Source organism: Manis javanica, chromosome 7 (genome assembly GCF_040802235.1).
Source record: "Manis javanica isolate MJ-LG chromosome 7, MJ_LKY, whole genome shotgun sequence".
Taxonomy (NCBI): domain Eukaryota; kingdom Metazoa; phylum Chordata; class Mammalia; order Pholidota; family Manidae; genus Manis; species Manis javanica.
In genome coordinates, this window is record NC_133162.1 from 3,917,711 (window position 1) to 4,206,068 (window position 288,358).

The 288,358-nt window shown below is 48.3% G+C and overlaps 1 long non-coding RNA gene across 1 annotated transcript; it reads right to left on the reverse strand.

Annotated features, from left to right (window-relative positions):
* Positions 1 to 54,688: 54,688 nt before the first annotated feature.
* On the reverse strand, positions 54,689 to 180,203 carry LOC140850327 (uncharacterized). Its single transcript, XR_012132954.1, has 3 exons — positions 179,963 to 180,203; positions 77,226 to 78,373; positions 54,689 to 55,178 (listed from the first exon to the last, which is right to left on the reverse strand). It is a non-coding gene; the product is annotated as an uncharacterized lncRNA (long non-coding RNA).
* Between the last annotated feature and the right edge of the window lie 108,155 nt (positions 180,204 to 288,358).

The window sequence follows — 288,358 nt, forward strand, 5'->3', positions numbered from 1 at the left end:
CATTCATTAAACCAGAGACACAGGCTAATGGAGAGACAGAAACAGCCCCAGGCACCCTGTGCGGTCAGCAGTCAAGGCTGAGCCAGGCAAGACCGTCCTTCCAGAAGCTCAGCCACATCTCCTCAGGCTGGAAGATGCTGTGGCCGAAGTGATGGCCCCTGAAATCACAGCATCCCTTTGGCATAACTCAGGTAAACAGCCCAACCTGCAGCCATGTGTGCAGAAAGCATAAAATCAGAAAAAGAAATACAGAGTAGGATTTTACCCCCTAAAGTTAGGCCCTAGATCATTTTCAAATCATCAGCTATTGGTTGCCAAAAACATAAACATTTAAGACTCCCTGAATTACTTGGTGTCTTTAATCACTATTTATACCCACTACCATTTATACAATACATTTATTGGTTTTTATGTTTTTAGTATTGTAAGCAATTTTAATATATTTCAATTTTTTCCTAATAATTCTTATGTCCCAAGGTGGAAAGCCAACAGCACAGTTTAAGAAATACGAATAGTTAGATTTTGAGGAAAAATACTTCAAGCAGCTCTCTTGAAATTTGCCTAAATCAAACAAAGATTCTGAACAGCAGTAATGAGAATGGAAATTACACTCTTCTTTTCTTGATTAACAATGTAAGAAACTATTTTCTGTAACTTCTATCCTAGTCTTAGTTTTTGGAGATTAAAGGTGTAAGAAAAAGCTGATTCAGCCAGAACATACATGTCTTATCAAGACATACGTTTTTTCACACCGCTTCATGCAGATACAGAGAAACGTGTTATAGAAACATGATCCGTATTGTTGGGGCGAGAACCTCCTTGAGAAAAAGGCCTCACGTGGTGAAGAGTCTCCCTGCTTCAGTGAAGCCAGGTTCCCGTGGGCTCGCCTCTGCCGACGTGGGAATGGGCATTCTGCTGGGGTCCTTTGTTCCTGGTGGCTCCCCCAGTCATTTCCTGGTCAGTTCTTTTCAGCTCCCACAGTGGTCTGTTGGCCAATAGATGCTCTATTATAAGAAACGGGAGCTTTCAGGCTGGGGCTACTTTTTCATGCTGCAGACTCAGGAATTCGGTTTTGCCCCCTCGCTTCCCAACCCTTCAGGGGCAGCAGACGGGTTTTATTTTCTGGACAGTGTGGTGAAGGAACCTTTGCAGAGTAAAATACAAATGAATTACTAGAAATCAAAAGTAAAAATATAAAATACATAAAACCAGTCTTAATGATTAAAATCAACAGGCATATATAGGACTCAAAGAGTCATGAAGATTTGTAAACACTCCCTAAGTTTCTGCACCTTGTTCTTGTGAACCAGAGACCTACATTTCATGAGTTGCCCCCTGTTCTCCTACGCTGTCCTGGAGGGCCCACCAGGCTCCTTGGCCCACCATGGGAGTCAATGGCTTTTCTGTGTTTCAGGACCTCACTGAAGATAGCCCTCATCCAGGCTTTGTTCTGGAAGTCCAAGGCCATAGGCAGAAATACTCAGAGATAATCCTAGAGAGAAACGATGATCTGTGTTCTTCTTTCGGATGGATGAATAAGAAAGGCTGCACCCTTGATTGGCTTTCCTAGAACCACAAACTGGAGAACAGGGCTTGGAATTTTTATAGACATTGAGACCAGGACTTTGCCTGACAGATAATAGAACCAGAAGAGACAGGGGAAAGGGTGGGCTGTTTAGGAGGGGAGAGAGGTACAGACCCCCCACAGAGGGCACTGCAGCCACCCATTGGGACAAAGAGCCCAGTCCCAGGAAAGGCCTCAAGTCCAAGTGGTCCAGAATCTCAGGAAGACAAGCAGTGGTGAGGACACAAGGTCCCAGCATAAACGAGGGCCTCCTCCCATTTCTGAGATTGTTCTAATACAATCCATGGCCAAAGGGGTTAACAAAATAGTGACTACATTATCCAGCAATATGAATGGATGAGATTTAAGAAGGACTTGATATTTAGATTAAGAAAAAAAATAATATGCCAAAACTAAAGTTTTAGGACATTTCATACTGACACATTCATTTCGGGTCATCAAAGAAAAGCCGTTTCCATTTGTTACAGGCTGTCAAAAGTTTTAGAGAGTCATCTAGATTCTTTTCACACACTAGTGTTTAAAGGATATCTGCTGAGTGACTGAACCGATCGCATGCATTTAATGTTCAGATGTTCAAAGGAATACAAAAATGGGAGGAAATCTGCCCATGGAAGAAAATAGGAAAGGGTGCCATTCAAACATTAGAGACTTTGAGGGTTTTTCGTGAGTTGTGGTTAGGCACCTGGGGCAGGGGCAGAGGGCGGCACTCCCTAGCTTGCTGCTCCCACCGTGCTCTGGACTAGCTGGGCTCCAGGATTCCGGAGGCTTGAGATATGGGTGGGCTTCAGACCTTCCCAATCTACGCAGTCCCTGGAGGTGAGTGCAGGATGGTGACAGGGTCAGAAGCTCTGGAGGTTCTAACTTACAGCGTAGGGCACCACCGTCACGCTCCTAATGGGGCAGCTGAGCCAGTTCACTGGGCAGCATCCCTCTTTTCTAACACCAGGCTACCCAAGAAATGTGAGAGAAGAGGTCTTTTGCGATGGTGATATGGAGTGAAGGTCTCTAATTGCTCAGAGACTTGTTCTTCATCCTGGCAAAGCTGACCTACAACGAATCTAAGAAGTTCTCATTACTGTTTATCTGGTCTGGAAATCTTCAGGACCCAATGCTCCCAGAATGCTCCACAGCTAACAAGAGGTGAGCAATCTACAGCGTACATGAAAAGACGAGGAATTTCAAAAGAAACAGACCAACCTGAAAAATCATAAACAAATGTTTGTCTAGGGAACTGAGATACTTGGGATGTTTGTCTAGGAAGCTGAGATACTCAGGAGGCGGCAGGAACATTTAGACAATGTATTACTTTGCTGTTGCTGGGTAACAAATCACCACAAATTTAGTGTTTAAAACAGGGCACGTTTATTATCTCACAGTTGGTGTGTGTCGGGAGTCTGAGCACAACTTAAGAGGGTCCTCTGCTCAGGGTCTCAGGACGTGGTGCTAGCCAGGATGCCATCTTGTGTAGAGGCCCGACCGGTACAGAACCTGCCTCCAAGCTCATGCAATTTGTTGACAAAAATCATTTCCTTATGCTGGATTGAGGGCTTCGGGTTCCTTTTAGGAGCTGCTCAACACTGTCCTCAGGTCCTAGAGGCTGCCCAAGCTCCCGGCTTTGTAGCCCCCTCCATCAGCTATTCATAATGTGGCTTCCGGCTTCTTCAGGACCAGCAATGAGTATCTCTCTAGTGCGTGCTAACAGGAGAACTGTGCACACACGCACTCACACACACGTCTCAGCAGTGGCAGCCCTTCACCTTTACCGTATGATATAACCTAAGCAGAGTAGGGACTTCCCATCACCTTTGGCATATTCTATAGCTAAAAGCAAGCCAAAGTTCCTGCCATACTGGGTGGGGGGTGGGATACACAGAAGGCGAACGCAGGGCCGCACTAGGTCTGCCTAAACCCAGTGTCTAGTTCCCTTTCTCAGCACTAAAGAGAGCATGCATCTCTGAAAAAGGAGTGGAGGAAAGGCAGCCGTGTGCGTGCGTGTGTGTGCGTGTGTGTGTGTGTGTGTGTATGTGGCAGAGAGAGGGACACAGAGAGGGGAGCTGTTTCTTAATAAAAAAAGTAGCAAAAAATGTTGGAAAATGCAGAAAACAGCTTATGATTTATTCATTGTTTTTATTTTCACAGATTTCAAAAATAAATAACAGAGAGAGGAATGCTGTGAGAGGAAAAGTTGGACACATGAAAGAAGTTTCAGGAAATTCAGCACATGTATATTAAGAATCCCATGAGAAGCATGCCCAGGACAACTGTCCATAAAAGGATTTCTTTTTTTGGCTGAAGAAACTTTTCTTCTCCTTAAATGTGAATTTTTGCAGATAAAGAATTCTCCAGCATGGAAATAATAACTATAATAATACATGATCTGCACAGACATACTATTGTGACAGTTTTAAATATTCCTGTCATCTAGAAAGGGGGACAAAGAAAATGGCTTACACTGCCACAACTCCTGGTAATAAGTCAGTCTTGTCCTCAAATATACTAAATGCTAGAATGCTACAGAATGTCATCTACAAAGCTTTGAGGAAAATATATTGGCACCCACACCACTTCTTATATGATTTATAAATTGAACCCCCTGTACCTATTCTAAAGGAAAGTCACTCAAAGACAAATTTCAGCAAGCTGGAAAATAAATCAAAATAATTGTTTCTGGAAAAGGGAATTTTTAATGTGAAAAAAAGGAAGATGGAAAGAAAACTACAAAAATTCAAGAGTTTATCTTTTAACATGTTAAGGAAACTAACTGCAAAGGTAAAAAAAATTCTTAGAGGTGAAAAAACAATATAAGGTAATGCAATCAATAATAATTACCTGCACGAAAAGGTCCAATTATTTCAGCAAAAACTTAAGAGTTTCATAGAATAAAACAGGAGGAAATGAAAGCCTGGTAGGTTTTCTCATCCTATGAGTTGGAAAGTAGTGTCCATAGGTGCTGTTAACAGTGAAGGAAATGAGGTAACTGGGACCCAGTAAGCAGTCTATACAATCTGTGCTAGCTCTGTCACTGAATGAAAGACCCAGAATACTAAGTCAGTTCTTTCTCCAAATTAATATACAGATTTAAGGTAATTACAAATAAAATTCCCAACAGGAATATTATCTAAATGATAAATAATCTTAAAATTCACTTGAAAAAATAATCAGATGGCAGTTAAGAAAGGAAAGAAGGGAACATGCTTGAGCAGACATCAGGACACCTTGCAAAACAATGTTTTACTGGGACGGAGGTGGACAGATACACAAAACAGAAAGGAACATCTTGAAACAGACCCAAGAATATGATAGTGACATTTCAAATGAAGATGAAATGAATGGTGTTGGAGGAAATGATTATTCATTTAGGAAAATAATAAATCAGATTCAGACTTCAAATAAATTCCGAAGGGATTTAAGCTTACCATAAAATTATGAAGTAGAAGAAAATACATTATAAAAAAAATCCGTCCCACACAGGAATGGGGAAAACTATCCAAGGATGACACTAAAAGCAAAACTATAATGGGAAATATCAGTATTTTTTTTAATGAAGTATAGTTGACACAATATTAAATGAGATTCAGGTGTACAACATAGTGAATCAATATTTAAATAAATAATGGTATATTTAACTGTATAAAGATGTTGTACTGCTGGTGGTTAAAAAGTAACAGGAAAAAATTAAAATGCTAGGGATAAGTTGAGAACATTTGGATACTAAAATATACAAACAGAACTTTTATAAATTGACACACAAAAGCAAAAGCCTCAGTGGAAGAATGGACAAAGGAATAGGGCACCCCCCCCAAGATGGATCATGAAAAACCTGTAATATTCCAAAATGCAAATTTCAGCCTACTGAAACACCCACCACTGTCGTCTATTAGCGTAACTGATACTAAGATGGTTGAAAGCCTGGAGGAGTGGATGGGTGGACAGTCAGACAGATACTTCCTGGTGCGGAGAAGCATTCTCACGCCCTGCCATTGGCAGGACAAACTGATACAACCTTTCTGGAAAATATTTTGGCAAGAAACATAAAAAGCGATTTCACTGTGGCAATTTACCCCACACAGATAAAGATGGACACACACACATAGATTTAGCTTACGTGATGTCCCTCAAAGGGGTATTCAAAGACTAAAAATGCACTGGCTAAGAAAATGCCTAGGGGATCAACCTCTTGCTTAAATAATAACAGTGAGAGAGGGTCACATGAGACAAAGGTCAGTAGGCAGTTTATGTAGTATCTTTTCCCTTTGTAAAATCAAGACGTGTATTTGCATGGAAAGTACAATGTGCATTAATCTTGTTTCAGTGAGCACCAAGTATTCGCTCCTTAAAATGGTTATAGGTGTCCAAGGCTCCACACTGTGTTCAAGAAAACAGGTAGGGAAGGAAAAACAAGCGTCATTCAGTGTCCCTACATAACTGGGAAGTGGGGCTCAAGAGTTCTTGTCTTCAGTGAGTGTCATTCTGAACACGTGGGCGAATTTGCAGCGAGCGGAAAGGTCCTGGGTATACTCAGGAAAGCCAGAGCGACCTACCCCTCTAATTCGTGGGAGTGCCACCTTGACGTTAACCTACCCCTGCTCTGATTTTTCAGCATATGGCTAAACTATTACAGAGACACTGTGCCCAAGAAAAAGCACAGTTTGTGAATGTTGCACGGATGGGTCATGCTTGGCTGGTAACACCAACTGGCAGAATGAGTGCAATTTTTAAAATATGAAATACAAATTTTTATCAAAGGAGAAGTAAAACATTATAGCTTTAGGTTCATTAAACCCGGCTCACATTCTGGGATTCCAAAAATAAAGCACTGGCTATTTAAAATTGCAGTTTGACAAAATGGCTCTGGATCAAGCCCCGGAGACCAGGGCAGGAGCTCAGGCAGGGCTGAGCTCCAGTGCACTCCAGGAAAACTCCTTCCCCCCTTCCTGGCAGCCGCCGACGGGCAGGTTCATCCTTGGAGCTGGCCTGGCCCTCCCTGGGACTCCCTGGGACTCCAGCCCACTCCCCTCGGGACAGTGCCCTGCCCCGCCTGCCTAGGACTGAGTAATCGGGATGTCCTTGAGCACTGAGTGTGTGGCCTTCCAGGTGGGCGTGCAGCTCACTGAGCCCACACCGTCCACCGCTCAGGGATGGCACTTGGGCAGCCCTGCATGGGCGCAGGTCAGCGTGGCTCTGGAGGCGGTGGTGATGACTGCAGGGTGTGGTCCTTGCTGCCTGAGGTCCACAGGCAGATGCTCGTCCCTTCTGCGCCTTACCCCCCTCCCCAGTGAGTGGCCATAGGGCGTCTGTACCTCAGGGTGCTGCTCTGAGATTGTGGCTGAGCATCCTGCAGGGCCCAGGATAAGGGACCCTGGGTGGGACCCACGAACAGGACAAGCTGGCAGAAGGCAGGAGCCTGTCATTGAGGGCCAGCTCCCTGCCACCTTCCTTGCACAGAATCTCTTCTGAAGAGGCAAGCGTCCCCGTGGCCCTCACCTGTCCCCAGGTCCTGCCTGTGCTGTCTGGCGCCTGCTTCTCCCCCACCCACCCCCACCCACTGCTCTGATGCACACTTCCAGGCCTCCCCGGGCTGAAACACCTGCCCTGTGCCCCCAGTGAACTTAGCCTACCATACTGGTCCCCCGCCTTTGCTTCACCCCCAGATCTCCACATGCACCCCACCTCTGGATGCCCTGAAAGTCACTCTGGACCCTCCACTCCCAGAAGCCTCCGGCCAGTGCTTTCTCAATTTATCCCTTCTCTTGCATTAGTAAGGGCAAATGAAGACCATTTTATGATTCATTTTTTCCAGAAAGATATATTTTGCCTCCAGTACAGAGTTTAGCAATAGATATTGATCAAATTCATGGACTAAATGAACATAATATTTATCCTACTCACAACAACATATTCATTATTTTTTATTGATCAACAGAATTCAGGTTTCTATGAGATAGAAAATTACATCACCAATAAACTTGGAATAACAGCATTTAACATTAGCCTTGTGAATAAATAGAAGCAGGTTGCCAAATAATGAAAATTGTTTGTATTATTCAGCTGTCCTCTGGGTGGGCCCTGGGAACAGAGAACTACATCAGCCTTCCTCTCCACCTGCCAGCCGTCCAAATCCTTCCTGGCTCCTCACTCTTTGTTTGAAATCGGGCAACATCTTACTTTTGTGCCAAGTTTCTTTCCTTTTGCTTTTGGGAGGAGGGCTATAATTAAATAAAATTAACTGTGATGACACAAGGCAAGATTTGCAATATAGTGTTCTAGCAGCAGTGAAAGACTTCTCCACTGAGAACAAGTTCCTGTTCACCTAGAACTCATCTTACAATTCAAACACACTCTGGCTGTGAAATCTCGCCGACAAAGTCCTGATGAGGGATATCATCTTAAATGCAGGCAGTGAAAACTGGAGAGAGATTGTTCCTAACAGGGCTGCATTAATTAATTGCTATGAAATGTGCAAAATAAAAAGAACATTGGGCACAAAGCGATATAATATTTACCATGCTGAAAATTAGAAATAAATATTCAACATGCCCTTTTTGAGTCCTACAAGCAGGCAGTTTTGAAATAATAAGGCAGGACAAAGTCTTTTACACAGAAAAGCTAATGATTTCTGCATTTTGCTGCTGGTGAGGAATTGAAGGATGGCTGATTTGAATCTTCCTTCAATCTCCCATCAATAAAACACAGACAAGGCAGAGGCGAAAGCTGATCTGGGGGAGTCATGCTTTTATAATTGCTTTTTACCCTCAGGCGTTTGAAATCCAGAGGGTCGGGCGTCCTTGTGAGAAAGCCAGTGCAGCCACGAGGCCCAGTCAAAACCCTGAGAAACAAATTAATTTGTTTGTGGGGCTCAGGTCTAATTTGTGGAAAGACAACACTGCGTGGCACTTTATGGTATAACCTAATTAAAGATGGATCCTGTAAAATATTTATGCAAACTTTACTAAACCCAAAGATTTTAATCTCATTTGAGAGGTCAGCTGACTTGTGGGACTGAAAACAATTCCTAAAACAAGCTCTGGACCAGGAATCCAGAAGGCAAACTATTTAACAACAACAACAACAAAAAAGGGTATCACTAAATTTCAACTGGTTTCTACCTCTTAATCAGTTTAATTAGGGAGACCTAATCTCACACCACATTTTCTGACTGTTTGGTTACTGGGTACGTTTAGTTTCCTGTATTTAAATGTACTGGAACGTCCTTTCTTTCCCCCCTACTTCAGTCCATGATGGGAAATGCAAGTAAAAATTTGCATTTCTTAGGATTTTGCAGTCTGCCAGTAGATGCCCACCTGGGCCTGGCTCGGAGGAAGCCACACTGTGGAGGCCTTGAATAAGTAAGTGTGCAGCAGGGCCAGCTGGAAGGAAGCCAGGGGCCAGAAGAAAAGGGGTGAACCACACCTAGGGCACCCCTTCACTAGGGGCGCGCTCTGCTCTCTGCAGCCTCCTACCCGTCTTAATGCAGATGAGCGTCCCCTGGGGACGCCGGGGGAGGCCTTTTAGGTAAAGCCTTTCCAGGGCTGCTTTAATTCTCGTTATTTTACCCATAAAAGGAATAAAAAAGATCAAAATCTAAATAAACATAGTGATCACAATGTGCTTTCAATCACCTGTTACTGGCTGACTCCACTGTTGAGAGAGTCTGTCCCTAATCTGGGCAGGACTTAACCCTCAGATACTGTTTTTGAGGACCCCACCCACTCCCTTCCTGGACCGCCTGGGGCCAGCTGGGCCGGCAACCCCAGCAGATTCCTGTCTTCCCCAGGGCCGGTCCACCGACCCCAGCAGAAGCCCGGAGTTTGGCTGGCCTACGGGCCTGGCCCTGACTTTGCTGTGCCTCCTGTCCACCGAGTCACGGGAAGCCTGACTTGCTCTCAGACCAGAGTGGGTGCGGCTGCAAGCCCAGGGGGAGCTTCCCCTACCGGGAAAGGCGCACAAAGGCTTCGGGCAGTTTCAGAAAATCAGGGGCTTCATGGGCCCCAACCTCAGAGCCCAAAGCAGAACTTTGTATTTTTTTATTTGGTAAAAATATATATAACACAATTTGTCATATTCACCATTTTAAGTATACAACTCATGACATTAATGACATTCATGATGTGCAACCTACCCTCCCCACCCCACTGTCTCTCCCAGACTTTCCATTGCTCCAAACAGAAAGGGCCACCAGCATGGAATGGTGCAGATCCACCCGCCCTCAAGCCCCTGGCAGCCTCCCACAGCCTTGCTGTCTCTCCGATCTCTGGGCACACCCTCCTGACGCCTCGAGTTTCTCCCTCCAGAATGTGCTCATCAAGGAAAGGGGGGACAGGCAGTTGGTGGGGAGTTGAGAGGGGGTGAGGGGAGGGATTCCCAGTATCCAGGAGCTCTTGAAGCCCTGGAGGAAGGGGCTGCCCGGGGCTGCCATGGGGCAAAAAGATGGGCAAGGCTTTCCAGCCTCAAAAGCCAAGCAGGGAAGGAGCTGCCTAAGGGTCTAAGGGTGAGGGAAGAGGTGATGCTCAGATACGTCCATCGTGCTTGGACCAGAGAGGGAGAAATGCCCAGTAATGCCCCACACCAGCCCCCTGCCTAAGCCATCAAGCTGCAGGCACCTCACAGGTGAGAAAGCGAAGTCTGGACAAGGTTCAGCGGCTGCCCAGAGCATGGCTGTCCCATGCCGGACTTCCAGCTCCTGGCTGAGCAGAGGACTTTCCGGATATCCAGCAACGGTTCTCCAGGCTGAGTCTCTCAGTCGGTGTCAAGGAGATTGAGTTTAACTCTGCTTAAAAGACTACAGGCTCTGAAAGCAAATGAGGAGAGTTTCCAAATAAAGATGGAATAAATGAATTAATTTCCATTAAGTACACATTTAGAATCTAGGCAGGCAAGTGCCAGAGGCCACCTGGGTCCATGTCCAGTCCACCCGCATGACCTCTCTCGGCTTTAGAAGCACCTGACCCCTTCTTGCCTGGGAGGTGCCACCCATGTAATTAGGTGACACTTTCCACGTGAAGCAGACTTTTCTGCTGGGCTCTGTATCACGGGGCTGGATGTGTGAGAAAAAAGCTCTAATATGTCTTGCTGCAGAACTACGTCTGACCCATTCTAAGGGTCCCCGGTGCTCCATAAAATGCTCACCTCCGAAGGAAGAACTTAATGAAAGTCAGCCGTAAATCTCCATATTTAACATTTTCATTTGTTTACTCTGCACCTGACTTCAAACTGTTGGTTGACCTTGTTTGACTTGTGCTGAGATCGGCTTGGCTGGCTCAGGGACGCCCAGGAGGCGCCCACCTTGGAAGACCCCCTGTCCCCCCCACCCCGATTTGGGGGGTCTGAACGGACTCTGGGGGCAAACCTCTAGCCAGGAGCTGAGGTTCTCTTTCCCCAGGGACACACGGAGTGAGCGCCAAGAGCCAAAGCCGGGTCGCTGCTTAATTTTTCTAACAGAACCCAGAGCAAGACTCTTAGGAAAAGCCAGTGAGAGTGAGTATTCTAAGCTTGTCCATATATGTTCCGAAGAGGGCAGTAGAAATACCCCTTGAGTCTCAATTCTCCTGGATGGCTTTTCCGAAGACAAGCCTTTGTGCGTGAGAACACAGCGGGCTTGTGTGACGAGACGGAGGGACCCTGGTGGCAATGCTGGTAGCAATTTGCTTTGTTCAGGAAGTTGCCCTGTCAGGAAGGAGCTCCGGTGGCCCTGTCAGCCCGGCCATTTCGGCCGGGTCCCGAGCCCACTCCCTGCCAGGGGAGGACATCTCTGCCCTCCTTCAGCCCTGAATCCCTGGCATGACAACAAAAACCTGGACTTTGTGGTCTGGGGTCTAAAAGAAGCTATTTTAATGGCCATCTCAGGCTTGCCTTGCATCCAGACCCAAAGGATTATGTTTTGAATCTCACTCTGAAGGGGACAAGCACGAGGGCTCACAGCCCCGAGGCGCCACTGAGGGGGCGAGGCTGGAAGGAGGCGTCACGGGTCCTGGAGGAGCTCACGCGGCCTCCCCCATCTCCGGGAAAGGCGAGCCCGTCACTGGGTGAATTGTCATTTTTCATAATTACAGCGTGCCTTTCCTTGAAGAGGACCGTCTGCCATCTACACTGATACTCACTGTGGGAGTGAACGCTATAATTTTCGGGGTCTCCCTGACCTTCAGCTTTCTTATTCGAGAAATGCTGATGGATCCACAGACTCCTGTTCTGCAAAATGCATCAGCAGGTGACCACCCAGAGAAAGGGCCTGGTGGCCGATGAATTGGGAATTTGCAGGACTAAAGAAAGGCGGCTGTCTCTAGCCCTGGATTCCGCACGACTTCCCCCGTACACGTGTGCCCTTTTGTCTCTGAGACAGGGCTGGGCAGAGTACTCGCCAGGTGGACTTGCTCACACCACACACTGAACTGGACGGGCCCCAAGTGAGAAGGCTTTTCTTCTGTGCATCTGAAATCAGGGCGTCCACTTGGAAGAATGTCAGAGGGCACTTCTCTGAGCAGTCAAGTGTCACAATTTTTATTGCCAGAAAGTGTTAGACAGCTGTCTCTGTAGTGAGAGTGAGCCTGCCAGTGCATTTCCACTCGGTTTCTATCAGCACTGAGCCTCCTGATTCTCACACATCTCAGCTATTAAAGATGTGCTCTGGGGCAGAAGTTAAAACATGATATGGATGCTCAAAAATGTGATATCAGCAGCTGATAAAGCCTTCCGTGTTCATCGTGTGGTGGGTTAAGAAGAGATTCTGTTGCAAAGAAATGTGCATTCATGATCCTGGAATAAATTACTCCAAAGCTGTGCTTATACTCAACTTAGTGACTCACCCCCATACTGACTATGTGAGCAGAGAAGAAACATAATCAGAATTCAGAGAAGAGGCCAAAAGGAGGAGCGAGGAGTAAATGGAAAAATACATAAACAAGGGACGTGGGAAGTGGGGTGCCCCAGGAAAGGACCTCTGCGCTGTCTTGAAGAAAAGCTTTTTAAGTAAAAGTAGTGCTATTTATACTATCATTTTCAAATAAGGAGTCCAGTGTAGGAATCAAAGATTTTTTTATGGCTGTGTCTACTTGGGAGAGTATTTTCAACAGCACTGTGTCTAAGGTTCTATTTTAAACATTTAAGGGTGCCATTGAAATAATGCCCTGCTGTTCATTAAAAAATAAATCACAGCCAGCTGCGGACTGGCACCCGTATCAGGTCTGGCAAATCTTTACATGAAACCTCAGAAAACAAAACAAAACCAACTTACTCCTGCCCTGATCAGTCTGTGGAATATGTGACCTTCACTTAAAGCCATCTTGTACCAACAAGATCATTTAAGTCGCTAGGAAAGGAAGTAATCAATGCTGGTATTGAAATTAGAATTAAATGCAGACTATATTCACTAATACACCAAAAAATAATCAACACTAAACAGAGATTCCTAGAGAAGAGATGCATATTTTCTGACCGAGTCAGACACAGTGAGAGTTTGGAAAAATAGGACCTTTCACAAAGTGATTATTATACCAGAGCCATAGCATTTTGCTAACACGAATTCATAAGGTGACCCTGGAGATCAACAATAAAACAACATTTTATAATGGACTTAAATAGCCAGAAAGTTCAGGCGACCGTGTTGTCCAGCCAAATAGCTTTGCCTTCCCTCTGTGGTTTCAGGGCTCTGTCCCTGGATGGCTTCCGGTTGGAGCCCCTGAAAGATGAAATGCCATCTGAGTCTCTTCAAGGAGCACTGTATTCTTGGTCGAGGAGATACGGTGGCCTTTCACAACTGTCCCAGTTTCTATGCTGGCTCTCCCAGGCCCCCTCCCAGTCTGTAAAATGGAGGTAAATTAAACCAATTACGAACTATGCAGGAGTTGGAACTCCTTGCCAAATCGGAGTGCCAGCTTCCCGAAGCCTTTGCCGGCCTGCCCTGCCACGGAGGGCTGCGGCTGACTGTCTCCTCTCCTTGTCCCTTGCCACTGCACAAAGTGTCTGGAAATGGCTCTGCAGATGGCCTCATAGGTTTTACAGGAAATATTACTTAAACACTAAAAAGGATCACGTTTCTCCTGTTAGGAATTACAAATCTGGATTTCATTTTCTCTCTCTCTTTTTCCCCCTCCAAGTCCTGGGAAAAAAAATGTAACCGTTATATATGACATGCAGGAAGCATTTGGGAATTTTTTTAATACACCCCTAACACCCGCTCATTCTCTCACACTTCCTCTGTATTTACATGCATAAAAAACTGTATCTACATATAGTATATAAATACACACAGACCCGTAATCATGTTATTTCATTTATAAGTAGACATAATTACACATGGAAGAAACTCATGAAAATTTAGAGGTCTGTCTCTTCTCTTTTTTCCTTCCTTTTTTCATCTTCTGAGGCGTAAGAAAAAAATTCATCACTCAACTCCCTTAGATAACTAAAACATGTACTGCTTCCCTCTCACTGGCTTCCCTTTATGAGTTTTATGTAGATTCATGAAGACCAGGGGAATTCCTATTGTTGAGAAAATGATTAGCATCAATAAACAATTAAAACAGTGGCGAGGAACGTGAGTTTGGCAGAAGGTGCGCACTCCTTGCGATCTGTAGATGTCAGATCGGACCCTGAGCTGGGAAAGTCAGTCCCGTGGTCTTCATTAAATGCCCACATCCTGATTCTAGAAAACATTTCCCCGGAAGTGAGGTGGATGGATGGAGCTCTGGCTGGACTCGGACTTGTCCACGGAACAAACACGGGGAGCTGGGTGTTCTCCCCGTGAGCAGGGGCGTGTGGGGGCCCCCTCTGTGGCGCCTGCAGCAGGGCTCAGAGGCCAGCCCCGCTGAGGTCGGGGAGTGCCATCACCTGCACTCTGCTGCCACAGTTTGCATTTTAATATTTCTCACGGGAACCCAGACAGGGAGAAAGTGACCAGACCAGACAGCGACACCAGCCCTCCGTCACAGGGCCTGGAGGCTCCCCTAATGCTGCTCCCCTCTGAACAGCAGCAGTTTTCTCTGCCCAGCTGTGAATATGGTGCTGGAGGAAGCCATGGTCAATGTCGGGTTTTTATTAGACTTGCAGCCATTCCCAGAAACTTCCAGTATGCCAGGGCCCACGCTGGGCCTGAGTCTGTGCGGCGTGTGCCCTGCCTGGCCGCAGGCTTTCCCTCTAAGCTGAAACACAGCAAACTGGGCCCCAGGGAGCTACCCAGCAGCGTCGGGGCTTCCGGAGCTCCAGTCCCTCTCCTGGCAGACCCAGAGGCCCCCTCTCCAGCCACAGCAAGCTCAGCCAGGCCTCCATCCCTGCTGCCCAGCTCAACTGCCTCTCACCTCTCAGCACAGGCGCCCTGCCCGCCATCTGGAACCACCTTCCTGTTCTCTGGCTCATTAAGCCCCCATCTCATTCCATACTTCCTTGGAAAATGTCTCTTTTTTCCTCTCTCTTGCACCCTGGCTTAAAATACCTGTTTGCCTTAGCAAGTCTACAGTCTTGTGAGGGCCCAGAGGTACTGGAGGGCCCAGAACACAGGAGATGGCCTTCTTGGGAGGTCAGAGGCCTGGGCACCCCTGCGCTCTGCCCTCCCCACCTCTGCCCCATTCTGCTCAGGGTTGCCCCAGCCCCCTCTGATCTCATGGGCTTCCTCCTGCAGGGAGGGACAGGGAGGAGTAAGGAAGGACCCCACAGAGCTCTGGCAGGTGACAGCACTGGCCTGGCTGCAGCACGGAAGGTGAGCTGCAGCCCCAGGGACAGAGCTTCGGCTGGCGGGGAGCCCCTCCCCCCAACTCCTGCCCTGTTAGACAGATGGCAATCCCAGGGACATTCTCAGAGAGAGCTCCCTGACGGCGGAGACCACTCCTGCCCCAGCCTGCACACAGTCTGGATGCTGTGACAACAATCGGAAGGGGGAGGAGAGAAGCTTGACCTAGAGGGACAGGAGTGGGGTGGGACAGGCCGAGGCAGAGGCCTGGGAGCCGAGGCACGGCTCCTGTGCTGTTGGGCCCCTCCCAGCAGGCCAGACCCTCCGACTGGCCCACCCTGGGTAGGGGCCATCTCTCTGGAGACCCATTTCATGCCAGCACATGTAAGCCAACCACCCTGAGTCGAGAAGCACAGACCCTATAATCAGGAAGATGTGGTGTGGCCTGGGACCCTTGCCCAGGCCCAGGAAGGGGGCAGAACAGCGTGGTCACCCCACTTGCAAATGAGGACACATCCAGAGTCACACTGACGGCCACATGCACCCACTGTTGGTGTTGACACCCTGACCCCACCCCAAGGCCACCACCCAGACACCTCCCCTTTGGGAGGGAGCTCACTCGTGGGCAGCAGAGTGGACTCGACCTGCCTGGAGGAGGGTCCCAGGCTCTCCCCGGTTCCGACATGGTGCTGACAGGCCTCTGTCACCACAGCAGAAAGAAGGGTGGATGTGCCCACAGCTCGGCCTTGTCAACAGCCTCCTGGCCCACAGGAGAGGAGCACGTTCAGGAAGCCAGATCCCAAGGTGTGGAGCGGGTAGAAGGGCCAAGGGAGTGGTCACTGTTAGGAATGAAGTATTTGGGGCATTTGAAAAGAAAGCTAGAAGTATTGCAATGATTTCAAACACTCAAGCACTCCGTATTTTCAACATGCCTTTGTTCACACAGGAAAATGATGGATTTGGGGAAACAAGCCACATCTGCACCTAAACATGACCCACACTAATGAAAAAAGCCGGAAGACCCACTGTGCATGTGCTAATTGCCATTGTACATATTTGAGTATATGCCTGCATTTATCCGGCACATGCTAGGCTCTAAATAAATATTTCTTGAATGAATGAATGAGAGTGAATGACACCTGCCTGTAACACTGCCACCTCCTCACCACTTCACGTTGATTCCCTTGCCTGACAAAAACAAATAGTCGTTTGCTCCTTTTCTTTTTCCTGTTCTTTTGGAATCTGCTCTGGAACTTAACATGCTTTCTTCATGAGCTCATGATATTTTCGCGAATGGAGGCAGGGCCAGGCTGGATTCTCTCCTGAGTGACGCTCTGCTGGCTTGAGGGTATGCGGGAGCCTGAGTAGGTCCTGCCTTGGAACTGGCTACAGACCCCGCTTCACGGGATCCCCCTGCTTGAGCACGAAACACCCCTCTTCACATGCTCCTCTTGGGGGCCAAGGCTGCCGCTGAGAGCCAGCAGGTGGTAAGCGCAGGGCAGATCCCATCCTTCACTTCAGATGCTGTGATTTTTGCCTGGGCTGAAACCTCACCATTGCTTCTGGGACTTAACTGTAAATGGGGGGCAGCCGAAGAAGCAGGAATGAAACTTACAACCAGATCAGCAGTCGGGAGTGGGGGCATGCTTTAGGACAGAGGTCTGTCCAAATCGTCAGTGAAGAGATCCCAGAGCCAGCCCCTGGCATGAACTGTCCATCCCTTCAGGGCCATCACCACACAGACTCAGGGCCACCACACAGCAGCAAACAGGACAGGTCCATTCTTAAAGCAGTTTCCCCCAAGTGCTGAAAGTGTTCCTGTAGGCTCCTAAAAATGGGTGCTTCCCAAGGTCAAGCTAAAGAAGGACCCAGAGCAGCCCCAATCCACCTGGAAGCAAATCCCATCCCACTCTCTCCCAAGAAAGGAACGGCCGAGGCACCTGAGCGCTTCACAGTAGTGCCCTCATGCTAGTCTCTGATTAGACAAAAAACACACATTTTACACAGACTTGGTCCTAGGTGGACATAGACCAGGGATGAGGTGGAGACAGAGATCAGATGCTGGCAAAATCGGAATGAGAACCATCTAGAAGAAATGCTGCCTGTTGCTGTGTGCCCAGGCAAGGACAAGCCCAGTGCCCACCTCCGAGTCATTCTTTGTCGCAGTGCAAGCGGGTCCAACATCCAGCTCCGAGGCCCTTGTTTGTGCACACGATACTGATAAAGTTTTTAAACATGATTCGCCCCCTCTGTGGGTGCTCCTCATTGCTCCAGGCACTTTCAGTAGCAGCTGTCAGAGAGGACCTGTCTCTCTGACAACCCCCAGGCGCCCCCCACCCCTTCTAGGTCCACAGCACAAAGCTCAGCAAACGCAGAGAGGAGCCTGGCCTGGGCCTCCCCAGCCGCCCGGTTCTGAAACGGACGGACTGGGGCATGTCTGCTCTTAGGAAGCAGACTTTGTGGGGCTCGGCGTGTCCTCTCCATGGCACAGGCTTGGATTGGAGGCTGCAGCTCTGCTCTGCTCTTGGCCTCCAGAAAGTATGAAGCTATAAGCTGTGAGGAAGAAATTCCTCCATGAAGACAGAGAAAGGCAATCAGAGCGCGGCTTGTTACCTGGGTCTTTTGCATGGGGTTTGTCTAGATTTCTGACAGCACACAAACTCCCACCAGCTGCTCAAGGACATTCCAAGTGGGTGCCTGAGTGGGCATGTCCAGGGGAACCAGCCACTGAATCCCAAGGGCCAGATGTGGGCAGGAAAGCCTGAGTGGGCCAAGGCCCGGGGGCACAAGGTTAGAATGTAGATGGATTTTGTCTGAAACGCTCACATTACGTGGAAGAGGGCTTACAAATGGATTGACAGTCCTTCCCCTCCATCCCTTTCGTGTGTCCCTCCCCAAAATCAAACAGTTGGCAGCAGTTTGATTAACATTGGTTTTTCTTTGCATGTGTTTGGATGGGGAAATTCCACCATATAAGATAATTTATTGAAAAGAATGCAAACACTATTATTCACTGAACAATGTTTGTCTTTGGGAAGAAAAAACATCTATTTCTATTTCATCATTTTTATATCCTTCCCAAGCCGCCTGAGTTCTTTTAAATACAAAAAAAATGCTAATCTAACTCATTAATAATAATAGGATGCAATTGCAGAATATTCTCTAATAATGATCATTAGCTCCTCTGTGGTTTTTGTCACTCTGATATTAATGTGGAATTGGGATTAGCAGGGTTTTCAATTTTTAAATAAGCCAAACAAATTTATAAAAAAGAAACAAAACTTTTTTTTTTAAATCTAAGTGAGCATATTCAACACAGCAGGGGCTGCGAGAGACGGGCAGGGAGAGGAGGTGGGCAGCGCAGCCAGCCAGCCTGCTTTGTGGGGCTTGTCTTTGTGCCTGCAACACGCTGCTGGCACTGGCCCGTCAAGCTCGGCTGGCTGCCTCATGCCGTGCTCACCTGGGGGACAGCAAGGTGGCACAACCCTGGACATCTCACAAAAGGGACACTGTCCCCTGCTCCTCCCTGACAGCCTGCCTCCTCTGTGCCCCGAAATATTTTTGTTCGTCCACAGAGCCCCATCCTCCCAGCTTCCTGTGAAAGAATGCAGCCTGCACAGCCCCTCCTGCGCTCAGCTATCTGCTTGGCACAGGCCACGCTCAGCTGGGACTTCGCTAAGGATCTCGCTTTCCTGGGCAAACACAGCTTCACCTGCCCTCCAAATCCCTCTCGCCTCCTCCTTCACCAGCCCTCCCAGCTGAGCTATGTTAATCAGGTGGGGGACACAAGGTAACATTGAAGTAATTCAGCCAATTAGGCCCTGAATTGTTTGCATCCAACAGCATTTTGTATTTCTGCAAATGTGTGAAATGCAAAATGTGCCCTCCAGCAAAAAACGACAGCAGCCGTGTACTGGCGGCATGTCAACAGATCCTGGGAGCGGGGCGGCCCTGACGGCTAATAGCGACGCATGCATATGCTTGGGAAGGCTGGCCTTCTTTATGTGTGTGCCTCTCTGCGAGGGGAGGCAGAGCTGGGGGTCTTGGTGGCAGATGGGCAAGGGTAACAGGGATTGGCTAATCCCAGATCTGCATTCTCTTCTCCACGTAGCAACTGGGGAAAGATGGGGCCAGCTGTCAAATGGAAGACTTTCACGGTCCCTTGCACACAACAGCTGCACACGCCCTGCCTGCTTGGTTCTAAATTATTAAACATCTTTTTAGTTTGTTCCAGCTGCAGGCATCAGTGTGTTTATGCAGCCTTTGTGCATTTTACATATGATTCCTTCTCCCCTCCTCTCATCAAAATGCTGTTTGTAAAAGTCATTATCCCATCTGTGCCCCAGTTTGGCCAAACAGCCTAAGACAAATCCGATGGCATTCTCCTTCCAGGACAATTTGGGAGTTGAAGATGATTGCAGTGACTTGTGACTTCAGGGCTTTGCTGCACTCTCTCTACCACCTGTAAGAGGTGGTGTCATCTCAGCCGCTGAAGGCTACAGAGGCACAGGGGGTCTCCGCAAGTAAGATTTCATTGTTGCGCACTTACGGCTTTAGAGAAAACAGCACGCACAGAGAAAGCAAAGTGTGGCGTCTGCATCACAGAGGGTGTCACGGCGGAAGGGCGGGTTTGTGGAGGTGGGTGAGGGGGTCTTCCTTCAAACATGGCTCCCTGGCAGCCCCTGCCCCCGAGCTTTCATCAGCAATGGTACTGTTGCTATTACCAGCAGCATGAATATTCACAAACAGGTCCGAAACACTGCTGCGAGGGGCTGTTTCGGCAAAAACTCCTCGTAGTGGATGCCAGCCCCCTGGACAGGCCCGAACCATCTGAGAAGCAGTAATGTCATAAACACACCCCTGGTAGGGTGAGCCTGACCTGATATGTTAATTATATTCCCAAACCCAGAAATGGTTTGTTGGAACTCATTGCTTCCTGCAGGTATTGTGGCAGCAGCCAGATTCCTGCTCAAAATGAAAGCCACCAGCAACAGTGGCTTTGTTCCTAGCCAACACCGAGTCCTTCACGCAGGTCTCACACTGCTCCCAGCACGGCCAGCGGGCTGGGGCCTCAGCTGCTCTGTCCTGCTCCCCAAGCGCTGGGAGCCAGAACCACGGAATGGGGCCTTCCCCGCCGCTCGCCCACCTGCAGGCTGGCTCTCTGGCACCGCCAGGTTGCCGCTGGTTTGTTTCCAGCGTAACGACGTGGGCCTAGGATGGGCTGCATGCTGGCACCTGAATGTTCTATTTCCCAGACAGTCTCTGCCAGCGGTCACCCAGGTCCCCTCCTCCCCTGGGCACAAGCAGGAAAGCACAAGCTCAGCTCTTCTCTAGGCCCATAGGTGGCTGCCCCAGAGCCCCCAGACTGCTACCAGACACAACTCCAAACTGGGGAGTGGAGGGAGACATGCCAGACGCTGGAACCCTCCCAAAGCAGGCCCTGCAGAGCCAGTTCCCCTGAAATGCCATCTCTCCCTGCCTCCAGAAAATACCCCGTTGCCAACGCGGCTCCAAAGGCACAGATCTTACTGTCCCTGGACAAAATTGCCCTTTCTCTGGAGGATAGGAACTGCTCGATCACAGCCACTTTTTCAAATTTAAGTGTTGTTTTTCTTATCTTCAAAGGCAAGTCAGCCCCTTCAGCCCTTTAGTGGGACAGGCCTGGACTTGCAGGACAGAGGCACTGTTATCCGTGGCTGCAAAGTATCACTTGGTGGGAACAGTCTGCTCAGAAATGTCTTAATGAAGTCCTAAGCGTTTATCGACCTTCACTTACTGTAGCTGCAGCTGGTAGAAGTCTCCAAGGCAGTGAGGAAACCAAAATTTCCAGGGAATGTAAATTCCAGCTTCGGCTAATTTTGAGGACAATGATTTCTCTCCTTTATGAGGTGCATAATGAGGCAGGCCTCGCCTCAGCAGAGCCAGGCTCCAGGGGGCAGGGCGCAGAGCGGGTGGGGGGGGCAGGCAGAGGCGCCCCATCTCCAGGGCTGGGGAGCTCAGGAGGAGCCAGCTTCACACTAGACAAATGACTCTTTTGTTTTAGTTCATGTTTAATTAGCCTCTTTTTTAATGACCTAAGTTAATAAGTGTCAAAAGGTGCAAAACACAGCTTGGCTTTATTTTTTAAGTAGGAATTTGTCTTTAAGCTCTTCAGCCCTGGGTGAGTTTCAGCTGCAGAGGCTGTGGCTCCCATTGGCTTTGCCATCTCAGGCTGGCGGTCCCTGGGTACTCTGCCTGCCCGCAAAGTGGGCAGCAAGGAGCCGCCTGGATGGGCCGGGAACCCCAGGGCTTCCAGCAGCCGCCCAGCAGGCAGGTGGGATTGGGAGCAAGCTCTCTCTGCACCGCACCCCCAGTGAGTGAAGTGGGGGTGCTGTCCTTGAAGCTGTCTGTGTTAGAAAGCAGGCAAGGGATGGGGGGGTGGTGGCAGGTGGCTTTGCTCCAGTAGCCCAGGGAAGACGGGACAGGTCCAGCCTGCAACCTTGGCATCCATGTTTATTCTTCTTCCTTCTTCCATTACCAGTGGTCCTTAGCTTACTTCACCTCCCTCGTTTCCTTTGTTTCTCCCCCAAACCTCATGGTGCAGGAGGGACCCAGATGTGCAGAGGGGTGAAGGGGGTGCAGAGAGGCAACTTCAGTCTCTAAGACTTCTCCTAGTGCGTGCCTGCCAGGGCCCAAGGACGCATATGCCTCTTTTGTTGTGTGCGTGTGTGCTCGTGTTCCCAGCTCTGGTTTCTGGTGGGGCTCTAAAGACATGCTCTACTTTGCATGCATATGAGCCCCACTCCATTAGGCTGCTGTAGCAAAAAGCTACCACCAAGGGGGTAAGAAACCTCTCTGGTGAGTGACAAAGCCAGAATTCACTTTGCATTCTCTCGGGCTCAGAAGCCACAGGTGTGGGAGAGACAACTGCTGTTGCTGGCTGCCTCGGTCGCTTCGCTGGGGAGAGCCGTGATATCAATTTTATGGCATTTTATAGCATGAATAAATATTCCCCAAAGGCCAGACTCCAACCACAGTGCTCACAGTTGCTTATGATCAAGCAGAGAGTAGCCAGGAGTGGCCAGAGGCAAGGAGCTGGTACCGAGATTGTAGACCACGAAGCCACTTGAGGGAAATGTAACATCCATCACTGAAGCCCATGTCCAGTGCCCCCTTCTTGCCGATACAATAAAATCACATGAATGCTAAATGTTGGACACGAGTCTACGCTGACACAGGAATTCCATCCCTCCAAGACATTCGAGTGAAAACCTCAAGGTCACAGAGGCAGACATGTTCGGGGGCCTTGGACTGAGCAGGCAAGCTTCTTGCAGAGGTCATTTTGGGTAACAAGGGAGCAACGTTCTGACTCCCAAGACTTTCTGGCAAACTCCCAGATCACTAGGAAGTGCTCAAGCCCATTCCAGTTTTCACTGAAAAAGCTAAGATGAGCAAAAGTTTGGAATGGCCTGCAGGATTCCATTATGATGGGTTTTGGGTAGATATATTGGAATGCATTTCTAAAGATAGGTACATAAATGAGAACAGGTTTGTAGCTTAGGGTCATTTGTGCAGGTAATTTCCATAAAAATTAATATTCCTGACTTTACTGGAACTAAATAATTAAGGAAGAAAGTATATTACAATAATAAAATTATCAACAGAGTTTTGACAAGCAGTCACGTGCTTGTAAATGAAATTTATTTAGGTGCCACTCAAAACATTATAATTAAGAGGTACAGAGTGCATTACCAGATGGCTCCTGTTTAGTATCTATTTCCTTCAGAGAACAAGGGGATTAGAATGAGTACTAACTAGCACCCAAAATACCCAGCCTGCCCCAAGCTAAGGAAACTGCACCCCTGCATGGCCTTTCTGTGCTAACACGTCTGTGCTGTGAAAACTGGTTGCTAAACACACGGATAAGAAACACTTTAGCAAACACTAGCTAAAAATGATTTTTAAAAATGGAGAGCTAATGATCACAAAAATATTAGTGTTTTAGAACTAGGACTTAAGAAATAAGTTGATAAAAACTCATTCTTACAGAGTGTTCACTGAATTCTTTGACTGTGCCACTGTCACTGAGCAGTTCAGTTAGTGAATCAGATAGCTTGTAGCTAGTCAAGACACTGCATCTCCTAGCTCCTTTCCTCTAAGTGACAATGACTAGCTCATTTTCCTGAGATTACTATTGTAAGAGTGGTTACCCACAGTGGCATAATATGTGACAGCCAGAGGGATCTGCACTTTTCGTGCACGTATAACTTCTCTGAGCCTCAGAGATGTTGAGCCTGTAGCCCAAGGTGGTGTATTGGTTTATTCAAGCTGCCATGACAAAGTGCCACAGACTGGATGGTTTGAATGACAGAAATGTATTCCTCCACCTTTCTGGAGGCCAGAAGTCCCAGGTCAAGGTATGGGCAGTTGGTTTCTTCCGAGGCCTCTGTCATTGGCTCATAAATGGGCCCCTTCTCCCTGTGTGCGTCTGTGTCCCAATCTCCTCTTCACACAGGGACACCAGTCACACGGGATTAGAGGATTAGAGCCCACCCTTACAACCTCATTTTACCTTAATTGCTTCTTTAAAGGTTCTATCTCCAAATCCAGTCACATACTGAGGAGCTACTGGGGCTAGGGCTTTGACACATGAATGTGGGCGTACACAATCCAGTCCAAAACAAGGGACGGCTTAGACTCTCTGGGCCACCCCGTATTTTGCTTCATCCCCTATGTCCTATGATTTGCTGGATGCCCAGAAGGCCCCCAACTCAAAAGATCTCTGTCAAAAATCAGTCGCTCTTATCTTGGCAGACAAGTCTTTATAGACACACGTGTCTCCCAGGACAGAGCTCTAGAGCCACTCACGCTTCAATGAACTCTTTCCCTACTGTGGTGGGGTGGGGAGAAGTGGCGAAGGGTGTGGGGGCTGTGGTCCGAGCAGGACTTTAGTGCTCCTGGTGGGGGCCCTGGCTTTGCCATCCAGGCAGCTGGGGTGTGGCTTACTGACCCCTGGAGCAGCAGGAAGAAGGGCTGGGAGGTGGGAGAGCAGCATCCTAGATCGGGTAAGGAAGAGGGGGTGGCAACCACTGCCAGCCTGGGGCCTGACCCAGAAGAATGTCCAAGTGGGGCAGCGGTCTGGCAGGGTGAAGAAAGTGGCTGCCATACAGAGGACTGAGCAAATAAGAAAATATGTTAAACTTAATGGGAGCCAGGTTTTCACTTTATACAAAGGGAAAACAATTATAAAAAGGAACCCTGAGGCTGGATTAGAATTGGGGGTACCACATTTCATATACAAAAGGATATTAAGTCATGTTCTTTCTTGCAAGGCTGGTAGGAATATATATATCAGGGCACTGGTATATACATACCTATGTATAGGTATGGGCATAAATATAAATTTTTTTCAAAAGCCTTTGCAGTATATATATATATGTAGACCTATAATATTTCTTTCCCTTCAACCATGCAGTTCCATTTCTGGGAATCTGTCATATGAAATCATCTGAAACTCAGAAAAAAATTTATGTACAAATGTATCCATTCTAGATTTATTTATAAAAGCAAGTTTAGAATCAGCCTGTCCAACCATAGTGGAATGGCTTCATAAATTTAGAATCTGGTGTCAACACACAGTCTTCATGAATAGATACACAAATAAACACAGGGGTGGATGTGTATACCTATACAAACACACACACACACGCCTGCTAGCTCTCTCCATTGAGAAGGCTGGAAGCAGCACCACCTCAGTAACAGTAAGCACACCCACTGCCAGATCTTGGTTTCTAAGTACCATTCCCTACTAAGCAGAACTTGGGCTTCTTGGGAAAATGGATGGTTTGAGGGCTGGGTCAGGAAAGAACAAGGTTAACCTGGAATATCTTTTAGTGCCAGAAAAAAAAGAAGAGTTTACAGAAGGAGGAGGACATGTCTAAAGGTCAGAGGAGCAATTTCAAGAGCCCCTGGTAGCCAAATCGCAGACAAACTGGAGCAGCAAAATAAATAAATAATAATAGCAATAGATTATAATCCATGGAATGAAATAGAGATCAATGAACCCACACTTACATAAACAAACAAATAGGGAAAAAAAAGAAAATAGTTCCTGAATCTCAACTGATAAATGTAGAAATAATAATGGAGACAGAAAATCATCATTTGGAAAACATAGTAGTAATTCAGGTAGGCAAGAAATATGAATGGAGGCTAAGCAAGAGAAAACAGGATAAGGAATAATGCTTTACATAGTCTCAAAACATCTCCCTGACGATATTGTCCAAAGGGAGAGGGAATAACTTTACAGAGGACAGACCCAGGAGATGCCGCTTCACCAACTGACCAAGATGAACTCCACTAGAAGTGACACAGATTGGCATTACACACCACAGAGACAAGAACACAGATCTGCTTCCGCAGTATTCTGGCAAAAATAAAAAAGCATGGGTCTCAGCACAAAAAAGATTGAATGAGCAGATCTACAAAATAACTGGTCCGTAATCTAAACTGTCAAGTTCATGAAAGTCAAAGATCAAGGAACTGCTCAAGATTGAAGGCACCTACACAGGTGCCCACCGCAGCATGGCTTGGCCCAGATCATTGGCGCTAAGGGACTCCGTCCAAGGAGAAGTGTGGATGGGGGAAGACATGAGAAAGATCTTGGTGCTATTCTTCTAACCTGTCTGTGTTTGAAAATGTTTTATAAAAAAATAAAAACAAAAATCACAAAATGAAGTATTTTGGCAGTTAAATGATTAAAATAAACCATTAGCTAACCTCTCAAAAAGGTGTGGTAGTGAGAAAAGAAACATTTTAACCTCCAGTAAGCGTTTCAGTTACAAAAGGATATTAAGTCATGTTTTTTTCTTTCAAGACTGATAGAAAAATATATACCAGGGCACTGTCACATATATATATATATATTTTTTTTTTCAAAAGCATTTTGGCGGTATGTATCTGTAGACCTAGAATGTAGACCTAGAATGTTTTCTCCTTTGACCTTATAATTCTATTTCTGGGAATCTGTCCAATGGAAATAATCCCAAATTCAGAAAAAAGTTCATGTCCAAGTTTTTCCAATGCAGAGTTTTCAGTTCAGAATCAGCCTAACTGTCCAATCACAGGGGAATGGATTCATAAATTGGGATATCTATATCTATTGAATTTATAAAGAGTTAATGATGTGGGAAAATTCTAATATTTGCTTAAAAAGAACAGGAATGCAACTTTCAATAAAAATGACTGAATTTATATTATATATACAGTTTTGTATTTTTTTAAAGCTAACCTTTAAAGACTAGAGAAAAATAGCAAGGGGAAATAACAAGGTGAGTGAACATATTAGTGATTTTTTTCCCCTCTTCTTTCTATTTTCTATACTTTCCAAAAAAAACTAATAATATGTGCATTTTACCTTATAATAGAGCAAGATGAGTTTTTTTTTTTTTTTGAGAAGAATTGAACTATTAAACTTTTTAAATGCTGGGAGCTATCAAACAGAAAATGTCAAACTGAGGCGGTTTCTGAGAGGAAGGAAAGTGAGTCCATCTGGCTCGGCATGAGTGAGGGGTCCCATCCACTGGGTCAGGGCTGCGCATGTTTGTGAAGGTGGGCAGGAAATAAGAGGCAGTTTGGAAAGACGGTGCCTTTTTGAGGAACCGCGGTGGGCAGAGGGTGGGGGACAGAGTCCACCCGGAGAACTAGGGAGGCTGGGCTGAGAGAGAGAAGGCCAGAAAGCCGTGACCCTACCTCCCAGGCTCCAGGACTCTCTTCCCAACAGTCTTTTCCAAAGGCTTCAAAGGCTGATGCTTGCCTGGCACACGACATGGAATTGAAGCAGTGGGAAGGGGCGCCTGGGAGAGAGCTGTGGGAAACGGTCTGGCCGGACAGGAGGACCAGGACCGCAGTGCATAGGAGGAACTCTGCCCTGAGAAGCCTGGAGTCACATCCAGCCTGAGAGACAATGAGGGCATTTGGCATTTTCCTACAGCATTTGGTCTTTAAAAGAATCTTACAGGAAGTCGAGGCTTCTTATAGCAGACTCAACAAAATTATGGGATGGGGAAGTAGGCTTTACTGAAGGCAATAAGGGACAGACATCACTCCTAATCAAATACCTTACATTTTTTCTCATTTTTAAAACTGGATACAGAAATTATGGTCATTTGGCATATTACAGTGAGTAAAATATCAGTATTGTCTATAAAATTTCCTAGCAGAAACAAATAACAGAAAATGAAGAACTGGAAAGGACGAATAATTCCAGGTGTTTGTGACGAAGTGATTTTAATAGTACATGTTCAGCAACGCTTACAGTGCAAGCGTGTTACAGATACCCTCTGTCCGTGCAACTGCAGCAGTGATTATAGCCAAAGACATAACTATCCCAGCACAAATGGTGCTATTTCTACTAGAAATTCTATTCCTAAATGTCTGACTGCCCACTACATTGTTGGTTCCTAAAGAAATAGCATGAATGGGGGGTGGGGGCACAGGGGTGACAGCTACAGAGTGGAGACCACGGGGGGCAGTCTATGCTGGTGGGGCTGCTTGATTGGCAGAAACCCCAAGCGCAGGATATGACCAAGCCACATGTCAAGGCAGTTTTTGAAAGGCTTCCAATCGCCTCTCAGGTGAATTTGTTAATAAACTCTCCACCCATCCAGCTTTAAGTGCAAGAAAGTTACTACCTTCCATCCATTTACAAAATGATGCTTCGTGTTTTCTGTTACCTTATTCTAAAGCGTCCCGGAATTCACAGATTCACGTTGCATTCCACTCTCCGACCCTGCTCATTACAGAGCATGAAGCTTTGCCATCTTTTCTGAGTGTGCAGGGAAATCCTTGTTGTGTAGACCTCCGGTTTTCCGGGAGGCCCATTCATCTGGTGCAGGAGCACCTTCCACGTAGGGCAGGACCTCACACTGCCCGGGGATGCAGTGCAGCTGCCATCCGAGGCCTGCCACAGCCAGCCTGTGCCCACCCCCGCCTGCCCTCCCCTGTTTGCCAGCCTTTCCACTGGGCATGCCTACAGCTTGGAACATTTCTGGATACACTTCTTGTCACTATTTAAGTCCCAGCAAATTCCAATTTGTTGTCCTCATTCCATCAAATTATATCCAGTACAAGCGTGTCAGCTGAACGTTATAACTTTCTTCCCTCCACATTCAACATGATTTATTCACAGCTTCATTTGAGACCAATTATTCACATACTCATTTTTCTCCACTAAGAATCCTGCCTGCCCAGGGACCTCCTGTGGCAAGTCTGCAGATGGTGTCCAGGACCAGGCTTCTGGGTGACCACGGGCTGGTGCATGATGCCTTTTCAGACCGAGCTGTCTGGTTCACCCTCATTAGGTGTTGGGGGTCCGGGGGAGCATTCCAAGGGTGTGGGTATGAAGCCGTAGCAGCCAGAGAAGTAGAGATGGTGAGGGTGGGACACACAGGGTGCTCTGAGTATCTGAGAGGCCGAGGCCTTCCCCTGAAACCCGCCAGGTCTAAGGCATCACCAAGGCCCCCTCCACATGCCAAGAAACTTGCCCCAGTGATGCTGTACATCGTCCATCCTCAGTCACATTGGCCCCGCCTACGCCCCAGGGGGCACCCCAGCTTGCAGTAATGCAACAGCCTGGCTGACGCAGCCTCCTCTCGCTCTTGGTAAACAAGCGAAGAAAGATTTTTCCAGAAGCCACTGTGTGAACTCCTTCCTGGAACTCAGTTATTAGCTGCAGGCTGCTGTTCCTTTGCCCGCCTTTCACTTTAAAGCCAGCTGCCGCCGCCAACACAATGACGAGAGAGGTCAGAGAGCGCCAGTTGTGCATGAAAGATGTGAAAATTTACTGCAAATGAGACAAGAACAGTAAATTCATTTTTATTCAAATTACTGTCATCATACATTACCACGTCCCCTGTAAACATTGTGCTTCAGACAGGGTGACAGCATATTATTATTTGTGAGATTATACTATTATTAAGCTATTACCATGTCACCCCCTGCTTGAAACAATGACTCAGATCGGTTCTGCATAATAGGACAAGTGAGGGAGACAGGCGGAGGTGACAGAAAGGTTAGTTTTAAGAAGACAGGCCGGGTAGAGAGTGACAGCTGGCACTTACGGGCCCATGTAATGAGGGGCCTATGCAGTTTTATTTAGGGACCTTTGTAATCGTATCATTACATCAAAGACTTTGTTTTGTCTCCTTCAAAACGCATTGCTCAAACATCATTAATTAGTCCAGTTGCTGACTTCAAATTCAAGAGGAAGGGGGCGGGACTGGAGGAGGGCCACCCTAGGTTGAGCGTCCCCTGCCTGATGAGGTGGCCTTCTCCTGGGGTGTTTGACTGACTGCGAGCCTCCGCACCTGCTGGTGGAGTGGACAGCTGCTCCAGGCTCTGTGCTCTCACCATCCTCTGCACAACGTACAAGATGGGGCCTCTGGCCACATGCCTGTGGGCTCTGGAAGTCCTGCAGCAGTGTCCTAGAGCAGGTGGCTCATCCCCACGGGCCTGCTCAGGATTCAAACAGTATAGGCTCCAGGTTTCAGAGGCCAGGGGCTTAGCATCACCATCCATGGCTATTCTGCAAGCTCTGCAGCAAGTCCATGTCCATGGAAGGAGCCTGACCCACTCACCAGCAGTGGCTTTTGCTCCAGGACTTGCTAGAGGTTCCCAGACATCTCCACTCCTAGGACAGGAGAGCCCCGGCACCCTGTAGGATGTCACAGCCATCCCCCCTGGCCGGGGACAGCCCCACGCCTGTGGTTTCCTCAGCTGTCCATGGGTCTTGGGCCCACCCCATCAGCCCCACCCTGAAAGATGGCTGGTGATCAAGTGGAAAAACATTCATGTAAATTAAGGTTGCTTCACTCTCTCTTTTTCAGGGTTTTGCAGGCTTCTGTGGACAAAAATGACATTTTGTGAAATCAAGTAAAGAGCAAATGTTGGACAGGTTTTGTTCTAAATTAGTTGGGAAGGAATCTCGTGAAGTAGAACACATTTAGGGACACATTAATGTGTTACTAATGATCACATTTTAGGCTTAATGAAAAAATGAAATAAAGGAGCAGCTTGGGAGGTTGTCAGCCTCAAAGGCTGGTCTCTGTGTGGGATGCGCTGAACCCCCCGAGCCGGCCTGCGCTTCCCAGGCGTGGCTGTCAGAAGCGCCTTTTTAGACACAGTGTCCTACCTACTCTTTAAGAATATGACTCTCACATCTCGACAGCTCTGGGTGGCACATGCTATTCTGATGAACTGTCCTCAAGCAAGAAGCTAAGAAATTGGCAAACGGAAACCATCAACAGGTGCTGAGCTCAAGCTCCTCCTACTTGTGGAACTTTCGGTTCTTCCCCAACAGCTCTCAGGCTCCAGGATAGCAAAGGCATTCCCCGCCCCTCCCTCCAGGGTCCTGGGTCTCTCCCCCTCATCTTCCTCATCTTTCTTTCATCCAGGAACACTTTCTCCTTTCCCTTGGCTGAGGGCCACCCCAGCTTCAGGGACCCACTGTCCCCAGGGGCTTCCTCCAGTGGTTGCCCCAGTACTTGGCACTTCCAGGCAGTCGGGTGGTGGTGGGGGGTGTTCTCCCAGCAGCGCCGCACACATGCACGCTGGCCCCCTGTTTCTCTGGACACAACTACAACAGCTTCCCTCTTCTGTTGAAACGAGCAATTTAAGTCTTGGTCATTAATCTCTCGCCATCTCTGCCAGGCACAAATATGCGACAGACCAGACTGTCTCCTCTGCGATGTGCTGTCAATGGTCTCCGGCATCTGTGGAGTTCTAGACAAGGGACTGAATATGCCATTTTTCTTCCATGTCTGTTTTGTGTCAGAATGGAAACCATAATTTTGAAAGGAGAAAGTTGAAAGAGTTTGCTAGGTTTAATTAAGGGAAGGTCTGCCAAGATGTTGTACATACATCTTTTCAATGTGTCTCAGGATCCTTCCTGCAGGCCTATTTTCTGCCCTCACATAGGTAGACATCTCTACCTTTCAGGAGATATGGCCAAGGCCCTGAGAGATGAAATGCGGCAAATAGACGTGTTCAGTGACGTGCCCACATTGGCGTGGCTAGTAACTGCACAGCGTGGATTGGACGTGGGTCTGACTGCCAGCTTTATGCCCTCTGCCACCTTGCAAACAATGACCTGAGCCCACACGGTTCAGGTTCTAAGCACAGACCAGAGCCAGCATGTTTTGAGTGGGGGGAGGAGATAAATCAATTTTATTGTCCATCACTAGGCCACAAAAAATATCTACTAATAATAGAGTTGTTGAGAAGGAACAAGTAAATAGTGAACAAGAGAAAAACAGAGATAATTGAAACTTGGATTCTATTCCATGGTATGAGGATGACTGTTTCAAAGCACGGGTGTCTGGCCTGCTCTGCTTGCCCCTGGCAAAACGGTGAGACCCTCAATAAAAGGGGTCGCTGGTGTCCAGGGCCATGCTAGGTCCCCCAACGCATCAGCCAAGTTTGGTCCACCCATCTGCCCACAGGAAAACCCCTCAGTGGCTGGTCAAGGTGGACGGACATCACAGAGTGCAATGCTACCGTCTCTTCCTGGCAGCACTGCCTGAGTCCTTACTAGTTACCACGTTCTCATTGCCTGTGCAACGTGGCCAGCAGCCCACCCATTCTGTGCCACTTCCACCTGGGATGCCTGGTCAGAAAAGTGGGGCTCTCCAGGCACAGCCCACACACAGCAGCGTGAGGAAGCCCACTGCAGCCCCAGAACACCCTGTGCCCAACCGCTGAGAAGGACACTTTCAAGGGAAATTAGGTATTGTGAGCAAAATCAGAAATGCTGCTGTGAACTCAGGCAATGTATTTGGTGTGGTAGTTACAGAAATAAGTTTGGAAGTCAGGATGCTGGGGCTGACACCAAGGTCAGTTACATGTGACCGGGGCAGGGTATTGACCTTCCTCTGTCCCAGTTCCCATGTCTGGAAATGGGGGGATACCATCAGCCCCTGCTGGACTGAGGGCTGGGCGACCACACGGGGAGCCACCTATATCCAGAGCTTCTCAGTAACGTGGCAATCCAGCCAGGGCAGGTTTCTGGTGCAGCGGCTTCCCAGGGACGGTGCCTGTGTGTTGCAGTCCCCATCGGGCACCCACTGCCTGGTGGAGATGGGTGTCCAGTGCAGTTGAGTAAGTGGAGACAGTACGTGTTCTCCAGACTGCAGGCACCCTGCCAGGCACAGCAGGTCTAAAGATGGAGCTAAGCCCGCCCACCAGGCTCTCTGAGCCCAGCACAGGGACAGCAAACCTGCAGCACATGGAAGGCCCCAAGGGCATCCTCAGCCCCACGGACCCCCAGGGAATCACACCAGCAAAGTGGACGGCAGCATCCATCTGGATCCCCAGCACCAAACATGCTCATCTGAGCTGCTACAGGCAGGAAGGCGACTTCCCACCTTTGTCAGGTGGCATATCGTCCCTTTTTCTGCAGGAAAAAGAGCAGGATGGGGAGCTTCCCAGACCACGGTAGATGCTTGGTTCCAATTTACTGAATGAATGTGGCCCAAAGATGCAAAGCCTTGGCCGAGAAGCAGACTGTGATGGACCAGACCTGAGGGCCTCAGTGCCCTGCCCTTGGGGTAACTGGGAGCTTCCCAACTGGCTCCTATACTGGGAGGACTGGAAGAAACTGAGCTCATTCCACCAGAGTTCTGCCCGGGCCCTCCGAGACGAACTGCATGGGGACATGTGGGAATCGGCCAGGCAGCAGTGGCCAATGGGTGCAGGACAGTGAGTCAGGAACTGGGTTTGCTGGGAACCCTTCCACCACCATCACTGGGCTGAGTGGGGTGCTGTGGGAAACTGAAGGACTCCGCTGGGCCCCAGAGCACAAGGCCGCACACTTGCCTGGCAAGCACGGTCATAAATTATGGCCAGCATCCGTGGGCACCACTAGAGCCCAGTGATGGGCACGAGCTGCCACAGCCCCTCACAGTAGATGGGAGCCTCCCAGCTATAAGAGGGATGGAGCTTGTGCACCTTTAATTAGAAATGGGGTGTCAGGGAGAACTGTGAACCACCCCTCCAACTGTTTGAGATTGGCACCCGCCCCAACACACACACCAGGTGAGGCAATAAATGCCATGAGAGCAGGTATCATGCTTGCATTTGAGGCTGGAATCCCGGTACCTGCCAAGCCCCTGGCACGTAGTAGGTGCTCAACACAAATTTGTTGACTAAACACATAACCATGTATCTTTCTTTCCCACTAGCATGTGACCCTTTTAAAGTCAGGGACCGTATTCCAATTCTTTACCTCAAGGCTAACACTGGCTCAGCTCACAATAATTGATTTAAGAAATGACTATGAAATGAATGAATGAAGGCAGCTGTGAAGATTAGGAAGAAATGTGCGGGTGTTGAGTGCCGCCTAAAAGGCACATTGGTCTCTGGGCTGACCCCTCAATCCGCCCATGTGGCTCCCCGCCTCACAGGCTTGAGGGTTTCTAGGGGCACTGCAGAGGGTTTCTAGGGGCACTGCAGAGCCAGGATTGGGATGGCCTTAGCGCTCCCCATAACCTCCATCCTCTCCTCCCTCCCCATGGCCACTCGAAATACAGACCATGTCCACGAATGCCGGGTGCTTGCCTTCCAGACACACCTTTAATCAAGGGGGTCCCCTCACTCTGCTTCAGCTCAGATTGCCACCTCCAAGATCCCTTTCTGGAAGCCTGGAGCTGCCCTATCCAGGCCTGTGTTACCAAACATCGTATGCAGGAGTCTTCGCCAGAGGACAGGACCATGTTCTTGCCATCTTTTACCCTCAAGGCTGCAGAGCACCAGCCTCAAAGATGACCTCTAACCTCAACATGGACCGTCTCAGGTCCCCTCACCATCCAGCACAGGGCTAGGGCATGCTGCTGTGTCTGCCTCAAAATAAAACCACCACAGAGGCATTCACTGCAGATCTCTTTGGGAAATGTCTGTATAACAGCCCTTGAGTTCAGCTGAAGAGTCAGCACTTACATACAGCCTATCAGTTTGGTCTGTGAAGGCGCACAAATTACTCCATTAAGAGTGTTTTAAATGCACAAACATACAAATTATGTGATCGCTCCTTTAGGCAGATTATATTCTTAGAACAACCTGAAAATTATCAGCTCTATCAATTCTTCCTTCAAACATGAAATGTGGCTTTTTCCCTCATCATATATATGACAACCAGGGAGGGGCTCAACACAGACTTAATTGAGATTCTGTAGGCAAAGAATTTGGCCTGGTGCCTTAAATGGTAGAGAAGTTATTGTATCTCTGTAAGTATCTCTAGGAGCAACAAAACTCATTCCTTTCCTAGTGGTACTTGTAAGCCTGACCTGACTGAGCTATAAAAGTAAAGTGGTTTAAGATCAATGGGACATGGATCTCGGGGTACAAAGAAAATCCCCTTGGTAAGCAGGATTTATGCTGAACAAGCCCAGCCCAAGAGTATACAAGTCTCTATAAAGTGTACAAGTCTCTATACAGCAGGTGATGATAGAGGTAGAAGTAATAATATACAGAATTAGGAGACAGCAAACTACAGCCTGCAGGCTAAATCTGGCCCTCTCCCTGTTTTTGTGAACAAAGTTTTATTGGCACACACTAATGCCCACTCATTTATTCATTTACCTATTATTGATGGCTGCTTGGGGGCCACAAGGGTAGAGTGAATAGTTGCAACAAAAACCGTATGGCAGAAAACATTCACTATCTGGTACAGAAACAGTTGCAGACCTTGGCACTAAATGAATAACCTCAGCATTCATAGAGGACTTCCTGCATGTGGGATTTGTGCTGAATTCTATGCTCAATTGCCCTTCTATGATCGCTGACATAGGAGTGACTACTTCCACATCTTTCACGTGAGGGAACACCTTTTGCAGGAGGACATGACCGGCCCAGTTCCAGTAGAGACTGGGCAGCAGAACTTGGACTGGACCCAAGCCAAGTGCACCTAACACCCTGTGTAAACCCTGGCTTGTTCTTAGCATTCACAGCTGAGCTGGACCAAGAGGAGACAGACAGGGAATGAATGGTGTCTTCACTGAAAATCGACCAAGCATCTGATCTGAGGGCTGATCATCCTCCTGTTGACCACGGAGAAGATGCCCAGCAGTGCAGATGCACAGGGCCTGGAAAAGATGTCCGTTCTCAAAACTGAAGCCAGAACTTGAGGGCTGTCACTTTGCCAGCAAGGACTGTGAGGCTGGCAAACGGTGTGGGCTCCAGTCACCCCGTGAGGTGCAGCGCACCCCACCTGCCCTACACTGCCCTGACGGCTGGCCCCTGGGGGCAGGGAGGGGAAGGGCCCTCCCTCCGAGAGTTGTGCCCATTTCCTGGCTGATTCTCTGATCTACTTCCTGACTGGTATTAACCTATATGGGTGCCGGGGGACAGAGGCCTCCTCTGAGTGCAGACTTCCAGTGGGGAGCCTGCCTGTCCAGCTCCAGAGAAGTCTGTCCATCCAGCAGCCTGCTCTTGTGAGGCCCGTCCTGGTGAAGCCTGTGAATTTATTTTAATTTTTGTATGTCACTGAAAGGAAAAAATTCATATTGCAGGCATTGCCCTCCTTGAGCTGAGGGTATCTGTCGGGACCCAAGTGCATGGGCACAGACCCTCAGGATAAAACACAGGTGAACAGGTGAGCTCTGGACACAAAACAAGTATATGCCATGTGATGCGCAGAAGAGGAAGAGGGGGGCTGGGGACACAGGGAGTGAAACCCCTTTCTTGGTGAGTGGACATACCTCGGCTCCTAGAATGAGGGCCTTGTGCTTTAGAAAATGTGGCCGCACTGGTCAGCTTCAGACCCTTGTGGTGGGTGGCCAGGGCAGTGGGGTGCTGAAAATCCAAGGTGCCCGCTGTCCCCCAGGAGTGATGGGGACGAGGTGGCAGCAGCACGAGCCATGGCACAGACCCCTGACCTGCACAGGTCAGCAAGGTCAGCCCACGGCCTCCCTGTCTGAGGTCCATCAAGTTCCTCACCAGTCAGACTGGCTGCATCAGGGCAGCAGGGCCGCTCCAGGGAGCGTGGCTGCCACCACATCGTCATCACTGCCTCTTCCCCCGCAAGCCGTCCCACAGCGACTCACTTCCCTCAGATTCGCCAGAGAGAATCTCAGGAGACCTAAGTTCCCACAAACTTACAAACAATGAGGCAGCTGCCCTCCCACGATGGCCTGAGGGGGTTTCAGGGCGAGCAGGGCCTGTCCAGGTCCCAGGGCAGGGGCTGTGTGTCTGCAGCTTTGCTTCCCGCCACCCTTATGCCCAGCAGGCTGCGAGGGTCCCTGGAACTTGTGAAAGCTGCCTCACAGCAAATTCACCAAAGTCCCTCCAGCCCTTTATGAATGTGGGATCTCAAGTGTTCACCACTGATTAGGCAACATGATTTCTATTATCCTACTGGGCTTCACACTAGTTGTGGAGGCACTTGCCTTGATTTGAAACTCACAGACATCAGGAGAATTTGCTGATTGCTAATGAGGAAGCTAAGGTTTTGTTCATACCCTCTGGGACCCTCTTGCTGTGGGCTGGGATCGGGGCAAGGAGCCCGACATCACACACCGTATTAGGCAGGCAGTGACTTTGTTATGGGCTCAGTATGACTTTTCACGTCTGCAGTATGCCAAGAACTTAGCCCGAAACACCTTTTTCCAGAATATGAAATGTAATATCTCTGTGCTCATTGCATTATTTAAAAAGGGGCAATGTGGTTCATAACTTCACATTTATTGCATACTTTTAAGCCACTTGACCCATATAAATATTGCTATAGAGTTGCCCTCAGTTATTAAATTCTTATTGCTTATAAAAGGGGCAGCAGGAAGTATATAACCTGCAGTAGAAGGTGTGGGAAGGGCGGCGGAGGGCCGCAGAGAGCCGAGGAGGCCAGGCTGGGGTGTGGCAGGGGTGTGCAGATGGCAAATCCCTTTCAGTTCTGCTCTCTGCTTCCAAGACTGGGGTTTTATTTTATTTTTTCCTTCTACATTGTTGGCAGAAGACTGTTTCACTTTAGCTTAAAGAGCTATGTATTGACATGGCAGGCGACATTTCGCCTTTCTACTAATTAAAATGGAACCCCACTCTTAAAAGAAAGCGGTTGAAAGAATTTTTTAGTTCAGCGGCACAGCTGAAACCAGATAAAAACAGGGAGTCAACATTTATCAGGGTTCAAAGTCGAGTCTCCTCACTGCGAAAGGGAGCAAACCGTGTCTTCATCGTCAGCCTTGTGTTCTAACTAACGCCACCTGCCTTGTTCGCCTCGTTCTGCTCGTCCCCCTCGGAGGCTGGCCGGCTCCCACCACAACACGCACACGCCCCGGTCCCGAGGCAGCCCTGGCTTCTGCCTGCCAGCAGAGGCGCCCTCCCGGCGTGCACCTTTTGGAAATGACACGATGACCACAAGCACTTCGAGACACCTCAAAGCAGTTTGACAGAGGAGGTTTCCAAAAAGCAAGTTCCCTTGAACGTCCATGCCTGGTCGGTTCAGGCAAGCCCCCCGTCTGGAAGACAAGGTGCCCAGAGAGCACATTTGATCATCTCCAGTACAGAGTGGAGGCGGGGATGCATGGGGTCTGAGGCTGTTACGGAAACACCATGTTTTTGCATATAATCAGACTTGCTCCTGCAAGGATGGAGGCGGCGTGGGGGATGTACCCCTAAGCCTTGCATATTTGGGACAATGTGGGTGACACATTAACATAGGCAGTTTTACTCCCTGTTGCTTAGGGCAGAGCCTCTAAACCTAGAGGTTACTGCTGTCAATGCAGGGCTCTTCCCCTCCTGTCACTTCTTTCAGAGATGAAGGGAAAGGTTTCCCTTAGCCTACAGCAGTTAGCATGCAAACGCTCCACCCCCACACTGTGAAGCCACGGAAAGCATGAAGCCAGCCTGTGACCTTCCTGTGCAGTGACAGGACAGGGATCCCTGGAGCAGTGGACGCCTCCTCTGATATTTGGAAAAGTGTCATGTTTTCTTTACAGGGAAAACTGTCAGGTTGTTGTTAGCATAAAATACAACACTTCCTGGATTGTGATTTGCTTTGTTGCTACAAAATGTCACCTGAACACATGACATGTTTTTGTTTTGCTCACAGCAACTCTGTACTTAAGATATTCAAATGGAGAGGAGAGAAAGGCCAGCTGTCTGCTCTCTGGTCAGTCCTTACAGCAATTACAGGCCCTGCACTCCCTGCAGAAGGCACAATGTTTGCAGACCTACCAGCTCACCCGATGGCGTGACTCCCTGATTTTAGGCTGGATGAAAAACACTCTGCACATACATGTTTACCCTATTGATGTGCTCTTTAGGAAACATCTAGAACAAAGACATGCAATTGCTGACCACAGCTAGTGGTGCTATTTTAAAATAAATGGAGAAGAGAATGTGAATAATTTTAAAAGATTGTCACCAGTCAACACACAGGGTTGGCTGAGCCAGGCTGTGGTTCCTGAGAGGGGACAGATTATTTAGATTAGCTAGTTACCTGTGCACCTACGTCACCCACAACATGTCAATCTAATCTGGCCACTGTACTGAGGTCAACCTTAGTCTCCCATCCTGAATAATATTTATTTGTAAATTTCTCTTCTTTTTTCCATTTGTGGGTATTGCTCCCAGCAGCACACAGCAGGATTTGTACTTAATAAATAATTATGAGTGATTTAGGTGGCTCGAGAAAAAGTTGAGGAAACACAGCATCCATGCTATTTTTTTTCTTTTTGCTCCTTTGAAGACCTAAAATGGGAAAAATCTTTCCCTCTTTAAGTCTTATGTCTTGACAGAGAAGTGCAGACAATTAAATAATGTCTTTTATTCCTGTTGTGAATTTAGCACATAAAAGAAAAGCAAAAAATGTGCAATCTACAGAAGGGATCTTGCAAATTCAAGTGAGTATCTAAAAGTGATGTTGTCAATACACAGAATTCCCTTTGAGGAGTTTCTCTCCAACCCTATGAGGCTCTCCACTGTTCGGTTAAAGGAGCAAGTAAAAGCCTATCCTCGGGATGACGAATGCAAGAAAATCAAGCCCCAGTGACTCTGGTTTCCCAGTACTTTTGCACCAGGGGTTGGAGTCAAGTGAAAAATAGAAATAAAACAATAGCACAACACAGGGAGGATTTATCCCTTAACAGTATTATCTGGGAGTGTTTCAGGCCACAGTGAAAAATACAATCTCACCGTGAGTTGACAACGCCAGTCCTTTTGCTCTTAGGGTGCAGATTTAAGGACAGCAGCACAAACAGAACCACAACACACTGAGAACAAAGGTGTTGTGTTCATCTTTTAACGGCTTGTAAGACTTGAAAAACATGTTGTGCAAACCAGGAAGATTGCTTAATTGCCACCAAGCGCACCCCTGTCTGCTGGGAGTGCAGCGGGAAAGCTCTGTGGCTCTGAGGTTAGGGCAGAATTCAAGACATTCTCTCCCTTTTCTCCAACTCTGTGCCCAATTCCCTTTGCGGATGAAATATACAGAATCTGTTATCATGCCTTTCCCAGGAATAGGAAATTAATGTCTTGCACTTATGTACATACAAACTGTAGGTCTGGACACCTGCCCTCCAATATCCTGCCTCCGGATATGGATAACTAGCCACTTCTGCCAGATTTCCATTGACTCTCCATCAGAAGGCACGGGGAAATGCGGCCTTAGTTTGTTTGTCTGTTGGGACTTGCATCGAGTGTACTGTTGTTTACGTATGGTTTTTTTTTGTTTCTTTTTTATCATTGCTGCCCAAATAAAACCACTTACCCTGCAACCAAAGTCAATTTGTCCAACCAGGGAAGACAAAGCTCTTGAGATGGTATGGAGGTTAGTCCTGTGCCCCCAAGAGGGCCCGCAGCACCACAGCAGATTTCAGCCATTAGGACAGTGCGGATGGCAACCTCTGGCTTCCTCATTAGGACGCACTGGGGGTGATTCCTCCGGGCGGCGGCCGGTAGCCGTCCTGGTACTCTGCGGGGCGTTCTCGTTGTGACTGCCTGGAAGGTTGGGAGGGCAACGCAGTCAGCTTCCGACACCTGAGCAAGGCACTTGTCACGGGACACAGATATTGTCAAGAATGGATTCCATATTTAATTTATTCTCTAACATCAGAGATGATTTTAATGGGAAAGCTAAAAAAAAAAAAAAAAGAACTGTATGAATGAATTCTTCTCAAAATGGAAAGGATTTCATGGAAAAAAAAAATCCTCTCCCTTCCATGTCTCCTGGAATCCAAATGTGCACAGCCATTGGCAGTGTTCTATCAAAAGATTCCTATTTTGTCCTGGTGAACGTATCATTGGTCAGTGGTACTGCTGCGTGGATATACCTGCCTAAGCATCCTGCCCAGAAGATGCTCTTCATGAGGATAAAAATATACATTAACCAAATGAGGTGTTTTCACCTATAAATTGAGCAGTCCCTGCCCATTGCATTATAGCAGTCTGAATGTTTATCCAGAGCCGTGTTTCATAGCTATGTTTATATTATGCTTAGCTGGCTGTTCTGTTCATGTAATTCACTCATACTTAAAAAAAAAGAATTACAGGAAAAAATTAACATGTTTTTTTTTTCCTTGAACATTTTAAGGCCAGCACCTACGTTCTAATGGTAGAACTTTATTTTCTTCCTCGGAGTAATATACAGGACTGAAATTCCAAAGGTCTCTGTTGCATTTCAGCTGTCACCTCCAGTCAAAACCATAGAGTTCAGCTATAAAGAATATAATAAATTTTAACCTGACCTAACTGGGGATTTTTAAGCAGCCAATTTTTTTTTTTAATTGTGTATCTGTGAGCTCCCTATGCCCACATAGAAATGTTTCATTTCTTGCCTGGTTCTGTCCCGAGTTCAAACTTGTGTACATATGTGACATTATCTCTGCTTCAATGAAGGTGCTTTCAAAGATTTCAAGGGGGCAGATGCCACCTCGGAAGAAGATGCAATTCTAAGCGAACTTTGAAAGGGCGCATTTTAACCTAGCCTCCATCTCCTGAATCTTCCGTGGTGTCCTGTCCTGGGCACCTACGCGGGGCCTGGGGGCATCTCCCTCCCGGTGGAAGGCTGTGGAATGCGCCCGGCACGCCGCCACCCTGGCCCGCGGCCCAGCCGGCTCGCTACTGAGCGCTCCCCGGGCTGGTGTTTTCTACGCCGAAGTAAACTTCCGCGCTCCAGGTCAAATGTGATGAGTGTTTTTGTTTAGCATCCTTTGTAGATTGAGTCTTTGTTAGGCGAGCACGTCTTGTTTCCCCAACACCCAAGGAAATCCCCGGCCTCAGAGTGCCCCCAAAAGGCAGTCAGGGAAATGCGCAGGGCGCGCTGACCTTTAGCGAGACAGCTAAGGTTATGCACATAACATTTGCTTGTTTACTTTGCAAAATAAGCACCGAGTTGAAAACTCCGAGCTTCGCTGGCGCCTCCGCGCACTTAAAAAACAACAGGCACCGGGCGGCCGGCCTCCCAGCTCCCAGCGCCCGCGCGCCGAGCCTGCGTCGGCTTTGCTCAGTATCCATCGTGATGCAACTTTAATAACGTTCTCCAAGACTGCTCAGAAAATCACAGCTGTGGCTGCAGGCAAAGGGGCAAAAAGGAAGGAAAAAAAAAACGCTAAAACGAGGTGCTTCTCCCCAGCCTCACCTGGGGGCCGGGTGGCGCCGGGGTGCGTGGGGGCAGGGGCCTCCGATCGATGGCCGTGGCGCGCTGATGGCCAGTGGCTGATTTGATGGATATGACTGCAAAAAAGAAGTCCAGATTGGTTCACAGTGGACCTCAAACCATGTCAGCTAAAACCAAAGAGACAAAAAAGTGACAGCTGTGGAGGGCGCACTGCAGGCAGTCAACGGCGCCTGTGATTTATTGTTCCATCTGCCTCGCCGCTGTGAGGACAAGTTCCCCCTGATTTGGTTAAAATGAAAAGGACCTCAGAGAGCGCAACGTGGGTTCTGAAAAAGTGCAGAAACTTTTTTTTAAAATTTCCTGATTTATGTCCCTTGCCCCCCTCCAGAAAGTCTGCGCGCTCGGGAGCGCGGCAGGAGGGAGGGTCCGCGCGCCCCGTTTCGGGGTCCCTGGCCGGCGCCCCCATGCCGCGTGGGGCGGGCTCGCCGGGGCCCAGGCAGCCGGGCCCCAAGATGCGTCGGGGCGCCCCCCTGCCCCCGCTCCCCGGCCTTCCCTGGAAGTTGTACTAATAAAAGTTTTATGCCGGTCAGCACATTTTCGGCCAATTTCCCATGAAGGGAGGGGGCCTGCCTGTGTCGGTGGCGCATGGAAAGTCCTGCTCGCTCCTGCCTCGCGCGAGCCCCTGGAGCCCTGACCCTGCGGCCAGCACTTCCTGGCTGGAGGTTTCAGGCCTCACAGGTCCAACCTGGTGTCAAAAGCTGGCCTGTCTTCTGTCTCAGGATGTTGGTTTTACCTCTCAAGTATTTCCTGAATTTGTGAAAATTCTTTTTCTAGCCGCTTGTCCATAGTGGCTTAATGCTCAAAAAAATACTTACTTTTTTTCTTTTGAGAAAGAGAGAGAGAGAGAGAGAGAAGCTGCAATGTGGGGAGAGGATGGTGCTGGGGGAAGGGACAGAAAGTGGTAGAGGGAGAGAGCCGGGCTTGGCAGCTACTGTGGGGCAGCGGCTGTCCCCAGGGGGCCAGTTCTACTTTCAGAACATGTTCCTGTCAGGCAGGGGTCAACATCTTTTACCTCTTTTTTCCATTATTCAAAATAAGTATTGATGTTATGTTTTAGCTATTTAAAAGCCAGCTGCCTTGCTCATTTCAGATACTTTTCCTGCTATGATTATATGTGGTAATAGCTGGTCTGTGTATCGTCTTTCACAAAATCTAGCCTTTCAGAACCTCAGTCTTCAAATGATATCAATCAAAATTTATGCAATTCAAAATCCATATGTATAGAGTCCCAGTTCACCTCATTTCATGATAATAGTAAACCACATGTTGTGTACATGTCTAAAACACTTTTCTCGGTCTTGACTGTGTTAACCCTGGGGGCACCCTGTTCTGTACAGCTTATCCGACTGAGCAGCATAACACATTGATTAATACTTGGCAACAACGGAAATTTTGAATAATAAAGCGGTGAATGAGGTAAATGTAAACTAATAATACAAGGAGAGTGCCAATAATATTTGGAGATGTGTGTTAACATAAACAACTCAGGAAAACCTAGGAGGTGGTGGAAGCCAGTTAATCTGGACGTACAGATCTGTCTCTTCTTAACCACGTTAAAAATTCATCTTTGCTCAAAATAGATGTAGTGATGACGTGTGGAAAAATAAGCCCTTGGCTCTGGCCAGGTCCTGTCTTGAGTTGGGAGGAGGAGACCTCTTGCCCTCACCCCCACCCGGCCAGCTTCAAAGGCCGTTGCTTCTGCCCCTGTGCGTGGGGCGGAGAGTGGAGGAAGGAGCACCATAAAATGAGTCCATGATTGTAATTTAATCCTAGGTGGGAGAAATGAAAGTGGGATATTGGAGAGTTCGTTTGCATTAACTTTAACTTTGAGACCTGGTTAACATGAAAAGTATGTGAGGTTTTTTTTCCCCCAAGAAATAGCTGATAAGGAGGTGGTTCAAAAAGACATTAATTCACTGTACTTGAGCGTTACATTCTGATAGGCGAGTTGGACTCAGGCGCAAGACTGTTTATAACTACGCAGATGTACGTTCCCTGTAAATGACTCAATCCTTCACAGGATCTATTTTTATCAAAAGCAAAATTGGTAACTATTCCTAGTTGCACAATAGCTGTCCCTCGGACAGGATGCATTATTTACTTCAGGTTTAATATACATTACAAATAAGATTTGCTTTCATGGGAAAAAGCATTAAAACATTTGGCAAGGGGAGGGCTGAACATTTTCCTTAATTTGTTTTGGCAACTCTGACAAATAGAAGTCATTACACACACGTCTTCCCAGAAACATATAAAGGAACAAATATTTTAAGAAAATCTAGATCTAATTAAAAATACCATAAGGTCTTTGGAACCAAGAAGGTGTGAGCTGGTTAGCGTGTCTCTCAAGATGCAGCGTTCAGGGCTTACAGAGTGGAGTGGGTTTTGCAAGGGACAGAAAAAAATCACAGGTGGAGATTGAAAGCATTTCTTTTGGAAATGCTTAAAAACACAAATCACGTCAGTTTTCAGCATCACACTTAGCTGGTTTCATGTTTTTCCCCTGAAAACAAGCCTTTTGGAAGCACCTACGTGTATATTCACATCCCTGTCATGTAATCTCAAACCTTTATATGAAAATTAATACTGAACAATTAGGCACACTTTGGTTTTGATGAACTGCTATGGGTTCCTAAGACCACAAGGTGCAAAAGCAGTGAACTCTGCAAACATGTCTTCCTAGCCTGCCCTCCAAACCAGTCAAGTTGAAGCAGGAAAGCTGTTGACAAATTAATACTTTAAGAAAATAAACTATGGTCATGTTCCACACAGAGCAACTTTATCCTGATTAATTTGTGTTGGAGCCTCTCCAGCCTCCATTTACAAAGCCCCGCAGTTTGTACAAATGTAATTTCCTAATATTTACATGAGGAAAGCCTCAGCAGTTAAGCTTTGCCTCCAGTGTGAGTTTTGTGGTTTGTAAAAAGACAATAAAAATACAGAGAGGTAATTGTAAGCACATTTGAAAAGAAAGGAAAAAAGAAAGGATTTTTTTTCTACCCTCCCCTTGAATAGCCCTATAAAAATGGGCTGTGTGTGCAGACGCTCAGAGAGGGAAGCCAGCGTTCAGCCAGCAGAGCTGTAAGTAATGTAACACCTAATACTTAATAATGTATCCCTGCAACTGAATCCAGCTAACGAGCCTGCGGAACACCCAGCGTTGTTCTTAACATGGATCTTTTGCATCCTGACATAATCCATCTTTGTCCATCTACATGGTCTTGTCATTGCATGCCTTTATTTATATCGAATGTTAGGTACTGGTATGACTGTCTGATTTAATGAATAGGAAAAAAGAGAAATGCAGTTGTAATGTGTTGCTTTGTTCTGAGAATATTAAAAAAATAACCTTTAGTTTTAATGAGATTTTCCCCATCAGTTTACACAATTTTCCAGATGCAAAATGAGCTTTTGGCTGTAAAATATTTTATCACATTGTCTTACACAATAAAGATTAGATGTTTTCTCTCTCTCAACTGCACTGCAATTATTTTTTAGTGTTTGCAAATCATAATATCATTTAAAAACCATATTTTATACCTCATCTAAAATACTTTTATAGCAGTATGATGAAAAAAAACATCTATTTAACTACTCTTTTTAAGTGGCTGTTATGTGCTTTAGTATAATTTCCTAGGAAAAGGCATAGCTAAAAAGCTTAGCTTCCCTTGAAAACATATCTCTCAAGCAACATCTTTGCAAAAATCCCCAGAATTTAATTCCCCTGACTGGAAAGCCCAGAGTGCCTGAATGTAAAAATAGTAGCCCTGTCATTTCACATTCATTAAGTGTGAAACTCAGAAATTAATAATGTAAAAATATGCTTTTTAATTAGTCTTACATTCTGCCCAATGTACTTAAATGGGATCAGCGGCTCCCTAATGATTTTTTTCTTAATAAAGTATTAGCCTGTGATGCACCGAGGTTGACAGGTATGATAAACTGGAAAGTACTTTTGGAGGCGTATGAATGATACCAAAATAGTACTCACCCATTTAAATGTGATTAACATTAGGGAGCAATATTACAAGAAGAGAAGCCTAGAAGATTTTTATTTCAGGGTTTTTTTTTCATTTCTTATTTTATGAGTAGTTTGATGATTGTTGTAGTGATTTTATAATTTAATTACCTTTGCTGAAAGCTAAACTTTCACTAAAAGCAGGTCAACAGGATCATAAAGCAGTCTTCAAAAATATTAAAAAGAAAATAAATCCTATTGGGCTTTTCAAGTATATGTGCAAGATATATATATGTGTGTGTGTGTGTGTGTGTGTGTGTGTGTGTGTGTCTGTGTGTGTGTGTGTGTGTGTGTGTGGTATGTATACACTTACGTGTGTGTATATGTATATATTTATATGTTGTACACATATATATGTGCATATACATATATACCAGATACAGAGAGATACAGAGATATAGATACATAGATGTAGTCACATGGTGTCTCCACATGTGTCTACTAGGCAAGTATTCTGCTTGCATTGACAAGAACCATTGGGAAGAAACTGGTTACTTGTCCTCTAAAGAGAACTGATGGCAGGAATTCTTAAACACCTCAGTTTGGGAAAAGGTTAAAGAAGACCCCAAAAAGTATATTTGATCAACACATAAATATTAAAAGTCACTGCTAAATAAAAGAGACTCAAGGCAATTGTCACCTGATTATCCTCTGATGCAGAGCCTCCAAAAGACAGCTGAAACTTGGAATGGGTCTGCTGTTCTAAGTCACCAATTATAAATGGAAAATAGATTCCTTAACACATCAGCACGCTGTCAGCATTGTTTACTCAAGCACTTCCTCTTACATCTCTGATTTTCTGAGTCTCAAATGATGGTCCCTTTCAACTCAGTAAACAAGAAGAGTGACATGACACATAAAATATAGCAAAACCCAGAAAGTCTTAAGTTCACTCCTTATGAAAGAGGCTGGCCACAGAGCAGCTTCCATACCTATTCTGGGAGAACTCCTGGAGGCCTGTGGGAGCCTGGGAGCTGTGTGACATGTCTGATGGACGTCCATGGGGACCATAGACTGGACCCTTCAGCAGCAGGCCAGCCAGAGAGGCCATAGAACTAACACTCATGATCCAAAGTCTGTCTGCTTTGGAGCTGAGAGCTCAGGACTTTCTTAATTAGTTTCCAAAATAGAAGATGAAGTAGAGCCATGGCTTATTAATTCCCCGACACGCCGACTGCCTCTGTTGAGCCCGAGTGATGGTACCTATGTTTCACTTATTGAAGAAGCAAACTGGAGTATAAAGAATGCAATCAAACCCCACACACAAGAGTAAATTCAAAATGAATCAAAGACCTGAATGAAAGTCATGAAACCATAAAACTCTTAGAAAAAAACATAGGCAAAAATCTCTTGGACATAAACATGAGCACTTCTTCATGAACATATCTCCCCAGGCAAGGAAAACAAAAGCAAAAATGAACAAGTGGGACTATATCAAGCTGAAAAACTTCTGTACAGCAAAGGACACCATCAGTAGAACAAAAAGGTATCCAATAGTATGGGAGAATATATTTGTAAATGACAGATCTGATAAAGGCTTGACGTCCAAAATATATAAAGAGCTCACGCACCTCAACAAACAAAAAGCAAATAATCCAATTAAAAAATGGGAAGAGGAGATGAGCAGACAGTTCTCCGAAGAAGAAGTTCAGATGGCCAACAGGCACATGAAAAGATGCTCCACATCGCTTGTCATCAGAGAAATGCAAATTAAAACCACAATGAGATATCACCTCACCCCAGTAAGGATCGCCACCATCCAAAAGACAAACAGCAACAAATGTTGGCGAGGATGTGGAGAAAGGGGAACCCTCCTACACTGCTGGTGGGAATGTAAATTAGTTCAACCATTGTGAAAGCAGTATGGAGGTTCCTCAAAATGCTCAAAATAGACATACCATTTGACCCAGGAATTCCACTTCTAGGAATTTACCCTAAGAATGCAGCACTCCAGTTTGAAAAAGACAGATGCACCCCTATGTTTATCACAGCACTATTCATAATAGCCAAGAATTGGAAGCAACCTAAATGTCCATCGATAGATGAATGGATAAAGAAGATGTGGTACATATACACAATGGAATATTATTCAGCCATAAGAAGAAAACAAATCCTACCATTTGCAACAACATGGATGGAGCTAGAGGGTATTATGCTCAGTGAAATAAGCCAAGCAGAGAAAGACAAATACCAAATGATTTCACTCATCTGTGGAGTATAAGAACAAAGAAAAACTAAAGTAACGAAACAGCAGCAGAAGCACAGAACCCAAGAATGGACTAAGTTACTAAAGGGAGAGGGACTGGGGAGGATGGGTGGGAAGGGAGGGATAAGGGCGGGGAAGAAGAAACGGGATATTACAATTAGCATGTATAATGTGGTGGGGGGCACGGGGAGGCTGTGCAACACAGAGAAGACAAGTAGTGATTCTACAGCATCTTACTATGCTGATGGACAGTGACTGTAATAGGGTTTGTGGGGGGGACTTGGTGAAGGGGGGACCCTAGTAAACATAATGTTCTTCATGCAATTGTAGATTAATGATAACAAAATAAAATAAATAAATAAATAATAAAATAAAATAAAATAATGCAATCAGTCAATTAGCCACTTGTACGGAATTTATAAGACCGGTCACCATTTGCTAGCAAGGCAGCTAAAGCCTAGCTTACCCTGAATGGGCATGGGATCCTCCTCATTGATATATTTCTTGCCACACACTGACATTCGCACCAGTTTTCAACACTTAATTGGAATCCCTTAAAGATAAGATATAGCAGCTGTGTTAGGGAGATGTTTGAATCTGTGATGATCAAATGCGCTTTACTTTATATACCTCGATTATCAATCATTTCTCTATAGTATTTTTTGAAGGAAAAAGGGGGTAGATTGTATACAGTGCACTACTTTCCATGCTTCCTTAAAATTCAGGGGAGCAAAATTCCAACCAGAAGGCCCGTGAGGGCAGGGTAGGTGTTTTCTAGCTCATGGTGGGATTCCCAGCCCCTGGCATGGTGTCCAGCCCATGCTGTGTATAGGATGAATGAGGTGAGCGAAGGAATCAGATACTGTTTTCTCTGTGTACAGTGCCGCCTTACACCCAGTCAAAACCTTGATAGGTGGTTTTTTTTTTTGGGTGCTTTGCTGACAGCAGATAGAAGTGCATTATTCAGCTTTTCAGACTATCGCCCGAACGACCTACAGAGCCACTGACAAAACAGAACCGCAGAGTCGGAAGGTAAGTGGGTCCTGGATCTGATACACAGCAGAGAGATTACAGTCAGCAGTATTACACTGTGTATTTCAAAGTTGCTAATTGACTACACTTTAAATGTTCTCACCACAAAAAAATGGTAATCATGTGGCCTGATAGAGGGGTTAGCTAACACTATGGTGGTAGTGATCATACTGCAATACATTAATGTATCACATTAACACATTGTACACCTTGAGCTCACGCAATGCTATATGTCAGTTACATCTCCATTAAAACAAGAAAGGAAGAGAAAAACTCAGAAAGCCAAGGGTTTGAGGCATCAAGGGATTGGGATCCGTCTCTCAGCCCTGAACCATTTAAATGTCATCGGTTCCTAAGCCAACCAGTGGAAAGGGAATCTTTACTTCTAATACTGTTCTGAAGGTTTCATCATCAAGCCGTTTGGTGATAAATTTACCTAAAAACATGAATTATAGTTATGCCATAGAATTCTCTTACTGTAAAACAGATTTTTTTTTTCTCTTATTATGTTAGAGACTTTTGTCCTTGCTGGCAATTCATTCCACTTTCTTGGGGGAACCACCAAAATGCTCACCAACTTTGGATGGGAGATAATTTTAATTACATTCATTGTTTTGTGAAGAACTCTGTCAAAATGAATTTATGCACTCATTTATATGTTCTTGACCTACGTAGACTAAATCATTAAAAGTGATTTTAATAAACTGAGACTTGTATAAAATCTTACTGAAGTTCAACTTGGTTGGAGATTATTAGGAGTATCATAGTATTAAAATAGACACTTTAATTGTATTCTATACAAAAATAAAGCCAATTAAAACTAAGTGAAAACAATCTGTTAATAACACGGAGAAATAGTTAAGAGGAGATCTTCAAGACATGATAATGGCCAGCTAAACTGATTCCATTTATTAAACATATTTTATGATATCATTTGCAGATGAGAAAACTGAGGTTCAGAGCGTTTTCCAAGGCCATGTATGCCTCATCTGATGTATGCTCAAGAGAGGCAGAGACAGGAAATCAGAGGCCAGGGGGCGGACTCAGCTGCGAAGCAGGTTCTCCAAGGGTGCTGACACTGGTCCAGGTGCTGGGGGCTTCACAGGAAGAGCTGAGAACACGTCTTTGGTCCCAGCTATCTGGATCCTGAGATGCAGACGCCTTTGAGAGTTATGATTTGGAAAATATTTGTATTCATCCCAAACCCAAGAAATAGTGACTATTACTAAAAAATGGCATACACAAAAATAACAAAATATGAAATGACTAATTTAGCTCCTTATTCTTTTGTCACCCTACTTGCCTCTTTCTTTTTCCCTCTTTCTTTCTTTCTCTTTCTTCTCTTCCCTCTTGCTTTTAATTCTCAAATTCAGCTGTGAGGTTCATTTATTTTTCTTTGATCCGATGGCATTCTTCCTGGAAAATACAACTGGGGCCATTTCCTTCAGTTTTATCCTATGGGAAGAGGACCAGGGGCTCTCACGCTGTCTGGGCAATCCTGGGGGCCAGATAACTATTTTCTGGAAGCTTGAGTGACAAGTCTATGGTCATTCAGGATCACTGCAGAGAAGACGGTTCACGTGTCACAGAGGGCTGCTGAGCCACCCATCTCCCTGCCGACAGGCCCCGCGGGTCATGGGCCCCCTCTCGCCGACCCACAGAAGAGTAGCTCCAGGCAGACAGAACGGCTCAGCAGCAGCCCGGCTTGGCCTCCGAGGCCACTCCAGTTATCCCAGTGTTGTGGCCCCAAAGTTCAACCTCTTCTTTTTGTAGATCCACCAAGGATTCCAGTTTGTGTAAGTGTGAAATGAAATCAGAGGCATTAAAGGAGATTTAAATCAGTGAACACAAATGGATGAATCCAGAGTGCACACCCCTACAACCAAAAGACCTGCTTCTAAGGGACACATGGGTCCGAACCCTGTAAGAAGGGACCAGGGACATCATACTGGGGATGGGCCTCCTTCCCAGAAGGACCAGCAGCAGCTCCCAGAACAGGCTTCCTTAATGGCCAGTCCATGCACTGCCATTTGTGCTGGAGCTGGAGAGACTGCTTGTTTACCAGCTGGATGAAAGGACGTGCTTCGGGGTCAGGAACACAGGCCCGAAAGAGACCTTGGGGACCCAGTGGGCATGAGCAAAGTACAAACCACCGCAAACGGTCGAGAGACACGAATTCTAAGGATACGCTTACCCTGAAAGTTTCATCTAATCTCAGAAAATCACAGAGACACAGAATAAAGATGCATCTGGCTGCTGTGGAGCTGATCTTGGCTCTAGCCAAAGGGTGTGCCCAGTGGGCCCCCTGCCAACACCTACACCTACAGTCTCCCCTTCTGTCCCATCCTAGACAAGCTATGGGGGGAGCTCCCTTTGACCCCATATTTGGAAATTTCCTGTGGAATGTCAGTGGAATGCAAGGTGATATATAGTTGAGAAAAGAAATCAAATTCATTATTAGATTTCACAACATCCAAAGAGGGCAGTAATGAATAGAAAGAATACAGTTAGTTCATTTAGGGCATATCATATCTACGTTAATAAACATTGTGTGCGTGTGTGTGTGAAAACCACATTGCCATTCTTTAGCCTCTGGTTGACACAGATGGGATGGAAGAATTCCTCCTGAGCTGTGTTTTGGGACCACGCATTCCTGCTCCCAGAGCCTCCTCTATCTTATCCAAAGTACATCCCCACCTCAAGCATAAAGAGTATGGCTTAAAGCCTCTCTCTAAGGCAGGGCATGCAGGGCAGGAGAGTTCCAGCTAAGGTCATCTCTGAACTGACATCGGTCCTTGCAATAATGGCATCCATTGGAAAGGAAAACAGCAAAGTAAACACTTGGGCTTGTACACATCCTGTAGGACAGATGAGCTGTCTTCCAGCTCAGAAACTACTATTGTGCTGCCGTCTGACGTTAAAATGCAAAACCACCGCTCTGCAGGACAAGCGTAGAATTTCCAACTTTCTGATGTGCTGGCAAAGCTGTCTGCCTGGTGCACTGCAAACCCGAGGCCAGGACAGCATGGGCTGTAGTGGGAACATGTGGGAACACCGAGAGGAAGGAAGCCGTCCAAGGGAGCCAATCTGAAGGGAGGTCCATTTAAATACGGCCAGAGGAAGATACAGCTGGCAACTCAAGCCAAATAATCCTGACTCCGTTGTTGGTCAAACTGACCACTGCATTCTTTGATCAGAGGCATGATGGGCCTGGCAATTCGTCACACTCTTGAGAGGACTCCTGTACAACAATAGCAGGTGGTGAGGACAGGCGCCACAGGATTGAGCTGGAGGCTGTCCGGGACCCACCTTTGGGAGCCGCCCACCGTGGGAGAGCGCCCAAATACTGGACTGAGAGCCCGATTTTCTCTCATGTCAGCCACTGAGACAAGCTTTCCAAAGCCTCCCTTTGCACAGAGGAGGCAAGCACTGTTTTCTATGCAAATGACCTCTCTGATTAACCTAGAGTAAGGACATCTTTGGGGACCCAAGAATTCATCCTGATGTCATGACCACTGAGTGTAAGAATCATCTGTCACAGGATCCGTAGCCTGACACCCTCAAGAGCTCAAGTTCTTGAGTGGGACCAGATACTCGGCAGGCTCCGGTGCCTTCTAAATTCATCCTTCTTGAAAACAGTTTTACCATCATATTTGCCAAGAATTCAGTCATCAAAGGACACAACCAGTAATTTCTCTAGGTATGAATCTTTGTGGAATAAATCCAAAATGCTACTCCAAGTAAGGAAAAAAAAAAATCTCAGACTTTACATAATCCTTAACACTTCCACTAATGAACAGCAGATGGGGCTGCAAAGACCACAGGATTAAACGACATGGAGGGGAAGAACCCTTTAACCTAAAACTGGTTCACTCGGAACCATCTCAAAATATAAATAGGGCTCTTCTTTGTGGCTTGAAATGTCAGTGAGTCTGTTTCATGCTGGAGCTTGAGCAGAATATCCCAGATATCCTCATGAATTAAAATTAATTTACTTTTTTAACACAGTGGGTCTTTAAATGACTCCTTCTTGCGTTCCTCTAAGCATGTTACAATACACTTAGCTAAAAGACAAAAAAATAATCTAGAATTAACTCACAGCAACCCCACCCTGTCTCAGAACAGGGACAGAACACATGTAACTCCACTCCTATATTCACAAACACCACACACACCCATGCATTCATGCATCAAATTCTTCAAATAATCTTTTTTTTTATTAGGTTGAATAGCCTGCACCAACAAAAGCTGAAAAATTCCTGTATCAAGCTGGAGGCCAGGCACTGATTTATGTGGAAACGGAACACAAATGCCCCGGATAGAGTAAAACTGGTCAAGTGAGTGTCTTGTTGAAAAAGGGCACAAACCAAAATGGGAAGTCAGTTTCTCCCTCTTGACTCAGCAAGTCAAGAAAACACGCACTTAGGCCACGGGAGAGCCAGTCCTGAGCAGCAGCTGCAGCTGGGTGGTGCCCACCGAGGCTCCCCTTGTTCCAAGATGTTTTCTTAGCCACCCGTGGAGTCCATCTGGGGAGAGAGATGAGCAAGGAGCAGATGGACAGATGCCACCTCTGGACAAATCCAGTCCGTGAGTGTGTTAATGAATTAGAAGCTGCCAGATATGGCTTTGCATTGGGTCCACTCTGAACCCAGAGAAAGAAGGAGATCACTCCTGCCTCTGGCAAGGAGGATTCGTTCTGTCAAATGAAAGCTGCAATTTTATGCTTGTGATATAGATTGGAGCAATTAACAAGTATAAGTCGTTTCAAAATAAGCTTAAATCTGCATTTTATGTGTGCAAGTTTCCAGCTGTAATGGGATTATGATGTCAGCAGAGGGAGAGAAGTCCGCAGCTGCGGCAGGCTATGGAGGTAGCAGGCAGCTGTTAAAATAGAGAACTAATGGTGATTAATTCTTGTTATGTGTTTGAAGATTTCACAAAGAGTTCAAGCCCCAATGCTTCCCACAGGGGACAAGGTTCAGGAGGAGAATTTCTGTGAAAAGAGACTCAGAGGAGAGCATTCCATGCTTACTACACGGCCTGGACTGTCTCCTTCACCCACCCCATCAGCTTATTCTTGAGGTTTTAATTCGATCAGTGTTTTCACCAGCCCAGACCCTGGGGTGTCTGCTGGGCCACTCTTAGATAAGCTGGTACACAGTGATTGCCTGCTCCGTTGCCTACTGGGGCTGAGACCCGCTGGTCATCACCAGCCCTTCCTGGGAAGTGTTGGATGCCATCAGTTCTGGGAAGATGAGCTATGCCATACCCCAAGTGGGGCCCACTGGGCCCATTACCTGGCAGGGAGCAGCTATGTGTGGGGAAACCAAGATCTCGAACAGTCCCTTGGAAAACTCTTTTGAAAAATCCATCTTAAATTTCACATCCAAGCATGAGTGTATCTGGGATCAGGTACCAGGGTGGGAAGACATGCACACATTTCTGAGGTTTCATATAACTTGGACTTCTATAAAAGGTGGTCTGTTGCCCTGTAGCCTTGAATACAAAATTGTATATTATATTCTCAAGGAGGGAAATAAAAAATGTATATATATGATGCCGCAAAATTAACATTATATAAAAAGCAACTAAAATAATGCTTAATGCAACAATAATTTTACAATAAAAATCAAGATAAAATAAAAATATCTTGCCAACTTTTATGAAAAGTATCTGACCAAGCACAGAAGATACAAAGTGAAGTCCAGAAATAAGGAGCAGGGGGGAACACTGGGTGCTTTTCCTAGGGCAGCAATTAAGTAGCTAGAGGACACTGGAAAAGCTGGCTTCTTTATCTGTAAAATCTCTTCATCAACTCTTTCATGGAGGATACTTCCCGCTGTAACATTCTTTCAGTTTAAAAGGAGAAGACCGATGGGGTAGTTGTCAAACTGGATTCTGGACGCAGACACCACCAAAGACCAAGCCAGACAGCGACCCAGCAGCTACGGCAGGACTCGATATTCTTGCTGAAGCTTCTCAGGACTGTTTTCTGCACTTGGTGGAAGTCAGTATTTTTTGAAGGTGTACATTGACCTAGTAAATGGGGAGGAGAAAGAAACACAACGCAGGCAGTGACTCAAACTGCGGGAGACAATAAGCAGAGACGGCACGGCATTTATTCGAATGAACTTGAAATCGTAGCTTGAAACGTTGAATGTCGGGACTCATGAGGTATTGCACATTGTATCTGTTCTCTAATAGGATACATCTACTTTCCTGCATGTGCATTTCTATATAACAATGCATTCCTCCACACAGGTCAGAACTCAGATGGGCTGAAATATAAATGAGCAGAATAGTAACTTGCGCTGTTGGCCTTCTGGCTTTGACATAAGTCCTAGGGCTTCAGGATTGAAACAAAAAGGCCTTGTCTCCTTGCTTCCTATCTCGGGGACGATCACATTGCTCAGTCCTTCTCCTCCTTTTCTTCATTTAAAAAAAATAGAAGGAGAAGCATTACAGAGCTGGAACCAGAAAAAAAAAGTTCGAAGCCTCCTAACAAGACTTACACTCTGCAGGGGCAGGGCTGGGCAGGAGGCATGGAGGGTTTCCTTCGGGCAGTCAAACCCTCATCCATCAGCGCTCCACAGAATCACACGGTGTCGGGGCTCGGGGCCGGCCTGCCCAGGTCTCCTGCAGAAATGTTTGGAGCTCAACTGATGTTCCTCAGGGCAGCCCCTTGGTAATGTGATTATGAAAAGTGGCTGGCAGTTGTTTAAAAGGAAACGAGCAATGAGGAGAGGGTCATTTTTGCATCTTCTCCTCCATCCTTCTCCCATGAAACCTAAGGGTGACCTAATGGGATCTGAGCAGCACCCACCCCCAAGCAGTGAGTCTGGGGTGTGCCTTTACTTGAAGGTCACAACTTGGCCAAAGATAATCAGAGGGAAAGACAACAACCCCAGATACACTGAAACTGAACCTCCCGCTTAACCTGTCCCAGACCTGGTCTTTGGGGGTGGTGGTGACTTTTGGTGACCAGATGTGGAAGACATCTTCCCAAGTCCTCTTAAAGACAACTTCCCACGGGGGCCCTGGAGTCCTCTGTCTGAGAGCTCACACAGCCCACACACACGTGCACATGGGGCTTCCCTGGTGCACTGCAAGCTGGAGCATATGAGGTTTACCATTCAGCCCAGTGTCAGGGCCCAGCAGAGAGACGGTCACAGCTGCTGTGCTCCGCAAACTCTAACAGCCAAAGGTAGGGGGTCCTGGAGGGGTGCCAGGAACTGCCTGAGAGGTCAGAAGAAGGGGGAGGCTGTGGGACTGGAGGGGTGCGGAAGGAGGCTGTAATGGGATGGCAGGATGCCCGGGATTCATGGGGCATAAAGAACGGGAGGCAGCCGAGGCTGGAGGAACACAGAGAAACTGGGATGCACCACAGAGAGCGGCCCAGAAATGCAGGTCAGGTGGAATGGATTCAGCATCCACATACACTTTCCAATCTGGTTTTAAAGTGTCAACCAAAATCTAGCAACACACTTTAAATAATAAATAGCAAAATGCTGATTGGATCCTGAAGAAAATGTATCCTTGCAAAAGGCAAATATTTCCATATTTCCACACTTAGGCCATGAAGATCTATAAATTAAAGCATGACTATGTTGACCGAAATGAAGATATTTCACAAAATTGCTTGTAATATGGTTAACAAAAACTGTTCAGATTTCTGATCTACATAGAATATATGTATTTTTTTCCTAAAACCAATTATTTCTAAAACTAATTTTTTCTAAAAATTCTGATTTTTTTACTGTTTTATTCTAATTTCTATTCCCCTGTTTCAATAAAAATAAACTTCAGTCCTAACAGACGTGCAGCAGTATGTACTGCTGGCTTATTCAGAACATGCCTGGATTCTTCTGCTTGGTAGACCAGAGAGACTAAAATCCAAAGGCCAATGAGCAAAGAACAGTCATGGGAAGGACCTCAGGGGACATCCAGAGACCAGAGGACCTAAGAAGAACCAGGACAGGGCCCAGGCAGTGACGTGCAGGAGTTAGAGCCCAGTGGGAGGGAACAGTGAACAGAGCACAGAGTCAGAGAGGCAGGAGACAGCTGAAGGCATGAGAACGGCAGGCGTGCAGCCTTGGACCTGATGCCTTTTGCCAAAGCTAAGCGGTGGGCTCCAGTGGATCCCCAGTCCTACATCAGGAAGCTAGCAAGGGACCTGTCCAAAGGCCACCACCCTGTCCTTTTTATTCTTGTTTCCATTCACACTTGTCTCCTTCTAACAAACCATATGCTTCCCTCATTTATCACATTTACTCTATTTTTTTCCATCCTACTCCCCTAGAAGCATGCTGAGGACAGGAACCATTTTGTTCCTTGATGGGTCACTAGAGTGTTTAGAACAGTGCCTAGTAAGAGGGGACGCTCGACAAACAGAACAATCAAATGCCATAAATGTAAGTAGAACACATGGTCCTCCGAAACTTCTAAAATATTGCACTGCTTTCATTTCACAGGGACAAGAGAACATGAACTTGAGAGAGATCAGAAATGGTTCTATTCCTTCAGAAACATCAAGAGATGACTCAAGATAACTTAGGAAATGTTAAGCGGTCAAGTGCACTGCATACCACCAGCAAGTACGTTTTGGGACCAAGGGAATTAGCAAACAAATTCCACACACCACTGGCAGTTATTTTTAGTGAGGTAGTAGGAAATGAGAGCCTAGAGGAGAAATGGCAAGAACGGGTGTGAGAGTGACTTTTAACTCGAAAAGAAGATTGATCCTGATTCTTACCATCTGGGAGCTAACCTGAATCCCTAGGAAAACAAGTCTCCCTCAAGCTATGGGAAAATTAAAGAGACACAGCCATCCATACTCAATAATAGTCCCACGATGCTCAAGAAGGCTTCACTCTTTCCCCAGTTTCTTGGCTGGTTGTAGGCACTGGTCTCGTAAAGGAATACATAAAGTATATTTACATTGTTTATGAACATGCCTTGATTACAGTTAAACAATTGATGGAGGTTAGTCCCATTTGGTTTGTATGAAAAACGGTTGTGCAGAGCCTGAAAACATATCTGGGTGATGACAAATTGGACTTACTGATTTGGGGAGATAGCCTGTAGGGATGGGAACAGATGAAAAATACATGGGCAGTTGCGATATTGAAGTAGGTAAATGATTTAAAGCGGCTTTGGAAGTAGTTTGTTAAGAGTGAGCTGCCACGAGAATTTCCCGTCCCTGCTGTCAGGGGTTCCGCCCCGTGGTGCACAGTCTGAGCGAGCAGGTGCTTTCCCTCCCCGCGTCCTGCTGCACCTCGAGATCTTTTCCCGTCCCTGCTCCTAACTGCCTTTTCTTGTCCTAGACCTTGTGATCGTGAGCTGCCGCGCTGCTAGTGATCTCTCTGGCTCTGCTGCCCGTGCCCGAGCGGGCGGGACCGGGAGAGCTCCTGCGGACCACTGCTCTATTCAGCCCCAGGAAAGCGTGGCGCTTCGGAGATGGGGGGCTCTCAGCATTCAGGCGGCGGCCCAACCCCCTCAACGTACCAGTGAGAATAAAGTCCCAGAGACAGAGCGCGGGCACGCCGCACGCCCTGACTCGTGACTGATGGGGACAAAGCCTGGCCCTGGCTTCCCCGGCCTCCAGCCACTGCCCTCTGCACTCTGCATGTCTTGTTCCTTCCGAGAGAACAAGGCCATTCTGACCCGATCCAGCCCTCTCACTGGTATCAGAAGAACAAGTCCTCGTCTATCATTTATTTTTAGCCCACCTTGGAAAGCTTCCAGTTGCCAAAGGCATAGAGGTGACCTGCTATTTTGTTCCTACTGTTACAGAACATTTTGAGGAAAGAAAAGGCAGAAGAAAAGCATTCCATGAGCCCATAGGTAATCTCTATGAACAGCACATCTTTCCACACATTTCAATTATCTACTGGTTGAGAGATGATGCATAGATAGATACACAGAGATGATTGATAGATGGATACGCATAGATGATGATGATGATAGACAGATAGATGATAGAGATAGATGATATATAGGTAGATAGATGAGAGAGAGATGATAGAGATAGATGATAGGTAGATAGAGATAGATAGATAGATAGATAGATAGATAGATAGATAGATAGATAGATAGATAGATAGATGATAGAGATAGATGATAGGTAGATAGAGATAGATAGGTAGATAGATAGATAGATAGATAGATAGATAGATAGATAGATAATAGATATAGATAGATGATAGAAATAGATGATAGAGATAGATAGATAGATGATAGATAGATAAGTAGAAAGATAGATGGAGACAGAAAGATGGACCTAGAGATTGTCTGAAGATGCATGGGCCAGAGCAACAGGCTGCCTCAGGCTGGCACTGGGACTCTCAGCCCAGGTGCACAGGTGACCTGGTATGGGGAGGTGGGTTTCCAGACAGACAGATTATAAAGCATCTCTGAGAGCTTGAATCAGGGAAGAAATACAGACAGACAAATGGACCCAGAGAGCTCTATCTGTGAGATGGATTTAGGATGAAAAACAAAAAACTCTGTTCTGCAGTTAAAATAATCATTTGACAATTATTTAAAATGAAAATGTCACATCTATTTTGCAGAAATAAAAAGGAACCTGAGTTGGAGAACTGGCTAGAGTTTTCTCTCTTTGGACAATTAGGAATTCTTTTGAGTCCCTCTTTCCAATTCATGGTGAGGAAGAGGGAAGCAGTGACGATCTTCTGCACCCCAGGTGTGCCCTCAGATGGCGGGATGTCAGATCAGACCAAGTGGGGAGGAGGGAGAAGAGAAGCCACTTGGAAATTGGCCTCACCCTCACCGCATTCACTCTTTCACTGTCTTTCTCATTCATTCATTCACTCAGTTATTCATGCATCTTCCTTCTCTCAAACTCTCTCTTGGAAGCCCCCCAGCTGCCCCTCCCCCTGTACACATGCCGTAATAGACTCAGTGCCCAGCACCCAGAGAAGCTCAGGCAGGATGTAGAGCAAACCCAAGTCCTGTGTGAAGTCCACAGTCTGCAAGGCCAGGCGACAAGTAACCAGGAGGTGGCCCTGCAGGGCTTTAGGGGCAGGTAGAGAAGGATGTGGGGTGTGTGGGTCAGAGCCCCTCCCCAAACTCAGAGGCAGGAAGGCCTCCAGGCTGCAGACCATGAGGGCAGAACTGAAGCTGGGGTAGGGGAGAGGGGTTTGGAGGAAGCCCCACACAGGTGCAACCACAGGAAACGATTTTGCAGACAAGAACAGACCACAAAGGTTGGTGAAGAGAGCTGTGGGGGTCAAATCCTGGGCAGGAGTAATGGTAGTGGCAGCGCAACAGGGTGTCAGCCTGGGGACCTCGGACGGAAGCCTTAGACACTGGGAAGCCCTGGTGACCGTATCTGTGAGGTCCGTAGTGGGGCGGGACAAACCTCAAAGGCGGAGCCCACACAGGAAGCCAGGTTCTTGTACCAGAGCCAGAACCTTTGAAAGAAAGAGCCACCCCCCCTTGGACAGTGTAACAGCCAAGGCGACCTGAGCGGACCATCTCATGAGACACCTCAAAGGCAGAAAGGAGGCCCGAGCACCCCACGGTGGGCTACACTCTCACGGACCTTGGCCATTCTGGGCTCCCCACTCAGGGAAAACTTCCCTTCTTTGAGCCTCTGTTTCCTCATCTTCAAACTGCCAGAAAGAGGAGTTCTGAAGGGCCTTCCTCAGCCCACATGTGCTGGGATGGAGGATAGTTCTCTGTTGGAAGCATGCAACCCACACACACAAGTGAAGTAGAGGCCGCAGCAGCTGTGAACAGCTTTAACAGAGCGTGTGCCACGCGAGCAGCGGGCCCATTGTGGGGAGGGGCCGGGCCCTTGGGACGCAGGCTGTGGGGACACCCGCCCTGCAGGATCTGATGGGGCCACTGCCACTCACAGCAGCGAGCCCAGGCATGGAGGGGGCTGCTGCAGAGATGCCTCTGATGACACGGAGAGTTTGCAGGCTGAAGATTAGTTTACAGAGAAGATGGCTCCAGAGAAGGCTGGTGTCCACAGCAGGTCGCCCAGATGATGGGCCGCTGGCCGACTCTGAGACAGCTCAGGTAATTTAAGCTCTGGCTTGTCAGTGGCAGGGACACTGGGCATGCACACCTGGGTGGACTTATAATCACCACTATATAAAGGCTGGTGTGTGTATTTGCTGTGATTTGGTTTAAAGTTCCTTTGAGTAAATGGAAGAGAGAGGCCCCTGGCCTTCTGTAGCCGCTCTATTTGGCCGGGTGAAGGCCCAGGGGGATAGGTGGTGGCCAGGGGTGATTTGGGGGCCGTGGGTGAGGAGGGATGGGGGCTGGCTGAGTGCGCTCTGGAGGTCCACCCTCTAGCTGGCTGATAAACAAAACCCAAACAAAAGGGGAAGGAGTACAGAGGAGAGACTTTGTGTTCAAGCCAGAGAAACTTTGAACAAGAACACCACTCATGTGATTTAGAGTCCAGGGACTCAGGTGTGAGAGCTCGGGGTGCTGTTCCCTTCTATGGTCATTTTCACGTGTCCCAAAGGACATGATTTGTGCCATTCGAGGGAACCTCAGTCTCTGTGGCCAGGTGCGCACCCTGCACATTCCGGCCCACAGCTGGAGGAAAGCCACCCCTGGCTCTCATTGTAGAATGTTTTACTTGGTCAAATGACCATTACAAAAATAATGAACTTCCATTCAACTCACAGAAAGCCTCTGTGAAAGCAACTGTGTGGAGAAATTCCTAGAAAATAAAGCTTGCAGCGCGGTGATGTGGGTTCTGCTTCTCCTCCCATTGCATGTTGAGGTCAGGGTCTGTGATGTGCGCAGGTTCTCAGCACCGGACAGAGGCCTGCTCGGGAAGCACACGGAGGGGCTCCTCACACCCCGTGTGCTCACCTTATTTGGGCCCAGTCTGCACCTTGGATTCTGGGCCGTGCAGACACGCAGACACGAGGACACCAGCATGGGCGCCGCATCTCCCAGCACAGGCGGCGGGCTCCTGGGGGCCGAGAAAGACACCAGAGACGGCCCAGCGGGCTCGGAAGGAGTCAAGGCCGCCGACCTCTCACCGGAGGCGGCCCTCAGCTTCCCGTCTTGCACTCTGGTTTGCGTCATTTTCAAATATCAAAAGCAGCCATGAGCTGCCATGGAGCGGAGGGAGAGGGCGTTCTGCCTCGCCGACACTCCCCAGATGGCTCCGGCTGCTCCAGTTCTCTCTCTCGTGACTTTTTTAACTGAAATGAAATCATCTTCTGGGGCAGCCTTGCCTGGGTTGTGTTATTGTTCATACTCTCCTTGAGAGAGAAGTGTGAGGTAGCTAAAAGCATTCCTTTGGAGATGCTATCTAATCAGCCAGGGATTTCCAGAGACCCTGGAGCCGAAGAGGGCTCGTGTGTGTGTGTGTGTGTGTGTGTGTGTGTGTGTGTGTGTGTGTGTGTGTGTGTTTGTGCACATGCACGCGCACAAGTGAATGCACACTCCTGAGTGGGCTTTCGTCCCTGGCCCCTCCTTGGCATGGGCTTGTCAGGTAAGCAGTGAAATTTTCTCAGTTTGGTAATGTGGCTTTCACGGGCATCATTCCTGAATGCATGACCGTGTTGCATTTTTAATGATGATGATGTTAAATGGACTTGATGGGTGACACTCTTCTGATCCACAGGGCATTTTTTATAACATTTATTAAAAAGGCCGAAGTTTATTTTATAATCAGTAATATACAGGAACACAATGGCCCCAACACATTCGTTTTGTCCACAAACCGCGTATTATTTTAGCTTGATAAGTGATGGGAAAAACAAAATTGAAGTCCTCTACAGCCCTTGATCATCTTACTTAATAACAGCAGATGCTCTGAGCAGTGGTATTTTGAAAAGAGCTCTGTCTGCTGCTGGTTATGAAATGGCAGGACATTTGGCATCCTGTCCCATCACACCATTTGAAAACCGTAGAGTCACATAAATGGCCAATGAGAGGTAGGAAAATTTAGCTCCTGTCTGCACAGTACGAGTCATTTCATTCCAGTGATGCAAAACAGCAGAGTTGCCTTTCAAAAGAAAAGTCTCTAAAACTTGCCAGATGACATTGTCTTTAAGGGAACACCCCCACCCCAGCACCACCACACATTGGTGAAAAACAGACTTAATAAAGCAGTTTTAATAAAGAAATGCTATTTTCCCACCTCGTGTTGTGTCGTGTCTTGAACATTATTAAAAGGGAATAGATATACGTCCAAGGGCTGAGTGAGGCTGGGCCAGGCCCTGAGGAAATGCCTTCTCCCCAACACAGGCAGACCTCAGACCTTGATGGGAGAGCAGGACGTGGGGCAGGAGCAGCAGGGGATGCTCAAGACACAGCTGTGTTTGCACCCAAAGCTCCCAGGTGATTCTACTGTCCCTGAGACTCAAGGAGTTCTTCTCCCACCCAGACCCCTAGGAAGGGGTCAGTGTGGCCCAATGACGGATCCCAGATGCCAGTTCAAGATCTAGGATCTGTCTGCAAGATCAATGCTTTCAGTGAAGGTGCTCAAGCATCCCCCCAATGCACCATTCCTCCTTGCCTATGGGCGTCTGATGTACAAGCCAACAGGAAGGTCCAAACCCCGCAACCCCAGCATTCCCCTTGCTGTCTGCTTCCAAATGAAAGCCCAGCTCCTGCGGGTGGCCTCCCAGCCAGCTGGGCCTGTCTGGCTCAACTGTGGGTAGAGAACATTATTGCCCACATCAAGATAAATTCTGTCCATCTCTCAAGGAAAAATGGAGAGGAGGTATGATTATTTAGGCTGTCCACGCTCAAAATTGCCTGAACTCCAGCTGCTTCCATGTTGGAGACAACAGATCAGAACAAGACTCCCAGGCCCTCTGAACTGCCCCTGTGCACTTCAGCCCAGCCCGCAGGCCCCCTCCCCTTCCCCCTTCCCTTCTGTTTGCATCTGCAAGGGGGGCTGTGCTGTGCCGGTCAGCAGCGGAGCCTCAAGGCTGCGGGACCTCATGGGGTGTTCGAGATGCTTTGTGCAGAACAGAGAGAAGCCAGTATCAAAATCTTGAAGGAAAGAATTTTAGCTTTGGAAAAAGGAAGAGAATGGTCCTGCTAAGTATCACATAAAAAGGCTACTTGGAGACTGAAGTGGCTTTAGACTGATTGCAACTGTTGAAGGGCGTCGGACGTGGTCCTATGTGCAGGGAGCGGCAGTCATGGTTTCCAGTGAGAACCAAAGACACCGTGGCCTTCACGACCAGTGCAGGAGAAGCCAGGTCCCGCAAGGCCTGGCCTGCTGGTCCAGAGCTCATGCTGACGTGTGTGAGGCTCTCAACAGTGTCACAGTTTTAGCCCCTGAATGATGGGAAAATGCAAATACCGTCAGGCCCCTCCCTGCTGTCTTGTTCTCAGAGCCCGTGTCAACAGAGAAAACACTCATTTGAGCCAGGTTCACTCACTGTGCAACCACCTTCCTTGAATGGGGTCCAGGGCCCCCCTCCCTCGGGTGAGTCCCAGTCAGGAAAGCAGTGCCCATCCCCGGATGCACTGGCACCTCCCTCCTGCAGTGGGCCCACGGGTGCAGGGCAGACCCAGAGCCTGGCAGGGACAAGGGGCCCCTGCACAGCCAGGTGAGGGTGGAAGAACACATCCGCCTCTTCCTATGCTGCATACTTATCTCTGCCATCAAACATAGTGTCGCAGTTGACATTTGACAGTGAATCTGAGGAAAGAGAGTGTGCAGCCAAAACTTGGGGCGATCGCCACATGTTTCTTTCGAGTGTCATTGAACATAAACCTTCCTGGCTAAGAGCTGATTGGATGGGTTTTATTTCAGCCCAGAGTGATTTTTTAAATGACTAATTTATAAAATCTTTGGAAATAAGAGTTTCTAATGGAAGCGCTTACACAACCATAACTCTGGCGTTGCAAATGGCACCATTGTCGTTAAGGGCGTGTTGCTGTTTGTTTTATGCTAATCCGCCTTCAATGTGACAGACTGTCACCTGCACGGGGGGTACCGTTCAGCACTGTATTAGCCCATATGGCACAAGCTAAATTGTATCGAAGCTATGGGCTAATTATGGATGAGTTAATAAAGCCAGGCAGAGGGAGCCTGGCCATCCCCCACCAACCCAGGCCTCAGAGGATCCCCCCTACTCCCCAAACTGAATTATCCCTGTTTGAGCTTTTCAATTCTTCACAGTTTGGTCTCTGAGAACAAATACATAACTCCATTTTAAATATACTCTTGTCCTTCCCATATTCCCACGATTTTGGTGATAGACTTGAAAACAACTTTGGAGGTACTTGGCACCTTCCCAAAAGCCTGATCTTAGGGACAGTTTAGATTTCGGCATAAAAGGAGTGACTGCAACTGGGGAGCAGACTCGGAACTTACTTAAATTACCTGGGTTTTGATAAAGAAAAATCGAGTGTGTTTTACACATTAAGGCTGTAGGTAAATTCTCTAAGCATAGATGCTTTGGGGCCATTAATTATAGTTTAGAAGTGGCAAGCATGCACTCATTGTGGTCATACGTCCATCAGGTTTTAATCAGAAGACACAAACATTTCATTTAGATGGAATTAATTATCTAGTTTGAAAACATTTCCTTTAAAGCCTATTTCGGTTTTCTGGCATGCGCCTCCTGAGTTCTTCACCCAAGAACTGGCAGGCTGTCGCTTCCTATGGGGGGAGAGCCACATGTCATCTGCCACTCCCCCCAAGCTCCACCTCTGCCATCGGCAAGGGGTGCAGATTTCTCTGTAGCCGGGAGGGTGAGCCCTGCAGGCCTGTCCTCGGAGACCCACTCCGACGCCGCTCTGTTAATCAGCCGGCACTGGGAACATGGGGCACATTTGGCTTCTCCCTCCCAAATCAAGCCCAGCCTGCATGGGATATGCCAGCCTGGGGAGTCGGATTTCTTGGGTGACACCCTTAGCTTCTCCCTGTGTAGTCTTTAGATGTCTCAATTAACTGGGATAGTGACTCGCAAAACATGACAATCTGCCACTTGACTAATATTTGCAAATAACTGCACTTTGCATCCCCTGGAAAGTTCAGACTATGAGACGCTCAGCCAGCGAGTCTCCCACTACAAGTCCACACCTGAAATGAATGTTTCGAGCACCAGCAATTCCCTGTCTCTGATATTTTTAATAAAATAAAACATTCATTTTCATCCTCTTTCTGTACTCTCAGTTAGGTCATTGGCATCTTAACCAAAAAAAAAAAAAAAAAAAAAACCATAAAGGCCTGGAATAAAAGAAGAAGAAAAAGGCAAGCAGGTGGTCGGGTTTGCACACGAGGGAGGCAGTGGGTGTGGGTCTCCCTCTCGCTGAGCCGGGGGCCTCAAGCAGACTAGCTCTCCCCCATGTACCCACCGGTCCCCATCTCTAAAAAAGGGGACGGGGCAGGGCCTACTTCATAAGTTTTAGGAAGCGCAGGCAGGTGGTACCTGATATGAAGCTACTAGTATAGTTTCTGGGACACAGTAAGTCACATAGATGAGAAAACTACAGGGACACACAGAATCACAGTCACTGGGCGGGTGACCAGGGGACAGCAAAACAACACAAAACTCCACAGAAATGGAGACAAAGACCTGCACTGGAACAGACACATGAGCGCTCCTGAAGCTGCTCAGCGCTCAGCCGGCCACCGCCAGGCTCGAGCAGGAGGGGGGAGAGCTGTCCTGTTCCACTCCGGGCCTGGACGGGAGCTTTGCTGTCCACAGGGGAGGCCTGCTGACGTGCTCTTGCCTGTATGAGCCAAGGTCTGATACGGGCGTATAAATAACAAAGGATTTACTAGAGGCATTCGTCCTTAGGCAGTCGTGGGCCTAGATACTCAGTTGAAGGGCAGCTGACATTTCTGCGTCTGGTGCTGGAGCTGGAAGCCCGCAGGGCCGGCAGTCGGGAGGGTGGATGGCCTGCCTGGGGAAGGCCAGGCGGCAGGGCTGTGCAGCCAACCTGGAGTCCATGGGAGCCTGGGGTTCACTCCAGCTTTGCCCCTGGGAGTGACCTGCAGGAGAAGCAGGCGGACGCACACAGTCCCACCTGCCCCAGGCCCAGGCGGGGAAGCAGAGCACAGGGTCTTGCAGGAGGTAGAGGAGGCCTGGGCCACCCTGAAAAGTGTCCCCTGGCTCCCCCATCACTGGCAGCTCCAACCACCCAGAGCCTCTCCGTGGCCACGCTGCCCAGAACTCTGCGGGGGAGGGAATCCTGGATTGACTCCTACATACCCATCGCACACCAGCCGGGACGAGGGGGCCGGACCACGGCTGCATTTCACTTGACCACCGAAACTCTCCAGTTACATAAAAGCAAATATGTGAGAGTCAGTCAAATGTGCCCGTGGTCAGAGCTGCCTCTGAGTCAAACACGTCCGTCGTCCATGGCCCATGGCATCGGCCTTCCGAAATGCCACCTGCCTGGGGCAGCGGGGCTTCCGAGGGAGGGCGCAGGCCTTGCCAGCCAGAAGTGCATCAAGAAGGGAAGTCTCCCCAAAGGGAAGAGAGAAATTCCAAGTCTTTGCTTTCTGGAGAAAGCACCTGTAACCGCCCCCCACGGCGGCACTGGAGGCCCTGGAGGTGGAGGAAGTGGTAGTTTTGCAGGTTGTTTAGAGAAGATCGAAGGATGTGTTCTTGGACTGGCCCCCAAAATAAAAGGAAACCAAGGGATTCCTCCTTCCCTCTCCCAGATATCCAGAGAAGCCAAGTAAAACTCAGTTTTTGCTTCATAAAATAGCCACACGCCCACCTGCCCAGGGAGGCAGTGGACACACTGCTGCTTGGCCTGAACCTTCTGTCGTGCTCCGCCGGTGCTGACCCATGAGAGGACCGGTATTTTCAATACAGAGGCCACCTGCCTGGAAATCTCAGCTCTGCCCGAGACTTGTGAAAAATAGACACACAGAGGATGGAAGAGGCCGGGCCAGGCAGCAGCGCTCTGAGGGCACCCGCCAGCGGCAGCGGGCACGTGACAAAGGACAGGCCACACAGCAGGAGGAGGAGACCAGTTTTGCAGCCCAGCAAGGCAAGCAGAGACCCAGGTTCCTGTGAGCCCTGCAACCTGAAAACACGCCAGCCACTCCCGTAACCAATGCTTGGCTGCCTCTAGCTTGCCACGCAGCCCACCATCGTCACAGAAAACCTCAGCAAAGGTGGGGCTGGGACCTCGGGCAACATGGCCCCATGGAGGGGCAGAAGGCCAATCTCCACCCTGCTGGCCACACCATCATCAGGACACTGATCAGAGGTCAGCTTGGTATGGATGCAGCTAACTTTGTAAAAAACATAACAGCTGCCATTTACATTGTCCTTCCTGAGTGGGCACTCACCCAGCCTTTCCCACATACTATGCATTTTACTCCTCGGACGTAGGAACTATGATAATCCCTGGCTTACGCATGAGGACACAGAGACGAGAGGGTCAGGTGACTTGTCCAGGGTACACAGCCAGTACACGGCAACCCAGACTCCGACCCGGGTAGCCTGACTTCAGAGCACCTGCGTCTAGCCACGATCACCAGCCCAGGAGCTCTGCAACCGGGCAAGAGGCAACTGGGCACTCTGCTTTCCAAGACCCCATTTTCTCATGGGCAGAATAGGCGTGATGCTCTCCATGGCACTGGGAGTGTGTGAAGGTCACTCCACAAAGGTGGCAGAGCCCACCGAGCTCCACGGCCATCGTTTCGAAGTGACACAGACCCACCGGACCTGCCCAGCTGAGGGTCTGGGACCCCCTGGGGCATAAGAGGATTTTGTCATATGCCTCCTTCTCCCCAGCCACATTTAGCCTCTGAGAGTCTATACTGTGGTCCTACGATTGGCTCTACTCAGAACACCTTCTTGGAGTAGGAGAACCGCTGGCCGAAGCTGGCACACCTCCTTCAGGTGAGAGATTCTCGGGCATTTATCCCACTGGGCTGTCAGCCAGGCAGCCAAGGTTCTATAACTTCCTTCAGAGACCCTCGTTCATGTAGAGAAGTGTCCCCACTGGCTACTTCCGCCTAGTTGTCCTGCTACTCCCCTTCTCTTCAAAGACATCTGAAGACTGGACCATTTAACAGCACACTGGGTTTGCGATACAAATTATTGATTGTCTGTTTTTAGACCATTTTCTCACACAGCTTCCCGTTGTGAGTTGAGAATGGCACCCCACTAGTAAAGTGCACCCTTTTCTCAAGTTCAACCACCAAACACTTCTGTGTTACAAGACTTATAGGATGTTCTTATCTTTATTTTATTTCTTCCTCGAGATGCTGTTGCCAGTCGGGGACAGGAGTATATGAATAGCTTTGTTTCTTTATGCTTTTCTACAATGCGCCAAGGTGTACAAGCTACACTGAGACTTTAGTGCTCCTATCATACAGGGTGGACTTTATCTATTATGAAATAGGGGTCTGGAATGGGAGAAACCATGCTTGCTTCTACGTATTGTGAAAGTGGTTCCGGTGGCCTGATGGCTAGCAATTGACAGAGGATGAATGTGTGGCTGGGTTTGAAAATTCTCACAAACATCTTTTAATGTCCTGAGTTGAGACAGAGAATTTCCCAGAGGGCTCATCAGTGACAACAGATTGATTTATATTTGCAATTGTAAAGGTAAAAAGGAGGGCAAACGTTAACTCTGGGCCTGGCACCATGGCAGCTGAGGATGGAGTGTGTACGTGGTGGTGGCGGGGGAGGGGGACACAGGCAGTGATGTGGCTGAGGGATGGAAGCTGCAGTAATATTTTGCCAAGCATTTGGAAGTTTACAAATATCCAGATGTTTTGAATCATGAAGTTAGCTTAATGCCCCAAAGCCAGACTGAAGTTGGCCATTGTGTCCAGAAGTTGGGAGTCCTGCAGCCCCTGCCAGAGCTCGCAGTGCTGAGACGAATGTATCTGCGTGGGATTCCTAGGTAAGCTGGCTAATTTAATTTTACCATGAATTGCTATCATACCAAAAACATTACAGCTGGTGTTTTACAAAGAAAAATAATATTTTAAAATATATTGGCTTCCCTAAGATGGCATGTCGATCAAATCCCTTCAAATGTTTCACAACCTACTAATTAGATTAAGCCATTTTAATGACTCAGGCATATAAAATGCCTTACCTTACGTCTCCCTCCCCTACTAATGCATACATAGACAGAGAATTAGGTGGGATGATTTTAAGGCCAGACCCATATAAGCTGGGAGATTCAAATTAAGGTTTAATTAACCTGCTTAGTACAAGAATCTCTGAACAGCGGGGGATGTTACACACTGTTACGTGTGATCTGTAATAACCAGGCACAACAGGCTTCCCCACAACCATTATGTGTACCAGGATATCTGCCGTGGCCTGTGCACTGGATCGAACGCCTGGAGCTTGTCAATTCCAGAAGAAAAATATTTGGAGATATACTCACAGATCATCCTTAGGCTATATGTACATACGGAGAATAGTCTAGGAAAAGAAAGGTGCATTCTGTCAAGCTACCTGTGATGTTGTAAACAGCCAGATGGATCCATCAGACGATTGACTGGTAAACACGTGCGTTATTGATTGCCTGCTCAGACCATGTCTTACAGAACAGCCCGTGGTGACGAGAGTGGCATCGAACCTGTAGTACCTTTATTCCAGCTTACCCAGTCGGGCACTCACGGGGTAAGCCAGATCACTTGCTTTTATCTCTGGGCTAGAAAAAAATATCTGATTGGGTTCAGTCTCTGATGTCCATGTGGATGAGTGTATTTCCACCTTTCTGGAGGGGAAGGACATGTTGGGGGGATTTATACCACAAACTACTTGACTGTTCCTTTCTTATCTTGGCCTAATTCCATGTAAATATGAATGCCAAGAGTTGGGGGCCAGTTGATAGTAAAGATAATTTCCTCTTTTGCTTCCAGCATCTAGCTTTCCTCAGCTAAACGGTCCATTTTTAGATGCCGTATTTTACAAGGAAATCATGGGAAGACAGACATATCCGCTAAACCACGGCTCTGTGCGTGAGTGGATTGACTAGGATAAGTGAATTCTTCATACAGTTAGAGAGTGAGAAGTGGAAACAGGAAAGACTGGCCCATTAGCTGGATTAAAGTCTCCTTCCCAGGATCATGGGAGAGCTTGTGGGGAGGATCTCCGCTCTGCGGTGGCTCCCGTCCCCATCGGTGTCCTACCACAGTGCCCTCCTCTATCTCACCGTTCCCCAAATCTAACATGCTAGATTCTCCCTGCAAAGGATGCCAGGTCCTCCAATGCAAAAAAAATCCTGTAGAAGAGGGAGTGACTGTGGACAGTGATCAAGACCACGTTTAGACACGCCACAGTTTCCTGGATCTCCACAGGCCACACAATTTCGCAGGGCCTCTGGCATTCCAGCCTCTTGGTGGGGAGGCACCTCTGTTTGCCTTAGGTCAGCCGAATAAGCATTGGCTCTCCTGTTCAGCCCTCAGGAAGCAGCGAGACACATAGATGGCTGGCTTCTTGGGATGAATCATCCCAGGGTTATTTTGTGAGTAGTGACGTAATAAATATATCAATACTCATATCTGTTCATGGAGCAGAAAATTTCCAAACAAATGAAATTATATAGTGTGTAATTGCTTTTATATGAACTATAGTTTTGAGAAGCCAAGTAAACCTAGTTGATGAGATAAAGTCTTTATAGAAGAATTCCAGCCGATGAAATGGGATAGACATGGATGGAATGACTAATCATCAGTTTGTAAACCCCGAGGAAAGAGCTGCTTCAGGACATGATCATCCGTTCATGAAACCTGTGGGTGAGAGGTAGACAGGCAGCTATGTAATGGGGGTAACAGTGCTGCCCTAGGATCCCTGGATCAAATTTAGCATCATTAAAAGTTGGCAAGCAGACAATATGGGCCTCATAACGGTACGGGCAATGTTTGAGGATCTTTGTCCAAACCATTGAACCTCGGTGTAATTAGATCTTGAGAATTACTTCCAGTTGACAGGAAATAAGGGACAGCCTAAGGTGGTAAATGACACAATGAGGAAATGACAAAATCATCCTAAAGAACAGCTGAGCTTACTTCTTCAACAAATCAAAATCATGAAATAAAGCAAAAGGAATGACAGTTTACATATGGAGAGACCTAAAAAGACTGAACAACCACATGTCAAGTGTAGACCTTGTTCGAATCTGGATTTGTAACAAGCCCCCTTTCACCAGGCCTGACACCACCACCGAGAGTGCCTGGTGAGGAGCAGGCTATTCGATGATCCCCATCATAAATGTCCCCGTTGTGTGACCATGGCATTGTGCTTCTGTGAGAAAAGGTGTGTATTTTTTAGAGTTTCACAACGAGATATGCAAAAGCAAAAAGAAGATAAAAGCTGGAATTTGCTTTTAAATACTTCGGAGAAAACCTCAAATAAGGCAAAATCCTGATAACTACTGAATCTTGCTGATGGGTATGGGGGAGTTCATCATAGAGTTTTCTCCATTTGTGAGTATATTTGAAATTTCTCTTAATAAAAATACCATGCTGTTGCTATGGATGGATGGATGGATGGTGGGGACAGGGCTGCATCATACCCCACACTTCATGTGTACACCTTATCCATCATCGTTTATTGACTGTATTTACCAAAATGTGGTATCATGTTACACACACAGACCCCCATATCGGCCCTGGTGCGGGTGAGAACTTTGCCCTTCCCAGAGACTTCAAACAAAGCTGCAGCTGGGTGCTGGAGGGCTCAGCAAGGCATCGGGCCCCTGGCTGCCCCAGGGTTCCCAGCCTTCGTCAAAGCTTGCCCTTTAATTACGATTTGCCCTAGATGCAACCATTGGAGGACAATAATACTTCAAGGTTCAATTACATGTTAAAGTATGGAAACTTCCTTCTTTCTATAGCCCAGTAGCCTCATTTCTAAGCCTTAAAAAATATTGGAAAGAAGGAGAAACTTGACAAACTAATGAGTGTTTTGATGGATCTAAAACGAATGTTTTCCAAGTATACGAACTATTCATGAGCTATGAAATCAATTGAAAGCAACATGATCAGCATTTTAAAACGACAAGGTAGAATAGAAAAGAATCAAAATGCATTTCCTGTAAACATTGTCTTCTCAAATCTTTGTTCCAGCTGTGTATGCGTGAGTGCTGGGTCATGCTGGGAAATACGCTTCTTATTCTGGCTCGCCCTGCACATGCCTGATAAATCTGGTTCTAGAAATAAGCATGATTTTGTGGACATTCCTTGTGCAGAATTTACTCTTTTAATTTTATGTAGACATATCATGCTTATCCATTATTAAATGTCATTTCCAAAGACTGTAAGGTTTGAATAAGTTTAGGAAAAATATATAACACAAAATTGGATTTCCCTGAAATTATGGTCACCTGTTTTGGTTTGGACATCTGGGATGAATTACTGTCCCTGTCAGATGTAATTGAGAGAAACAAGAAAATTTAGCGCCATACCAAGCAAAAAAGCAGAGTTTAAAATACCTGGCATTTCTTCAGCTCGTGCTAGGCAACTAGGCGGCCCAGCCACCCTACAACACTGCACGAAAACATATGGCTAAACAATGGGCTCAAACAGTACCCCGGAGAAGTGCTGCAGGACAGAAAGGGATAAGCTCGGAATGGGTGAGGGAGCCCTTCCTGTGATTAGCTCTTGGATGTGATGTCAGCACGCATTGTTCTGACCTGGAACTTTCTGCCGTAGCACCTGCTTCCTGTTGTTTTCTGCCTTGCCAGCTTCAGCCACGTTCAGGACCTCCTCAGCTGGCTGTCCTGGGAGAGTCACCCCAGAGGAGAGCTGTTATTTTGGGGTCTGAACCTTATCACTCGCTGCTCATACAGAATGGGAAGACTGGGGCTTCTTCCAGAGGCCAGTCTCACAGGCTGCAGCATTTCAGCAACGGGGCAAGGGAGCCTGGGAAAGCAATGACCAGGGGGAGCCAGAGGACCGAGAGCCTGGAGCACCCTCTGCCCCCAGGTGCCACTCCCAGCCTGAGGACAAAGAAGGATGTGGCCTGGGCACAGCTGCCGTGAGAGCCACCCTGCTGGCCCACATTCTGAAGGCTCCTACATGGCACACTTCCCAGCCCGTGCTTTTTATACCAGTGTGTCTGTCCTGAGGAGGCTCTTAAGTTCCCTTGGAATCCTGCTCGGCCTTCACACAGCTTCCCAGAGACTCCTGTCTTTAAACCTTATTTTTTGAACCATATATGGGGTTGAGTAGTGTCCCCTAAAAATGCATCCACCAGGAATGGGTGATGTGACCTTATTTGGAAATAGGGTCTCTGCAGATGTAATCCAGTTAAGGTGAGGCCCTAGAGTAGGGTGGGCCCTAAACCCAGTATGAATGGTGTCATTTCATTCAGGAGAGGGTGATCTGCATGCGGAGACACACAGAGAGACAATTCCACATGAAGACGGAGGGGAGATGGGGATGGTGCAGCTACAAGCCAAGGGACACCAAACGATGCTGGCCGTCACCAGAAGCCAGGACAAGGTGAGGAATATTCTCCCCTAGAGCCTGCAGAGGGATTTGTTTTCCAGACTTCTGGTCTCCAGACTATGAGAGTATAAATCCTGTCCCTTTAAGCAAGTTTGTATTAGCAGTTTGTGGTGATTTGTTGAGGCGGCCCTAGGAAATTAATACAACCCATGGAGTAATTCTGGATTTTGGATGGTAAGGTCAGTAAAGTTCCCTACTGAGTGTACAATTAGCCCTTGCCCAAAAGCTGCATAGCTGCTACTGTCCCTGGATCGGGCACATGGCACCCTCCTGTGGGCCTTTAGGCAGGTGGGCCTGCTCTATCTGAAAAGTGCCCAGGCATGGGTAGGCCACCAATTGCATGTCTCAATCCACCTGCACATTTATGTGTAATGGAATTTCTCCCAAGATGATGGTCTTGCCAGCTGTCAGTCTTGGGTCTGGGTATTGCACTTACTGTGTGCACATGCTTGTGTGCATGTGCAGGTGCGTACCTTTGTCTTAGGTATTTGCAGGGAGGCCATGTGCTACGCTGGATTTTTGGAGAAATGAGTAAGCAAAAGAGACTACAGGAAGCCGTGATGGCTAGAGCACACCTGGACATAAGTCCCAGGCTGTCTGAGGGCTATATTGTGGGGAGCCTCCATGGACCAGATAGTTCCTCCACCCTCAGCCCCACCCACCATGATGTGTGCACTTAGCAGAGACTCCCTGAAGTTCAAAATACTCTGCAGACTAGATGGGAGAAGTCAGAAGGGTGAAACACTGAGCGCTGGGCACTCACTGGGAGGCCTGCAGCTCCTCCCATCCAACAGGCTGGGCAGGCCCAGGGGGACCAGGCCGTGTTCTGGCACCAGGAGACAGTTCCAGCTCACTCGGGCTTGCTCATGCCTACTGGGTGTACTGGAAAATGCAGGGGCAGGGGGGTCACGGAAATGCAAGAACAAGCAAGACACTAACAGGGGCTGCGCCTGGGTTTCTAGTGATGAGATCCCATGGCAGGACTTCAGCTGCTTGTGTTGGTCTCCAACACTGACCCCATGCAGACACCGACACATAGGCCAGCACTTGCAGTGCAGTAAGTGGAGACTGTGTTATGATTTCTAAAGCACAATCCCAATATCTCGACTCATCCCATTGCACCAGAGGTCACTGGTCAGCAGTTAGACTGGGCATCCTTGGATCAAGTACCCATCCCATGAAAACCAGCGACGGGCAAGAGGACTATAGCAAGGGCTGCAGGTAGGGTCTGCAGCCGCGGGTCAAGTGGGCAGGCAGCCCCCCCACAAACGTACGGCTAACGCAGGCATGGGATCAGCACGAGGCCATCCCCCAGCCTGCTGCTCTCACAGTAAATCACATTTCCCTAAGCCTGTGGGTGCCCATGTGTAGATACACACCACTGCACACACACTCTACATGAATCCCTACACACATTAAGTCCAGCTATGTCCAACAATGCTTAGATCGGCACTGTGCACACATGCACTCCTACACACACACATCTTACCATACACCCTAGGCTCATGCACGTACACACCCCACACACACTTACAAACACTTCAACCCTCTCCGGAGACATAAGTGCATGTGCACAGCAGCGCACAAACATCTGTTCCTGCACTGATGGGCCCATAGCCGAATGCAGAGTGACATTTACAGACACTCAAAAGGATAGACACAAGGCCAGGTCCAGACTGCGGGAGATTTCATTAGTTCACAGATCTTTCACCTCTCCCCCCAGGTGGCTCTGCCTGGAAGACAGTCAACTGAGAAGGCGGCTCTGGGCCTTGTGGGCACCGGGAGCCCTGAGGTCACTATTGATTTCTGCCTTTTACTCGGTATCAGAGAGTGAGCTCTGTGGTCTGTCGGTGGTCCCAAACGCAGGAAGCCCAGGGCAGACAGTTTGGAGAGGGAGCAGAGGTTGCTCAAGACTAGGGGTTGCCAAGAGGCACATGCTTCCCTCCAACCAGAATCCGGCCCTGCCGGGTGTGGGGAGGAGGGGCCTCACACAGTCAGGGAGAGGAGGCCCCGGGACCTGAAGCTGTCCTAGGCAGCATCCTGCGGTGGGCGCAAGTTGGTCTCTGGATCCCTGCTGCCTGGTTTGGGCCCCCATCCAGGTTCCCACTCAAGGTCGTGCTGTGCTCTCCCTCTGTCCACCCTCCATACACCACACCTCCCTCACCTCCAAAAGTCGGGGAGCACGGGGCTGCATGAGCATGAGTTGACTTCATGCCTGTGTCATACCAAGCAGTGGAGGAGAGCCGCAGAAGGCGGCTGAAGTTGCCCCGAGCGGGCCTGACCCTTCCAGAGCTGCCTCCTGCCCCTGTGCACCCACTTTAAATCTAAAATGCCGTTTGCACTTCCAAATGGAATTTTTAAAAGTGAAAATCAATGCACTCTAACAGAAAGCACAAATGTTCAATTACAAGATAAATGGAGCATTAAAGAACACATTACGTAACACGATTGGTTAATTGTGCAGGCGTTAAATATCTAGAAATGCCAGCGGACCTTGGGCTATGCAATGAGGCACGACTGCCTCAGACAGAAACAGACTCATAAGGCAACTCGGAGAATCTAGAAAAACAAATGCCTGCCACTTATCAATCCCGTTTTCAGGAAGGGAAATGAATCCCCACGCTCCCATACTCAGGAATTCCCCTGGGGACCTTCCTCCGATTACTGCTTACCTTAGCTTCCGCTTCACCGTTATGAGCAAGGGCCGCAGTAATTCAGCGCCATCAGTTATGGGAAAGGTCTGTGTGCCTCCCCTGAGCTGTGCACGTGTGCCTTTGTCACAGGTGGGAAGTCTGGGCTCAGATCCGCGAGGTCCCAGCAGAAGGGTGGCTGCTGTTTCAGGCCGAGGCACCCGCTCACTCAGCGCCTCCCTGACTTCAGCCGCCACGCTCCACAGCAGACCGCAGGCTCCTTCCTCTTTTGTCCTCAGTTAGAGACTCCAGACATCTTCACATTTATTGGGCCCCGGCCACACTGACAGAGGCTTTGCTCCCCGGCTGCACGGGGCCATCGCTCTTGTGTGTCCCGTGGGCAGTGGGACCATGGCCCAGTGGCTGTCCCTGTAACTGCACCCTGTACGTGTTACCATCTGCTAGCTCCTCCTGTCTCACCACACCAGGTGGGGAGGCACTGCCCTTCAGGACCTCACCTGTTGGCCACCCTCTCCTGGGCGGGAAAGCCCTCTTTCGGGAAGTAGCCTTTGTGGGAAGCAGTAGAACAAAGGGTTTGATAGCCCAGATTCTGCAGCCAGCCTGCCTGGGTTCAAACCCCACTCTCTGATCTTACTGGCTTGCTGACCTCACCATGCCCCAGTTCTGATGACTATGTCGGAGGTCGTTAGGAGGAGTCGTCGAGAGCAGGCCCAGAGCTCCCTGTCCAGCACAGCGGGTGAGATGGCCTCGACAGTGGTCCGCATTACTGCAGGTATTGCTGCTGTGTTCATCGGCTCTGCTCTGGAGCCCCAGTGCAAACAGGAAGGCGGAGCAGCTGCCCTGGGGAGTGCTGGCAGCAGTGTTTTGTATCTTGTCACTACACCTTAGCGACAAGGACCCTAGAGAACTCAGCCGCCCAGGGCCCACACTCTCCAGGGATGAAGCAGGTCGCCCGCTGCTGCTTCCCCAAGAACCCCCACGGGATCCAGGCCCACTCCCTACAGTGCTGAGTCCGGCGTCCCCGGGGGCCCCCCACGCCATCCTTGCTGCTGGGCCTGTGGCTTGTGCCTTCCGGCAAAGCAGGCTGTGGGGGTGCAGAGTGGCTCTTCCAGAGATGCAGCTTACACGTGCCAGGTCCACACGTGCCCAGCTGGGGGTCTGAAGATGTCCTGGAAAGAAACAAATGACTCGGTTTCATCAGCAAGCATCATGTTCATTTGGAAGAAATGGTCCCCACTTCACACCTTACTGTAATTTTCCAATTAATTGTGATTTAAATATGTTAATGTGGCTAACTAGGTTGAGCATCAGCTTAAAGACTTCCTGAATAATGAAGCAAGAACTCCTAGTACACACACAAAGGAGGAAATTTTCTATTGAGCACAGCAGGACAGAGACAGACTCACAGTCCTGAGATGGGACTGACCTCGGCGGGGCAGCCAGACCCAGACTGATGGCACAGGCAGGTCCTGGGGGTCCAGCAGGGCCCTGGGGATGGGCTTCAGGAGACAGGCTGGGGCCCTTCCGGCAGAGGGTGCTGGCAGCTCCCCTCACAGTGCATCCGAGGGGCTCTGGGGAATTCCCTGACCCCAAATGCTCCTAATAGCCTGCTGCCCCATCACTGCTGCAACTCCTCTTAATTTTACCTCTGGAGATTCTGACCGCAGCTACTAAGCACCCAGTCTGGTGCCCAGGGGCATGTTGACCTGGCTGCTGCCAGGAAGAGGGCTTCCTTCCCTCCCTGGGTGGAGCCCAGGACAGGCCAAGATAAGGGTGGGTGTGGAGGCATGGCTGACGCACACCGGCCCTGAGCTGCGTGCGGCTGGCCCTTACCCTTCCCTCCCCTTCGCAGGCCAGCTGAGCAAAGGGGCTCAGGTGGAGCAGGAGCTGCTGGAGGGCCCACATGCAGCCCTGCTGCCCACCTCCCAGCCCAGGGCATCCTCCACAACAGCCACTGGTCCCAGGAGCCACAGGTGACTGATTGAGTTTGAGCGGTGGCTCTGCCCCTCCCCGGATTACCTACCACACAGCATTCTCTCTACAGACCGTGCCCGCCTCCCTGTCCATCACACATGGCTGGTAAACATGCCAACCTCGGGGGTTGTTGAGAAGATTAAACAGGATCAAGTACACGAGAGCTGACACAGGGGCTAAAGCCGAGTGTGTGGGGAGGTAGAGGGCGACAACCTGAAGGCGACTATGCTGGCGTACGTGGATACCTCGGTGTGCGCCAGGCCTCCCTCCCTGGACGGCAGCCGGTTGGTGCTGGCTGGCAGGTGGGCAGGACAGTCCCAACACTGGGCCCACCCAAGCCAGGGGTACCGATCACAGGATGAGATGCCCTTCCACGCCTTTGACATCACTGCCTGACATTGCTCTTGGTAAGATATAGGATTGTCTTCCTTCCCAAATGCTTCTTGTACTCATTCATTTAACATGTAGGTACAGGTCACCGTGTACCAGACCATGTTCTAAGCGACGAGAACACTACCACGGATGAAATAGCACAAGTCTTACTCTGAGAAGCTTGTGATTTAGTGGGGGAAGGATGGACTGAAACGCACCCCACCAAACATGCTGAAGCCCAACGCCCACATGTGACAGTGCTGGAGGCGGGACCTTAAAGAGGTGGTTACAGTTAAACAAGCTCGTAAGGGTGTAGCCCTGATCTATAGAACTAGTGACCTTACAAAAAAGGAAGCAAAACTAGACGCCTCTCCCCCTCCTCTCACACAGCCAGAAGGCAGCTGTCAGAAGGCCAGGAGGAGAGCTCTCTCCCCCAGACACTGGATCTTTCTGGAACCTTGATCTTGGCCTTTCCAGCCTCCAGAACTGTGAGGAAATTAACTTCTGTTCTTTAAGCTGCCTGTTCCGGAGCATTTTGTCATGGCTGCTTGAGCAGATTGTTGAGTGGGGGTGGGGGATCAGATAATAAATAAATATCTAAGATGTCAGGTAATGTGCATACTGTGGAAACATAGATTGCATTACTGGCTAGGAGGCCCGGCTCACTCCAGAGGGACACAGACAGACACAGGCAGACCACGAGGGACTCCAGAAGTCAGCTGGCCTTGGGCATCCTGACGGAGCTGGACAGGACCTCGCCTTATGGGGCACCAGTGCTGCCCAGTGATGACAACTCTATAATGATTCTTTCGTGGGATCAGGCATTAATGGTTCATTTGCCTGAATGTTATCTTCCAGCTATAAACTGGAGAGTTACTTTAGACATTGCCAGTCACTGTCGATTTACAAGGGCAATGATGATAAATGTGCAGATTAATGGGGAAAATTTACTCATCACTTGAGCTCAGCAGTCCTTTAGGGCCTTAATTAAGTAGAGGATGCAGGAAGAGCTCTGTCTGTCAATACAGAAGGAGGTGTTCAGCCTCAGTATACAAGAGGCAGCCAGGGAGCCGTGGTGGGTAAGAGGCGGCCCCGACAATAACAGAAGCACAATCCCGGGGATCGTGTCAGAGGCAAAGAATCAGACATGTGGAATTACAGGCCCAAACCCGCACTGAAGACGGAGCTTCCATCTTCCTGCCACTCCCTGGAAACTGCCCTTCGTAGCCGGAAACCTGAGTGGGGATGCAGCCCACAGAGAAGTCGCTGGAGCCCTCAGATCCCATCCTGTCTTGTCATCTTTCCTCGGTGCTCGGCGGTGGCATCCTTACCCAGCAGAGGGAAAGGAGACGAGCAGCTCCCCACTCCTGGGGGCTATGCGATCCCTGACCTCTGGCACAACAGAGGCAGGCCTGAGCTATCACTTCTGTTTTGGAGCCGAGGAGAAGGCAGAGGCTGAGGAACCCAATAGATTCCTGCAAAGTCCCACGGCCAGAACACCTCAGGGGGGGATTTGACCTTGGCCCCTTTGTTCATGACACAGACCCCTTCAGCCGTGGCACCGCTGCGTCTCTTCCTCCCCCCAGACCCGTCCACGGGGGGGAGCTTGGATCCTCTTGCAGCCGGGAGCAAGAGCTGGAGCCCAGATGACCCCCATGCACCCCAGGCTTGGCGTGAAGCTGAGGCTTCCTCCCTGTTCTGATGGCATCATTGTCCCCAGACACAGAGGGAAAAGTCGCTTCTCTCTGGCCTGATGTGTTCTGATAGGTCTTCCGGCACTAATCAAACAGTATGGGATCCAAACGAGAATGCTGTCAGCCTGGAGAGAGGACCCCCAGGGCAGAGCCCATGCAGACACTGGCGTGCGGGCCTCCATGAAACTCCTTTCCTGCTTTGGCTGTAAACTGCTCACACTCGAACCTTCTCACTGGGTTGACCACCATCCTGTCCTGCTCAACAGCCCAGCCTACCCTGGCAGATAGGAGAAGGCCCTCGAGTCCACTCCCCAGACACTGCTAACTCTGGATAGGCTGAGACCAAGTCCAGCTTATCTTCAGGTCTACCCCACTGCTGTCAGAAGGAAGAACTTGGCCCTGCGTGGTGCACGGATGACGTGCGGGTGCACAGGTAGGGCGGTGGCCCAGCTGTAGCACTGCCCCAGAGTGATGACATTCCTGGTGAGCAGAGCCACAGTCACAAAAGGGACAAGGGGGCAGAATGGCATGCCATTATGAAGACACACACCATTTTATAGATGAAGGAACTTGAGGACAAGGGCTGTTGAAAGATTTGTTCAAGGTCCAACAGCTAGAAAATAGCAGGGTCGGGATGCAAGCCCCAGTCGACAGTGATTCTCATCCGCACTATGTTCCCCCTGCGCTCAGCCGCCTCTCCTGGGTGCCATGCTGCCCTTGTCAGCAGGTCCCAATTCCAAAGTCTCCCCTCTCCTCCGCCCTCCTGTCTACCCAGATCCACCCTCACAGCCGTAGCCTGACTAGCCCTCTCTAGACCCAGACCCAGTCCAGTTGGGCTTTATAACCAAATACCACAGCCCGGAAGGCTAATAAAGGGACAAATCTCTCTCACAGTTCCAGAGGCTGGAAGTCTGAGATCCGGGCAGCAGTAGGGCCGGGGAAGCCCTCTTCCAGATGGCAGACTTCCCGTCCCCTCATGCAGAGGAAGGGACTCCCTCCTGGAGTGCTGTGGGCTTCTGTTCTGAGAGCGCTGACCCCTCCCCGGGGGCTCCACCTCCTGACCTCATGGCCTCCCAAAGGCCGCACCTCCTCACACCATCACCCACACCATCACCGTGGGGATTAGGAGGTCAACATGCACATTCTGCACCTTTGGACCGCAGCAGACAGGCCCCTGGACTCTCCCTGCACAAATTCCTGTGTTTCCAGTGCTCTTTCCAAACTTCTGGAAGACCCCCTCCCTTCCTTTTGCACCACCCAGTCCCCTTTCTAGCCTGAGGCTGTTTCTCTGCTCAGTGGAACACTTTCCTCCTGCCCCCACCCCCATCCAGGGCCTTTCTGGTGTTGGTTTTCTCCCTGGGAGGGGAACCCAGATGCCAGCGTCCTTCAGGCCAAGTTTACGTCCTCGCCCGAGGCCCCTGGGACTCTCCCATGGCAGCTGGCAGAGTGTGGCAAGGAGTGGAGCCCAGGGACGACTGATCCGTTCACCCTCTCACTGCATCATCAGTTACCCAATAAAGTCGGTCTCTAGTCCAACCCTGCACCCGACAGCTCGTATTTGCTGCTGTGCCACTTGATACAGAGATGCCACGCACCAAATGCCATCCATGCTCATTGGCTGGTAAGTTGTGTTCAAACAAAATGGCAGCTGGTAAAACTGTCCTGTTGCATGTTCATCTCAAGGGCTCGGTGAGCTGCGCCAGTGATCAAGGGGCCCGTGGGACCCCGATGAGACACTCTGGCCTCTGACCTACTTGCCAATTTAACGCTCCTGAGTGACACTCCAAGCCACAGAAGAGGTGGAGGCCCAGTGACTTCTTGTGGCACCTCGTGCACATGCCCTGTCCTGGCACAGCTTAAAGGACTAGGTGGTGGGAGCGCAGCTCTTTCTTTGTTCACCCACACCGCATGCCCACGTCTGAATTCCTCAATGCCTGCACCACTTGCCCTTCTACGTGGGTGTCTTAGTTCTTCCTGATCAGCCATTTTTGTGTAGAGTGTGATGTCTTGAGGGTGTGAAATAACCAATCAGACCCCTCTGGGTTCCTTGAGGCTTTCTGCTCCTCGCCCCCAAGAACCTGCCGTTCCGTTGCCTTCACCTGTCGTGTGGCTGCCCCCCCCCATCCCTCCCTGGGTGGCCTTCTTCCCTGGGGGCCGTCCAGCCCTCCCACTCCCCAGCCGGGTCTCTGAGCTCTTGCCACCCCTCAGGTGGACACCCTGGGCTTCTTAGACAGCATGTGGCTGTGTGCTCGCTCCCTCCTCAGCTGGGGCCAAGCCCCGCCAGGGCAGGAACTGTCCACCCCACCTGCAGCGTGGCACCGCAAAGATGGTACCAGCAACGGTTTCTCCAGCCAGTGAATAAATGCCTGCGTTTAAGCTCTTAACTGAGTGTGATGCTGCGCACAGCGCCCGCTCAGTAATCCGTCTGAAGGCTTTCCTTCCATTTTCTCCAGGAGGGAAATCCAAGAGCCTTCAGGGAGGCGACAGCACGAGGCACACACCACGAGGCACAAGAGGCCACAGCTTAGAAAAACAACAAGTCTGGTGTTGTCGTTCCTCCTTTTTCTCCACAGAACAAGTCGGGTGGAAGGAGGCCTCGTGGTCTCCTCTGTAACATGTTTTGGTGTTTCTCACCCAGCTCAACAGTGACAGTCACGGGAGGTGGCACATTTAAACACAGAAAGCAAGAAGCATTAACAGATGCAGCCACTAAGGGCCCTGCACCCTTCCCAGGACAAGCCCTTAGACGAACATAACGGGACTAACTTGTGTAAATGCCAGAGCTTTCAAAGTCACTTGCTCCGGTGCCTTTGATGGGCCTTGCTCTCCAGTTCCGCCTCTGGGTCCACATGGACACAGGCCAGGCGGGCAGGAAGTGGGTGTCCTGGCTCTTGTCCTGCCTCAATCCCAGGACAGCCAGGAGGGACTGGGCAGGCAGTCCCGCACTGAATCACACCTGCTAAAAGGCTGCCCTCGCACGTTAGCTGGCTCTGCATCCAGTAGGGTGTTACATTAACTGTGTCCACATCTAACACCCCACGTGTTGGGTGTTTTTCCACAGGAAGTCACATCACAGCCCCCTTTGGGTGTCTGTGCATAACACCCTGCAGCCCACGGGCCTACCACCCTAAAGCCCTTCTGTACGCACTCTCACCATGATCTTCCCAGCACACCTGGGGAGGTTGAACAGGTATGGTCTCTATGCATTAACGGAGACATGGAGGCATCGAACAGCTGCCTGATGGCCCAGGGCTCCTTGGCCAGGGACTCCCCTCCATTTCCACCTGCACTGGGGTCCCCCCTCCACTGGTGAAGGCCTGCTCCACTGGGACCATTCTTGAGGCCCTGTGTCTTTGAATTAAGGTCTTGGTGGAGCACAATTTCTCAGCTCATGGCTGAGAGATGCTGGTGTAAGGAGGCCCCAGGCTCTTGGCTTGAACATGGGTCTGGCTGGCTCTGGTCACCCCTCTGGACCGCTACCTGATTGGGCCCAGAGCCGTCCCTCCCAGGAGCAGCAATGGGAGGATGGACACACGGGCCAGGTTTGACACAGCAAGATGGGTGGCAGGTCACTTTCAGGACAAAGAACTTCTGGCTTGAGTTTTGCAACCATCACCCCAAAGCTAAGAATGACTCCACTGGCTGAAGCTGGGCACCTCCACTAGTAAAAATACCAGAGAAAGGGTGTCCTACAGGCTCAGGAAAGCCCCTGAGCAGCAATAATGCCAGGGGAAACCAGGGTCCCGGGGGTCTGTGCTGCTGGGACCATGTTCAGTGTGCTGGTTTGGGTGGGGCAGTGCACCCCTTCCTCCCAGGGTCTGTGCCTCACTGGCAGGGCTCTCTCCTCTGCTATCTACTTCGGTGCCTCCCAGCTTCCCTGGTGTGTGCCTCCTGCTGGCAGGCTGGCTTTGGTTTGCCCATGTCCCAGTGAGGGGGGCTGGAGGGAGGGTAAGCAGGGGGCAGAGCGAACATGAGGGCAGGCCTCATGGACTCCCCAGGTCGCCGGGTGGACACAGGCACAACGCGAGTCACCAAGATGGCGTGGAGCCCCAGGAGGCACTGTGCCGTCAGTCAGCGCCGGGTCAACTAGTGTCCCCCAAAGTTATGTCCACCTGGTGCCTACGAGTGTGATATTTGGAAATAGGGCCTTTGCGGATATAATCAAGTTAATATAAATAAAGGATCAGGGTAGGTCCTGAACCCAGTGATAGGTACCCTTATAGGAAGAGGGAAATTTGAACACAGACACGCCCACAGAGGAGGGTGCTGTCACCAGGTGGAGACAGAGATTGGAAGGATGCTTCCAGAAGCCAAGGAACACCAAGGGACAGGTGGGACCACCAGAAGCTGGAAGAGGCAGGAAGGGGCCTCCCCAGAGCCCTCAGAGGGAGCCGGCCCTTGATGACCCCTGGATTTCAGACTGGCCTCTAGAACTGCAAGAGAATAGTTACATTATTTTTAGCTGAGCAGTTTGCAACCTTTTGCTAAGGCAGCTGCAGAATCTAATGCAGGGCCCCTGGCACTTACCCCGGCCAGGACCGGAACAAGGTATCGTCCAGGACCTCCTGGTGAACAGTCATGTGTGTGCTCATGTATGCACACGCAGGCCATGGGATCACGCAGAGGGCCCAAAGCCTGCCTGCCGGGCACACATCTCTTTCCTCCAAGTCAAAGCCCTTTCCTGTCCCTGATCCAAAGGCCAAGCAGACAAGGTCACAGACGCAGGCAGTGCTGACCACGGAGCAGCCCCACCCATGGGCTCCCACTCGTGCACCTGGCTCGTGACATGCCTCCAGATGGACCCGCAGAGGCTCAGCTCCTGCCACGGGCTGCTGCTGGCACAGCGGTGTAATTGCAGGGGAGCTGCAGCCAGGTTCCTGGGGCTGAACGTCACTCACAGTCATTTTGCGGAGGCGGCTATGGGCTGCCCTGGACCCGCAGCTGGAATTAGCATAATGGTCTTCGTCCAGAAGGCGAGAGGAAGGGGAGGAGGCAAACAGCTGCCCCTCCGCTAAGCCTGCAGCCCCTTGCTGCTGGTCCTGCCAGGCCGGGGCTAGGAAGGCTGCCGCCATCTGTCATGGGGGCTGGCCACTATTCTGAGGGGGCAGAGTGCTCCAGAACTCGGGAGGGAGTCTCTGACTTCAGGAGGCAGGGTCCCCTGCAGAGCACCTGTGGGTGGTCACTCACCACCTCTGCTGTGGGTGGTCCTGCCACATGCCTGCCACAGGATGTGAGCCCGGCTGAGGTTCAGCTGGGAGATCCAAGAAGTGCCCACCCTACTTCTCAGGAAGCTGTTCAGGTAGGGACCACATCCCTGCTGGACACAGAGGATCTAAATCCAGCTAAGCACCCAGCACAAGGATAGCCACCTGATGGGGCTTCCTTCTGGCAGGGGCTGCAGGCAGGAGTTCCTCTGTGTCCAAGGCATTCAGGCCTCTCGGATGAGCCTAAAAAGTGGGGTACGGAGAGGAAACTTCTGTGGGGCAGGCCAGGCTGCCTGAGCAAGCTGGGGCAGCAGTCGGGAGCAGGAAGAACACGGGCATAGAGAGAATGTGGCAAGAAGTTCCTTCCTGAAAATGCTGCCACCTCCAGTCGTGGGACGCCTCAGACCTGGGGGCGGAGCCGGTGACCTCTGGAAGCCTGTCCTGCCCTCCACCCTCTTTCCATTGAGGCAGCACCCAGATCACACGCGGATGGTCAGTTCCCTGCCGCACTGACTCAGATGCCCAGCCAGCCATGCTCCACATCCCTCTGGGAAGTCAGGGACACTCCTGGGGGCTTAGGGCCCCTGTAGGAAGAGACCCCAGGGGCCCTCGCTCTCTGTCTCTGTCCCTGTCTCTGTCTCTCCTCTCTCCCCACCACACGCACTGAGGTAAGACCACGAGGACATAGACTAATGGCAGCTACCTACAAGCCAGGAGAAGAGGCCTCAGAATGAAACCTGCCTTGCCAGGACCGTGATCTTGGACTTCCAGCCCCAGAACCGTGAGACACAAAGCCTGCTACAGAAGCCTCACTTTGTGTTCCTTTGTGAGGCGCTCAAGCTGACGAAGGTGGGGCCTCTCCCGACGCCCACCACCCAGGGACTCCGTCCACAGGCCTCACTTCACCTCGTTGGACGGTCAGTCCGGTTCTGGGACCCCTCAGAAACTGGGTCCGATCTGGAGCTCTTCGGTGTGTTCAGGCCTTGGGGGTCAGAACCCAGCCCGGCACATGCATGCACACCCCTCAACCCTCTGCATTCACGGGGGTGCTAGGCTAGGGGGACTCCAGGACTCCTGCTTTCTTGCCCCTGGGCCTCAGTCCCCTCCCAGCTGTAGCCCCGTGGAGCAGAGGTGTATCATGCTCCTATGGTGGGGGGTGGGGGGGCAGAGCACGTTAATGCCCGTGCACGTTAATGCCCATGGCAGGTGCACCACATCCTTGGCACAGGCTGTGGTACCAGCTGCAGCTCCAACAGCTGTCATCTGACATCCTGACATGGACAAGCAGCGGCCACCAGGAGGCCTGGGCAGGTGAAGCTCTCTCCCTGCCACGCCCGGACCCCCAGGCCCAGCCCGCAGCCAAGCAGGTATAAGACAGCCTGTTGCCGGCCCTGGGAGAAGGCTGTGGGCTTGGAAGAGGCCTCCGAGGGGAGAACAGATGAACAGAGCAAAGGAGGGGAGGCCTCAGGTTGATAAGCTCATTGATAGCAGTTTAGGGGGAGCAGGCCTGCCTGGTGACACAAACGGCTAATGACTTTTGCCACCTGCAGGCCCCTGCCAGCGAGAACAAGCAGTCAGGCTGGGCCAAGGGGGGCGATGTTCCCCTAAGCAGAGGGATCCCTGCCCTTGTGTGGCCTCTATATTCTGGGTACAAGGACCAAGCAACCCAACACCAGATAATCATGATAGTAATAGTTGTCGGGCATCGAGTTCCAAACAATAGGCTGGCCTGGGCAGGCTGGGTGACTCAGGGAAGCCCTGCACCTGTGGGCAGGTGGTACTTTGTAAAACCCCATTTGGCACATGCAGGAACTCTAACTCAGAAAGTTTCCATGTTCCCAAGTCACACTGAGGAAGAGGCCAGAGAGCCCAGCTCTAAACCCAGATGGCCCATGTCGAAGCCCCATGTGGCTGTGCTGCCCTGTCCCCAGGGTGAGGGGCGCTCCTGGGGTATTTTCCCCTGCCAGGTTCAGGGACTGGGCAGTAGGCACAGAGAAGGAAGCCATGGCCCAAACGCCATCCCCGTGTGATGCCACTGAGAAGGAAAACAATAAGGCAAAGTCAGACGGGACTTAGGGCTGCCTTCCCAGGTCACGCTGACCCTCATCATGCCAGCTGGGACACTGTGACAGCTGGTTCTGGAGGGTCTGCTCCAAGGAACACCGGCCTGGACTGTCATTCCAAAAAAGAAACTTCAAAACAAAGTCATGTCCACATAAAAGATACTCAGATATGCCAGGTCTAAGTTCAGGTTCACAGCTGCTGCTGTCTGGTAAGCAATGGGCATTTCCAGTTGTCTCCACTGTGTGGGCAGGTGCAGAGCTAGGGGACCTGAACCCAGCAGCTTTGCCCCCACCCAGTAGGCACTGGAGGTAGGCATGCTCTCATCGGCCCACCACGCCAGCTGGATGCCTGCTTCCCTCTCCCGACCCCTCACTCCACAACCCTGGGACAGGACTGTGTGGGAAGGAGGGGCCTGACCATCAGTGACCTTCCTTAGCTCCAGCTCAGACGGGACAGGAGTTGGTGGTGAAGACTTGGCAAGGGGATGTCTACCTGACTGGTCAAATGGGCCTGCCTAAAAATAAACAAACACGCTGAGGAGCTGCAGTCTAATTGCCATGGGTGACTGTTTTTGTATCATGTGAATTAACATAAAAATGGAGCCCCTCCTTATTTCTAACTTACTTACAGTGCATTCATTCATTCGTTTGCCTGCCATGATGCCTTTGTAGGAAACCCCCATTCTTACCTCTGTTCAGGGTGGATTAATGAATATTCACCCACTGTTTGAGTTTCCTCTGGCTGCTCTAACAAATGACCTCAAAATCGTAGCCTAGAACACCTGGAATGCATTCTCTCATAGTCTGGAGGCCAGAAGTCCAAAATCAGTATTGCAGGGCCCAAACCATGGCAGGGCCGTGCTCCCCTGGAGGCTCGAGGAGGGCTCTGCTTCTTGCCCCTTCCAGCTTCTGGTGGCCACTGGCTTCCTTGGCTGTGGCCGCATGGCTCCAGTTTCTGTCTCTGTGGTCACGCGGCCTGCCCCTCTTCCGTCTGTGTCAAATCTCACCCTGCCTGCCTCCTATAAGGACCCTCATGATGGCATTTAGAGCCCAAGTGATAATCCAGGATCACCTCCTCAGCTCAAGGTCCTTAATTTAATCACAAACACAAAGTCTTTGCACATAAGGAAACACACAGGTTCCAGGAATTAGGACCTGATGTCCTTGGGGGCCGTTATTCAGTCGGCAACATCCCCTGTTGTAGGGTCAGTTAATTGTGGCACACACATAATGGGATGAGATACCCCTATCAGGTATGGTGTCACTGAGGACCATGTTACTTGTATTTTCTGGTCCTTAAGTTTCAGGGAAGTTAACAAGAGATGACTCGGTAGCCCCAGTCTGTGTCCAGGTAAAAATACTGACACGAATCAAGGACGCCTCTGGGTGCCAGGCTGACAGATGTTTTTATTTTCCTGTTTGCCCTTGGCTAGATTTTCCAAATGTTCTATTAGAAGGATTACCTTCTTCTGTCCATTTGTTATGGTCTGGTCACTGTATCCCAGCACCCACACCAGGGCGTGGCCCAGGGCAGGGGCCCCACATGTATGTGGAACAAATGGACCTTTATGATCAGGAAAGAATGAAGACTGTGAAATGCAACGAGAACCTGTACGTGGCTGGTCTCAGGGCCTCCCTGCTGCACGCTGACCCCTGTGGTCAGCCCCCTTGGACAGCACCTGATGGATCTGGGTCCTGTGGCTTCGTTCTGCACCCTGTCTCCTGTCCCTGGCCCCCTTCAGACAGGTGACATGGAGCTGCCATGAGGTCAGGTCCAGAAGTCAGCCGCTGTAGGCTGGGCACCCAGGGTGCCCTGGGATTTGCAGGGACAATGATAGTCACCCACAGCAGCAGCAGCTGTTCATTGCATGTGGCCGTGTGGCTGAAGCTCACAGCAGTAGGATGAGGGCTGCTTTATTCTCTTCGCAGCTGAGGATATTGAGGCTTGGAGAATAGAATGACTTGTCTGAGGCCAATCAGCTGAGCAGAGGCCTGGCTGGGATTTGCATCTGGAGTTGTGTGGCTTCTAAGCCTGGAATTTTCCAGAAAGCCAAGGTGAGACAAATAACCTAAGGCTGACCAAGTTGGGCTGTGAAGCACATTTTCTTTAAGTTTTGTTTCCATTCTTTTCATGTAAAATAATCACATAAGTGAAAAAAGAAAAAAAAAACTGTTCTAAACTGCACTGGCCCTGGCCCGCCGGCTGGACACCTGTCTCTAGACGGCGGGTTGGTTTCTCCCGATGTTCCGCTGAGCATCCTTCTGCCACACCTACACTGCCCCACCAGCAGGCAGGGCTGCCCATCCCACTATAACCTCCTTGGAGTGCTTTTAGCTTTGCTTCCCAGATTCTTTATTTGCTCTGATGCCAGCCAGTCCTTCAGCTTCAGCAGTTCTCCAGGCTCTGAGAATTCCTGGTCGGGACAAGGACAGCGCGGGCGTCTGCTCGCGGCACAGGCCAGGTGGTGGAATCCCTCCCCGGCCTCCACGGGCCTCCCCAGCAGTGGGCCCGTCAGCTTGGCCTGCCCCTGGCTGGTCACATCTCAGACCCTGCCATTTGGCACCCGCAGCCCTGTTCCCCAATGTGGTGAGCGGAGTGTCATCCTCACGGGCGTGTGCCAAGCAGGACAGGGCATGTGCCCAAGCACCCTGGTGCAGCCCAGACTTCTGGATGGGAGCTGAATGTTTCCCTTTGATGTTCTTCTGCACGCACCCTGTAAGAGCACTCAATTCACCCCGAAAGTGAAGTGGGTTATTTATGACCCCAGCCATCATGTGGCAGTGAGGGTGCCAACACACAGATGACTGTTCTGGCATCGTTGTTTCCCGACGATGTTAGCTCAACAGCATTAGGCTGAAATATTGTTTGCCAGGGATCACTGCCCATCAGGCACTTAATTACATACAAAATTAGATTTCCTTGTGGTTTTGCTGAAGCCCAGAGTATTGGGATAATTACTAAGAGAAAAGATAAAAATACAAGCTTATCCCCCAAATTGACCCCCCAAATAGCAATAAGCAGAAGTAAGAACTGATACCCCTGAAACATCCATCTTATCGGAAGTCGGAACGTTGGTACATGGCCTGTACACCAGCCTTCCCAGGGGGGAAAGAGCTGGTACCACAAGGAGCTGAACTCTTGCCAAAGCTCAGGGGGGCATTCCTTGTTTGGGGGTCTCAAAAGCAGGCCACTATGGCTCTCCAATTTCTTTTTTAATGAATAAAAAGATTAAGCAGAGATCATATTTTGGAAAGCTGGATCTGAGTCCTGATTCCACTGGTTCAGTGACCTTGGACAAGTCTCTCTGAGTCTTAGGTCCCTTAGCTGAAAGATGGGGTGACATGGCTCCCCTCCTAGGATTGCTGCGGACGTCCCTGAGACCATCTCTGCAGTGCAAGGCTCGGTGCCTGGAGCACAACAGGGGCACAGCAAATGGGAACTGGTGATGGCTGTTCCAGCAGGATTTTTCAGAAGGGAAGGATTCCTGTCCCTTCCTCCAGTTCGTGGCCCAAACACTCACGTTGCAGTGGGCAGCCCTGTGCCCAAATCCCCTGCTTGCTCCACTGCAAGGTGGGGCTGGGCTGTGGCTCACACCATCTTCCATGAAATAGGAGGGAGGTTGGAATTTGCAAGAGTCTTCCAGCCTTGAGACTGCAGCCCACGGCTCCTCTGCTCCTGCCTGCAGCAGCTCCCCTGCCAGGAAGGCCACCAGACGGTTGATTCTCTGCTCCCTGGCAGACATGCCGTGGCAAAGGAGAGAATGTGCTAGACGTGAGGCAACAGGGCACACCTCCCGCCCCTAGACCTTGCTCTCTGTCTCCCTCCATTCCCTCCTGGAAGCTTCCCTACACAGAGCCAGGCTCCCCTGCACAGCAACCTACCAGCCCTGCCCAATCCAGGCCCCGAGGGACCACGGGAGGTCTGGGCTGGGCTGCAGCTGATTTTCAGGGTGCAGGGCTGGGTTCCCATGATCGTAAGGCCTGTGCTCTTGGCTGATGCCAGATGAAGCTGTACCCTGTTTAGGGGCCAATCTGGGGAAGCAGGAGAGTGCAGAAACATGATACCCCCGGAAGGCTGGAGGCGAGATTCATTTAAACAGGTTCCACTGTCACGGGTGTCACCAAGCCGACGCTTGTCTTGTTTACCGGATGAAGGTTTCACACTGTGTCAACGTTCTGCCAGAACCCGGCATTCAAATGAGCAGTTAGTACAAGTCAGTCATAAACATGGCAGATCTGCGAGACAGGCAGAAGCCACTCGGAGATCCCCGGTGCAGCTTTTAAGCACTTGGCACGGAGCGAGCTCAAACTGGAGAGGGGGCTGTGTGCATCATTTGGGCCCGAGTGCAATGCACTTGAAATAATTACTTTAATCAGCAAAAGTTAATTACTTTAAATCATAAATTAATGGCAGAGCATTTGGCAGAGCCTGATGTGTGTGGCGAGCCTGTCAACTAAAAACCCAGGTGAACCGGCGACCCTGCCTCAAACACGGCAGGCAGGAGCCGGAGCCCACCCACTGTGCGTGCCACTTCTGCTCCATTAGGAAGAACTCTTTGTAACCAGAGAAGAGCCACCTTAAACTGTCACCTATAAAAAGAGGAGCCGTAAACAAGCAGACTGCTGCTAAGCAGGTGCTGCTGGAGAAGCCGGCCCCTGACAATAATAAGATCCTAAAATGGCATCTGCCTTTATTTTATAGCACAATTGGAAAGATGGTTAAAAGTAATAAACCCAGCTGATATGTTTTATGAGTTGGTAGTTAGCAGTGTTTACTGTGGATGAAGATTTTGGAGAAGATACTGTCACCCCCGGCCCCCCGCCCGCCAGCTCCTCCAGCACTGGGAGCCCGCTGAGCAGCTGGAAGGCGGAGGGCCCTCCATGCAGGAGCAGGCGGCAGCCGCGCCCATCATGTCTTGCTCTCCTCCCTGCAATGGCATTTCAAAGAAGACGCCAGAGTGATTTGGAGAGAAAAGATGAGGCGCTTTTGAAGGAATGGGGAAGACTTTATAAACACATTCTCAGCCTGAATTGGCCTGGAATGACTGTGTATTGGGGGCCTGCATGCCTTTCAAGCATGGGGGACAATTTGAGGGCACCTGGCAGGCTGGCCCATGACTCCTTTGGGTGTTTGGCGAGGTCTACAATATTTACACAAGGAGAGAAGAGCCACCTGGGGAACTGGGTCCACAGGGTGGTGGTAGAGCACATGTCCATCTGAGTCCCCAAGTGTGTGATGGCACCGATTTGGCTGGGGGCCCTCCCCTGATGGGGTCAAGCAGATGACAGCAAGGTCGGGTCTTCCATCCCCTCATCAGAGACAGGGGACACCCACGGGCAGCATTCATTCCAGAACTCAAAGGAAGCCAGACCCAGCCCTGCCCTGGTGACACTGACGGTCCAGTGGAAGCAGACAATGAAGAGAAAGTGTCAGCAGGCTGCACAGAAGGAGCACAGAGTTTGGGTCACACAAACACACAGGTGTGAGTCTATACTGATTAGGGAGGCGTGGAAATAAAATCTCTAGCCAACTTATTGCAGGCAGTATTCATTTTATAACTGTAATTTCTAGAGATTGTCAACCATGTTTGAATTAAATATTTTCCAATTTCTAGGACTGGAATAAGAGCCCCAGAGGCAGGGGTCATGGCAGGAAACCTGGGTTTTACTTCTTGCTCTGTGTAACGTTAGCCAGGCCTGCCTTTACTGGGCTCAGACAACTGGCCTGTCAAGGGGCCTGGACGGGAGGGTCACAGAGGCCATCTCAGGGCTCAGCCTCCGTGCATGTGCAGGCTGGCTCTCCCAGCCAGGGAGGAGCAGCCCCTCTTTATGCACCCAGATGGGCTTAGGTTTGCCTGCTCTGTTTTGGGGGAAGGCACAGGGGGGATCCAGCTGAATGGTCTCCATCACTGACCCCAGGTCTTGGAATGGTCCGGACCTTTCAGGATTGCCCAGACAGCCAAATGCATTCTTCGAGATGGCATGCCACTGCATGGAACTTGGCTTTGGCATTAAGGAGACATGGCATCAAGCCTGAGTTCAGAGGGTCTTGCACCATGTGATCTAGGACAAGTTATTTAACTCATCAGCTTCTATGTCCTCATCTACGTGCTGCAGATGACAGGACTAATCAGCACCAAGTCTTCCTGCAATAACTGGAAGCAACCAAGGTGGTGGCTTGCACTTCTGGTAACATGGCAGGTACTCACTGTTAGCCAACAGAGAAGGGATCATTGAGGCTCAGTGGGGCTGATTGTTTGCACTTTCCCCTCAGGACTCGGCCTCCTCAGAAGCTGCTATCCTGGCTGGTACTTTAGATCACGCGAATGACACCCCCACCCCCACTGCTTTGCTATCACGTGGCTCAGCTGGGCTAGATGTGCACTGGCGGCAGGGAGGTGCCCGGATTGCACTCAGTGTAGCCCGCTTGAGGCAGGTGGCTGGAAAAGAGAGGTCCCTCCAGGCTTGAGAGAGGGGAAATGCCACCATGGCAGGGGAAGCCCAGACACTGGACCTGGCTTGTAACGGGACTTTAGCCAAGTGTGTTGTCCTTCAAAGGATACACCAGGAACGGGGCATTGGTTGCAAAGAGAACACAAAATAATCTCTCAGCACAGAGCCCACATTTTCAAAGTGCTGACCGTGAAAAATAAAGTGTTCTCACAGTTGAGCACAAGAATGGGACGTGGCCAAGATGAGCATGGGGCCTATCACCCAGCCCCAGTGGAGGGTGCTCAGGACCTGCAGAGGGATGGTTCCCTAGATGTAGACATCTGAGAGTCAGTAAATAAAAAATAATGTTGCAGAAAATGAGAAACATTTCTCCTGTATCATTAATGTCACCAACTTGAGTATCTGAGTACTAGGGTTATTGCAACTGTTCAGAATTACATTCTGTTTCTATCTATCATAAGTAGGCAGGACCATCCTTAACCAAGCTCATCTTCCAAATGCTCTGGGTCAGATTTAGTCTGGGTCCCACATGGGAAATTTCTACTTTCATCCAAGTTTGTCAACAGGCCCACTCTCACACAGCATGGTTTCAATTAAATGTGGCCTGGAATGAGAGCCCATCTTCTGCATGATATCCATGGGCTCGTGGATACAACGAGAAGCTTGGCCATAACAGAAATGTTCTAGGGCTGAGCCTCCAATACACTGGCCGTCTACTGAGCACTTGAACTGCAGAGTGTGACTGAGGAATTGGGTTTTACATTTTTATTTGACTTGCATTCATTTAAATGTAAAGAGCTGTATGTGACTAATGGGTGCAGGATGGCACTAATGCCACCGTAATCCACATTATGAATGGCGACCACAGAGACTTAGATTTTGAGGCAGTACTCGGGGGAGCGGTGGGAGAAGAAGGTACCCTCATAGGTGACTTCCTACAAGGGCAGACGTCATTGCTACTGCCCACCTCACACACAGTCCTTTGGCTGGCTCGGGAGAGGTGGCTGATGACTAGAAAAATGCCTTTAATTCAATGTATAAGCAAACCTGGTCCATCGTACCAAGAACTGGGATTCAACTCAGACACAGTCAGCATGCACACATGCCTTTCACGTGCCTTTAAGGAAACATTTCAAACCCAAACACAGGCCACTGAGTTATACTCGAATGAAAAGAAAAAACTACCACAAAATTTCATTCCAAATTAAATGCATGAAAATAGTTTTCATGATTTTGAAGACCCGAGGAAATTAAATGTGGATTTTACATATAAAAAAGGCAACATTTGCAATCCTACAAAAACATCTCAAAATGAATTCATCATTCCCAGCGGTGCCCAAACTCTGAAGGGATTTTAGGTCCATTTTCTCCCATTGAAAATCTCATAATAGCTTTGGATGAATAGACTTTGGAGGAGGCAGTGTGAGAGCTACCAACTTCTTTCCTCCTGCCATCAAAGGCTGAGAGAACTCTGTCCCAGAAATGGAGGCAGAAGAACTCATCTACCCTTGTCTTCCTCAGAGAAGCTGGATAGAAAAAGCTCTGCGGCCCACCAGCCCAGTGGTTAGACCGCACTGGAAAGCTCAGCCAACTTACTTTGCTCTTCTTGTGGCCCTTTAAAGCTCCTTAAGCCTGAAATGCTCTCTTGGGAGTGGCCCCGAGGCACTGGGGAGCAGGATAGGAGGGGAGAGCAACGCTGACCTAGTCTGGGCCCACCTCCTACTGAGGAAGACCAGCCCAAGGGCAGCTCAGGGCACAGGGCAGGCCAAGGGGAGGGCACCCGACTGGGGGGGAAGGAGGTGGAGGCCATAGGCGCACCTTCCCTACCCTTGCTGCTCAGGATACAGGCAGACAAACCCAGAATCCAGTGCAATCCCACACAAAGCACAAATTCTGCCCTGCACCAAACTTTAATCTTTTCCCCCAGGCATCTACTCGAGGAAGCACTATTTAATTTAATTTTTTTTTACTATTAATATTCTGCCCTCGATGTTCCTGCAAAGCAGCTCCATGCAAAGAAAGAATGGACTTACCGGGAGGACTCATTTGTCTTCAGTACCTGGGCTGTTTTAAATTAGCGAGCACCCAACATGGGGAACCAGTGCTATTTTAATCATTCCAATGTGTCCAGTGCTGGAGATGAACTCAAAAGGTGAATATTAAAAGTAGTTGTGGAATTCAGTCATTTCACGAATGAGCACGTAATAGCCAAAGGCAAAACCGGAAGGCAACTTCACTTCCAATCAGCGTTCCCATTTTATTGAAACCAGATTGCAATTCCTGGAAGGAAGCCTGCAGATCACATCTCTAATACTCATTTTCATATACTCCAGTAAAACTGTCAGGGTGAATCAGTTGTTGAAGAAGGCTTCCTGTATAATTTACAGATGTGCCTCCCCATAGCCCATTATTTAGACCTGAAACAGAAATATGTTTTTGATCAAGTTCAGACACTTCCTCTCACCTGCCCAGGTTTTCATGGCTTTAATTTGTCGATTAATACTGGCCTTTGCACACTGCACTGACCCGCCACACTGGGGGCATTAATCCCCACACACGCAGCTGCCATCCACTGGGCTTCGCAGGAGACGGACAGAGGCTGTGACTAAGAAATGAGCTTCAGCCGCACCCGCTGTCTCCTGACCTGGGACGGAGGCTCTCGAGGAATCCTGGGAGCACTTGGCGGACTCACACAAAGGGGCCGGGCTCCGCAGCTCCCAGACAGAGAGGGAAAGCTGCTGTCCAGCACATCAGGCGGTGGGGCCTGGGAGTTTGAGAGCCCCCCTTCCTTAGGAACGGGTCAGAGCACTCCTATTTCCTGCCCAACCCCCTTTTCTTCTAATTCTCTGGAGTCCTGTCCCACCGGGGACTGCTCCGGCCACACCCCCCTTATGGGGTCACTTAGAGGGGTAAAGAGCAAGCCAGTTCCCAGCTTCCTGCATTCCCTTCCTTTCCATCTTGGATTCTGGCATTGTACGGAGCCAGGCTGGAGCCTGGGGATCACAGGCATGGTGGGTAGGAAGGCAGGGTTTCCAGGGTGCTCCCTGAGCTCTCAGACTGCTGCTGCAGGGTGCGGGCCACGGAGCACCGTCCCAGCCCAGGCCACCTGCCCCACGGCCCTCTTTTGGTCAGGGGAGGTCTCGACTGTTTACTAGCAATTTGCTCAGCTGGAGGATTTTGGCTTCCAAAGAGCAGAGGATTCCTCCCTGTTACCAAACCATGACTTTTGAAAGGTATTTTTTTAAGGAGGGGACACCCCAAATTGAAGGAAATCACATCTGTAACAAATGAAGCCTGGAAAGTAACGGCGGAGACACTGGGTCCCCTTCTGAGAGGCCCCACCTGGCGGGCAGAGCTACTCTCTGCCCAGACCGCAGGGCCCCAACGCCAGCTCTGGGACACACAGCCGTGCCACGCGGACAAGGACGTCCCTCGCATGCCTCAGTTTACTGATCTGTCAGATGGGAGTGAATATGGAGCCACCTTAACACAACTGTGGCAGGAACTGAATTAGACAGAGTCACACAGGGCTCAGGGCTCAGGGGTGCACACGTCCTCTGGGCTTGGCAGTCAGGTCCGTCGCTGTCCTGCTGTGTCTTGTACAAGTATTTACCGCCTGACTTTCACAAGGTTTCAGGGTTTTACTCTTAGAATAAATCTCATTTTTTCCACATCGGGAAATGGGAACTAAACCATGGAGCTCACTGAGATAGACAGCTGAGACGGACACACAGAGGGGTCACCTGGAGACCCGTGTGTGCGGAGCTCAGATGCCCTGCAGGGCGTGTGAGCACAGTACACAAGTATGAAGACCAGAACAGAGTTTTTCCAGCGATGACTCAAGCCTTTCCTTACTTGGCAGGAGTATCGTCAAGTATTTAAAGAATGACCATGTCCTTTTATTGTCTTTCTGGCTTGACCATCTCACCGTGAGCAAGTCATTCCTCTGCCCTTCATCCTTGTCACAAAGATTCAGCTCAAGGAGGCACCATATAGGGAATCAGGTGCCTGGGCTAGGGGAGGGGTTACTGGAGATGGGGACAAGGACATATAAGACAATCTTGTCCTAAGGTAAAGTGTGCAACCTCAGTAGATTGTCCCGTGACAGGAGTTTTCTTTGCACCCTTAGCAGTAAGCTTAGGCAAAGGCAAGGAAGGTAAAAGGCAAATAACACTGCCCCACCATAAACCACTGGACATTTAGATGTGAGACCCACGTGGCTTGTCCTTGGAAGTCCTGCCCTGGTGAGGAAGAGCCCAGCTCCTCTCCATGTGCCCAAGAAATGCTTTGCTTCTGCAGCTCGGGTGCAGCTCTCATTGCACAGGTGGGAAGGACACTGGAAACTTGCTTCTTAGGGCCACTCATTCTGAGCCACCCCCCTTCCTGCCAGCCCCCATCATTGTCTGCAGACAAAGTTTCCTTTTGAACCTTCCATACTCTCTTGAAGTTTGTTCAAATGTCAGCCTGAGTGATGGAGGATGACCCCCAGGAAACCCGCTTCCCGGGGACCTACTCCTCTCGGTTCCCAAAGATGGACACCTCAAGGTCACAGACAGAACAGTCCTGTATTCGTCAGCTAGGGCTCTCCCAAGATCACATTCCCATTGAGGGTGTCATGACTCTTAAATTCATGCTGAAGTTCTTTCCTGAGAAAAGGCCTAATGAACAGAGAGGCAGCTCACCTCCAAAGGCACGGTAGGCAGGGGCTCCTGTTCACGGGCATCTCCTGTGCCCTTGTTAATAGGATCCTGTTCAGTCTTCGCAGCATCCTCAGGAGGGAGGTATCAGTGTCTCCATTCACAGGGGGAGAAACCGAAGTCCAGGGAGAATAGCTACCCGAGGACTCCCAGCCAGGAAAGTACAGTCTGCAGGCTGAAGGAGGTCTACGCACTCCCAGACCTGCCCTTGCTTCTCTGCCTGACATGAAGCCCCAGGTCAGCTTTGCATTAACCACCACCGAGCTCCAGAGTGTGCTGTGAAAAGGGCTGGGAAGGCCGGGCTGCAAGATATGGTCCCGATCTCCAGGAGGGTGCACAGTGTTTGGAGATGAAGGTAGCGAGCAGCCAGGAGCCCAAGAGGGGAGACTGAGGTGCGAGCAGCCAGGTGCCCCTCCTGCTGGAAGCAGGAAGACAGTCATCGCAGGGCCTGACCCACAATGTGGGGAGCAACTGACCCCTGAAGTGTCTGCCACAGGTGCGAAAGGCAAACCTTGCTTCCCCAGGGAGCTGGACTCCTTCACTGGACCCTTTCTTTCTGGGACCCAGAAGTCTCACCCACCAGCAGGGAGGTGGGCTTCTTCCCTCCACAGGCTTTTTGGGAAAACAAGAGACAGTTTCCAGAGCTTTGAGAAAGGGCCATAGTCCCCAGGTCTCAGCCAGGGCCAAGGTAGGCTGGGCTAGCAGGCAGGAGCCCAGGCAGGCAGTAATGGGCTTCTCATGAGTTTGGAGTTCTCTGGCTCACAGAGTGACCAAGGCACAGATTCCTCTAGAAGAAAAAAATAGGCACATGTACGTATGCATGTGCATGTGTGTGTGATGTGTGTGTGTGTGTGTGTGTGTGTGTGTGTGTGTGTGTGTGTGTGTGTGTGTGTGGTTTTGGAGTCACTGCACAGGTACGCAGAAACAGGCCAAGGAAATCCAAAAGACCCCCACAATGATACTGATGGTTGTGGAGTCACTGGCCCCAATGCTGCCCGGCTCCTGGAGCCAGGACCAGTGCTGGGGAAGGCCCCACCTCTGTCTCGGGATGGTGGCCTGTCCTAGGAAATTTGAGCTTCCCCCAAGGATATGGTGTGTGCCCAGAAAAAGGAAAGATCCCTGGCTGCCCATAGCCACAAACAGGCATTTACTGCCCATTCCCAAGAAATCCTGAGAAAACACATACCCCCACTGTGTGATGGGAGGATGGACAATTAATACGTCATGACTCTGTCTTAATTGCCAAAAAAGTTCATTTTTGAGGCAAAATTGTCTTTTTATCTTCGTTTTTAAACCCTTAACATAATGACTGAATGGCTAATACGCAATGGATACATTTTTAAAAGGCTTCCTTGAAAAGCCACTCACAGCCGAACTTGCTTGGAGGACCACAGGGAGGCAGGGGCAGGCAGAGCTGGCAGAAGGCCGCCCCGCCCGTGCCAGCTCCTGCGCCGACAGAACAAGGGCTGCGTGCGATGTGAGGGATGACTGCAGCGGCCTGCGGGCCCTGGAGCAGGTGTTCCTCAGCCTCATCTGCGATGGAGCGTGGCCCTGGGCTCAGCGAGCCGCAGCCGGCGCCTGGCAGCCCTCATGTACCTGCGTGCAGAGAGGCGCTAATGATAATGGATGCGGGCCGATTAGCCAGCCCGTTTGGAAGGCACACCGTGGCCTGGCAGGGGCAGCAGGGTGTTGGGTCCCAGGGGCGTTGGGGCTGTCCCTGGGGTCCCCCGTGCCCAGGGCTGGGTCAGCACTCTCACAAGGGGAGCAGTGTGCTGGACTCCAAGTCTTGTCTGGACTCCCCAGGGCCTATGGTGACATTAATCCCTACTTAATAAACAGAAGGACATGTGGCTGGCTGCCCGCCTTGCCCTCAGGAAGGGCCCCAGCCAGGACTGTCTTGTCGGAGGGCCCGGCCACCGGGAGCAGGCACCCTTTGGCCGCGTGGCTGGCCAGCCCTGGCCTGACAGGGAGCTTGCTTCTGGCCACTCACTCCTGTGCTGCTGCATCCTCTGCACTGGCTGGGTGCCCCCACTGGCTTAGGGCTATGCAGCCAAGAGTCAGCCTGCCTCGGCTCACAGGCCGGCTCCATCCCTCTGGCTGCGCCCCCCCGGGGCAGCCGGAGCCCCTGTGCCTCTGCGTCACCATCTGAAGATGCGGGACCGTGGTGGCCTCACAGCCCTGCAACTCTCCTGGGCGTGCGGACGAGGGAAGCCCCAGAGGTAAGATCTCCGGCATGGTGTCAGGCCTCGGCGACTGGCAGACCTCGGTTAGGAGACGGTCATAGCCTGTGAAGTGCTGCAATGTCTGTGATCCTGCTGGGGCTCAGGCCACGGGGAGACGTGGGGGGCAAGACAGACTCGGTGTTGCTTCCGCAGAAAGCCCTTCCCAGGGATGGAAGTGGCCACGCTGCTGACCGGGGCTCAGGGCTCCGAGAGGCATGCAGCATCAGGAAAGCAGGGTGGGGCCTGGTGGAGTCCAGGAAGCCTCCACAAAGGAGGGCCATTTGGGAAAGCGTCCGCAGGGACCAGCCAGTGGTCACTCCAGGAGGAAGTGAAGAGCTGCTTGGCTGCTGGCTGGTCACTAGCCCTTGTAAAGAATCATTCATTTACCAAAAGGATTCATCTTCTAGATTCCTCATGAAGGAAGCTCCTTGCTGCATACGAGTTCCTGCGTCTAAGCCAAGGACAAGGTGCTGAGGGTAGCAGCTCAGGAGAAGTGGGATTCAAAGCATGTGGAAGGTCAGTGGGAAAGCAATCAAGCCATTCGGAAGTGGACAGGAGATGGGCTCAGGGGTCCAGAGCCACGCTGGCCCAGGCAGGCCCCGTGGAGGCAGAGCCGGGTTGCTGGCAGGAGCCCACTGCACCCCTGCCGGAGAAGCACCAGCCCCTTCCTGCCCCCGGACATCCATGAGGCACAGAGAAGCCGGGTGACCAGGAAGTCCAGCCTCTGCACGTGGCATGCACGCTCCGAGCCTGCTTCTGCCCCGCTCCTGTTGTTCTCAGGCTCCAAGTCCAAGCCCGCCCTCAGCCCTGCTCGCTCCGCTCCGGCCAGTGGTCCAGGCATGGCACCTCTCCGCAATGCATTTCAGAGGAATGTTTCCACCATGCATAGTATATCACCACCCAATATGGGAGCAATTTCACTTCTTAATTTATAGCTGCAGCAACAACATTTTCCAACTGGTCATAAAATATCCCCTCCTCCTCTAATCTGGGGTCCAGTGTTCTAGACTGGGAATTCTACAACGGGCATGGGAAGCAAGGGGGTGGTTTATGGGGCATCTCCAAGGGAACAGTGTTATTACAGTAAAAGTTAGGTGACAGGAGAAATAAAGATGGCAGTGTTTAAACTACGAAACCCCAAACAGAAAAGCATACCTGTCCCCCTCTAGTTGCCACACAAGCAGAGTTATTATTACTGTTATTGTTTTATGACCTTTTCCACAGAAAAAATATAGCATTATAGTTGCCAAAAGCAAGAGTCTAATTAAATATGACTGTACATAGGCTCAAGCAGCCGCACCTCGCCAGGCTGTAATGTTTCTGGAACTGGTTGTCAGACCCACAGGGAGTCCCAACCCCATCGTGGTCAGTTAGGGGTCTCCAGTCCGAGGACAAGGGGCCGGCAGGGCCCCGCTCCACGGTGGGATGCCAGCCCACCCCAGCCGGTGCATGCTGTGGCCCCTCCCAGCCCCGGGCCCCAGACGGGAATGGGGCTATCCCTGGAGCAGAGGTGCTGTGAGCATGCGTGCGGTGGGGAGGGGGGGGGAAGGTGCCTGTGGTCCATGCCCACTCCCGCCTCTGCCCTGCTGGAGCTGGCAGCCTGCTGGGAAAGCCGCCCATCTTTAGAAGCTCCCCAGCTTCCCATGGCCTCCTCCCTCCCTGCCCTGCTCCATGCACAGTGATGACTCCCACCACAACTCGCCAGGCGCTGCCCATTCATCTTTACAACCACCTCACCAGGAGGAGGAGAAGCCCCCTCTCAGGGCCAGGGAGCTGGAAGTGGCAGAGCTGGGACTCTAGCTCAGGTCGGTCTGGCTCCCGAGCCTGCGCCCACACAGCGACACTGGGGCTGGGCCAAGTGGTCCTCCTGGAAGCCCAGGGAACTTTCTGAGCTCTGCCAACGACCGACTCTGAGCCCAGAGCCCTCCCCTATTGCAGGACCAGCCTCAACACCAGCCCAGCCGGGGGCAGCCCTCCCCCTCCGCCTGGGCTCACCTCTCGAGACAGCCAAGTGCACAGCCCTGGCAGTCTGACTGGGCATGGCAGGCACCGAGTTCACCCGCGGATATGCATCGAGCGTCCCCACTACATGGCACCTGGGACAAAGGCGACCAATGTGACTGGACTCAGCCCCTGGCTTTGAGAAGCTCAAAGTCTAACCCCTGAGCTGACAAGTCCTGGCAAACTAAAAATGATGGTTTTGTTCACTCGACAGACAAGAAGGCATCTCTCACTGGTTTGTTCTGTCTAAAGTTGGGAGGAAAGGTAAATTAGAGCCGAAAGGTGGTCCATGAGGTGACTAAATAATAAATACTGCAAAGAACAGAGATTTCTTAGGAAATACAGTTTGCAGCATAGGCTGGAGAGGGTGGGCTCCGCTGTGCTTAGACCTGCAAACCAGTTCTGGGGACAGAGCCTGCAGGAAAGGGTAATGCCACCCTCTTTTTGAGACTGAAGCCAGAGGCACGTCTGTGCTAGAAATGTCTCCATTTAAACTATAAAACCCCAAGTGGAAAAGCACTTCTGCTTTTCTGGATGACCAGGGAGGAACGGTGGCTCCCGGAGTGGCAGGGCCCAGGGACCTGGGTGGTGCAGGCTGGCCCCCAGAAGCCAGAGCCAGACCTAGCAAGCCCCGCGGAGACCTGCTCCTTGACCCGCGTGCGGATCGCCCAGCGAGGAAGCAGCAGACGTTTGTCTCACTGCAGAGCCCCTCCGGGGTGTTGCACACAGCGGCGGACCAGGACCTGCCAGTTCCCAGAGGGGGGCCCCAGCGATCAGAGGGGGCCATGAAGAAATCCATCCATTGTGCGGGTGGCCTGCCCTGGTCAGGGAGGCACTTGCCTGCCCCAGGACTGTAGACACCCCTGAGACAGGGGTGGAGGGCGTCAAGGGTACGGATCCATCTTCATTTCCATATGGCTCCGGGTGCTGAGCCCAGAGCCTTGTTGAGATTTGGAGTTCAAGCAAATGGGGATGTGCGGAGGGGCAGTGTAACCCCCTCTGGCTCTGCGGCCTTGAGCAAGTCACCTGACCTCTTGAGTATAACTGTCCTCATCTGTAAAACAGGTCTAAACGGCCTTGTGGGGCTGTGGTGGGGGCGCAGGTGAGCGTGCTGTAGACATGCTCATCATCGATAGAATCCGCACTTTCCTTATTCGCTGTGATTTGCAGAAACGTGATTTGCTGAGTCTGCAAGCGGGGTTTTCCCATCTGAACAGCACAAGCACAAGTATAATTCTCGAACTCACGACATGGACCCTTGTGCACTCTCAGTACACAGCTGTCTTATGCATGAATGACCTTGAGAAATCAACCCCAAGCTCCTCCATCAGTCTGTCTGTGGACCAGCATTCGGTCATTATTTGCCGGCTGTGGGTACAGCACTGTTCTCGGCACCAGGCACAGGTGGAGGAAAGGACACAGCCTGTCCTCAGGTGCTCACACTCTTGAAAAGCCCTGGAGCATGAGTCACAACCAAGCTAAGCTGCTCGGTATGAAGAATGGTCTCAGCCTCACTGGCTCGAGAAGCAGGGTGCCGGCGCCCTGCTCAGCCAGAAGGAGGGGCCCCACAGTGCTGACCTGCCTGTCCAACATCCGGCCTCTTGTCATCTCCCAGCGTGGGGAGGGGCATCCCACATTGTTTTTTGACTGCACCCTCTGGGTTGACAAGCAGGTTTTATTAATTGGGAATAGGGGAAGCCTGCTCTGAGACGTGCAAGCAGAAGAAGCAGGGAAAACCCACTTCTGAGCCTGGTGGGGCTTGGACTGCTGCCCCCACCGCAGTCACGGACCAGCTTGGGCAGCTCCTCCAGCTGAGCCAGGGAGTGTGCTTGAAGATCAATTAGACATCCCAGAGATCTGGTTCTGAGCCTCGAAAGGACCCACTGTATAAACACTGTAGCAAGTGCAGTTGTCATGGAGCAAGGCCAGTTTGCTGGGAAGTGCCACGGAGGAGGACAGACACACATCCTGTGGACTAATGGGACCCACGGCACAGGGCACAGAGCCCTCGAAGGTGGGGCTCAGGTTGCAGAAAGCCCTCCAGTCGGCCCTAATTGCTGCACCCATGGACCCTGCCCCTGCCACGGCCACTGAAGGATTAGTTCTTGTTAATTAACAGAGAAGAACCCTTCTTCAAATCACACGTGTCCCGCCGCAAGAGGAGGTTTTATTTGTCCAGCTCTGCCTGGCATCCTCTGGCGGATGCCAAGTAGGCGATGCTGAGTCAAGACACGTGGGTCCTAATGAGGAGGGAAGGTGGGGGACACAGGAGAAGAAAGCAGAGGAGGGGGAAGGGGGCAGAACAGGCAGGAGGCCCACAAAGGACGGGAGCAGGCACCTGTGGTCAAAAGCACCCTGGGCACCCAGCACACACTCCCACCGCCGACCTGTTCCCCTGGGATCATGGCAAAGTGTCTCGGTCACAGCCTCAGGGAATGCACTAGAAATCAGAGTGCAGGCAACAGTCTCCCTCTAACAGGGGAAGAACAAACCTTTGCCACCGCTGGGTTCACTTGTTTGCCTTTAGAGACTTTGATGCATGGGTCCAGGGTTTTAGTCATGACTCCCTGAGCACAGAGAGGAAGGCTCGGGCCCCCCAGGCCTGCATGCTGAACCAGCCAAGAGCGGAGGAGCCCCCTTCCCAGCCCCTGGCCCCTGGCCCCAGTGGGCAAGCCGAGTGTCACCTGAGGCACAGCCCTTCCTACCAGGGATGCAGAATGGTGTCTCCTGTGGCCGCCAGGGAAAAGAGGCAGGTTCTGTCACTAACTCCTGCTTGTCGAAAGCCCTGCTCAGGGGAGCGGACCCCCCCCTTCCTGCCACCCACCGGGCTGGCCCAGAGCTCTGGTCCCAAGCCCCAGCCCTGACTCCCTAGAAGCTACTTGTACATTCTGCCTAATTATTATTTTGTGCAGCTTTTCACAGTGGAAGGAGAAAAGATGAGGAGAAGAGAAAAGAAAGCTGAAACCTCTATAATGGAATTTTTAAATCACAGAGCTCCTGCTGCTAATATTTTCCCAGCCTCCAAAAGCAGCAAATATTGTTTTATCCCACAACTCACCTCAAATGTAGGTATGTGTGTATATATATATATTACAATATTCAGACACCCAAGTCAGGGCTGAGTCCTGAGATCACGGCCATGGCAGCTCAGAGCTACGGCCCCATCACCAGGCTCAACAGCTGATTGGTCGCTTTGTCCAGCTAAACAATGGGGGTTCTGGTCCGTTCCAGTCATGAAAAGCTGCCCGAGTCTATGCCACTTTGAATCAGCCGATCTCCTCCTGTTCCGTGCTGCTTTCAAGCACCTGCCTGCCCAGCGCCCTGCTTCTGACTGCAAGCTTTTGGCCCTTTGATGAGTTTTTTGGAGAATTTAATCGAGTTTCTGTCGTTCTCTCCATAAGAAGAAGTACTCGGCTCACTTTGGGGAAGAGTTGTGTACAGCGCACACTCATTCCACTGCTTCATAAGCCTCCCAAATGTGTCAACACGACAGGGTGTTTATCTCAATTAATGCAGTAATAGCTCCACCAAACTGCCAGGAAAATGCGACACGGAACCAGGAGAGCAGGATCCCAGTCGAGGGAGAAGCTGGCGCAGCGGCCGCCAAATGTAAAATCGGTGCCACATTGTGAACGGCAGACCCAACATCAGTTTTGGTTTTTTTGTTTTTGTTTATTCGATTTTTGGTTGATCGCCTCTCCCCCAGCACACGCCACACACACCCATGCCTGTAGCATAACTGACTTGAAAGACTGGTGAGACTGAGGAAGGGCAGGTGCACAGAGCAGGACAAAGGTGGGGACCCCCACCCACGCCAGCCCCAGCTGGGCTCTGGGATAGGAAGGGGCTGAGCCACGTGCGGCAGGGAATAAGGAGCGAACATCCTTCCCTCTAAGTGCTCTGGCCGGTGGCTGCGGCCACTGCCCCTCACAGCCCTCGGGACACTCGAAACCATGCCAGCAGCAGTTCTGTTTTGGCTACGTAATCGAGTGGCGGAGAACATGCTATTTGTGCTTTGCAGGACTTTCTGTCATGGGGCCTCATGCTCTGACACCCCCCTCAGGAATCGCTTGGGCTGGTGGCTGCCGGATGAGAAGGAGAAATTTCCATTTCTAAGCCACAGTCCCAGGCTTTGGCAGCTGGCAGGGATGTCTTTCTGCATAATAGACACAAATAGTCCCTGAAATCACAGACTTTGTAGAAAAAGAAAACAAGTCTTCAGGCTCCAGGTAGGCCTCTGAGCCACCCCCCAGAGACTGGTTTTGAGGGTGGCAGCCACAAAAAGGAGCCATTTCCAGCCAGTAGATAAGGAAAACAAACTGTAGGCCCGCACACCCCAGTAAGAGTGAAAACCTTTCTCCTGTTTGCTTCTGACAACGGCCTCTGCAGAATCACCATCTCCTGCCTGACATTCGCTCTCCCCCTGGCAATGACTCCATGTCATACCTGGTTCCGAGTATTAGCTCCAACTCACTGGTGCGGAGGCTAATTATTCATCCCTGCTGCCCCATCTGCCCTGCCTGCCGGGGTGTGGACATTAGGCAGAAGTTTCTGGGCCAAGCCAGTGTGTGTGCAGGGAGCCTTGCCTGGGCAGCCAGGGCACCTGGGAGGGAGTCACCTGGATCCTCGGTTTCACCTGCTTGCGTGTGATGACCCTCCACTCCCAGGTGCCCCCAGATGCAATGCAGCATGATGATGATGCCCAGGCTGGACAAGGTGGGTGGGTGCAGGAGAGGGGCTCCCCAGAAGGAATGCAGGAACACCAGAGGCAGAAGAGGATTGTTTTCCGAGAGGAAAAAGCAAAAAGCAGGAGATCTCAGGGCGGAAACGGATCAATCGGGACCACAGCCTGTGCCCAGCAGACCCGGTGCCAGGATTCCAGCCCAGGGGCTCCAGCAGCACACGGCCCTGAAAGCAAGGATCTTAGTCTAAACTCGATCCTCAAGGCAAGGTCAGAACTCGGTCTTCAGGATCCAGGGACCTGCTTGTCTTCAGAGCTGCCCACCGAAGGGTATGACGTCGATGCTGGCGACGGTGATGCCAACAAGGACACTGATGAAGACGGTGGGGAGGTGACGACCAGTATGTACCGGTGCACATGCTAGGACCATGTCTTGGACACTTTCCCACGACCCTCCCAACAAACAGTGCTGCTGGCTGTCACTCTGGCTGCTGTTACTTTACTATTGTCATCATCCGAGGTTTATTCACAGGTCTGCAAAAGTTAAGTAGCGTCTCCGTGGGATTTTGGCCACTCCAGGCCCTGCTCTCATCCTCACTCAAAGAATCCTTCTGTCCCATCTAACCTGTCTTTAAAAAGTTCTGCTTTCATCTGTTCATCCACTAAAAGGTGTCACATCAGAATGCCCTAAACTAACTAGTACTACAGGTCCCACACTGACGGCGGTTCCCACGACCCTCATCAGCCTGCACGCACACAGCCCCCATGTCGTTCCTCTCCCCTGCAGCCCGGACAAGAGACCCTGCCGGGCACCACAGGGCTGTCCTTGCTGTATCCCCAGGCCTGAAGGGCGGTGTGCTGGCCCTGCAACACAGGCCTCTGCCCACTGCCTCCCTGGGTCGGGCCACAGAGGGCAGTGTCCACACCCACCTGTGCTTCCTTCCCAAGGTGGCAAGGTGCCATTGGGCCCCCCAGGGAGTCAAGCTGGGCTCCGGTGTTCCTAAGACCATCGCAGAGTGCCGGTGACAGGGTGTCTAAAGGGGTTGGAAGGAGAGAGGCTGTGCCACAGGCTTTGCAGAAAATTAAAGCAGAAAATACGCCTTTGGCTGATCAGAAGGGCCCAGATGCTAGTGTTCACTGAGTCAGGCCGATGTCTGAGTCTGCAGACCTGAAGGACAGCAGAGGCCTTCAGGGAGGGACCTGCAGATAGTCAGGGCAGGCCTGGAGGGGTGTGGAGTTGCTCCTGAGCCACAGAGCAGCGAGGAGAAGCTCAGGGCTCTCTTGGACCGGGGCCCTCATCACCCTGGAAGGGGTGAAGCTGGGAAGAGTGGGCATTGGTCCCCATCCATACCAGGACTTAGCCTCTGCCAAGCCCCTCAAAAGCGGTGCTGGTCCAGGCTGAGAGGCAGCCCATCTGGGGACACCATGTACCTGTCTGGGCACCTGCTCTGGAGACTGGGAGTCTGAGACACCCCATGCTGATCACACTGCCCTGCTATTGGAGGGGCATCCACACTGGTACCCCAGACCCTGGGAGAACAGGGTGAGCTGCGCCGCTGATGGGCCGGTGCTCAGGGACCAGCTCTTTGTAACTGAAGGAAGTGGGCCCAGGCGAGCCCGAGGCGCACCCCCACCGAGACCCCACTCGTCCGTCATACCAGAGACCACGACCTCCCCTGCTCCCCCACGACACACTCCCATGGACTGCAGGAGTCAGTGGATAGTCAGAAGGGCTACTGGCCACCTGTGGGGGAGCAGACCGGGACCTCCAACCTAGGCTATGGCCAGGGCCCTGGGGCCTCGTGGCACATGTCGGGGAGGCATCAGTGGGCCCAGGCTGAAGCCCTCATCCCTGGAGATGCTGGCCAGTTCTCTGCATCCTGCGGGGGAGCAGAGACTCACTGGCTCCTCTGCCCTTGTCCCGAGAGCCTCCTGTGTGCACGGCCACGTGGGCACCAGGCACACAGCCAAGATGCTGCATGGGACACTGACAGTGACGTGATGACAATGGCAATAAGGATGGTTGGGCCAGGGCCATGCCAGCACTCGACACCACGGCCCCGCTTACCCTCTGCCACACGCCATGAAGCCGGGTGTCACCTCCCTGTCTAAGATGTGCAGATGGAGGCCCACAGGTGGCACATGCAGGGCTGCCTGCTGAGAAGGCGACGGCCTCACAGAACGGCTGGCTTACGGCGGGTGCTCAGGAAGGGGGATGAGGAGTGAGTAAATGAACTCCCATAGCAATGCTTCCAAATGCAACTTTCACCCCTCCCTGCTCCTAAGAACCATCCTCGCTGCACACTGAATGTCACGCCTGCCTCTGCAGCGCCACCCACCACAGCTGGGTCAGCTTCCTGGACTCCGGGTCACTAACCAGAGGCACTTCTATTGCACATGTGGGTCATCTTTCAAGGGATTCCTCTGGGCAGAGGAACACCCTCCACCCCCACCCCTGCCACCAGCTTCCCAGGCTGGTGTGAGGTTAAGGCCGACGTTCCAGGCCCTCTTCGCCACCTCATCTCCAGCCCCTTCAGGTCACCCAGGTGTCAGCTCTGTCTGCAGTGGCCCCGGCAGATTAAGAAGACCGAGACAGTCACCCCTGCCCATACTTATGGCCTGAATCACGGCAGTGCCTTCCTGCCTCCAGGTGGACATTCTGGCACCTTCCAGAAAGTGTGTGCTTTTTTGGGGTCTAAGTCGTGTGATTGATGCCTGTCCCTTTTTTCTTCATAAGGGAATTATTTCTCCTGAGCTCTTTCTGGCTCCTTCTGGGGGAAAATCTCTGCAGAGCTGAGCCCTTGTGAATTAACGAGGCAGCTCTGATAGAGAGGAGAGGGTGCTGGGCCTACAGCTGGAGCCTTGTGTCTTTACTTAGTAGCTCCGTGACCTTGAGCCAAACACCCAACCCCTCTGAGTTCCACTTCACACTAACAGGGTGGATGTGAGCTTTAATAAACTCATATATGTGTGACCACTTTGAGTAAATGTGAAGGGAAAGAAAAAATACACCCCTATTCAACATGAATGCAAAATATAGGGCAGCCTTCCTGCTCCGGGCTTCCTCCCACATTGGGTGGGTCCTCCAAGAGTCCTGAACATATGTCCCAGGGGAGACCCTAACCCACTCACAAGCCCTCCCCCACCTCCTTTGTTTTGTTTTATGTCCCACTGTCCAGTACCTTCTGCCCATATTTCTGTTCTCTGGCCTCCTTGTCTGTGTTCCTGAGCTCTCTTGCACAGCTGCCAGGCTCTCATACCTACTGAGACCACCAGCACCCAGCCTGCTCTCTACCTGCTCCTAGAAGCAGAAATGAAGAGAGGCCACAAATCCAGTCACTTACTATATTATTTAGGACTGGGTGCAGCTGCAGTGAAAAGGAAATCCATAATATTAGTGGCTATAACACATTACGTTCAGAGGGAAGCAGTTCAAGGATGGTTTGATTGTTTGATCAAGCCATCAGGGGCTTAAGTTCCTTTTATCTTTCTGCTGCATGCTCAGCACCCAGCTTTCACCTTGAAATTTACCTCATGGTTCAAAACAGCTGCTGAAGTACCAACATTTATGTCTACACTCCACCACCAAGAAGAGGGTAAGGAGAAAAGGAAAACCATAGGCTCATCTCCCAACTAGATCAACAATCTTTAACAGCCTCTCCAAACATCTCTCACAATATTTCTGCTTGTATTTTATTAGTTGGAACAAGGCAGCAGCTGGTTACAAAGGAGTTGGAGAAATCGTCTTTTATCTGAGCACATTGCTACCCCAAATAAAAATTGGGTTCTATGACTAAGAAAGAAGCAATAAATGGATACAGGATGGCATTTCACAGCCCCTGTATCATTTGCCCAAGATCACACACAATAAGTGGATACACAACAACACAGTCAAACTGAGTCCATCTGACTCCAGAGCCCGAGCTGGTGATTCCTGTGTGCCAGGCCCTCATTCACCCCATTGCCACACCAAATGGAAGGAGCTGACCAGCTCTGCTAGCACAGCCCACGGAAGAACTGTTCACCTGCCAGGTACCCCAGCCCCTCGTTGCAGCCTACAAACCCTGCAACACCATGAAGGGAGAAAGAAAATACCCCCACTTGTCTTGAGGCCTCCAAAGGTCTGGCACAGTCTTGGGCACTTCCCCTGCTATTACAAGAATCCTCCATGCAAGCCTGTGACCCTGAGAGGGTAGAGTCACTGCCCCCATTTGCACATAGAAAACAGGGCTCAAGACACTAAGCAGCCTCCAGACCCTGCAGTCAGAAGACCCAGGACTCACCTGCTCCACTGTCCCCAAACCCTACTCTGTTCCTGCATCGCTATTCTGCCTCCCAGAAAGCCACTGCCTGCTGGTTTCCACGAGGGACAAGGGGGAGTCTTCCAGTGAGATCTGCGGGCCCAGAGACTGTGAATCTTTGAGGCCCGTGTGACAGCTCTGGGTCCCACAGAGACGCGGGCAGTTTGTTTTGCTGCCCTCCAGCCCATGAGGGCTGCCCTTGAACCGGTCTGTTCCTTCGGGTGGATTCTTCCCACTTCTCTGATGCCTTCTAATAGACCAATGAATTTGTACTGAGCTCCAAAGATCCCTCATTTGTGTGTCTTCTTTGGGGAAGGAAGTGGCACAGAGAAATTGGTGTTCTGGATAACTGAGGTTTCTGGACAACCACAGGCACTTAAAAAAAATGATAGCCATTTGTATGGAAAACTTTATAAAAATGTAGCATATGCGTCCCTACAAAGAACAACATAATTAAGCAGAGTATGAACATCATTTAACTTCCTAGTAATGACAAGGCCATAATTAGGAACATCAATTACGGTACTCAGCTCTGGTTACAGGGCGCCCTCAGGAGTTGCTGACGTGTGTAGGGCCATTTGTCCCTGCAAAAAATGGCCCCATTTGTTTTGTTTTCCTAATTCCTTTGGCTATTTTCTTCCCTTTTTCTTTTTTTTTCTTTTTTTTATTAATTTGTCTAGTGCCTCCCTTCTCTACAAATGGTTAAGACTCTGTGTTTCCATCACTGGGTCCAAATTGCTCCTGGTTTATCATGTCGCTTTCTCACTGCTGCCCTGGGCCTCCAGGTCTCTCCTCCAATGGAAATGCCCGGGGTCTATGCCAAAGTCCTGTGCAGAGGCCCTCTTCGCTTATTCCCAGTGTCAAAATTGTTTTCTGGATGTCTGAGATTGGTCCGGGATTCAAGTCTGTACATATGAGGAGCCACAGAACCTTGGAGGCCCCATTTGGACCACTTGATGCCGCTGACATGGGACTGATGGTCCCTCGATGGATCTGTCCTTACAGTAATAGAACCAGACATGAAGAGTTGGGCACGGATACCAGCTACACAGTTACTTGTTATCAGCTCTTTGTTATGTTTCCATGAAGAGGTTTTAAGTGTTCTCATTATGTTACCAACGAGAGTGAGCTTTTCCATTTACTCCAAAGACACCTTTCAAAAGCAGAACCAGTTTCCACCTTTTATTGTCTAATATGGATTCTTGTGATCTATGAGGAAGTAAAAATGAAGATGAACAGGGAATCTCAGCTTCTACAAATTCTGAGCTATTCATACATTCATAAAACAATAGCTATTTGCAAGTGCTTGGTTTTCCCTTAAAGCAAATGAATATGTAACAATCCATTCATGTGCTGAGTTAAATACAGCAAATGCAAATCACTCTAATGATCATATTTACAAAATAAGTTACCTTTACTTAGAAATCATTTCAAGGTGCTTTTAGTTCTCCAAGTGAAGTTGAGACTCAAATTTGATCCACCATCAGAAATAGGCAATGGGAAACTGATTCTGACCCCTCTGTGCTCAGCAGCTTGCCCTCCCATTTCCTTTTGGTATCCTGCCGGTACGTGCATGACGATGAGATCTGGTTCTTTGGATTCCTCAGCCTGGGTTGCCTGTTCCCCAGGATGACTGTAGTGGCACACCTCACTCGATCACACCTCACAGATGTGCTTTTTACAAACTGCACGTCTGTGGCAACCCTACACCCAGCACATCTACTGGCGCCTCCTCCAACAGCTTTTGCTCACCTCACGTCTCTCTGTCACATTTTGGTAATTTCTGCAATATTTCAACTTTTGCATTACTATTATATTTGAATTACTACAATCTCATGATAAAACTTTAACATATGGGGAATTGCTTTTTCTGTGTGAACAGAGCAGTTTCTTGAGATGGAACCTGCTCCTGGTGAAGATGTTGTGAGGACTGCTGAAATGACAACAAAGGATTTTGGAAATGCCACAAACTCAGTTGGCAAAGCAGTGCTAGGGTCTGAGAGGACTGACCCCCGTTTTGAAAGTTCTGTGGGTGAAATGCTGTCCAACAGCATCTCGTGCTAGAGAAACCATTCATGAAAGGAAGAGTCGGTCGATGTGGCAAACTTCACTGTCGTCTTATTCTAATGGCCTCATCCAGCGCCCACCTCTGTGATCCGTCAGCACATCAACGTCACGGCAGGACCCTCACCAGCAAAAAGAAGACAACTCAATGAAAGCTCAGATGATGGTTGACATTTTTTGGCAATAAAGTATTTTTTAATTAAAGTATGTATATATATTTTTTAGACCAAATGCTACCGCACACTTTAAATAGACTGCAATATAGTGTAAACATAACTTAGATGCACTGGGAAGCCAAAAAATTCATTTGACTCACTTTATTTCAGTATTTGCTTTATTGCAGTGGTCTGGAGCCCACAGTACCTTGGAGGTATGTGCCTGTGTTACAGCTGCACTTCTAGGAGGCAGAAGCTGTGCTGAGATGCCTGCCTGATGCCGAGGAGAAGGTACAGGAGTCGGTCTTTAATCTGAAGTTGGTCACAAGCAGCACTGTGGCTTTAGGCAGAGGAGAAGGGGCTGCGGCTCCAGGGCTGCCCCAGGCACCATACAGCACATCTCAGGGGGCAGGAGCGTGGCCCACACCATTGTACGTGATCCCCAGTATCTGCATTTATTTCAGATCACAAAGGCACATGCCCACATACACACACACACACAGTTACATGCACACATACACGGCCTCTTCAGTTTACCAGATGGAGAGGCAAGCAGGATCTCAACTAGACATCCTCCCTCACGCCGCCCTTCCAGCCACCGCTGGATTTTTCTCATTATTATCATCTAACAAAACCGCGGCAGGATTCAAAATATATCTCTAAGTAGCAAGATAGGTTCTAAACTATTTAAAGAGGAGAAATGTTACTGGTTTTGAAAGATGCTCCCACTTCTCCCCGTGCTGCTGGAGGGCCAGTTAACTGGGTCATCTCCTCCTCTGAGCAGCGCAGAGAAAAGTCAGTGAAGCCAAGAGATGACAAATGGGCACGGCTGAGGGGATATTATGGGATTGCGTGGTGTTGTCAATAAACCACTTTCTGACTGTCAAAAACTAAAGTATTATTTTGATATAAAAGAGGATCAAAGGTGCATTTACTAACATCAGTTGAGCTGTTGGTCATAGAAGAATTTAGGAAATCAGTAAATGGTATATAAAGAATAAGGAATTATGGTTATTTCAAACACACACAAACAGCATGACTCAGAACAACAGAGGCTGAAAAATCACAAAGAACATTTGTCTATATCCTGTAATAGAAGAGGAGAGACATATTTAAACTTATTCAAGATTTACCAATAAAAAATAAGGGATGAAACATGTTTACTGCTGTCAGAACAGCAAAGCCATTACTACTGGGGGGGGGTCAACTTGGTTGTGTTGTCTTTTATGCAGATAAGTCATCCTAAATTAAATATTAAAGATTAATAAATATAATACCCATAATAAATGACACACACTAATTTAATTAAAAATAGATGGTGAATTTTACAAATGGGGCATTATTGTAATGATATAGAATGGTCTTGTTATGCTAAAAATGTGCAGTCTTGAAAATGTGCAATCTCCATACACATTTCACCCTTATTGTGGCTCATTAAAATTTTAAAAATAGCTATTTTAATTGTCAAGCATTTGACAGACTGCTATAAAAACTTGACACTTAAGTTTCAATTTTACAATATGCATTTTAATGACTCTTTTCCCTGCATGTTTTGCTATCCATAAACCAGTTTTTCAAAAAAAATTAAAATGTCGTTTTCCAATAGTTTTTAGAGAACAGAGTTAAGCTTGCTGCAGGGCTGCAGGAAAACATGTTTAAATCTTTACAAATAAATATGAAAATTAGAACTATATTTTATTTCTACTGCAGTCTGTGGTTTAGTTGTTGATTTCAAAGCCTTCAGGGGGACCAGGAAAGGAAAGGAAGATACTCGTGGGAGCTCAGGCAAGACTGGAGGGAGCGGGGCTGTCAGAGAATTTTAGCACCAGCTTTTTAAAAGGATTTCCCATTTCCTCCACTTGGGATGTAAGACATGGTGACAAGATGTGACTCACAGTAGCCACTGCAAAGGAATCTTCAGTTAGAAAAAAAGGCCACATATAGTGGGATCGTGAATGCCATTGCAGAGAATGCCTACGTTATCCTGAGAGGCTGTGTGAGTCCTCGGGAGCATGAAACTCTCCTTGGCATATTCTACAACGAAAACTGTGAGTCAGGGCTGTCCAAACGACCAACTATTTGAGGAATTTGAGTTTCCTAAGATCTCACCTAATAATATCCAGGCAAACCACCCGTTGTCAATGCAGGAGTTGCTTTGGATTCACAAACAACATTTGGACAAGGAAAGGAGAAAAATATTCTATCAACATAGTCACACAGTTGAGACTCCGGATGGTTTGATTAGCATCCCCCGGGGACCAGGTTAACATGGGTGCCTTAGCTTCTTCATCTTCACACCAACCCAAAGAAGTGAGTGGGTCTTTGTACTATTTCCCTCTCTAGATGGTGACACAAAGCTTAGAGATGGAATAACACCTGATGGTGACCCACAGCTAATAAGCAACAGATTCTGAGTGCACCCAGACCCTCTGCCAGTGAGGGTCTGGGAGCCCCCTCTTCAAAGACATTCTAAAGGTTTGATGACATCATGGCTGAGGCTTTAAGGTGAGCTCTTCCCAGCTGTCAAGTCTATGAGCTCATTCATCACGGATCTCAGACACTGTTTCTAGTTAAGTTTGGTGAGGACCTTGCTTCCCCACATCTACTGCAGCCTCACCACACCCTTTTCCCAGCAAAATAAGTTCCTGCTGAAACTACCACCACAAAAGCTGGGGCTGCCTTCAGGGTGCGGCGCGGGCCTGGAGCTGGGGGGACCAGCCTCCCCAGGAGCTCTGCAGCTTTGCTCTCTGGCCAGGCTGCTTCCCTGCACCTCCCACTCTTACACACAGACCAACTACAGGAGCTGTTTGGAAAGATGCACCGTCCTAGACTTGCACGGGTCTCACCTGTTAACAGCTGGACGAGGATGGGGTCATTTGAAGACTACAAATGTAAAGGAAACCTGGGTCATGTCAGTGACCTCGCAGCAAGTCTGAGGAATTCCTTACAGGCCACTCTTCACAGTCTGACTGAGCCATGAGCAGTTCAGGGCTGCCCAGGGCTGTGCTGGGGGCTCTGGGGAACGTGGTGCTCTGGCTGCCTCATGGAATTCCCATGTTGAGGGGTCTTCTCTCCATGTCAAAGGAGGCACAGCAAAGACTCCAAAGCAACCTGCTAGGCTCATGGCAGGGTGTGGGAAGCTGGTATCCCCCTAACAAAACGGCATGGCCCTACTTCTCTGCTGTGGCCATGAGAGTGTAGCCTTCATGCAAACGCATAGTAAGCCTACCACAGGGTCAAGTCCACTCCCCAGGCAAGAAGGAGCACCACTCCATGCCACAGAAGAACCCTTACAGCCTGGTCATGGTTCCCTGGGGCCACGCAGAGCCCAGGAGCTGCACTGCTCAATGCCTAGAGACCGACCCACTGCCCCGCTTCAGCCTTCCATGCGCTTCCCACTGTGCAGCCCAGGGATCCCCCGAGGAAAGCACACGTCACCAGAAACTCATTTTAAATGCTCAGGAATCAAGTCCAGGACCTCCAGAGGTTTCATACAAGCCAGGGGACGAGGGTGTTTATCTTTGCACCTGCGGTCCTTTTAGCCTTCTTGCAGCTCAAGAGATGCCCCTTCCCAGGCCCAAACCCCATTTCATTTGCATGGCAGTATCTGAATGGATAGACAGACACACAGAGTGATGGTAAACATTACAGGGTAGTTTTCCTGGGCTGCGGGGCTCCGGATGGTTAAACATGATTCTGGGTTGTGTCTAGGACCGGTTCCCAGGTGAGATCAGCATTTAAAGCAGTATGTTAAGTGAAGCAGATGCCCTCCTTATTGCTAGTGGGACTCCTTCAGTCCATTGAAGGCTTGAATACAACAAAAAAGCTGGATAAGGGAGAATTTGCCCAAAATCCTGACTGTCTTCAAGCAGGGACTTTGATCTTCATCTGCCTTCAGACTCAGCATCGGAATGGAACTTACACCTGGGCCTATTATAACCTTATGAGCCAATTCCTTATCATTCCATGTTGATATGTGTATATATATATAAAATATATGAATGCTATAAAATGATTACCAAAGCTTTATCTAAGTTTTTTATATTGAATTTTTCTAAAACTACAGAAAAATTGAAAAAAAATAGTATATGTATGCTCACAGTCTCCACCCAAATTCATAAACTATCCATATTTTACTGTATACTCACTTTTAGTGAACAGTCAGAAAGTAAATTGCAGAAATCACTTTACATCTATTTGCATCTATTTCGTATGAAAGAGAACATTCTTCTACATAACCACAGTATTATCATAACCAAGACATTGACCCTGAACAAATATTACCTGATATATAGTTCACATTTAAATTTCTCTGTTCCAAAAATTATGTCCTCAATAGCTGCTTTTCCCCATCCTGGGTCCAATTGAGTATTATTCATGGAATTTAGGTTAACGTCACAATTAACCCATTTTGAACTATGACATCCTCATACCATTTTTTCTTTTATCATTCATGGCACTGACATGTCAGTGCCATATTTTAGGCTCCCAGTCCAGGCCAGCTGTACTGCAGAATGTCCCACAATCCATGAACAGCTGGATGTCCCACAATCTGTGACTGTTTCTCATGATTAAACTTTGTTGGCAGGAATACTACATATCAAGAGACACAAACTGTCAGCTTGTCCAATTACTGGTAAAGCTAAGTTTGATCATCTGCTTAAGTTAGTGTTACCAGTTCTCTTTCTGAGACAGGGGTTTTGACCCCTTTTTAATTAAGAAGAAATCTATGGGGTGATACTTTGAAACCATAGGACTATATACTTTCATCCAATCATTCTGGTATCCATTGATGATCCTGTTAAAATCGGTTGCAAATAGTATTTTCTAACTTAAGATTTATTCTGCATTCATACCCCGGCCGATGATCGGTCTGAAAGAGCTTCCATCCTGCCCTACCTTCCTTCCCTCCGTTTCTTTCTTGTCCATCACTGTGGATACATGAGTTTCTTTTTTTGCCCCAAGTGTTATAGTCCATTACCACCTTCACTTTTTGTAAAGCAAAAATGACACTTTCTGTGATCTTCAAGCTGACCTAAATTTGGACAATTTTAAATCTAAACCCCCTCTCATGTCCTTCTGATGTATCCTAACAATTTTTGAGCACTTCTTTGATTACTGACAACAGATTCTAGGTTCTTGTACTTGTCCTACCCATCTGTTTTTCAGACAGAAATGGCAATTTTTCAAAGAAGACAGGTTCATTTTAGTGGGAAAACACATTTAGTCAATAAGGGATTTTACCTTTTTGTGCTATTGACTTCACTGCAGTTTTTGTACAATTAATAAATGGTATCTTGAAAACTACATTCTTGGTTGCTTATGGCTGGTACATAGGAAAGAAGTGATTTATGTATATTGATCTTGTATCTAGTAAACTTGCCAAGCACTTTATTCATTCTAATTATTTGCCTGTAGAATTTCTTGTGTTTTATATGTATATAATCATATCATCTGCAAATAATGACAGTTTTATGTCTTTCTTTCCAATTCCTATACCTTCTTAACTTACACTTCTTGTTTCATCGTGTTAGTTGCAATGTTTAATGAAAATTATGAAGGTAGCATATGGACCTTGTTCCTGGCATTAAAAGAATGCTATTGATGGTTAGCTATTAAGCATGGCATTAGCTACATAATTTTGATAGGTGCCATTTTCTAGATAAATATTTTATTTTGTTCTCAGTTTAGTAATATACCTTTATCATTAGATTGTTATCAAAATATTATTACTCTGCATTTATTGAAATTGATATGCTTTCCTTTTAAACTGTTAATATAGCAAAATACACAAATCAGTTTATTAATATCAAAATATTTTTATAAGGACACAGAGTAACCTGGTCTGTATCCTTTCACCACATCTAAACTAGAAGACTAAATGTAGATGAAACTGTTTTCAGATGTTGGACACCAGGCATCTCTGAACTGTGAACTCTTAAGAGAAAAAAAACAGGTAATCCCCATAATTATTTTGAATTTCTACCTTGAGGCAGGCTTTTTTTTTAGTTTGATATTGAAAAGGGGATGCTAAACAGAGTGCAGTGGTCTTGCTGATTTGAGGAAACAGAGATAATAGTCTTATGAGGCTGAGGCAGCTAGTGTGGGACATAGAACCAGAGAAAAAGGAGCCATAGGAGGAAGATTCCAGAACTCTGCATAGGGGAGCCCTTGCATTTGTTGTTTAATAAGACAGATAATGGTAGATAGATGGATGGATGGATGGATGGATGGATGGATGGATGGATGGATAGATAGACAGATAGATAGATAGATACATAGATAGATAGATAGATAGATAGATAGATAGATAGATAGATAGATAGATAGATAGATAGATAGATAGATAGATAGATAGATTAGATAGATAGATAGATAGATAGATAGATAGATAGATAGATAGATAGATAGATAGATAGATAGATAGATAGATAGATAGATAGATAGATAGATAGATAGATAGATAGATAGATAGATAGATAGATAGATAGATAGATAGATAGATAGATAGATAGATAGATAGATAATTGATTGATAGACAGAGTCAGCCAAAACTGACTAAGAAACTATAAATGGATAGATAGATAGATAGATAGATAGATAGATAGATAGATAGATAGACAGACAGACAGATAGATAGATAATTGATTGATAGACAGAAAGAGTCAGCCAAAACTGACTAAGAAACTATAAACGGACCTATGCCTAGGACTCACACATGTCTGGGAGATGTTAGAGTCCTAAGGATCCAGACTGGAGAGTCCTCACTGAACACTCAGAGTATTCAGAGAAGACTCCAGAAGAGTCACATCTTGGTAGCAGAGATAAACTAGAACAAACGCTAAAACATCTCTAACAAAGTTTAAAAATAACCCTTGTATTAATCAAACTGATCCTTATGTAACTTACCTCCTACAAGAAAAAAAAATCCTAACATTCTTTAAAGGAAGACAACAAAACCCAGCATGTGAAAACACAAAATTAGAATGTCCAGCTTTAAACTGAAAAATTACTAGATATTTGAGGAAGAAAAAAAATGTGACTCATATGCATGAGAGAAGTTAGAAAATGGGAGGAGAGGAAATTAGCAAAAATTATTTGGGATTATATGTTAGGTACATGTTTCAATTTTCAAGAAACTACCAAAATTTTCTCCAAGGGTTTGTACTGCTTTACATAGTACCAGCATTGTGACAGTTTCAGTTGCTCCAATCTTCACCAGTACTTAGTTGGACACTCTTTTTAATTTGAGACATTGGAATAGATATTTAAACCTCACTGTGGTTTAAATTTGCATTTCTCTAATGGTGCTGAGCATCTTTTCAAGTGCTTATTTGATCTCTGTATATATAATTTGATGAAGTATCTGTCCAAATATTTTCTCACTTGAAGAATTGGGCTGTTTTCTGATTATTGAGTTATGGCAGTTCTTAATATATTCTGGATACAAGTCCTTTATAAACTGTGTGATTTGCAAACTTTTTCTCCAGTCTGGGACCTACCTTTTCATTCTATTTTGATGAGCAGATGTGCTTAATATTAATTAAGTCCAATTGATCTATTATTTTTCTTTTATTTTTCTTTTGATTTGTGAGGACATGTGTCTAAGGAATCTTTCCTTAACCCAAAGTTACAAAGATTTTTTTTATCATGTCATCTTCTAGAAGTTGTACAACTTTAGGTTTTACATTTAGGTCTAAGATCTCATTTGGGTTAATTTCTCATATGTGTGAGGGGAAGACCAAAGTTTACTCTGGTATTTTGTGTTATACAGGTATTTTGCGCCTTCTCATTTTCTGTGTTCATCAGTCTTGCCAGGCAGTAATTAATTTCATTTAATTTTTCAGATAACCAATTTGTGGCTTTGTTGATTTGCTCTGTTAAATTTTCTTTAATTAACTGGTTTCCTATTCCTTTAATTTCTTCTTTTATCTTTATTATTTATTTCCTTCGACTTTCTATAGGCTAAAGTCAATGGGCTTTTTTTTAAAGAATTTCTTCAGTTAGATACTTATAATTCATGTGTAGGCTCTCTCCTTTTTTCTTACACTATATAAAGTTATGGCTATGAATTTCCTTCTCATTGTGGCTTTAGATGCGTCTCAAAAGCTTTGACACATCAATTTTTCATTCTTGTTTAGTGTGAAATAACTCCTAATTTGCATTGTAATTTTTTCCTTTGACAGAAACAAATTTAAAAGTATATTGTTTAGTTTGCCAACCTTTGGGTTTTTCCCCTATCAGAGAAATAAAGAGCTACACATCAACTCTCTTGGGACCCCAGCTTGCCAACTGCAGATAGAGACTTCTCAGCCACTGTAATCATGTGATGATTCCTTACAATACATTCCTAATCTATATACTCTCTCTCACTCTCACTCACTTTCTCAAGTACCTTCCCTTCCTTAGGTTTGCACATGTCCCCTCTGCCTGGAATACCCTTCCCCTGCCACACACGTACACATGCATACATACACACACACCTTCTCTGCATATGGCTGGCTCCCTCTAATCTTACAGGATTCATCCCACATGTCATTTCTTTAGTGAAGCCCCTGCTGCCCACCCTATCTAGTTGATCTCCCCACCCAGTAGACTCTATCTATATATTTGTTTATTTCAAGGCACTTATCACAACTTGTATTTATTTCTTCACTTACCTGCCGTTCTCTCCTCCCCACTAGAGCATACGTCCCACCTAGAAGGGGTCGCCCTGTCTTCCCACTGTCTGGCCCCAGTACCAAAGTTGGCACCCAGCCTCGGTATTCTCCAGTCAGATCTGTTGAGTGTGAAGGACTCTTTCCACTTTTCCCAGTACTTCCAGTATTATAATTGCTAAATTTCTCCTGCATTTTAACTGGGGACATGGCTGCCCAGCATTAGACTACATGCCCCTGCTTGATTCGCACCAGGTGTGCTGACATGACTGTGCTTTCACTGTTGAGAAGTGAACAGAAGTGATGTCTGCAATTTACTTCCTGAAGACAATTGTATAAAGGAATTGCTTGCTCTCCCCCTGCTCTTCTACTTCCTGAGGCCTGGTGGGACACAGTGGTGGTGGATCCAGGTTAAATCTTTAGCCAGAGCCAACACTTTAGGCTGAGCAACGAAATGGGAACAGCTGGGAGCAGTACAGGCTCTCCGCCTCAGAGCCCCATCGGCTGTGGGCTGTTCCGTGAGAAACCAATACTCCCTCCTCTCTGAGCCATTAAAGCATAGGGCCTCCTTGGTACAGGTGAACATCACATGGCAGATTGCGGAAGATGGGAACTTACTTTGTCATTGTCCCATCTTCTGGCTGTAGTGGTTCCCAAATAGGGACATTTGACAATGTCATTTGGCAATGGCTACCCACATTTTTGGCTGTCACAGTTTTGGAGTTGGGGTTTCCCTGGCATATCACGTGTACAGGCCAGCGATGTGGCCAAACCAGGATGCACAGTACAGCCTCCCACACTGAGTGACTATCCAGCTCCAGATGTGGGTAGTGCCCAGGCTGAGAAACCCTATTCTAGAGAAGTGGTTGGCTCATACCTATTGCCAGAAACGTAGGTGATTTCAGTGCTGCCTTTAGGATGAGCCATCACTAATACATCAACACTCTTACTTCCAGTGGCCTCCTTGAGGAAGGAGGTCGGTCTTTTCTCTCCAAATACTCAAATCGGTCCCAAGACCCAGGCCAGCATGTGTGCCCAGCGACTGTTAGCCTCTCATACTTCCCGCAGGCAGGTCTGAGCCCTGACTATCCTTCCCCGCTGGTCTGCGCCTGGCCAACCGCCTGCCATCTATGGCAACCTGCCCTGGTCCCTCCCAGCCCTATGATGGGTTATTGGGTGCCACTCCTCTGTGCTCCCACATCCTGTAGGTTCTGCCACCATCATCTGCGTAAGGTTTTAGAATCCTGTGTTTGCACACTGAATGGGCTAGGGAATAAGACTTATTTCATTATCCTGTCAACTCAGGCAGAAATTAATATGTATGATTTTTAAAAGAATATATCAAGAAAGAAACTTCTGTTTCTGCTTGTTTTGCTTATGGATAGTGCATTTATTTCTAGCTCAAGGTGGGCACCACACCTCTTTTGTGCTAGGCAAGGCTGGTCCATGCTGCCAATTTTGAAGATAGTCTGGCATGTGAAAGGGGAAGCTGGGATTTTGGATCTGGGATGGAATAAGGACTCACGTGGCTAAGGGAGCCTGAAGGGGCCCCCGACATGATGGGAGACTGTCAGCTGCCTTTGCAGAAAGACCTGAGCCATTGAACCAGGGAAGCTGGAGGTTATAGGCAGCCTACATTTGCCATTCAGAAATCACATACTGAGATTGGAAATTTGGAGATATTCAGCATGCTTATAATACCTAGAACCAACCCATTATACACAGACATGGTCTCCTTTCAACAGACTCTGTGCGCTGGGACGAGGGCATCGATACACAAGAGTAAAAACACTGAGTCCCATTAGGTGCAGAACGGAAGAGCTCATGCCTTGTTTTGTTGGGGAGCCACAGCATGGTGTATCACACAACATAACTGGTTTGTTTTTGTGGGGTTTTTTTTAAGCTTTTAATCACTTTTTTTGTAAGCTAGGGTGATGCTGACAAGCAAGGCCACTGGAAGCCTGGCTCCACACATCACAGGCACGGGGACCTTTGCAGCTCGGGCTGGCATCGTTGCTTGTTGTAGAACTTCCCTGAAACACCCACCGTACTGGGAGGGGGCTCCTCACCGAGATTCCTCTGGAACCGATGGTGAGGTCAAAGCTTCCAATCTTCTACAAAGCATTTGTTGGTGAGCGTGTTATCAAAATATGAGGCAGCCCCTTCAAATATATTTTAAACACGGTTAATATATTTCCGCATGTCACAGTCTGACAGCTCCACAGTCCTCAACTTTGCCACCAGGGAAATTTACATGCATTTGAATTCACTGGGCCAAGCACGGCCTCCCCACACTGACAGCCCATTTAGCTCCATGATAAGTTAATTTGTGCTGTGTTTGATAGATTTCTGTCTTTTACCCAAAACAGAGTTTGCGAAAATGGCTCAGAAACAAAATTTGCAAAACCTTCAGGCTGCCCCCTTAGTCACCGCGGAAGCTAAATTCATAGAAATGTTCTATTCCATTTGGCCAGCCGGGCCCCAGCTGTGGGAGAGCTCCCTCTGCTGTCCGGTGACCTGCACTGCAGACTCCTTCTCCTTTCTCTCTCTCACATAGTCTCCATGTATTTATTCAATTACTCAACAGTAAAATTGATCTGCCAATGTGTCCAAATGAAATAAAGTTTTAAAGAATTAAATTTTCTGCCTATTTATTTCATGGCAATGAGCTCTACATTATCAAGTCCCCTGATGTCTTTTGATCATTGCTTTCATTTTCTAGGGCTGCCGTAACAATTTACCACAACGCAGGCGGCTTGAGACGAGAGAAATGTATTCCCTCACCGCTCAGGGGAGCGGAAGTCCGAAACCAAGGGGCCAGCCGTGTGGGCTCCTCCTGGGGGCTCAGGGGGAAAGCACCCCGGGCCTCTCCCCCTGCTTGCAGTACGTGGTCCTTAGCTGTGCCCGCACTGCTCGGATCCCCACCCGTCCGCCCGTGGGCTCCTCCAATCCCTCCTCCCGTCTTTACCAATTTTCCCTCCTCACTTTCTCCAGTGGCAAAGACACTGATGACCCATGAAGAGGAAGGGGTGTCAGAGCCACCCAGAGGCTTCTGCCTGGCTGCCTGCAGCCCGTGAAGCATCCCCGAGCTCTGGGTGGCCATGCCCAGGGGCCTTCAGTAAAGTGCGGCCTGCGGGCCAGAGGGCGTAGACCCCAGGGGCGGCAGGGTGTGATAGGCGCAAAGCCCATGGGGAGACGGGTCCAGACCCTGCGGCAGAAGAGTGATGAGCTCATGTGAAAGTCTTCTAACTTCTAGCTCACCCTTTAGTATCAAAATTACACCATCCAGATCTAAACCTCTCGTAGCGATGGGTCTGCTGCGGTGCTCAGGGGCCTCCAGGGAGAGGGATCTGACCAGCTCAGCTACTCAGTTCTGTGTGTCTATAAAACAATAGTGGCATAAAAAAACAACTGTTGTATTATCTGTCTTGGCTTTATGAGTCAGGAATTTGGGCAGGGATTGGCTGGTGGGCTTTTCCTTTTTACATGGTGCTGAATGAGGCCACCCAGTGGTATTTAGTTTGAGGGTTCAAGACAGTCTCACTCACACGCCTGGCTCCTCGGCAGGGATGAATGGAAGGCTGGGCCTAGTGGCGACCGCTGAGCAGTATCTTTAGATAACCCAGGACAAGTGTCCCAAACAACTAGGTGGCAGTTGCTTGGCCTTTTATTGCACAGCTTTGGAGGTCACGAGCCTGACTCTTTCCATCTGCTAATCCAGTCAGCATGGTCCCAGTCAAGACTGCCAAGATTTAAAACAAGCACAGAGACCCCATATCCTGATTGGAGACATGCTCCGTCATTAGCATCTGTGCATAAAACTGCCCAGGAACCATAGTGCCAACTCAGCCCTTACTACAAATGACCTTGGGCAAAGTATCCTCCGTCCTTGACAACCAAAAGGGACAGCCCCGGCTTCACGGGTGTGCTCTTAGGATTCGAACAGGTAATAATGCTGGTGCTGACGATCTTCAATGATTATTAGTTATCTTTGTAAGGACACTCAAGCTTCTCATGAAAATAACCTTTGAGGTCCTTTCAACGTCTGAAATGACATATCCGTCCATTCACCCACTGTGTTTGTATCTCAAAGAGTAGCAAGCATTGAAGGTCACTTATGTACCAAGCCCCATGCCAGGCACTGAGAACACGATGGAGGATGGAAATGCATGGGTACCTGCCCCCAGAGTTGCTGGTGGAAGAGAGAAAGATATTAGTCAAAAACACTTGAATACAAAACTTCCATGCTGACAGGTTCCACATAGAAGCTGCAGGGGCCTCTGGTAGGAGGGGTCGGCCCATCCAGGGAGGCCAGGAAAGAAGAAAGAAAGTGACACTTCGGCCAGAACCTGAGGGTGACGGCCTCCACTGTGTGCAGAGGAAAAGCTAGAGCATTTCCTCACAGAAAACCTAGGTCTGGGATTGAAAGAATTGCTGCCATGGTGCAGGGCCCCGGGAACTAGAGGGGCCAGCTGCTCATCGCCCAAGCAGATTAACATTTCTTCAACCAAAGGACCCTGGTGGCCTCACCTCACCCAGCAGAGGCCTCGGTCAGCCTGGCGGAGGAATGCTGCAGCTGCTGGGGAGGGAGAGCCCCCCAGAGAACCGGCTCCTGGCATAAGATATCCCCAAGAGTGTGTCGTGTGCTGAAGGCCATGACCCCACAGCGGGAGGGAACTGATGGCGCGGGCACTGGGCAGACCTGCAGATGTAAAGCAGGGCCCTGTCCCTGAACCAAGCAGCAGGGAACACGCAGATGAGAGGGTGTGTGGTGGTGGGAAGACAGCAGGCTCCTCTGAGTGCTGCGCGAGCAAGGTCTCTGCTAAGAGCTTGGGTGGGGAGGCTCAGCGGGGAGAAGACAGGGGGCGGAGATGGTGGGAAATGATTCTGTTGGTGACGGAAAGGAAATGCCTGGCGGAAGGGCAGTGGCTCAGTGGCTGACCTGCATGGCTGAGTGTCCCTCCAGTTGGAGATCCTGACTTCAGGCTGAGCCCAGTCGTCATGACTGCACGACTGTAGATTTCTGCCAGAGGTATCCACCCCAGCACCTGCTGCGTAGAGCCAGAGACGAGCTGGGCTCAGCCAGGGGTGGCTCTTCACCTTGTGAGTAGTTGGAAAGGAGGCCAGGAAATTGGCCGTGTACCTGGGTCAGCTGAAGAGTTGCCATTCAATGATCCACTCAAGACAATGCCTTTAGAAGAGGAGAGACAGGGAAGGAGAAGTACGTGCAAGGGGTCCCAGCCATTCTTCCTTCAGGCTCAGGGGCTCCCTGGCCCTGAGCAACCTCTTCTCAGAGAAGGCTCTGGCCTCTGGACAGCCAAGCTGCCACAGCTCCCTCTGCCTAGAATGGTCATCGTCCATTATGCTGAGCTTCAAATGCCACCACCACCAGGAAGATTTCCCAGCAGCCTCAGTCAAATGCCCCTCCTGTCAGCAGCCCCCTTCCCATTGTTGTCTGTGTAGCTTGCATGTCCCTGGTGAGCTATAATCTTCCCAAGGGCAGAATCCATGCCTGACTGCTCCCTGCTGGGCTTCCAGGTCTAGTGTGGCTCTCGGCACACAGTAGGTACACAGTAAATGTAAAATTGATTCTACTCTTCTTGGCACCCATATATTAAGGAGACTGTAAACACAAATTGTTGAATGTTTGAATGATCAAGATGGGCTAAAGGCACTCTCTGACTGCATCGTACCTTCCAGAAGCCAGTGGAACCTCCTCTTAAGCCGAAGAGGCCAAATGTAAACTCGTTAAGGGCAGTGCTTATTTATCTGGGAAGCTGTGCCCTGGTAGAGCAGCTGCATGAGCTCTGGGCACCCAGAAACACTGATGGCCAATTAGAGGAAGATGACGCTGCTCGGTATGCACACAAGAGCCCCTCTGGGACCCTGGTGCCAGGTCCAGGTGTGCAAAGTTGGACTACAGCCCAGGAAATTAGTACATTAGCTGAGAAATCTTGAGAATGTGGGCATAATCCCTAGAAATACAAATAGGGATGGCAGATTTAACAACAAGCCCAACCAAAAATAGACGACACCCAGTTAAATTTGAACATTTTTTGGATAAATCGTAAATAATTTTTAGTATAATTATGTCCCATGCAGTGTTTGGGCATGCTTATAGTAAAAATTATTCACTTATTTGAAGTTCAAATTTACCTTGACATCCTGTATTTCATCTGGTGAATGTACATAGAAACTACTGCACCCACATCCACAAAATGACCCTCCCCCTGCCACAGGGTTCACACGAGGACAGAGAGGTGGCTGAAGCCCTGGTCACAGCAGACGTGCTGGGTCCCCAGGCTTTGGTTCAGCTCCTTCCAGCAAGGAACACTGGCCTGGCGAGCGGCGACAGCTCTTGGAGACGCCAGAGGAATCACTGGGGCGGGCACCAAAACACCAATTGTCTCAAATACTAACCAACTAGAAAGAGTCTATGTATCAGTCTAGAATGTTAACTGCAGGAATCCTCAGTACTTTGTTTCTGAATAAGGAAATACTCAGGAACAATTTCCTGCACAGAATCAGTGTGCAAAATTCAGCTGTGGCATCTGCTTGAGCCATCTCTCGGGCCCTTCCTCGGGACCTGCCATCCAGAGGAAGATGCTATGTGCGGCCGCCTGGGTGCCTGCGGAAAGACCGGCCTTCTTAGCCATTTGAAACCGACTCAGTCATCCTCAACGCCCCATAAAGGACGGAAGCACGTGAAGCCACCAAACAGGGTGCGTACCTTCTACAGGACACCTGGTACCCAGGCACCCACGCTTTAAACAGGGGAACAGAGACTGGAACAGACTGTCAGTGGCTCCAAAGAAGGCAGAAATCCAGGTTTAATAGAGGAACATTCTTGGCAGCTAGCATCCAGGTAGTAATGATTTTGAAATTCTTTTAAATAGCATGAATCACATCCAGAGGCCAGATGTGGCCTCAGGTCAGCCTCTCCTTGGCTGTGGTTCTCTTGACCGGAAGCCTCTTGTGGAGCCTGCTCTGGCTCCCACCGTCGGTCAGAGAACACTGCAGCCAGCACCCGGCCACCTGAGGGCTGAGGGGCTCCATCCTCTCCGCATGGCTCCCCTCTGCTCCCTGCCGCCTTCCCAGGGAGCGAAGAGCCGAGAGGCAGGTCTGCCGTGACAAACGGCCTCTGAGCCCTCTGTAAATACTGGAATATATTTGGGGTGCACAGCGCTGGTGAGGACAAATGCAGTCTGGATGCAGTCCTGTCAGCACAGCCCTCCAAATCACAGCCTGGCGGGCTCACACCGTGCACACCTGCTGCTTGTTGACAGCACAGAAATGAGAAATTCCGAGGCAATTGAACACCCGTGAATCCAACACAACCAATCCACACAAAGGTATTTAGCACAGGTGTTTCTGTAATTGTGATGCACGAGGCCACTTCCCAGTGTTTGGTGGCCCTCAACACTCACACCTCCACCTGCCGAGGGAGGGTGGCAGGCAGAGTGGGGCCCATGCGGGTGCTGAGATTACCACAAATGTGCCAGCAGAGCCCAAACACCCCTGTTGCATGTCCTTGTTCACACATCACCTTTGGGGACCCTTGTCAGCCAAAGAGCACTTAAATGTCTGCTCAGCCCCTTCCTGGCCTTGATCCCTTTCAGGTTACAGAGGGGCTGCCGAGTAGCTTGCTGGAAATGCCCTGGAAGCAGCAGCAGACAGACAAGGGAGGAAGGAGAAAAATGATGGAGCCCACACGTGGCGCGTGATAAACTCGGGAGACTTAAAAGGAGGTCAGTCAAGTGAGTTGTCAAGTGGTAACAGGGCCCCGAGGTGGGGAGTTCAAAGTCACACACCAGCCTGAGCCACGTGCTGGGGCACCAGAGACCAGGAGCCCCGACATGAATGGATGGGGCCGGGGGTGTGAGCAGCCAGGGCTGGCACGGAGGCGGCGGCAGCCCAGCACGGGTGGGCCGGCTCCAGCTCTCCCCTGCACGGCGGCCTGGGCCCCAGGCCTCCTGACCAGCACAGTGCCACAGGTTGGGTGAAATACAGAATGCGGGGAGCAGGTGCCAGGAAGCCACGCAGCGTGCCTACTTCTCCAGATGCATAACGTTGGCTCAGAGTATGTCACTATTTCTCAGAAAACCCAGGAGGTAGAGGTAAGGTGGCTCAGAGCTGGAAGCCTGCGTGTGACACCAGTACCAGCAGAGAGGGAGCCGGGCCAAAGCCGACCGCAGGCCCACTGCTGCAAAGCGGACCTGGGTGCCACCAGCGGCATGCAGCAGAACGCTCTGCAGCGAGGTACCCGGAGCAGAAGGGCGCCCCGCCACAGCCTGAGTCCTCGGGGGGCCTGTGCCCGGTGCTTCGCACATGGCAAGCACTGGCAGCAAGGGGCATCTGCCATCCAGAACACCATTTGGCTCCTCTTTTTTTTTTTCAGTAGTTTTCAGTATCATTTCTCCATCGCCACACAGTGAATTTTGTCGCTGTCCAAGCCAAAGATGAACACCGGCAGCTGGCCAAACGTGGCTGAAGCGGGTGGTCCCCCAGCAGGGATGGGAGCCTGGCCTGTGGGCTCCATGTGTGCCCTGGGTACACACTGAGGCCACAACCACTGTCCTGAGAAGCGAGCCGGGCCCCCCGCTCCTCGCCATGCCAGCAGCCCTTGCTAACTGCAGTGGTGAAAACAAGCAGTTGGGGGTGGCCCATGGGGACGCATGCCAGTACCTGCACGCTCGCACACTCACACACACACACCCTCACCTCCTGTCTGCACACATCAGGCCTGCTGAATCTCCGGGTGGAAGCCTGGACCCTACATTTTTTAACTCCTTCCCAAGGTGACCCTAAACTGAAGCCTGAGAACCACTGTAAAGAACACAGCCGCTGGTTGGAGGTGGGACCTCTGGGAGGTAATTGGGTTTGGGTGGGGCCAGCTGGGTGGGTGGGCCCTCCAGAGGGGATGGGTACGCTTATAAGGAGAGACAGGGCAGCTTGCTCCATCTCTCTGCCTCATGAGGATGCAGTGAAGAGGTGGCTGCCTGCGGGCCGAGAGGAGGGCCTTCACCAGACCAACCACACTGGCTCCCTGGCCTCGGACTTCCAGCTGCCAGAAATGTGAGAAATAAACTGCTGCTCCTTAAACCCCCAGACAGGGTATTTTGTCATGGCACCCGAGCCGTAGTCTAAAGGATGAGCGCTAGAATCGGCCCTCTGTAAAACTTAAGGAAAGATACCCGGCTAAGGAAGGCTCTCCTCCACTTCAGAATGGAGGGGGACAGACATGCTCTAATGGCACATGGGGTATTCCCTCCTCTGGACTCAGCAATATAAACAGAACCCACGTTACGCAGGAAAAGACTCGTCCGGACACACGTCTTCCTCTCATTCTGGAACCGGAGATGGTGTTGGCCCCGAACTAATCAGTATGCAGCACGGAGACCTGAAGCCAGAAGACATCAGCCCACAGGAAAGACCCCCTGTCAGACTGAGCCCCACAAGTCCTAGGGCTCCCGCCCCCCAGCTGTTATCTCCATCTGTGTCTTGCTCCCCACACACAGGGATCCCCACACGCAGGGGCCCCTACTCCAAATACAGGAGGAGACAACAGGGCACAGATGCCCCTAAAACTACTCTTCTCATTTGCCCTCCTTTCATCTCCAGTTTGGCTCGTGCTTACTTTCCTTTTTTACTTGAGTTACGTTTGCCAGTTCGATGTGTAAATGTTCCTTTCAAAGTAACATTTTTGCATGTTGTGGTTTTTGTAATTTTGGAATGTTTCTGAATTTTTCTTTCAAAGAACTAGCTCTTGGATACATTTCTCCTTTCTGGAATTTGCGGGGGGTTCTTCCTCTGCCTACTGAAGAATGAAGCCTCTGAAAGCCTTTGCTCCTTGAAGTTCACTTAGACTCTCCTTGGGGCTTTGTTTAGTATCCGTTTGCCTTTGTATTTGTGATCTTTCAATTGGAAGATTTTATCATTTTTAAATATATCCTCCCTTCTTCAGCCAAAGAGGCCTGCATGTCTGTTTGCTCTTTTTATTTAGAGTAACAACTTAGCCCTCATTTTATTTGTGTTCCCTGCTAATAGTGAAATGACGTCTCTCCTTGTTGTTGCGGTTTTTTATTACCCAGTCGTCTTCACTGCTATGTTTAATAGATTTCATTTAAAATACCTCGATGCTATATTATCTGGCCCTATCCAAGAAATGTAATTCAGTTGAATTCATGTCATATAGCCATTATTTTTAATACTTTTGTCCAATAAAATTGGTCTTTCATCTACTTTTGTAAAGTTCAACATGCTTTCCGGTTTCCTTCTCTACTTTTAAACCTCCCCTTTTGGACGGACGTCGCTGGGCGTCTCATGAGCAACCCCCCGTTAGCGTCTAGTCTTTAATGCAGCAAGGACTTGACTCTTTTCATGGGCGAATTGAACCCTTGTGCTCGCGGACAAGATCATGAGTACAGGCTGCGGCTGCCATCATTTAGAGACACTTCATCATCACTTACGGTTCTTGATGCATGAAGCCCGATAGAGCGGATCTAACATTTAAAACTACTTAGAAGGTAATTATTCCATTCTTAACACTCCTGTAATCTTAAGACAGCATACATAGCATACACTTTAAGCCAGTGAACATCTACGGGATTCACTGGCATCTCATCCACACTGCCCTCTGGGCCTCTGTGACAGGAACGGAGGCTGGTGTTCTCTCTCTCGATGTCCTTGTACACCTGCACCCACTCTGGCACAATTTTCATTACTTTCGTCCCAAATTCTGGGGCCTTTCTTTTCCCACCATCAGGTCCCTGGATCACTAGCCTTTCACTTTCTAATACTGGCTTTCATTCATTTTATTAGAAGTTATCCAGTATTGCTTTATTTTTACTAAGTTCCAGAACTTAGTGGTCACCCCCTGATGATGAATTATTTTCTTTCTGCTCTCCAAGGACCTAAGAGTTCTATCTTCATGCCTCTATTTTCTCACATTGAATCTCTTGGTTGATTTCGTCAACATTCTAGAGGCAGTGCCCCAGCCTTAAATTTCAGAATGACCCTTTCTCAATGTCAGCTCCACGACACCGTAGCTTTGTGACACAGGCAATTTACATAATCGCTCTCAATTTTAGTTTTCTCATCTACAAAATTAGGATAATAATGGCACTTACCCTGTGGGACTGCTGTGAACAGTAAATGAAATAATGAACATAAAGTGCCTGGCAAACAGTAGCTGCTTAATGAAAGCTGGTTTCAGTTTTATTTTCAGTATATTCTTCCGATCGTCATGAGCAGGACTTTTGGATGTCGGCTGTCTCACAGCATCGACCCTAACTTCCGTGTTCCCAGGAACAGCTTGATGCCGCAGGCAGCACACAGCATACTCAGGTTTTGTTTTAGAGCCGCTGTCTTCTGTCTTCCTGAGAGAGGATTGGAGCCCTTTGCCAAAATCTTACTATGCTCCCCGTGGAAAGCCAATTCCAGACTGAGATTACCCTTGGTACCTTTTCTTTTGAGTTTTTCCTTTTTCTTCAAAACAAGGAAAATTTTGCAATGGGATCAGCTGTTCTTTCTGATAAATAAGGGAGCAGTCTGTCTGAGGGGCAGCTGTTAAGACTCCCGTTGCTCAGTTAACAACACGGTAAACTGCCCAGGGCAGGCTTCATGCTGTGGTAAGATGCTGACATTGTTGAAGAAATTAATTGTTCAGTTCCAGAAAATCCTGTGGCCTGAGGAAAGGACCATATTTGATATTCATGTCACCTGGAAGCACTTCCTTTCCTTCCCTAGTCCCACCACAGCAGCCACCTGGCCCCTGACCAGCCACCCAGAACTGGGCTGGATACTGGGCCAGAGGCAAATATGTTCTTAGGTACCTATAACAGATTCTTCTTGGAATAATTCATTTAGTAAATCGTTTTTGAACACCCACCACAGGGCTCCCCTTCTAGGAGCTGGGATCTCATTCAGTGAATGACACTGACAGAAACCACAGCTCCATATAAAGGGCTGAAGCTCTGTATCAAAGTCACACTGGGATCCGTGGGCTCATGCCCTGCCCTGGTGGCCGCAGGGTCCCATACCACTGGTACCCAGGGCCCGCCTGTGGTGGCACACCTGCCCGCTCAGATGTCCCAACCACAACCTGAGCATCAGCTTATACTGGTGCCAAACCCTCAGCTGTCACTGGTGTGGAATATCACAGAAAGGTTTTCCAGAACATTCTGGAATCCTGGCTTCTTTAGGGGGTGCCTGTTTTTGAGAATATCTTTTCCTTTTTCTTTCTGACCCCAGATGATTTCATGAATATATTAATGGGAAACAGAAACTAGGCATAGGGGGACGTCTAATATCCTTACCCCCAACCCCCGTCTCTGTCATCTTCTTGGCTGCCTCTCTCCCATGCTCTTTTAAACACTCAGTTTTCAGTAAATTTAAGGTTGCCCCACTCAGCACCATGTGTCCTTTTAATGACATTTTTTGCTGGATTGTGTACTCAACCTTTTTTATATAAGAGGTGTTCCTCTGAGATGCTGCCAATCTGATCTCATCGGAAGTTTATGAGAAAACCCAATATGCTCCGGTCCTACTGCAGAGAGGGCCCGCGCCAGCTAGCCAGATTTATCCGCAGCTCTAGTGCAAACACGGCTGATCGTTCCCGGCTTTGTCCTGTGCTGACTGGTTCCAGAGTGGTCTCTGGGGCTCCGCGATCCTGCCAGAATGCTCATGACATCACTCATATTATTAATAATTACAGGTTATTCACAGATGGACGGGCAGATGGACACACGGCGACAGAGATTTGTTTAATCTCAGCAAGGCTATTTCCCCTACATATTTCCCTCTGCCGACTCTTGCTGCCTCCCTGGAGAAAAAAATTAATGAAAAAAACAAAATGTCTATGAAAGAAAAATGAAAACCCTGCCGGAGCTTTGGTTGCATTTTCCCCCTTCGAAAGGAAAAAACGACCCTTCTCCCTTCGCTTTGTCCGTGTGGTCTGTGCGGAACATTCCTTTATGAGCCTCTGCACTGTAAACATCCCCAAAGAAACACATGTCCTCGACCCTCATCTGACCCTTGGATGGCTGCAGGCTGGATCTGTGATCCAAAATTCACTACGGGAGAAGGAGTAAGGGCTGATTTTTATATGTATATGCATACACTCACTGCCTGGTCCCCAGGCACTTCCCAGGTTTTCTGGAAGAGAAGTGGCGCATCCTTCTGTCCCTGGAGCACCGGGACCCTTGCAGAAAGAAGAAGTGCCCCTGCTAAATGCAGTGACCAGCCCCACCTGTGCAAGCCCTGAGATCATTCAGCCAGACCACAGCTGTCCTTGCCAAGGACACAATGGAGGCTGTCACCCAGGGTGGGTGAGGAAAGTTGCCAACAGCAGGCCCTGCAGCTCAGGAGGAGAAGAGCCTTCAGGGCCGTGCCGTACCATGGTCTGCGATGCGCCTGTGCGTCGTGCTGTTACCACTGTACTCGGGTTTTGCATTGCACACAATGGGTCCTCTTCTCTCGCTCTGCTTTCCTCCACCTGCTGCAGTGGTGCCCTCTGCCCTGCTCTCCATCAGCTGCAGACGTGGGCATCCCTCCAGGTGACGAACTCCTCTCCCTTTGACTGATGACACTATGTCCCTTCCGCTCAGTTCTAGTTAATCTCTTCACCTGAATATGAGTCGTTTAAATCCTCTTCTCTGGGATCTTAAAGGAGCAAGAGAGCCTTCAGCCCTGTAAATATTACTGAGCCAGGCCCACCAGATCCTTGGAGGTCCTGTCAACACCTGTCATTCCTACAGACTCTAGACGAGTCGTATATGTGGCTGTGGATAAAGAAATTCATTAGCAGTTGGAACCAGCCAGACATAATTGTGGCATCATCCGGTTGGAAAAAAAAAGGCATTTTCAAAAAACAGCTCACCTTATAAGCATCTCTCTATGCAAAATACATTGGGGCAAAAGAGTTGCTGACCATTTTTCAGATACCCAGGTATTTGACTGCATCCAGCCTGTCTCGTGCTGTTTTCCTGCCAAATCTCTCCTTGTGTGCAGCACCACCTGGCCATCAGAGGCTTGGCTGCTGAGCTTTGATACAACTGTGTAAACCTGACCTAAAACTGCCAAGTGTTTCTCTGTTGCCCAAAGTCATAAATATAGGGTCTTCCATGGGTTTATCACAATCCCATGATTATCAACTAATCTATATTTTTATGATAAGACCCAAACCATCTAAATATGCTAGTAAGGTTGCCAACATAGCTGTTTTGTAGAACTTAACCAGTTCCCAACCCTGAGGCCTTAATTCATATAGAATGCCTGCTACAGAGTAACTGCTTAACAAATCAATTCTTCTTCAATAGGAAGATGCCTAAATATAAAAATATGGACTCCATCCCCCAAATGAAATCTCCTCCATTTCAGTGCAAAGGGCAGGGTCATTCTGAAATCAGTTAATGACAGAGAGAAAAAGCAACCAGGTTTTCCTGGTTGATACACACTACACACACAGCTCATTAAAGATTGAAACTCTTTAGAAAGGTCTATGGACCACAGGGTCCAGATCATCGGTGATGATTGAAAATATGTGATTTCTACAAATCATACCCAACCACTCCTACCGTTCAGCTGGAGCACCAGCCACCAGCAACAAGTCGCTTTCCCAATGGCATAAACAGATTTATGCCGCTGCCTCCCCCCAAGTTCTCAGCCGGCAGAAACACATGTGGAAACCATTCAGCCCAGCTGGGCTCTATTCTGAGGCTAGCCACAGCGGCCGGCTAACTGGCCCACCTGGGGCTCCTACCTTTGACCTCGGCTTCATTAGTTCAGTGCACTTGCCCCCTAAGCCAATGAGGCTGCTGAAATATAAATCAACTGCTGTCCCCTAAATCCCCATTCCGCTAGCAGAGGTGCTAATGAACAGGGCAGTGGCCAAAGAGTGCAATGGGAGAAGAAATAGATTTGGAGGAGCTGCAAACTGCATCATTTACCTCTGGATAATGGCAAAGTGGATGGTGAAGCTGTCTATGCAAAACTCATCCACCAAACAGGCCCCTCTGACCCCGCCTCCTGGTTTTGCAGTCTCTGCAGGGCTCCTCCTTCACGCCCTGTCTTCACCCCATACACACCACCCACAGACATTTTTCTTGCAGGCTCTAGGCCCTGAAAACAAGATGCTTCTCCACCAGTCCCCAACACCCTCGTGCATTTAAATTTGGAAAATTAAAACACATGTATGCTGAAATTAAAGTCACTTTGCATCCAGATCTCCTGACTGCAATAATGGATGAACCCACTGAAGCTAGAGTTCACTTGTTGCTGGGCCCTAGGTCTGCCAACGCCCTGAGCCTGGGCTGCCCACGGGCGCCTGCCACACACCCAGCAGAGCCCATGCGGACCACCTGCTCTCAGTCCCTCTGCTCACGTTGTACCCCTCCAACTGGTCTCCTCCAATGACAGAGCAATCTGACTCCTCTTCATAAGCCAGAACATCTGCACCCCTCTGAAACCCCATATGTTGTGAACTTATAACCTTGAGTGTCCTTGGAGTGGGTGTTTTCAACATCCCTGCATTGCCACTCAATGAGCTTCATCTATGTAGTGATGCTGAGGCCGTCACAGCAATTCCATTTTTCTTAGCAGCGCAAAGCCATCATCATTTATCTTAAAAATTGGTACATTCCTCCAAATACATTCATGAGAAGGTTGGGTGTCTACTCCAATGATGGTCAGAATCCTAAAGAAAGCATCTCCACCTACTTGTCCATATCCTAAAGTGAATATGAAAAAAAGATAGGGATGATGCGTTCTACAGAAGCAGAGATCTGGGGGAGACAGACATTGAAATGCATGAGGTGAAATATATCCAAAAATATAAGCTCAAACTTTCATTCCATAATGAAACAAATACCAAGTAGAGGGAAAAATTCTAATCGCATACATAGAGATCAAGAACATATTGCATTTCTATGTAAAACAAACTGATTTCTCACAACTCAGAAAGAAATTAGAATTATTCATTCATAACTTCGTAAATGAGGTTTCGCCTCTGACATCCCACTAATCCTTATTTTCATCACAACTGGGAGGAAGAAGTCACATTTTCCACTTTGGGGACCTCTGAGCTCCTCCGAGGGAGGAGAGATGTAGCTTCAGCCTATATTTTTCCAAAGTGCGTCATCAATAACTCTGGGCCGAGGCAATGTGCCCCAGCTCCCATCAGAAAGCAGGAGAATGAACAGGGCCTGCTCTCCCAAGATGCACAGCACCATGCACCCCGGGCCCTGCTCCAGAGCAGACAGACCAGAGCAAGCCAGCGACCACAGGCACCAACATGCGGATGTCAGGAGTCCGCTTCTTGGCTTCAGCCGCAGACATTTTCTCCAAGATGCAGAGACTTGACGTGCACTAGCTGATGGCTTCAGAGCACAGAAGGAAATGGGCTATTCTTCAGACTGACAGCCTGTTTATTATCACTGCCCAAATAATTCTCCCCATCCACCAGAGCATTGGCTACATAAAGCCACCGCCCATGCTGAGCCATCTGAGGTCACAAAGGGGACTGTCTGTATGCCCAGGGATAAGTGACAGGAGCATGTCCTCGTGCCACTGCCCCTAACAGCCAGCCACCCCAGGTAAGACAAGGAGACATCATTTACCCGTGCTGAGGGAACACTGCCTACAGTGGCCCATGGCCCTGGGACAATAGCCAACTGTGGCTCACCTAGAAGTTCTTATTGCTTTACTTAACTTCTGAATCAAGTATAAGTGAGCAAAACACTGTATGTGTGTGTGTATGTGTGCATGCAAGCACATGCGTGTGCATTTGTATGCACAAATTCCATGAGGGAGAATGAGGATAAAGACAGTTTCCACTGGCCTGGGCCCTTTGCCTGGACTCCCGCTGCCTGGCAACAGCCACATCTTCCTTGTCAGAGGAGGCGGGAGGGGCACAGGGAATTCCGATAGAAGGTGGTCCCTTCCCTGAGGCTCCGCTTCTTTTCCAATACCTCCTCTGAAATCCAACTGGCGAGGCAGGCTTCCCCATTCCTCGGGTGACATTCATGGGCAGGTTTTAAATCTAGGGTTGAGTCCTACTCAGATATAAAGACCAGTTTCCCGAAATGGGAGCAAAGCTGAGAGCTCACAGCCTGGGCAGCTGCCCTGCTCGGTTTAAGTCCCATGAAAACACCCAAGAGCCAGGGGACCTGTGATGTCCTGTTTCAACTGTCCTCAGAGATTCACAGTGGTGACCATTTCTCCCAGTTATTCACAAGTTGCTCTAAGTGGGTGGAAGGATGGTCTCCACCTAGTTCTCACGGGTTAAAAGTTTCAAATAGTTTTAATAAAGTCTGCTGGTTTAGAACCGAATGTCTTCTGTAGATGCAAAATTTCTTTTATAATACTAAGCACAAGAACTGACTTTTTAAAAAACACCTGCCTCCAACAGGACAGAACCTGCTTCAGGTGTCTCCTGGGGGAATTGTGTTCCTCAAAAGATGCTGAAGTCCTAAGCCCCTGCACCTCTGAAGGTGACCTTATTCGGGAACAGGGTCTTTGCAGATGACCCAGTGGAGATGAGATCCTCAGGGTGGGCCCTAATCCAGTGTGACTGGTGTCCTTATAAAAAGGGGAGATTTGGCCACAGAGACAGACTCACACAGGGAGGATGTGAAGGAACAGGGAGAAGAGAGCCATGTCCAAGCTGAGGAGTGCCTGAGGCCGCCAGAGGCCAGGTGAGAGGCCGGGAACACACTCAGACGGAGCCGCCCTGCCTACGCCTGGACTTCAGACTTCTGGCCTCCAGAACTGTGGGGTGATGTATTTCAGCTGTCCAAACTCTAGTGGTATTTGTTATGGCACTTGAGCTAATGAGTACAGAGTTTGAACCGTCAACTCCCTTGTCACTACTACACCTTTAGCAAATCGTGTGTGCTCTGTCCTCTGTGTTGGGGGGCCCTCTCCTGCATCCTCAAGGCCCCTGAACTTGTTGGGTAATTAATTGTTAGGTGATTTGTCCTAGGAGACTGAATACACAAATGGACAATGGCCAGGCCATCTTTGAAAACAGAACCCTGACCCACAATGTGTGCAGCGACCAGCCCCCGGGGCCTAACCACAGCCTCTGCTACCACCAGCCTCAGACAGTCAGGACGTGGCCATAGCTGCCCGCCCCCTGCCTCTCTGCTCCTGCTCCCAACTCAGGATGGAGCAGAGACACCACAGGGCTCCCAGGTGAACACACAGGACGCTCTGCTCCTGGGAGCTGCCCCAGCTTCCCCGGGCATGGCCTCTGTCAGGCGCACCTGAGGCCTCCCCTTTCTCACTGTAAGATTCCCCCTCCTCTGCCTGCCCCCGAGGGTCGGCTAAAAGCAAGCTGAGCCCCCGGCTACGGCAAGTACCGCACAAATGGGCAGCTTGTCCTCATCCTGTGGTCTTCCTACCTTCCCAGAGTCTGATTCCCAGTGTTTAGGTCACAAATTCCTTGAGGGGAGAGCACATTATAGGTTTCGGGAAATACTTTTTGGATGGTGCAAAAGTGAATGAATGCTGTCATGACAACAAGTAAATATTTGTTGAAGGAATGAATGGGTTTTATGTAATCTGGATATCTGGGAGAAAAAGATGAGTGGAGAATATGAAACACTATCATGAACTGTGTCACTGAGGCTGACTGCATTCGGTAGGTCTGGGCTTCGGGCAAACTGGGGGAAATGGCCAGACTGAGCTTCCAGTTTCCAATACAATATGCATTGTTCTTTCAGCTTTATTTATTGTGGTATTTTTCAAATTATAATAAATTTGCTTTCTTCTGAATATTCAGATGCTTCAAAAGGTACCCAAAGGATGCAATTAGCCCCTGGGGAAATATGCTATTATGTGCACATATCATGTTTTGCATGGGCTTTCCATCATCTACATAATTTATGTGCTTCTGCATAATTTTGCCCCTTTTCATGTTTCCTATGTGTTTGAGAGATAATCTAGAAGTCAGTTTCCTACCATCACAAACACAGAAAGAACTCAAGCCAGTTCCTTCACCCAATCTGCTTTACTTCCAATGAACCTCCTTGCAGAACCCTCAGGAGACTGCTGCCTTTCATAGACACCAGACATCAAGGCGTGAAAAAAGTAGAAGGTTCACGGAGCTTTCGGGAGTGAAACAGAACCTTGTCCATTTTCATATTCTTCTGAGTATTCACTGGGGTCTCTGATGGATGGTGCTAGCATTTTAAAGCTCTTTAAACTGTTTATAATCCTCACTTTGGTTTTGAAACAGAAAAATAATGCCAAAATTAATGGCTTTTTAAAACTTCTGATGTGAGTTGGTTGCATACAAATTCCCTAAAACTGAGAAAGTCCCTCATCTGGGGAACAGGTAAGTTGTGTATAACTCTGCTTGGACTTGAATTGATTTTTCTCTCTCAACAGCCTTTTCTACTTTCCATATTTTTAATTTCCGTCTCTCTTGTGCTTTCATTTCTGCTCAAATCTCCTTACAGCACCGTTGGTAGATGCAGAGTAGGGCTGCCCCGCTGAGCAGTGGCCTGATGTGACTTACAACTTGGGCCTAAGCAGGTTTGGTCCACAGGTTGGCCCTCTGCTCGGCCTTGCCAAAATCCAGATACAATATAATGAATCATAGAATATCCGTATGTGGTCATTCGTATGACCAAATATGTATTTCCCAGGTATGTTTGGTCCTCATCCACAGTTCCTGAGAACACTGCAGAGTCTTAAAGGTGAAAAGACCCCATGAGAATAGAAACTCCTTTATTTGGGACCTTGCCCTGTGTCTCTCTTCAACTGTTGACTTGTATCCGGTATGGTCTCCTTTATTAAACTGGTAAACGTGTTTTCCTGAGTTCTGTGAGCCACTCTAGAAAATTAATCGCCCCTAAGCAGGAGATTGTGGGAACCTCCAATCTATAACCAGGAGGTCTGAAGCACAGGAACTGCCCGGGGCTTGTGACCAGCCCCTGGAGTGGGGCGTGGAGGGCAGTCTTATAGGATGGAGTCTGGGGAGTCCGGTGCTGTCTCCCGGCAGGTAGCGTCAGAATTGAGTTGAGTTCTTGGACAACCTGCTGCTGTTTGTGAACTGCTTGGTGTTGTGCGTGTGGGAAGGACCCACTCACCCCCAGTACACATTGGAATCAGGTCTGGGAGCCTGAAAGGAGTTATACTACTGTTATACTGCTGTATATTATTAATGTAGTATAACACTATTGTTATACGGGAAGAAAAAACAGCATCACACCAGAACATACCGTAATTTTGTCTCAGATTCCTTTTCATGAAGAAAAAGTGATAAAAATTTAACATGTATGTGACTCTCTTCTGCACCAAAACATGGAGGGAGGGTGGACCACAGGCAGTTTTAGAAATCACCCTACCACTTGCCTTGTCATTATAGATGAAGAGAGACCCAGCTGAGCGCAGCAGCCCCCTCCCAAAACCAAGCTTTGGGGAGGGTGTCAGAGTCTGGGTGAGTCCTTGTGCCTCCTCTCAGTCTAGAGTTGCTGGGGGGACAAGGCCCAGGAAAGGTGGGTTTCCCTGATCCATGCACACCAGGTGCCAGGCTGCAGCACACACTGCAAGAAAGCAGCCGGCCAAGGAAAAGTGTGCTGCCTCCGTGCACTGAGCAAACCCAGTCGGCCACGGGACTCAGGCCTCTTGCAAGTGCCCAGGAGCATCGTGCATTTGCCCACTGCTCCCCATTCTCAAGGTGAGACCCTCCGAGCAGCGCAACGTAACTGAAGAGACCGCCAACCCTACCCAGGAACCACCCCTGCCCTTATGGATCCATACAATCATCACAAAGATGACCCAGCAGCCACCCCAGAAAAGCCAAACAGGTGGTGCCAGGAAATCAGAGTGCCCAGTAGGCAGACTCTAGGACAGTTTTTTCCCCAAACATTCTGAGCCAACATAAAGACTTCCTATTAGAACCCAGTGAGGACTTACATACTGCAAGTGGACATCACTGAGTCAAGAGGAATGTTGGTTCAAAACTTTTAATTTCTACAGAATAAATATGAACTCTGTGAGGGCCAGGACAAAGTCCCAGAGACCTGAAAAGAGTAGGGCATCTAAATGAAACACGGATCTTCCTCGTGCCAACACAAAGCTTTGCCAAAGACAGAGCAAGGGAGGGAAGCAGCATCTCGATGCGGGCACTACACACAGCACGCATCTGAAACCATGTCAGCCTCGAGACCCAAGGGCAGGACACCTCTGCCCAGACCTGTGGAACACGGCACCTCTGCCTCAGGGATTCCATGTCGAATCAGGGTGGATGTGTGAGCTGAGGGCAGATGCTTCCACTGGGGGTCCTTCTGGGGGGCCCTCACCAGCAGATGCCTGCTCACACGCGCCCTGCTTCCAGGCATTGCCCTGGGTTTTTGCTCCCCTCCTCTCTCCTGCTCTCCTCCCATGTGCTGCCTTCTTTGATTGTTCTCTTCCTTCCGGCTGTTCTCCCAACGTGACGCCTTCATTCTGCTGGCGGCTCTTTCCCAAGTAAAGCACAGAATATCCAAGACCCTCCTTTTACGAAGGAGCAAATTGAGACCCAAGAAGAAGAGAAAAGGGGTGCTGAGGAAGAGGCAGGGTGAATCACAGCCCAGTTAGCTCCCCTACACAATGCCTAGAAATCCCCCACATAAAGTGTCATTTTGTCTTTTGGTAACAATGGAGAAGGCTACCTGCCCTAAGTGTGAAAGAACAGCAAAACTTTGAGTAAAGTGGTGATTTCAGCCCAGGTGTCTAACTAGTCATCTTACCAAAACGCCACTAAAAGGACTAAAGGAAACTAAAAATGGTGAAGAAAACGTGTGTGTCACCCTCCCACGCCCCTTGCGTTTGGCTGGGTGTGGGCTGGAGCTGGGGCAACATGGGGCCAGACAGAAGGGGTTCCAGTCGGAAGGCATTTGTTCCCTGTAGACCACAAGTCTGAAAATGCTCTCCACTGGGAGGATCATGGTTTATTCAACCACTTCACCAAGCAAAATTCAGCAGAGAAGGAGTCCGACCTGAAGCTACAGGGGGAATATAAATGGCACTGAGGTGTCACTGAAGAAATCCCGTTTCCATGAACAATACCTTGTCCAAGAGTGGAGGCCAGCAAAGAGCAGAGGGCTGGGTTTTAAAAGCTAGCTTGTGGCTTAGTAGCTCTTGTGACCTGCAGAACTATATAAGTGGGTTGTGTAATCATTATTTTATGTTGGTTGCTTCGCAGTAATATACACTCTGTGCAGGCAGGGGCATAATGGTCTTCTTTCCAGGCTCAGCACCAGGTGGAATGCACTGTGCAGAGAAGGCGCAGGATCGATACCAGGTGAGGGACGAGTAGAGAGAGGACATCTTCCTGCAGGGAAGAAATCTGCCTGCAGAATTGCCCAGGGACTGTCCACCCTGCGGGTGGGGCTGCTAAGCCCTAGAACACACCTGTGCCCACTAACACTCATTTCAGTAGCACTGGGGGAGGTGGAAGCCACCCACTCTCACCATGACCATGCCCCAGACCTGGGGCACCCTGTCTGCATTCAGTAATAAGTGAAGAAAACAAAACCCAAAGATTCAGTGGCATTAGAGAACAGGAATTTACAATGTAGGAAAAGAGCACTTTTGGCAAACATGTACAAAACTTATAAAAATAAATGTCAGTAACGTTAGAGAGGATCTAAGTTGGGCTCTCAAAAATATCTTGAAAACATAGGAAAGAACTCTCAGAAACATGCGATGAAGGATGAATGATGAGCGACAGGGTGAAAGACAGAGAACAACTGCACAGGAGTCAATAAATAACAAGTTACAGGGAAGAAATGATGTGGACGCAGGATAAAACAGGACCAGAGGCTCAAAGTGAGGGAACAGACCCCTCAGTGAACTGACCATATCAGTGAGTCAAGGGTTTATGACTTTCCTAAGAATGCAAAGAAAAAGAACAAAGTAATTAAAATAGTAAGAGAGAATATGACAGATAAAATGACAAAAAAAACCAGAGATGAGATAATAGATGATTGCTTTTCATGAGGAAGAACTTAGAATAGATGAAATAGAGCAACAGCTTGCAGAATAAATCTCCCCAAAGATGGAAAAAGGCTTGAATCTGAAGTATGAAATGAGTTCTCACTAGCAAAAACTGGATATTCACTTAAATAAACCTCATAGACATTCATTGCTAAAAGTCTTCTGTTTTAAGGATTAATAAAAAAATGTGGCAAGTGTCCATGCAGGAAACAATAATAAAAGCAAAAAAGAGACAAGGTTGCTTACAAAAAGTATGTCAGGTTGGCTTAGATTTCTCCTCTTTAACATTAAATATCTTTATATTTCTGGGCAGTTTAGAATCCCAGAAGGATAGACAAGATTCTGAAATTTAAGGTCCCGCTACCATACAACTGGAAATGGAAAGACAATGTCTTATGCTTGACATTAACAGAGAATATGCTTGCAATATGCATTTTTATATTGAATTTTACTTTTAACTAAAATTAACTTTAACTTTTAATTAAACTCAAGTTTAAATATAAAAATCCAACTTAAATTTTAAGTTTAAAAATGTAACCACTTTCAGAATGGAAGCCCATGAGTCAAAAGGAAAGATAAGTTAGGAAGATTCCGTTACCAGCAGTGGCAGCTAAATTATTGGGATTAACTCTGACGGAAGACAATGAAAAATGCTCCGCAAAATATGCGTCTCCTTCAAAGCAGAGAAGGAGCCCCAGGCCATATTCTGGCATTGCCCAGAGAGGCAGGAATCTCACGTCACCCTGAGGACCTCTGAGGAGCCGCACCCTTGTTCCTGGGCTGGGTTTGAGGATGAGGAAGCAAACACCCGCACACACCTCCCCTCCTCCATCTGGGGACCCTGGGAACTGACTAGAGAAGGGGAAGAAAAGGAACAGGAAAAGCTCCTGCCTCAGAGGCTATGGACCGTAGCCGAACACCAGGCCCACGAGCCCAGGTAGGAAGGGGCAACTCAGGTGAGAACAGGGACGCAGATGGGCCCCGGCTGCTCCCTGGAAAAACACCTGTACAGCCCTCCAGGGGGGGCCTAATCGTACAAAACTTCAGACCAGATGTTCTCACAGCCACACAAGGAATTAGGCAAGCTGAGCAAGAAAGAGTAGAAAGAGCCGACAGCAGAACCAACCCTGACAGATTCCGACGCCGGACTTACCAGACAGGTACGGCGACTTCGTCGCACTTCCCACAGTTAGGAAATAAATGAAACACTCAAAACAGGGAATCAAAAACAGGAAAGAGTGACACGGCAGATTTGCAAAAGGACCAAAGAGCTTCTAGAAATGAAAATGCAATGACTGAAAGCTTAACAGAATCAATAGAGAACAGGTGAGCGAGTGGAACAGAATCATCCAGAATTCAGCGTAGACAAAACCTGGGGCACAACTCAGAAGAGAGGGTCAGGAGTGGGTGGAATGCAGCCATGCATCAGTTTGATCAGAGTCCCAGAAGGGGTGAGCTCGGGGGGAAATGCAGAACAGGAAATATTTGAACAGATCATGAATGAGAATTTTCCAAACCCTGTTGAACACTCGAATCCACAGATAAAAGAGGTCAAGATAATCCCAAGCAGGAAAAATAAAAGAAACTTTGGGAAACCAAAGACAATGAAAATATTCTCAAAGAAACTTAACAAAGAAGATGGCCCCCCGCTTTGAAAGGCCCCCGGTGAAGGAATGAATTCTTGGGCAAATAAAAATGACGCAGATGTCTAGTGGCTAATGAAGAACAAGAGAATGTGGAGCTAGCAAAGGGAGTTAGCAAACCCCCGAGATATACACTAAACCGCACGGCCTATCTGGGAGAAGGAAAAAAACACCTTGATTAAACTCCAGTAAATTAAGTTTGCATGTTGTATTTCCAGAGTAACCGCTAAAAAACAGAATCGGAGAGACTTTCAAACTCAAAAGAGGAAAAACAGTGAAACGATTTACCAAAAAAAACAAACAGAAACAAAATAACCCAAACCCAAACCCAAAATAACCCCTGAGCTTGTCCAATCCAGTCTAATTCAACGCCAGCAGGGAGAGAAAAAGAAAGAGCAGGTGGAAAGCAGGAAAACACCAAGAGAGGTGGCAGATTTAAAGCCCAATATGTCAGTGAATGCGAGCTGTGCAGTCTGCCCTTCCCCCAGCCCCAGGATTTGGAGGTTCCCCATCAAGGCCTTCCTCTGAGCAAAGACCACAGTTGTTTCCAAAAGGACCCATTTTCCTCCTCCGGTGCCCCTTCTAAGCTACAGGAACCATACAGAACCCAGAAAGGCACAAATCCAGTCTGGAGGCTATGCCAGGGGATGGGCTGCGGGGAGGGAGAGGCTGAGAAGATAAAGATGGGGAGAACATGGGGTCCCTGAGCTCGGCGGGCAGCGGGTGACAAGGACAGCCCCGGGAACCAGCCCTGGGGGGCCCAGGGGGAGGTGGTGGGCTGGGATAGGGCTACAGGGCTGGCTCTCCCATGACGCTGGGGTCCAGGCCAGGACACCAGGCGCTGTATCCCTGCAGTGACCAGATATTTCACGGGAACTGCCCCCAAGGTGCGGCTGGGCCATGGATAAGGCAGCTTTCTCCCTTCAAGAGCAATTTGTGGGCAAGAACTCAGCAGTGGGTCTTCAACTGGAGCCAACATTTCTGGCAGCTGTGGAATGGGAGCCTCCATCCTGAAGGGGAGCTTGGGTATCTGGGTGGCCCCCCAACATGCCCTGCTGAGGAGATGACATCAAACGTCGCCCAGCCACCTTCAGACAGATCTGATTGCAACTCCCAGCTTGGCTTGAGTGGGGTGCCCCCACTTACTTCCCCACTGTCCTCTCCACGTCCCCTTGTGATGGTCCTCTTCTGTTTCATTTTCCTACCTCGGACCCTGCAGGCCACCACATCGCTCACCTCCAGGGGGTGTCATGCAGTGCAGTCCACACAGGGCACCCCTGAAGCTGGGCAGCACACGGCTGAGCAGTCAAGTCTGGAGGGCTTCCGGGCACTTAACCTCTCCGGCCGAGCACACCAGCTTCTCCAGAGCAGGTTTCTGGTTTTCTCCACGGTTTTCTCAACAGGGTCCTCCTAGGCTCCACACTGAGACCTTCCTGCAACGGCCGCTCAGGAGGGGATCTCTGCGAAAGCCTGGGGCACACAGATCACAGAAGGCTTTTTGGGAAGAGCGCTCCCTGTTCTGTTTAGGTTGTGTCTTTCAAGCCTAAATGCAAAGTGTTTAGAAGGAAGAGGTCACATGCTCTAAAGCCATCAAACGGGGGACTGCTGGCCAGGAGGAAGCCACCGGAGAGCTCCTGGTGGGACGCAGAAGGTGCTGCGGCAGGGCCCGCAGCCGACTGCCCGCCACCTCCTACCTGTGGGTTAGACGGGCTGCCCGTCGCTCTTCGGACCAACACACTCTTCCTGCATATACGTCCCTTTTCCTAGAAATCAAAAGTTGCCTGGAAAGTGTCCAAGTCACAGACTAGAAGGAACCCCCACGCCACCCCAGTATCCCCAACTTTCTGGGACAAACAACCACACATTGGGGAGAACGTCCAGAAACAATACCAGGGAAGGAAGGGCCCCTGGAGGGAGCCCGTCCTGGCCCAGTACAAGCCAAAAAGCTGGGACAATTTAAAAAATTACACTATTTGTGGGAACACAGGCGGGCATACACTGTTTTTCTTATCTTTCATTTACCATAATTGATTTGTTTAACTCATGCATCCTGAAAATGCATGAGACAAATAGCTGAGATAATTATGAATGTTGTATTAAGCAGTTCAGATGAAGTTGAAAACATCAGAGGGTTAATTAATCATACTAGTATCTGGTTACATAAAAGCATATAGACAGATGCTTTAAATTCAGTTTTTAAACAACTAGCAAAATATCTAGTTACTACCCAGATTCTTTCCCATGGCCTTCTTGGGGTAACAGTTGTAGTATTTCTTGTATATTATGTTCAACCTGGAAGATGTTAAGCCAAAAAATCAGCTTGTTCATGATTTTTTTTACATAGCCTTAAACATAAATGCTATGCGCTCCATAAATCTGACATCATTAGAATTGTGTACAATGAGATTAATGGCTTGAAATAATATTTTTCATCATAGTGTCCAAGGTCAGAGGTTCACAGATGTATTCCATGGAGTTTCATAAGTTACTTGAGAATTTCCCTTTTTTTTTTCCTGTTGTCATTTAACTGGAAGTCTAAAAAGAAATCGTTTTTGTAATATAAAAGCTCCTCTTTTACCACAATAATTTCTCATCCAAAGTCATGCCTATGAAGTAAAATCTCAGTTTCTGAAGGGCCTGTTTCTCTTACTCAGCCCTGTGGAATCCCCAGGGGTTTCTCAAATATACTTTTGGGATTTTTTCCTTGGCTCTTTTTCTTATAGAAACATAATTGGATTCTGATGCCACAGCTTAAGGAAATAATATACTTCAAATCAACAAGCCCCTCATGCAACTGAAATCCTTATTTGCCTTTTTTTTAAAGAGGATAGAACATTTACACAACATACACACACACACAGGCTTATACTGGGCATTTAGTGACTCAAACTCTTTGAATGACAAAACTTGACATGTGTGTCCCAGGACCTATGGTGGAGGTGGCCGAGGTGGCCCACAGGCCCCCCTCCAAGTTCACTCCCTCCCTCAGCACTGCTCCTGCCCTGAGAATGGAGCAGACCTATGACCTGCTTTTAACCAATCAAATGTGGCAAAGTGACATGCGACTATGTACACAGGACTGTGTTACACAATACATGACTCCTGCCTTGCTAGGATGCACTCCCCTTTGCTGACTCTGGTTGCTGACCCACGGAGAGGGCCACGTGCAAAGACACTGAGTGGCCTCCAGCCAGCAGCCAACGAGAACTGAAACTCTCAGTCCTTCTGCTGCCAACACACTCATGAGTTTTGGAAGCAGTACTTTCCCCAGCTGAGCCTTCAGATGAGAACACAGTCCTGGCACCGAGGTCTTGATTACAGCCTTGCAGAGGACCCAGCTAAGCCCTGCCCTGACTTCCAACTGACATAAACTATAAGGTTTAATAACATGGCATTTTAAGCTGTTTAGTTGGTGGCAATATTGTCACACCCACAGGAACGAACACAGGACTCAGCCCGTCCCCTTCTCCACATTGATGGTTGAAGCAATTCATCACCTAATGGCCTTTCACCGACTCTCCACCACTTCAAGCCCCTTGGCACCTTCCTGTCGCTGCTGACAGAGCCCAGCCTCCATGTCCCCTTCTGAAGCTCGCGTCTCCTCTGATCAGGGGGCTGGCCCTTCTGCCCTATCCCACCACTCCCACTCGTTCTTCCTTTATGCCTACCTGCCAGTCCAGACCCCACAGCACTGCCCCTGCTGGGTCCTGCTCAGAATGGTGCTCTGAGCTCCTTACATTTCTGACCTTGTTTGAGCCCCACAGAAACCTTAGGGGGATGAGCACCATTATCCTCATTTTAAGCATGAGGAAATCAAGGGCACATGATTCACCCAGGGTCACCGCTATGAGTGACTCTCTCAGGACTGACCCAGACCATCCGGAGGCTGTCCTTCCGCCCCTCCCATCCCAAGAACAGTCAGCCTCTCTCTTCCTGGTGAGTCCCTCTGTCCCATGGGGTTGGAGGCTGCAGACTAGACTGTGCTGAATGCCGGCTCTCTGCCTTCACGTCCACCCCCGCCCTGCTCCACGCCTGGGAGGCAGGCCAGCCCAGTGTATCAAGGGCACCCTTACCCTTCAGCGTCCAGAGGGGTTTACTCAAGGCAGGTGCCTGCAGGAGACCCCAGGGGTAGGGGGAGAGTGGAGCCAACTCCCTCCCTCTCAGGAGGCCATGGGGTTGCCTCCCTCCACTGACAGCCGCAGCTTCAGTCAGGCAGTTGTCTCCATGCAACCCTCTGGCTAGATTCTGGTGACCACCCTCCCCCACCACCCAGCCTACAGGTGGCAAGCCACTGGTGGTACCAGCCAAGGGGTACCTCACTCTCCAGTAAAGTTGCCTCTGAGTTTCTCTACCTGCCCACTGGTAAAGATTCCCTTTAACAAACCCTGCTCAGATTCCCCAAATTGTGCCCTTTCTCCCACCAATCCCTAACTGATGCTGGTCTGGACTCAGGACGCCTCTCCTGTCTGGAAGGAGGCTGGGCTCCTCTGTCTGCCAAGAAAGAGCAGCAACCTCTTCCCTATGAGCCCTTCCTCCACAGTGCTCTCTGGGAGCACCCAGCCATGGTGTTGCCTGCTGCCGGGGCACCCACATCTTCTCAGCACTTCACAGTGGTGTGCGTGGCTGTCCGAAGGGCCGTGTACCTTGTGTGTGTGCAGAACCTCCGCCCTTACCATAGGGGTTCTGCCCCCTCCTCTTTACCATAGGCACACCATCTACTTCTCTGAGATTATGAGAGTATGTTCCCTTCATTATTACCTGCCCAAGTATGTGTAACAGAACTCCAATTGATCCAGGAAATGTGATCTTAAAGAAGAGCTTGTACAGTCATTCAATGTAGTATCAAGACATCATTAAAGTCAATAACCCAGTCCATTAGCAGTTTAAACACATTTTACCTTCACATGATTATGTTCAATGAAGTTCCAATGATGTTAGACAAGTGCAAACATATATAAAATCTATATATAACATAGCGCAATCATCCGCACCAGCCCCACCACGGTCGTCAGGTGGCTGGGCTGTCACCCTGGTGGCTATGTGACAGAACTCCTGGGGCAAGTCACAGGCAGCAAACTGCAACCCCCTGCACTCCCAGGCATACAGCACCCTTAAAATAAACCCACATAGATTCAACAAATACAGCGGTTCCTGTTGCTCTGCAAAGACACCTGTTCTCTGAATTGCTGGATAGAAGGCCAGTTGCTGATTCTTAGCTACTGTGGCAAAGGACTTACACTTGATGGAAAGGATTTCTATTGAAGTGGCTCCTTGCAGAGGTCAGATGGACTCCCATGTGGACACTGGGGAATGGCTGGAGTCACCCTCTTTGGTGTGGGGTGCTGAGTCCCCGTGGCTTCCAGGAACACTTCCCCAGCCCTGAGTGGTGGGACGGGAGGGATGACCACAGCAGGGAGGAAATGCTGCCCCGACTTGCTCCTCCAGAGATGAGCCACCCCACAGTGGGGGCTGCTTTATGTCCCAGTGGGCACACTGGTTCTTGAGAAGTGAGCCCCTCTTGGTGTGGACGAGACATTCATGAGCAAGAACATGGCCTGGCTTCAGCTGAATGCACACACCCTATCTAGGCAACATTCTGGAGGATTTTATGTTGTTCCTCAGCAGTGAATGGTTCCGTTTACAACTTTCCTACACAAGCAGGGAAGGAAGAAATGAGTTCCAGAATGGCCTGTGACTTTAAGCACTTTCAATCCATCTGCCTCCAGATATTGCTCCTTTTTTGGGCACATGCTGGACTACACTTCCCAACTTGTCTTACACTCTGATGTGGCCATATGACGATGCTTTCTGCCATGGAACATGGGCCAGTGTGGGCAACATCTGGGCTGGGCACATCACCCTGAGTGCATCTATGCTTTTCCTCCCATTGACTGCGACACCCATGCCCAACCTTAGAGAGGCCAGGGTACAGACCTCGCCCAGAGACTGCAGCGGGTGACCCAGGGCACTCTCTCGGAACCATGTACCAAACATACCAGAAACCCACGTCTTCTGTCATAAGCAACTCAGATCCTGGCTATTTGTCACTCTAGACCAGCTCACTGAACTGATACAGCTTCCTTGGCTCAGAGTTAAGATTAAAAAATTCAAATGACTTCACTGAATGCATCACTAGGGGCGGGCAGGTCTTCTACTCAGCCTTCTGTCCCGGCATCGTGGCCTCGGCACCCAGAGCTCTCAGAGCCGTGCTGGCTGGGGCGTCAAGTCCTGAGCACCTGCTTAGAGCCTGATGGGGCTGGGGACACACATGGGCCAGCTCTGATGCCGAGGGAGCCCCCAGCTGGAAGCAGATGGTGATACAGGGATCATTTTTCCTGCCCACTCTACCTCCTGTGTCTGCCCTCAGTGCCCAGGGCCCTGCAGCAAGCAAAGGTGTCCCCATGAGAACATCATGTTACAAGGGAACCTATCGGTCATTCCTAATGATCTCTTTCCTTGGACCCAATACGCCTTTGCAGGGTAAGCCCCCTCCCCTCCTTCATCAGATGAAGAAATAACCCTCACATTCAAGCCACTGAGATTTGGGGCACATGTCACTGCAGAACAACCTGGCCCATCTTGGCCCAAACCCTGCCCATCAGGGGCCATTTACCCCAAATCTGAACTACCCACCCAGTGTCACTGTTTTTCCTTCTTTCCAGAGCATTTCTTACATACATTTACTAATTGTACATTTACAAACAGGGATTTATGCACATGTCTACCTCATCAGCTTTCATTCCCTGTTCTCTTTTTCTGGAGGACCTTGTACTGAGGGTGTGGGTTTAACAGACACTTGCTGAATTCAATCCAGTTCCCCAGAGAGGAGGGCTCTCGGGCGCAGCAGAGGCCACCTGCTACAACACACCCGGATGCTTGCCTCGCTCCCTGGCATAAGCCTCTGGGACATTCTCATTCTGGAACGAAATGTCAAGGTATTTGTCATTCAAGTTACAGGACTTCTGTGTTTCTGCCTGCACCATGAGCACCGTGGAAATGGAGACACAGGGAAAATAAAATCCCACCCAGAGTTAGGGGCTGGGAACGGCAAGGACGCCGGCTTTAAGACGCTCGGGGATGAGCCTGGGCAACCGCACATCTCCTACAAGTGCCTCCGTAGCATGCGGGCTCCTTGGGTCTGTCTCGGCACCAGGTACTCGTGCCCTAGGCAGTGTGCTGTGGAGTGGCATTATTCCCTGTGACAGGGACACTGAGGAGTGAGGAGCGTTTCCCAAATGGAAGCCTGCATGAGTGGAAAAGGTGATGAGCAGCTGTGAGCATCAGGTAACGATGCCAAAGAGACTGCGGGCTCTGTCCTCGGGAAACGGAAGCCTGACGCCACACACGCCTAGGATCCCAGTCGCCTGGATATGCAGGAACGCGCACGGCCACCTTGGGCGACAGATCTGCTTGGCCAGAGCACGGGAAAGCCTAAAAAGGCCGGGGGCGCGGACTCAGCCACACGCACTCTGGTCCGTTCAGGGTCAAGCAAGTCTGTTTCGCTGAGCGCTTGCAGGTGCCAGTCTTCAGGCTGCTGATGGCTTGGGTGGTAACAGGTCATCCGAGGGCCAGCCCTGGATAGTGAGCCCCCGCCCGGTCCTGAGCTCCAAGCGCATCAGCGTCAAGGGTGAGGAGTCACAGCTAATTCCTTGCTCACAGTGGTGTGTTACTGGAGCAGCCGCAGCAGGGCCAGGAGGCGCCAGAAGGCAGCTGCAAGTCCCTAAGGGGAAGGTGAGCCCCACGGCATGGGTGGCAGGGTTTCTGAGGAGGCTGGGTCAGGAGCCGGGAGGAGGGAAGAGGGTGCAGAACGAGGCAGCGCGTGCCGGAGAGCAACTGTCTGAATTGAAGGGGCACAGGGAAGGCAAAAGCCAGGACTGGACTGGGGCCGTGAGCAGAAGGTCCGAGCCCCCAGCCCTGGAAGCTGCCATCCTCCTGGAGGGGTTTGGGCTCCACAGGCATGGGTGGAGGTGCCTTGGGAAGTGCTGCAGATACCCCGAAGGGGAGCAAGCCCCCTGCCGAAACAGGGTGCCGAGTGCCAGTGCTGGAAGGTGATGGGGCTTTCTGTTGCCCACATCAGTTAGGAACAGGTCAGCTTTCAGCTTGCTGTGGAGAAGTCTCTGGGGGGTGAGAGGGGCTGGGGTGGTAGGTGTGTGTGGCAGGGGTGGCCTGGCACGCTGTCAACCTTCCAGGATCATGTGACATGGCGGCTCGCACTGAGAGGGGTTTTGTGCTCAGAGTCTTTAACACACACGACAGGCTCCTCAACTTTCTGACCCAAGAAAAGAGTCAAAGAGAGTGGGTACCTTTTTTTGACCAGGAACACTCAAAGAAAAAATTGGCAACAATGTAAGAGAAAAAAACAGCAAGGAAGCTCCCAGCCTCAGCTAAAGGACAGCCCTGTAGAGTGAATGCACTGAGTTTCACACTCACACACTGTCTTTCTTTTCTTGGATTTCTGGCTTTCTTCTACTGGAATCAACACAGGTCTGAGGACAGGTGTCTGCTACTGCTCAGCCTACCTTTGGGTTCACAGGTGGGTTCACTATGTGTGTGTAGAGATGAGGGGGCAGCTGACTGGGGCCATCTAGAGAGAAACCTCAAACTAGAAGGACAGCTCCTCAACTGACCATTGAAAGCACATAAAATTTACATTGGTCACATTGTGTCAATTTCTTTCTTTAGAAAACCATAGTTTCGTGACTCTGAGGCACACAAAGCTGCCAAGGCATTTCATGGGTGCTGCCCCCAAAGCCTCTGCACCCCAGGTCTAGGGCCATACATGCCCCACCAGAATCTAACCTCATTCCTTCATGACTAACTCCCAGTAGGCCTGATGCAGGTAACAAATACTTGGTGAAGTTGATTTCCTGCCACCTGCAGAAAGTCAGTTACCATCACCATCGATTCCTCTTGTCCAAAAGGGGTGCTTCTCAACACCTGCCTGCTCACCAGGGTTCCAGGTCTCCCCTGCCCCTCACCAGCTCTCCCAAGGCACCTTCTCTAGTACCAATTCTCAACCTGGACAGTTCCCACGACTCCCATGGACAGCAGATTCGGATGCTCTAAGTCTGGGTGGGGCCTGGTACTTAGGATTTCTAACAAGCTGCCCACTGATGCTATTAGCCCATGGAACACATTTTCAACAGCTAAATCTAGAGCACACCCACCCAAAATCAGAGATACCCTCAATCCCAGGTTTATTTTAGGCCAAGGGTTTCTTTGAATAGCTCTGCTACACCAGCCAGAAGGGCATGCATGTGACCCCTGGCCATACCATGAACATACCCAACAGGACCAGACAGTGCTTCAATCCTAGTCCATATTTGCCTTATCACTAGGACCAACTGCACACCACCAGGACCATCAGATACAGTGCCTGCCTTCTGTCTATGAAAGACTAAAAAAATATCTGGCATCTGCTAGAAAGGTAGATCTGGAAATAATACAGAGAGCCTGATATCTTTTTATACTGCTCACTGTAATAGAATCTTCTTGAAGAATATTTTTTGCGTGCTTATTTAAAATGTCATCACATACACACAGAAACATAAGCCTATGTAATATGTGTTCATTGTGGAAATCTGTAAAAATACAGAGTGATATAAACAAGTTAAAAATCATCTGTAAATTCACCAGCCTTCTCTTTTCCAAGCACATGAACCTTGAAGTCACAGTATCCAGTTTAAAATTTTTTTAACATAATATTTTATTAATATTATTGCCCATTGGAAATTAAGTAAATCTTATTTTGATGGCCCCATAATACTCTGTTATAAAATAATTATTCCCCGTTTACTGAACATCTAGTTTGCTTTCTTTGGTGGGGGTGAATGCTGATTGTAACAAACATCATTATGTGTGTGTGTGTGTGTATATATATATATATATATATATATACATATATATATATATATTTTTTTTTTATCATTCTGTACATTTCATTCAGTCCACCAAGTCTGAGTTTCTACAACGTTGTTAGGTACTGATCGTTCTCTTAGGATGGCTTCCGAGAACAGGAAATACTTGGTTAAAGAGTAAGGAGATGCATATACCAAATTACTGCCCAGAAAGTTTGTGGTGATAATTGAACACTTCTAACAAGAGTTCGGAGAGTCTGGCTCGACCCCAAACCTTCAGAAGCATTGAGTTTTATGAACTTTTACTTTTTAAAACCCATTTCTAAAGCAGACTTTGACATAATTCGTCAACAGTTGTATCCACCTGCAGCCTGGCTGATAGTGATTCACGGACCGCCCACCCCATCCCCTGGAGCAGAAAGCCCTGTGTCCCCGCTCTGGCACTATTGGAAACGAGGTCTTGCGCCAGCAGTAAATGAGTGAGGGGAGGAAAACCCAGAAAGTTGTAATTGATTGTTTAGTGCAAAAGAGGAAGAAAACGATCACAGGTGGTGATGGCAGATGTGACGGCCCAGGATACTTGGCAAAGTGTGGGGCACATTTGGTTCCAGGCACGATGGCTTCTAAGGTGTTGGATGTCCAAGTGAAATGCTTTTGTCCCTCCCTAGTAACAAATTATATATATGAATACATATTTTTTATTTTCTCCACTTACTTTCCTCTCCCTTTTCTAAGTACTTAAGTCAGTGACATCAATAGCGATGCTGTGTGAAATTAGATGCCTAAGTGAGGCCATAAAATTCTCTCAATAAACAATGTCAGCAATTACGTGTTTAAAACAGACCATCACTGTCATTGCTCAAAATGGATGCATGACAACTTGAAAGACAGCAGCCATACATATCAAGACTGGCAGGGGGCCCAAACCAACTCTCACTCTAGGCACCAACTCCAAAGTTATTCTTCTTCTTAATTCGTGCATACTAATGACTTTCTAACTTTCTCTCCACTTATTGAAAAAGTTCCTTCTCTCCTAGAGCTTCAATCCTCACTGACGGTCAAACTTGATAACGAATCCACCTGTGTAGCAAAGCACCCCGCTCACCAGCAAGGCCCTTGCATGACGCCCACCTCTCCTGGGATCATCCTCCGGGTGGTGAGGTTTGGGGAAACTGGCTACAGGAAAGAATCAGAAATTGCTATTAGGCCGCCAGTACATCAAAGATGGCTTCATTTGCATTTTGCCACCACAATGAGGATTAATAGGCAAATGGTGTGTCATCTGCAGACCAGCGGAGTTGAAAGACGGGTGAACATCCCACACGGAGGCAAGCAGACAGACTGGGCTGCTCCCACTAGGCCACCAGACCGCCTCCACCTCAGCAGGGCCACAGTGAAGACTGTGGACGGGAAGTCCCAGCCAGCCCCACCCTTAGGTTGCCATGACTTGTCTCCCATCCAGACAGCCCGCACCTCACCACGGAGACATCTTTATGCCCAGCAAACTCTTAAGGAAACCAGGAGTGTGGTGGGGAAAACAAAGCTGTCAGTTTTTCCATCAGAATCAACTACAGGCAAGAAAAAGAAATTAAAAATGATGAAAGATACAAACACACCACACACACAAACACACACACACACAACAGAGAGATGGTACACGAGAGCTTCCTGACAAATCACTCTCTTGGACGGAAGGAATTCCTTTTCCCCCCTCCCTGTTTTGGGCCCATGTCATACAAAGATCATATTTGACTAGAATGCTCACAATATTCAAGCCTCCAAAACAAAGTCATTATTGTTCATTTTCTGGTGAAAGAACTGAATGAGGTCTGGAGAGCTCCCAGGGCTGGAAAGAATCTGAACCTAACACTTTCTGGCTTAAATATGTAGATTTGTCCCCCTGGACCACACGATCTCTCTGCAGGCTGCTCTGGCTTTGTCTGTCCTCGTGCTCAGGGTAAGCTGTGCTATCTAAAGCCAGACTCCAACGTGAGAGGTCGGTCGTGCTGGGTGGTTAGCATATCATGTTGTGGCTGAAGCCCTGCCTTTCCCCTAGCCGTCTGAATTCTTAGCTGTGGCCATAGCCAAACTCTCACATGTGCATCACCACTGATTCATGATGCTAGATGAGTAGGTGTGGGTGAAAAGCACAATCCTCCATCACCAGGGCACTCCCAGTCCACTGGTAGGAGGTAAGAAGCATGCTTTTCATACACAGTGTTTAACTAAGATCATAAAATATGAGAAATGGGAGAGATTACAGTGATCACGTGGAGTCTGTCAACTTTCGACTATATCTGCATTAGTTACAACTGTTCTGATTGCAAGCAACAGAATGCTCAATGAACATGGCTTAAGCCCAAAGAGAGGTGTATGGCGACTAAAGAGGATAAGGCATGCTGGGAGGCAAAATCAATAGGACCAGAGAAGTGTGTTTGTGGATGCAGGTCACACAGAGCTGGAGCTAAAGCAGGGATTCAAGTCACAAGAGATTCACACCACAGCAAGGCATGGCCATGCCTTCACCCTCTGTGCACGGTGACAACAGTGAGAACTGCATGCTGCACACAACCCGGATCCTCCAAAATTTGTGTATGGCTCACATGGCCAAATTAGAAGACACTCTAGAGCCATGTAACCATAAGGGCTAGTAGCTCTTAAGAGTCATCATAAAATAAATACCCCACTGTCTCAATAGGAACCATGCCAACTGCCTTTCTCTACTCTTCACAGGCATCAAAGCTAAACTTGCAGAGCCTCTTGTGTTTCACAGGTTATTTCTAATAGATACACTTTTTAAATTTCTGAAAAACTATGGGAACTGTCTTGACATTCTTGTTACAATTTGTCATCTCCAAAAACAAATCAGCCCCATATGCATTTCCTGATCATGTGCTTATCATTCAAGGCCCATTTACTATCAATGCCTTCCTTCCACCTCTACTCACCAGACGCCCCCTTGCACCTGCTCTGTGCCAGGCATTGTGCTAAGCAATGGGAGCCCAGAAATACGTGAGGACCAGTGCCAACCCCCAAGGAAGTCATGCTGTAGTGAAGGTGTTCACTGTCATCTGCTGAAGGATTTGAGACATATGGGACATCTGTTTGTCCTTTTCCGTCCTAAATGACTTTCTATGAGTGAGTATAAATGAACTAGCAGTTTTTAGGAAGTCAAATGTCAACCAAATAGATGTTCCCTAGCTCAGTGTCATTCTACAGGTACAGGATTTATGGTGTTGGTGGCAAAATGTTTTACAACAAGCTCTAATGGGGATAGATGAGCTCTCTGTAAGTCCAGTGTGCTGCAAAGCTTTCCCTTGCCTTTCTGGATAGCACCCACTCTCCACCCTTCTGTGCCCCAGTTCTGCCCAAGGAGATGGACCTAGATCGGTCTGCATATGTGAGTATCCTCACCTTTGGCTTCTGGTTGGGTTCATTCCTGAGATACTGGAAAGAGATGAGAGGAATAGAACAAAGGGAGAAAGACTGGGACCTGCTGTGCACCTGCCCCTCCCTGCCAGGTCTCATGGGTTGGCTGGCCTCCCTGAACACCATACTTCCTGTTAGGAAGCTCTCAGCACACAAGTGCCTTCTTCCAAGTCAAGTAACTGCTCCCCTCCTCGTGTCTTCAGCCTGAGGGGTAGAATACATCAGCCTCTGTGATTTTCTTACACTCCCTCACACCTCTGCAGAGTCCCTTTGTTAAATTCTCCTCAAACTACTCAGTTTGAGTGTATAATCTATTTTCTACTAAGACCCTGACTGATAAACTGAGGTGAGCCAAAATTTCTTCAGATATCTTCTGTGTACATTTGGTTCTATAATGACGGTTTCCAAGACGGTGCTTGAAAACTCCTTGCTTCGGTGTCCTCGGGGGGTCGCCTCATCCCCCCGTCTCCTCCTCCAGATGAGCCCTCCGCCAACTCTACCTTCCAGGCCAAGACTGCCCCACCCAAACTCTGACCTCATTGCTGAGATAAGGGCCCAAAGAGTCAGGTCGTCCACTATGACCTCAACACTGCTTTATTCCCCGTTTCCCTGGAAACATACATACACATTAAATGGGAGAAAAAGCCAAGTTTTGGCAAGAAGGCAGAGCAACTGAAACTATCAACATACTGTCTGCAGGATTACAATTTAGTTCAGCCATTCTCAGAAAAGGGCTTGGCAGGATCTACTAAAACTAAAATACTTCTATCTACCCTATGACCCAGCAGTTCCACTCCCAAGTATTTCCAAGAGAAAAAGGTATATATGCCCAAAAAAGACATGCACAAGAATATCCCTGGCAGCATGGCCAATGGTAGCCCCATACTGGGAACAGTCCAAGTGGCCAGCAGCAGGCTCATAATTGTGGGACTTAGCACAGAACGAGCTGCTGACACATGCAACGAGCTGATTTCAGTTAGGTTGCTGAGAGGAAGATGCCAAGCCCCAAAGAGTACCTGTTGTATGGTTCTGTTTATATGAAAGTGACAAACAAGAAAAGCTCATGCACGGTGAAAGAATTCAAGACAGTGATTCCCTGGGGGAGGGATAGACTGAGTAGAAGCGGGAATGAAGAAAACCTCAGGGTCCTGAAGCATCCTGTGTCTTGATCTGGGTGTAGACAAGGTACAGGTTCGTCAGACTGTCTGTTCGAGATTTGAAGTCCCCATCACACATCCTGTGCACATACGTTATATTCCACAAACAAGTGAAAATTCAAAATGGGATCTGAGGACCATAATGCTATTAAATATAAATGTTTATTGAAATCATATGCCTGAGTGATGCTGCATAAGACTGCTTGTCACTGTGTTTATCCAAAACCACAATAATGCATGGCTAGTATTTTTTTTCACATAAGAAGCCCGGGCAGGTGGCAGGTGATGAAGCTCAGTAAGATGGTTTATAAGAGCTCACAATTCGTTCACTACATTTTTATTTCTAGCTTCCTCTCTTTTTCAAGGTTAGGCCTATACCTGTTCAGGATTATAAACACCACTCACGGGGAAAGGAGTCATTTTGCAGACCCACGGGCAGAAGCTACACGGCCCGGTTATGGGAAAGCCTCGCAGCTGCCCTCTGTAATGAAGAGCTTAGTTGTGATGCAGACACACAGGTTGGAGTGAAAAAGCAGTAAGGAGTCACATTAAGGGCGCTTCCCTGGAAGAGGGAGGAAGGTTCTGAAGCCTGGACAGTCTGCCGAGGCATCTGTGCAGAGCACACTGTTCTGAGACGTAAGGCGGTGGCCCAGGAAGCCCCAGGCTTCTGCGCCTACAAAGCTCCCTAATTTGCTTGGCGATCATCTGCACTGACAGCAGGAGGTCAGGGTGGTCATTCACACGTCATTTCGAAGTGGGTCTACAGCTCCATCTGAAAGGTGTGGGGCTGATGGTGTCCTAGCAACGCCAGGCCACCATGGCAAGTGGAAATCCATTCTCAAGGCCCAGGGCATGTGAGCTGCTCAAGTTCCTCCCCCAGTGGTCCACTTCCCAGGTGGGTCTGGGAAATTGTTGGTCAAGATATAGACCTCAGAATCCTGTACTCTGAAGAGAACTGTGCTTCCTACTGCACTCCAAGCACAGCCCAGCCCATCAGGGACCCTCCATCCCTGCCTCATCCCTCCCCCTCCTGCCAGGTTCTCTGAGGGCCTCCCCTGCACCTGGCCCTTTGCCCCACCTGGCCCTCAGCCCTTCCCCTCCTTCTGCAGTAAAGCACTCCCTCCCAGCCATCCTGCCTCCTCCCATCAAGCCTCAGCCTAACCCTCCTTCCCTCTAAGGTCCCTTCCCTGAAATCCCACCTAGGCAATCCTTGGATGCTTGGAAAGGAAGCTCTGGCTCCACAACAGACTCCTCAGGGGCCCGGCTGAGGTTGGGGTGTGCCACCTGCAACCTCCACAACAGAGGTGCAGACCCTCAGGCTTTGCTCTGAGGCTCAGGCCATGTTTGCACTTGACTAAGAATAGTGCACTTTTGGCTATCCACACAGCCTATCAGTTGACCCTCCAAAGTGGGTCAGGAGAAGGCCGTCTTGAAGTTCCATGTTTGGAAGCACACCAGAGAGTTCAGTTACATACCGATGAGTTCAGTGCTGTCCACGTGAAGATGATTTCTGCAGGCAGGAGATGGACACAGGAAGTAAAGGAAACGTGCCAATGCTCACGTAATAGAAAACAACCAGCTGTCCTGTGCATGGTATCCTCGGGTATCTTTTTACAAAGTGTTAGTTAGATTAACCATCTAATTAAGAAGAGCCAAGGTGTCATTCATCCTTATTGTTGTGGTCCTTAAAGTGTGACCAGAAACTCGACCAATAGGATTTCCATGTGCCTGTGGGCGATCGGAGCAAGCCAGCTCCGTGTGGCCGGGTCCTTCCCAGAGCACAGGCTCTGCCACATGCACTGCCGCTCCTGGGGCCATGCATCGCCCTTGCCGGGAGAAGCAGCTTCATCTCGCTGAAGCTTCCTGAAGGCTCATTTAGGCCTTGGCAGGATGGCGGGTACAGAGCAGCTGTTTGCTCAGACTCTTTCCCATCATTTGACTGGTTTTTAATCTGCAACAACACTTCCAAAATTGAAAACAGAACCAGGTTGGATTCTCGACCAGGGCTGACCCAGTGCAGGGCTGGCTGGGCACATCACGGCAGGTGCCAGAATGAAGATGAATCTCCGTGACGGCCTGGACTCCTGGCGAGGCAGGAGCTCGCTGCCCGGCGCCCTCCCTGAGTGGGAGCAAAGCCATCAGCGGGCACAGGCCATGTCCCTGTGCATGGTCCAGGGACACTTTGTCCTGACAAGTCCGCACATCCCGTGACCCTCAGCAAGATCTCCTCGGTTCTCTCTCGGTCATGAACAGACTACCAGGGAGGTTTTATTAATAACTGAGAGTCAGAGGCAGAAGACAGACCTCGGTCAGTCTGTAGTGACAGCCACCGTTCTTGAACTCATTCTAATTTATATTCATTTAAAGTATTTCTTCCAGACATGTAGGTTTCTTTTCTCTTTTGTAAATTGTGGTAAAATTCAGTGACATAAAATTTACCACATGAACCACTTTGAGACATACAGCTCAGCGGCTTCGAGCTCACCGATGTGCGCTCATCACCGCCTTCCGTCTCTGAGACTCTTCATTGTGCAAAACGGAAACTTCATGCCCATTAAACACCAACTCCCCATCCCAGGCCCCAGAGCTCTTGACAACCACCATTCTCTTTCTGTCTCTCTATCTGACTACTCTAGGGCCCTCGTAGAAGTTGACTTATACGGTATTTGTCCTTTGTGACTGGCTTATTTCCCTGAGCATAATGTCCTCAACATCCATTCTGTAACATTTGCAGAATCTCTTTCCTTTTTAAGGCTGAACAGTATTCCATTGTGTGCATCTACCGTAGTATATTTATTCTCCCTTCAGTGGGAAGTGGGGTGGCTTCCAACTTTTGACTATTACACATAATGCTCTATGCACGTAGTTGTGCAAATGTCGAATAGAATAAAGTCTCTGCTTCCCATTCTTTTGGGTATATTCCAGGAGTGGAATTGCCAGATCATATGGTAGTTCTGTTTTTAATTATCTAAGGAGCCACCTTACCATTTTCCACAGCAGCTACACCATTTTACATCCCCAGCAACAGGGCACAAAGTTTCCTATTTCCCCACATCCTCACCAACACTTGTTATTTTGGTTTTTTGATAGTAGCAGCTTAATGAGTATGAGGCGATGTCTCACTGTGGTGAGATCTCTTCCTAAAGATCCAAAGAAGCCTCATTTGGTATTCCTAGGTTCCCCGCAGGTGAATCCTGCCTGCCGGCCTGGCAGTGAGGGTGCACACAGAGACTCAGGGGCATCGCCACTCCCCCCAGGCTTGTCTTTGGGCTAGGCACTGAAGTGGGCATTTTATAAGGATGCCTCAGGGATGGATGCAAGCCTTGGCCACTATGAGGTTAGAAGGGGACTGGATTAGGGAACCAGGTGAGAGGGGGAGAAAGATCTCTCAATAAGGCCAAGGGAAAGAAGGAATGAAAGAGAGGCCTTTGAAAAACCCAGTCCTTCTGAGAGAAGCATGGAAATTTTGATGTCTCTCCACATGAACCTGGGGAGGGTCCTCCTCATTAATTAGCCTTGGCGCACATATGGAAGCCAGGGAGGACTGTTCGCTAGCCCAACCAGGACGCTAACTCAGCAAGTCACTGGAACAGAACCCAGAGCTGCCAACTGCACGCTGAGAGGGGGTCAGGGGTCATCTTTTGCTAACTAAGAACCGAAAAATACATGCTATTAATGAGCTGCCACCCCATGACAGACATTGTGCGATTAAACCAGAAGAGGCTGAAGCACAGTAATTAAAGGGAACAGATGAAATGGGAGATGAAGGCAGAGAGAGAATCAAAAAACAGTGCAGCCAGACTCCTGAATGATTGAGGACACGCTCAAGGCCACTAACAGAGTGAAGTCCGGGTCCAAACCAAATGATTTCTCCATGACTCTCTTTGATTTGATTTTGCTTCCTCTCCCATAGCTATGAATCCCACCATGCAGATGGGTTTGCACCCCTGTCCCGTGATTCCCTCACTTTGCTGTCCTTCCCGGCATCCCTGCATCCGCATAGAGGGATGCGCACCATGTCCCTTGCTCTGCCTCCTTCCTTCCCCTAATGGTGTGGCAGTGACCAAAGCCCACACCGGCGCCCTGGAGCTGGGGCACTGGCTCTGACAAGCGGTCCAGTTTTTCACCAGCCAGGAGGGGCTACTTCTCCACCAAGCAACATTCAGCTTTGTCCTTTTCCATAAGTCAGGGTAGTGAATGGATTCAACCGAAACATCTGTGGCAACTCCTTTTCCAGGTGCACTCTGAACGCTACAATGTGCAGCATTCACAACACACCTCCCCACTACGAGCTGAGGGCCGGATGCCCTTTGACCTCACCCCACCAGGAAGCAGGGCACTGTGCAGGATCCTCCCAACTGGACATGCCCCGTGCTCGGTTTCATGCTCTTCTGCAGCTGCCCCCAAATTCTTAATAGTTATTTAACAAGGACCCAGCAAATTCCATATCAGGTCTTGCTAAGAATTTCTGATACTTTTGTAAATTAACTGAGCCCTAGGCCAGTGCAGCATCATGAGCTCTCATGAGTGGTCCTCCCGCTCATCTTTGCTGCTTCCCATTAGCCTCGCCCTTCTCTGCGCAGGGCCCATGCCTTGTGGTGTAGACAACCAGACAATACAGAAACAGCTTGCAGATAGTGCCCCCTCTTGATTTCCCAGCTATCTCTATTTTCAAACCAGAGTTCACATGTAGAAAGGAAGACAGAATCTGGTTATCTCAATACATAGCAAAACAAAAAAGCTTTTCTGTAATAAAATGTAAATCTGAAGGGGCAGAAATAGCTTGTAGTCCAAGCTTATGAAAAAGTAGGGTTGTATGGATAACTGGCTCTAAAGTAACAAAAGATGCAATGTTCAAATCACTCTCCAATTGGCGCTCAGATTGTCCTTCTTCAACCTATTTTTAAAGGCGACTTTCATTGTTTTATGTTAGTTGTTAAAAATAAGTAAAATACACACAAGCAAAGTAAGTGAAAAGAATGTATAAAATCCTTCAACCTGAGATAAGCGCAACTGGGACATTGCAATGGCTACTCAAACCCTCTATGTGCATGAGGCTCCTTTATACAACGAACATTGTTGGGATACTGCAAGGCAGCCCCACTGTGCCTCATGGAACTTACATTTCAGGGTGGAAAACTGATAGATCTTGGCTATACATTCCAAATGCTTTGCAGTAAATTGATCAGGAGAGAGAGATGCAGGGAGGCATTCTTAGATTGCAGGGCTTGGGGGCCATGTCTCTGGTAAGGTGGCACTGAGCAGAGAGTTGAGGGGACAAGAATGGTCAGCAGAAACAGCATGTGCAAAGGACCTGAGGCAGAACACACCAGGCCATCTGAGGATAAGTCAGAGCTGAATGAGCAAAAGGGGAAAGTGGGGGGTAGGAGGGGGACATCAAGAGGCAGCAGGGCCAGATCACAAGCACCCCCAGGGGTGTGGGAGGTGCTGTCTGTTATTCTGAGGGAGATGGGAAAGTACTGCAGGAGTTGGAGCAGGGGAAGGATGGGGTCCCACGTAAAAAGTAAAGGGACAATAATAGTAATAGTTAACCATTTACCGAGTGCTTATAATGTGCCCAGGGCCATAGCATACAATTCCATGAATATACATTAAAAGAACTTAAAAATCCTGCCCAGAGATAAGGATTGTTAGCACATTTCACTCATTACACAAAAGATATATATATATATGCACACACATGTGTATATGTATAAAAATGAGTGTATTTTTATATATGTACAAAAATACCCATGATTTTATATCTATGAAATAGATATAAAACAAAATATATATAAAATGATGGATATTTTTTGCATATATAAAATATATAGATAGGTATTCTTTTTATATATAATCTAATACATAGGATTAAGTGAGTGTATAAATATGTATATAATAAGCATTATAAATATATAAAAAATACACATATATGCTTTAAGTGTATAGTATGAAGTATATATATATATATATATATATATATATATATATATATATACACGTACGAGCATTACACACACAAATAGTTCATCGATACGGCATTTGATGAGTTGATTCTCATGTAATCCTCACCGCTACCTCATGAAATAGAAGTTATTATCAGTTCATTTACAGATGAGTAAACTGAGGCACAGAGGACCTTGCTGAGTCCCACAGATAATAAGTGGAGCTGAAAGCCAGACTTGAGCACCGGGCTGGGAACCCCAGCATTTAGCCCTGCATATGCTGCACCCAGCAGCCAATGGGTGGCGGGGGTGGGGGTGGGGGTCAAAGATGGGGAGGCCTGTCTAAATAGTCCCAGCCACCACCTTCGGATCCACACTGTATGGATGCATGCTTGTGGACACAGTGACAATGGGTCATGAGTGACACTATCTCACAAACACTCTTTAAACAGAGCTGTACCTGGGACAACATTCCATGTGGCTAAATTCTCTACAACTGTGGATTTAAACCTTTTAAAGTGAGGAAGGTTCTGTTCAAATTGTTTCACATTAGGAAAAACAAATCAGGAAGATAGCCCTGAAGCTGCTATCCCACACTCCTTGAAAGGTTTCCCCAGGGAATGCCCCCGAAATCTGCCAGAACACAGGCTGAGAATCACCAATCTTGGGCAACAGGATATTTGCACAAACATGAACACATCACTGTTTATGTAACTAATCCTGTGTGTTTGAACAAATAAGTAGCTTCCTAGACTTCATTATCAAACACTGCAACAAACACCAATGTGCACATTTAATGGCTGTCTTAATGCAGTTCACAGAGCAGATCCTTTGTCCAATACTACACGGGAATTAAGGACCAGGTGCATGTCCATCTTTAAGGTGATAGGAACATATTGTTAAAATCATCTCCCAAAATGCCATATTAACATTTCTACCAACTCTTTGAGACTAGCAATTCTAGTCTTACACACACACACACACACACACAATCCTTACTTTTTTAAAGATGAAAATCTTATTCTAATATGACTTTATTAATTACAAGTATTTTATCTCAGGCACTGGCCATCTGTGTGTCTTTTCTTAATTTTCTCTATTACCTGTTAACCTCTTTTTTTCCATGAACATCTTTACAATTTTTGTATTAATTTGCCAGTTTTAAAAATCTATGTTAAGTTCATTAGGTTTCCAATGACCATATAAGCAGCTCATATCCCCGCCAGTTCTTCGCTCTGTGGTCCTGCTTATGGTGTTCAAGATGGTGTACGGTGAAGGATGGTCAATCTATCAGTGGTGTCTTGCATAAAAAGTTCATCTTTACTCCCAGATTGTACAAAAAAATTTCCTATATTCTCTTCTAGTACCTTTTGGAGTTTAAATTTTTACATTTAATTTTTAACCCTCATCTTTAGTTGATTTTCAAGTGTGTTTGGCAATGGGGGCAAAGGATTCCTGAGAGATTACATGACCTTTCTCCCTTCCCATCTTTCACTATTGACATTTGTTGGGTTTTTTCATATTTGGTTTTTATCATGTTGAGGTAATTTTCTTCTATTCCTAGTTTGTAGAATGTCTTTTATCATGAAAGTGTTGAATTTTGTCACCTTTTCTGTATCAATTGAGATGATTATGTGGGCTTTTGTTCATCCTGTCGGTGTGGTGTATTACATTGATTGGTTTCATATGTTGAACCATCCTTGCATTCCAGAAATAAATCCCATTTGATCATGGTGTATAGCTTTTTTTTTTAATATGCTGCTGAATTCAGCTTGCCAGTATTTTGTTGAGAATTTTTGCATTAGTATTTATAAGGGATATTGGTCTGTAGTTTTCTTATAGTGTCTTTGCCTGGCTTTGGTATCAAGGCAATTCTGGCCTCCTAGGATGAGTTAGGAAGTGCTCCCTTCTTTTCAAGTTCTTGGGAAAGTTTGAGAAGAATTGGTATTAGTTCCCCTTTAAATGTTTGGAAAAATTCACCACTGAAGCCATCAGCTCCAGAGCTTTCTCTAATGGGAGATTTTGATTACTGATCAACTCTCCTTACAAGTTATGGGCCTAATCAGATTTCCTATTTCTTTGACACTTAGTGTTTTGGTAGGTTTTGTGCTTTTAGAAATTTGTCCATTTCACCTATCTTATCCAATTTTGGGTGCATGATTGTTCATAGAAATCTTTTATAATCATTTTTATTTCTATAGAATTGGTAGTAATGACCCCATTTTCATTTCTGATTTTAGTAAATTTAGTCTTTTCTCTTAGCCCATCTAGTTAAAGGTTTGTCAGTTCTGTTAACCTTTTCAAAGAATCAACTTTTTGTTTCATTAATGTTCTCTATTGTTTTTCTGTTATCTATTTTGTTTGTCACTGTTGTAATCTTTATTATTTCCTTCCTTCTGCTAGCTTTGGGTTTGTTAAGCTCCTTTTAATCATGTGACTATTGCAGACATATTTTCAAAGTTTCCTGCACAACTGTCTTGCAAATATTTTATTTTACTGCACTGGAGTTAACACACAGCCTCACTGTCAAATCTGTCTCCTTCCTAAGCTGCAAATATTTTCTCATGTCTTATAAATGCAAATGTAAAACACTGCTGTGTCCAGCTTATATCAGATAACTTTATTTGAACATTTCCAAGTAAACAAAGCATCTGGCTTATTCTGAGTTTTGTTCTTTTCTCCCAGTTCCCCTTGTTTCAATGAGCAGCTGGCAGCAGGGTCACCCCCAGGACCCTCACCACCTTGACTACTGCCCCATGTTTGGCAGATTTTTGCCTCCACCAATAGGTGTTTGGGTACCAGCTCCCCTCCAGGGATTGGTATTCAGTCCCATTCAACAGGTAAACGCTTTGAGATGGTATGTGTGTCATCTGGAGACAGTTTTAGGGCCCAGGATCTGGGCTTGCCTTCTGAGGCGAATGCCTAGATCGGAGGTGCTCAGGTGTGCAGGCTGCAGCAGCTCCTAATTGTCCAGGAATTATAAGCAATTACCCCAGAGTGGAAACAGAGATTTGGCTCAATATCAGCTCTATTCTTCTGGTGACAGAAAAGATAAAATAAGTCCAAACAGCAAACTTCAGAGCGCATAGCCTGCCCCACCTAGCCACACAACCTTACAAACAGGCAGTCCAAGGTGCTGTAACTGACATGACATAGCTGCTGTGCAGTCCAGCAGCTGAAGCCCAGAAAACATCACTATCCATTTTAGTAACTTGCCCTTTTGCTGCTTCCAGCTTGTCAACCAGCTCCCTAAAGTATAAACTTTTCAACGTGCCTGCTGCTCCATGGACCTATTTCAAAGAAGATACCAAGCCAGGTCAATCCATTTAATAACAAGGCAAAAATGATTGCTCTCTGTTAGAACTCTGTGTCTTCTTCCAGTCGCCAACATCAGAAGGAGGCGAGGCAGAAGCCGGGCAAATGAAAGGACTTGTTTATTTCTCCAAGTCAGAATCACAAGCTGCTATGTCCTCCCAAGCCTGTTATCTGCAGGATGGGCCTCTTGCCTGGGGAGTTTTGGGAGAGGACAGCAAGCCCTGTACTCTGCCAACTGGCCGCAGAGCGCCCCTCTTGCCCAGACACCTGTTAGAGGGCAATGGAAGGCCGATGTGCTTGCACAGGGCACTGTGGTGACTGACACTTGCTAGTAAAAATGTGTGTTTACTAGGTAACCACTTTGATTGGATTGCATACATTGCCTGAATAGCTGGCTGCATTTGCATACCTTATATTTGCAACTGGCAGCTAAAAAAACTCCTTTGAGGTAGACTGGAGACACATCTATTAATAAGTTACAAACAGGGAAGAAAAACCAGAAAGAGTTTCAAGCCTCATTTTAGAAAAAAATATGTGATGAAATATGAAAGCACGGTTGTACAGGCAGATGACTGCCACAAAGACAGAAGATGGTCCTGGGCCTCCTCCCTGTGTGGCAGAGGGGCTCTCCTCCACCTTACCTCTGCAAGGAATGATGGTTGGGCAGGAAGGTGAGCTGCAAAGTCCTGTGGGAAGGACACATTCAGATGGCAGCCCCCAAGATATGGACTGCTGGGCACACAGTGGACAGTGTCCTGCAAATGCATGTGGCACCTGCTGACCTGGTCCCACTTGATGGCCCTGGGATGACTTCAGGAGGATGGGAAATAGGAACACATGCCTGTGGTTTAGGAGGTCACCCACAGCCCTGCAGTAAGGACCTTGAATAGTCAGTCCTGTACTGTAGCAAAACAGCTGTGCCTTTTCCTGTGGGCTTGAGGCCAAGAGGCAGCCAGCCTTAGGAGGAGTCCAGGTGTCCCTTTCACGGTATGGTGGGCTCGTGCCCATCCTCAGTTCAGGCATTCCCCCTCAAGAACTTGGGGGAGGCGTTGGCAATAGTCTGAGCAATAAGGAGCTCCTTCAAACACAGTGGCCCCCATCCTTAAGGATGAGTCTTTGTGGCCTTGGGTGCCCTGGACTTCCAATGCTTCCTTCTTAATTACCAGCTCCAGACACTGACAAATAGCATTGACAGGTTCCCCTGTCCCCAAGACTCTGATCAGAAGCTCCCTGTGCCTGCAGTGAGCCCAGTGCAAACTTGGATATTATTGCTTCCTGGGAGAGGAGGTTGATAGATGCTTTCTGAACAAAGCTTGTGGGAAAGAAGGCCTGCCAAGGAAGCTCCCACTGCTGGCTATAGGCAGCAGTGCAGAAGTAGATGCCAGCCAGGGAGAGAGCAGCTCTCCACCAGGAGGCTCCTAGACCTATGCCTTTCAAGCACACAGTCAAGTGAACCTCCATCATCCCCCACAAGCACCAAGGCAGGTGCTCAGTCCTGAAGATTCTATGCCATGTGCCCTGTCTCCAAAGCCTTGCTCACTCTGGCCCAGGCTGAGGCGCCACCTACCCGCTCTCAGAGGGTTTCCCTTGCATGCAAAAGTTGGAGACGAGACGTGGGCCCAGTCTCTGAATACATGTGCTCGTCTACTCCCAGCTGCCTGTATGTTTCCTGCAGACTGTTCCACTTGCGACCACAAACGATGGAACCATTCTAGCTCATTGGTCCAATAAGTCCAGGAGAAAAAGGCCACGTCACAACTCTCACATTATCAAAGACCCCAAAACAATGCTCATTCTCAGATTTTCCATATGAAAACTGCAATGTCACGTCTTTAAGACTCTTCCTAAAGCATGTGAAGACAGAGTGAGAAGAACCTTTGCACAACAGAAAATCATAAGAATTTTTTCTTAAGTGAGAACATTCTAAAAAGGAAACTCATCAAGTAACTTGCAGGCAGGATGACCTCACCCCCATCGGCTCCCCCCTCCCATCCCCACCTGACCCCCTTCCCACAAGCACCTCCTCTACAGAAAGAAAGAAGACAGAAACCAAATCCAGTTTGGAAGACACCTGTTAAAACTAGGGTAGGAAAAGAAAGCCTTCAACATTAGAAATAAATTCTGATTTTGTCAAGGGTTTTTTCCAGGCTAGGAAGTTCACCCTTCATGTTCCATTTATTTTTCTTTCAACTACTTTCAAGACATTGGTTCACCAGAACTATAAGAATTATTTTTGAAACTTGTGTGAGAATGAAGGGGTTGCAGATACCCTTGTGAGCCCTGAAGCTCACAGGGAAGGCTGATCCTCGATATCCCTTCCAGTCTCCATGGACGTTTGTTCAAAAAAATGCCTCCACCACGTGGCCTTCTGGGGTTGACAAGCACAGCCAACATCCAGCATTTCACGGAGCTTATTAGAGAGGAGCCAGTTTTCCTCTGAAAAAATAACCAAAACACAACTCAGAACACATGGTGTGGCTAGCAAAACCCTTCTTCTTCAAAGGTAGATGATACCGATCACTTTTTACTTTGTTTTTTTCTGTTGTTTTTTTTTCCCCAAGCACATTTTAACCATTAGTGTCCAACTTCCAGAAGCAGCAGGACACCAGGCCCAGGGCAGGGGCAGCTGAGGCAGAAATCTGCAGAGCTGCCTGCAAAGGGTACCGGCCAGAGACTTGATAGGGGGCCGCACTGCTGGCGCCCAGGCCGGGGGGAGCGCGGCAGGGGTCCCCTCCTCTGAGCTCTGGCTCTGGTCTGTGAGAAGAAAGGGCCTCAGGCCAGCACCTTGAAATCCAGGACACCTCAGTCGCCTCCAGGAACCCAAAAGAGCAGGGTCCTTATCTCACTGTCCCTCCTCAAGGATGATATTTTAACAGGTACACCCACTGGTATACACAGAATATTTAATTTCCTTTTTTAATCATCAGTTTTGAGGCAGAGGTGGGCTCATTTCCAAGCATTCAGTCACTGAAAGAGTTTGAAGACAAGACTTGAGGCATTTAAGAGCTTTTCCAAATTAAGTCTTTTCATTTTCCCTCCATCATCCTTACCTGGGGTTTCCTGTCGCATCGATCCACGGGAAACTGGGAAATTGTTGGAGCAGATGAAACACCCCAAACGCCCATTCATTATCCTGGGAAATTGACTGCACGGTGGTGGCAAAGGGCTCCTGTAATCTTAGGAGCAGCCATTTATAGAAATGCGGGGGTAAACCCTTTTTTTTTTAATACTCTTCCTTTAATGAGTTGGAAAATATCAAATATTCAGGCTGAGGGATTACTGGCCATACTGAAGAGTGGGATTGATGGTGAGCTGGAAGTCGGGCACGTAGCTGTGCTCACATTCCTTTTTCATGTCAAGTTTTGACTCTGACCCCAGACTTTTCTTCCCCAACCCTGCTGCTGTCCAGCATGGCCCTCATCTGTTACCACATACAAGTGCCCTTAATGTTTTTTATCATTTCACATCACAGACAGTAATGACACCCTCAGGAACAACCCGTCCACTGCGTACATTTCAGCACTGCTGTTGTTTTCTGCGATTTGGGGAAGCTCAGAAGGAGCCTGCCCAGTGCTGGCAGAGGCACAACCCTCGTGGCAGAGCCTTCCGATTGGGCCCTTCTGGCTCGACATGGCTCAGCTTCGTCGACGGGACAGGCTGCGTGAGGCTCGGCCCGCCTCGCTGTCCCCGCGGGCCTGAGGGCATATATGTGGCCTGGCGGGCCCCTAGGCTTTCCAAGTGGGCCTTGTCTTCCTTGTAAGAGTGCCAGATGCTCCTCCTGCAGATATGCGTCAATAAAACCGAGGGTCCTAGCAGCTCCTTCCAGTCGTCGTCTCAGACACCCTGTAAACACCTGCTTGTGATGTTTGGGCGTTTTAAGCCTATTCTGCTCACAGTGTCCCACTGGCCAGACTCTTCCAGGTCCTGCTGCGCGGTTTGGTCGCATTACTGCCAGCATGTCCACTAGTGCATGGGGCTCTCATAGCGAGGGGCATGTGGTGCACTCCAGCCCCCATCACCTTGAGACAAGCCAGCACCGCCCTGCAGGCCATGGGGCAGGCCACCTCAGCGTCTCGGAAGCCACTCTCCTCCAGGGACTTCTTGTGGTCGCTGGTTTCCACCCTGGCAAAGAATCTCAACAAGACTACTGGCCATCTGAGCCTTGGATGGCACTTCTATGGCTCCAGCAGACCCAGCCCACCCCGCCTGTTGATGGAGGTACCTGTCAGAGGCCTCCATCCCAGGGCTTTGCTGCAGGCACATGCACACTGAGCACCACCTCTGATCAGCCCTGAGTGATGGAGAGGACCATGCGTAGCCTCCTCCCGGAAATGCGGAGAGAGGACAGAGAACATTGCATTGGAAGGAGGCCAGTCAACACGGCAGATCTGCTTTGGCCACCAAAGCACAACTGCTGAAAAGATAAAAGAAATGGTATGCCTCTCTTACAGGAAGGCCGCCAGGAGCCAGGTGTTAACATGAGAGAAAACTGCCAAATAGGAGAAAAAAGGGTGTCAAGACTAATCACATCACATGGAAATGGCATGTTTTGCTTCCCTCTTTACCAAGCCCTCCCACCCAAGCCCTTGCTGACCTTGCTACTAAAAAGGGGTAGAAACAGGAAAAGAGCCACAGAACCCAGACATGGAGAAACACATAAAGCACACAAGATCACCAGGGCATAAAACACATCAAAATAAAGCTGTCACATTACTATATTTACTTCTTTGTCCCTCTTCGGCAGGCTGACTGGGTTATAAATCTCCCATGGAGGAAGGGAAGGTGGCAAGCACAGGTAACATATCCCAAGATTTCAAACATAAATATGGAGTTGTGGTGGAAGGCAAGCAGCCTATAATGCGCCCGCTCCTTTGATAAGTTAATACGTCCTCACAGCATAAGGCTTCAGTGAGCTTGACATTTGAATCATTTATAGCTTTGGGGGGGATACAGCATCAGACTTATTTTTTTCTGGAAAAGAACCCACATGTCTTTATAAGCAGTGAGAGTGTCATTGATGGTGCTCAGGAGCTTTTCCATTTCGGCCATAAACCATGAGTTTGGGAGCTGGCCATTTCTGTCGAGGAGCTATTATTCAGCAGTTCCAACTGGAGAGTGCCCGCCGTCCTGGCACAGGGCACCACCATGGGCCCCTCCATCCATGGGCCCGAGCAGATTTCAGCCCAGGACTGTGATTTGAAGGTTCAGTGGCACATGTGCTGTCAAAATGCCTTTTCTTCATCAGCTGCAGTCTTAGAGGGGCAGGGAAGTCACTGGGATGCCTGGGACATATACTCAGTTTGGATTCCCTTCAGGGGCGGTCCCTTCGGTTTGGTGCAATCCAGCCAGCCAGAACGACTGAAATGGGCCCTGGCTCTGAATCTGCCCTGCATATTTGAGATGTGGCCAACCTCACTGTGTGGTGGCACAAACCACCTTAACACTTCTGCACATTAGCCATTCTGTCCACATACCCACACCCAGCTCTGTGTGCAGCCCCACACACACACATGCATCAAGCGCTTGGCCTGAGCCGCATCTGCGGGTGGCACCCCGACCTCAGGAAGCATGCACAGCCCCCACTGAAATGTTCAAATACTACAGGAAAGGCAGTGCCATGGCTGCGGGTGTCAGGGGGTGTCAGGCAAGGGAAGGGGGAGGCCAGGGGGCAACAGACAAGGCTGGGGCTGTTCCCCAGGGTCAGTATTAGGTCTGGCCTAGGCTTCTTGGTGCCCAAGCTCAAACCATGTGCTCCTTTAGACACAAAGGAACCAAAAGTGAGAAAAAGACCAGAATGGGCACCAAGACCGTACATAACCCTACCGCTCGCCTGGAGTCCTGTTCTCCTCAATCTTTTACCTGCAACTGACCTGCTTCTCTAGGAGCAGAGGGAGACCGTCATTTTCCTCGGCATCCTCCCAGCGGTTCATCTTCTCGGTCGCCCCATCTGTCCCCTAAGTCTTCAAGTGCCTCACTTCCCACCAGGCCAATGCAGTCACTCACTCTATGCATTTTCTCTTCCAGGTGTCTTGGGAGGCCACCTCCTCACCTTCCCCCTGCCCTCAGCTGCTCACCTAGAGGTGCAGGCTCATCTCAGTCTCATGCACCCTGGACATTCCACGGCCACTGTGGACAATCCTGGACCATCCTGGGCACCCCCAGTCACCCCACAGTTACCCTGACAGCCCAGGGCCACCCAGACATCCCAGTCATTCTTTACATGCTCCAGTCACCCCGATAACCTGGGGCCACCCCAGATATCCAAGTCATTCTGTATAGCCCCCCAGTCACCCCAACAACTCGGGGCCACCCCAGACATCCCAGTCATTCTATACATGCCCATCACCCCGATAACCTGAGGCCACCCCAGATATCTAAGTCATTCTGTATACCCCACAGTCACCCTGACAACCCGGTGCCACCCCAGACATCCCAGTCATTCTGTACACCCCCCAGTCACCCCAGCAACCCAGAGCCACCCCAGACATCCCAGCCATTCTGTACACCCCCTAGTCACCCCAACAACCCGGGGCCACCCCAGACATCCCAGTCATTCTGTACACCCTCCAGTCACCCCGACAACCCGGGGCCACCCTGGGCCTCCCAGAGCCAACTGCTTTCTCACTGCAGCGCCTCTGGTGGCTCCATCAGCCACACATCATGCTTCTCTCTGCATTCACGGCCAACCTTGCTCAAGAGCAGCAGAGCCCAGCCTGTTTTCTCTGACCCTGCTCTCTGGCTTCCACCCGTCCCAGCACCCCCTTCCTGTGACCATCACCAACGGCCTGTTGCAGCGGGCGCCATTCGGGTCCCGTTCTCCCTCCCTCTGTGGCGCCGGACCTAGCGACACGGCTGCCTTCTTGCTGCGCCTTCTCCTTTGCCTTCCAGGACAGGACCCTCCTGGGCGGGACCTCTCTGGCTTCTCCAGCTTGGTGTCCTCAGAACCAGACCAGCCCTTAGAGGCCTCGCCCCTCCAGGTGTGGTCCAGGCACCAGCAGGGGCTGCGGGAAATGCAGCATCTCGGGCTCCACCCTAGAAACACCAAATATGAGTCTGCGTTTTAGCAAGACCCCCCCAGGTGACCTGAGCACATATTAAACTCCGTGAAGGGCTGCCTTAGAGCAGTGGCTCCAGTTAGTTAATCATAGAAATCGCCAGGGGCACCAGGGAGTCCTGCTCACCACCCCCAGAGGACGGCGCCCCCCACCAGGGCTGGTGTCGCCTCCTTACCCCTTTCTCCCACACTGCCCACTTCTGCCCTCTCCCAAGGTTTAATCAGCCCTTCTGCTGATGTCCCTCAGACCTGTAACTCCAGCTCGGATTTCCCTCTCACATTCCATCCATTCACCTGTGTCTGTGTCCTGGAGCTGCCTAACAAAGGACGACAAGCGAGGTGCTGGACACAGTAGGAATGCCATTTGTTTCTGGAAGCCAGAGCCAGAAATCAAGGTGTTGGAAAGGCCGGCTCCTCCCCGGGCTGCTGGCGCTGCTGGCGATCCCTGACCTCACTTGCCTCCGCCTCTGTGACCACGTGGTGCTCTCCCCGTGCCTACCAGGCCTCAGTGCTCAGATCTCCCTTTCCTTGCTCTTATGAAGACACCAGTCACCAGCTGAGGCCCCCCTAACCCAGTATGCCCTCAACATGGCTGCATCAGCAAGGAGCCCAATTCCAAATAAGGTCACACTCACAGGCATGTCCCCACACCATCCACAGCCCGACAGTTGTGTTGGGTGGTCCCCAGAGCCCCTTCAGTATGGCACGCCTGGCGCTCCCTCTCACACCTGCTCCAGCTTCTGTCCTCCCCTCCCAAAGGACCCACCAGCCACCGAGACCTGGACATCAGTCCCTGTCGCCCCCACCCTCGTGGCCCCAGAGCCACCAACTCACCTCACACCGCTCTCTGTCCCACTGTCCCCCTCTGGGCAGATCCCCATCCTGTCACCTGCACATGATTCCAGCTCTCCCTGTGGCCTCCTCTCCTCCGGGCCAGCTCCCCCGAGTCCATTGCTGACTGAATTCTCTTGCTAAACACAAATCTGGTCTTGTCACTTCCCTGAAAACTGTCTTCCATGACCCTGATGGAAGCCACACTCCTCCATGGGTTTTTCTAAACCCAGAATGCCCTGGCAGCCCCACCCCCCCGGACTCACACCACTGGTTCCCCTGCCCAACCCGATGCCAGCCACACAAATAGCATCAGCTCCCAGCAGGCACTGCCTTCTCAGGACTGTATCTCCTCACCTCATAGGTGTCAGCTTACACCTCACCTCCTAGGAATCTGTCTCTGAGACCCAGGAGCTTGGGCATCTCTCCACTTCATCTTCACGACAGGTGTTCGAGCCCAATGCAAGGTCCACCCACTGTGTCAGAACCGCATACAGGCCTGAGTAGCTCACTACGTCGCGAGTTACCTATGGATTGGAAGTGGCTCTCTGTTACCACACAGCCCCTGTGCCTGGATGGTGCCTGGCATGAGAGGTACCCAGGTGTTGTGAGCCGAATTGGAATGAGGAAACCTAGAATGTCTCTCCTCTCCTTGACAGTCGGGACTCAGGGCAGACTTCCCAGGGCAGCGAGCCTTCTCAGGGAGTACGGACTTGTGGCTGCAAGCAGTGCTTTGGGAGTTAAGTGCCTTGAAGACTGTTTTCTAGAGCTTGTCGCATGGAAAGTGGGCTTAACCACCCTGTTCATTTGCCCATCAACCCTGATAGAAAGGTGATAAAGGGCTCTTGCAATAAAATGCACCTAAAAATCTGCATGATCCTGAAATTTGTTTTGTTATTTTTTAAGGAAGCGAACTCCTTTCTCTTTAAAGCATTATCAAGTTTGAAAAGATGAACGAGCCAGTCTGCCATAGCTTCTTCTTCTAATTATTCTACAGAAAGCAGAGAACATGGTTTGGGGTTGGTCCTACCCCTAAGGAGCCCTTTACCTAATTAATTCCCATAAAACCTCTGCGAGTTAGGTGAAACGAGTTAAAAGTCAGACCTAATTCACAAGCAGCCAGGGGACCACATCTCAGGAATCACCCTCCCAAATGGAATCAAATCAGGGTCTCTGCAGAGAGCTGGCTTGCTGAATGGGGCATGGAGGCGTGATGCCTGCCCGTCCTCCTGTGGGTCCTCTGTGGCTCCACCATCACAGCCACACCCCTGGCTTGTCTTCATGTCTGTCCCCACTGGACTGCCTGGCATGCAACCCGCGGACATCACAGCAGGCTGAGCCTGGTTTGTAAGCAGTGGGCATCACCTCCATTTTAAAAGTCATGCTGTAAGCTGACACCTATATTCCACATCCCTACAGATTTCTTAATGAGCACATCAGGCCTTGTGCCCTTGGTGTTGAGAGGAAGGAAAGCCAGTACCTTCCCAACCCCACAGCACCCCTGAACTTGCAAATGCTCACAGCCTCTGTATCCAGCAGCCCAGTCAGATCATATTTACAGGCCAATGCTTTCCTTTATAACCAGCCACAAGCAAGCAAAAGGAATACACGCAGCACACAGCTCAGACCGTGCTGAGCTCAGCATCGCACACACATGCACACAGGCCTGTTGGTGAGTCGTACGGAACAAAGCAAGTGCGTGGCAGCAACGTGGGAGGAAGAGATGGACCTGAAAGATGAAGAGAAATCCCCCAAGTGCAGGGCGGCAGCGTCCAGACCGTGGAGCCAGAAACAGCGCGAGAAGTCCGAGGGCAGGCAGCCCAGGCAGGTCAAAGAAGACCTTCCTGACATTGCAGAGTGCCGCCCCCGGTCTGCGGGAAAGGCGAGGTCCTCCTGCCAGCTCAGGCCACAGTCCCCTGAGCCCCACCTGCAACCGCCCACCCCCGGTACCGCCACTGCACCCGCCACCAGGGCCCTAGTGGAAGCAGGCAAACAAGAGGATGCCACGCCTAGTGCAGCCTTCTGCTAGCGGTTAGAGCAGAAGCGACAAACAGCTCGTGGTGCCACACCATGGTGCAGTGACGCCGTACCCCAGGGAGGGTGACTGCGCCCCAGTCGGGCGCCTAGCACAGCACCTGGCCGACACGCGAACAGCAGCGCCCCAGTCCAGGAGAGAAGATCTTCATTCCCAAAGCGACAAAAAACAAACAAGCAAACCACCCACGTGATTTAAAGATCTTCACCAGAGACTCAAATGATTTGGTCTTGAGGCAGACCTGGAGATGGGCCGCTGAGATCCCCTTGCAGAGAAGCCCCCCCTGCCCAGCTGAACGAGGGAGGTCAGCCCCAGCGCCCTGCAGTTACCCCCCATCCGCCTCATCCTTTGGGCCAGGATCAAGCTCCTTGCGGACCGGCCTTCAGCTGGCGAGGGCCATGCTTCTCTGGGAGGGGCTCCTAGACAATCACTGGGTCCGGCAGGAGCTCCTGGGGTGTTGGGGCGTTTCCACCGACACGGAAGTCCTCTGCTCCTTCGCGGATTGACAGGGATGTTTTCAATTTGCCTCCCAGCCCAACAGCTCTCCGCCCAATCCTCCTTCTGCCACTTTCCCAAATGTTTCTTCCCCCAAATCTACACCCCTAATTGTTCCAATGTCTCTTTCATGGAACCCCAACCACCACAGGTTTCTTTGTAAAAGCTCCTTCTTCCCATGCTTACCATTCACTGTCCTGTCCTCAGTCACCTTGGTGAAGAAATTAGAAGCTGGGCCAGTCCTGACCAAAACACTGTGACACGGTGACTGCAGAGAGAACCACTGCGTCACGATAAAAACATTACGCTTCAAGGCTTAACCCACCAACGTCGTGTCAGTGGTGTATGGGACTCATCTTCCCGCAATGCTAGTGGGGGAATGCGCTCTTCTAGTTACCATCAGGGGCAGTGTTTCCCGAACCATGTGTCACCGAGTGATGTGAAGGTGAGTTCCTTGAGGAAAGAGCTCAGTAGGGAAACTTAGGGGGTAAATCCTGTACTTTAGCACTTTTTTTTTGAAATTCAGAGTGCACAGTAATATGTGGATGAGAAATCTTGCAACGAAGAAATATTTTTGACACTGTTTAATCAATGATTTTCCCAATAAAATCAACTATGGAATCTTATTTCCACACAGATACCTCTTAACATCTCACTAATTCTTCACATTTCATGAATGAAATGCTCAGAGACTGTGGGTGAGAGAAGATACCTCCTTTCTCTTTTCCTAAAATGAGCGTTTTCTTATAAATTATATGTAAGGTCATGCCGTCAGTTAGAGAAATGGAGAAATCAACATACCTTGGATTCATTACCCAGCAATACCAACTCAGTCCTGTCCTCTGGAGCTGACGTTCCAGTTACGGTCAGTGACAGATTACGGCAAGTAGGTATTATTTCCAGAGGAAAACAGAAAGGCAGGGAAAGAGGAAGGGGGCTAGGGGCTTACCACTTACAGAGGATGGTCAGGAAGACATTTCTCACCAGGTGGCATTTGACAGGCATGTGAAGGGAAGGACACCACAGGCCCCTTGACCACGGGAATTCCCAGGCCCTAAGGGGGGGGGGGGACACTGGGTGGGGACAGCAAAGAGGCCACTGGGCTAAAATCAGAGATTATGTTATTAAGGAGAGAACCTGATTCTTCAATCTCACAGGCCATCTAAGGACTGTGGGGTTTATCATCTTTCCTTCTAGGAAAGGATTCCGATGTCACATATGTTTGGCAAATGTTAAACAAACTGAAGAATTTCTTAGTGTCTTTAATATGCTAATGTTAAAGGGAGAAGGCTATACCATTTCCAAATCTCTTTCCTCCACAGAATTCTTTGGTTGGATGAACACAACTCCGTTTGGAAACCAGTTTGGGAATGTGGCCTAAAACATGAATTGGAGAAATGTTATTAACTCTTCTAGCAACTGAAGGTGTTAACAACCAAATAATTGTAGGTAGAGGAGCTTATAAGCAGAAAATGAGATGAACATATGTGTGTGTGTTCTTATATCAGGGAGTTATTTTATTTTATGAAAGTCAAGAGTCTGTGTAGCCAGCTGCACCTCCCCCAGTTTTTTCATGCCTGCCTTCCTGAGGTCCAAATGCAGAGGAGGTATTTGAAAACCATTCTCATATTTCTCAGAAAACTTCCATTTTAAGATTATGGAAGTTCTGTGCACACTATGGCATAGTATAATCTATTATGATATACAAAACCCACAACTACTCCAAACATTTTTTAAAATCTCAGAAAGATTAATTATTTACCTAATCCACAGTCATTTTTTATTACATCTCACTGATAAAAACACTTTGGGCGTAAAGGAAGAATATTTGAGATGCTTGTTGGCTGAGTTGAATTCATCTCCAGTGCTCCCAGAAAGTGATATTTATGACATCCCATATTTCTTTAACGTGCTGGTGACAGATGACCTAAGGGTCAACAGAATCTTGATCAGCGCTCTGGACTCAGTCCACATATGACATGAGCAATTTCTCTCACCCATCCCTCTCTGCCAACTCACTTAGGTCAAATAACCAATGTGGAAACAACTAGCTGAGTCCCTTAAACATGCTAGTAAGCAGTCATTAACCCCTTGCTTCCGAAAGAGCTGATAATTGAAGTAAATTCAATCCTGCATTTTCATATAGATCTGGTGTCCACAGAGAACTGATGTGAACAAACGCACTTCTAAAAAATTTTCTAAAAATTATAGCTCATAGTCCCTAGACAGAATGAAATGGCCTGCTAGAGAAAACAAAGAGACTATTCTGCAGTTTTTTTTCTGACTATAAAAAGTTAAAATAACCAACGAGCTGTTGGAATTAGTCATTTTTGACTCAGGAAACCTTAAATTATGAACACCATAAAGAAACTATAACTTCCTATTTAAAGGAAGCAAGATTATTTAGGTTGAGAAGATATATATAATATATAAGTATTTAATACTGAAGCAAAGACAAGTGAATAATGACTACTTGTTTTATATTTTTCATTTTGTTTTTAGGATATTAGAAAATGAAGTTAAAAGCAAAATCTTTTTAAAAACTATGCATCAGCAGAGTACTTATAACTGCAAATGCTAAAAAAAAATTTTAAGTACTAGTGAGTAAAATTCAATAATAGATTAAAAGAATGGAACATTATGACTTAGAAAGTTTTGTTCAAGAAAGTAAGGGGGGAAGTTCATATCTCTCCAAATCATAAATAATCAATTCAGTATATCATAAAAGTTTCTATAAAAAAATTCTGATTTAAGAAAACATCATACATTACAAAACCCTTGCTTGACATGGTAAAAAATGGTAATCTCCAACCAACATTAACATCATACTTAGTAGTGGAATGCTAGAATTTTTCTCATTAACACTAGGAATCAAGCTCTGATGCTCATTGTCAACCTTATGAATTATCATTGTTCTGGAAGCCCAGGATATACAAATATAATAAAAAGGAAAAATTATATGTATACTTACTAGAAAGGTTTGGTGAAAAATTAGCACTACATAGATAATAACTACTTATAAAAATGAAAGAGAATCCATTAAAAAATACGATTAACAAAACAGCTCTATAAACTAGATGGATTCTAGATAAACATATTAAAGATAAAATTATACCTCAATACCCTCCCAACTTGTGTAATAAATCAGATCAGCCAGGGTACAGCATGCAATACCAATATTCAAAAATCAGTCATATTTGTGTATTCTATCAATGAACAAGTTAAAAACAAAATGAACACTGTTCCTTTTATAATAGTATCAAAAAAGTTTTTAAGTAAAAAAGTACAAAATACTTATAAATTTATCAGACAAGTGCGAGACTTTACCCCGAAGCCATAAAGCAACATTGAAAGAAATTCAAGTTCTAAATAAATAAAAGACATCCCATGTTAACAGACTGAGAAACGATTACTAAGATGGCAGTACTCCCCAAGAGGATACAGGGATCCGCAGCAATCTCTATCAAAAATTCAGCTTATGCTAAAAATCATCCAATGCTAAAATTCATATAGAAATGTAAAGGGTACAGAATAGACAAAATAATCTTGAAATAGAAGACCAAAAGCAGGACACATTCATGCTTTCTGATTTCAAAACTTACTATAAACCAATAGTAATCGAAACAGTATGGTTCTGTCATATTGATAGACATAGAGATCAAAGAAATTGAATAAGAGTCTATAAATAAACCCATACATTTATGGTTAATGAATTTTTGACAAGAGTGCCAAGACAATCCAATGGGGAAAGAGTAATCTTCTCAGCAAATGGTGTGGGGATAATTGATGTCAGCATGCAAAAAAATAAAGGTGGACCCATACTTCCTACTGTATGCAAAAAATAATTCAAAATGGACCCAAGACCTAAATGTAAGAGCTAAAGCTAGAAAAATTCTTAGAGGAGAGCATAGATGGAAATCTTCATGAACTTGGATTATACAAGAGTCTCTCAGATATGACACATAAGTAACAAAAGAAAAAATAGATAAATTGCACTTCATCTATATTAAAAACATTCATGCTTCAAAAGACACCATCAAGAAAGTGAAAACACAACCCACAGAATGGCTCGTTTACATGGTGGGCAGCTCATGCTGGCTGTTAGTACAGAGCACACACACATGGCCTCTCCATGTAACTTGAACTTCTCCCAACATGACAGCCCATTTGGCAGAGGTGGGTCCCAAGAGCATCTCAAAAGCTCAGCTAGAAGCTATAAGGCATCTTATGACCTCAACTTGGAAATCACACAGCATCCCTTCCATGGTTTCTACAGGTCAAAAGCCAGGGACAAATCAGGCTCAGATCCAAGAGATGACTACACAAAGGTGTGACTACCAGGAGGCGTGGCTAATAAGGAGGGTGGAGAAGCCACACTTTAAGAAAACAGCTGGAATTTTATCTGAGCTTCATTTTTTTCAATCTTTGAAATGAAGGGATAGGTCTAAGTAAATGAGTTTTCAAACTTACTAGTTAAATCCTTTTTTTAAACAACATTTTAAGATACAATTCCTGTACCATGTAATTCACCCATTTAAAGGGGGTGTTAGTATAATATCCAGTGGATGTTAATACATTTGCAAACATTACCACAATCAATTCTAGAACATTTTCATCACTGCAAAAAGAAACCCTGTACCTTTTGCTATTATCTCATTTTTTTTCCTAAATAAAATATTCACTGAAATTCTTGTCCACAAAATGGGTGACCTAGGTGCAGGTGGGACCCACCTGTCCTTCTCTGCCTGGCACCGCTGACAATGTCAAACCCTCCATGGAGTCTTACAGCTCTAAAGAAAACAACTGGAAAATCACTGGTGATGTTTAAGTCCATTCTTAGTCTCCACAGTTCTATTCATTCGATAGCAGAATAACCATAAGGAAATGGTATTTTTAGGACAGTGATGACCAAAGAGTTTTTTAGTTTTCTGGCATTGTCACTCTCAGGGGTTTGACATAAATAGCTGTGGGAGAGGTAAGAAGGACTTTACAAAGCATAGTCCATCACGTCAAGGTCGTCATCTCTGAGAAGCAAGGGATGTTGTTGCATCCAAGCCCCTGACACTGTAAACTCTTAAACAAAGGAATAAGCTTTAGGAAATCTACAGGGTGGAGTTATAGGATTCCCCAGGCATGAAGTGGGGATGGGAATCTCAAAGTCAAAAAATAAAGGCAGGCAGCCAAGGGCAGAGGAAAAGTTCCAACATCAAGACAAATCTTCAAAGACCTAAACTTGATTCAAAGAAAAAAATAAATTACTGGGAAACATTAAAAGCCCCAGAACATTGAGGGGCAGCCCTGGGCCAGACACCCCCCACCCCTGCCCCCCTGAACACTCTCTCCTCCATTTGCTGGGAGATTGTTTTTCCAAGGCAAGCAACGTCTAATCCTATGAGAGATGCCAACGGGATGATACAATCTGCTCTGCATCCTGCAGCTCAGCAAGGGAGAGATACCAGTACTGTCCCATTAGGTGGCATTTACTAGAGTAACACCCTGAATTTGTAACTTATAACCTTCTAACTTCTTATGAAGTGTTCCTTCTACCTTAAGATTGGAAAGGGACTTCAGAGACCTCAGAAATTCATGAATTATTCAGAAAATTCATGTATGTGTGTGTTCTTTTCAGTAATTATACCAAAAAAAATATTTAACTGCACTGGTATTTTAATTTTGATAGGTACATCTCAGAAAATGGGAGAGATGGCCACTCTCACTAGCCCCAAACCCCATGGTTTTACTTTACAAACATATTATACTCATTAGCTACGGACCTTTAAGGAAATTCCTACGCCCTGAAGGAAGGGAAATAATGGGAAAGTCTCTTCATATGCAGACATATCAACTCATACAGGAGATGGACAAACAGGGCCAGATTCGTGGCACAGGGTCTAAGTGAGGGGTGTCATTGCGCTTTTGCTCTTCCCAGGCACCTGGAAGCTGAGTGTGCTTCTAGGGGCACAGAGGGCGAGGGCAGGCTGCCTCATGGCCTCGAGTCCTGGCCTTTATTCTGCCTCGTGCTGTCTAAAGCTACAGGACCTGACAATTTGCTTGGAGCCTCCATGTGCATTGCTCAGATTTTCCGATGCTTATTTCGCCACAGTAGCCTTTGTGAAGCTATGTCTACTCTTCATAAAATAAAAACGGGGGCAATCCTTGAGACAGGATGGTTCCTCATTATTGGCAGCTCGCATTCAAGCCACACATTCTCTGGAAACCCGCCCCCATCGTGTTCCTCCTCTGGCTGCTACCTGCTGGGTCTCAGTCACACCTGATTGCTTCTCTGTTTTGTGCCTGTTGAGAGGTGCGTCCTTTTCCACCCAGCACTTCCCATACCCGCATCTAATGACACCTGCTCCCTGGCTGGGCTGAGAGAAAAGGGGGATGTTTGTTCGGACCACCAATTTCCACCCAAGTTTTGCAAAATCTTCAAGTGATTTCTTTCCTAGGACCTAAAATCTACCCTGATTCTCAGTTGAAATGTTTCCAATGAACTCATATTCCTTCCTATTTCTTGGAAACAAACTATGTCATTCCAGCACCTCAGCAGGGGTCCTGATTGCGCCAAATATGTTGGGCGCTAACCGAGAGGAGAGTGAGGCTCACTGACATTGTGCAGATTTCCTGAAGCCTTTGGCCTTTGGCAGTGGAAAAAGAGCCTGTCATCTGTTTAGATAATATGTGCTTGTTCTTCACCGATTAAGTAATTTTCTGGAGCAACATTCCAGGTTGAATCCTTGGGCTTTTGATCCATAAACTCAGGAGACATGTTTCAGAATTCCAGTTCCTTGAGAAGACTGAGAACAGAGGAAACATGATCACCCGTCCTTTCCTCCATCGCCGTCTCTGGCGTTCTCTATACCTCAGTCCCCTTGCACCATGTCCCACCTCCTCCACTGTAGCCGACTAAGCCAGGAATCCCCCAGCCTGTCGTGGCCTGGCTCCTGGACCGCGCTGCTTCCATCGTGTCTCACAGGCCTGCGGAATGCATGCGTCAGTAATGCTCCTGCATCTCAGGGTATTTGTCTCTGCCCCTTAATTGCAGCTTCCCATTATTACCTGGAATTAAGCTTCAGCTGGAAGCAACTCTTGGCAGGCTGATTTTACTTCGGTTCAATTCCCCCAAATGCTTGATGTGCATTAACTGATATCACACGTGGCATTCATCTGTTTTGGAACAATGATTTGAATTGAAAGCTCTCACCTCAAACATAAACAACCGTAGAATATGTCTCCACACAAGTCTTCTGAGAAATTATCTGATTTTGCAGCCGCAGCCATCGATTTAAAATAACACTGGTGCAAGACAGTACCAATCAGCAGACTCTCCTGACATAAGTTAAACATCTTTACTCCCTAAAATAGAATTATGTATGGTGCGAAAATGTATTGGAGCAAAATTATTCCTGAATATACCAATGACAGTGCCATTCCCTGGATTTATGATGGGCACTTTGGGAAATGCATAAGTGGCCTAAAAGAGTTAATGTCCCTCCCCAAGTGCTTTATTTTAATGTTTGGGACGTTTATAATCTAGTATACTGCACTGCTTTACAGAAATATTTCATCATTACAAGCCTCCATCCATATGAAAATATTTGCTTTTATGGGTGAAGATGCTCCCTTGACAAAAATATTAAACGTAGCAAGTTTGGGACTTCCTAAATCCAATTGCTTTAAAAATTTGCAGTTTTCTCATTAGCACCATAATAAAAAATAACGTGCAGGTATCTCCCGCCATTCTGGCCAAAGGGCCATATCAATGGTCGGCCGAACAAGGAGTTAGCCCAACTCTCTTTCAGCCAAGCTGCCTCCGCTGCCATGTGCCACCTCTTGCGACACAGCGTCAGCCACCATCAACCCACCAGCCGCAAAACACAGGGAAGCAAGGAGAATAAGGATAAATGGGAAAGATGGAAAACTACCCATGAAAAGAATCAGGAACAAAGATAGGGCCTCAAGTAAGGAGGAGCCAACCATGGGAGTGTGACGCCAACCAGTGGAAAAGTCAGAACCGGAATGACCAGGAGGAAAAAAATATCATCATAATGATCTGGGGAAAGTAGCGGGGAGCGCAGAGCTGGCGAACTAGACGTGCTGAACGGCGTTCCTGCTACCACTTTCTGAATGAGGAGAGGCTACTTTTCCAGAAAACACAAGCAGATCCGTGTTTAAACGATATTCACAGTCTCTTCCCTAGCCAGGCTCCCGTAAATCATCTCCCATCCGTGCGGCACCCCTTTGGAGCCAGCGCAGGTTTCAGGGGAGCCGCATGCCTCACCGAGTCCATTATCAGCCAGAGACAGCAGTTCCAGCCCTGCGGCTCCGGAAGCGGGAGACCCAGCAAAGTGCGGAGCAGAATCCAAGAGCCAACATTCCTTGAAAAGTTCGACTCCAGCTCCTGACCTAAGGCTGCCAACTTGAAATGGAAACCTCCTGAGAACCTGTTTTCTTACAAAATTTACAAAGAGCTTTGCTGCAGAGACAGCAGCTGGAAACGCCATGCGAGCAGCCGCTCCCCAGGATCTGATTTCTTCCAGCATTTTGGCACTTCTGGTTCAGCTCCTGGCAGACAACCGGAGCCAGAGAGGGAATGAAACACAGTGTGCTCCCAGGACAGCGCTGGGCCAGGGCCCTTCCTGGAGGAGGGCTCACCGAGGCCAAGAGCACGGCTGGGACGCACGCTTGAACTGCTCTCCGTAGAAGGGACACAAGGGCTAGGTCCAGTGGGGTGCTGCGGAGCTGCGCCTTTCCCAGGGGCCAGGCGCCAGGAAGCCAGCCAGGCAGTGCACCCTGGGGCTCTCGATTGCCCTGGCCCTGACCACATTTAGGAGCACAAATAACTGTAGAGGCAGCCACTGCGAAACCAAAAAGCTTAATTTGTCAGCTTCCATCCTAAAGCAATTAGTAACAAGTAGTGTCCATTCTCTAATTGTTTTTTAAACAACGGAGGGAAAAAAAATTGTACCAGTGGATTTGATGCCTGTGGTTCTTGCTGTGTTTCTGTTTCTCTTCCTCTGACGTGCTGTTTTCTATCCTCTTCCCACCATTACCAGTCAGTAGAAGAAAAGGATGCACACTGTGTTTCATTCCCTCTCTGGCTCCGGTTGTCTGCCAGGAGCTGAACCAGAAGTGCCAAAATGCTGGAAGAAATCAGATCCTGGGGAGCGGCTGCTCGCATGGCGTTTCCAGGCCTGGAAGAGGCGGTCCTGTTGACCCCACTTGGCCCAGACTCATGGTACCCCTGGAGGACATGTCGAAAAGGGAGAACATTTGAGTGTCACGGGAAGGAGACAAAGTCTCGCAAAGGAAGAGCAACCCCCATCCTGGCCAGGGTTTCACCCTCCGTGATGAAACAACTACAACTTCAACTCTGTTCCAACTTCTTAGTTCTTTTCTTTGCTGATGAAAAAAGGCAACTGTTAAATTTTATATTACAGACAGGAATGGCCAACCTCTAATTTCCTGACCAGCCAGTTTATGACTACCCGTCGGCAGGGCCCAAACAGACCCAGCAGGCAACCACTGTGTTTGCTTTAACACCGCGGTCCTGCCCGGCCCCAGCCATCTGCGGGGCGGCCTAAAGAGCCCACAGTGGACAGAGTCCCCGAGGCCAAGGGCAGGCAGGAGGCCATTTTGGCCCTTGGCTCACTGAAGGCATTTGGGTAGAGTTCTTAGATAAAACACAGGCTGGAATTTCAGATAGACAGTGAATAGGTTTTAGGATAAGTATATCCATGCAATGTTTGGGTTATACTTATACTAAAAAAAAGTCTCATTCTTCATCTGAAATCAAATTTAACTAGGCATTTTGTAATTTTACTTGCTGAATCTGGCAGCCCTAGCTTGAGATTTCTGTTGATAATAACGCACCAAGTCCCTTCATGCCCAGAACAATCAAGTGAATCAGGAGCCGAGGCGGGTCCCCAGGGACTGGGCAGGAGGAGGAGCTGAAGCCACAGCCCTTCCCCCCCTCATGTGCACTCCAGGGACCTCAGCAAGATGCTTTGTGACTTGAAAACAGCTTTCGCAGGAAAGTAAGCCAGGATGCCAAAAGCCCAAGAAGGGAACAAGATCTGACTCAAAAACAGCGAGTCCGACATTAAATAAGGAAATGTTAACTAAAAGTAGAGACACTAGAGACCCCCATCCTTTCAAGGTGGCTAGAGAAATTGGTGTCTGGTAAGAGAGAGAGGAAAAAAGGGAGGGCGGGGGGAGAGGGAGACAGAAGCAGAGAGAGGGACGCAGCCAGGGAGGGCAAACGCCTGAGTGGCCCCGCGAACCCTCTTCCCTTCGACCCCTGGGCTTCACGGGGGCATAGAAACACTGCTCAGATGGGCTTCAGAAAGCAAGGCCAGTCCCCAGCCCTTATGGGGCCTTCTAAACTCTTTTATTATAATTGTTATTATGATTTGTATATTTGTAACACAGTGCCACTGCATAAATTTTGAAAACTTCAGAAAAGGATAAATAAGACAAAAATTACTCGTATTTCCAAGATCAGAAGATAGCCACTGCATTCCCTTCTATCCCTTCTCTAGACATACCTACTACTTTTACCGCATTGGAATCATAAAGCATGTAACATCCTGTAGCCTACATTTATTATTTAATATATTGGGAATATTGCTGCATCTGCTGAGTTTCTGAGGACATGGTTTTTAATGACTACTTAGTATTCCATTCCTTTTAATGGGCCACAATTTATTGAACCTGTTTCCTCTCATTGGCTCTTTATGTTGTTTCCCATTTGTCACTGTGACAGAAAGCACCACACAGAGCTTCCTTGTATGTACAGCCCTTCAAGTCTCTAATTACTTACATGGAATAAACGTGTGGAAGTGAGTCCAGGTACTGGGTTCGTAGGGCGTGAATAATGTTGGAGTTTTAATTTACATTGTCAACGTTTCCTCCAGAAAGATCTCATACGCAATATATAAGAATTGCTGTTTTCCCATAACCTTGCCAACACAGGGTGCTGCCGCTTTCAAAAGCCTTTGCCAGTTTGATCAGCCAAAACAATCTCTTGTTACTTAACATTCCATTTCCTTCATTCCTAATGAGATGAACATTTCTTTAGACACTGACTGAGCATTTGTAGTTCTTACTTAATGGATGCATTTTCGTGTTTGTAGGCATTTTTTCCCAAAACTTTGATGGATTTATAATTTACATAATCAAAGAAATAATCCTTTAGTTCACAGTATGCTACAATGTGTTCCCACTTGTCTGTTAACATTCTTTCAGGATTAATTGGGTATCAGGAATTTTCTGATTTTTATCTGATGAGTCTTTATCACCTTCCTGCACAGTTTCTTCCTTGTTCTCTATCCCCACCTGGAAAGAGACAAAGGTGCAGGTTCCTTCTTACAATTACTTTCATCCAATGGAATGAATTTTCACCAAGGAGTGATCAAGGGGATCTTTTCCAAATAATTAACCGGCTATCTTAACATTGTTTACTGAATAAGCCAAACTTGCCCCACGTATTTGAAATGCCACACTCCCCACAGGACCCACGCATGGGCCCCCACTCTCCCACCTTGCAACCATTTAAGAGTAAAATACTTCCTAATTACTCTCTGGTCCTCTCCTTCTCCACTAGTAGACAATATTTTGACTATAGTCTTCTTGAATAAGTTAATCACCCTTAAATTTGAATTTTGGTAGAAACTGCCCTAAGTACACAAGCCAAATTGGGGAAACTTGGCCTCTTTGCACAATTCAGAGCCAAGGTCTCTTTCTCTATTTACTGAAGACTTCTCTGTTTTCTTTCTCTTCATGTGGGTCTCTGTATATCTTACTAGGTTTATTTCTAGGACTTAAGTGTGTTATATTGATTGTGATGATTAGAAATCTGTTTTTCTTTTTACTTTCCAGCTAATCATCAATGGGATATAGGAAAGTTATTGATTTGGGCATGTTACCACCAAAAGAAACTCTGTCGAGTGCTGTCTTTAAAATATCCTCTTAGGGTTTCTAAACATACACTCATGCCATGTGTAGATTTTGGCCTATTGCTTTCTGAAAGTTAATCTTGCTTTTTCTGTCACCTGCCTTATCACACTTGTTAGAACTTCCAGAATGTTCATAATGGTGGGGTCACAGCAGCCCCACCCTGTTCCAGACTTTGAAGGAACTACAGTGAGTCTTCATTAAATGTGCTGTAGCTGCTGATCTCACATTGTCCTTCCATGTCAAGGATTCGTTCTCTTATTCTTGGCTTATTAAGTTTTTATTAGAAATTGATGTTGAATTTTATCAAATGTCCTCTGGGAATTTATTGAAGTTTTTCCTCTTTTAATCTACCAGTGCGATATATTTTATTAATAGATTTCTGAATATTAAAACATTATTGCATTCCTGGAATAGACTTATATGGTATATGAAACTGTTGTTTTCAATTTGCTATATATAATTTAGGGCTTTTTGTTCTTTGATTCAATGATTACAATCTGATCTCACCAGGTGCCAGCCCCACCCACGGTTTTAGCCTCACCCTCCCAGCAAGATGGGTCTGGAATTCTCTTAGCCTTTTCAACGTTGAGATTCAAGCTCTGAAATGCACCAGGAAGCATTTTCTCCCTATGCTTTGCAATCTTTCATAAAGCAGGGGAATTATCCATTCTTACAGATTGAAATCCATTACCCCCAAACTCTATAGAATTCTAAAATTATTCTGGGAAAGTGACCAAAATACAGAATAATAGCAGAGAGACACTGACAAAGAGATTCATTTAAAAATATCATAAAGCTCTAATAATTCAACCACAGCAACTTTTGAAATTTCTCCCCAAGGTTATGAGACTGTAGAATTTTCTCTTTTTTCAGTCAGACATGAAGATGTGTATGCTCCTCAGAAAAATCATCCATTCAGTGAGGGGTAAACTGAGCGATATATAGTATTTCTTTCTAGTTTGCATTCCTTTACAGCTTTTAAATTACCACTGAGTTCACCATGCTATCTTATTTTTGTTTGTTTCCTGAAACAAATCAAATGGTGGTTAATCTATTTTAATATGTATCTTGCTTATTTTTAAAGTCTTGAATTTCTCAACTTTACTGTTTTTCTGTTCTAATTCATAAAACTTTCCTTTGTAGTATTTATTTTCTTTTTTTGTAACATTCCTTGAAATTAACATCCTGGATATTTTTAATGTGAAATTAAATATTTATTAGTGTGTTTGTTGTTTACTCTTGTTCCATAACAAACATACTTAATAGATACATTTGACCTTCAGTGAACTCTTCACACCTTAATCTCCTATGTGACCTTGTGTTTTAGGTATTATAGATTTACATACTCAGTTCCTCTTTTATTTAATAGTCACTGGGAGAATATTTTAATTTTTAAGTATATTACAATTTGTTACATTTTTTTATGTTAAAATTTATGTCTATTTTGTTGTACCTCTGGATATGGTTTGTACATTTTGTTCCTTAAGAGAATTCATTAAATTTTTCCCTGTGATTGAGATGCCTTTAGTCATCAACTTTTACGAATATAACATGGGCTTTTTCCTCTTCTTTGGCTGGTAAAAGGTTCATTATGCTTTATTACTTACTGAATAAGCTCTATTATTGTACATAGTCCAGTTCTTTATCTCTTTGCTTATTCCTGTCAACTTGTCTAACCCGATTCTGACTACTGAATATTAAAGTCACTATGTTAATTATATCTTTGTCTGTTTCTTCTTGTATTTTAAATTTATATATTCTCACAATAATTTGCACAAAGGGTTCATCATGCATATACCTTCATGGAATTTTAAATGTTAGCAATGCAAACGTAACTCATTTAAAACTGTTTAAACTCTAATTTAAGATTGATATTGCCATCATTTTTGAGTTTTCATTTGTATTTACTTCAAATGTCTTTGTCCTGCTGTTATTTTTCAATCTTCCCTTTTTTAAAAAATTTTTAGATATGTCCCTTATTAATGGATTTTAATTTGGTTCTGTTTTCAATCCAGTCTGGAAGTCTGCATATGGGTGTTTGGCCTACTCAGATTTATCTTTGGACTGACTCTGTTATGCCTATTTTTTTTTCTACTTCCTTGTGGCTCCCTTTTATTAATCTTTTGATAAAAAGATATTTTTCTTAGTCTTTTTCCCTTAGGAATTTGGAAAGTCTGAGTCCTGTTTTTATTCCACTTGGGGTTCCTTTCACATTTCTTTTTTTAAAAAGTCATGTATTTTTCTCTGGTTACCATGCACATGGAGCTACTTTCTAATATCACTTCCCAAAGAAAACAGGAATTGAACACACGCTTACTTTTTCCCTTTCTGCTTTGCCAATTTTTGCTTTTCTCTAACAGCTTAAATCAGACCATTAATATTATTTGCCTGAATTACACACTTCTGTGTTCAATAATTACTTGCGTTGTTTTCAATAACATGAGCAAGAGCTATTCCCACTCTGTGTGTTTTGCTGAATTTCTTTCTCTCTCCTTTCATACTTATCTCCCCATCCTTCCATAGATCGCTGCAGTGTGCCTCTCATTTTTCAGGAAAGGCACATTTTCCCGGTTCTCTGTGTACCTAGGACCATCCTTTGCAGTAGCCAATTCAAATCAATGGCCATTTCCTGAGCACCTTGCTAGGTCCAGGGGAGAGAAGTCAATCAGATACCCTTGGTAGCCCTCAACTTATGGAGCCTGCAGGCTAACCTGATGTCACCCAGAAATGATACACTGGGAGAATACTCTGGTCAAAATATTTTACTCTAAAAACTCTGTAAACATTGACACACTGTTATCATGTCTTCATTTTATTGCAGAAAAGTCTACCAGCTATCCAATTTATCCCAAGATAACTCAATTATAGCAGGATATGGGAGAGTACTGGAATGGCTTTTTTTTTATCCCAGGTAAGTTGCTATGGTAAATAACTACCAAAATCAGAAAAACTCATTGGAAATCCTAAGCAGAATGGCATGTCAGCTGTGTGTTCTGACAAAAGCAAAATGGATCTGAAGTTTTGTAGGCAGAATTGGAGAATTGGAGCTGAGTTTGATTTCTCTGGAGGAAAACTGTTTCGCAGCCCAGATGCATATTTTCCTCCTACCTTGAAACTCAAGTTCCATTAAGTGTGCCTGGTGCTCAGTGAGCCCCCTGTACTCCCCGGTGATCACTCGGGTTTCCCCACACACTCTGCTCTCTCCTTCAGGAGCTCCCCGTGCACAGCCTGGGTCTCATGCTTTCTGTGTCTCCCGCTCTCTCCCTTACCCCTTGGCTTAGTCATCCCTAGTCTCTGAGCTTCCTTAAGTTCTCAGGGTCGTCTTCTGTCTCACTGATTCAATGTTCTAATTGCAAAACTGCAGCCTCAAAGTCAGCAGTTTTTCATTTGTATATAGCTTTGGTGGTTCTTGCTTTTTGCCACCTTCAAAAATGTTTGTTCTGATTTCACAGGTGCACTATCACCCTAAATCTGGTTAAAAACAGAAAAGAGCAAATTTCTGGAATGTTCTATACCTTGCAGTTACTTCATTTCATGGAAGGACATTTGCTCGGAACTTCCAGTTTCCTTGTCATATGTCACAGATCTCTGCGTACCCTTATGGAGGAAGGTCTCTTTTTGCCCACTATTCAGGAGTTATGGCTTCTGCCACTAAACAGGCATTTCAGGCACAGACTAAAGGACAAGGAGAAGTTGAGACTTGCTCTAACTGGCTTTGTCAGATGACTCACTCAGCAGTGTGGCTGAGGAGCACGCAGAGCTGGAGGCCTGTCTGCAGCGTGCCTCTGCCACGTTTGTCTGGGACCCCGCACCTCCAGGAGCAGAGGTCCCCCGCTCTGCCCGGCCTGCTCACTGGGAGGGTCTAGCGGGTGCTCGCCTGCCAACTGCCAACTGAGACTCCTTAGTCCCCAGCCCAGCCACTTTCCTGTTGGGAGACTTTTCTAGATAGTTCTTTTTTCATGGGAAGATGTGGTTCAGGTCAACCCTTCATTCCATGACGCCCCATGGGCAGCAAATATAGGCAAAACATCTAGAATTTTCTGGTCAGAGACCTAGTTGTAGTCTCCAGGCACAACTCTGGATTTTCCACACATTTCATTTTTCTAGTCCTTTCCATGGGGGTAGGGATGGGTTGAGAAGTGCAACCGTGAGACAGCCAAAGAAAGGCATAGGTGCTCCGACCCAATCTACCTCAGAAGGAGGAGTGGGGCCAGGGAGGGACCTCGCCGCCCACTGCTACCCAAATATAGGAAAGGCCACAGCTGCTCCTCCCCCTGTGAGGGTCCAGATCCTACCAAGCCCTCAACAGGGGAAGAAAGCAGAATGAGCTCCGTGCCCCAGCCCTCCTGGAGGGATGCCGGCCTGCAGAAGACTGAGGAGCAGAGAAGACCCTAGCTGTGCCTCCCGGAGACCTTCCCTGCTCCCGGTGCCCGCTGGCCTCAGAAAGGAGCAAACAGGAGTTACCAGGCTCCCTGACAACCCCCTTCGGGCAAGAAGCAGGACTCGGACACCACTGAGGGCTTCTGCAGGTCACCGTGTTCGGGAAGAAGCCGTGCGGCCACCTCCTCCGGAGTCAACACCATCCCAGGCACCTCTTTTGAGAAAGCCAACCTTTCTTTTCATTACAAAACATTTTTATTTTGACCTGCCTGACTCAGGAGCTTCAGAAGGCAAAGATGTGCCATTTCCACATCACAGTGAACATAAAATTTCCTCTAGACAGTCAACAACATCCCGAGACCAAGCAGGTAAATATATACTTTCCCTTTCTTCTTTTCCATTTCTTTTCCTTTTATTAAAACAAAAGAAAAACCCTTCCCTTTTTGCGCAGCTAACGGGAAGGCATTGCATGGGAACGCCTGCGAATCTGCAGGACCTGGAGACGGAGGTGCCAGCATCCTTCTTTATCTTGCTCTGTATCGATCGCCTCTAATGAGCACCCGTGCAGCTGCGGCTAATGGTGGTGCGACTGGTGTTAAGGGCAAACGTGGGAGATTATCAACCCAAGGGGCTTAGCAGTTGCTGGACGGCCCAGAGCCCTCGGGGTGACGATGCACTTGAGAGGTCACTGAATCAAATGAGGGGAAAGATGCAGTGCCTGCCGCCAGAAGAAATACAGCAGGAGTGGATTTTTTTTCTTTCCAATGGAGACTACAGGCATCAACAAAACCCTCACCTTCTGCTAGTCATTAGTCCCTGACCCTGCGCCCGATCAGACGGCTGCTGCTGGAGCCGCCTGTCCTCATTATGACTCATCAGACGGCAGCAATCCTACCCAATTAGTGGGGCTTAAGCGAGGGGCACTTGATGTAACAAGGGTCCGTGCCCGTGTGAACCAGGAAAGGGAGGCACTGCTCAGGTGCACTCCACCCAGCCCGCTCCTTACCTGGGGGGGGAGCCCAGGCTGCCATTTGATCTGATTTGCTTGATATTTAATTCACTGTGTTGCCTGTCACTCCCCCTCGGAGATCTGAGAAGGACCCGATTAGTGGCCATAAGAGGTGCAGAGGCCAGTGGCCTTCGAGGGACGGCTAACTGGCAGATCCCAGAGAATGCTCACAGTCAAATGTTAGCACAGAAAGGGAGTTACAGGTATTGGAAAAGATAAAAAAAAAAAGGCAAAAAACTGACTGGTAAATGCCTTCAGGGGTCAGGCATGTTGCACATTCTGACCTTTAATAGCATAACGGAGTAATTGCAGCTGGGGAAAGAACCCAGACCCAGCAGGAAAGGAGACAGAGCCAAAGCCAGAAATTGGTGGTGGGGGGATGGGGGGTTACAGTGAGACTCCCCTGCTTTGCCAAAGTGCCCAAACCAGTATTTATTTTAATGCTGTAAATAAGCAATTTAAATATTATCCTGGTTCCATAATAAGTAACATGGCAACATGATACCCTGCGGTTATAACAAATTATTTATTAGGTTTTTTAAAATCCTAAGGCCGCATCTTTGAAACCAGGAGATTTCCGTTGGGTCAGATCATTAAACATATGGGTGTGGGTCCACCCTGACACTTCAGGGAACATTGATCTCTGAAACACAACCAATAACCGCATTTTCTTTGTTGCTTTTCCTACAGCTGAGGGAAGGTCTTTAAAAGTGGTTATCCCACAAAAAGGTCACACACCTCAAACCCCATCCTGTCTGCTTCCAGCCTCTCTTCTCACATCTGCCAGAGGGAAAGAAAGGAGAAAGTCAAGAGGACCAGCACGACTGCCCGAGAAACCCCTCGGGTCCTCAGCCCTGGCTTACGCACGTTAAAAAGTACTGTCCCACGTAGCAATACGGTTCGGTGTGTTTGTTCCAGTCTTCCTGAAATACCAGAGCATGCAATCTGGTAAAGACCATGATCACCTTTCCCAGGAATAGAAATCATGAGGTGCCTCCACTAGTAGAACATAAAAGATGGTAGTGGCTGAAACTGCAATTATTAATGAAGATGCATGTTCTAAGGAATACGTATTTTTTTATATTCCTCAGTAACATTCTCATATATCTTGCTAAAGACTCCTTTTTCTAGCCCAGTGTTAGATGTTATTGGATATATACAAAGAGAGAATAATATGAGTTAGGAACCCAAAAAAAGGCACAAACACAGTCTGGGTGCTCAGGAGTGTGAATTCTGATAATTAGAGAAGAAAGTGTGCACAGAGCATAAGGATGGGAGCAGAGCAAGCCCGGAAGAAGGCAGATGGGATGGGAAAGAGTCCAGGTGGTGATACCAAAGGGGCAAGGGTACAGGGCAGGGGTGCTGGAGGCCCCTGGACAGTAGATAAGGGTGCTCTCACATATATGAACAAAACTGACACTCCAGAGTCAGGTGGATCAAATATGGAGAAAATATATGGGTGACTTCTTCATTCCATATGTTTTTTGTTATTTCTCCATGTTCTAAACAAGCAAATATTACTCTTAGAATCAAAAAAATAAATTCATACCAAAAAATTGCACAGACTGTGAATGGACATGTCCAGCTGGTCCAAAGTTGTACCTAAAGGATAAGTGTGGGGAAAAAAGGCCGGTTGAGTCCAAAGGTAGGAGGCTCAGAAAGTCTTCAGAGGTGCCACCCCTGGGCCATGCCTCCCAGAAGCAGGCTCGCCGCTGCACAGGTCAAGAAACCCCACTTGGGGGACCTCTGGCTTGTCCTGTTGTCGGTCCACCTAGTTCCAAAGGCAGTGACTTTTCCACTAACCCATGGGGTTGCACCTGGAGTGATTTGGGCTCCCGCCACCTTGCTCCAAATGACAGGGACATGAACCATGGTTGGAATAATGGAGCTGGGGGTGCCGTGCAGCTGTTTCTGATCAATACAGGGAAAGCAGCAGTCAGGGTCAGCTTCACAGTCTGTGTAAAACATCTCTACATGCCTATCTTTGAACTTGGCATGAAGCTCACAGAGCCACAAGGCCACATCTCTGCTATCGTGGGCTTGAAATATCTGGGGAAATTTACATTCTCCATGCCCCTTCGGGTGCAGTGATCCAGGTAAGCCCCCTTCTTTGTCCGCATCTATGATACAAAACCCAGTGGGCGATTACATTCCCATCCATCCCTTTGCTGGATCCCAGGTGACCACAGACTTAATGAATGCTCTGGTGTGCCCAGGATATTTCATCTTAAATGAAGTGCTATGAGGCTTCTAAATCCATAGAAGGCACATCATTGGGATCCACAATGGACTCACAATTGAGGATCACATGATGAAAATTACATGGCTAATTAAGGGACATGATCTATCCAAAGTAGTCCCTGAAAAGCAGCAGACACTCGGTCGGTCATGCAGCAATAAAGAGACTAGCTCTTCTGGGTCTAATGGGCTTCTGAGCAGGTCTGGGTGGGATGGGCACCAGGAGGCTGAGCCAGCCTGCCTAGACTCCTGGACCACAAGCTGCACATCCCTGCAAGCCTGGAGGGACAGGGTTAACACGGAAGGTCACTGAAGGCGCCTCAGCAGCCTCCTGCAGGTACTGGCTGGCCTAAGCCCAGGTGTCGGCTCCCTACTAAATGTGCATTGCTGGCCTGGGACATTAGTTGACTATCAGTAGCTGTCAAAACACAGGCGTGGTCTTACAGTCATAGATTTTGAAGAAAGGCACATAGGTAAACAGACAAGGTGGTAGAATTGGAAGAAGAGAAGGCCACAGCAAGAAATGGGTAGAAGAGAGCAGACAGTAGAGCTCCTGTATCCTATACCCCAAGCTCAGTCAGGGCAGCCCTGCCCTGGACATGGACACCAGGCTACACTGGTGCTGCCAAGCACACCCAGACCAAGTCCATCCAAAATTTGGCCTTGGGAGACACTTGAGAAGAGAGAGGTGGACACCCCAAGAGTGAGCCCCTCAATCTGCGCACAGTGTGAATGCACATCTCAATCAAAGAATGCCTCTTCTCCATGGGAAAGAACTTGATCGGCAGCACAGGAGATTCCAAACACAAACCCCATTCAGTGTGGGCAATGGCAACCTTCACTTCAGATTTCCCATTTGTGTGCACCCCCAATCCTAACCCTACTTCAGTGATAAGTAACTTAGGAATCAAATGACTCTAAGAAGCTGTCATCAAACAGGATTGGTCTTGGCTGAGAAGCTAGATTTCAAGAGCCTTGGTGCTCCCACTGGGCACAGAAAGTTCTGGCATGGGACAAAATTTTCATTACAATAGAAAGCACCTGCTATCCTACTATTCTTAACCTTTTATTTTGTGACACTATAAAACCACTGGGAATCAAAAAATCTCAGCTCCAAATGAGTTTTTAGAAGCCAGCAGACCCAGTCTCTTTAGTTCACAGAATAACATGCCCAAGGAAGAGGGGGTCTGGTTGTGAGGCACTGGTGTCTGGAGCTGATACCCTCCCACCACAAACAGGAGGCCTTCTGATCTATTAGAGCCTTATAACTGCATTTCCAGAGACCCCTGAGGTCTTGGCTTCCAACCCCATCAGCCTGGACACCAGATCTCAGCACCGCCACACGGACCCACCTGCCACCCGGAACTCAGCCCTCCCCGTTGGACAGTGTGGCCTCAGAAGGCACTTTGACCCTCAGGCTTGGGCCACACACCCCTCCACGCTCCCATCCACGTGCCATGTCTGATCTCCATGGAACTCTTTAAGCCCTCCAACCTCCCATTTCTGAGCCTTGCTTACGCATTCCTCTCTGCCTCAAAGGCCTCCCCCGCTTTTCAGAGCACAGCTCCTTCAACATCTATTCCAAGATGCAAACCAGTTGAGTATGACCTAGTCAAGGAAGACCTTCCCTGGCTCCTGGCATGCATGAACTCACTGTAGGGAAACGGCTACCATAGCCCTGGACACACTATTGAAACGGCTGGAACCAACTGGACTGTGACTCTCTTGAGGGTCAGGAGAGCTTTTATTTTTTTCTCTATCCTTACCATCTAACAAATGCCTGGATGGCAGAAGGTGGTACATAATTAACAAATAACTAAAACTAAAGCTAATATTTATTAAGGGCCTGTTGTATGCACATTAGCTCATTTGCTCTTTAAATAATAATATAGGATCTCATAATTTCACATGAAAAAACTGGAGCTCAAGAAACTGATGCACTTTGGATGCACAGAGCGAGTGCACGGAGAGCCAAAGCCTCGGGCCAGGTGACCATGAGGGGCAGTGAAGGAGGCTTTATGACAGAGCCCCAGAAAGGGCTGTCACAGTGCCAGGCAAAAGCCAGGCAGGTCTTGCTTATTACAGATTCTGATTTTTAGAATCCCTAACTGAATCCACAATCTTTGTTTATGATGCAGTATGCTGAAAATACAGCCAGAGAATGGCACAGAGCAAAAATTATTACATTCTGTGGAGCATTTGGGTGCATGCAGAAGAAAATCAATAGTTTGCAAAGAATTTTTATTATATTCCATTATTCCTCTATATCAAGTTAAGTAAATGTGAGAAGGCTGCAGCCAAATGAGCTGACAGGTGAGGAGCATGGTTGAGGGGAAAGTATTGGCATTTCAACATGAAGAGCTGGTGGTTTCACCGCAGGACAATGACCAGCGAGCAGGCAGGTTGGTGCAGAGAAATCAAAGGGAGAGTTCCTCCCGCCGTGGCATCATCCCTCCACACCCTACTCGTGGAGCCTCGCTGTGGAAAACGCAGGCAAGTGTCACACAGGTAGGACCCACGTGGATCCCAGGAGGAGCTGAAGGCAAAGTTTTACACCTGGAATCCCATTTTCCTATTGTTCTGCATGAAAAAGTTGGGCTCCAAACAATGAAAAAAAATCACATTTACGACCACAACAGGAATGTTTAAAGATCTCAATTCTTAGATGTAGAGGGAATCCTGTGGTAGAGCTGCTGTACATCTGGAGGTGGTACTAATCACAGAAGCCCATACAACTGCACAGGACTAAACACGCATGCAGCTAAGTGCATGTAAGACTAGTGCACACTGCGTGAAGCCATGGGTTGGGTCAACGTCGGTTCCCTGGTTGTGACCCTGCACTAGAGTTTTGCACAATGTTACCACTGGGGAAACTGAGTGAAGGGTGCACAAGCCTTCTCCTCATCATCCCTTACAACTCATGTGAATCTACAATTATCTCAAAATAGAATACATTTTTCCTGAAAAGTTAGCCATCACTCCAGGTTAAGACACAGATGTCTGTAGACTGGGTGGTGTTACCTTTAAAAAGCAAGAACCATAGGAGGAGAAGCAAGTTGTTGGGGTTATTTTAATCTCAGAAATGCAATCAGCTCAGGTGTGTCTTTTTTCGATCACCGCTCTCCATTCCATTCCAGCTGTGAGCTTTCCCTCCATAAGAAGGTCCGACTCTGGTCTGTACTACTTCCTCCCCAGCTGGTGACAGACAAGACTGAGGCTAGAGGTCTGAACTGTTAAAATGCTGGGGAACGGCACTAAAGTCTCTCATTTCTATCATTTGCAGGTCACGTGGGTCATATCTATCCTCAGCTTTGCAATCCTGCAAGTAGGAGATACCGCATCGCCGGAACTCAAGGAAACCCTCTGTTTATAAGCCAAATGATACATCTGGCCCAGCTCAAGACTGATTTCCAGTTGTGCAGCAGCTTTTTACAACTTGTCGCTTTCACCCACTAAATGTCTGCTTTAGTTAGCCTGACTCTGAGCCTCAATCCATTTATCACTTCCACTGAACATTTTTAAGCACTTTCATTTATCTTATACTCTTCAGGGTCCCCAACCACCGTTGATTCTGGAACAAAACTCACCTGATGGTTTGAGTCTGCTACTTACTTATGGGCAATAAACAAACAATAAAGGCATTCAGTGCATCCCACACCCTACAAGAAATGAGTAGCTGAAACCCGTGACTCAAGCCCAGACTTATAAACAGTGTGTCTAGGAACTTTGGCAGAAGTTAGGGAGAAGCTAAAATGATTCCTAATTTCTACCCTGTCACACTGTAGCCACTGGGACTCTTTGCGTCCTAAGTAACAGAATCACAACTCAAACTAGTTTAAGCACCAAAGACAACCCACTGCCTCACATAACTTGTAAATGCAGAGTCAGGATCCACTTCCTATACGACTGGAGCCCAGGGTCAAACCATGCCAGGTTAACCAGTCCATGCTCAGCCATGCCTCCCTGTTGTCCATAGCTCCAAATTTTGGTCCCTATAGTTTCTGATCCCAGAGAAAGTGAGCTTCCTTCCTGAAAGGTCCAGCACAAGCCTGGGGCAGAGCTGTGTGTGGCCCAGAGGGGTGCTAAGCCCATTCTCAAGACCCTCATGCTGCCGAGATGGGGGACAGGGGGCACCGGGAGTCAAGGACCCACTCTGGACTGTTTTAGAATGTAAAAGTGAGTATTCTTCAAAGAAAAGGATATTGAGCAGACAAAAATATAAAGGTCTACTAAGCACATTTGCATTGCATCTGAGGATGAATCATAAGATAAATTTTTGTAGCTATTTTAGGTGTTGTTTATATTTTTACACTCAAGATCTTCCAATTTTGCAGGTTATGTTCAATTTGCATAGAAAGGGAAATACAGTTACAGAGAATTTAATTTGAAATCATTTTAAAGGAGAAGAAACAGTGGGTGAGACCCAAAACCACCTGCTCTGAGCTTCAAATTGATTATTTCTGAACATGACAGAGGCTTTATTTTTTTTCTTTTTTAACTCAACCTCATCGTCTGTTACAGTGAGAAAGTACTGTGGAATCCAACTGCCTGGGAAATAAAGATTTCAGTATTGCAGTTATTGAAAAAAAGATATTTTTGCTCCCAAGCCCATTCATTTTCTTCATAAAGGAAGAAACCATTCATAAAGGAAGAAAACACAAGTATGATTCTCCGCTAATGTTTAAGAAGCTCTGGGCTTATCTGGAGATAAAGGATTACAGGGAACGTACTTAAAGATCACTGGTTAATGGAAATTATCTCCTCTGCCAAGAACCACATATACATTTGAAAATGAATAATTTGAAGGAATGATTGTTTAAATATTTTGAAAAAGCAGTCCTGTTCAAATTGCTAAGACCCCATGGCACCTATAGAAATGCCTTATCCTCTGGACCATGAGGTCCCACTCTTTGAGGAAAAATACTCTAAAAAGTGAGGAGTCACTTAAACAGCCAAACCTACAAAACTCCCTTGGCATCTTGAGATTTCTTATTGACCCAGACTCTTTTGGGAGCAATGACAGAAAGATAAGCTGGGGAGAAAAAGGAAACTCGATGTGTGCAGTTGGAAGGCATGCGAGTGGGTGGGACGGCAGGGTCCTGAAGCCGGATGGGGTCAGCTCCCTCCCTCGCCCTCTTCCACTCAGGATGGTTTCATTTCCCCAGATGAGCTTCTCTTTGAGGCCAAGAGCATGGCTTCTGGAAGTTTCTAGGCTCCTATCATTCCAGCTCATAACTAGAAAAAAAATTTCTTTAATTCTCCCACTTTGATTAGACTTTAATAAGATTAGATTTTGCCACTTGACCACATCTGTACCAATTACATGGTCAGAAAATGGGGCAGCCTGACTGGCTCAGCCTCAGTCCCAAGCCCCCTCATTAGGGCACAGGGGTGGGGGCAGCTTGCCATGTCACCTTTAGATCAGGCGGGCAAGCAGGGCCGTGAGTCAGGGCTCTGTGTTAGACCAGTGCACCTGAAGTCTGGTGTGCGGAGCAATGCCAAGATATGTCTGGTCTGTGGAGACGTGCCAAGGTATGACTCACCAGCACATAAATCACTTTGCTTCCTTTATTGAGAAAGTTTTATTATCAAAAACAAAGTGTTGGACTAAACAGTGTATTCAGGGACATACTTGGCTTCATGTGTTTGAGTGGTGTCTGTGCAAGGTCCTCTGGCAGGTACTGAAGATCAAAGATGAACAAAAAACACATGAGCTGTTTCTTACTGCGTGGTAAAAGAAATGGGCATCTCCCCAAACAACCAGAGCACCGTGATGGCAGATGAGCATCAGGTCAAGGCAGGGAGGGCAAACCCCCTGAATGAAGCAAAGGAAAACAGACCCAGGGAGCCCTCGAAAGAGCAGAAACCTCATTCGGCAGGTCAGCGCCTTCCACCTCCAGACCCCGGGTGCCCGTCCTGGCCAGCGCCCGAGGAGAGGCCCCAGGAGGAAGCTGATAAGGACTTCTGCCCTGAGGCCTTAGTGACCCGTTGTCACAATCCAGCCTGAGCACTGGCATGACCGCTCTACCTCCAGACTCCAACTGGTCTTAGTTGCTGACACTCAGGACTCACCTTGAGCTCTCCTCTGCTTTTAACTATGAAAACCCCTCGTGGACCATTCCGGAGCCATGCCAGGAAATTACCCTTACTAATTACAATGAAATAAAGACTACGCCTGCACCATGCAGCAAGCCTATACTATCACTACAGCAACTGTCAGGGAGAAAGCAACCCAGAGTCGCATTAAAAGAGAAAACCGAAAGTATTGTGCTCTTTCAGGAAATGGAAAGGCAATTCGCATCTTTACTTCTGCAGCCAAAAGATGTCTTTACCATAGAGGAGGCCCATTCTGCCTGCAGATGGTCAGGACCGGGCAGACGGGCTCCAGCCAAGAAACCCACTTGAACTCCCTGACTCCCCCTCTCTCTGAAGAGTACTTAATCTTAGTGGTAATTCTTACAAATGCACATTAATTCTACACGGTTCAAGTCACAGAAAATGCCATCTTCCTGGACAATGGTATTAAACATTCTCATCTTTGTGTTTCCCCGATTGAGCCTTTGCTCAGGGGGGACACTGCTGTGTGGCTACTGCACCAGCCTTCTCCGTCTCTGGGCTTCCCTGGGTCCTGAGCTTCCTCCTGTAGGGAGCTGGTGGCCTCCAAAGACTTGGCATCACTCCTTCCTTGCCCTTGGTGTTAGAAAGGACTTGGCAGTGGCTTGTCAAGCCAACAGCGAGCCCCCAGGCTGCTTTGGTGCCCCTTGTGATGGGCCACAACTGCCCATTCTCCCTGAGGGCCTTTGCACACTGAGCACCAATTCCAACTATTTTGTGTCTTCCTCATTTGCTTCTTCTAATGAGAGAAAGATGGCGAAAAAGAGCTACCACAACAGACTCAGCAAAATTCTAAGGTGTGCCAGGTGACACTCTAAATCTCCACTCACGGACTCTCAATCCCCTTTCCTGTTGGCATCTTACCAGCTTCAGGGATTCCTCTCTGTCCACGCAAAACAAAAATCACCAGAAAGTCATCAGGAACAATGAAATACAAATGATCAGTCCGTGAACACAATTTATACAAAGTTCTCCCTGATTAAGAAAAGGCCACATTTCCCTATTTTCACAAAATCACTCAGAGTAGAAGGATGTGGGGAGCAGAGAATCTGTGCTGAATCATGAAAGGCAGTGGGTCAAGGTCTTTCATCTAGGAAATCTTTAGCTTAGAAAAAAAGAAAGAGAGAACATCAATCAGATATTATTTCCAATTATTTTTCAAATTGGAACAGAGAAAGGAAACACACACACACATAGGCTTGACATGGTGTTACTCAAGTTTGTAGCTGGAAGGAAAGTCCTTGCTTATATTGAAGTAAAGTTCTGAAAATAAGCAAAGAACAGATTTATTGATTTTGGGGGAGTCTGGGTGTAAAAAAGAGAAAGAATAAAGAAGTGCTCTTTGCCCGCTCTGTCCAAATGACATCCCAAGTGGCCTCCCTAATGGTGGGGGAGGGGAGGGGGCAGGTGCCTACCCGGGCACATGGACAGAACTGCCCTAAGGCTAGGGCTAATGGTATTGGCTGAGTCTCCTGTAAGCCTCTCTTTTCTAATAGCCAACTTTCTATGTGCAAGAAGACAGACAGATATTGATTGGTCCAAATGCCCTTGAGTTGACAACATCTGAAATGAAAATCCACAAGGCTAGCGCAAAGTTTCTGCAAGTTCAATTTCTCGAATCTGATTATGACACTGGACTATGAAACCGTTCACACATGTAAAAGGGCCTTGCTTGTTTGTACCCCAACTTGGCACCTGTAATTGGAGGGAGTTAAGTGGCTTCATCAAGCTTGTTATTCAAATGTTGGATAGGAAGGGGCCCCAGCAAGCTGATCTTGGGGGTGAGTGCAGAGAGAAATGTTCTCTTGCACGTACAGGGCTCACTGTCAGAAATAAAGTGGGCTGAGTCTTTGCAACACTCCCCACCTGAAGCTGGCTGCACAGCTCAGACACACATCTTTAGGAAGCACACGCACAAAGATGCTTTTTATAAGTTATTCAGGGACACCTAGAGAGAATCTCCTTGATTCCAGGACTTGGATGTTTGGTGGTATCAGAGCCCCCTTTTTGCCATCTCTACTACTCTAGGACAATTAACTTTCGTTTCCTTTTCCTTCCTCTTCAAAATGAGGTGCTGAAGTTGCAATTCACAATTGTTAAAGTCCTGGGAATAGCACGGTTTGTGGTACTCTAGCCAGCTCTCTTTAAACAGGCTTCTATATTCTACAAATTCCTCTTGATCAATACATTGACTGCAGTATAAACCTTAAATAAAGCGCTATTAAACTGGAAGTCCACTCTCTTCTTATCTTGGGTTATTTAGAAGCATACAAAGGGAAAACCTTTAAGAATTGGCATCTGGATATTTGTGCCACAAAAACTACAGACGGAATACACATTAATTTATTCAGTCATTGATTGGAAATGCTGATCCTTCATGGCTGCGTGTTTCTTTCCTCATTAATCATAGTTAACCCTCTCAAAACAATGCCAGCTCTGTGGCTCCAAGTGCTCAAAGCCCACCGTGCAGAGAAGGCAGCTTTGAAAGACAGGTTTGATTCCTGGCATCAGTAGATCAGTCAGCAGCCCCTGTCTCAGAAAAAGGCACTGCTTTCTTTTTTAAAAATATTAGAACAGGAAAGAAATAGCCTGCTACCAGATAGTGTCAGGGGAGGTGGGCGGCAGAAGGGAAGGAGGAAGGGCTGGGGTGAAGCCAGGCAGGTGACCCACAGAAAGGCCAGCTTCAGGGAGGGCCAAGGGTCTGGCAGCTTGCTGCCCACGAGTCACTGTCAGCGTAAGCCCAGTGTTACCTACAGCCAGAATCAGCCGAGGTCAGGCCCACCCGTGGATACCCAGCATGTAAACGCTTTGTGACTTCCATAGCTCAGAAAGAAGCGCTCTGCAGTCATGCACCTATTCGGGACCCGGGGACCATGTGATACTTCTAAACACAGAAGAAATCGGCTCTGACACAGTAGCTGTGTTCTCAGCCCACACAACCTGGCTGATTTATTCAAAAGCCATCTTCTCTCTTTCCACGGAGCCCAGAGAAACACCTTGCACCACCCTCGTCCTTGCCTGGCTCTCTCTCTCTCTCTCTCTCTCTCTCTGGGAAGAGTACTTAATCTCAGTGGTAATTCTTGCAAATGTATATTAATTCTACACAGAAAATGCCATCTGCTTGGACAATAGTATTAAACATTCTCTTCTCGTCTTTGTGTTTCCCCGATTGAGCATTTGCTCAGGGGGGACACCGCTGTGTGGCTACTGCACCAGCCTTCTCTGTCTCTGGGCTTCCCTGGGTCCTGAGCTTCCTCCTGTAGGGAGCTGGTGGCCTCCAAAGACTTCACATCCCTCCTTCCTTGCCCAAAAAGTGTAAGACGGCACTTGGCAGTGGCTTGTCAAGCCAACAGCGGGCCCCCAGACTGCTTTGGTGCCCCTTATAATGGGCCACAACTGCCCATTCTCCCTAAGGGCCTTTGCAACACTGAGCACCAATTTCGACTATTTTGTGTCTTTCTCATTTGTTCCTTCCAATGAGAGGCAGAGAGAGAAAGACAGAAAAAGAGAGCCACCACAATAGACTGAGCAAAATTCTAAGATCTGCCAGGAGATACTCTAAATCTCCACTTGCAGATTCTCAATTCCCCCTTTCAAGAGAGAGAAAAAGGAGGAGGAAGAGGAGAATTACCACAAAAACCAGAACCCAAAATTCTGAAAGTTTCTAATTCTAAAAGACATAGAAAACTTCCAGAAAGCAACAGCCACAATCAAGGCTGCTACAGCCCAAATTACAAGTATTTCATAACGGACTCTAGACCCTACCTGCCGCCAGGACGCACTGCGTTTCATGAATGGAGCCCTTTCTGAAGGTAAAAGTGCCTCCTGAATTCATGAAAAGATCAAAATCTGAACATACATTAAAGATAGAGCCCAAATAACTCACATTAGGCAGAAAAACCCAGCCTAACTTGTGGGTGGGTTTGGGGGCCCCTGCTCCATGACGAGGGGAGCAGACCCCGGGGAGGTGTGTGCCAAGTGAACTCTGCTCTGAGTGCATCGGAACAGGCATGGTTTTCAACGGCAGACTGTTTTGTTGGAAGAAAAACACAAATCCCTCCACCCAGAAAAATACGTGATCTCAGCACAAAATGAGGAAAATAGCCTGTGTCTCACACCAAATCTTTCAGATGAGACATGATCAAGTTCCTCAGTCCTCACTTGACTTATCTTCATGAGTCTCCAATCTGGGTAACTGGCGTTGGGACCATTCTGGGGTGGTATGGTTTGGAAACACCCCAGATGCCCAGAACCAGCCCTGGGCACAGGAGTCAGCATTCGTGACTTAAGGCATCTGTGTCATTACAAGTCGCTGCCAACAGAGGGTCATCTTGTCAAACCTGTTGGGCTTCATTCTAGCCGAAGCTGCACTGCAGGGCAATGAGAATCATGGCACTGCCTTTGAACTGGGGCTCTGCCACTCTCTGCCCAGGTGAGCTCGGATGAGGACTCTAAGCCCTCTGCGTCTCCGTCCCTCAGCTACCAAGCGGAGATGCTACCTTGCACCGGTAGCCTTTAGGCAATCAGAAGGGCCCCAGCGGGCTCTATACAGGCATTCAGAGTCTTCCCCACACTCAGCTCTAGGACAGTAGTTCAGAAAAGGAATCCACCTTCTTCAAAAGACAAGGTTGATCATTTTCAGAATAACTGAATGAGTGAGCATCAAGAATTGACCACTGTTTCAAAGATGAATTTAAATGCATTTTGGGCAATGCCACCTTTAGACAGGGTCCTGCGGCCTCCCAGATTGGTGGTGCGGGGCTGGGGTGAGGATGGAGTGGGGTACAGGTAAGGCAGAGCCCTGCTTGGCTGTCTGCAAGTTAGCTTTCTGACTCGACCTGAAAGTCAAACCTTGTCAGAAACACCCAAAAATCTGAAGAGATCTTTTTCCTCCAATCTCAGGACAACTCACACCAAATGGCTGTGCCAAAAGGGAGTAGGCACCCGATTTAAAACAGTAAATGCCCCAACTACAAGGCCCCAGCTCTGTGGCCAGTGTTTGCCTTGCTATGAGCGCCATTTTTACAGGGTCCTGCCCCAGCCTGGTCCTAACAACATGTGCCCTTCATCACACGCCTGCGGATTCTGTCTTGACAGTCAAGACCCTTGGGAGCTGGAATCCTGCGACCTAATTGAGTGGGCAATCCCATTTCAGCCTCGTCACTGTCACCAGGAAGGCCTGGGGCTCTGCACAGCCACCCTCGGACAGCATCTCACCCAGCCAGGCTTGAGTACAAGTTGCCTTTCTCGGCTGAGTGCATGGGAGTCACAGTGTCACTGGCTGCTCACAGAAGCATGGTCCCAGCGGGACCCCAACCCGAGGCCAGTTCAGAGCTGGGGGATGGACAGAGCCCTGCTTTTTGCAGAGGAGAAAAATACTTTTTTGATTGAGGACAAAGGATTCAGTGGAAACAGGCTTCCTATGTTTTCACATCTAAAAAACACCTAATAAGGTGCCTTAGGGGAGATGGCAGAACTTTCTCCACCTCCTCCTGTGCCCATGGTACCTGCCCCCTCTGGTCTTGTCTTTTTCAAAACAAAAGAAAAATTTCTAATCTTATAGTAATAGGTGTTTTTGTAGAAAACTCACAGAAATGAAAAAAAATTTTTAAACACCTATAATTCTAACTCTACTTCCCAGAGTAACCTGTTTTTGTTATATTATCCTAACTTTTCCCATGAATATATATACTTTTTAAAATAAAAATGTGATGAACCTGTATAAGCTATTTTATAACCTGCCTTTTCCACTTATCAACATAGCCTGAACAATTTTCAAGTCCCTAAGTATTTTCTTTTAACAGAACTTACAGGATTCAGAGTTAGCATCTGCTAGTTACCAGATGCACCACCATCACACATGTAGGTAAACAAAGCTCCTAGGAGCAACCTGAGACTAAAGTTTTGCACATACATGATTATTTCTTTGGGATAAAGAAAGAAGGATCTATGCAGACAGGACAGGGTGCATTCAGATGACACACCTTCATTTACACGGAGCAGGAAGCATTTTTTTTTAAATAAGTGTATAAGCAGTAATTTCATGAGTTAGTGCACTCTGCCCACGTGAGCTTGAGGATCGCACCACTGTCCTATCACTGTCACCTGTTATCAAAAGCAGCACCTTTTCTGTTTCCCAGAAGCCTCTGCTGGGCTCACGTGCTCCTATGTGGTGCCATGAGGGCGGGGCCACACTGCTTGGGGAGGAAGACACACCTCTGCCAGTTGCCGCTGCCGGAGCCCAGGGTCGCCTTCCCCCTGCTCTCTCGGAAGACTCCTTCCCAGGTCTGCCCCTGCTGTCATGGGTGGAGGCCCCAGGTGGGCCCCGAGTCTTATTTAACCCAGGCAGCTGGAGCTCGAATGCATGTGTGCAGACCTGCTTCTCCCCAGGGCTCTCACTCCGAAGGGTGCTGCCTCACCTGGGAGCCAGGCATCTGGGGTGTCTTCAGTTCCTGTCTCTCCGTCTTCTTCTCAATGACCAACAGCTTGATCACAGAGCCAGGACAACTTTCCCCTTGGAGTATTTTCCAGAGGTGGCATGATTATCCAGGTGTGGGGCACCTGGCTCACTCCTGGCACTAAACACCTCCACACAATATGCCGGTATGTAACGTGCTGTGTGTGTGTGTTTGTATCCCCTGCAACCTTCTCTGGCAGCTCTCCTGCCCCTAGTCTTACTCTCTGTGATCCCCATAGTTAGTGGGGGGCAGGGGGGACTTTTAAAATGTAAATATGAATGCATTGCTCTACTGTTTAAACCCTTCAGTGATTTAAACGTTGTCCCCAGGGACAAATCCAGCTGTGCCCATATGCTTTCCAATGTCCTTGTGGTCTGGCTCCCCCCACCTCTCTGGTCACTTCTCTGCACTTCCCTCCCAGGCTCCAGGCCCCTGACCCGGTCCCCCCACTATCCCTTGTGCACCATGCTCTAGAAGGCACTGCCCACCAAAGGAGTCACATGTGGACATTCAGATGCAAATTTAAAGTAAGGAAGAGTAAAGGAAAGGAAATGCACAGTTCTTCGAGGGCACTAGCCACGTTTCATGTGCTCAGTAGCCAAGTGGGTGCAGCCACCATGGCGGACCACACAGACACAGAACATTCACCTGTGTAGCCAGTTCTGCAGATGGCACTGCTCTAAACCGGGAGAATGCCGGTCACTCTCCAAAGAACCATGATCCTCCTCCAGTGGTTTCTCTCCCATGCCTGGGGAAGCTAGGAAGACAAAAATGAACTGGCTCTACAATCATACCCCATAGAGAATATGTAAGCATCAGTCGTCTTCATGTATTGGATTGATTTTGTTCCCGAATCATTTCACCAGCTCTTGCATAGGAAAGACTCCTACTGTAATAAGTGGATTACCCTTCAATTGCCTGATGGCCAATTCTAATTTCCTTGTATGCATGTTCCTGATGGGAGGTTCCCTCCACTTACTTAATGCCCAAAACCGAGCTTCCCCATGGGGGCCCATCAGCCTAGGTGCCTGGGGGCAGCACACAGATGCTGCATCCTTCATTTTCCCATGGAGCCCCACAACATCCAGAGACCCTCTCCTCTTACACTCTGCAGCCAGGACTAGAGAGGTCACCCCACCTCTGTCTCCATCAAACAGCCCTGATACCCCTTGTAGGAGCCAGCCAGACACAGCTCAGTGGGGTACACATAGCAGTCGCCTGCTCAAGCGAGTCTGAGGGGTGCCAGAGGTTCCAAGCTCGCCCACCTAGCATGCCTGAAATCTCACACAAGTTGGCCCCTCTTGTTAAGTAAGGCATGAAAGGCTCTAACCAATGTAAAAAGGAAGAAAAAACTACCCGGGAGAGGAAAGAAGCCAGCAATCACCATGCATTAATGCCTAATCACCAATTAGCACGGAGCCTTCGGTGTGGACATGGGAGGAGCGGGGAGCAGCCGAGGCAGGGGCGGGGTTCAGCGGTGGGGGACGCAGGTCTGGAGTGAGCCTGAGAAGAAAGAGGCTGCGAGGATGAAAGGCAAAGGGGCCGAAGCAGAATCCCAGCCTCCTCCAAGTTCTCCCAAGGCCCAGCCTGTTCTTCCAGACACACCGGCTGGCTTTGCAACCAACTTGCACGCCGAACATTTTCAACATCAAAATATTCATAACGAGGCACCTTCTCAAGGGTCTCCTGGGAGATCTGCCTTTGGTGATGGAATTCCCAGCCCAGGAAAGCAGTGGGAAATCCTGCAGCAAGTGGGCTTGTTAAGATCAGTTGGCAATGTCCCAGCAGGCCTCTCAACAGTCAATGAGAATTACTAAATATCACTGCAAAGAGTGTGGAGCGATGCCACCATCCAAAAAGAAAATTAGGGGAAGTTAATTGGCACCGTTAAAGTAAAGACCAAATCCTGGGCCCTGAGCACTCACTGACCAGAAGGGCTTGGCAGGAATCAGAGGGATCCTGACCGGGTGCAATGAACAGTTCAGTGTGGCCTCCTGAGGCCCTGGGCTGCCTCGGTGATCACAGTGAGTGGGCGGCTCCCTGCGGCGGCACTTTGATAACTCCGCTCTGCGAGCATCTGAGAAGGCTTCAGAGCCCAAATCCAGTGCCTTCCTGGAGAGGACAGCCCCAAGGGTGAGCATGACACTGCCACGTGCAGCTGAGCCCTGTATGTTTCCTGGGGGAGCCAGGCGCTCCGGAACCCGGAACCTGCTGTGGAGGGCAGCCATGGTGGGCAGAGCAGCGGGTGGGAGGCAGTGTGGGGAGAGCCTCTAGTCCACCTGTGCTCTTGCACCTGGACCTGCCTTCCAGGAAAGGACAGCCCAGCCTGCTGGCAGTGTCGCGGCTGTAAGAGGAACCAGCACCAAACCTCCGCGTTTTCTTCACGAACACTGGTCCCCTGAACCTCCTTCCCTCGCTGGACTCAGACCTCACCACCACTAAAGCTCCTAGCGGCGGGCTGGGGGTGTTGGGCTGGACTCTGCTTCCCAAGGCTTGGCTGCATGCCTCGTGTCCCACACCTTCCCTTTGAATTGCACAGATTCCCTGCTTCATGGCACGGGCAGCAGTTCCCCTCGAATACTTTTGTCTGGGACCTAAAGCACATTTGTCACTGCCCAGTAAGTGCCTGGGATTGAAATACACTAAAGATGGGCCTGTGCCTTTACCAGGCTGGACGTGAAGCAGCATTTGGTTTTGACCCACCACTGGGAAACCTCCTGGCAGTACTGGACGGGGCAGGTGTAATTCACTGTTGAAAAGCAACAAAACACCAAATCGGCCTGTCCTCTGGGGTACGTACTTGGCCACAAGGGGATTCTTTTTTATTTCTTAGGACCACATGCCATACAAGCAGTGCTGGTTAGGAGAAGCTGCCTTACTTGCCTGGAGCTCCCTACAACAGCTAGGAAAGGCCTCGCCATTCTACTCCACTGAATCACTGATGGAGAAAAATCACCCGGAACTGGTTTTCTTGGTTTCACTGGAGATGGCTGGTAATTGTAGGTCTGCTTTGGTTATGTAGGTGTATTCCTATTATGTTAATGTGTGCACGTAATTTAATTAGTAATTTAAAACCTATACACATTTATGTTACACTACAAGAAGATATGTCAAAGAAATAATCAATTTTCTCATGTTTCCTTCCGTCTGCTACCTCTATAGCTTCCCTTCTTCCTTCATAATTACAGCCCCTAAGTAGAATTCATGCCTCATATAGAAATTGCTGAGTATCATAATTCTCCCAAGTGGTAAGGATACCTCCAGACAAATGCTGGGCATAGAAGCCACAGGGCATAAATCTGCAAAAAAGTAAAAAGCTAACCTTTTCAAACAATATGGCTTCTCTCTCACTTACCAACTTTACATCTCCCTGTATGGCCCCGGAAGATGACTGGTTAGCCAGAGAAGGGTAAGATTCCTCAAGGGAGGAACAACCTAAGACAGGCACAGTCGCAGGGGGGCCATCAGGTGAGAAAGTGGGGATCAACAGAGGTGAGGCTTAGAACTTCACCCCCCCTGTTTTGAGAGAAATCTTCTGCATCCGTGGATGTTTTGTTGACCTTGTCTAGCTTGGATTAATACTTATTCTATAGGCACACATCTGATCATCTATATTTGCCCTCTTACAGCACTAAACTATGTTTTCTACCTTTATCTTGCATCTACCTACCACTTCAGCATTTTATTAAAAATAATAAGAAGAAGAAATGTGGGACTCACATATAAATCAAGTATAAAAATCAACCGAATAATCATATCTGACCTGATTGTTTATAGTTCATGATGCGTGATCAAAACCAAAAGTTTCTGTGATGAATGCCCTTGCCCTGTTCACCATGTAAGAACTTATTCACTATGTAAGAACTTGTTCATCATGTAAAAACATGTTCATTATGCTTCAGAAGATTGGAGACTGTTGAGAATTAGGCTTGGGATTGATTAATGATTGTGCATTGAGTCCCCTATACAGAATTTTATTGTTGTTAACAACCATATGATCAATAAATATGAGAGATGCCCTCTCAAGAAAAAAAAAAATCACCTGGACAAATACTGTCCCTAAGACCTCATGATGCCTACATGCACTGCCCAGATGTGGGGCCCAGCACCTACCTGTCATTGGTTTCTTCCCCAAATGCCAAGCCATACAGAGTTCAGGGGGCTCTGTCATGCTGCCATAATTTGCCTTTTCATTCCCACCAAGGTGAGACCCACTCCATGAAGCACAGCCAGGCAGTGGGTGGCAGTAGCCACAGGCTGTCCCAGCCGGTGACCACCAGAATGCCTGGCTGCTGGCTGCTTCTCCACGCTGATCAGCGGGCCCCCAAGGCCAGGGCTTAACAAGCCGCAGTGGAAGTAGATGGGAGGGGTTTTTCTCTTCTTGGTGTTAACATGAAGAGAACAATAGAAACAATATTGAAAAGGCAATCACCCCTCACCCAATATCCGCCATCAAGGAGGAACAGGTGTTCAAAGAGGTGCAATCCACATAAAGGATCAGAGGCAGATCCCCTCCACTCAAGTCCCACTCAGGCAATACCATTTCTCTCCAGCACGACCTGGTTCTAATATCATCTTGACCGTCATAGACTTTAAGCTCTAAGCTCCTAAAATTACAGTCAACCAAAGAGGAACGACTGGCAGCCTCTATCTATAACTGCATTGCACATGAAGACAACCCAAAATCATTTGCTAGCATAAAAATACTACAGGAAGAAAATTCCACATTTTGTGAGACTCCAGGGTTATAGTGTAGTTAATGATTTGGGTTAGATTTCAGTGTAATCCAGAAAAAGAGGGTTTTTTTTTTTAATCCTTAATCTGGGATGAATTGATATATGAAAATTTTCTAGAGATAAAAAGTATTTTCTTTATCCTGAGGGGAACAGAAAGCCGATGAAGTGGCCTAAGCAAAGGGATGACACAACAGGTGTGACTTCGACAAACGTCAAGGAGGGAAGGAGCCTCAGTGCAGGCGGGATGGGCCCAGGGGGCTCCCTGCACTTCATTCAACCTGAGATCTGTGTGCCTACCATGGCCCAGGCACCAGGATGCAGAAACAGACCGACAGACCCCAGCTCTCTGGGGCTTCCACTCACCCGGAGAGGCGGGAGGCAGCAGATAAATAAAGAAGGTCTGTCCATCAGGAGTGGAGTGGTCAGGGGGCTCCTGAGATGAGGGAGAGCAATTTTAATTGTAGTGATGAATCAGGGAAGGTTCCTCAGTATCTCAGATCCTTTTAAATTGTTTGAGACTTCTGTCAGATTGGTCTCTGTGTGTCAGAGCCCCCAGCAGTGAATGAAAGACAATGGTGGAGTGGGCAGACCCACAGGGGCCATGGGTCTCACCCACACCCAGCTTGAGAAAAAACTTCAATAGGACAGTGACTGCAAAGCACAGGTTTGCAATATAGTGAAGAATGACTGAACAGTCCAAAATTTGAAATCTGCCTCCTCCCCCTTTGCCCCACCCCACCCATCCTGGACCCATCCCTGGACATCAGGACGCCTTAGGATTCCCATGGCACTCTGTCCCAGCTGGAGACTCCTGCTCATGGACTGGGGTGGCCAGCCAGGGACCCACGCAGGTGGTCAGCCATCTGTTCCAATGATGGTCATGAAGCCATCGGTGTTAATGAGGCACTAAAGCCAGGGGAAAGCAAGTCCGGAGCCCCATCCACCCACTGTTGGAGCACCGCAGACACAGACCAAAATACAGTGCAATGGTCAGCGATCACAAGAAGAGCAGTGTGCCACATGAAGCCAAATCCTGGCTGCCTACAGGAGGCCAAGGAAGGCTCAAAAAAAGGGTGATGTTGGACCTGGGATTTTGAAGAATGAGTAAGAGTTTTCCAGGCTGAAAAGAGATGGAAGGGCATCCAGGCAGGGAAAACAGATTCAAGATGACAAAGGTGGGACAGACCCAGAATGTCTCAGAATGGCCAGTCATTCAGCGTAGCCAGAACGTGAGTGTGTAGGCCAGACGGGCAGAAGGTAAAGCTTGAGAAGGATGTCAGTACTGGAATATGAGATCCTTGTGGGCCAAAGTAAGATCCTTGTGGTGCCCCATGGGGCCTGCCAGGGCCAGTCCTGACTTTCAAAAGGACCCCTATGCATCAGAGTAAAGCAGCCACTGGAAGGGAGAGCTGGGTTGGGAGGGTTTCTACAGGTAGGGAGATGGGTGAAGACCATTGCAATGGTCCAGAGGCAAGATGTGAGGCCTACAGTGAGATAGGGCAGTGGGCCTGAAGAGATAGTGGCATGGGGGTGCAGGCTGGAGCCGTTGGGATGCTAACCCTGGGAGGCCTCCCTTACCTGGGGGATGGCATGGGTCTATTGCTGCGTAACAACATCACCATCAAATTATCATCTTAAAAATGTACACATTGTCTCACAGTTTCACTGGACCAGGAGTCCAGGCACAGTTTAACGGGGTCCTCTGCTTGGGTCTCACAAGGCTGCAGGCTAGGCGGCACCTGGACCAGGGTTCTCATCTGGTGGTCTGACTGGGGAATGGTGCACTTTCCTGCTCACAAGGCTGTTGGTAGAATTGAGTTCCTTGCAGCTGCAAGAACTGAGAGCTCTGGGTTCGGGAGGCTGCCTGGAGGTTGTTCTCATTTCAGGAAGTGCCCATGGCCCTTGGCCACGTGAGGCTCCCCGCCATGACCAATTGCTTCCGTGCACCAATAGGCAGGGAGAAACTCCAGCAAGCCTGGCACAGAATCACATACATCTCATGACCTTTGCTGTCGTCTGTGATCAAGAGCAAGTCACAGGCCCCACCTATACTCCAGGGGAGGGGGCCAGGGACCGTGGGGCCACCTTAGAGACCGTCCACCAAGGGAAGACCATGCTATCCACTAACAGCACAGCACAGGGCAGGAAGCGAAAATTGCTTTGCTTTAGACACCCGAGTGGAGGCACCGTGCGTCACCAAACAAAAGCAGGGAGATCAGGAATGGGAAGAGACCCACACATGGGAGCCGATGGCCCACGGGCAAATGGGAAGAGGGCTGCACCAGGCCACTGGGTCGGGGCCGAGGGCCGTGAGTGTGTGACTAAAGCCGACAAGGGCGAGAGCAGATCCGTCCCCTTGACCCCTGGATGCTTTCCAACCACAGATATAAATCATTTCCTGGTAGGAACCAGGAGAGAGAGTAATCAATACTGCAGCTGAGAAAACCACATATTACGTGGTCCTACGATAGGAAGCCTGCGGACCTCAAAGTAGATGAGGGGTTTCTGGGGCTGGGGTGGGAGTGGAGAGCGGCTCCAAAGGGCAGAGGGACATTGTCACGTTGATGGAAAAGTCCTGAGTGTAGATTACGGTGATGGTAAGTCTACTACACATCGTTGAGGTGCACACTGAAAATGGGTCCATTTATGGTATGTAAATTGTTTAAAAAACACAGCCGCCAGATTTCACTGTATGTGGCAAGGGTTGGGGTAGGTCCCAATGGTGGCTGTAAAATGGGGGTGACAATTTCCTGCCGGGAGACTCTGAGAGAATGGGGCTGGCATAGTCACCCTGTGAAGGGTGCTGGGCAACGCCTCCCAGCCCCCCATCTTCACGAGGAGATATGCTGGGTGTAGTGCTGCCCCAAGCTCAGCGCACCCATGGCTCACTCCACAGACAGCTCCCTGCACACAGGGAGCTGGCCACCCAGCAGAGGCGCACACAACCTGCTTAGAGTGCACCCCCACACCCCCAAGGATACTGGTGCCCAGTGGAGAGGTACAGGACCTCCTGAACATCGGTAGTGGCCTGAGCCACCCCATAAACGCACAAGGGTGTCTACTCTGCACTTTAAGTGCACGTGAGCCTCCCGTGCTGAAGCCATGGTGGCCCTGATGCAGCCTTTGCCCTCCCCGGACCAGCGTCTCGTCTCCACATCGAAGATGCCTGGAGAAAAGGTCAGGAGAACTAGGTCACCAGGGACTCAAAGTCAGAGATCAGTCCTCCTCCCAATACAAAGAAAAGTGTGTGACCAGAGGGAAGCTGCTGAAGAAATTGGCAAACCTCATGGCTGAATCGTGGCAGTAATAGAATCCCGTGCCGGCACCGTCCGGGCACTGCGTATCTGCAGCAGATCTGACCAGGTTCGCTACTCCTCACAGCCTAGACGGGGACTCTCGGCCCTCATTCTCCAGATGAGAACATTGAGGTTCAGTCAAGCCCCTCCTGACATGTCACACTGGGCCACCAAGCAACCCCGCAGCCCTGTGCACCCACGTCCAGCAGGTCTCCACAGCGTGCACGTGGGGAACGTCCCCCGCCATCTCTGGGGAGCACTCTGGGCCTTACCAACATGCCAAATACGTCACCACAATCAGCCCAGAAGGCGCTTAGACTTCTCTACACAGTAAACATTCTTAACACACTCACCTCATCTGTTTCTATGATTAGAAAAAAAGTCAGAGCAAGTGGCAAAGCAAACAAAGGTGATTTTACAGCCACACAACCAGCTAAGGGCAAGAAGTGTGGCCCAGCGTCATGAATCCCAGCCGCAGATGAGGACAGCTTGGGAATGACAGGAGGTGGATAGAATTACACACCCTCCGACCTGGAAGGGGCCTGGCCATGCTATCCAAGCCCAGTTAGTGAGACTAGAAGGCTGCAGCCCCAAGAGGTGGTATGACCTGCCTGAGGAGAGTTGGGGAGACGTTGGGGGCAGCAGAGGGCCCCCTGCATGTGTTCTGAGCACGCAGCTCTCTGTCTGATTAACTCGTAGCTGAGGGTGGAACTGTTTCCACAGACACCTGACAGAAGTTGTTTCCAAATAAGGGTTCTATTTAATCCTTACACATGACCTGTGTATTTTCTCTCCTGGAATTTGATATCCGGGGAAACCTGCTAAGAACTATTCACCAGGGAGAGTATGTAAAACAGGAGAAGGAAAATCAGTGGGAAGGGGTTGGCACTCCCTGCAGGCCGAGTGAACTCCTCAGGGCCAGTGAGGCCCCATGACGTCAGCGCACCCCCATGCTGCAACCCGCCGTGTGTGCAGACTGGGCCCCACCTTGCGGGGCAGAGGGTCCTGAGCACACACTGCCTGGCTTTCCAGGGACCTCCCATCCAGCCCCTCAGGTGCCACTTTTCCCCTGCAGACGCCACCCCACTGGCCAAACAGTGGACTATTTCTCACATTTCATGTTGTTTCAGAAGCAAATTTTCTAAGCTCATCCATCAGTAAACCGATACTCCGAGTGGTATTAACAGCAGTTATCACTGTTGAGGCTCTTTAACTTCTTCTGAAGGACAGCTTCATTCATTACATCCTAGCGGGCAGGGTGGAGGCCACTTACCATTTCTGAAAGCTACACGGCACACGTGCAGCAGCAACACTGTGACACAAGGCATTCGCCCCGAGCCCAAGACCTAAGGGCTCCGGCTCCCCTTTCTCCACTGCTCATCTGCCCCTTCCTTCATCCCACAGACACCCTTGGGTGCCTTTCATGCGCTGAACGATAGGACAAGGTGCCTACTGGGAAGGCAGAGTCCTGCACTCGCCCCAGACATTCGGACCCAGGAGCTGGCATCATGTCACCCAGAGTGCCTGGCGCCCTCTGGGCTTGTGGGCCCGACCTAAGGAAGTGCCTGCCTGGCAGCCAGCAAGTGGAGGGGTTCAGGGAGCCAGGAGGGGTGGAGGGCACAGTAAAAGCATTCTCCCTCCCTACAGCAAGGGCTCCGGGGGGAGGTGGCCGGAGAGTGAGGGGTCCAGTGAGAAGCCCATAGGGACACACATGAAGGGAAGCCCCCAGCAGAGAGGAGGAAATAACACAGAGCAGGAGGAAGAACTCCCAGCATCTACTCCAGAGGTCAGCCAGACAAGGAGAAAGAGGCTGCCCCTCAGCCAAGACCGGCGTGTGAGAGAGCAGGGCCACCTCCAGGGCCCGAGGAGTCAGTCACATGTCCCTGTTTGGTATCTGCTGGCCAGACAGGAAGGGTGGCCAGGGGGCCTGCACTGTGTAAGAGAGAAACAGCAACACTTTATTCCAAATGGCCTCTCCCTGGGCTGCCTTAAGACTCCCTCACTTTCCTCCCAGGCTCTCTGTCTCTTGCCTGCTTGAGTAAATATTCCCATCAGAAAATAGAACCATCATAAAGTCATTTCTACCATGGAGTTTATTTAACATGGTCCAGCCTAAACTTGAAGCCCAAGGAGACCCGTCACTGAGCCCAGCACAGATCTGGAGCGTGGGCAGGAGCAGAAACCCTGGTCCCCCCGCTCTCCTGCTTTAATTTATTCCACATACAATCTCATCCTGGTCTGGAGGGAATCCGGTTTCATGGAGGTCCTCTTAGCAGAGGATTTATCAAACCAGAGTATATGCATGGTCTGAACATCAGATCCATTATCTAAGCTGTTGGTTTTAGTCGAAATGTCAAGAAATGATTTAGTATAAAATCCGTCACAAAAGCATTTATTAAAAAATCTTTTGCTGCTCTTCATCTACAAACATTTACTACCCTGCATACAAATGTCAGTGGTTCAGCCTAATATACCTCTTCATTTATTTACTGTTCATTCTGCTGGATAAAAGCCAAAAGCGATGTCCCCCCGCAGACTGCGGCACAGCGCAGAGAACACTTCTCTCCACCCAGTGTCAACTAATCCATCTTATTGGGGTGCCATTTGATAACAGTTCACCTCATTAAGGTCCTGCCTTCTTTGGGGAGTGGAGTCCTCTTCATACAGAGGTTTTGTTTAAAGATGAAGGTTTATCAACATACTACCAGAACTTTCCGAAGGAAGTAAATGAACGAAAAGCAAACCTGATAGACAAGTGAGCCAAAATATGTCATCTGTGCTTTCCTGCCAATGCAGAATGTGTAAAACTTAAGCTGCTGGTTCCCTGCTTCAGTTCACAGACCCCACCTGCTCTCCCATGATTTCATTTTGTGCTCATCAAATTCTCTAAATAAAGCGAGTTCCCTTGGAATCACAGAATTATGGGGTTGGGAGCAACTTCCTCCCTTTAAGACGAGAGAGCAGGGAGCCCTCCGGAGAGCTGAGCTAGGCTGCCGAGGTCACACGGCTGGTGGGTGAGAGCAGCCGTCCCAGCACCCCGGGTCCGTGGTGTCAGATCAGCCGCGTGCCGTTTGGCCCTGCTGCAGGGCGGGAGAGGGATTCCAGCCTCAGAGAGAGCAGCCAAAGTAAGCAAACAGACACAGGCCGTCGGAACTCAGGGGCGCTTGGGTTTCAGCGCCTCGACCGTAAGCATCGAAAACCACATTTCACCTCCAAGTAACCCTCATCTGCTTTCTATCCTCCAAATCTACACTCGCCACGTCATCCTTACAACGGGTTATCGATGCCTTCATTACCAGACGCGCGTGTTCTAAACGGGCGAGGTACACATCCAGCTGCCAAAAACACTGACGAAGAATGGATTGCTCACAAGGAGGCCAGGAGGGCTGTCCAGATGCCTTGGACACAGGACCTTTGGCTTCAGTGTAAATGCACCACGAGAGCCAGCTTTTAAATCCAATGATAAACATGTGCACTCGTAGGTTCCCCATCCGGGGTGCCTCCCACTCTCAACCTGAGCAGGCTGCACAGTACTTATGCCCCCCAGTCCCTCACCAGCAGGGAGGAGCTCATGCCAGGGGCTGGCCTGCTCCTGCTTGCAAATGCTCTTCAGATAAAGCCGGGACAACGGAGGAGCCTCAGGGCCAGCAGGGACCCTGGCCATGTCTCTGGCCCCACACAGCTCCCTCACTGCTGCTCTGCATGAGCTGGGGGGGCGGGGGGTCCTGGCAGGGATGGAGGCAGGCTAAGAATGGAGAGGGAGACAGACATGGTGTGCCTGCATCTTGGTGGGTATAAACGCAGGGCCCGCCTCTCCCCTAACTGGCCTGGGTGTCCCTACCTTCACTCATTTTTCCTAATTCCTTATTTTCCTTCAGTCTCTCCACCCACCCCCACACCAGCCTTACGTAATAAAGACATACTGATGGTAATAAGCATTGTATCATCACAACCCACAGTAGTAAAACTAACTTTCACTGAGCGCCTCTGAGCCTTGTGCCATAATTAACCCTTCCACTCCCACCCCCAGATCCTAGGAGGGAAATATGCTTGTCTGCCATTCTTCCTTCCAGCACCTTCCACAGTCTAATGCTTCTGCAAACTTGTTGACTCAGTGCTGCCTGCCTCCACCACCAGGACCATAAATGGCTCAGAGCAGAAGGCTCTGCCTACTGCCTGTTGCTGCGTCCCAGCACCTGGGACAGTCAGAAAATGCAGTTGCGGGCAGATGAAGTCCCTTTTCATAGATAGAAAACTGAGGCTCTGAAACACTGTGAGTCCTAGTCAACCCAAGAGAGGGGAGTCAGGACCACACTGCAGGAAGGTCAGAAGCATTTTGCTCCTCTTAAGGACAAGGGGGTCCCCAGGCAGCCTTCCTGGCCCCTCTGTGCTACATCCAGGGCTAAGACCCCCACTGTCCTTGAAATCCATGCAGGCCATCCCCAGAGCATTCAGCTCTGGTCATGGACCTGGTTCCTGCACCCTGGTGAATTCTGGATAGAAAGATGCCTGGGACTCAGTGCCACCTGACCCCACCCCTCACAGCACGCATGATCTCAAGCTGCTCCTGGCCGTCTCTTCAGGGCTCAGAGCTGGGCACCCTCTGGAGCTGCCCTAACATGAGTTACTTCTAGCATGAAATACATTTGTATCACTTAAAGAGAGCAAGCTCAATTATTTAACTCTACCTCGATTTAGTTCAAATATAAGAGTTCCAGTGTACATCTGAGACTTCTGGGAAATTGATTTTTCTGCTTAAGATCATTTCATAGGGTTTAGCATTTAAACCAAACCGGGTGCAAACGGATCTCTTAGTGGATACTGAGCTTGTTTTATTTTTCTAAAGACCAGCTAAAGCGAGAGTCCTTCTCCCCACCCCTACCCTTGCCATGGGTATTTTGTGATTTTAACAGACCACGATGGCCCACCGGAAGTCATCTTTACAGCAGCCAACTTCGGCCTTTCTCATCACTGCGCTGTCAGAGCGGATCGTGCCAAGGGAGGGCTGGAGAGCCGGGAACAGCATTTAGCACTCAGCTGACCTCTCAGCCACCTCTCCAGAACGCCTGCTGGAGCTGAGAGGGTTTAGGGTGTTTTTCTATTTCTCAGCCATTTTCAAGTGACTTCTTTAATTTCCTCCTGAGAGTGAAAGCACCGATTGACCAGGGATTTTAAACTGAAACCTCTCACCAGAAAATACCACTGACAGTTGCAGTGGTGGAAAAACATACTTGAAGCTTATCCTGATGTGCACAATTAAATTAGCTGCTCATAGGAAAGCTGCCCTAACACATAATGTAAACTGTTGGTTTCAAGTTCTTCGAGCGACAAGGAGCCTGTGTGACCGTCTGAGAACCGATGGCCTCAAATGACTTTGCAAAGATGACAGCTTAAAAATGGAAACGGGAGGTTTGAAATCAAGCGACTCTAAGTCCACAGAGAAAAGCAAGAACAAATGGCAGGGGTCCTGGGGGGCCACAGCACTCCTTTCTACTGCAAACTCACCCCCAAGTGATTTTAAACAGGAAAATATATATATACATATATATGTTAAGATGCAGACTAAAAAGTTCAATTTTTCTAATGAAAGATGAAACGAGAGACTGAAGGGCACGCTTGGAAACAGGATTTGCAGACCCAGTTCAATCAGAATCCAGGGCCCAGGTCACCAGCAGGATGAGCCACGGGGGTGCTACTGCCAGCGGCAGGTGGTTGTCTGCGAGGAAGGACCATGCTGCCCCCACCCCCAGGTAGGAAGTGGAGACTAACCTCCCAGGGACAGGCATGGGGTCTGGCACATACCGCCTTAAACCCTTTCACTCATTAAGCACCCCAGAAATGATCCCCCTTACTATTTACTGTGGTTATTACTACCCTGTGTAAGTGTGCTGCACAGTGGCCAGCACATTTAAAAGAAAAAAGGCAGTTCCCTGTCCTCTGACCATCTTCTCCTTATGTCACACAAAATCGAAAGGTCTGGCCTGGCCCAGAAATGACCAGTGAAAGCCTTCAGCTTACAGGCAGCAGTACAGATGGGGCCCAAGAACACAGCCAGGGTCCCTAAGTCTCAATACCCATCATTCACCTGACCTTCCCTCTGGGACACATGCAGAGCCCTGCCTTTTAGAGAACTTTCCAGTGATGAAAATATTCTGTATCTGTGCTGCTGAAGGACCAGGTAGCCACCACCACATGCCACTGCTGAGCACTGGGAATGTGTGAGTGTAACTGAGAGACTAATGTTTAGATTCATTTTAATTAATTGGTTTGACTGATAAATTAATCAAAGAATTGATCACATTTAAATCACTACATTTGGTAGTGATTTGCTAAAGGGAGCCATTTGGAATATCTGGACTGATCCTTGCCTGGTGGCTGGCCAGCCAGAGGCCCAGGTGGTCAGTAGAGGCATGGTGGGTGCCAGAAAGGGGGCTGCTCCTCCCCTCCTGTCCTTGCCCTCCCACCTTGGAGTAGGTGGCACCCTAGGCCTCACCCCACATATAGAGCTGCTGCCCCCCAACACCTTGGAGCAGGTGACACCCCAGGCCTCACCCAGCACAAAGCTGCTGTCCCCCCAACCTTGGAACAGGTGGCACCCCCCCAGGCCTCACCCCACACACAGAGCTGTTGCCCCCACTGCCCCCACCTCAGAGCAGGTGGTCCCCCAGGCCTCACCCTGCACACAGAACTGTTGCCCCCCACCTTGGAGCAGGTGGCCCCCAGGCCTCAGCCTGCACAGAGAGCTGCTGTGGACGCTGAGCCCAGCCCTCCCAACAGGACACCCAGAGGCAGCCAAGCTTCACACACACTGATGCTCCCAACCAAGAGGCCCGGCTGGGTTGGTGCAGGCAAGCCAGGAGCAACCTCAGGGCAGTTCCCCACACCGCAAGGCAGCAAACAACGCTGGTGTCAGCCCCACCCGGGGGTCTGCCTGCCTTTTAGTCCCTTACAGCCCCTGCAGGAACACCCCTCCACGGGAGGCAGGAGCGCGGTCCCAACCATGTAAAGCCCAGAGACCTGGGTCTGTTGTCCCTGGGGAAAATAACGGCCACAAAGCGAGTACTCTAGTAGCTGTGGCTGCCACAGCCCTCTGTCCTCATGCCTGGGTAGTGACAGGTGAGCAACATGAACTCTGAACAACCCAGTGGCAAGAATCAGATGTCTGATCCAAAGAGAAGGAAGTAGAGACCCACCCAGGCAGCAGGCAGAGGCTGCGGGTTCCCTGGGCCTGTCTGGTACAAGCCCAGGCCCTGTCACCAATGCAGACACCACTTTCTGTGGAGGGGACTTTGGGAAGGCTCATTTACCATCTCTGAGACTCTCTCTCTTCCATAACATGGACAGGAGTGCTGCATGTGTCCCCAGCATCAACAGGACACTGACTGCAGAAACGGTGGCCACAGCTGCCAGGACCCAGGACATGGGGAAGGGCAGCACAGGGCCTGCACGCCCCAGTCTGCCAGCCGTGTGGCTGGGCTCACTCAGGTCCCGGGAGAGATTCAGCCCCGGTGTCTTGTCCAGTCTCCCATTTCCCAGCCAACCAGTAACACCCAAGCAGGAAAATCATTAGTATCATCCCCCCTCCCAAAATGTGTGCCTTTTGCAGAGTCCCACCACCTTCACTGGCCAAGCCAAAGCCGAGGGCACCCGCTGAGCTCCAGTCTGTGTCCCAGCTTGGCCCCATCCCAAATTGTGGCCTCATCCGCAATTTGCCTCTTGATCACTCATTGTTGGACAGCGTGGACCGAGCTCCACCCTCCACCCAGCCAGTGCTGGGGGCTTGGACAGCAGGGAGTGGCCCTGTGGAGCCTTCCCTCCAGCGGCTACAGGGAGAAAGCAGGTCCCTGGGGGAAGCACCTTTCGGCTAGGACTCTTGGAAGCTGGAACGCCCTCACCACTGTCTACTCTGGGGGCCAAAATTCTGAAACTAGCTGCTGGATGCTCAAAGCTCAACTGAAGAAGAATTCCAAAGAACAGCAAATCTAGCACAACTTAAGGTCAAGGATGAAGTGAAGAACATGGGAGAGATTTAGAAATGCCCTAGGAAACAGAGCCACCTCCTCTCCCTGGCCCACAGCTGGAGTCTGTGGCCAGAGCTGGGAGTTTCTCACCCCCAATTCCATGCCCAGTGTTTAGAGAGAGGCCCCCACTTGCCTGTGACTGAGTCTCAGCATCCAGGGTGAGCTGGCAGCTCCAAGCTGTGCACATTTGCTCCTCCAGGAGACCCATGGGCACATGCTGGCCATTCCGGAGCCTTCAGCAGTGCCCTGAAGGTTCACTTGCAGATTCTTCCTTCTGTTTCACCAGGCTCTGCTATCATCTGGGCCTCCGCCTGTCCGCAGGCAGCAGAGGTCCTGACGGGGAGTGGCAGCAGCTCCTTAGGAGGGCCTACAGATGAGCCCTGAGGGTGGCGTGGCAGGAATGGCCCAGGGCAGGAAGCTGCTCCTGCGTGGGTGCGGCGAGCCCCCAGTGAACTCTTTAGGAATGTGTGTGGCTCACTAGGACTGTATGAGCATAGATTCTTCTGGAAGCCTTGAAGCAGCAGTAAATGTCACATCTGGGTTTTGCTACAAGGAAGAGGGGAGGTGAGTTTAGACCACAGGAGAACAGCTGGCCCCTGGACACCTATTCTGACGTCAGCTTACTTAGCTTTCAGTCTGCTGTGGGCTGAATTGGTCCCCCAAAAAGATTGGCTCCAGTCCTGACCCCGGTCCCTGTGATGTGGCCTTCTTTGGAAACAGGGTCCTTGCAGATGTGATCAGATTAAGAAGAGGTCACAGGGAGTAGGGTGGGCCCTGGTCCAGGGACTGTATAAGAAAAAGAAATCTGGATACAGACACATAGGAAGCATATCATATAAAAAGGAGGCAGAGACTGGAGTGATGCTGCCAGAAGCCAAGGAGTGCCGGCCACACCAGGAACTCAGAGTGACACAGGACGGTCCTCCGTGAGAGCCTCAGAGGGCACACAGCCCTGCACACACCTTGACCCGAGACGCTAGCCTTCACATGGCATGCATCAATTTCTGCTGTTTTAAGCCATCAGAGTCCATGCCAAATGTGGCCCCTGGAAGCTGCCCCACCAGGCTGTGGTCACAGCCTAAGCAGAGGCCATGCTGGTCCCCTGCTTTCCCTGTCCCAGAGTCTAGCACTAACCTGCCACATAGTAAGTGCTAAGTATTTGTGTAATAAATAAGCATTTGTACAATTTTATAGAAAAGCCCCTCAGGGTTAGAGGTGCCTCTGAAGGCCAGGAGTACAGTCTGTTCCTGAACTTCTGGGCATGGACCAAGTTCTCAGACCCTCCCTCACCCCCCACCTCTGCCTCTGCTTCCCTTCTACTCCCCTTACCTCAGTTTCCCTTCCTCCCTATCTAATCACAGCCCATCTCAGCAGCTGAGCAGAGAAGTTGCTTCAGATTCACTTTTATTCCTTAATTTGGATCCAAAATTCACTGAACCTTTAACTTTTTAGAGATTTCCCACTAGCTGAAATCATGTAATTTAGATTTCTAAACACAAATCATCTAAAAACCAGATGATTGACTTTCAAAGTCTGAGGCAGGCAGAATTCAAAGAACACCCAATGCCCACATCCTTCCCGTCAGATGTAGGCAGGACTGTGAATATGATGGTATGTGAAGCTCAGGATTATGTTACACTACGCGGCAAAAGTGATGTCACACATGTGGAAAGGCTGCTAATCAGCTGCCTTCAAGGAGCTTATCTGTATGAACGTCACCTGATCAGACAAGCCTTGGAAAGAGAGCGCCTTCTAAGGCTGGTAGCAGAAGAGGAAATAAGAGAGTCCCCATGTGTGAGTAGGCCCCAGGGCACCCTTGTGCCTTGAAGGCAGAAGGGACCATGTGCCAAGCAATGTGCTCGACCTCTAGAAGCTGACAGCAGCCCCAGCAGAGAGTCAACCAGGAAACAGCAATGCCAGACCGACAACAGCTGGGGTCTGCATTCTACAAACAACCGGTGTGAGATCAGAAGTAAATTCTTCCCCAGAACCTCCACCTAAGAGCCCTGCCCAACAAGCCCCTTGATTTTGGCCTCTAAGCAGAGAACCTAGCCAGGCCCACTGGACTTCTGAACTGTAGGACTGTGAGATGGTGAGCGGCTGTTGCTTTAAGCCACTGAACTCGTGGTAATTTATTGCACAGCAACAGGACACTCACAGAGATGGCTGCAGCATTATGTATAACAGCATACAGAGGTAACATGCGTCCATTGACGTGTCCATGGATAAAGAAAATGAAAGAACATGTGATATATACACATTTACACACAATGAAATATTATTCAGCCATAAAAAAAAAGCATGCATCAATCAAAAGAAATCCTGTCATTTGCAACTACATGGATGGACCCTGAGGGCATCTTACTAAGTAGAATAAGTCAGACAGAGAAAAACAAATACCATATGATCTCATTTATATGTGGAATATTAAAAAACCATCCAAACAAACGACAACCAATTAAAACCAAACTCAGCTACAGAGAACAGATGGGGGCAGCCAGAGGCAGGAGGTGGGGGTGGGCAAGATGGGTGAAGGGGGCCCAAAGGTACAAATGTCCCGCTCTAAGATAAATGAGTCCCAGGGATGTAACGTATAGCATGGTGACCACAGTTAACAAAGCTGTATTGCGTATTGGAAAGCGGCTAAGAGGGTGGATCTGAAAAGTTCTCATTACAAGGAAAAGATTTCTTGTGAGGCGGTGGCTGCTGAGCAAACTTACTGCGGCGGCCACTCCTGCACGCCGGTCTCGTCAGGGGCTTTCGTGGCACTTCACTCTTGACGCGGCGAGTCTGAAAAACGACAATGGAATGTTCTCGGGGTGCAAGGGTTCACTCCCACAGTGGCAGGTCAGTCACTAGAACCCCGTTCACTCAGAGCGAGTCCACATGCAGCAAGTCTGTCTCTGCCTCCAGGCCTCTCTGCCCCCGCAGCCTCAGTCTCTGTCCTCGGCGCTGCCACCACTCCAGCCTCTGCTCTCCTGCAGCCGTGCAGCCCAGAGAGCCGGGCGGAGCTCTTTACATAGTCAGTAACAACGCATTGCCCACACGTGTGCACTGGGCAAGCCGACCAGGCCCGGATGAGAATCCTGGCCATAGGAACTTTCATTTTCTCCATAATACCTGTATTGTCACATTGTATAGATTAACATATGCAATGTTACATGTCAATTATATCTCAATAAAACTGGGGAAAGGACTGATGGAGAGTCTGACATTATGTAAGTGGATATAAGTCTGTAAAAAAAAAAAAGGCATTATTCATTCACACAAGAACAGCAAGGGAGTTAGAGCAGCTGGAAGGACTTACATTAAATTCTAAGGAGAGGGCTACACCCCAAAGGTCAATCTGGGCAGTTTTTGTACGGCCCACAAACTAAGAATGGTTATTACATTTATAACCGGTTGAAAAAAATCAAAAGAACTGTAATATTTCATGACACATGAAAATTATGAGAAATTCAAATTTCAGTGCCCATAAATAAAGTTTTATTGGCACACAGACAAGCTCATTTATTTACAAATTGTCTACAGCTGCTTTCAAGCTGCAGCAGCTGAACTGAGTAGTTGCAGCAGAGACAGGATGGCCTGCAAACCTGAAATAATTATCATCTGCCCCTTTACAGACAAGGTTTGCCTTCCCCGCTCTAGTCTTTGTAAAGAATTTTTCAGAGTACCATTGTGGACCCAGACATACTACCCCTCACAAATGCAAGACAGAGGCATTTTCTGGGTGAACAAAAACGGAACAGCAAACTTTCTCGGGAGAATTCTAGCATCTTCTTGTACCACATACTGTTAAGATGGTTAAATAATTTACACACACAATAACTCTTCTACAGAAGAGAAAATAAAAACTGTCTTTATGGCTTCCAAAATATAAATGAACTAATTTTCAGATTAGAAATAGTACCCAATCTTTGGCACTCTACAAATATAGTTACCTCCATGACAGAGACTTCACTCTCCATTCAGAGTTTCATGTTGTTTCTGTTTTTGCCTTTAACACTCGCTGACAGCCCATAAGTCCCACTTGGGCAAAAAGACTCAAGGAACCGCCTGGGAAAGGCCAATGGCCAGGGGGAGCTCCTCTGAGGGTTAGGGGCCCAGCACCTCCACATCTGGGACAACTATCAATTCCCACCAAAGATATATCTCAGCAGGAAGCAAGCATTTTAAAAACAGAAAATCAGGCCATCACCCAAGAACACAGTCTTAGGAGGGTCCAGTCAATGTTTTTTTAAAGTCTTTATATTTTAAGGACTATAATTTGACTATTCATGTAGGAATGTCAAAATAGAATGCCCAGGAGCCTAATCAGGCAGGCAGTCAGATCAGATGTAACCCTTCATTTGCTGTCTGAACGAGACATTTTCCAACCAAGCCAAATAACAGAGGAGGGGGAGTGTTATATAGATAGATACAGAAATGCACACATAAATGTGCTTCATGCAGAATTTCAAATGCCTTAGTGACAGCTCTGAGAACCTGTCTGAGGATAATTTCATGGAAAAGCAGTCAGAATGAAATCAATTAGAAAAGCAAGAAGGAGGGATGTTCTGTCATTTTTTAGTGGGAAAATGGCTGCTTGATTTTGGCTGGCATGGTCCCTCATACCCACTCTGAAGACCTCTCAACGGAGAAGAGAAATCCACGTTCTGACAGGTTCCCACAAGTACCTCCCATCAATCATCAATTCACCTTTCATCCATTGAAGTGGAGCACTTCGAGCATGTGTTGGTGCCTGGGGTGCAAAGGCAGAGAGCCCTGCCTCCAGCACACGTCTCTGTCTCTGAGCAAGTCACATCATCCTCTTCTTGAGGCTCAAGTTTTCTCATCTGTACAATGGGAATGAAGCCCAGTTTGCCTTCTCAATCCAGTGTTGTCAGAAGTGTCCAGACACTGATGAAACAAAGAAAGCTTAACCAATGGGGATACTCTTGTATCAGCCACTGTAACGGAAGGAGGACCAGGCAGGTCAGAAAGCCCTCTGTATGTGTTCATACACAATAGCTAACAGTCCTTCTCCTTAATCTAAACGGAGAATGCATTTGCCACATCAAAGAAAGTGTGTTGCCTGCTAACCATACAGGCAGCATGTAGTTTCCAGGTACCCCCTACCCTCCAGGAGAGCGTGAAGGGCCTAGGCTCTGGCAGATTCTGCTTTTCTGCTGCCTCAAACCATAAAATGCTCACAAAACAACAAGAAAATTATATTGACCCAATTCCCAAGATAAATTAGAACAGGAGAGAGATTTTGATGGGGAGACAAGAGCAGAAAGCTGGGTCTCCTTAATGGGGAGGATTTGTATCAGCCCAGGGTATCTTACACATCTCAGCTCTAGAAAATGCCAGGTAAAAAGGAGGCTTGGTCCGCTCTTTACGGGGGCGTGGGAGAGCCTGGCCTGGCCAAGTTCAGGGGAAAGAGCCACACAGAAGTCTCATTGGCAAGGTCTACTGTGGGCTTCAATGAACTCATCACATTTGAATAGAGATGTTTTAAATGTATTAAACATTGGTCCCTTTTTTTTTTCGAAATTACTGTGACAGAGCCTTTCTTAAACATTATTTGAATAAAGCCTCATTACTCACAGTCCAAAGAAGTTCATCTTTGGAAAGGAATCAAGGAGCTCTTCTTTCTTCTCAGCAGTGAATTACATTAGCTACTTCCTAGTTACTTAAATCTTGAAATAAAAGATGTAAACGCTACAGTGACATCTTAAGATCATTGGGAAGGCAGGTCTTGCATGCACAAAAATGCCCGGCTGGTCTGCAGATAAAACAGATTGATAATTAGTTGCAAAATGTAACATTTCATCAAGAATATTTTGAATAATCCAATTTATCTTTGTCAGACTATGCAGCACATATTTTTCCGGGGAGCAGCTTTGTTCTTTAACATAATATTATAATTTCAGGCTGCTAATGAAGGCGCCCGCCGGCCGCCGGGCCTTGATGTGCAACGTGGCGGGGAGCGCGCGCCCCGCTGCCGCCACCTGCCCGCCGAGGCGCGGGGCTGCGGGCCGGCCGCGGGCGATCAAAGGCCGGGGGCGGCGGCGGGGCGGGCGCCCCTGGCGGCGGAGCGCGGGCCGCAGGCGGGGCTGCACCGCCTGGCTTCCAATTACCCGGCGCACACGCCCTCCCTGCCCGCGACGGCGGCGCCACGGCCACGGCCACGGCCACGGCAGGTGGGCGCGCGGACAGGCCCGGTGCGGCTGCTGGGCCCCGGGCTTCCTGGGGTCCCCACGGGGCCCGGGCGGGGCGGGACAAGGGCTGGGAGGACGCGTCCCTGGCTCGTCTGCAGGAACTGCAAACACACAGAGAGCCTCGGTGCCGGGAGACAATTAGGGCCCACTTGCTGGCCAGCCTTCCTAGGAGCAATTTATCACCTTACATAAGGCCTGTTGGAAACGCCGGGGCGCCCGTGTTTACTCGGATGAGTGGGAGCTGCTTAGCATTCGTCGGAGAGCCCCGGCGACCTCCTCTTAAGACAAGAGCTAGGGCTCTGGGAAACCCTGGCTGAGACGCGCAGAAGCCCGCTCACATTTAATTCCTCCCATGCCCCCGGGTCGCCCACGTTCCACCAAAGGCTGTCAGGGGAGAGGCTGCGGCTGGCTGGAGGGTGTTGGCAGAGTTTGGGAATTGGCTCGCCCTTCCCAAAAGATGCACGAGCCAACTCCCCTACAAAGAATGTCCTCGTGTTTTGTGCGAACAGCCCCCACGTTCGTGCTATAGAAGCAAACCAGTTATATAAGATTTACCGTTTCGGCTGCATGTATGCAAACCTCCCACCACCATCATTCCCAGGCTGGAGTCTTTTGGTAACATTGGCCGTTTCAAAATCAAATTCGGTTCTGGCAGCAAGAGCAAAGCTCTGTATCCCTTGGTTCAGAAATCATGATCAATAAGAGGTGCTCCCCTCCACCCACCCACACTGGAAACAACACCACCTGTCCTCAACTCCTTCAGGACAGCCTTGATGACCCCCGAGTGTCCAGGAGGCGAATACTGGTTCCCATACTACCTGATACAAAATAATGGTGAACTTGAGCAGATTCAGGGTACTTTGGAAACTGGAGCTGCTCACAAGACCAAAACCACAGGACTGTGCTCCGGCTGTTCCCCCGTAAGGAGGCCCCTCTTTATACGGTTACTCCAACTCCTGGAGGCAAGGACCGCAGTCCGTCTTTTCAGATACTTCAGTCTCGAGGACGATGGTCAGCATGGTAGGCGGAGCCAGTTGGCCTGAACTTCTCTCGCCAGGAACAGCTCTTAAAATGTACTGTGAACATGATCGCCCTAGAGGGCCTGCTCTTGATGGTGATCTTGAGCGACCTCATTGCCCCGCCCTGCTTTTATTTCTTCCAGGGGGGTGTTGCAAGCCTTCCTAGGTAATTATCTTGTCCAGAAGGTCAGTCCAAGATCATCTCTTTACCTGGGTAAGTTCTGACTTGTTTTGATTTTCTCTGGGCTTCCCATGCATTTCGCTGTATCTTCTCTGCTCTCCCTTCTCAGTGGGCTACCCAGGGCCCTGGAACAGGACACAACCCAGCAACCCCGAGGATGGCCGAGAGCCAGTGTGCTGTTCCCTGCCCTGGGGGGTCTGCTGTGGGGATGAAGGGACCAGCCCATGTCTCTAAGAGCCTATGTTGGCTCCTAGAGGGGGGCTGATGCTCAGCAACTCTCTGGGACCATCTTGCTGGCACAGAGGCAGGTGGTAGCCTACCCAGGCTACTACATGGACCAAAGTGTGCACCCCTCGGGAATCATCAGCCCTTAGCTTCTTTTAAGACCATCAGACTCACAGGGAAAACCCACTCACTTTATTTCAAGGCTACTCTTGTCAGTCAGCTCTTGTCCAGGGGCCAGGAGCTGCCTTAGCAAACCCGTGAGAGGGTGGCCTGTGCCCAGCCTCGTCTTCAAAACAAAGCAGGGACACTGAGGTGCCCTCCCCTCAGCCTGGTGCCAGTCACTCCACCTTGACCCCACTCACTGGGGTCAGCTCTGCCCAGCCCTGTGTCCCACCAGGTGGGAGTCCCTAGGGCCTGGGAGGGATTCCTTATCTCTGAGCCCTATGCCTACATGGGCTTGGCCACAGACCCAGCACTTAGCAAGTGAGAACTGAGCTGAACCAGACTGGCACCTGCAGACCCAGGGCACAGGGCTGCCATTGGAGCCATCCCAACATGCACCCAACGGGACAAACAGGAGTCCGGATGACCCTTGAGCTCCTGAGAGGAGAAACCGTACAGGCAGAGCAGCTGAGTGCTATCAGCAGGTCCCTGTCACCAAACAGCCGACATCACAGAGCAGGACATGACTGTTCCCGGGGGTTCTGCCCCCAGCCCAGGAAGGGAGCAGCCTGCATGCCAAGAGGTGTTCAGCTGCCCCTCCCCTGCCTTCCCACGGCTCCTCCCCCAGCCCAGGGCCCTGCTCAGAAGCCCGCAGGGGTGCCCCAGGCAGTGGGCGCAGCTGGTTTTCGAGGCTCCATACACTCTGCCCAAACAGCCTTTCTTTGCCATCTCTCTTACAAAAGTGCTTGAAGAAGAGCCAGTCTCCCCACCTTTGAGGCTCCCCCAACCTGGAAGTGTTCTTCTCTTCTCTCTCAATCATGTGATGTCTTGCCAGGATCCTGTCTTTTCTCTCACCGACCACCCCCTCTCCAGCCCCAGCCCCCTGGACGCAGGGACCAGGTGTCCTGTTTACTTCGCACAGCCCAGGCCTCAATGAAAAATTTCTGGGTAAAGAAATGAACGCACCAACAGGTCCAGATCTTCAGAGGGGCACCACTGAGAAGCATTCATCCAATGAGGTTTGCACCAAGGACTGAATCTCTACACACTAACTAAGAAAATGGAAAGCATTTCAATTTATCACAGAAATAGTAATTCACAAGAGTTTTGGCATAAAGGCGAACTAAGGTGAAAATAATTTTTCCTTGGATGTCAAGCAAATTCTCCCACAGATCTCCTTGAAAAGCCCAATATAAATACGCTAAATAATAAAAAGCAGAGCAAACATTAATGAAGGATTCAGCATTTTCTCTTCTAGGCACAAATTTGCTCAAGACGACAGGCTGATAAGATGCTTCCCTGATTGTCATACAAGGTCCACAGACCTTCGCTGAGTAAATGATGGTCTCCACAATGGCTCCCTGTGTGGGCACAGGTGTGACCCAAGTCATATAGGGTGGGCTGATAGTTCCCAGCAGGGCCACTTGCTCCAAGGCACCCCCCACCCCACCGCTTATGATCGTCACAGTAAAGCTCAGTAACAGCCATCCCCACACACAGCTAAAAGAAAATTTTCAGTTATATTTTAAAGCAAATGAATATATAGTATTTTCTCTAGGAGGAAGCTATATAAAAGATGGAAATGTTTTCGACTTCCATGCCCCTGTCCTTAACTACTCACAAAAAGGTCAGACCCAAACGTCTAGGCTTGAAGCTATAGAAAAGACTGAAATCTTGCATTCTGGGGCTAGAATACTACATATTTATTTGTTTAGAACAGGAGCTGGGGGAAGTGGGCCCGGCATGAGAGAGAGAGTCCTGACCCCCAATGGGGACTCCAGGAAAGGTAGCAAGAGCATTCTGCTGTGGGGTTGGGACCAGAGACAGTTCAGCTCAAGTCTGGAGCCCCCTAAACAGTAGACAGCTGGAGATGGCCGGTTCTCTCCAGGGACAGGAGAGAGCCCAGGTGACCGGCACTGACATGCAGCGACCTGGGATGGGGAATGGGCTTCTGGGCTGGGCTGAACCTTGCCAAACCTTGTCCAAGACCAGCCTGAGATCCGGCCTCCTGGCTACAGCACCTCCCCATGATTTCTTCTGGAGAGAAGCAGGGAATTCCACCAAGAAGTGAGCAGAGAGGGCTCGGGGCTATCAGCCTCCACCTTCCCATTCCCCACTGCAAGGGACCCCTACAGCAGGGGTATTCTGCTTATAACCCCTTGTCATTTTCCTTCTGGTGTGCCTACCACAACTGGTAATTCCTTGTGCAATCATTTGTTTCCTAGTTTTATTTTCTATTTCTCATTGGGTTGTAAATCAAAGGGGGCAGAGGTGATATCTGTCTCATCCACTCCCATCTCTGGGGCCTTACATGGCTTTGCACATAGTAGGTGCTCAGGAAATATTTCCTGACTGAAGAAATGGTTCTCCCCAGGAACTGATATCCAGCTCTGCTCCCTCCAGAGACATGGACTGGAAAGCTCTGGAGAAGCCAAGACAATGTCAGGTTGGGGCAATGGCTCTGTCATTCTCAGAAAACAACTGAAATGGAGCAAAGTCATCACTCATACAATACAAACGATTTCAGCAGATACTCAAAATACAATTTTCCAAACACAAATTAGTATTGCCATAGATATTGATTCCATAATTTCTCACATAGCTCACTTGACCTTTGGAAGAATCTCACAAATGCCAGGGAAGGAGTTGATGTGGGCTGCAAATCCCTTCGGGGCGACTGTGAACAGGGATTATGGCAGTCCAGGCCCTCTGGGCTGGAGGGAAATTACCCTGATTGCCCGGAAAAGTTAGGCCACCACAAATCTTTGCTCATATACACAACGGGAGTATGCATAAACAATATATAGACAGCTCCAAACACCGAAATTAAAGAACTGTTTCTTTCCAACAGTTTGGTCTGCAGCTCTGACTATTATCTGGGGATAAATCAATTCGCAGCAGCTGTAGACAACCATTTCCGTGTGAGTCCCTCGAAAGCTTAACTGGAGAAGCGTGTTAAAAGTTAAAGGACCTTCATCACATTAAGAACATGAATTTTTCTAACCATAAATTTATTTCACTGAATTCCTGAGCTATAAAGTCACCCTACACTCTTCCTTGTAAATCAGAGGGGGTGTACCCACTTTCTGATGTTTGCCAATTTGCTATTTTTCCTGTAATTAGGAAAAAATGCAATTCACCAGAGTTACAAGCCCAGAGGAGATCGCTGGATTGAGTTGAGTTGTTTAATACCTGCCTGGGCTCAATGTTTTATAGAAAATGATTCTATGGGGGGTAGAGGGGAGCAAAGAAATTATTATCTAAACACAGGATGATCAGACCTAATGTCAGACGTGGTCGTCGTTTCCCTCAGAGTAGCCCTGGCCACTCCACGTAATAGATAGCACCACTGATTTATGGCACCTTGTAGTGGAAGGACACAGAATTGGGAGAATTAGAGCTAACAGAAAATATAACTAGAAGTGCTGGGAAGGTCTGCCTGCATTCAGGTGTGAGGGGAGACCCCAGGCAGGGCTGCTGGTCATAGAGGGCTCAGAGAATCAAACTCCCCCGCTTTAAGAAATGCCGTCTAAACCTTCAAATCCTTGTTTTGTAGGAATTATGAAACAAACAGAATTGACAACAGGCCCATGGCAGCAGTTTCCTGAATCTCTAATGGCAACTAGAAAAAGGGATCACTTTACTCTTGTGTTTATCTTTAAAATGAAAGTGGTTTTCATACATCAGAGTTCCTTTTTTCTCTTTCAGTCGATATCCTAAATTCTGTTTTGTGGTGAACATTGGTGTCAATCTTGGGAAATGCATTTTTCACTAAAATCAGCTACCCACATAGGGCATCATTACATACTGCATAAACAGGAGCACATTATTTCACACTTTGGTTATCAGTACAGATGCTATATTATAGGAGTTACCTTCATTGCCTTTGAAAAATACATTGATGTCCATAATTGAAATAAATACTAATGAAAAGGATAAAAACAATGCTTTTCTTGTGCGGCCAAAAGAACCCTTTTACCAAGGTCTGGTACATGGCAGATACGCAATAAATATGTGAAGAATTAATTCTAGAAGAATTGAACCTCAGATTTTTTTTAAAGGGGTATCATTTTACTCTTACAAATGGAAAACACTCCCATTGCCAATCATCCTTAAAAAAAATAAACACAAAGAAACAAAAAGCCCAGTAATCCCCTTTAACTTTAATCAGAAGATAGTAAAAAAAAAAACCAACTAGGAACAAAAAGAGCCATTTTGAAATGGAAACAAGAAAAATGAAGCCCAGGAAAGGAAACACTCCCTGAAATAGGGCACACTTTCCTTACTTTTCCTCCCCACTTGGATTTTTAGTCACCCAATAATTCTAGAGGTGAGCAAAATGGACCCTTGTAGCTAATCAGCCTAATGACTCTGGCCTTCATATTTAAAATGTCATTCAGAGAGAGTTTCAGGATGGCAGCTGCTGATGGAAAAGCGCAATAAATAATACTACTTCCATTTGCACATAAGCCCTGCATGCAGAAGCCACTCAAAATGCATTTCCAGTGAACACCTTGGGACCCACTATTGGAATGCCACCCCATTTGATGCCAGGCACCCCGCACATCAGCTTTTAGGAGGGGAGTGAAGAGCAGCTTGCCCAATTGGAGTTACAAGGGAATTTAGGAAGACAGAATGTAATTACCTGAACTGGAACCCAGCCAAGGTACTGGGCTGTTACCAAAAAAAAAAAAAAAAAAAATGTCTGGGAAAAAAAATAACCTTAATTCTCTTAGCTGATAACAAAAGCCAAATGTGGGCTTCTTTCTGTCTGTGATTTGGCAGCATGGGGTATTTAAATCATCACCCAACAATAAATAAAAATAAAACTTCACAATTTCTAGGAGGCATATGCATACAACTGCTCGCTGCAGATGCCTTTGTCCTGCGTGAGCCGACTGGCAGGGTCCCTTTCCTGCCACTTTCTCACTCTTCCTTCAGTTTGCAGAGACCCCAGCAGGTTCTGCACACAGCCCAGGCCATGTCACTCTCTTCAAAAGCAGGGCCCTCATCAAACACAGGTGGGAAGAGGGCAGATACTGCTTTAACTATTTGCAATAAGCTAATTTTTCTTTTAAATCTGGGCTCACTTCTGAGGACATGAAGTGAATAAAATAATGATATTGCACCAGGGACATGAAATTTTATAGACATCTTTACGTAGAAAGTCTCTCTCTCTCTCTCTCTCTCTCTCTCTCTCTCTCCCTTTTTTCCAAGAGGGAAAGACATGGAGAAAGAAAGACGGAGAGAGAGAGAGAGAGAAGGGCAAGAGGTCATCCATGCTCTTGAAATATTAATCAGTTGGCGACAGAGCCCGCTCAAAGACATGGTTCCAGTAGTGTCCATGGTGCTCGAGGACAGTCTCCTCCGGAACATTCATCACCCTCAACTTCCTAAAAAGCAGAGGTGCCAGTGTTGCTGTTTCCAAAGACTTGCATGGCTCCTTCCCCCCGAACACAGCCAACTGCTAATGATCTGCTCCTACTGCAACCACAGGAAGTTGCCAACATGAAAATTCCAGTGAAGCTTATGGTTTGCAGTTTTCCTGTTGCGGTGGGGGTGGGGGACAGTCCAATGTGACACCTCAAATTTTGGGGGGAAATACACCCTTGTATGGCCCTGTAGACCAGAGCTACCCTTGTCAGACCTACTGAACAAAGGAGTCCGGTTGACTACTGCATTTTTCAACTGGAAAAGCCATTTCTTCTATATCCTGAAAACAGTGAAAACCAATAAAATTAAAGTGGAAAATGTACCATTCCACCTGACTGTCTACATTTGCATAATGTCGAAAATCTCCATCATCACATAGTTTTTTACTATTTTCCAGCAAGCTAAGACATCCACACATATTTTTTTAAAGAAAAAAGACAGGGAGTCTGTAAGTGCAAAGCCTGAATGACAGGGACAGGGGGACAAAGCAGACAGACAAGGGGCAGTTGAGGGGCCCCTGGGAATATAGGCTCTGGCTTCTTTCCAAGGGAGGGGATGCTCATAATGGCTAGATTAACCCCCCATCCTCATTCCATTTCACAGAATTATAAGTATTTCTATGATCCTTGATTGAATTAGTTCAAAATTTTAAAGCAAAATTCCTTTCTAATATGTTCATATTTCTACAAATCTTTGCTTCTTAAAACAGGAAAAAGCAGTCTTCACTGTCAGCTTTGGAATTCCACCTCTGACTTGTCTAGGGAACACTGTATTTCGGTGAACTTTGGTGAACCCTTACCATTGTTCAGCAAACACAGTTGACACCAATTGGGGAGGGAATGGGGGGGGTCTCTCCCACTGGGGACACAGGCAGTGAGTGGGCTGTAGAAAGAAGCCTCCAAATTTTCTCTGCTCATCTGAAAAGCTGCTACTTTCTGAGCTTTCTCACTCCCACCTCCGGTCTGGCTTGAATCCTCTAGAAACCTTAAACTCATACCCAAAAGCCAAACCCACTGGGTTTCCAACTGGAATAGAAAGTACCAAATCCGAGGCAGCCATTTATGGCACTGCCCTTGTCCTCCACTCTGTGCTCTTGCTGTTTAGAGCATGTCACCTTTCCCAGACACGGGGACCCCAAACTTGGATAATCCCAGTGCTCCACTTGCATGAAGTGAGCAGTGAACAGATCTAATGGACACCTAACCCACATCCACTCCCACAATATCAGGGTAGGGAGTACAGGGTGGAGAGGGATCTTGTTAAAAATTCATCCGAAGCAGCACCCTGGAGCAGCTGCACTATGTTCTGCTATGCAGAACGCCTCAACACGCTAACATTTTCAGTTGTTCCATGGGCCCCTTTAAAAGCACATTTGCCTCCCATCCAATGTTACATGTTGTAAGTAAAACATCAGTCCTGTCTCCCCATCCTATTGATGAGCTGTCTAACCAATGTCAGATATTAAGAGTTGACAGAATTGTTGTATCCCTTTAATATTACTCCCCAGCTGTTGGGCTAGAAATGGGTTTCTCTTCAGAGACCAGATTTTTCTCCCAATAGTGACCGAAAGGCTTGGGCAGGGAGGGGAGTCTCACCACAAATGCTCTGAGCATGGCATGCCGTCCATGCCTCACATCACCCATGCAGATGCCCAAATTAAACACCCAAAGGAGAGGGTCTCTGTCCCCTCCAAGGCAAGCTCCCAGACACCCGGGCAGGGAACTCGCTCAGAAAGGGGCCTCAGAAGATAATCCCACCCAGCAGAGCGGAAGATCCAGGCCAGTTGGGGTGCTCCCAGGGGGCAGGCCACTGCTCAGGGACCACTCCCAGGCACCAGACCATCATTTCAGAGTATGACTGACCTCGTGGGAGCAGAAGCTACCAGGCCTCTCACATGACCATGCAGAGGCCACACCTCCGGCCTTTTCACTCTGACCATGGGCCTAGTTATGGTGGTCAGAACCCCAAAGGCAGTGCCCTCAGAGGGCAGCAGACAGTCGCTCTCAGTGTGCCGATTTCAATGATTCTTCCTAAATGTTACCTGGAGACTATTTCTCAATTCAAATCAATTGTGCCTATTGATCCCAGCAATTAAAAGAATAGGAAAGGAGTAACTTTTGCCCTTTACTATCTCGCGTTCAAGAAAGTGATTTACAGAGTCAAATGGGTCAACTTGGAAATAACCACTTTACATGGGAAAGAACCTGTCCTTGCCGGAGGCCTGTGGGGCAGTCTCGGGGCTCTGGGACACACCCTGTCCGCCCAGAGGCTGCTGGCCAAGCTCCCTCTCCCAGCAGACAGGCAGGGCCCACTAGAGCACGCTGTTGATGGCGATTTTTCTTTTGCTATGAAATTCACATGACATACAATTAAGCATTCACAATTCAATGACATTGGTCATATTCACAATGCTGGCAGACATCACCTCTATCTAGTTTCAAAACATTTTTGTCACCCCAAAATAAAACCCTGTACCCGTTAGCAGTCACCTCCCACTCCCAAGCCCTAGCAACCATCCATCTGCTTTCTGTGGCCCTGGAGTCACCTATTCTGACTTTTCATCTAAATGGGATCAGACAATATGTGACCTTTTGTTGTCCGGCTCTTTTCATTCAGTGTAATGTTTTCAAGGTTCATCCACATGGTAGCACGTGTCAGTGCTTCATTCCTTGTTATGACAAATAATATTCCATTGTATGGAATATTATTTTATTCAACCCCACATTTTATTCATCCTCTCATCTGTTGATGGACGTTCGGGTGGTTTCCACCTGTTGGCTATTGTGAATATTGCTGCCATATGCATCTGTGTAAAAATGTTTGCTTTGGTGCTTGTTTCCAATTCTTTGGGGCATTTACCTAGGAGTGGAATTACATAAGGTCGGTCTGTATTTTCCTTCTTGAGAAGTTGACGGGGATCTCGAAAGCTCTGCTCAGTGAACAAGTGCCGGTGCGGCCAGACGGGGTTTGCCAGGGGCAGCGAGGAGGAGCTGAAACTTTTGAGCTGCTTACATGCCACTTAAAGGCTGACAAGTGATGTCCTCCTGGAACGAATAATGGTTCGCTTCATGCTTTTACCCTCACTAAACATGTCATCTCCAACTACACAGTCCCCTGTGACTTTGTTTTAATAAAGCTGGGAAGAAGAGGAGGGACATTCATGTAACTCCTCTGGCTAAAATTTATGCTATTAACAGCTTACAATATAAACTCCTCACCTGACATATAAGGCCCTGCACAACAGGCCTCATTCAGCCCTCAGCCACCTTCTTGCAAGACCCCCACTAGACTTACCCACTCACAGGTCCCTAATATCCTTTTCTCTGACCTGTGGCCTATGCACACGTTGTCCCCTGTCCCAAAGGCACTTTTCCCTTTTGTGGCCCTAATTCACACCTTGAAAACTCCTACGTATCCTTCAAGACCCAATGCACATGATTCTTTGTCCATAAAACCCTCGCTACTCTCCAGGCAGAGCTAGCTTCTCCTCCTCTGTGGTCCAAACCTTCATTCCCATATCTACCGTGACCCTGGTGCCTAAGAGAAAACAAACACCACAACATCAGAGAGACTAAAGTCTTCAGCAGCCTTGTGGTCTAGTTTGTGCAGCTGCAAAAAAAAGCACAATAATTTAAACCACAGACTAACTCTACCAGCTTGGAAAAGACTGTTGCATTTCATAGAAAAATAAATAAGGGCTGTCAAGCACCCAGCACAGTGCACAGTACGTGGGCACAGTAAACAGGGACTAGGTTCAGTATGACATTTAATACCCTAGGCTATCCTTCAGTTTTAGAAAAATGCACATGGTATTTTAATTTATTTGTTTATCATGGTTGTCTTAGTCGATCACAAACACCCAGAAACAAGGGCTGTGCCTTTTCCCTTGATAGCACAAGTGCATGGCACATGAAAGGTACCCACATAAATGTATTTGTGGAACAAATTAATGAGTTAATTAATTTAAAGAATTGCTTATGTGAATATACACACCCCAAAGGTGACAGTTGTCACAGACTCTTTCTCTATACTGCAGTGACTTCTGCAGTTCCTAGGCACCTGCTCAGTTCTTACAGGCATGAAAGAATCATATTACTACTGACGTGGGCTCCCTAAGCCACACGTGGACACTGGTGCTTCTGGTGCCCCGTGTGCACACCCCAGAAAAAAGCAGGGAAGAAGAAGCCAGGACAACCTCACCATGAAATGTCCTGAGGTCACCTCCCATCCTTCAAACCCCTCACTCATGAGCGCAAAGGGGAAACGCCAGTGGGTCACCCTATATGTGCAAGTAGAATAGAATAGGGGTGACCTTTATTTTGGGAAAATACAGATGAGTCAACCCAGGTGAGAAGGAATAGCCTGAGTAGCGAGGACAGACAGACAGGGGGAACCCAGGCCCAGGCCCAGGCCCAGGAAGCCGACTCAGGTAAAGCTGAGCTGGCGCTTGCAGTATTGGTGATACGTCTCCATTATACAAGGAGCTCAGACCCTCTGCCCCATCCCCAGGACTCTCTGCTCGAGGACCTTCCCTCGTGTTCTCTATCTGCCTGCTTGCAGTATCCACCAACGGTCCAGCTTCCTCCATTAAACCCCGGTGACCAGCCCAGACCACTGTCCTTCTCTCTCTGGACTTCTTTCCGATCAATGTAGCTTCCCATTGGTGACTCTGGGTCACCAGAAAACTCTTGGCATGTCTTGCCTTCCTCAAGAGAGTTTAACCTCTGTGAGGGCAGAGGTCATGTCTGATATACGTGGAATTCCCACTGTACAGGCATCAGTGTTACATATTGTAAACACCCATGAAATTCCTTTCAATTGGCTAGTTAGGAGGAAGAGATAATGCACCAAAAGTATGGAACAGAAGAGCCTGAAAGGCCCTCAAAGATACTGAACTTCAGTCCCTTGTTGCACCAGTGACTGTGAATACAACAATCTCCAGGCCTCTGAACTACTCCCACCCGATACTCTTTGCATAGGCTAAGGCTCTGAAAAGGTCTACAGTAATGATACATCTGTTCAAATGTATTTGACTGAAGTGTCCCAAATATATTGGATTATAGAATATGCCCACCTCTCTGCAAAATACCTTCTAATATCCTGTAGAAACAATGTTCTACAAACACAATTAAGGCAATACTAATTTACTTAAATGTTATCTATAATAACACAGAACAACGTAGAACTGGGAAGTAAAATTATGCAATTTGACAAGAATTCATTTGAGGTGAATATCAATTCTTACAGTTGGTCAAGTGAAGTTGACTGTAAAACTAATAGAAAAACTCCAGGGAGATAATTGCATGATGTTCTTAAAGGTTAAAAAGTTTCCACTGGATCAGAAACAGATTAAGGGAGTCCTAGCCAGGATCCTAATCACCAACCGAGAGCTTTTGTGAATTAAATTGTTAAGAACTAGAGTCTGATTCAAGGTAACACTGGGAACCATAGAACTTAAATCTGGGGAGAACATCAAGAAAGACCCGCATCCAAGTAATAGGAAAGCAGATGAACAGGCTGTAGCCAGACTCAGAAATGGTGACTTCCGGAGCCACATGGGACCTACCCAGGATGCCACACGGCCTCTTAGCTCTTCAGATGAGGACACTGAGCCTCAGGGCACAGGTGCCCAGTGTGTTCTAGGGAGCAAGCCTGAAGCACAGATCTTCAGTTCGGTTCTTGCTAGGGCAGTCACCCAGGTGGGGAACCTGAGTGGTAATCCCAGGAGCTGGCCTGGGCTGGTAATCTCAGAAGGCTGGCCGGAGTTCAGGGACGCAGGAGGTCAGAGATTGGAGCAGTTGGATAAGTGCCAGGAGCTCAGCAGCCAGGTCATGCGCCAGCCTGAGAGGCAGGTCACCAGGAAGCAGGTGCCACGTCCACCCCGTGGCTCTGCCTAACCAGCGACTCTGCCTTCTTTGCAGATTGGCCTGGAGACACCATCATGAAAACAAAGACAATGTCTACACTGTGTCCAAACCAGATGACCAATGAGTGGTGACAGAAAGGACCACCTGCTCCAGAGCAGGTGCACTGAGATTCAGAGCAGAGCAAAAGCTGACCTGATCCCCTGGTGCCCATGGCCACATCTCCTTTGCCCCCTCACTGGGCTGTTCAGACCCTGGAGTCCTTACTGCACCCCTGGCCTTATGGCTCCTTGGGTCTGACAGAGTCCTGCCTCCACACACCCACCAGGACCACCAGCAAGTCCACAATCAAGTTAAAGTCACCAGGGCAGGCAGCTGTGCATAGGAGCACCAGTGAATTGGGCACCCCCAGCACCAGATTTCAGGGAGGTTATGCTGGTGACAAACGCATCGGTCAGGACACCGGTTTACATGGCAAGAACCACACAGGTTGGTTTACAACAGGCCTCAGTCCCCACTATCCGCTGTACACAGGTCTCTAACACACAGGGCTGCTGTGGGAGGAGGTCTGGATGTCAGGGTTCCCTGGGAGGAGCGGAATGCTCAGACTCCGGAACGATCAGTGAGACAAGGTTACTAAGGTCTGAGTAAACAGCAGAGCTGGAAAGAGAAAGGCAGACACCCCCACTTGGTCTCCATTTGCAACTGCCTGACTGCATCCTAAAGTGGCCACTGCCATCCTGCCCGCCGGCGAGGTGCAGGGAAGGAAGCAAGGGCTTGTGCGAAGTCATGAGACTAACTGGGGTGCAGCTGCACTGGAGCCCAAATGCCTGGAACTCTGAGGCCGTGGCTGGTTCCCTGAGCGGTTCTCAGAGCACTGTGGCTGGTGCCTTTCTAGCTGCTTAACTTCGTGGCCTGCTGTGTACACATACCTGCACACACATACCCATTCGTGGGCATGCGCATCAAAAGAACGTGAGTACATGTACACAGATTTGCAAAAATTAAAGTTTCAAGAAATATTACTTATCCCTTTCCACAGCTGTGAACTCCAGCATCTTCTCATCTGTCCTGGCTCACATCTGTTTGTGTGACCTGCAACTTGAAGCATGATTTGATCCTCATGCTCCCTCTGGGGACAGTTGAGCTGAGGTCCCGAGCGTGCGCAGACTGCCCATTCACAGCCGCTGACTGAAGGCTTCAGCGTCCTGGCCTTTCACCCTCGCCTGTATGTCAGGTTTCCATCCCCCACACTTAACACCCCCTCTGGTGGCCCGGGACCTCGATCCTCGCACTCCACTGCATCTAGAATCGCTTTGCTTGGGTTCTTGAGTCTCACAGTTGTCACCTGGGGCCACTCTGACCCCGCCTTCCCACAGCGGCCGGGGATGGGCCCTGCCTCAGAGCCTCACGGGCACACAGGTGGCTCATCACAGCCAAGGGAGGTGCTGCACGCAGCACGCCACCCTCTCCCCGCACTGGGCCTCAGGAAGTACTCGGGGTCCCTGCACACTGGAGGGGTCTAGGGCTTCCCAGACGCGCAGAGGCCTCCTGGGGGGGATGCTGCACCAGCACAGCCCTGGACGGGCCCTGGGTGAGCAAGCGCAGGCCCCTCCGTTGGAGCGCAGCGCAGCACGTGTGCCCAGCCGGCCTGGTGGTGTTTTACGGACTGGAGCCGGCTCTTCTCCCCGCTTCTGCCCTTTCAGGAAACAAAGCCTGAGAGCCCGGCCGCGGGGGCCTGGTGAGGACCACAGGCGGCAGGTTCCGGGTCAGTGGCTCAGTGGGTCTCTGGGGGCCCTGACTGCCCTGGCGGACTGCAGGCCCCCGCGGCTGGACGCCCCGCAGCTAGGCGCCAGGAAACGTCCGGGGGGCCTCCGCTCTCCTCTTCCCGCCTCCCTGGGAGCCTCTCCAGGAGGCAGCTGGGGAAGGGTGGAATGTCACATTAATGGCTGAGCACCAACCCTTGTAAAGCTTAAGAGCGCCATCTTGTGTCGGAGAGACGCACCTGCGGGGCGCTGTCCCACGGCTCTGGCAGAAGGGGCACCCTGCCCTTTTTCCTTCCTCCTCTCTCTGGCAGTGCCAGCTTCTTCGCCTCGGCAGGACCCGCCGCCACAGCCAGAAGGTTGTCTGGCCTTAGGTGAGGGCACAGCGACCCCCTCCTGCTCCTGCCCCCATGCACCCCTCCATCCTCAGCACCCCTCCTGTAAGGCCAGCTTTGTGTCCGGCCTGCTGTCTGCACTGATTGCTTCAGGTGGGGAGGACCGCAGAGCAGAGCTTTAGCTTGGAGGAAAGAGGAAGTGGGAGGCAGAGAAAGCCAGAAAGCAAGCAAGCAGGAGGGAAGCCAGCAAGGGAGGGAGGGGTGGGGACAGAGCCGGGACAAGGACAGTCAGCCCAGCTTCCAGCTGGTTTCAGCTGTGACTCTAATTCCAAAAATGCTGCTCCACAGGCAGAGTGCTCAGGTCACAGGCACAGAAAGTGTGGTCACCTTAGCGATGGGCACAAGTAAAGGAAAACACTGCACATGCCCAGGCCCTCCACCTGGCACACTTCGCCTCAGAGTCTCAGTTGCCCCATCTGTAAAACGAGAGCCAGTGGCTCCTCAGATCAGCCCCCACGACCTCCTGACCCTGCCCTTGACCCCCACACCCATCTCAGCGTTCCCCAGGTGCACAGAAATGCCTCGAATCCCAACTCTTCTCCTCTCTGAGTTTGAGATTAAATGTTTTCAAGTAACAAAACAACATAAAATACAAGGGCAGAAGAGAGGAGACAGGAGAGGCAGCAGGGTCCAGGTGTGTCCACCTGAGTGACCCTCCTGGGGTGAGCCTGCACCTGCGTTTTGAAATAACGGATGTGGGGAAACCTCAGTTACGGCACAGGGATGCCAGACACGGAGAGGAGCTGTCTGCCCTCAGCCTGCCCTCGTGCCACGGAAACAAGGCCCTCCCCTGCCCCCAAGCCTCATCACATGGGAGCGCTCACACCCCATGCACGGGCATATATATTTAGAAGGCTTTAGAGAGCCGCACAGGTTCCAGCATTCTGTTACTAACGTTCTTGCTCTGACAAAAAACAACCCCGAGACATGAAGATAAGGGGTTTTGTCTAGGGTTACACTGCAAAGAGAGCAGAGCCTGGAACTCTGCCTCTGACCTTTGCCCTCACCTCGTGGCTTTTAAAGTTGCTCCACGTGAGAAGGACAATTCCTGAGGAATGAGCCCATTTCGTATGAAATACAATATCCTAACACTGTGCAGGCTGTTTGAAACCAGTCCGGCCCTGCCTCTGCCCAGATACCTATGAACAACGCCCTACTCTGCTTGGACAATTTAAATTTAAATTTACACTTGGAGAAAAATAGAGTCCTGGGGTCTTACAGAGCAGTATACAAGAAGTCACCCTTTTCAGCAGATTGGTTAAGTGGGTGTTTTTAATGCAAATTAGTTCAAATTGCTATCAAGAGTAATTATTGTAAAAGACAGGCGGCATTTCCATCATCCTTCCCTCATTTAGTTCTTCTATCGTCTCTTTTAAATAACTTAGCCATAAAATTTCAATTGACCACTGGAAAAAAACAGGGCTATCAGCAGTGGGGAGAGCACGGCAGGGGGGAGGGCGCTAGCCCAGTGGGTGAGGAGCCCCCCAGCCCTGACCCAGCCACCTGGTCCCACTGGCTGCCCACGCCCCTGGAGCTCACGGCTGCGGTGATGCCCCAGAGGGGGCATCTGGAGTGCAGGGTGCAGGGGGCGGTGAGGGGCCGGGACCCCGCAGGAGCCCCTGCCAGCAGCCCAGGACAATCCCTGCTTCCCAGCAAGGCAGCTGGCTCTTTGAGCCAATGCATTATAATATTAGGTAAAACAGGCAAGCACATGAGGTAGAAAACTGCATCTCATTTGTTCTAAATTTGCCAATTTTTAGAACAAATGGGAGGTATTTTTACTTTACATATTTGTTAATGGAGTCTGTTTCTTATTGCCCAAAAATACTTAATATACAAAAGGAATCAGATTCTCTTTCTGGCCTGAATTCATCAGAACAAACAGAAATAGAAACTTGATTTCAAATTTTGCTCTGCCTCGCCTCCCAATTCATATTCTGGTATCTCGATCATTAATAGTGTCTGGAGGAGCCCTTTTATTTACCTATTATGGCATCATTTGTAACATAAAACTGTTGTGTTCTCTTTTCATTAACAGATTCAGTTGCAAATGCTGGGGAAAAAAATTACAAAGAGCCCTTTTTTAAAATGTGCACATTTATTGGGATTATTAAATCACAGCAGCTAATAGTGGTTGTCACCAACTTAATTTAAAAAGCTGATTATTACTCAAGCCCTATGTATTCCAGGCCTGATACTGTATAATTAGCGGTTGTGATTATTTAGTTAATTTGCAGATTAGGAACAAGTGCCTGTTTTGAAAAATGTGGCCACTCGACCTTCAGCTGCAGAGAGAAATGAGCCAGCCCCTCTTACGGAGAACAAAAGTATCCTGTCGAATAAATGCATGCTGATGCAGGTCAACAGGAGAGAAGGGACGCTCTTCAGATCATCCGCCCGGATCCTCCCAGCCAAAAGTCCAGCGTGAAAGCCACTCCAGAAGTGTTTAAATTAGCTCCTTCCCCAGCGGAGCCAAATCAAATCAAATAGCACACTTGGAGCCTAAACAAGTTAAAAGATGGTCCTTGTGGGTACCAGCCACTAACTCAATAGCAACTAGACAAAAACGTCCTGGTGACCCAACACTCAATAAAGATTTAGCCTTCAAGACTGGGCCGAAGTGGAGAGCCATTTGGAGTCGGGAACAGACCCCATCTCATATGCATTATGTCTATTGCTGCGTTTCTCATCAGTCATATGATGGTAATAAAATTGGAAACTGTTTCCCTTATACTCTAGTGCGATTTACCTCGTCTAATAGACAATGCAAATGCTAAAAGGCACATATACATCTTCATTACATAAGCTGGTGCCTGAGCCATTCTCCTCTAGAGACAGTTTTATTCATTTTTATACAATTTGCCTACTGTACGGTACAGATGGTTTCTATTAAGTAAAATATCTGTTTTCTTCCAAATTTTTAGTTTTCATTATTAAATTACTTTAAAATGATGGTACATTGTATTATCTTCTTTTGTGACTTAATTTAGCTCAAATACTCCCAGCATAAACTATAAGCCCAGTTTCCTCTGCTCAGAAAATCGGCCACATACTGTGATTTTCTGAGGCTTATTCTACCCTGGCTGTGATTTCTATTCTTTATCAATTACTTTCACCCGAGCCTTAACTATATGGATTATTTTCTAGAGATAAATTTGAATATGGATATAAATGGAAACTTTGGGCTAATATTAAAACAGGATTTCTCCCCTAACCTGTTTAAAATTTGAGATGTCATTGTTAATATGTGAGTTTTTTTCCTGCCAGTATCAGCTACAGAGTGGCTTGCAGTTTGAAATATTCAAAGCTGCTGCCCCCACGTGGCGGGCCGCAGGAGCCGTTTTCTCTTTCCAGCCCTCAGTGCCCTGGGCCTGGTGATTTGAAAAGTGGCTGCATACAGGCGCCTCCTTAACCGAAGGGAGAGCCTGGCGATGGTGGCCTGTGGCCTGCCCTCCCACGGCTGCGGATGGTCTCTGGATCTGGACCCCCCCGGCTGCTGAGAGCTCACTTCTCATGCTTGGAACCCATCATCCTCCTTGTCTCACGTTATTACTATGATGCGAGGCAAATGCATCCCTGGGAAATTCTCTGTTTTTACATGTTGCATTCATATTTTGCATTCAAATTCGATTTTTGTATTTAAGTTCTCCAGCTTTTCCCACTGGAGTTCAGCCTGCGCCCCTCCACCAGGTCATCTCCGTCTTGCTGTCCCCACCAGCTCAACAACCCCAGACCTTGACCGCAGATCCTCTTCCACCAGAGCAAAAGACTCTGCCCAGCCCAGGAGGGAAGCCGCATGTGCTCAGAAAAGGGAGGGTGCGGCAGGCCAGAGCAGAGGGACAGGTGGAGGATGACACACTTGTCACAGCCCGAGCCTCCAGGACCTGCCCCTGGAGCCCCTTCCTTTCGCTCCGCAGCCGAGGCTGTGACCTGGGGCCATCCCAGCAGAAGGGATCGGGGTGCAGTAGGCCCTCACTGTGCAGCTCCCTGGGGATGAGGGGATCGCCTGCAATGGCGCCATCTTCCCAGCTCTTGCTAACACTGGGAGCAGTGGCAGTTGTACCAGAAAATGTCTTAGCGACCCAGTCTTTCTAGGGGTGGGTACAGGGGAAAACAGTGGGAAGACCCCCATTCTAGTCCCATCTCCCACCAGCGACCCTAGGCAGGCCAATTAGCCTCTCTGGAGCTTGGTCTGGGAGATGTTATGAAGATCAAGTAAAATAATAGGCCTGGAAAAACTTTGAAACAGTTCAAAGTGCTTGACAGACATAAAGCATGATTATTACGCCAGTGGTCGCTTTGGGCGTGTCACCAGAGCAAAACCAAATAATAACACGGCCGCCCTAAGCCTGCACCAGGCATCTCCTTTCCAAGATAGAATCCTAAGCCCAAAATGCATAGCTTGCCGGGGTAAAATACCAGATGGACTTCTAAAAAATATATCTTGATATGGGCAGAAGTTTCTTTCTAAACGGGGCGACACCCCAGGAAACCCCCTCTCGTGCCCGTGTGTGGGCACAGTCTGTGATATGACCCCACCTCCACTCAGCTACGAGTCTGAGGCAAGGAGACAAAGGGATGAGGGAACAAATGACCTGCTCAGCCAACAACTCATTTCACAGAAAAGAAACACCCCAGAGATCTCTAACAAAAAGTAGCCCCCAGAAGTTCATCCCTGCCATGCTCACCATCAAACCAGACACCAGGTTTGCTCCAAAATGACCATTAGGACCCACCAGGGATGTCTATGTCAATGGAAGGAGATGGAGACATCCACAAGATCTGCTTTATTCTCCTACCAAGATACGTTTGGCCCCACACTGGGGCAGAGGAGAGGGTTAGGATGAACATGCACACCTTGATTCTCTATTAGCTGCTCTGCCTGTGACCCAGCCAGCGTCTAGCTGAACTGCCCCACCTCATGCACCCAAAGGGATCTGACATTTTCCCACCAGGTGCTAAGGAGCCAAGCCCCACTGAGGATCACCTAGCCCCCCCACAAACACTGAGATGCAGCTTGGTTTAGATGAAGAGAGACCCCGGAATGGTCAAGTCAGGACGGGCTGAGACTCAGGCTACCGCACCTGAGAGACCCCCCTGAGAATCGGAAGCCTGGCAAGCACTCTGCCCCTCAGCCAAGCCAGTGGCTCTTCCTCCGCCTGCCCTGTGCCTCCAGGAACAGCCACATTAACTCTGGGGAGATCATGCCTCCCCACACCGCAGGGAGACTAGGTGCTGCCACCCAGCTCCCCAGGGAAACCCAAACCTTCAGACACAGCCTCAGCAGCTCTGCTCTGAGCGACAGCCATGTCCCAGGGGGCAGGGTCGCAAAGGGCAGGGCCCACATTCCTGGATGTTACCAGTGAAAATGGTAGGGAAGCTTGTGAGAGTGTGCACAATTTCCTCCTTACGGTGCAGGGCAAGAAGATCTTGGCAACATCGAAATATCATACTATTCTGTTCAAAAGGAAGATTTAACTGTTCCAAAATCAATTTCAGAATATAGGAATGATAGCAGGTAATACAATAACATCATTCAAAGATCAGGGGCCAAACAACATCCCAGGAGGCTGCGATGCAGCCACAAGGTGCTTCAGATGAGTGACTTCTTCCTTGCTCAAGAAAGGGCATTGGGTTGGTAAACCAAAAACACTCAGTGTGCTCACTAGGCACTGGTCCCAGGTCTGCTCCTGGGAGAGAAGTGCAGCTCCAACTCTGGGGTCCTAACCAGTGAGGGGGCCCAGAGCAGAGTCCTCAGTTTCCTGTCCAGCAAGACAGAGAAATAGCAGGAGCTGCCTCATAAAGTTGTGCAGAGGACTCGGGCTCTGTGAGGGAATGGGCAATATCTGGCACCCAGAAAGTACTCCAAAAATGGTGTCCTCCACTGTCTACGAACTATGCACAGCATCTATCAGCTTCTGCCACGATCTTGCAAGCTATGGGGCTGGAGAGGGAGGTGGAGCAGAACAAACTTACATCTGGAACGAGATGGAGAACCCGGCAAAGACGGTTGTTATTTGTCAGAAGTGAACAAATCCCCATCTCAGGTATGCGGGGATTTGAAGCAGGAGAGGTTATATCCAAACTAGGTGGTTGGGAAGGCTCACAGGAGAAGGGAGGTTTTAAGGGAGCCAGGTCTCCAAAGGCATGAAGATGAAGCTAATCTGTGCTAGAGTCAAATACCCAGGGCATGAAGACTACACCCACGTCTCAAGAGAATGTAAGCTGAGAAAAAATAACCAAGCCAGGGGAAAATAACACAGGAATTCTCAAATATGGTGTCGGGTGCTGTGTTATTTGTATCTGTCAGGATGGCATCCTCACATCTCTGTGTCAAGTATTACCTAGAGACATTTTCACAAGATGCCAAAGTCATAATAATACATAGATGGCCATAAGAAAGCACAGGCAATTTGATGAGCAAAGGACCTGACAGGTCAGATATGGTGTCACAAACACAAAATAATTGATTAGAGACCTTTTTTTCTTTATAATTTTGTTCCAAGGTTCTGTGAAGCCAAACGTAACATGGTGTAAATGTGAATATACAATATCAAACAGCAAGGTCGGTCCTCCTGACCATACATAATATCACAGCTGCTGCCTATGGACCCAAAAATCAATTCCAGGAGTGAGTCTATCTCAAGATACCATCAAACAGAATTACATTCTGATATCCCTTCCACGTCTTGTACTTGGAAACTTACAAGATCAAGCAATTAATTTCCCAACTGGATTACTTAGACAATCATATATGGAAGTCTATGGATATTAAAAACTATTAAGAGCATTTTAGGGGCAGCATATGCTAATCTTTTCACAGATAGGATAAAAATACGAATCCATTTGCCTCATAACCTTTCGACCCATAAACTAGGAACAATATGGAAATTTCCAAATTTGCATGCAAAGAAAAAATACTTTAACTCCTGAGGGTTTATACAAACTCCCTTCTACAATGCTCTCTGGGGAATATTTTTCACCACATTATATTTTGAAGCTACACTGACGATCTGGCTCATGGCCCAGACTGTCTTTAAATTTTGTCAAAGTTTTACCAGCTTCGCAGATATTGTGTACACATAGGGAACTTTATTAAAGAGACATTATTGGATATGACTTCTATATTCAGTGACAGGGATGACATTTTGGTGGCTAGAAGGCCACAAGCTGAACATAGTAGGTGACTGAAGGTCATGTGCTAAGAACAGGATGGGAAAAGGGAAACATGATCACAAAAGTAAAATTAAATGTGACTTAGTCTAGGTGAAATGTGGGATCCTGGATTGGATCCTGGAATAGAAAAAGGACATTGGTGGGGTGGGGGGGCGGGAAGTGAGAAAATACGATTAAAGGCTGTAATGTGCCAATGTTAACTTCTTATTTTTGACAAATGTGCCCAGTTATGCAAGATGTGAAGCTGAGGGTAACTGTGTGAAGGGCAGAAAGGTACTCTGTGCTCTCACCACAATGTTTCTATAAATCTAAAATCATTCCAAAATAATTAATTTGAAAAAATGACTCAGGAAAGGAAATCCAGTTGCAATGCTAGAAATTTTCATCAAGAAAAAACTCAAGTCATTTGAGGAAAAAAATTATACCGTGAACCATAATGAACATAATAGGAGAAAGACACCTACGAGTAAGGGAGGTGTAGTCGCTGATCTTCTATCCCAACTGCTCACCCATCAGAGGACACCAGTTACATCTTAAAATTCTGAATGAGCACCATTTAAAATACAACTTGCAATGAATGGTATCTTCATGCAAAAAGAAAGGCCGATAAGGGTTCTCCTTGAGGCTCTAACTCAAGAAGTCCCCACTGTAGCGTGACTTGGGCAACCCCCAAAGGCAACTCCCTGAAATGAAAGGAAATACTGCCTGACCGTCCGGAAGGCCTATGGCTGTTCAGACCCTAAGCTGCCTCTGGCCGCTGCTCCTGGCACCCTCGCATTTACACATGCCCTGAGGAATTCAGCTTTCAGGCCAAACTCTGGACAAGACGCACAAGGGGACACAGCACGAATAGATCTTGCTCCATAGGCCCAGGATTTCCTTTAAATCAACTTAAAACTTCCCCAGAAGCCCCCTGAAGACGACTCATAGGTCTCATTGGCCAGAATTGGATCACATGACAGCCTCAACCTCAATCACCAGGCAGGGAGAACAAAGGAATGGCTTACACAGATGTGTTTACCGCCTGGAACTGGGCCCAAAAGTGCAGGGCTCTGCAATGAAGAGGCTTAGCTGTTGAGTCCCCAGGGGGGAGGGAAGGGTCCAGCACACCCAGACTTATTTAGTGGGCATGACAATTAAAGGGGAAAAATATACCCTGAACCTAAGTGAGTATCTCCATGAATGATCCTGCTGTAATGAGTGGCACCAGTGACAGTCAATGACAAGAGAAACAGGTGATTGTGAGAAAATAGAACAACGGTGGTAAGTAGGGCTGCTTTCAGTGAGCAAAGAGGAGGGACTCCAGATGTCCCCCCTCTCCAGGGCAGACAGATGCCAGACCCCCTCCTGGGAAGGCCACGTGCTTGCCGGCACACAGGCCTGGTAACCCAGCAGCCCCCCGAGCCCACAGAGATGCCAGCCCGTGTCCCCAAATGGGCCCACCTTGCCCTGCCCCAGGCAACAAGCTGCAAAAGCAACTTGAATGGTGGCCCTGCAGTTTCACAAAGCAGCTGTCCTCATCTCTTTGAGAGTCGCACCATGCATTGCTGAGTTCAGCGCCTTATAAATGAGCCCATTCCCTCCCAAGCCCCACTCGCCTTTGTTGCAAAATGAGGGGGCTGGAGACAGTAACCTGGTGCCCTGTCCACTTCCCCAGCTGCCCTGCCACCCTGGCTGCTGTTGGTGAATCCACTTACTTAATAGTATTTACTAATCTTTCCCTACATTGGCTTTTTAAATCCAAAATCTATCTCAGCCTCATACTCTCTATTTTATCCTCATCTATGAAATCCTGAATGTGATGAGTTAGTTTTTCTTGTACACAATGAAACAAACTCCTAATATTTAAATGTTTATCTGTGTATCACTGAAAAGCATCTTGCTGGGACCAGTGGAATGCATGCTCCATTTGGGGAACAACCTTCTAACACCATATTTAGGGATCGGGTAAGTGTAAAATAAGCCTTGAAGTAGATTTTCGTGTGCAGCTGAGAGAATGAGACAGTAGTGAGTGTGGCAGGGCAGAAACGGAGCCCATGAAAAAGCACTTAAAGAACATCCATCTAAAAAAGGAGGATTGGGGTAACAGTGGCAAAAAGTCAAGGAGAAGAAATGAGACAGATGAGGGAGATGTGGCTGGGTGCCCCAGAGAAGCAGGGAGACCCCATACATGAGAACAGGAGAGGCCAGCATGTCAACAGATACAAGAGCCGGACAGTGCTTCTGGGGGGCCCCCAGGTGGAAAAGCAAGAGAAACAATTCCATGTTCGGGGAAAACAGATTTGAATCCCAGGAGGAAGAAATCACCAGAATAAGTTCAGGTTATGAGATTTTAGAAAAGGATAAAGAACGCTGTAAGCTATCTGCCCAAAAAGTGCTGCAAAACAGGGAGAAGGAGCCTGTGAAGCATTGAAAAGCCGAATTATTTTTGCTGAGGTCCCTCTAGCTATGACACTATTTAATAGACCATTTAATAGACAATTACAAATCCGGGTGTCTTCATTATAGTAAACAGACAAATGCCCACACAATGGGTAATTTTGTGGATCAAATGGTTGAGGACAAAAAGGTGAAATCCTGGAAGCCAGGGACATGACCATGGCTGGCAGTGGGAGGAAGCGCACAGCAGGGGCAAAAGCACGGGCAGAGAGGCCAACCTCGCAGCCTGCAGAGGAGACCTAGTCCGAGCACAGTCAAGCTACACCACCAAAGGCCTGGACGGGTGTCACAAAATCTACTCCGAAGGTTTCCGGCTGTTCTGCTCTGCCTGCTGTTTAGCCCAAACCAAGAGAGGGTCCACTGATCTGCTCCTGCCCAGTGCCAGCTCTGTCATTTCTTGTCCCCTAGAATGGCGAGCTGATCAGAGAGTTGGGAAGGCAGCCTGGTGATCACAGATCCTGTGGTAGGATTTGCGATGGCCCCACAATCCCCCAGTGAGCAGAGACCGAGTCCAGGCCCCACCATTCTGTGCCATCCTTGGCCTATACAACTCCCCTGAAATAGTGAAAGATTATAAATATCTGATAGGCCTAGAATATTTATAAAGCAAAACTGACCCAGAAGAGTCTCCTGTTACTAACGCCACATGCCCATCACAAGCGGGCCATTCGATTTGTAAAACTGCTCTGGAATAAAAGATGATGATAAAGATAAACATCATCTAGCAGTACAAAATTGGCGTTGGTCACCCAGAATGGAGCTGGATGGAACGGCCTTCCATGTGGTGACTGTCCCCGTGTGTTCACGAACGGCCCAATCCATCCTGGTGCCCTCAATGAGCTCTGCACGGCAGATCCCCCTCTGAGACACCGTAGAAAAGATGTTTAGTGAAAGCTGTAGAAGAATGATTCTGCCCTCATCCCCGACAAGCCAGAATCCCATGTCCTTGGTTTGGAAACAGTTCTCCACGCAGGAATTGTCCTTATGATGTTAAATGATAACAGGGACAGGACTCAAGGCATGAGAGTGTGAAGCCCTTAAACTACCCAAAACGGTGCCCACTAGAAAGCAGCCCTGGGGACTAAACCCACCCCCAGCCTCTGTGGCCAGGCAGATCAATAGCAGGCGCACAAGTGATTGATCTGATTTTGATCAGAAGTCTAATCAGTCAGTTTCTTCCATTCATAACCGAGCTGCAATCCTATTAATTCACAACCAGAAAAAAAATGAAAGGTATCCTATCGATCATTATTTATGTCAGGAAGGCAGCTACCAGCCGGGCAGAGCGGACCTATCTGAGGCATGACTCCAAAATCATGAGGTTTGGGTGTGTTTTTTTTAATGTTTACTAAAGCTTACACATCTAAATAAGTGTTTCCCCTCTTGAAAGCTCCCTCTGTGCCAGCCTTTGCCCCAAAGGGGCTCCCTCTGCTCAAAGCCAGCTTCAGACTCCTCTGGAACTTGGTCAGAATCCCTTGGCAAGTCCCGGGGCATCTCAGATCACACCTCAGTTTTAAATTCCTAAATAGTCTTATTCAAGGCAGCACCAACTCCAGTTCCGTGGATATTTGGCTGTTTAACAAAAACAAGAGTGCCCCCCCCCAGTTCAAAGTTTGTTAGAAGGAAGGCTAATACAGACAGCCACTTTGAAAATAGAGTGTGATTTATGAGCGCTCGCAGCCCCTGCTACAATGCACTTGAAAATACACAAGCGACTTTTTTAAATTCACCCACACCAGCACATGCAGTCATCACTCGGCTCCTTAAAGCTGCAGTTCAAACGCTGGCTCTGGAATTTTACAGGTCAAAAGCCTTACACCAGCCGTCAAAGCATATCCCCGACTCCAGAGCCTTCTGATAAAAATGCTTTGAGTCCAGTCCCCTTGGGCTTAAATAGGAGATTTTTAGCAGGAAACCTCCTGACCTCAAATAATGATCTCGAGTGTCTTAGTTTCTCTTGAGTTCCAACATTCATTCACTCCATTTGGGGGAACGTGAGGTTTCAGTTTGAAATCTTCACCACGTGCTAGACCAGAGCCTAGCTTTGTGCTGCTCTGTCCTCAGGTACACGACCCATAGTAGCTTCCACGTAACATCAAAATGAGCTCCCTAACTAACGCCGTGACACAATAGCCTGTGAATGATCACCACCACCTAAGGCCTGGTTAGTAGGGAAATGTTTCCTTAACATGTGTCCTTTGACTCTTATTCCAAAAGGGAGATCTCTTTGAAAATGAACAGCCACATCCACCCTCACCCACCCCCAGCCGACACACACATACATACATTCCCAGCCGCAAAAGAATTTCCCCACAAAATGCAATGCAATATAAATTTGTCTGCTGAAAATGATGGAAATTGAGATTTTTTAAAAATCTATGAAATCCAATCATCTGCTGATTTTGACTGCTAAAATAAAAAAATTTTTTTGAAAGTTTAGTTTTTCAAGGGACAAACTTTTTTTGTCCTTCAGCAAAAGAACAAGCCCTTTTTTATCATGACTGGAAAAAAATCCAGGAAGAGGTTTCCATGAGCAAATATTTCTCCTGAAAATGGAAACATCAACAGATCAAACTTTTGATTTTATCCTTCTGTATGTTTAATAGAAGGCCATGCAGAAATTACGTTTTTGGGAAGCACCCATGGGAAGAGGAGGGGCTCAAATCAAAGCAAAGGCGAATGTAATGATCCAGCGTTTTAGGGCATCAAGATTATATTTAATTCCTCTGGACAAGAGTCTAACTTCACTTGTGACCATTAGAAGCTAGGCCATGTTTTAACCTTGATTTTCTTCCAACCCTTATTTCATTACAAATAAAGGTGCTAATATAGAACTGTGTGTAATAAAGGTCTTCATAACACCAAGAGAGAAAATTAAAACAATTATGAAAGTCGTTTTTCATAGTGGTCAATGATGTACAGCTCCAATTTAACTGCTGTCCTATTAAGAGGTGGCATTTATAACTTACCCTTTATTTTCATTTTGTTGTATAAAAAAACTTTTACAGTTTATGTAAGTAAAAAACCAAAAACAAAAAGTTCTGCCTTGAAATAGGCTCTCCTCCTGAGTGAGCCTGAGGAGAACAGCCACATCGTGCGCATGAGCCCAAGCCCACTGTAGCCACTCGCTGAAATCTGTTCTGATGCAGGGAGATGGCTCGCCCATGGGGCCTCCAGGTGGCCTTCCAAGCCCAAAAAGAGGCCAAGGTTCTTGCACTTCAGTGGGCCTAAGAATTCCCTGGGGGAGGTTGTCCAAATGGGTCACAGAGAGGGAAGGAGTAGGTCCTCAGGACTTAGGTGCAAGGGGGCGTCAGACTTGCAGTGGACAATCACAAGATAGGGGCCATCCTGGAGGTGTCTGCATGCTCGGTTGGTGCTTGAGGCCAGAGAGAGGCCTTCTACCGAGGTGGAGACATTTACACTGAGCTGGAAGGGCTGGTGGGACCTGGCCAGAAGAGCCAGGGAGCAAAAGCTACTAAAGTGAGGTCCCCAGTAAAGTCGGGGTGTGTCAGTAACTGTCAGTGACTGGACGGAAGCCTGCGTAAGGGCTGACCTTTCCCCACAGGCCTCACCAGAGAATCACCGATCTCAGTTTCTGGACAGACCCCCCCAAGCCAGTGCAGGGCCTGCCTCTGCCACTGGGTCCAAAGGCACCTACACCCCTCCATCTTCAGGAGTCTGCCTTCTCCCATGGCTGACCAGAGACTCCAGTAACATCTCCTGGCCTTGAGGATCCCCCACAAAGGCATCTCGGATGAACCTGTCGACAAGAAGATGCTCCCAGAAACAGAAAGGGGGAACCTGCAGATACTTGTCCTAGGAGCTGCCATGTGCACAGCTTCACATTCTCCAAATGAAGCATAACTGAAATATGTCTGAAAGGAAGGGCAGTTTTGAACCCCATCCAAGTGTATTGGGTCAGAGGTCCTTGCACTTCCTCACTTAGACAAAGGGACATTTGGAAGACATATTCCCTTCTACCAGTGTTTGCTGGGTCTAGCTGCATGCTAGCTCCAGGTGACTAAGATAAATCAATGAAAAACAAAGCAAAAAAGACAAATGCCTGTCTTCATAGAGCTTAAATTTTCATAAATGTGTCTCTCAGATCTGTAAAGGTCTTTTTGTGGCCCATTGGTTGGCTGGTTGGGTTTTCATTATAACACCCACTCTTCACAGGTATCTGTGAACCAGGCACATTCACTCCTGATGGAGACAGACTTTGGAGTGTGCTTGACACTCTGTACCCAAAGCATCAATAATGTGTAAGTTCTCTGGCCCAGCACCCCTGTTTCTGTTCGCCATTCCTGAAGAACATCCCTAAACGTGGAAGGAGTTTTCCACAAAAGGGTGTCTATTGTACTGTTAATTATTTTAGAAAAACATTGAAAACAATTTGTACCCAATAAGGAGTGGGGAGGGAATAGTTAAATATATTATGGTAACTCCAACTCAAGAGAATCTTGGAAGACTTGGATAAAATATTTATAGCATTAAGTAAATAAAATAGCAGAATACAAAATTGTATATACATGGTGTATGATCATAGGTGTGTCAAAGGAAAGCTATTCGGGAGAAGATATGAAAAAAAAAATAACACCAAAATATTAATCATAGTCATTACTACATAGGGGGACTGTGAGGAATGTTTTTTCTCTACTTTTCCAAAGTTTTAAATTTATCTTTAATGAGGACTTTTGAATGGGAGAATATAGTAAACCGAAAGAACGGGAAAAAATATGTGCAGGATTGGGGAAGGAAGCAGTCGGGAGGACAATGTGAGTGTTGTGTCGCGCACATGTCATCCTTGGAAATTCCGTGAAGACTGAGCTCAAACCCAGCTCAAGGGATGTTGCTCCAGGATCTTGCCAGTATGTTCCTTCTCTTCCAGTTGCTTAACTCCCACCAGGTGGGAGCGACAGAAGGACCCTGTTAGGACCAGCAATGTTGTTACCCTACAGAGAAAAATCTTATCACCAAAAGAGAAGAAATCTTCTTAAACATTTCCATTCTTTCAGGACTAAAGGATATGGCAGTGACGATCCCGGAGGTCTTAAGCAACTTCCTTTCATTCTGCAACCCTCAAGCTCAAAGATGATCTCACACACAGTTTTCTGTTTCATCACTACCACGCTGTCTCCCAAACCCGACTCTGGCTCGTCTCCACCTTTCTAATACCTCTGCCTCCGCCCTGCAGACATCATCAGCCCAGCCCAGTGTTAGCTTCCACTGCTGGGGCCCTCGGTTTTTACACACTGTTGAAAATATCAGCCTAATCATCTGTGTCACCAGTGGGCCGTGAGCATTGAGAGGGCAAGGAACACCCCTCATTCCTCAAAGAAAAGTTGTTGAAGAAATAAATGGGCAAGTGAAAAAAAACAACAAATAATTCTCTTTCCATTTGGAAAATACAAAATGGAGTTATGTGACTGCAATAGAATAAATCATAAGAGACACATATTTGATCACTCATAAGCCTAAATATGTATTTCCCAGGTATATTTGCTCTTCACCCACAGTTCCTGAAAACACTGCAGTCTTAAAGGTGAAATGGGTGCTTTGTCGTGTTAATGAGAGACTTTTGGACCCCCACCCAAGGGCAGGGCTGGAGGCTGAATCAGCCAATGGCCAATGATTTTGTCGATGATGACTGCAAAGGAGCCCTCACACTGCCCTTAGCTCTCTCTCTCAGACCCTGCTTCGCAGTCAGCGAGCGCCTCTCTGCTTGGGGAAACGTGCCACCGATCAAGGCCCCAGGCTCCCTGAGCACAGAAGCTCCTTTATTTGGGACCCTGCTCTGTGTCTCTCCTCATCTGGCTGTTAATGTGTATCCTTTATGGTATCTTTCATTAAGCTGGTAAATGTGTTTTTGTAAGTTCTGTGAGCTGCTCTAAAAAATTGATCGAACCTAAGGGGGAGGTCGTGGGAACCTCCAGTTTGCAGCCAGTAGGTCTGAAGCACAGGGAACAGCCCGGGGCTTGCCCCCCGCATCTGGAGTCAGGGAGGGAGGGCGGTCTCATAGGACGGAGCCCTTAACCGGGGGGATCTGGTGCCATCTCCGGGCAGACAGCATCAAGATTGCGCTGAGTTCTCCATCACCCTGCTGGGGTTCGAGAATTGCCTGGTGTTATGTATGGGAAGATCCCCTCCCACACACATACACCCACTGGAATAAAGTCCAGGAACCTGAATGGATTTATACTACCATTACTGCTGTGTATAATACTAGTATTATTGTATATGGGAGGACACATCGCAGCGGCCATCTGTCTAAAGTTCTCGGACATCTCAGTTAGACAGTGTCATGATCACTGGCCTGGTCCACTTTACCATAATTAAATCCTTAATATGTCCAGGAGAGGAAGGCCATGGCCTCTTCCTAACTTTCTTCATTGTTTTGGAAATGGGGTGGGCAGGTGAACCCTCACAGGATGAAAATTTCCATTGTGAGAAACATCTCAAGTGCAGCAAATCATGTTTTTGATAAATGGTGCAATTACAGTGGTTATTTTGAGTTAAGTTTCTAGCACAAACATTTCATCAAATTTTGCAAAAACATTTCCTCTTTACTCAGGATCCTAAGTGAATATAATTTATCACTATTTTCCCACTGCTTTCCTCAAAGCCCTTGATTATCTGGTACCACATAAAGGGCACTAACATTTTCTCTTAGGCTATATTTAAATAAAAGGGCATTAAAAAAAAAACTTGTATTTCAGGATTTTATTGGAAATGCACGTGTTTGAGCCCAAATCCTGCTCCCAGATCACTGAGCTTGAAGTTGAATGATGGGTCCTGGAGAAGCCTGAGCCTGCGTTGATTGTGTCACTCAACACAGGCCCCCTTCCTTAAGGAGAGTGGGAATATCAATTATTCCCTTTTAAAAATGGAAAATGAAGCCTAGGGGTGTTGAATACTCTGCCCACAGTCACTCCAGACTCTGGAACCCACCCCTCACCCCCATTCCACAGGGCAAGGCCAGGCATACACAGCCAAGCATTTTGGTGGCAGATGTGTCGATCATGGCTTCTGCCAAGGCTCCAGGATGACAATAAATCATCCCCCTTCCATGAAACGGAATTAGAATTAGCTCAGACTCCCTGCCTTCAAAAGGTCAGCGATCATCCTGGAAGTACTTCCGGTGGAAGCACGTTCCCCCTCTCCTCCCTGCCACCCACCTTAAAGCGTCACCAGCCCCTCCTTCCATACAGGAGCCAACTTGCAAAGCTTCTGGTGCCAATGACTTGCACACGTCCCCGTGTTTATCTGTCCCAGTGGCGGTCCATGAAGCACTGCCATGTTCCTTAACATCTGGGACGCATCCCATCTCTGCTAATGACTCCGTGATCTACAGGAAGGCATGCTGAGCACAGATGTGCCCATCACAGGGCTTAATGGGTCGCAGAGGAGCAAATCAAAGGTCTGAGCATCCACCCCTGAGTGCTGAAGGCCGGGGCCCCCAGTGCCCGGTCAGGAGGGTTGGGAGCTCCCCTCTGGACTCGGGGCACTGGAGAAAGATCCAGGCCAGTCTGCTTGGCAGGTGGGAGTGGGGGGTGCCCATACCACCGAGACCAGCTTCAGAACCCCCTGCCCCAGGCTGGGACTAGCCCACTCAGTGGCAGGGTGGGGACAGAGATGGGACCACTGCTCAGGGAACACAGCTGAGACACAGTGCGGTCACAGCCAGACCCAGAGTGGGCAGCAGGGACTGCTCAACCAGAGGCTTCTGGCGCCCCGGCCTCCTCCTGCCCCCAGGGGCCTCTTCCCCTCCGAGAGCCCAGACACGCACTCTCCCTCCCAGCCCCATCCTTCCTGCCCATGGTGAGGGACTGGAAAGTCAGCTCTCCCCAGTTCCCAGCCCCAGTCTTTACCCTGGACATGAAATTTTATTATCACCTATAATGGTATTTGCATTACAAGATTTATTAAATTATTAATCTATAAATGTATTATTTAATATTGTTATTCTGTAACAGTGATCTGAACAGTATGATCCCTCCTGAGCAGTAGTAGAGGGAAGACACTTTAGAAAAACAGGCATTCATGCTACTAGAATTCATTTTAGGGGTTCATTGCTAACAGGGTACATGCAGCACAAAAGCCCCAAAAGAGCAGGCAGCAGCTCAGGGTCTCCCTGGGACCTGCAATCACAGCACATGGTCAGCCACACTCCACATGAGGCTGGGGACCCCCCGGGAACTTGGTTCAAGTGCATGGAGGTCTGCCAAAGGCCTCCGGGACCAGGAGGGGCTGGCGGCATTCCAGTCTCCCTAGCACTGTGCCTGGCCCGCGATGCGGGTGCTCCAACCACAAGTACTCAAGACTGGATGAGTGGAACTTTTCAGAAACAAGCTTTGAGAGTGAACCCCAAGAGATATGGGAGGTGACAGAGAATCCTGGACAAGACACGGCACTGGAGCCAGCCATCAGCTCCACCATTTGTCCCCCTGTGAACCGGGACAAGTAACCGGACCACTCTGACCCCAGTTTCCTCATCTGTATTTATACTATGGAATTAAATGCTCCCTCATGGGGGAGTGTGAAGCCGCAAAACACTCTGCCCAGTGGCTGCCCGTGGAGCCCCCCGTAAACATCGGGGTGGACAGAGGAGAAGGAGGATGGTGATGGGCAAATATATTTCTCTTGGGACACTGGTATTTTGTTTTAAAATATGAGGCTTGCAAAATCTACAGGGTGTTGCCTGGGCCTTGAAAATGCCACCCTTTTGGGGGTTGGGAACCATGGTCTGGATTTCTGATCATGAATAAAAAATGAAGCAAAAGCACAAAAGCAACTACTAAATTTCTTGACTTCACTTTTTTTCCTCCAATGAAAAAATGGTAATTTTTAAAGTTACTTTCAAAAAAAAAAGGAAAGATCTGACTTTATCATAGACCTTTTTTTTTTGGCATTTAAAAAAAAGGTTTCCAAGAAAAACTGGGCAATGATAACATCTTGCCCAGTAAATTCAGAGGCATTTGGATTGGAAATGAACTCTGATAGGACCCGGGCTTATGCAGTTACCAACCACTGGTGAGTCCAGCCCTCTGGGCACCAGGGCCACAAAGACAGCCAGGCCAGGCTTGGCCCAGCTGGGGCTGGGCTGCGTGTGGAGGGAAGGACGCCCTGGGGGACGGCGGGAGCCTGGGGATACTGGCAGGAGGAGTCCCCAGCCCAGCCTAGAGGGAACCCTGAAAGCTTCTCTGGGGAGATGAAGCTGCTCTGAGGCCCTGAGGAGTCTCGCTGGCGTGGGTGGGGAAGAGGCCCACAGGCACAGGGGATGGAGTCCAGGGCTCGGTCTGCAAGGTGGGAAAGGTGACTGGAAGGACAAGGGGACAGAGCTGGCCAGGGTGCTACAGGAGGCCACTGTGTGTCATCTGGGTGTTTTCTGAGGACACCGGGACACCACTGAGATGCCATGAGGACAGGGCCAGGGGGGCTTCAGGAATCTGGGAAGAGGTGGCCTGGCTGGGTGGCGGCAGAGGGGAAGCAGGTGGAGATGAACCGACAAGGCCTTGTGATGGGATGAATGGAAGGAAAATGCAAGTCCAGCAGGGAGCTGGGCTGGGCAGCCTCTGCCAGCGGGGCCGGGGTGGGTAGTGGAGGGGGCAGGGGGCAGGCAGGTGCTGTGACATCCTTCTTGCTTCATCACTGTCACCACTCTAGTTTTCTCTGAGGCTCGGTGTCCTGGACTGATTCCTATGCTGAAGCCCTAACCCCAAGGTGACTGTGTGAGTGGGTGATGAGGTCATGAGGGTGGAGCCCTTGTGAACAGGATCTGTGCCCACAGAAAAGGGGCCCAGAGAGTCTGCTGGCGCCTTCCACCGAGTGAGGACACAGCCACCTCTGAGTCAAGAAGGGCGCCCTCCCCAGACACCGGACCTGGATCTGATCGCGGACTTCCGGCCCCAGAGCCATGGGGAAGGAATGTCTGTCGGTCATGCCCCCCCGTCTGTAACGCTTGGCTGCAGCAGCCCAGACTGAGATGCAGAGAGAGGAGGTGGACCTTGGCCATGTGGAGATGTGGGGCCCAGGAGCCCTAATGGTCCAGGGCACTTGGCTATGTGTTTGGAGCTAGGAAGGGAGGTCTTTGGACACAGGAGGGAATGACATGACCAGGGAACCTGCGTAGATAGGGAAGAGAAGGGAATGAGGGCCACCCCAAGGTGCCCAGCTCTGAAAGAAGGGGTGAGGGAGGGAGATGGCCAAGCAGCCCAAGGGTGGGCAGAGGGCAGCGTTGGGTGCTGGGGTGGGGAGGATCCAAGGAAGACCTGGGGCACACCAGCACCCATGCCCCACTGACTGTCGCAGCAGAGAGGCCATCCAAGACCTGGCAAAGTGCAGTGGGAGGGCAGGGGGCCAACTGGAGCGGACGAGGAAGGGCTGGGGATGGCTGGGTGTGGCTGGCCTGGAAAGGAAGAGAAACCAGAGGGCCGTGGTCCCAGGGGCTGCGTGAGGGTGACAGAGGCCTTTTCAGAGCAGCCCATCCTTGAATCATGCGAGACCCTGAGGATTGCCAGTTCCTGCCAGGACCCTGTCCCCGTGGGCAAGCTCAGCCCCACGCACACCCACAGGGACAGAGACCCCATCATTGGGCTTCCGTGCTCCTGTTTCCCAGAAAAACTCACACAACTCCACACTGGGAGCACATTTTAACAGGGCATGATAAATCCCCACAGAAGAGAAACAGAAGGGGCTCTGGCTGACATTCTGGTCCATGGACTAGGGTCTGTGTTCGGTCTCTGGAGGGCCATGAAAGCATGGGAGAAGGGCAAGGGGCCACCAGGGTGTGGACGGAATCTGAGGAAAGGCTGCCCACTGACGGTCGGCCAGCCGGACAACACTGCAGCCCTGCTCCAGAACCACTGAGGAGCCCGAGGCCAGACACCGTAGTGCCCGCACCTCCCTAGGCTTCCCCGCAGCCCCTCTGCCCAGCCCATGAGTCACAGGCCTGGCCCGGGTACCAGGGAGCCTCCTTCCCCACAGCTTATGCAAAGCTCAAGTGCTCCAGGGCCTCCATACGGCCCCAGTTACCTTCCTATTCAGCCTTTTCTCAGGGGCTGAAATTCCCACACTTCTTTAACCCATCTGTCAAAATCAAAGGCTTTCCATTAAACTGCAAATAAAGTAACACCAAAACCTGCCATCACAAATAATCTTGATTAAGTCTCTCAGAACGGCGTCCTAGGCAGAGAGAGAAGAAGTGGACCAGAGCCAAAAGCAGCCTGGGGGAGGCCAGGAGCTGACAGGGTACGGGGAGCCTGGTGCCCCTCCTAACTAGTGAGCACCCACAGTGGCTGCCTAGGAGAGGGGAGGCCAGGGCACTGCTGTGCACACCCTGACTGTACGCTGCCCGTGTCTCATGCGGTGGGAAGATGGGCACCCAGTTTCCACTGCTTATGGACTTAGCCTGACATAAGCCGGACTCGCCAGTACACGTACAGGACCTCTGCCCATTCAGGGGAGGCACCGTCTGGCCAGCCGACACCCACAACTCCAAGGGCTGTTTCTCCGGCGAGAAGAGCGCAGCCAAGCCTTCGCTTCCTGGAACATCCCCCAGCGACTCTTCACAACGGCTTTTCCTTTTTTTTTAACTGAGCTAACCTTTTGTCCTAAGCAGGGAGATTAAAGAATTTAGGCCTAACAATTTGGAGGGTTTTCTGAATTAAAAAGTAGAAAATACATCTGTAAGCCTGATTTTAAACATCATAATCTTCTTACGGCAGGATATTGACAGCATATGAAATATATACAGCCAGATAACCAAGCTACTTAGCCCCAGTTAACTGTTTTTTTCTTTTAGATTGCCAAAAAGATTAAATCCTAAAATGTGGGCATAAAGACTTTATCAATTTGGATTTTAAATCAATCAAACCCAAAGCTAGCACCCTGCACAAAAAAGCAGACTTTTAATGTACCACTCGGCATACTGTAACCATAGGGTAACCAGACTATTGCCCTGAGCCTTACAGTTAGAGTTGATACATTTTAACTTCTCCCTTCTAATATGTAGACTCTATGTGTATGTACATAATATATAATGTGCATGCATTTGTATATATTAAAAGATACAATAATACACAGTAACATATATACTCATATGTACACATATACATACATACACACATTGTTTGAACAAAGTTGCAAGTTAACTGCTAGATCATTGGATATGACCTATTCAGAAGCAAAATTGTCTTGCTTTTTTGGCTTTTTCCACCTATTTTAATGCACATATTTGCAGAGCCATACAAATAGGCCAATCCATCTTTTATTACCCATCACCACCAATTCTTAATTCCTAATTCACTCTTAAATGCCCCTGGCGACTTGGCACTGACAGCCATTTGTTTAAGATAGATATTTACTGCTGGGTCTCGTGACCAGGCCCACACGTCAGGAGGCAGAAAGCAAAGAATCATACCCCTTTAGATGGTCTGTGAAGGAGGGCAGACTTGAATGATGCATGTGTATGTGCCAGGCACGGGCCACGGCCAAGGCTGGGCGGCTGATGAATGGTGGACCCAGCCCAGCACCCGTCTCTGAGTTTCTCCAGCTGACTGGTGTCAGGGCACTGAACGCTGGCTGCCATGGCAGGTGGCACATGCCCCAGCCATTTAATACAGAAAGGATGACTCCTACCTTCTCCCGCTTAGCACTGATTCCAGCAAGCTGGCCAGAGGAGGTCGAGTCCCCTGGGAAGCACAGGCTGGTACCATTCAGTCAGCATGATCCTGAAAAGATCTGATTTAATAATTCCTCCTTGGGAGCAGAAGGGGTGGGCATTTGCCAGAGTGTATCTCTCTAAAATGCTTCTTCTGTGCCTCCTGAAGCCTCCAGAGTAAGTAGCAAGCAGGGCACAGGGTCCCCTGAAGGAGGACGAAACTCATGCTACATTCCTGCTTCCAGCATCCAGTCAAGTGTTAGGGCCACTCCAGGCCCAGCCAGCCCACAACAGCTGCAGCTACCACTCCACCCGGTCCTCAAGTCAGCAGATGGCTTTTTGCAAGATAAAGATGCCAGACTGAACTTGCCTACAGAAATCCCGAGCCCTAATGGTACGCACAAAGATGACTTTAAGGTGGTTATTTGTAAATCAACCTTCACGGAGGAAGCAAAGCGCAGTGTTACTTTGTGAGCGGAGCAACATGGGGCAGAAATTCCTTGACAAAGACTTGCATTTAAAATTGTCACTGTTATCATAACTGCTTCTTATAGAACCACACAACAAATACGCACACAGAATAAGATGGTAGAAAAGTAGTACAAATATCATGGGACTGGGAAATTCTTGACATGGTAGTAATTTTTAATAAGACGCCCTGTACAGATAGAAATGAATCCATAATGAATGAGACCTCGGAGAAGTGAAAAGCAGATTTTCAAGTTTACCCATAACCTTATCCCTGGGCGCCCCTCCCTCGAAGCTCTGCCCTATGGGGCGGCTCTCTATGATGGCAGCAGCTGCAGAAGGCTGGCCTTCCGGGCTCTCGCCAGGCTCTCCCGCCCCTCTGAGACGGAGCATCACCTGCTCTGTCCCGCCTGTCTCCTGTCTTCTATTCTTCATTACCCAACAGATGACCTATCTGATAGGCGCCCCCCTCCTGCAGATTCCTGCTGCCAGCCTTCAGTGAGAATAAAGCCGGCAACCCTTTTTATCTTCATTCTGCTGCCGTTCCCATCCTCTGTTTTTTTCCTAAAGATCGTTTGCCAGCATTGCTCGCTCAGTTGTACCCAGTGGAGCAAGCAGTGTCTTCTGAACTGACAATTCTGACTTTCTGCTGCTTGTGATTTTTCTAAAGCATGACAACCACTTGTACGAAGACATGGTAAACCTTTCCAGGTAAGGAAGTTGGTAAAAAGAAAGGTCTTCCAAGAAACAGAAGTAGTTACTGCAGGAGCCAAACAAAACAAGTCTCTGATGCATTAATTTAATTTGGCCATACTTCAGGGAGGCAAGAGGAATTAGAATCATGCCACCTGTGTGTGTGTGTGTGTGTGTGTGTGTGTGTGTGTGTGTGTGTGTGTGTGTGTGTGTGTGTGTGTTTTAAAAGAGTATTTCATTGGGGCAAACATTAGGAAAAGTCATCATATTAGCAACTTGACAGGTTTTACCTATTTCATATTTATATGCATGCATATTGTAATTTTTTATATTCACTGGAAACTGGCCTAATTCCAAAGCCAAATGAGTTTCTTTTCAACCTAGTTCTCAATAAAATGTACTCTTCTCCAAAATAGGTCAAATCTGAATATTGTTTCTTCAACAAAAGTACTAAGAAAAGAGATCGTCTGTTGGGTCTAGAATGTAACATGGTGATAAATGTAAATTGAATTTTAAATGGCATAATCTATTAAGTGCAATCTATTTCGGCAAAATAGCAGAATACACAGTTATTTTAGGAAAATATCAATACAGTATTATTTCAGAGTAATATCGGAATATTCTAGATATTATTAGAGGAATAGTCCACTACTTGGAAGAGTCGGCCACAACAGACTCCTCATTTCCCAAAATTTAAAATCAGACAAACTAAACCACAATGTTGCTCATGTGATTGTATATTAATGATACCAAAAAAAAAAAGTCAGATGAACTAGTGGACACCAGGTTTGGTATTCTCTGCATCCCAGAAAAAATTCCTAAAAGTTACTGGGTCTTATCAGAAACATATTCTAGAAGACAGTGAAATTGCTTATCACCTTTTTTGTTCTTAATTTCTTAAAGGCTCACATATTTTTTGCTCATTTTATTACAGGCTTAGATATAGTGATTTACCAAATTCAAAAAATAATAATAGCTGCTATTTATGGAGCATTTCTTACATGGCAGGCACTGTTTTGGTAGCAGAGAACACAGTGTGTTTTGGCATTGGATATTTTACTTAATTCTCATGACAGCCTGTCAAAGAAGGTACAATTATCCACATATGGCAAGGAAGAAACCCAGGGCTCAGAGAGCTTGTTAATTTGCCTCATGTCACACAGCCAGAAAGTGAAAGAGTATGGCCGGCACCCAGCTACATCTATTGGGGGTCTTCTCTGCCTGGATGGCCCCCACGGTGGCCCCAAATAAAGCAAGCAAGGCTGCTCTTCTCCACAAATGCCACTTCTTGCAGGAAGACCCCTTAATACTTCCAAACTGAACTGGCTTATAGCTGATTATGTGTGCTGGCCCACATAATTTTATATATAACTACTTCCCTAACTCCTTGAGGATGGGAAATACATCTGGCTGTCCCTTCTATCTCTGTATTTAGCAGTCAAATTGTATTCCCCTGATTTAGTTAAAGCAATCTGCATGTATCTGATCATTTCCCCTTCATCACTAATCTCCTTCAATGACCTATGTTCATAAAAATAAAAAGCCAAAAGATGTTAATTGATAAGCAGAAAAGCAGATTACCAGATGCTGTACACAGTAGGATGACCACATTTCATTTTGCATGCACACATGGACACTCATCCAAACACACATCTGTAGGTGAAAAGTCCGCAGTGATATACGCCAAATAGCCATGGGGTTACTATGGGATTTGAGTCGATTTTAATTCTTTATCTTTTCTGCATAATCTGTATGTTCTCATTTTTCTACAATGAATACATGTTTCTTCTATCTGTAAAAAAAAAAAAAGTGTAGAAAATCTATATAGTCAGGTGCATGTCCTAGAATCCAAGGAGATTGCAGCTGAAAAAGTCCGAGCCATGTGTTTGAATTCTCAGGTGGGAAAAGGAGGGTCAGCAGGGACAGAACTTGCTCCAAGCCCTGCTTCCTTCCACACGGACCTGGAAAGGTGATCCATTATCTCCCGCTACAGAGCCCAGCTGGAAAGGTGCACATTGCTCTGTATACTCCACCTGCCCTCCCAGCCAGGGAGATTCTTTGCTGCCTCAAGCAGGCTGTAGGACAAGACCAGGGCCCTCCCTGCACTCCAAGAAGAAACATCCCAGAGGCTCCTGGTCCTGCCCAGCCTTCCTGGAGCCAGGGAGTGTTCAGTGTTCCTCTCGGTTCCAGAAGCCAGGTCTGGGGGCCAAGGGACCAGCCTTGGACGAGGGTGAAATGATGGGCATAGAAAGCATGAGAGGGCATTGCTGCAGCCAGCAGAGAGAGACAGAAGGCCAAGGTGGAGACAGGTCACAAAGCACATCCCTGACATTAGAAACCCAGCTGAACCCAAGTCAGCAAAGAGCAGAGCCAAGCTACTGTCCAGAAGATCCTGGAAGTGATTGGTGGGTACAATTCCAGAATTTCTTAAATCATTGGCATTTGTTTGGTAGTCAGTGCGAGTCCCGGGGCAGAGCTAAGTGTGTGTTCAGAGCGCATAGGCACACCTCTCCTCCACTGGACACCCGCTTATCCACCACATCAGCTAGAGAAGCTCAACATAGGGTTTGTGCCATACCAAGTGCCAAGCCAGCTGAGCTGGGCATCTAGAGCCATCACAACTGGCCCACCAAGTCATTGTCCTGTTCTTTAGCCCAAGGAAATGCAAAATTGTCCCACACCACCCACAGGGACACAGGGAATTCAGGTCAGGACTGGGCCTTGCACTATAGGCTTTTTCTGGGGGAGCACAAAGAACCATTTTTGCCATCTTCCATCAGGATTGGTTGCAGCCATTCACGAGGGCACATGTGCAGCCCCTACACACGTGTCATGGGCTGCCTTTTCTTCCTCTCTGTTATGGAAGCGCTGTTAACCATTAAAGTCAAAATCATTTCATCTTGCTTAATTTGGGGGTTAATGAGCTTAACTGTAAATTTTAGAATGATAAACGAGACTTTCCAAAGTATGGAAAATGTCTCTCAAATCATAGGACCAGGAGTCACTTAGTTCTGGAAACACAGTGATCAAATGACAAGTTGGTATTGCTATCAAATCGATTGACTAGGACTGTGCTGAGCCCACGGTTTACTGGGCAAGGAGATACTGGTTGTCCTGAGAGCCCCATGGAGGGTGTGGGGTTGGCACTGCCCCCAGACAGCCCAGTGGGCAGGCCCAGAACTTCACTGCCCACCCGGGCAGCTATCCCCCTGAACACACGGACTTTTGGTCTAGTTCAACCCTCTGATCAATTTAAAGGTGTTTAGAAATGTCTTCACCCCATGTTCACTATCCAAGTGTGCAAACCAGCCTTCCCGGCGTGCAGGAAGCCCTGGGTCCCACCACGCCCACAGACCTCCCCTGAAATAAGCGAGAGCTTCGCCGGCAGTAACACCACCTCGCAGTGAATGTGTGAGCTCACCTGCCTGCCAGGAGCCACAGGCAGGCACAAGACCCTTCCAAGCAACTCAAGGAATCAAAGTACTTAGAGCTGGGCAACTGACCCTGCTGTTCCAGAGCCCTGCCTTCTTAGGGGGCAGGAGGACAAAGCAGAGGCTCCCTAGGATCTGAAATCAGAAACTCCTGTGGCTTCTCCAGTGCGCTTGCTCAGGAGCCAAAGGAAGGCCCCTGATCCCTCATCCCCAGCCCTGTCCTCTCTGGCAGCCCCTCTCTGGCAGCCCTGGGGGGTCATGACCCATGTCACCAGCTGCCTCCTGGCCCCAGAGACCTTCCCAGGCAGACCACTTATATGTACACCTGAAGCACCTCATTGCTTATTCCTGGAGCTCCCTGACCAGGAAGCAACAGGAACAAGGCTGGCCCCCAGCACCCTGCAAGCCTGCTGGCCCCCAGCACCCTGCAAGCCTGTTGGCCCCCAGCACCCTGTAAGGCCTGCTGGCCCCCAGCACCCTGCAAGCCTGCTGGCCCCCAGCACCCTGCAAGCCTGCTGGCTCCCAGGCACCTGACAGTTACTGTGCTAGGAGTGCTATTTAAAACAGTTTTCCATGTTGTCTCTTCCAACTTCCAGACCAGTTTCAGAATTCTTGGTAAATCTCCTTCATCAAGCTTCCATATTTTTAGAATCTAGACATAGTTTTCTCATTTTTCAAAATCTACATTACATTCTACCCATGACTTCTGCCTAAAATATTGCTGTCTGCTAAGAAAAAACCTAAACTCACCAAGGCACAGTGCCCACCCAGCAAGCAGAGCTCTGGCTCAACCCCAGTGCCATGCCACACACTCAGGAAGAAATTACTCTCCTCTTTGTACCCCACTGTCCTAGCGCATCACCTGCATGCTCCCAGATTCCCCTGGACCATCAGCTCCCCCCATTCCTATACCTGCCCCCCCCCAGACACTCATCACTTCTCTCCTTGATCACGTCCATGGTCTCACTGGTCCCCAGAAATCCTCCTGCACCGTATGTCCCCGTGAACTACATGCCCCTGGCTGCTTTCCTGTCTTCAGTCTACAGCACAACCTCCAAACCCTCTGCGCAGCTTTGAAAGTATTGCCCAGTCTGCCTGCAGCCACCCCTCCCGCCCCATCACCAGCTGCTCTCCATGCCCAACCACCCTGAACTAGAGTCACACAGGGCAGCTGTGTGAGGCTGTCCCCCCCTCACTGCCTGGGAACCCTTCTTCCCCTCCCTCAGTGGATTGGTGGCCACCTGGGGTTCCTGGCGTCTTGTAGTCTCCTCCCACGTGGACTCCGGGCTTGGTCCTGACAGTAGCTCTGACCAATGGGACATTAGCAAGAAAGTACAAGCAGAGGTTTGACAGGCACTTGCACAGTGGGGTTTTCCTTCAACCCTTCTTGGAGCCCCTGAGCTGCCCAGCAACTCTGCTAGACAGACGGCAAAGAAAGACCACGATGAGCCCAGGAAAGAAGATACTCCAACTTACATGAAGAGCGAGGACTGTCCAGCCCATGCCAGCGTCCCAACTGACCCTCCAGATGACCCCCCTCCCAGCTATGATCTGACTGCATCGGCACGAGGGACCCACAGCCACAGCAGAAGAATCTCCCAGCTAAAGTCAGCCAACCAAGAGAACACGAGAGATAATGAAACAGTTGCTGTAAACCACTAAGTTCTAGGGTGGTGTAGACAACTGAAAGAGCCCATTATCACACCGTTCAGTTCAAAATCCAAGGAGCACTTGAAACCCTCCTATGTGTATTCTGTGCTTCCCGGGATGATAAAGGATTAGGCAAATAGGGCACAAGCCACTTCTTCAAGGAGACTGGCATCTACTTGGACACTCACTGATGTATCTTTCCAACAAACTTTATTTTTAGTGCCCACTAGACAGGAGACCCTGAAGGCTTCTTGCCCCCGTCCACCTTGGCTTCCCCTTCCCCAGCTGTTTTCCATTCACACTTAACCTCCAGGGCTGGGGTCAGCTGTGCCTCTCAGCATGCATGTGCCCAAGCTCTCCCTGAAGGCCCAGAGCCGGAGACGCATCCACGCACACAGCAACGGCTCCTTCAGCTGGGGGCTCATTGCTGCTGCGGGCGGGGACCCATCTCCTACATCTTTCAGCCCAGAAAGGGAAGGCATTCCCACCTGAGAGTCTGAGATCCATCAATTCTTTCAAGTTGCTCAGATGTGGAGACCAGAAAGATGAGCCCTCCGTGTCCACAGGACACAGCTCCCTGGCTCCCTGGGTCTGCAGAAAGGACAGGACCTTCCCTGGGCTCTTCTCTCCTCCTGTGGGGTGGGTGGGGGGAGGTCTGCTTCCCCTCAGTCAGAAATGTAACTACTCTGACCAGCACCAGGAAGACTGCTTGGAGGAGGCAGGGGACCAGTGAGGGGGTTTCTTGTTCAACGTAACAGAAAACCAAGCAAGCAAGCCCTCAGCAATAAAGACAGCTGCCGCTCGCACAACTAGATGCTGAGAGGAAGGGGCCCGGGGCTGACTTGATCCAGGGCCTCCAACAGTCTCCCTTCAGTTTAACTTCTGTCCTTATCTTTTTGTGAGAGCGCAGCTCACACCCATGTGCAAAGGCCAGAGGAAGCAGGTCCACTGATGATGAAAACTCACTAAGGCGGGACAGGAACTTCCTCAGACTGACTCAGGACATTAACAAAAGACCTACAGCAACCATCACACTGTGTGATGAAAGGCAGGCCGCTTTCCCCTTGAGTTTGGGATCCCTCCCCTCAGCACTTCTATTCAACATGGCCTAGAGTTCTGGCTGGTACAATCAAGCAGGATATAGAAAGCGTCCAGTTCGAAAAGGAGGAAGTAAAACTGTCTTCATTCGCAGATACCACAATTTGTAGGCAGAAAATCAAAAGGAATCCATAGGGAAAACTGCAAAACAAATAAGCAAATACAAAAGTCAACTGAATTTCTTTATACCAAGAATGAAAAATCCAAATATAAAATTAATAAACTGACTCTATTTACAAAAGCACCAAAAAGAATAAAATACCTAGCAATAAATTTAACACTGGTGCAAGACTTACACATGGAAAACTACAAAACGATGTTGAAAGAAGTGAAAGATGATGTAAATAAATGGGGAGAAATTCCATTGCTTATCGGTTGCAAGACTCAATATTAGTAAGATGACATTATCCCCAAATGTATAGACTTAAAGTTTTGTAAATCACTAAGAAACTAGGTGCTTCCCCCCAAGATCAGGAACAAGACAAGGACACCTACTCTCACCACTCTTTTTCAGCATTGCACTAAAAATTCTAGCTACTGAAATGAGACAGGGAAAGGAAATAAAAGGCATATAGATTGGGAAGGAAGAAATTAAACTATCTTAGTTCACAGATGATGTGATTATCCATGTAGGAAATCCCAAGGAATTGAAATTAAAAAAAAAAAAACTTCTACAATTAAGATATGATTATAGTAAGGTTGTATGATATAAGGGTAATATATGAAAGTCAAATTGCTTTCCTATATATCAACAATGAACAACTGGAATTTGAAATTAATAATGCAACGCCATTTACATAAGCACGAAAAACAAAATTAAATAGACATAAGTTCAACAAAATGTGTACAAGATCTATATGAGGAAAACTATAAAACTCAAGTGAAAGAGATCAAAAAAGGTCTGAGAAATGGAGAGATATTCATGTTTATGGGTAAAGAGACTCAATATTGTTAAGATATCAGTTCTTCCCAATTTAATGTACAGATTCAGTGCAATCCCTGTCAAACTCCAGCAAGTTATTCTGGGAATATCAATAAACTAATTCTAAAGTTTATATGGAAAGACAGAAGACCCATAATAGGCAACACAATAGTAAAGAAAAACATCAGACGACTGGTATTACCCAATTGAAGACTTAGTATAAAGCTACTTTTTTACCAAAACAGTGCAGTATTGGTTAAAGAATAGACAAATAGATCAATGGAATAGAATATAGAACCCAGAAATACATCCATACAAATATAGTCAATTGATCTTTCACAAAGAGGCCAAGGAAATTCAATGGAAAAAGGATAGCCTTTTCAACAAATGGTGCTGAAACAGCTGGCAATCCTCACATAATACAAAAGCTCACGTAGACACAGACCTTATACCTTTCACAAAGATCAACTCAAAGAGATCATATGCCTAAATGTAAAACACAAACCTGTTAAGACTTTTAGAGAGCACACACAAGAAATTCTAGGTGACCTTGGGTTTGTGATGACTTTTTGGATACAACACCAAAAACACAACCTATGAAAGAAAACATTGATAAACTGGACTTCACTAGAATTAACATTTCTGCGTTGCAAAAGACATTGTGAAGAGAATGAAAAGACAAGCCACAGACTTGGAGAAAATATTTGCAAAACACATATAGTATAAAAGATTTGTAACCACAATATACATAGAACTCTCAAAACTCAACAGTTAAGAAAACAAACAACCCAATTAAAAGGCGAAAAAGATCGGACGAGACATACCACCAAAGATACACAGATGGAAAGTAAGTATATAAAGAGATGCTCAACATCATATATTATTAGGGAATTGCAAATTAAAACAATGAGGTATCACTTAACATCTATTAGAGTAGTTAAAAACCAAAACACCTACAACACCAAATACTGGGAAAGATGTAAAGTAACAGGAGGTCTCACGCATGGCAGGTGAGAATAGAAAATGGTACAGCCACTTTGAAAGACTATCTGGCAATTTACTATAAAGCTAAACACAGGCTTATCATACAATCCAGCAATGACACAGCACGGCATTTATTCGAACTGGTTGAAAAGTCAGGTCTGCACAAAAGCCCGTGCACGATGTTTATAGCAGCTTTTTCATAATTACTAGAAATTGGAAGCAACCAAGGAGCCATTCAATAGGTGAACGGATAAGCTGAGGTCCATCTGGGGAATTTTATTCAGTGAGAGAATGAGCTAATCAAGCCATGAAAAGACATGGTTTTTAAAAGAAGGAACCTTAAAGGTGTAATGCTAAGCAAAAGAGGCCAGCCTGAAAAGGCTACATACAGTATGAGTCCAAGTATTTGACATTCTGGAACAGACAAAACTACAGGGACACTGAAAATATCCGCGGTTGCCCGGGGTTGGTGGAGGGAGGGGTGAGTGGACAGGTGTAGCACAGAGGATGCACAGGGCAGCAAAATCACCCTGTACTGTCATGGTGGATATGTGATGTTACACATTTGATGAAACCCATACAACTGCATGAAACAAAGAGTGAATCCCACTGTAAACTTTATTAACTAAACTTCATTTAGTTAATAAAAATGTATCACCTTTGGTTCATCATTAGTAATACATTTATCACACTAGCAAGATGTTAAAAATGGGCAAAACCATGTGGCAGGGGATGGAGGACAGTACACAGGAACTCTGAATGTTCTGTACACTTTCCCTGTAAACCTAAAATACCTCTTTAAAAAAGTGTATTAACTTCAAAAATATACAGAACATTTTTTAAATAAGTTTTTTAAAGATATAAGTAAACTGAGAGAAATTCCCCATTCATCGGTTGGAAGACAATACTGTTGGTCACTTTAACTTGGTTAACCTTGGTTACTAGAATTTGTAACAGTTCTGAGGTGAAGGGTCAGTCCTCAACTTCATTCTTTTCCAAGACTGTTTTGACTTTGACTTTTTCCACCCTTCACAGAAGCATAGAATTTTAGGAACAACTTGTCAAATTCTTTTTTAAAAAGGCAGCTGGGATTTAGGTCCATTTTGTGTTAAATCTATAGATCAATCTTGAGAGTATCTGCATTGATATCGAATAGCTGTGCCTTATTACTAAACTGGTAACTGACCCTCCTTTTTGTCTTTCCTTGAAAATAGGATCATTGGATTAGTAAACATCAGAGAACATGGTTGAGGCTATTTGTCTGTGAATGTATGAAATGTTCTTTCGTATTCTTTCCCCTGAAGCGAGGCCCCGCCTCCGCCCCCTGGACGGAGCCTCTGGGTGGCCCGGGCTCCTGCTCACAGGCTCAGCGCAGTGGAAGGAGGCTGCCTTCCCAATGGTTCCTCCATCTTTCTCTGAATCACCACTGTCACCACAGCACTTCATTGCTGTCTTTAATAGCTCACAAGTGGCTCCTTCTGGAACCGATGGCGGAGCAACCCATGGATCAGCCAGCAGGATGCTGAGGCCGCGGTGCTGGCACGCTGTGCTGGAAAGCGGACGGCATGCCTTGCTTTGCCTCCGAGACACGCTAAGTGCCCACTGGCCTGGGATCCGAGATCTGCCTTTGATCCGGACTGTCTTGCTGCCAAGTCTCAATTAGACAGGCTGTAATACAGTTGGTTCTGGCACAAGTGCTGAGAAAAATAAATCAAAGGACTGCCTCAGACAGGAGTGAGTCCCTGACCCAGACATTTGGAAGAGCCACCAGTAACCAGGGCCCTTAGTCAGCCTAAGGGGGCACAAAAGCCCTTTGCTATGCCACGCCCTCCAATGATGTCTCCAAAATGTGCTGAGGATATGGATTCGATTTAGACACTAACAAATGAAATTGCTCTAACAAAGGGGAGCTGAGGAGCTTTCCAAGGGCATCATGTGCATAAATACTGGCCACTCACACCCTGCCAGGGGAGGGAGGCGGATCTGGGCTACAGAAGCAGTGGGCAGAGCTCTCTCTGAAGAGTACCCATGCCAGCTCCTGCTCCCATCCCTATTCATTCACAGAATTTGCGAGATTACATTTGTTAGGAATGTGACTCATTTTTAATTCTATGGTCAGAGAGAGGGGCTCAGGGCACAGCACGCCGCTCTCTTGCCTGCAGCTCTGGCCGTGGGTCTCAGGGACAGCTTGACCTCTGGGCACCGGTGTAAAGCCTCTCATTGAAGAGGTTCCTTGCAAAGAAGTGATATAAGATGCTCTACGGCAGAGGTAAATGAGAAAAAATTCCATTGCTTTTGTTAGAAAAAAAAAAGGAGACATGTTTAAACCTACTTACTCTATTTAAAAGGATGTTAGTCTAGGTACATTTTCTCTGTCAGTGGCTGTGTGATGCACGTTTCACGCACGTGCTTTTCTAAAAAACAAATGGAAGAGGTGGAGCTGCAGGAGCCCGAGGCTGGATTCTGATGTAACAGCACCAGAGGTATTTAGGAGTGATCATGTCTCCAAGAGAGAATATTGATTCACTGTAAGGTGATATGATCAATACCATTAATGTAACAGAGCTGGACTAGGACAAAATACCAGCTAGAATTCCGTAAGATCTCATATTCCTATCTTATCAGCAAAGCATTTTTTTTTTTTAAAGCAATTCAGTGCAGGCCTGTGATGGGAGATGGGGTAGCCCTCTCCTGCACTACTAGTGAAATTATGAATTGTTACTATCATTCTGAAAATAAAGTAACAACAAATGTTTGGACTGGGGTATTACACAAACATTAACATCATATTCAATAATACATTTGGTTGACAAAGGAAAATTTTCCCCATGGAACGTCAAATTAATCAAACATCTACTCTCTTATATGTGTAAACATCTATATTAGGGGTCGGCAAACTACAGCCTGCAGGCCAAATCCATCCTGCTGCCTGTTTTTGTAAAGTTTTAATGGAACACAGACAAGCTCATTCCCTCAGGCATCGTCTGCTGCACCAGCCAAGCTGAGCCACTGTCACAGGGACTAGCAGAGCCTGAAGAATTGACCATCTTGCCCACTGTAAAGACCACGTCAAAGCCCTGATCTATACCAAGAAAAAGAAAAAAAGACTGGAAAATATTCCAGGTTATTGACAATGGTTTGGTTATGTAGGAACCTTATAAGACACATACTTTTTTCAATCACGTGGGCCTAGGGTGGTATGCGTAGGGGTAAAAGGATTCTCAGGAAATCTGAATAATGAAGGCCAGGGTGAGCAGAGGTTGAGAGGTAAAGTCACGGGTGATGCAGAGACCCAGCATGAGGTCTGGGAAAAGGTCCCTCTTGGGGGTTGGTCACTGGGGACTTCCGGGGATGCAGGTGATCTACAGGGTCAGAACAAGAAGGTAGGGAGGAAATGGGTGCCATAAATATGGGCCGCTGAATACAGGAAGTTTCTGAAAAATAGAAAGTTTAATCACAAGAAATGGACCTGTCAAGCTGATGTTTGTCTCAGGAGAGAAAACCAGGCAGTGTTTGAAGGCGTAACAGCAGAAAATCGGGATTTAAGGGCCTGCAATAGGGTCATGCCATATGCCCCAGCCCAAATCTTGCAGAAACAATCTGAAAGGGTAAAATCCCCTGTAAAACTAAAAATGCGTTTTCCATGTAATTCTACTTGTGTCTTTTCACATCTCAGGTTTACTTCTGGCAATATCTCCTTTCTCTTTCATTCCCTTAAACCCTTTTTTTTTTCATTTCCTTAAAATCATTTTTCAAAGCCTACATTTCTTGGTAAATAGACCAACTATCATTTACTTTGTTTACGAAAATTGAGTCCTTCTCAGATGTTAAGGCTGAAACAATCCCCAACAACTGGCCTGTTCAGAAAAAGGAAGCTATTATATAAGGACATGGTGTGAATTTTTTTGGGATGTGAAAATATACACTTTAATTTCACAAGTTAGTAATTAGTATAGTAGGATAAAGTCATAATCCAAAACAATAATCTTTATTACCAAAATAGAGATTAAACACAATTAAAATGAACAATATTACCAGCCATAATTGCTAATCAATTAGCTGAGAAGCTATATTACTGTAATCTTCTCAGTCCCCAACTTGCCCTTCCTATATTTTTTCTCTTTCTATAATGTAAGATGGATTCTAGTTTAAAGCCCTTTTTCAATTATAGTCGCGGTATCCGGCTGCCTCCCACTCTGCTGTGTGTGTCTTCACCCACCCGCTAAGTGCTGGGAGCTGGTCTCCTCATCGTGAAGGTCAATGCTGGTTCTATCTGGTATTTTCCACCTGAATTTGGTCAATCATGCTTCTTAACTACCTACACAGTAGCATTTTCCTGCACAAAACAATCACCAAGTCACAAACCACACGTGCTCGGCTCCACTTTCATAAAAACCAGACCACGTGCTGTGATAGAGCTTGAGAATAAGGATTTGACCTTCATCCTGGACGATGAACCATGGGGAAGATCGACCCTAAATGCCCAATTCACTGAGAATCCAGTATATAACGTATTGAGTTTGTTTTGAGCATGACATTTCTCTGAATTTTCAAATAACTTCAGCCACTCACAGGAAGAATGGTTTGAAAATCAAACTTCAATTGCTTTTCTGAAAAAGTAATATTAAAAAAATTTTTTTAATGTGTAGTTAAAAATTTCTGCAGGTAATGCCGTCTCTGCACATTGGAGGAATGGAGCTCCAAGCAGTTAGATGCAGCTTCCATCCCACCCTCCCATGGGGGCCTGGGTAGCCATGCAGTCTGGGCAATGCAAAGGTCCCCTTGGAGAGGAAAGGTCCCTGCAGTGGACAGAGTCCCTGTGGGAGAGGGAGGCAGGGTGCAGTGGCCTTAGAGAGCCCTTCCTAATGAGTGACCCTCAATGGGCTTGTGAAAAG